The sequence below is a fragment of the Lissotriton helveticus genome, chromosome 5_1 (assembly GCF_964261635.1).
Source record: "Lissotriton helveticus chromosome 5_1, aLisHel1.1, whole genome shotgun sequence".
Classification (NCBI taxonomy): domain Eukaryota; kingdom Metazoa; phylum Chordata; class Amphibia; order Caudata; family Salamandridae; genus Lissotriton; species Lissotriton helveticus.
This window is the reverse complement of record NC_136065.1, coordinates 168,217,350-168,505,707: the sequence shown is the minus strand read 5'-3', so window position 1 is coordinate 168,505,707 and position 288,358 is coordinate 168,217,350. Positions and strand designations below refer to the sequence as shown.

Genomic DNA, 288,358 nt, shown 5'->3' with positions numbered 1-288,358 from the left:
TTACAGTTATGGTAGAAAAATTGTTAGTGTGCTCTTGGTACATAAGTACACGCTTTTTTATTTTGTTATTGTAGCCATGAGGCAGTCATTGGTTGATACACCTATATAACAAAACATGTGTTGGATACAGAACTGACCAGATTAATGGATGTACGAGAAGACGAAATAAAGAAAACTAAAAAGGACGTTCCTTGAATAATTTGAACTTGATATTTTTGCTACAGAGCTCAGAGGTATTCTTCATAAACAGCAAACTATTCTATGGGACTTAAAATGGGAAAGGCAATATTTTGGCAAAAAAAGCGGGGGGCAGGGATGTGGAATTTCTATAGGCCGACGCCCAGGACATATTGTTTGGGATCAAGGGCAACAAGTTTTCATGTGCATTTTGTCCTTGGGACAAGAAGGCCCAACGCCCTGCAGCACAAACCCTTTGGATGCCAGTTTGCAGTACCACAGTATGTATCAGAGAAGGGCAATGTCTGCAGTTAATGTAATATTTGTGCCCATATGTTAAGGCTGTTCAAACTCATATTCGTGGTTCATTAATTTAAAGCCTTTGTTATGAGCGTGAGCGCTCTAAGTAAATGTTGTAAGCTCTGACTGCACTGCTGGCAGAGGTTCCAGTATAAAAAAGTGTACACACATTTTCAAAGTTTAGCAATATGAGGCTATGTATAATGCTCCCAGAATGCACTCTGATTTGATGCAAATATATGCAGAAGCTTGAAAGCAAGTTTGCTTTGCTTTAAAAATAAAATGTTCATAACAAAATGAAAGCAGGAATAAAGAAAAAATAAAATCGCTAAACTACTTTAAAATTTCAGGTACCATTTCTTTGCAGCATCATTTCATTTCATCAACTTTTATTCGATTATAAAATTTGTATAATCATAAAAAGTACAATTTAAAAAACACAAGAATAATGCGAAATCAGAAAGAGATCAGTGACATTTGAACACATACACTATTAAAAGACGATTTTACGACGAGTTGATGTTACTATTTTTAAAAAGGTCGCTATCAATTTTGCTTCATGCGGGGATTTCGGCAATTGAAGGTAAGCAAGTGCTGGGTATGATTGTCTGAGTCCGCTTAAACGGAGGAGAGGCAAAATCCATTTTTTCCTTGCCAATCTGTAGTATTTACAAAACAGGATGACATGTATCGTTGATTGTTTGGAAACTCCGTCGCAGGGGCATCGCATCAGGTTTCGAGACCAGTTCTTCGTTTCAGGAAATGAGACTATGCGGAAGAAAAGATCAAACCGTAGTCTTGTCAATAGAAATTTTTCATAGTTCGAAAGGAAGTACGTCGGGTAGGGCTGTATGAGTTTCTCCGTTTGCAATGTGCACATTTTTTCATTATGTGGTTTAACAATCTCAACTTGGTTGCGGAGCTCTCTTAAATGGCCCATGCATAATTCCTTCAACTGTTTCTTTGAAATGTCTTCTATTGAAGGTGGTTCTAAAAAGTATTGCTCGCGGTCAAGATCTTGGAAAAATTTGTGGATGTAATTGAGCCACGGTATTTTCCTCCAGTACGCTAGGCCAAGACATTCGGTAATGAGGGAACGTGTTATATGGCTTTCGGGATTACACCATATACGGTGCCAGAGTATCAGAGGCTGGCATCGTATGGTATCGGTCACGTATTCCATACCCAGCTCCCGATGTGAGGCCAAGATCGGGGAGCTTTGAGGGAGGGCTAGGATGTATTTAATGAAAGCATTCTCCGTGATCTGGAGTTGGTCGATACATCCATAACCCCAGATACCTGCTCCATATGTAGCCACACTGTGGCATTTTGCATAATATATGGTTAGCAGTTCCGCTGGGGCCGGTTTACCTAGTTTCCTAGAGAAAGCACTTAGTGCTGAGACTGCTCGGCGAAAGTTGAGATTTCTGGCTTCGATTGCCTTGTGCCAGGTCATTTTGTCTTCCACTAATATGCCCAGGTATGGGTATACCGATGTTTTTTCCAGTCTGCTGTTACTAATGAATATGGGCTTTGAAACTCCACGTTTTGGTCCAATAGTCATTGTAAAGGTTTTTTTAATATTTACTTTTAGACCCAGGGAGTCCATAAATGACACGTATTTGTTCAACTGCCGCTGAAGTTGGTTAGGTGTCCGGGCCAGGATGACCGAGTCGTCGGCATACAGAAGGATGGGTATCGGACGGTGTGCTATCTGTGGGAGATCCTGGCTCCCTTCCAGCATTGCCTGTTCAAGGCCGTTGGTATATAGATTAAACAGGAAGGGAGCCAGTACACACCCTTGCCTTACTCCCCGTGATATTTTGAAGGGACATGATAGTTCACCGCCGATGCCGTAACGGACTCGGCCTTCCGCGTTGGTATATAGCTCCCTCAGGAAAGCTAATATGGGTGGATCCACTCCAAGGTTTGTCATGATCTGCCACAGCTTTGCATGCTGTACGCAGTCGAATGCCGCGCTCAGGTCTACGTAGACCAAATAGATGTTACCTCCTTTCGCGCATGTATACTTCCCAGCCAAGAGGGTCAGGTTTAGGGCCTGTTCCACCGTTCCAAGCCCCTTCTGGAAACCATATTGCAGGTCTGTGATGGTATTATTCTCTCGGGCCCAAGATTGTAGTCGGTCCAAGAGTAGTCGACCTGCAATCTTGCCCGTGGAGTCCAGAAGGGAGATCGGTCGGTAACACGCAGGGTCGTTGCGGTCCCCTTTCTTGAATATTGGCAATAGGGTAGATGTTGACCATGATGGGAGGAGTCCAGTTTCAGTGACTGCAGCCATTACCCGGGTAATTATTAGTGACCAATAATCAATGTTGTATAAGAACAGGTCCATAGGTACCCCATCTGGGCCGGGGGCCTTGCCAGTTTTTGAGGCATTGATAGCCTTTCTGACCTCATTAAGGGTGAAACGCAAATTAATGGGGTATATGTTATTCTTTGCTTGTTCCTGGTCTTTAGTTTGGGGAAGGTCCGTTGGTAAGCCAAAGATTTTTGTAAAGTGGTGGACCCAGTCATTCTCAGTTATTGCCACGTCTAGATGATATGGGTCAGCGGTGTTTTCCAGGAAGGGTGATCTTATTGTCTGCCAAAATCCAGTACTATCTTTCCTTAGTGCGCTGTCATGCAATTGATGCCATAGATCTTGCTTTATCTGCTGCTTGCGATTTTTCCGGGCGTTATTGTATGTTTTCCTCCTTTGTGAAATTATTTGGACGTCTCTTGGTTTCTGTCGAAGAGCTTCTTTGAGACTTGTAAGGGCCTTTCGACAGTCAGAGTCGAACCATCTCGTCATAGGGAGTCTAGGTTTATTTGCTGTGTTTTTAAATAGCTCTTCCCTTATTGCTCCTTGGATGTTATTAAAGGAGATAATGATTGATTCGGGGGATGCCTCTGCAGACAGACAGTCCGCTAGCCATGGGCTTGTTTTTTCAAATACTCTTTGTGTTGTCTCTTCAGGGTCGATTTTTGACCATTTAATCGCATAGCCATTTTTCTTCTTTATGGCCAGCGAGTGTTGATCGAGTGAGCTGGCTTTTATTGAAAATGGGCCTGTTTTATCCATGAGGAATTCCACGCTAAGGGGGTAATGATCACTAATTGGACTAGACCCTACTTTGTAGTTTTTTAATAGTCCTTTACAGGCGTTTGAGGCTAGGATGTAGTCGATGGTTGTCAGACAACCTCGCCCATGGAAGGTGGGTTGAAATTCCTGCGCAGGATTGACTAGTTCGTTAGCGAACTCGAGATCAAGGGTAAAGAGGATTTCGTTCAGCTTATTGCCACCCGGGGTATGTGCAAAGTGAGGGATGGGGTTTCCAAGTTCATTCTGTAGTCCACAGGTCCCATTTTTGTGATTTGGACAAAGTGTCTGATTGAAGTCGCCTCCCCAGATATAAGTAAGTGTTGCGTTTTGGGTTATTGTTTGTAGTGAAGATATATATGCTACCATTTCTTCTAAGTGTGAGCAGCGTCCAGGGTACCAGTGTTATTGTAATAGTTTATGAGTATGAGTAAATTTCTCTTTGTTGCCATCTCGTGCGAAACTTGAATAATTTGATAGGTGCACGTTTCCTTTAATAGTTTTACAGTAAGTGGAACGATGTTGGAGAAGTAGCTCATGAGTCCACCTTTTGGCCTTCCCATTGTACTAGGTGTTGCTTTGGTAAAGATTGTTTTGTAACCCACTAGATGAAGAGGGGTTGTACGCCAGGTCTCTTGCAGACACAAGATTTGTTTGCTCCTTGCTGTGTTCAGCCATAAGGGGCATGTTATTTTTGCGGTTAGGCCTGCTACGTTCCAATAGGCAATACCTATACCCATGGACTGTGTTTCTTTCACGTTGGCAGATGTTATCCAGTTGTTAATATTAACTGTATTGACCGCATCTTGCTGGATGCTTGGTCCCAAATTGATATCCGCTGCGGCTGGAGGAGTACTAGTCAGGAGATTATTTGGGTTTGTCGATGCTATCTCAGAGATGTAGGAAGACTCTGGGGATGCTGTGTACTGTTTATCGGATGCGGAGTGTTGTGTAATGTCAGATTTATACTCGCTAGATTTATCCAGGGATGGTCAGTCGACCATTTCGAGGCAATCAAAGCGATTTTGGGTTGGGAAGCCCTGCCAACCTTCGTATGCTTGATAGGATCTGTCCTGCCGGTAGGGCATTTGGCGTTCTAAGTACCCTTCTCTCGATCCGCCCCTGGCTATGTATTCGTGTGGGTATTCCATCTGATTCCATGGCACTTGGTACCATGGTTCCTGGTTACGCGAATCTTTGGGGTGATGGTGCCATGCCCAGGGTGGTGGGTTACGATATTGGTTCACTGGGGGGTAGAAGAAGGAGAGGTGTCGGGCGTCAATCCCCCCTTTTTTGTCGAGTTGAGGCCAAGCACAAATGTGATCTACGGTTGAGGGATCTCTACATGTTACGATGATACAATCACCGCGTATTGATTTTTTCGTTTTGCCTATCCAGGCTACCCTGCGGGCTGTAGTGATCCCACCCGAGAGATGGGATTCAAGGGGTCTATTGATGCTTAGCCACTGCATGGCTTTGTTTTTAATTGACCATGCAGTTTCTGATGTATCATCTGTTAGCTCGGGTACTCCTGTAAGGACTATTGTATAGGGAGTAGCTTCCGGGGGCAAATGGGCAGGACGTCTAACTGGAGGAGGTTTTTTTGGTGTATTTTTAGGTGTTTTTTGAGGAGGCAGAGGTTTCAATGAAAGAGATTCAGACTTATTTATTGGACAGATTCTGCTGGAGTCTATGTTTGTTACTGGACCTGGGGTATCTACCGTATCTTTATCTGTGGTTACAGTTTGCTGTACTGTTTTGGGAGATGGTTTCTCTTTCTGGGGATGAAGCGTGTTTGCTATGGATTTGGGTAGTGTAATATTTTGTTTAAAATTTTTCTGTACTGAAGATGTTGGGTTTGTATGATTTGCTGTTTTCTGTGTGTGTGCTTGATATTCTTTTTTGGATGGGTGAGAAGTGTTGCGCTGCCCCTTTATGTCTATACGAGTGTTTGAATCTAGGAGAGTGGCCGAAATTATAGTTAGTTGAGCTTCGAGATTTCTGATGCTTAACTGAATAGGCTTTAGATATTGGTATAATAAGTCTTTGGTTGTAGTAAGAACTTGCGAGGTGATTCTGCAAGTCTTGCATTGGTTAGTGATAGTATCATTGGGGATTGCCTTGTGTGGAAGGGTGGTTTCGGGGAACTGTAGTATACTGTTGGTCATTGAGGAGTTTGAATGAATTGTTGTATGTTCCTGGCACGATGGTCTAAGTATTTCTTCACTGTTTACAGGACGAGTTTTCGGAATTGCTCCTTCTCTCTCGCCTTGTTGGAACGCGATTTCAGAGGGTTGAGCGTCTCCCTGGGTTTGACAACCAGCTAGGTCGGGAGTTGCTTCCAAGTCATCAGATGTTATAGAAAGATCCAGTTCAGAGTGCGTGACTGACAGGTCTACTACCGACGGGACAGTATTTAAGTCTGGTACTGACAAAGTCACTGGAAGAGAGCTGTTTTGAGTATTAAGATTGATTGGAGAGGTGGCATTGGCTATAGCGCCTAGCGAAGAGCGCTTCGCGTTTGCACTCATGAGATCTAATGATACTCTCCTCTCCATCAAGGCTATGCTTTGGTTTATCGTCTCATGGACACGCGATATAAATAAGTCAATAGGGCCTGTTACCTGTGCTACCTCCTGCGCATGTTTGGATTTAGGTTTGGAGGTACTTCTTGTTTTGGGTGGCATATTTGTTTGTTGCTGGGTCGTTGTTGAACGAAGAGTGGCCCGGTCCGGGCTCTATCGGGCACTAACGGGCAACAACGGGCCCGGGCTTCGCCCCGGGCTGCGTCCCGCGCAGCGGATGCCGCGAGATGTTGTAGCGCTTCGCTGGGGGCGGGGCACTGGAAGGGGGCGCGGCTCTCACAGGAAGAGGACCAGCTGAAGGTGGTGAATGCTGGTCCTCGCAGTCCTGGGGCCAGCGCCTCGTCCTCCTCTGCGGCCTCGCGCTCACAGTCACTTCAGCGGCGCTCTTGGGGAAACAGCTATGCTACTCCTGTAGCAGGGATCAGCAGCAGGAAAGGAAGTCTAAGCGCTATCAGGCAGTAAGTCTTTCTCCACGAGTGGCACCCGCGCAGCGGGTGCCGCGAGATGTTGTAGCGCTTCGCTGGGGGCGGGGCACTGGAAGGGGGCGCGGCTCTCACAGGAAGAGGACCAGCTGAAGGTGGTGAATGCTGGTCCTCGCAGTCCTGGGGCCGGCGCCTCGTCCTCCTCTGCGGCCTCGCGCTCACAGTCACTTCAGCGGCGCTCTTGGGGAAACAGCTATGCTACTCCTGTAGCAGGGATCAGCAGCAGGAAAGGAAGTCTAAGCGCTATCAGGCAGTAAGTCTTTCTCCACGAGTGGCATCATTTAGTAACGTGTTGATGCATGCTAATATTTCCCAAAAATATTCATAATGGAAAATCAGCGTAACCAGTTTCAATAAAATTATGTGAAACAAAAAAATAAACACGCCTTGGCAAAGCCAGTGGGTCTGAAATTGTGGGCAGCTTTTTAGTTTGTCAGTGTGTGAATTGTTTTGCTATGGTTTTCGTATAACTTTATTGGTGTGGGAGCTGCCAGGCCCTCACCATTATAACAAACATTATAACACACATTATAACAAACATTGGCAGTAGTTACTGGCACTGAACAAAACAACTGTGTGCTGATATGCTCCTTGTGAAAGAGCATAATGCTGTTACTCACAGTGAAGCAGAGGGAGAGGGAGAGAGACAAGGAGGCAAGTTTAATAAACGCAAAACGTCATGGTCAACGCCGGACCAAATTAGGGGGCCAATTATTAAAGAAAGTCTCAAAAGTGCACCCATAGTATATGTCCTTGCATTAAGTGCAGCTATACGGCTTTCGTAAATTTCCAGAAGTAGGACAAGAAATAGTACTCCTAGAAAATATTTGTGAACTACATTTTAGCATTAGCAAATATGCGTGTGTAGATCTGAGTGTTCGCAAGTTCACTTTCCCTCCAACCACTTTTTTCTCAACTCTGGAAGAAGGTTTACATCTGCCATTGTCAGGACTACATTTCCAACATTTCTCAGTATGGGAAAAAATTAGAGAAGAGTTGTTGAACACTCTTAAAACATAGTTAATACCAAGTTAGTAGGTTTGCACAGACTCAAAAGGGCATTCTAACCCTGGAACTATTGCTTACCACTACCTTCAGTCTCAGCAACATAAGGGTTTTACAAGTATTCAAACACTTCTATGGTATGAGTCCTGGCAAAATCAGAGAGGCTATATCAAAACTCTTATATAATGAGATTGCGGACATAATTTGTCGCTGCACTACATGACACCAAACGGACAAGTGGATTTTGTTACAAGACAAGTAGACTTATAAAGCAAACTGCCCCATGGACAAGTAGATATTTTATTAAATTCCACACCCCTGGGGAGGGGGGTCCCAAAACCAAAAATCCCCATGCATTTTCCATAGACTTCTTTAGACAAGGTTACAGCCAAAACTGCTGACTGGAATCACATCGAATTTAGCAGGTAGTAAGATCATGACCCTCAGGTTGTGCATTTTGAAATTTGGTGTAAATCAGTTCAGTAGTTTGAGAATTTAAGGATAAAAAAAGGGGGGTTGGGGGCATAGCTGCGCAATGCTAGATCGAGCGGGCCGGGACCCCCGAGCAGCCGCTAGTGCACTGACAACGCGTATTGCTGATTAACCACAGGCTGTGGAGGCCCGTATTGGACACCCAAAGCAGGGGCACTACTTAGAATTGTGCCGCCGCAGGAGACATATCGGCGGGTCCACGCTGCAGGGAATGCGCAGTCCTGAGGCCTAGCGCGGCTCATATATGGACACCCCCCGCTGCGCTCACCACGAGTGACTAGGAATAAGACTGGCACCCCAGCGCCGGAAATAATAACAATACTAAGAGCGCATGAGATGCCATGACACCACCAGAGGATTACACAGGCACCGGCCCCGGGCGAACAGCGCTGTGCTGCCATCTGGCTAGGATCACACAAGTCACAGAGATAAGTGATGGGACATTAAATCAATCAGCCTGCAGCCAACCCCCCACTGTGCATGGTCATGGGCGGAAGTTGGGTGCATTTATGTAAGGTAATTAAGTATTACTTTACGTTTAAAAAACCTAGAAATTCACTGAAAAAAAACAGAGGTTAAAGCAACGTTATGACTACATGTGTGAGAAAAAGATGTTTCTTTTTCCTAATCTTAGAAATCCACTGAAAAAAGCAAAAGATTAATTTAACTTTATAGTTAAGTGAATGAGTGATAACAAATGTTTTAATCTTTGAAAAACACTATAACTGGTCACTTTCTGTTAGCAGCACTAACTACAACTTTCACCCTGCCATGCACTACTTGTGACATAACTGATGACATTTATGACATCACTAATGACATCATTTGATGGCATCATCCAAGCTTACTATGTACATATCGTTCTTTAAACAGTTATACCATTGGCGCTATGAAAGTAAGTGCAAAATAGCTCAGAATTAGGCCCCCTGATCGTCTTGAATCTTATCGCCCCATATCCCTCATTAACTTCGAGGCCAAGCTCCTGGCCAAGGCGCTGGCGAACCGCTTGCTTCCACGCATCTCAGCCCTTGTCCACCCAGATCAAGCAGGCTTTATGCCGCGCCGGGCAACGAGACACAATATACGGCGGGCGCAGGCCGCGATACAAGCGATTGAGTCTTCGGAGGATCCGGCGGCGCTACTGCTGGCTGATATCGATAGTGCCTTTGATTCGGTCAGCTGGACCTTTCTTTTTACCCTGTTGCCGCTGCTGAACCTCGGCCCGGTCTTCCTCTCCTATGTCAGGTTGCTTTACACCGAGATCACAGCCTCGGTGCGTATCTCAGGGGCGGCATCAGCTCGTTTCCCAGTGTCCAGGGGCACGCGTCAAGGTTGTCCGCTCTCCCCTTACCTCTTCGCGCTGGCCATGGAGCCGCTGGCCACCAGGGTGCGCCGCGATGAGCTCTACCGTGGCTTCGTCTGGGGTGCGGATCATTCGGACCGCATAGCTTTATATGCGGATGATGTGCTATTCTTCATGTCCGACCTGCAGCGTACGGGTCCTCGTGTCCTGGAACTGATGCAGGAGTTTGGTCAGGCATCGGGGCTCTTCCTTAACCCGCGCAAGTCGACCATATGGGTGCTGGGGAGTGACAGTGGCCTGCCCTTGGGCTGCATCCCTTCAGATGGCTGTGGAGGGTGTGAAGTACCTGGGTGTCTTCCTCTCTGCTTCGCCCGCAGTGGCGTGGGACCGGAACATCCAGCCAGTGTGGGATCGGGTCCAACTGGACGTCAAGACATGGACGCGCATGCCTCTTAATATCTACGGCCGATCGGCCATCTTTAAGATGGTGGCCTTGCCCCGTCTCCTTTACCAATTGCAGAATCATCCCTTCCAGGTTGACCCGCAGTGGTTCCGTACTGTTAACTCTGTGCTGGGCCGGTTTCTGTGGGCTGGAGGTGCCTCCAGAGTGGCGCTGCGCACATGCTTCCTCTCTACATACTGCGGCGGCTTGGCGACCGCAGATATTTTGTCTTACTATCAGGCCTCCCATCTCCTTGTGCTTAACGAGTGGTGGTATGGGGACCGTAGTGACCCGGCCTATGCACTGGAGCATTCTCTGATGGGTGGCGCCTCCCTTCACACCTTGTTGTATTCGGCCGGGCGGAGGCGACTACTTCCACAGGTCACCCAGGTGGTCTTCGCGGTCTGGCGGCGGGCCCTGCACCGTATGGGCTGGTGGGGTCGGCTGACGGCTGAAACCCCGTTGTGGCGTAATGGCCTATTACCGGCGTTGGCGTCCCTGTCCGGGTTTGACGGCGGGGATGCGATCAGGATCTCGTCCCTCGGCCATGTCCTCTCTGGTACTACCCTAAAATCCTTTCAGGACCTCAGTTCTGAATTTAGCATGCCCAGGACCCAGTTCTTCCGCTACCTTCAATTTCGCCACGCTCTTACTCCTAGCCTGGTGGGCTTGGAGCAGCTCCCTGACTTTAGTCCCATCGAGGCAAAACTTTTTATGGGAGACCTGGGTGACAAGAAGGTCTCTCAGATATACCGTTCTCTGGTCACTCACTGTTCCCCTTCGCTCTCGGCGCTGAAGGCCTCTTGGGAGGATGATGTTGGTCCCCTGGATGACGACGACTGGCGCGAGGCACTTGAATCTCCCCGTGGTGCTGCTATAGCTATCCGCCTCCGCTTCATCCAGTTCAAATACCTCCACCGGGCTTACTATACTAGACACCGTCTATGGCGGGCGGGCCTTGTCGCGACTCCGGAGTGCCTGAGGTGTGGTTCTGGAGAGGGCACCCTTTTTCATACTGTGTGGTCCTGTGAGAGACTGACTCGATTCTGGGCTGGGGTTTGGGACTGCCTGTCTGAGGTGTTGGGATGGGACCTGCCCCGTACCCCTAGGCTGGGCCTTCTTCATGTTCTGGAAAACGTGGGGGGCAATATTTACAAACGCCATTTGTTGTTGCTGGGGCTAGTGGTGGCGAAGAGAGATTTGGCGCAGGCCTGGAAGAGCGAGCGCGCCCCCCCACTCGGGGCCTGGAAGGCGGGCCTGGACTTCCTCATGGGTCTGGAGCAGCCTGTTTTCGAAGCCCGGGGATGTCCCCGCAAACATTACAAAATCTGGAAACGGTGGGCGGATTACAGGGGCCTGCTCCTTGACCCCCCCCCCGTGGATATTGATGATGCATTACCGCTGGATGTGGATCCCGCACTCTAGGCTGCTGGCCGGCTCCACCTTTGTGGGTCATCTCCTGTTGCTGAACTGTGATCACGTGCACTGGGTTAGGGTGGGATAAGGGGTGGGTCTGCGGGCGGGGTTGGTTGGCGTTTTGGGGTTGGGTGGGTGGGGTAGTTCGATATCTTTCAGTCTATAACGCTGAGTTCTATGCTGTACTAATGCTGTGTCTCTTTCTATTTGTCGTTGACAGTCTCCTCCTGACTGTGGAGGGCTGTCCTGAAATTTGCTTGAACTCATAATAAAATTGGTTTTGAAAAAAAAAAAAATAGCTCAGAATAATATGTAAGGTCTTTACTGCTATCATACATACAGTCCCCCATAGGAAAAGCAAGCTTGTTTTCTCTCCAACACTGACCCTATACCATACACTTCATGAGTAGCCAAGTTCATGTTGACTATGACCACCAAAGGAAATGGTTACCTATCCTGCGCACGTTGTTCAATCTAAGGGTTGTGGAACTCCTATAGCCTGACTCCCAGGACATATTGTTTGGAATCAAGGACAACAGGTTTTCATGTTTATTTTGTCCTTGGGACAAGTTGGTCCAACCCCTGCAGCATAAACCCTCTGGCTGACAGTTTACAGTATCACATTATGGATCTGAGAAGGGGATTGTCTGAATGTAATATTTAGGTGACCATATGTTAATGCTGATCGAAATTGTATTTATGGATCATTAATACAAAGCCTTTCTTATTAGGGCGAGCGCGCTATTGAAATGTAAGCTCAGACTGCACTATTCACAGTGGTGCCAGTGTAAACACGTTTGCAAAGGTTTTTTTTTTAAACTCTTTTTTTATTAAAACATTCACTGGACACATCAATACGATTAACAAAGATAGAGGTGAAAACAATCCATGGTATACATAGTTGGAAAATGAGGGGCTTTCCCCTGCAAGTCCTTAATTCTCCCATCATTACTTCCCAGCCCTGCAGTTCAGTTACATCAGAATGCCCACCCAGGCTGGTGTCTAGCCCTGCCTATACTTCCCTCAGTGGGCGCAGATCTTTTCCACGTTTTCAAAGTTTAACAATATGCAGCTACATACAGTGCTCCTAGAATGCTCTCTAATTAGATGCACATATCTACAGAAGCTTGAAAGCAAGATTGATGATCCTTTGCTTTCAAATATATATTTCTTTTTTAATGCAACTTGGGGGGAAAAAAAGGTTTGCGCAATTACTGTGATATTGTAGTTAAGATTTCTTTGAAATATTGTTTAGCAAAGAGTTGATGCATGCTGGTATTTCCCCCCAAAAAAATAATATATGGCAAATCAGTGCAACCAGTTTCAACAAGCTAATGAAAAACATGAAAATAAGCAAGCATTGGCAAAACCGATAGGTCTTATATTGGTGATCAGCCTTTTGGTTTTGCCAATGCTCGTCTTGTTTGATATGATTTTTGTAAAACATTGCGGGAGCTGCCAGTCCTTCACCATAACAAACATTGGCAAAAAAATAATAATATTGCTTTGTCTCAAAAAGCACAGTCCTCCCTGGCACTGAACAGAACTATTTTGTGTGCCTAGATAGACAGACAGATAACAAAAACAAAAGGTTTTTGTTAACTCCAGACCTAATTGGGGGAGGGCAATTCTTAAAGAAAGTCCACATAATTGCACCCATGGTATATGTCCGTGCAAAAGTACATATTTACAGCTTTCATGAATTCACGAGAATTTACAGAATTGGGCCAGGAAGTTGTACTTCAAGAAAATATTTGTGAACTGCCTTTTTAGCGTGAGCAAATATGCGGGTGTAAATTTCCTCATGTGAAAATCTATTGTGCGTTTACAAGTTCACTTTCCCTCAACCCCTTTTTCCTAACCCTGGAAGAAGTCTTACTTATGCCATTGTCAGGAGTACATTTCCAACTTTTCTCAGTACGGGAACAAAAATTGATAACAGCTGGTCAAACCACCTAAAATATGCAATTTAGTAGGTTTGCACAGACTTAATGGGGCATTCCAACCCCGGAACTACTGCTGAACGCAACCTCCAGCCCCAGTACGTAGATCTGTGGAAAGGTGGCAAGATTTTGAAATTGCTAGAATTTAAACCCTATTGTAGCATGAGCCCTGGCATAATCAGAAAGGCTAATATCAGAGTTTTATATACTGAAATTGCTGTCAATTTGTCACTGCAGTACATGACAAAGGGACAAGTGGACTTTTTTTTACAGGACAAGTGGAGTTATAAAGCAACCTGTCCCAAGGACAAATGGATAGTTTATTAAATTCCACACCACTGAAATATGTATACAACTGTTCAGGGAACACCAAGTTCCTCCAGATACTTGAACCCTGTTACAAAAGTAATGCCCTACTGCAGGCTGTCTTTACCGGTATCAAACTGCTTACAGTTACTGAACCTACATTGAGAAATTAATTGAATACGAGTAGAAAAGTGGGTACTATTAAGACTGTTTACTCTATGGGAGAGTTTACTCTGTACCACACTGTTTTCAGACAGTGAACCTCACATGAGAAATACACCACAGAATAGTAAAACGTATCTACTAAGCACAGAGTACACTCTATGCAAAATGTATCCAAACAGTGACTATTCAATTAAAATAACCACGGTTTGAAGGTGCTGAAGCTCATACTACCAGCACACTACTTACAGATAACCCATTTTCTGAAGCAAACCAAGGACATGTACATAAATTATTTCTGGGTGCACACAATCTTCTATGTTGAGTAGAAATGGTCATGCTGAGACCATTATGTCTAATAACTTAAGGCTGCTTACAATACCTAGCATGTAAAATCTTTGACCTGCTGTTAACATTTTCTGCAGTTCCAAAAAAGTGTGTGGAACATAATCAACACAAGTCAACGGTCACCGGCACATGGAGTTACCCTAATGGATTAAAAAATAAAATCTTTTTTGAGGTTCTAATAGCAAGGGAAACGTACAAGAAAGAATTAAGAACTGGACGGCACAAGTGGGAGCAAGCTAGCTAGGGCGACCAAGTTGTGGCTGCCAGGTCCGGGAACAACAGATCGTTTTGGGAAATAATTGCTCATAGGAGCAGGTGCTCTAATTTACAGATCGACTTATCTAAACCCAGGGGCCTGAGTAAACCACTTTACTAAACTTTATGAGCAAGACCTCAATGCACCCGCCTGCTACTTCCTAGACTATTTCCCCAGGCCTACACTTTACTCTTGAGGAAACTAGGGAAGCTATTGCTGCAATTAAATTGAAAAAGGCTCCAGTACCCAATAAAATTCCTGGAGAATTACTCTGCCATGATGTCAGTCTGGGTAACATATGTCAACTGTTTGAGCAATGCCAGAGCCTCAGGGTCTCCGATCCCAGATACGTGAAAAGGGGCAGAAATTATCCCCATTTATATAAGGGAGAATCTGAGAAGCCCTGGTAAATATAGGCCAATAAATCTCTTGGATGTCCTCCAAAAGGTCTACAGGAGACGGCTGCTAAGCAAATTGAACGATTAGATTCAGAGTGCAGAAATCTTGACCCATTATCAAGCAGGGTTCAGACCTAAAGTCAGTACAACAGCCCAAGACCTGAGGCTGCTACTTACAATCTGGAAGTACACAAGGCTCAAAGAAGGTCTTCTTTAAATAGCTTTTGTAGACCTCAAAGCAGCCTTTGAATTGGTCTCTAGTGGGTTATTGAGGGCGTCATTAAAGACCTTAGGGGTTCCCGAAACCCTCCAAGGACAGTGATGATCTCACTATATTCAGAACAGCACTGAAAGACTATCATAGGATGATCAAATACGAAAAGAAAATCTATTATACTAATCTTATTAATCAGGCATCATCTGATCAAAAAAAGATTTTTTAAACTGTCCAATCCTTCACCCATCCTAAGACTCTTAAACAGGAAATTCCCCCATCACAACAACTATGTGATCAGATAGCGGAATATTTTGATAACAAGATCAGTGACCTTAAAAAGGATTTCACAACAGATACTCCATTTACTGATGAATCTAATCATATTCTAGGAAACAGACCATTGCTGAATGATTTTAATGAGATCTCCCTTGAGCAGTCCAGACAGGCCATCTTAACATGTAAATCGGGCTCTCCAGGCGATTCCTGCCCCCCCAAGATTCTACATGCGCTGATCGATACTGTTAATCCCATGATTAATCAGATTATTAACTCCTCACTTAGACAGGCAGTAGTACCAGACAGCTGGAAGGTTGCTTCGGTTAAACCTCTACAAAAGAAACATCTTGCGGACCCTACCACTCTGACTAACCTTAGACCTATTTCTTTATTGCCTTGTTTAAGTAAGATAACGGAGAAACTTGTAAATAAGCACGTAAATGACTTTCTGTCACTAAACAATGTGCTTCACTCCAGACAATCTGGTTTTAGGGCTGGTTTTCAACAGTATCAGCAGTTACACACTGCGGAGACGCTAAGATTCGCCCTGGATCAGGGAAAGATGGCGGTGCTGGTTCTGTTGGACCTCTCAGCGTTCGATACGGTCTCCCACGCTGCCTTAGGTAAACAGCTGGGAAGAGTAGGGTTCTCACAGAAGGCACCGGCTTGGTTAACATCATTCTTGGATAACAGAAGACAATTCATTACACTCGGCAACTATACTTCAACAGTGAAGCAGCTGCACTCCGGTGTACCTCAGGGCTCTATTTTGAGCCCTACACTTTTTAACATTTATATGGGGCCCCTGATTGAATTAATATCATCTTTTGACATCGAGACTGTATCTTATGCTGACGATACACAGCTCATTCTTACTCTAGAAAAAGAATCCACAGTAGCAGAAGAAAATTTCCAACACTGTCTTTCAGCTATATTCGAATGGATGAAGACCAACCACCTAAAATGCAACAGCCAAAAAACTGAGATTCTGCTGTTCAGAAAATGTAACATATTTTCACCCAAAATGTGGTGGCCAACAGACACAGCCCCACCTCCAAACACGGTGGACACGGCAAAATATCTAGGAGTACGTTTTGATACTTCCCTTTCTTTTCACCAGCAGGCCCTGTCGGTTGCAGGAACGTGTTTTTATAGGATAAAAACGCTGAAAAGATTTCTTGATCTCCTGCCTGCCATTGCCCGCAAGTCTGTAGCAGTGGCTGTGATTCTATCGCGACTCGACTATTGCACTAGTCTTTATGCTGGCATAAATAAGTGTACTCTAAAAAAGCTGCAGACTGTTCAAAATGCAGCTGCCCGAATGGTATTGATGTTACCAAAGGGGTCCTCCCTGTGACCACCTTTAGAGCTGTAAAACAAAATGGCCCCAAGTACCTTAGGTCCAGATTTAAAGTCTATGTACCTGCTCGCCCCTTGAGATCTTCTAAGGAAAATCGGCTAGTAACAACCCCCCCCCCCCCCATTTCCGTCTCAAATCCAGAGGAGGTAAATCTATGGCTGTACTAGGGACAAAAGCCTGGAACTGTCTACCTACGAATTTGAGACTAATTCAGACTGAATCTATCTTTCAGAAAAAATTGAAAACCTGGATTTTCACAGTTCCAGACAGTCTTGCCCTATCTCTCATCTAATTTTCACAGCGATTCTGGAGATCACACTCCTCTGACATCCACCCTGAGCGCCAAGATGCTCCATTGGAGTGATAGCCAGTGCTTTATAAATGTTATCATCCATAAGACTTCACCAAGATAACTACACCGAAATGTGGTCTGGACCCCAGGCACAACTAACAGACAATCCCAATATGTAGAGGGGTGAGACAAGGGTGCGTGCTGTCCCCTACTTTCTTCTCCTTATTTGTTAATGATGTAATTGAAGCTCTTTCCTACGGAAAAACAGATGCTCCTTAATTAGGTGGGGCAAGTGTCCCTGCTCTCATATTTGCAGACGACACTGTCCTAATCTCCCAGACCTCTATGGGACTGCAGCAATTACTGGATAATTTCAATACTTTTTGTACAGCTAGAGGGCTGGAGAATAAGGTCTCAAAAACAAAAATCATGGTAGTTAGATCCGAAAAGTGTTAAGAAATTCCCTAGTCTTGAGCAATGAGAACGTGGAGGGAATTATTAGATTTGAAAGTTGGGTTTCAATCAATCAAAATATCTTTATTCGGTTTTGCATAAAAAACATAAAAGTACACATTAAAACATACAATTGTCTTGCATTAAAAATGTATAACATTTGGTACTTGAAAGACAAAATCATGCGTCTCCATGCCCTCCCCTGGTGGCTAGAGTTAGATTGACTATTCAAACACAGGTGGCATAGTTCCATTAATAGAAGCCTACTTTGTGGACCCCCCCTATCAAATTTGGGTATTATGCGGGGTTTTGTGATGCCAACACCCAGAAGATAAAGGTGGTGCTTCAGCACCAATCTTAAATTATTTACAAAAAATACCAGGGAACAATCAATAGAGCCCTACTTCCGTCACACAGCTATACAAATTAAAGGCTTAATCAGCTACTTTACATGGCACTGAAATTTGGGGCCATTTTAAGGCAGAGCCACTGACTTTAAGCGAAAACAAGTATATTTGTTCACTTATCCACCTTCCAAAGAGCGCTCCCTAAACCCCCATGTTTCTTGATGTGGCGCTGAAAAGGGTGGGAAAAATTGCCTGGCTAAGGTTACTTGTATATTGGGTGAGGAATTGGAATAGGGAGGAGCTTAAGCCATATCAGAACGCAGTAGAGGAACTGATGTCTCTAGATTAAGGCCTCACTTTCCCATGGTTTAGATACATCCATTCAGGGTTAGAAAAAGCAGGCCCTTAGATCCTTTTGGTGGTATCCAAGATTGTTGATTGTAGCCTCAAAGAACCAGTTAAAATATCGCTATTGGGAGCATACCCAAGCCAGTCTCCATCAAACGTCTACCCACTGGAGACTGACTAATCAATTCTTGCTCAAAGATAGTCCCTTATATGAAGCATTTGTAGCTTTCCCCCAACAGCAATTGACAAAAACGTTGTATTAGAAGTTCTGATATGACACACTGGAAACAGGATCCTTCTCATCTAGGCAGAACGATGGCAGGAGCCCTAAATCTATGGATGTCTGTACAAAGTGCTGCCAGTCAGCTAAAGAAAGCATAAGCCAGATCTTGTTTTTTGCCCCACATATAACAAACCCCGAAGCAAATGGATGCATCCAATGTGTAGCTGCTTAGGACTCAGGAGGCATATTGAGGCTTAAAAGGTGTTGAAGAGCGATAAATCTACTTAAAGTCTGCTTAATTTAAGTAAGTACCTTTTCTCAGTAGGGCTAAGGAAAAAAGGCAGGGTGCTGCTTGGTGATAAAATGCTACTAATTACTAATTTTCACATTGTTTTTTTCTTGTTCGGCTATAGGTTTTATCTAAAGTGATTGATTATATTGCAAAATTAGATGTTTTTATTGAGTATGTTTTATGGAATTAAATTTCCCCCAAGAAATTTACCACCACTCTTCAGAGATTTATAACGTGTTCAGTACCTCTACACACCTATGATGCATTATTACACATGCGTTTTGTAAACATTTACACCTATAAGACAGACACATGCTATACAAAATTAGGGAGAAAAGTAATATGGTATGCATGCGCCTCTATGAAAACTAAAAAACAAAAGCACTTGTTAGATTATGTCATTTGAGATGTCATCAATGATATCATTTGAGATGTCAGTGATGTCACAGAACATGTCATGAGTGATGTCATATGAGAGGTCATAAGCAGTGCATGGGGGTGCAAGTTATAGTTCATGGTGCTAACTACAACTTGTACATTTCTGTAAGCTTTTTTAGTACAAAATGTTATCACTGACATTCACCAAACTATAACGTCACTTTAACCTTTGTTTTTTTTTCCAGTGCATTTCGAGGATAGAGAGAGATCCATACATTAGATAAAATATTTTAACACTGGAAAGGAGTTTTGAAAATTGACCAGGGCAAAGAAATAGCAATAGTCACAAATGACATAAGATGTTGCAAATGTACTCGGGAGTTGAAAAGTTATTCACTGACCCGTAACATTAGGGTTAAATGGGACAAGTCTTCCAAACAAAGCACATGCGAGGCGTGTGTGTGTGTTTGGAAGAGAGGTGAGAACTGTGTGAGAATTTGAAATATATCAAAGTTGTGATAATACTTGAGATTTCTAGATAAATACGGAAGGATGTAAACAAAAGTGTGTGAATGGTACACAGGTTACAAAGAAGAATCGCAAACTGACGTTGCAAGAACTGTGAGAAAGATCAATGGGAAGGCCTGCTTTAAGAAGAGAAACCTGCTAGTGAGGAGAGGTGAAAGGTAATTGCGGGGTTAGGGCTGAGCTGAAAAGTAGAGGCAATCCCAGTCACAAATTAAGTACTATAAATAAGTTGCAAATGAATGCATTTCGCGCCTACAAAAATCAAGTCCCCTTCTGACACCTAACACATAACAAAGGACAACATGAGTTGTGGCTCCAGACATTCACCTCTCAAAGCAATCAGTCATCGCTTTCAAATTGCCCGAAATTAGGAAGTTTGTGAAGAGTAAGTTGAAAACAAAGCATGTTTTTTCACTGTGCAGACGGGTATACTGTTCTATTATAAAGTTTGTGCTGAGCGTCAGCTAAAAATGCGTCTAGGGAGTTTCTTCCATAACTGTCTACAGCGGATAGTGATTTCGGAACACAGATGCGCGGCATACAAATGCATTCACGTGCAATCCCAAATCAACCTACACTTTAAAGTAAATCCAGACTTCCTATCAAATCATTGCGATGTGTTTTCAAGCGACATCACCAAGCCATTCTCTGTTTTAAGCTGGAGTCGAATGAGGAAAGGTCCTTTATGCAGGGCGTCAATATCTATAACTTCGTCTCCTTGGAGAACAGTTCACTTCCTCAATGGACCATTTAATGAAACCGCTAAAGCGTGGTTGCTGAGAGGTTGACCGAAGGGCGCAGCATCAGCGCCTAGAGACTGGTTATGGTAAAAGCGTGCTTTACAAATACACTTTTCAATCACAGTCGCGCGCTGGGATGTATGCGAGCGCTGGTTGCTAGAGAGATGAGAGCACTTCGGTGGTGGGGGCGGTACCTGTGTGACTGGAGGTGAAGGGAGATAATTAAGACGGTCCTGGGAAGGAGAAAGATAGAATATAAGAACGATGAGCAGCAGCGGGAAAGGGGAGACAAACCTTGGGTGGGTGAGGTACTGGGTAAAGGTGAGACAAACCTAGGGTGGGTGATTGGTTGGGACTGCAAGGGGATAAGTCCACGTACTGAAAAAGCTCCAGTACCAACAAAAAACGCCAGAGTCCCAGGGGACACCATCTGGCAGCGGATGCAAAGGCGGAGTGCGCAAGCGTGCGAGCAGGAGGGGCGAGAGGAGAGAACACATCCCCTATTCATCCCCTGCCAGCAACCTGCCTCAGCACCCGGGGCCCAGACTCCTGGGAGACCGGTGCGGACGGGCATGACACCGGACCGAGACCCAGCACAACAAGCAAGCAGGGGTTGCCACACTGAGCGCTGCACTCGGGACACCGGAGGGCATGACAGCAACTTTCCTCGCAGGTCCAAGGGTGGAACTTTCCATACAGCACGGAGGTCGCCTCTGAAGTCAACTAAAGGGACGCTGGTCTCACCTGACAAATAAAAATGCCGCACTTTATTTCCGCATACGGGCGGTGATCCGGTCCTGTGTGCGCCTCTCAATTAGAAAATGGGATAAAACCATACTCCAAAGCATACTACGCGCATCCAGGTCTCGCTCAATCCAAACAAGGGCATACAATTGAAACAGAGGTGCAATGTTTATTCCAGTCAGGTGAGACCTGCGTCCATATCATCAACAGGCACAGGCTGCTGCATTCACCCCCAAGTGACACTGTCAGAGGAAGGGGACAGTGGTGTTTGCGACAGCGGAAGGGTGAGACGCCAGAGCCCGGGTCGCCACAGCCCTCTCCCCTCTCCAGAGACTGTCACGCTGAAATCCGCGTCCCCAGCGCTACCCCTGCCGGTTCGGTTTGGGCAACAGTCAGCGGCTCGCGCAGCCCCTTCGCCTGTTTCCCCCCACGCGCAGTCTCACGCAAGCGCGCCCCCGCAATGAAAGAGAGACGGCATAAAAAACAGCCGAAGCGAAGGTGGCGTCCTACCCTGTCGCAGCCGGTGCCGAGTCCCTCCACGGTCCCCCTTATCCTCTCAGTGCCTCTATCTGGTTCTCTCTCTCTTCCCCTCACAGAACTGGTGGGACCGGGGCAGTCACGTGTGCGGGCACCCGAGGCGCCGATAGGCCGATGGCAGCGAGCACGGAGTCCCTGGCGCTGCTGGGAGACGCTGCGCGAGCCCACCTCCCCTCCCGCGCTGCCTCCGCCCCTTTCCCACCGCCGCACCTGAGAGAGGAGGCAGAGCTGGTGCCGCTGCCGCCGCTCCGGGGAGGAGGGCGGAGCCTGGCGTGCCCGCGCGGCCCGTAGCTCCTCCCCCAGTGGTGGGCGCGTGCGTGCGAGGTGCGTAGAACAATCGCGGTGTCCTCGATGTGCGTTTTGTTGTTTGGCCGAGTCGGTTGGGTCGTTGGGTGCCCTTATGGCGGCTCGATGCGGGTTTGGGAGCTGCCCATGCTTTTTATTCTATGTATTTTGTGTCTCGGCACGTCCTAGGTGAGGCACTTGTTCCAGCGTGTTGCGTAGTCCGAAGACATCGCACGTGCGTCGGTCCGAGTCTCTCTTAGGCTGACTGAAGATGCGGCGTCTGGTTAGAGAGGCTCTGAGGGAGCGAGTTGCCGAAGAGTGGACGGTTGTCCTCAGAAGAAGTAACGTGAGGCGCTTTCAGCACCGCGAGACACCGAGCGGCGCTCCGCTGGCACTTCGCCGGTGGGAGCGAGAGCGAAGGACCGAGGCTGCGGATCAGTGTTTTCTGACAGAAACGAGGCGCCGCGCTCGCTGACGGAGCATGGGGTGGATGCCGTGGATTCGCGTTACCGAACGCCGAATGAGGACTCTCGAGTACTTAACGTTTTGGACTCAATTTATTCAGGTGGGATGCTCGTCTCCTGGCAGGGCTGACGCAGCCTTTCTTCTTTCCAGGATCAGACAGCGATCGCTATTGGGAGTGAAACTCGAGTATGTTTTATCAGACGCATGTGGACTAACTGAATGGAGTGCTTGTTACGGAATTGGTATTTCTGAGAGTCGCTCCTTTTGTTGAACGTAATGTGTATGCATTTCTGCGTGCTTTCAACTTGCTCCCTCTGTCGGATGACCCAACGACCATGAGCATGCGAACGGGCTTTACTATGCCAAAATTGTACAGTTTATAGGATGTCGGCGAGTAGAATTAGAAGCCCAGTCGGGTCCATAATAAGCCCTTCACCAACCATATCATTTCACACAGAGTGGCGCGAGTAAAGAAGCCGGGAGAGATATGGGTTATCTGACAGAAACACTGGATCACTAAAACAATGTTCGGGTTTTTATCTGAAGCGCGGGTCGCGGAGTTTGTTTTACGGCTCTGCTCTGGAAAATGTGCCATGGTAGAGATAGCCTGGTGGACTGTGCTTATCCCTGCGTTCGTCTTCCAACTACCAGTTCTCAGCCTAAATATCCATTTCGAGCACGCCTCTTGACGATTGCATCAATGTCGGTATAGTTGAAGTGATTCTGAGGAGCCAGAAAGTGCCTAGCACAGGATTCTTATTAGTTAGCGCTTGTATCTGTTCTTTGCATGCTTGATGCAGTTTCAAGGGAAGTCTTCCCCAAAGGCAATGTCTCACCTTCACTGCTTGTGTGGCTAGGGGAGGGCCATGTAGACCCCCCTTGGTCACTTTATTGCGACACTGTGGTTAATAGTGGATGCACAAGAGACTACACAATACCAATAATAGTTTATTACTAGGAATACGCAGTGTCACTGGTTATCTGCTTACTGCGCACAGCATAAGTACATCTTTGTACATGATGATCCTAATACTGTTGTGCCATCAGAATTGGTGATCAAGGAAACCTTAGCTCAATTTATTTGCAGAAGTACATGTTATGTGCAGTACAAAGTCTTAATTTCGTGGACTTATTTCTCGCTAGTCTCGTTTGTTACTTGCATATCTGGGAACTCCAGAGCATCTTCTGTTTGCTCAAAAAGCACGACTCTACTTTTCCGCCACATGTTTTTGGTAGGAGACCTTTTTTCTTCTGTAAAGGTCTGGTTTATAAACGCATGGTAGAAACTCGTAATCTCTAGAACTGTTAAATAGGCATGCTTACGTGCACTTTGCAAATAGGTGGCAGCTACAGGAAGGATCCTGCAGTTATAAATGTAAGATATTTATACTAACTCCATTCTTCTGCTTTTGATCGACCTCACATAATTGGGGCTGTCCTTTGCTAAAAGAAAAGAATGTCTAAGCCATACAAATTAAATAAATAAATAAATAAGTCCACCAGTTAAACTTTAAAACCTTTGCAGAAATGTAGATGTGCTGTTAAAAAAAAAAAAAAAAAACCCGCGAACAATCCAGCATCACTACACAGCTACCAGCAGCACTATTAATAAGCAAGAACAACCTTCTTTGGAAAAAAACGAACTAGTAATGGTACAGACATATCACGAATCACCGCATGAAACTGGCACGCTGTTCTGTTTTTATTAATGTGCTAACAAACCTGTAAACCTATTTTCCTTCTCAATACCATCATCACATAAAAAAACTGCGTACAGTAAGGACTGAAAGAATCAGTCAAGTGTTGCATGTTTTGTTTCCAACCGTTTCATGTACTGTAATTTAAATACAGCAACGATAACATTAATGCAAGTAGGCTTTCATATGGTCTTCGTTGGGAAACATTGCACTGGAAGAGTTCAGTTTCTTTACATCCTTTAGTTTTGACTGCATAAAGACTTAACTGATGTTATTCGTAAATGTTAAAGGTCATGACAGCCCCCACCTCATACAAACGTAATGTTGCTAGTGGTTGTACCTTCTGTTATAGAGACCATGCACTTTTGTATCCGCAGCAGGAGTCTGATAGCCTTTATTTAGCTCTGTATTTCAATAATGAGCTATAATGTGTTGTTTTTTTTTAAACTTATGCATCAGCTAACCACTTACTATAAAACGTTGTTCGGTCTAATTTTGCCTTTTGTTTGACATCAGTTTCTTTTCATTTGAAAAAAATCCTTTATTTTCATTTTTGGGATAAACATTTGAATCAATAGGCCATTGGTAAATGCTCTTAAGCAGTGCAGTATCCTGCTGATCTTAGCTGTCTAAAGGACTCAGACTCCACTTTAAGGCCATTTTACGGAGTTGTTTTTGCTCATTTTGCTCCTTGTGGTATGCATGTACTGATATTGTGAGTTTAGTTGCTTGTCGTCCTACGCGCTTAACACTTAGCTATCCATATGGACTGGCAGCAATCTGCTTTGTGATTGGGATCTCCAGGACATATTTCAGGATATTTCCATCATCGTATCCTTTTGGGTGACTGGCCGTAATCAAGGGCACTGATTTTAAAGTGGACTAAAATGTGGCATTGGATCTTCTGTACTTAAGACATTTTGAAGAGCTTGTAATAGTAGCTAAAACTGCTTCTGTTAATGACCTGTCCTGTTCCATGTTGACCCAGTTGACAATAGGATTAATTGTTCCCAATTTTCGAGGGGAACACATTTCATTATACTTCGTGTGAAATATATTCAAGAATACCTAAACCGTCAGCTCTTACCATTTCCTTTAATCACACCATCAGGTCATTGCTGGTTCCTTCTCTCTCAGACACACTGAAGCAACAGCTGTCTGTACCTCTTCTATGTAAATATATTTCTACACTTGCATATTCTACTTTTTGGGACACGTGTATATTGTCACTACTCTGGAAGAGATATACTTCCTTCAAATAGCACACTGCTAAAAGCATTTTGGGAGCAGATTCTACAACATATGCAAGTATTGTTTGACAATCATCCCATCTTGATCCAGGACCTCTTATTGAACTACAGACTTTGGCAAAGACTTTCTGGCTGCCGGTCAGAGTTTAACATTTGGACTAATTACCTTCCAAGACAACCTTTTCCTCGACAAAGGTCACTTTCTTGACTTTCTTCATTCCCCTAAGATAACCACCCATGAGGCCAACTCATCCTCTACAGATCTTAGCGCAAGGTTAGAGAAACATCTACCTCAAGTTTTCAAAATCGCTTTCTCCACAGTTTTCTCATCTTAAGTTTAGCTTCTTAATATTCACACCGTTTCCATTAACAGAGACTTAAGCACTACACTCGAGGATAGCAGTGCCAATATAAGCACAAGAAAAGTAAACTAAACCTCATCAAAAGACCATTGTCAATGCTCCGTCATAAAAATCCCTCGTAATGCACCCTAGCGGCAATGGAATTTTCACATCTTTTTCTTTGGGGCATTCACCACGGATTATGGTTTTAAATGCCATATGTGCAGGAGTTATTCCCCCCTTGGTCTTATTCCAGCTTGAGTCTCTTCCTGTTGTACTAATTAGCTCATCCCACACCTTTTGATTGTCCAATCGTATAGACTGCGGCTTAACACCGAATATGTCAAATATACATTGGTTACTTCTTGGGGGGGGGGCGCAAACTTGATGGGGCTAATTCTGCAGAATCCCACCCTATTTCAAACCTCTAAAAGTACAGTAATGTAACATTTACCCTACATGCACAGAACTGGAGTGAGAAATCCCAGCTTTTGAGTTTCTATCTACTAGTTTACTTTTAAAATGGGACACAGGATTACATTTACACTGCTTGACAACCATAAATGCTCAATTGAAGATCTTAATTAAAGCATATTAGTGATTGTCATAATAGCGGAATTATCAGCTGCTTCTGATATAGTTGAGACGCCACCTTCTCAATAGAATTCTGTTTTGCTCAGTTTGATCTGGTCCTGGCATGGCAAAATCTTTCCCACAAAAGGATGAGAATTGAAAATTGGCCCATGTTTTTTTGCATTGCCTGCCACGGAACTATGGTAGCCCTTGGGGCTTATCTTTTGCTTCTCTTTTCAACATGTACCTGGAACACCCAAATTCAATTGAAAACTTTCCACTGAACACTTGGCTGATGGCACTCTGATCGTAGTATGCACCAGTATGCTGGCACCTTGTGCACAATTGTCATCTTCTTTAATTTTATATCTCAAAGCATTCCAAGGTTGGAAAACAAAAAGTAGTTTACAAAAAATGGAAATCCAACACCTTAGCTAGCGTCAGCCCTCTGATGTTCCATTCCTTCGGCCTTCACCCTCCCACACACACACTCGGGTAAAGTGTGATATCTGGGATGTTCTGCACTGTAAATGTGTTCTTTTTGGGAAAGCCCCAGTCAGAATAAGGAATAATTGCAACACATTAATCAGAACCAGTGCTTCCATGGACCTTAGTAATAAGCCAAACGTTTACCTTTGACAGGAAATGGTGTTCAAAGGGTTTTACAGAAGGTTTGGTCTGGTCCTATTTCAATCTGTGTGACAATGGTAAGAAGATGCTCAAAAAAGTGGCTGGAGAGGTTGCAATGCTGAGCATCCCAAAATAGATGTCCCATGTATGGTGGGAAAATATGGCATACTGATGGGAACAATTTACCATAAACTTTGATAATTGAGTGCAATCCTATGTACTTATCCTTGACCAACACTTGGTGCCTTCAACAAAAGTGTTTTCATAGTGTGTCCACATTGCTTTTTAAAACCAACTTTTTTTCAGTTTGCTGTACTTTGGCCATTCGGGCCAACCAACTGGGCCCACTCAATGACTTTTCATGCCTTGAAGAGCACAACTTCCACATCTCTGGTAATATATTTGTATATTATTTTACCCAAGTTTCTTTATTTCCTTATTTCTAAATGTATGATGCGGTCTATGCAGTCCTAATAATGCACATGCTTGTGCACCCGAGGGAGAGAAGCATATGTTTGCTATGATCTGATGGTGCAGTGCATTCTGCCATTTAGCTGGAGAAAGGAGGCAGACACAAAGCTCATCTATGCCATTGTTAACATGTATTGGGCTGATAGAGCTAAGTCAGTCAGTCTGGACTTTACCCTGTCGGTCTTGGATCTCTTTTAAATAATCTCAATATACAAATCTCAGGGGTGCATAGGTTATTTGCTCCCAGTATAGTAGCTAATGCCACTGTCACCAACTCTAATATTGGGAAAACAGCAGGCATTCCAGGCACGTGAAAAGTCAGCATCTGATGTTGCATATCGAAGGCAGTGTGCAGGAACAATTCAGGAGGAGTTCCATTACCTGGCCAGTGTAAGGTATACTCTAGAGAATATAGAGCTATATTAATTGAAGACTGTAGTTGTGTGATATCCTGTGGAGCTACTCGACCACTTTGAAGTGGAATTTTAGAGGGGAAGGTGCATGGTGATTGCTGAAGGATACATTTTGATTGGTTCTACAGGATCTGATAATTAACCAAAGAAATAGGAGAGGAAGCAAGAGGATTCAGATCCCACTTTAAGCCCCAATAAAGCTAATTTGACTTGTCACATCAAATGGAGATTGGTTCTAGGAGCCCAGGCATCATCTACAGAGTCTGCAGCAACTGTCGAAAGACGTGGTCCTCAATGAGATCCCAAGAGATTAAACATCTGAGAAGACGGAAGTGACCCTGTAGCAGTAAGACAATGGAATGCCCTGTGGGATCCAGAAGTATAGCATCCAAAAAAAGGAAGAGGGTGAGGAAAATCCTTGGCGTGCTAGAAGTGGGAAAACTAAGCAGGGGAGGGTCAGTCGGGGGCTGCCAGCACAATTCTTGAGAGAGAACCTCTCATGAAGATGATCCTTGGAAGGAGAGCAAAAGTTGGAGTTGCATTTGGTGCAAAATTGAACCCATGCTTGGAGGAAAATAGCTACCTTCGACCTCTCCTCACCCCATATAGGCCTACTCTGAACCATAAGTCTGCAGGTAATGTTAAGTTGAAAGTTCGGAAAATTCAAAAGGCAGGCAGGTCTTTCAAGTTCTTAAGAGCTAACTGGCGGAACCAACTACCGCTTTCTTAGGATGCAGCCCTCAGAAGTGTTGTTTAGGGCATCCCACGTAGACTGGTACTAGAGAAATGTTCTTCGGATAAGGGTGCCACTACAGAAAGGAGAAATCCTAGTTTGAGGACACTCCAACTGGAGTAACCAGGCGCTTTATAAACTATTAATCTCAGGGCTCGAAAAATGGCACTAGTCCTGCATGTCTGGTACCTAGAAAAATCTCCTCGACCTAACTAACCTACTTGACCTCCGTCTCTGAAAGCAGAGCAAATGTGACAAGATTTAAAGGCCTCTATTGCTCATTTGCTATGTGAGCAATAAAAAAGCCTTTAAATCTTGTTATCTTGTCACAATTGCTCTGTTTTCAAAGAGGACGACAAAAGTTAGTATGTTTTCCTACTCCCCAGAAAGGGCGAGTAGGACCTAAAAATAGTTCCACCTCATAAAATTTACCTCGCAAATGCGAGCGGTCAAGTGGATTTGTCGAGCCCTGAATCTAATCTAAAGTACTGTAGGATACACTGACAGTGTTTCTATTTTTTTATTAAATGTGAGTATGGCTCCTCCCCTTCCGGCCCCAGGTTACTGTGTTCACGATCATCACATTATACATTGCCTTTTTTGTGGCTCATCCTGTGGTGGTGTCTTTGTAAGCTGAATATCTGATGGAGGACTCTATAAGATCATGGTCAGCTCTACTGATTGTTCTTCGCAACTAAGAAAAAAATGACGAATGAGGGTTTCTATCAAATAAGAAAGGATATTTTGTAAGAACAGCCATTCTTAAAAGGTTTCATTCAACAAATGTTTGTGCAACCTAGGTGTTAAATATAAACATATCCACATAAATACCATCCTAAAAGTGTAGTTTCCTGCAGCTCTTTTGGTGAATATTTGATTTTATTCCCCCTGTCCACAAACAAAATGTGCTCATTGAAAATCATTTTCCCACTTAGGGAGGGCCGTATATCAAGTGTAATGGAGCTTGGAGATGAACACTGACTCCTGGAGATACCATATGAAGGGCATCTAAATAAAATAAAATTACTTAATTTAAGACCAATCACAAACATGGTGATCTGCTGACCCCAGCAGACCACCATGCCTTAACTCTCTTTCTCAGCGGAAAACCAGGAACAAAGTTAGATGTATTTAAATCTAGAGAAGGAGTCCACAATCTTTGATCTCAAAACCTCCCAAGTTGTTCCTGCTCTCCTGATAGGAAGGGACAAACTATCCTGAAGACAAAATGGTATACCGGGAGAATCCCATATTGGGGCAAAGTCTGAATAGTATTTTATGCCCCAACTTCCCTTTACTCTACTCCAGAGTAATAAGGCAGATTTTAATACCTTAACCACTTGGATGCTAAGGCACTCTCATACTTCTCCTTTAATTTCCATTGAAATCAATGGAAACTCCATGACGAGTTACCCTTGTCATTAGCATCCGGCGCACCTTTTTGTAGAACCTTGGTGTGCCGAATTTATACAGAAACCCAGGCCTGCCCCCCTCTTGGTCCACCATCATATTCAGGATCTGCCCCCAATTGGAAACATCTGGGCTAGTAAGAAAGCTTCGAATATTTTTTAACTGGAAGGAAAAGGCATACCATAGGACATCAGGAAGCGCAAGCTCCCCCTTTAACAATCTTCTTTTCAATTTTTTTCCATGATATCCTAGCGTTCTTATTTGCCTAAATAAAACTACCTATCTTCCCCTGAATTTTTTCCAAGATTTTATTAGGAAAATTCAGGTGTATCGTATTAAACAAGTAGATCAACTTGGGCAAGATAACCATCTTGACCAAGTTTACACGGCCATATATTGTCAGCGGAAGATTTTGCCATCTCAAAAAAAGGTGATCGATATCCTTGGTCACGTTTTTTACATTGATCTTCACTATATTATTAAGATCAGATGTTATTAGTATACCTAAGTACTTAAACTGGCTGCTTTGGGCTCCCTCCCAGTGGTCGACTCCCCAGCACATTATTTCTGTTTTTGAGTTATTGATCAAGTAGCCAGAGTGCCGACCATACTCAGCCATTATCTCCTCCACCTCTACCGGATTGCTGGTATAGACCATCAAATTGTCCGCATACAGCGCCAGCTGGCAGCAATAGTCCTTTACTCTAAAGGGTGTTATTCGATCATCCATCCTCAGCGCCTGTGCCAAAGGCTCAATATAGAGATCGAACAGGAGGGGCGAGATGGGACACCCCTGCCTGGTTCCCCTCCCAATGTTGAAGCGTGGTGTCAAAAATCCGTTCAGTAAAATCGCAGCCGAGGCGCCCTCATAACATTTTCTCAATGCTTGAATAAAAGTTGCTCCAAACCCCATAGTGCTAAGCACATCCCACAGGAATCCCCAATTGACACGGTCGAAGGCTTTTGCGGCGTCATATTCTGCCACCGCTAGCGGCTCCAACCGTGCCTCCGCAAGATCGATACTGCCAATCAACTGTAAGGTTAACAAGTGGATATATCTACAAGGTATGAATCCTTTCTGATCAGGGTTGATAAGTGATGGAGCCAACTTGGCCAATCTCCCTGCCAAAACGCTGGTAAAGATCTTATAATCCGTGTTTAGCAGGGAGATAGGCCTATAGGAGTCCACCTTAAGGGGGCCTTTCCCTGGTTTTAAAATTAGCAAACTTGTGGACTCCTTCCAAGAAGGCGGGATCCTACCCTCAGGGCTGTAGATATAATTGAACAGTTCACATAGTCTCGGCACCAGTAGATCTTGAAGCACATTATATACTTCGCCAGGGAGAGCGTCAGGCCCCACTGCTTTATTATTTTTTATTTTTTTATGGAAAGTTTAATTTCTTCCTCTGTAAAGCAGCTATTAAGCATGCTTCGGCCATCCTCAGTCAAACCTGGGAGAGCTTTACTCTCCAACCACCGCAGAGTGTTAACAGAACTTGGCGACAACTCTTCCTTATATATTTCATAGAAGAGGGAAAATAAACATTTTTCCATATCTTCCTGATGACAGGATATACAGCCAGATTCATCAAGCTAAATTGCACTTGCAAAGGGCAAGATTCTCAGAATCTTTCCTTTTGCGAGTGCAATTTTTGCATTTGGGATTCATCATCCCAAATGCAAAATTCGCTATTAAAGAATTCGCACATTTGCGAAGAATTGCATTTAAGGAATCTCTATTTGAGATTCCTTAAATGCAATTCATGAATCATTTTAAAATTGCGAAATTGCAATTTTGGGCCGCTATTTACCGAGAGGTCAGACCTCGTGGTAAATAGCAAAAACTTAGAAAAATGCATTTAAATGCATTTTTCTAAGTTGCATGTTACACACACACATGTCCTTTGGACGTGTGTGCGCAACACCAATGTAGATTACATTTCAGGGGTGCTACAGGGTGTCCTTTGGACACCCCTGCACCCTTGAAATCGCATCCTTATTTGCGATTAGCTAATTGCTAATCGCAAATAAGGAAGAACTCCCCATTCATTCCTATGGGCCTGTAGGCCCATAGGAATGCATGGGGAGTTATTCCTTATTTGCGATTAGCATTGCTAATCGCAAATAAAGAACATGTAGGAATCGCAATATTTTTTTCAATTCCTACATGAATCCCGTTTTGCAAGTTCTTAATAGCGATTCCTTATGAATCGCTATTAAAGACTCGCAAAACGGGTCTTTGATGAATCTGGCAGATAGTTCCCTGCTCATCAATAATTAACCTATTAATATTATTTCTGACTGATCCGCTCTAATCTTACTGGCCAGTACCACCCCAGCTCTCTCACCATACTCATAGTTTTCCATAGAGTATACAGCCCACTGTGCCTTAACTTTCAAATCTAGCAGTCCTCGATATTCTAAACGGAGGCGCTCTAATTCCACTAAAACCTGTGGTAAATTATCCACTTGGGCACTTAATCTTAAGGCCTCTAAGGATGCAATTTTGTCTTCCAGTGTTTTAAATTTAATCGCCTCCTTCCTATTACTTGAGCTAGTCAAACTGAGAAACTGACCTCTGTTATGGGCCTTATAGGCGTCCCAACAAACTCAGGTGGAGCTGAGCCAATATTATCGGAAAAAAATTAGTGGTGGACGTACCCACCGCTATGACTATGTCCTGGTAGTTTAAGACTGCCCTCTTTAAAGTCCACCTGGGGGTTGTTGTGCCCCTCGCCCTACCTGTGATGAGTGAAAACAAGATGGGGGCATGGTCAGACAAAATGCTGGGTAAAATTTTTATGTCAACCAGGGCCTCTAGACATAACCTATCTACAAGGATGTAATCCAGTCTTGAGGCATGCCCATGTTTTTTACTAAAATACGTGAAGCCCTGGACCATACCACTTTTAACTTTCCAAGCATCAATTAGACCCAGCTCATGGATCATATTCACCATGGCATCAGAAAGGGCGAGTAGGACCTAAAAATAGCTCGACCTCATAAAATTTACCTCGCAAATGCGAGTGGTCAAGTGGATTTGTCGAGCCCTGAATCTAATCTAAAGTACTGTAGGATACACTATGACAGTGTTTCTATTTTTTTATTAAATGTGTATGGCTCCTCCCCTTCCGGCCCCAGGTTACTGTGTTCACGATCATCAAAAAATACATTGCCTTTTTTGTGGCTCATCCTGTGGTGGTGTTGTCTTTGTAAGCTGAATATCTGATGGAGGACTCTATAAGATCATGGTCAGCTCTACTGATTGTTCTTCGCAACTAAGAAAAAAATGACGAATGAGGGTTTCTATCAAATAAGAAAGGATATTTTGTAAGAACAGCCATTCTTAAAAGGTTTCATTCAACAAATGTTTGTGCAACCTAGGTGTTAAATATAAACATATCCACATAAATACCATCTTAAAATTGTAGTTTCCTGCAGCTCTTTTGGTGAATATATGATTTTATTCCCCTGTCCACAAACAAAATGTGCTCATTGAAAATCATTTTTCCACTTAGGGAGGGCCGTATATCAAGTGTAATGGAGCTTGGAGATGAACACTGACTCCTGGAGATACCATATGAAGGGCATCTAAATAAAATAAAATTACTTCATTTAAGACCAATCACAAACATGGTGGTCTGCTGACCCCAGCAGACCACCATGCCTTTAACTCTAGCCAAACTTTTAAGTCCACAATTTGCTCTCCCCTCAGTATTGACTGTCGTTACACCACACTCAGTGTTACACCAAACTTTGGTGTAACACTACCGTCAACACTGAGGGGAGTGCAAATTGTGCACTGCATGTACCATGATGCAAAGGAGCAAACTTTTCTGGGACGTGATGCAGTGTCTGGCCACACCCTTTTCCCTGCTCGAACTGATTTTCATGACCTCCTCTACCATTTAACTTACATTCCTAATGTTCCTTTTTGTAAAAATTACATTCTGACCCATTGATTACACTTCATCCGGCAAGAGCCGGAGATTCCTTCCAGTGCCGGAGTGTAGGACTTCAGCCGGAGATTCCGTCCCGACTGCAGACTTAAAGGTACGACTCGTATATGACTTCAGTGAAAACTAAAACTCGTAACGTTAGACTTTTGTCTCAGACAGCCTTTCTGAATCGGGCCAAGAATCTTTAAGATATGTATTAATGTTTTGCTACCAATTCCAAATTGGTGTTAAGTCATTCGCAAACGGGAAATGTTCTCCAGACGACCCCTTCCCCTTGAAGAATGTTGACAAAAAGTTTGTTAGGAGTTGACAGTGTTTCAATGGAACCACTGCCTCCTCCTAAAATGTTCCCGCTTAGGAAAACAGGATTGCATTAAAAAAAAAAAAAAATTAAATAACTTCATTTAAAAACAATCACAAACGTGGTCTGCTGACCCCAGCAGGCCACCATTCCTTTAACTCTAGCCAGGTGTAGTATGTCGTAATTGCAACCTGCCTCATGCATATTAATGAGGTAGGTCAAATTGCGACCCACGATGGTTCAGAATTTAGTGAACTGACTCATTAGTATAAAGTTTGGTTCGCAAAATTCAACCCATTTGCGAACACCTTTTGCAAATGGAAAATTTGTTAATCAGACCTGTGGAGCAGAAGCCACAATTTCATATGTCAACCGAATGCTATTTAGTGCATAATTATGAGTTTGGTGGTCCAAGGACTGCCAAACTCACTGTGGCTCATCCGTGGTGGGCCAGCCACTGCTGCACTAGCGGTCCGACCGCCAGATTACTACTTGGGTGGTTGGACTGCAATAGCACTGCTGAAGCAGTAATATGTTTGGTGGTGCCCTACGGCACCGCCAAGCATGTTACTATTTCCCTCTCCACCAGCGGTCTCATGGAGGTTCTTACTCCACAAAAATGCAGGCTGTGAGGAAAGAAAAGGAGTCCTACAGGGCCACCTGTGCACTGGAGTGCATGCAGAGGGGCACACGTTGTGCCCCTGTGTTTTCATACACACCATCCCTGCACTGGTGGTCCTGCGGCAATGTAGTGTAAGGCTGACGTGATCCTTTTAACTGGACCACGTGCCACCTGCCCACCATACCACAGTTTTACTCACAATCTGGCAGGTGGACGGCGGTGAGGTTTGACAGTGCAGGGTGGTGGTGTGCCGCCCACTCGCACACTGCCAAAACTCGTAATTATGCCCATAGTGGTTTGAAATCGGATAATCCCTCAGAAAATAGCAGATCTATTTAGGAAAGGGGCTTTGGAAAAGCTTATTATATAGCTACCTATTCTGCAGATCTGCACTTGACCTTTAAAGTAAGAAACTTCATCATAAAGACCCCTAACTTTACTGTGGGATCTTTTGCATTCATGACAGTGTCCCTCCCTCTAATGTGGTTTTATGCTATCACTATATATTTATGGTACAATGTAGGGGGCCTCTGCCTCATAGCTCTATTTTTATCTTTTATACTTTATTGTATTTTATTCATAAACAAAATTCGCTCAGTGACCCAGAAGTGCAGGTTGCAGGGTTACAATTGCATAATAACCCCCAACTCCCTCCTCAACCTGGACCCGAGCACCAGTTCAAGATAGGTGGAATAAGTGTCCCCATCTCTCATATGTCACTTCGGTATGGTGTCTTAGTTGGTTGCTGCGTTGATTCCGATGGGCGGAGGAGACCCAAGTATTTAGGGCACGTGAGATGGCTGAACTATGTTGTCAGGAGGCTTTGGAAGGGTTTCCAGAGCTTGAGGAATGCAGAGCTCCGATTCATTAGTGTGAAGGTGTTTTGCTCCATCCCCATTATATACCACAGTCTATGTAACCAAGCTTGGTGGGTAGGGATATATCCTGTACCTCAGTGTGCAAAGATGTTCTGAAGGGCAGCCAATAGTGCTAAAACAGTCTTTTTTTCACCCGTGGGATTTTAATGGGAAAGTATGTGTTAGGAAGACCTCTGAGGATGTACGCCGGGAATCTACATGTCTGTTTCTAGGTGTCTGTCCTTGATAACTTGCGCCCAATAATCCGCTAATTTAGGGCATTTCCAAAATATGTGCAGTAGCGTACCAGAGCATCTGCAGTGGCGCCAGCTTTCAGGTGATCTTGATGGTGTGATCCTGTGCAGTCTAGAGGGGGTGAGGTACCAGTACGTTATGATCTTGGTTGTTTAGATGCCTGGGATGTTACTGGCCTTGTGTCTGGCATGGTAGTAGATGGCATCCCATTCTTTCTGGGACAGTTTGCGGCCAATTTCGGATTCCCACCTCTACTGACCAGGGGATTTAGTGGATGCTCTGTCGGGGCTTAATCACTAGCATAAATTTGTGATGAGGCATGTATTTGCTGTAGAGGAAAGCAACCAAAGCTCATATGGGTAAGATGTTACTGTGCCCCGGGGTGAATTGAAGGTTGCAACACCCAGTGACGTATCTGTGTGTAATGCCCTATCTCAGTCTTGGGGAAAGTCCTTGTTCAGAGTGAAGAGCTTCAAACGGTATAGGGTCCTCTTTACCAAACATGTGTCCTTCTGATCTGCATCCTGTTTGGTTCAAGCAGTGAAAGGCTGGGTCAGAGAGGGCTGGTGTAAAGTTGGGATTTCCTACTATGGGAGTTATGGGGGAGGAAAAGGAGGTAAGGTTCCTTCTGGTTGCTACTTTGTCCCATATGGCTAGGAACGGCTTTGTAATGAAAGAGAGGTGTAAGTTGGGTGGCTGCACGGTTTTAGGGAGGAAGGGTATCCTCCACAGGGGTTGCCCAGCAAGAACCCGTTCCCTAAAGAGCCAATGCTTTTTCGACTGCCAGTGACCACACCATGAGAATTTGGAGTTGGGTCGCCTGAAAATATCGGGCCAGGTCTGGTACACCCAAGCCGCCCTCTGGGGTCCTGTATGCTATGTCTCTACGGAGTCTGGGATGCCTGTCTGCCCAAATATATCTGTTCAAGTTGTCTTGGAGTGCACTGAGTGAGCCAGGCGGTGGGTCAGTTGTGAGCACTTGGAATAAATATAAGATGCGGGGTAGTATTTTAATTTTCATCGCAGCTATTCTCCCAAGCCAAGAGAGGGAGTGTTTCTGCCAGCGACTGAGATCAGAGCATACCTGTCATCTCAGAGTGCAGTAATTACGACCCGTAGTCTCGGTAATCATGGAGGCGATCTGGAGACCCAGGTATGGAATATGTGACTTGGCCCATTGAAGAGGGAAAGTTTGTTGAAGGGTGGTTAGTGTTTGCTGCTGCAGGGTTAGATTGAGGGCTTGTGATTTGTGGATGTTCATTATGATCCCGGCCATCTTACAGAATGCTGCAAGCTCTTCTAGAAACGCCGGTAGGGAGGATGATGGGGTTTCGAAGGTTGCCAAAAGGTTGTGCACGTATAAGCTAATTGTGTGATGGTCGCCACCACATTTGATCCCCTTGATTGTGGGATGGGATCTGACTGCGCCATGGTTTTCATGTATAGGGTGAAAAGTAAGGGTGATAAGGGGCAACCCTGTCTGGTCAATGGATTGGAGGAGTAGCCATTAACCCGTATTGTTGCTGTGGGGCTGTCATAGGTGCTGGAGATCCACCTTCTGAATCTGTCACCTATACCAAAATGTTCCAGGTTGGCTTCAAGGTAGGGCCAGTGTACTCTGTCAAACACTTTCTCAGCGTCTACCGATAGAAGCATTCGTTCTTGGTCGTTTCACTGCATCTTATCTTTTAGATGGAGGACCCTGCGTGTGTTGTTGCAGCATTGGCGCTGTGGGATAAAACCCGCTTTGTCCAGTTCAAAAAGACCTGGCAACGGGGTTAAAGCGCACCGCCAGGATTCCTGTAAAGATTTTAAGTTCGACATTTAAAAGGGAGATAGGTGTGTAAGAAAAGCATTGGGTTTTGTCCTTTCCTGGTTTGGGAATCACTGCAGTGGAAGCCATCTTCATAGAAGGGGGATGGTCACCGAGTCCCCTAGGGCGTTCAAGAGTCGGGTAAGGAGAGGTGCTAAGGTTTTATAGAAAATGGCTGGGAAACTGTCTGGACCTGGTGATTTCGAGAGCTTTACGCGTGCAATGCAGGAGACGACCTGTTCCGTTCTAATGGGGCTGTCCAGACTGTCTCTGGTCTGAGTTTAGGGTTAAGGTGTGTGCTCATCGGAGGTAGGACAGTATATCACCGAAATAGAGATTCTGCGCCACGTACAGGTCTTGATAGTAGTTCCAAAATGTTTCTGCTATATGGGGGTCTTCAGTCATTACCTGGCCCTTGGGATCCAGAACCGCCTGGATCCAATGCTCTTGCCGTTGAAGCCTCAGCCAGTTGGCCAGGAGGCGCCTTGCTCGGTCTCCCACGATATAATAATGGTGTTTTAGATGAAGTGCAGTGTATTCTGCCCTTTCTCTTTCGAGTCCAGCGAATTGGGTTCTGGCGGCTTGTAACGGTCTCCAAACTTCTTGGGCTCCAGTATGTTTGTGAATTCGTTCGAGTCCTGCCTTTTGTCCCTACACTCTTTATTTTCGGCCAATGACAAAGCAATCAGTTCCCCTCTAACCACGGCCTTCAATGCGGGCTATGTTCTCCGGCCTGTGCAAGAGACTGTCTCGCAGACTCCATGTCCTGTGGCTAGGACTGTGCTTAGGGATGTTTAAAGTAGCGACTACTGCAGAGTGGTCTGATAGGGATAGAGGTTCAATAGTTACTTCTTGTAACAGTGAAGCCAGTTCATGTGAGGCCAAGAGGTAATCTAGTCTGGCGTAAATTATGTGAGGCCAAGAGGTAATCTAGTCTGGCGTAAATTATGTGTGCAAACAAGTAATGTGTGTAATCTCGGGAATGTGTATGGGTGGTCGTCCAAAGGTCAGCTTGGCCGATGTCTTTAAACCAGCCCAAACCCCCCTTAGCCTGGGCACCTGACTGGCCATGTCCCTGAGCCGACCTGTCTAGTTAATTGTCCTAGATAAGGTTTAGGCTTCCCCCCCAACTAGGAATTATCTATTTGGAGTTCCCATGATCTCCGTCACCGGCTGTCTAAGAAATGGTACTTGACCCTAGTTGGGTTAGTATATAGTAGCTATTGTGTGTGTTCTGGAGCTTATTTGTATTGAAAGCGCTAACATCCTCCCTTTTAACTCAGCCTCTTGGCTAAAACCCTGCCCCTGAGGTTTCGAGAGAGTAGAATAGCCACTTACGCTTTCTTATTCATGAGAGATGAGAAGTATTGGTGAGGGAAGAAATTGGAGCGAAGCCTGTGTTCATCACTTGGGAACAGGTGTGTCTCCTGCAATAGGCAAATATGCGCTCCGGAGTTTTCGAAGTATGATAACATAGCCTTTCTTTTCAAGAAGTGGTTGAGGCCTTTATCGTTTAATCTGAGGACTTTCAGTTTGTCCGCCATCAAGCGGGTTGATGAGGTTCTCTTTTGGGGCTGTGAGTATGACCAAAAGGCCAGATATGGAAGGTATGTAGTGCGTCATGCACTATAGAGTGGGAGTGTCACGGTGTTGTATTGGTGGTGTCTGGGCCGAACTAAGAAAAAACGCCTAAATAAATGGTGAAAAAACAACAACAAATCAAGACTAACAGGTATTTGTCAAAGTCTATCTCTGGTGAGTCAATTGAGTGTTCCAGAGTTGGGGAGCACGGCAGTGGCCCTCCTTCCTGCCCGGACCCATCACATCCAGAGATTAAGGCAATATGGTGAGACTAAAGGGGACGGAGCAGGGGAGCACAGCAAAGTGAGAGCCCAGAGGCGCCCCCCCCCCCCCGAGAACGCACCATGCAAGTCAAGGTGACGCTGGTCTTGAAGATGTTCCGGAGAGCGAATCGATGACTGCCTGCTTTTGCCTGGCTATTGTTGCCAGATCTGGGTTGTGTTCAGCCTTAGAAGCCCCTGGACTTTTCTGTCCCTTCTCTCCCTTCTTGTAGAGTTGGCTGGGTCGTCCTCCAGACCCAGTATGCAACATGCACCCTCCACTAATCGAATGTGATATACTTTCCCTTCATGACGGAAGGTTATGCGAAAGGGGTGGCTCCATGAGTATCGCACCCCGGCCGCATAGAGGTGCGTAATGATTGGGCAAAAGGCTTTACGCTTCTGGAATGTCATGGCTGCAAGGTCTTGATATAGGACCGGTTGAAAGCCTTTGTAGTGAATGGGGTGCTTGTCTCGCCCGCTGGAGGATGTGCTCTTTCAGAGGGAAGTCATGAACACACTTGAGGATGTGTCCGGCGGTAGGGCCCGAGAGAGCGCTTGGGACCCGCTCTGTGTGTTCTGTCTAATTCGATGTCCACCTCTGGGCTAGGCCCCTAGATGGATCTGAAGAGGTCCTTTGGGAATGAGGTGATGTTTGATCCCTTGGCCCCAGATGGAATCCCCATATGCGGATGTTTTTCCGGGGCAACCTGTTCTTCATGTCCTCTGTGTGGGCTTGAAGGTCTAGGTGCTGATCTTGGAGGTGAAGTATCTCCTGTTTTAGTTGTTCAATGTCCTCCTCTCTGCTTGTTTCATGCTCTTCCAGCATAGAGATCCTCTCACCCAGCTCATCCAGTTCACGTTGGGTTTCTTTCATTTCCTGGGTTAGCTCTTTCTTGAAGTACTGGAGGTTTTCACGTAGCGTGGCAAATAATGTACAGATATGGGCTAGTGATCGGCTCATCCTGGACCCCAGCTCCAGGAGGCTGCTGCCGAAGGTGTATCCTTCTGGATCCTCCAGGTACTTTAAGAAGCATGTTTTTACGGTCGAGATCCTTTTTCCCCCTCGCAGCCGGCGTTTGGGGGTTGGCTAAGTACCTATACTATCATGTAAGAGGTGTCAGGTTATGGAAGGATCCTGTGATCGATGCAACTGGTAGTCTGGGATGGCTGGGCTGTATACTTTCTTCGCATGTTCTGGGTTTCTGCAGCTTGCTCCCTCCTGATGTGGGACGTTCGTTATTCTACCCATTTCTTGCATCGAGGTCCGTGTGCTCCTGAGGTGGTAGGTTCATAAGTCACCCTGGTAGTCCCATCCAGGCCGATGTGACCTGAGGCACATTGCCACGCACCGCTCCAGCGGGCCAGGGAGGGAGGGCCCAGCACCAGGATGCACGACGGGACCGCTCCCAGGGGCCCTGTGTGCCACCCGCTGTTGCCGTGCAGCTGCTGCCGCGGGGTTCTAAAGTCTGGTTGGGAACCGGCTCCGTCAGACTCCCCAGAAGCTCAGAGTTGTGATGTACTGATTGATAGTCTGCCTTGCTCCATCGGCCAGACTTTGTAGCCTTTGGTTCAGGTTGGGTCTGCCAAGTGGCAGGTGGTGGGTGCATTCTGATTCTTAGGCCTTAATGGCCTCGGAATTCTTCTCTGAGGGAGGGGGGGGGAGAGAGAGAGGTCACGCCTTAACCCTTCAAGTGGCCTTTATCCCCTCGGTTACTTGGAACCTGCTGTGGTCAAAGTCCAGCCAGGATTGGTTATTAGGCTCCCTGAGGAGTCGGGACCAAGAGTCTTTGCCACTCGGTGGCTCACCTCCTGTGTCTTCTCCCGGGCCTCCCCGCTTTCGGCTGAGTCTAGTACTGCAGGGTTGGCTCTAGTTTGCTCCGGGTTTCTTTCCCGAGAGAGCCTATAATCAGTGTTTGTGGGCTGACCACCCGCTCCTATTCGCCCTGCTGCCCCTACGCGGTCTCCTGTTCTTGTCAGACCTGGGGTGCCCGCTACTGCCAACCGGGTCTGTTTACCGAGCCTCCAATGGAAGGAATCAGGCCTGGGATGCCTAGCCTTCGGGTCCCTCTTGCTATTTCCTCCAGCGTCTTTCCGTCCTGAGTAGGCCTCGTTTGGGAGTCCTGGTGCGATGCAACCAGGGGTTTTCTGGGCGATGGCGAGTCCGAACCTTTGTGTCGCTTGGATCTGCTGGTTCTCAGGCCACTGCAGCCGCCGTGTATGCAATCTGGCTGGTCGGTTCGGCTGTATGAGGTCTGCCGCATCCGCAGTAGGCCAGGCATGCCTGATGGCTCTGAGGGGGTAGGGGGGGAACGTGACGTGCCACGTGCCGGGACACCTCCATTTCTCTGGGCCCACCTGCGACTGCTCCCTACCGGTCCACACTCCCAGCGCACCATTTCTACCTCTGTGAGGCGTGGTGGGGACCTCAATGGGTGGTTCTCCAGGGTCAAGACCGCCCAGGCTTCTTTCTGGCCAATGCTGATCGCAGCTCCTCCTGTGCGCCTCGGCATTCTGGAACCTCACGTTGCTCCAGACTGCAATCCCGGCTCAACCGCTAAAATTCTCTCTCTGGGGCTGATGTGCACACTTCTTTTTAGCTCTGACCGCTCCTCGAGTGAGCGGGCGGTAACCCCAGGCACGAGAACTCTACACCAGTGGGGATGGCCTTGGGATTGACACACCCCCTGTCTGTGATTCATGGGCTGCATGTCATCCCGTCCGCTCGGGTTGCAATGCCTTATATCCGGTACCCCGTGCTGTTGTGGGGGCCCTGGGGTCTCCAGCAGGGCAGGAAGGGGCTCCAGCAGGGTCCGGTGCTGTTCTAGGTGGTTGGGCCCGGTGGCAGAGAGACTCAAAAACACGTCTTGGCGTCAGCCATCTTGGCCATGCCCCCATAGCTCAATTTTTAAGTCTGCTGTTCGCTAAGACATTTTGATTTTACTAAAATTTTATGTATGATATACTTAGTTAATGAGGCTGTCAGCCAGAATTCCTCACCCATTGGTTTGTTCTCATTCATTTTTTTTATTAATCCATTATGGAACAGCAGGGGGTCAGCCCACTTCAGCCATTAGCTAACTTTACCATCAGTATTCCTCCCTTTCACAAGAAGCACATCCACATACAAAATAATTCTCTTAAAAGCCAGGTGCTACTGTGTGCTTTTTGAAACCAAACATAATTTTGATTTTAGCCAATTATTAGTTTTTCCGATTGTGTGCATGGCAGATTCCATAATAATTGTTTCAGTTTTTTGAGAGAGACCCCTTCACAAACCAGGGGAATAGGGTACTTGAACAGTAGAGAGTTTTTCCCTTGGCGGACTGACTCCGGTTGCACAACCGATATGGTTGTCTAGGTCACCCAAACTTAACCACTAAATTCTTATGCACTGTAATACACCCATACGAAATTAGTATAGATCATTCTTTTTTATTAAAAAAGATTTTACTCATCAATTTTACACTTTGTTAAAAACAACACATTACGCTCCAGCATTAAAAACACATTACAATTTCATTGATACAATTTTAGTACACAATGATTAAAAACACAATAATTCACAGTCAATTTACGTCAACATACATTGGCTATAACAGAAAAATCACATGAGGGGAGAGACATACAAAGACATTCGTTATTTGTCATTGAATTTTAGCACATTTTCAGACCTAACATGTACAAAATCTAAACCTGGACTCGCTTAATTTTTTGTCTACAGGGTAGATTTGGTCTCTTGATAGTGCTGAAGTGGCGTAGACGAGTTTCGGTGGCTTTTATTGATACTCTACCATCTTTGTCAAGACTAAATCAGTCTCTCCTGTTTCTGGGCACTGGTTGGTTGCCACTGACACGATTGATCCTGCAGATAAACACATTTCTATAAGTATCTTACATAGATATCATCTTAATATTATATAAACATCCTACGTGTTATAACTACATTCATAAATGTACATTCTTTTTATACATGAGGGTAGATTGATTCCCATACTTGTTTCGAGACTATCCAGTCCTACCGAAGTCATATTTGTCATAATACGCTCAGTGGCCCTCGATTGAATTGCTTAATGGCATTGTTTGACTTATACACATCCTATGCCCAATTTCTGCACACACCCTGTTATCCTACCTCTATATCCTATCACCTCTAACTTTGGTGTTCAGCCATATAGTAAGTTATATCAAAACCTTCTTGCTGCAAACCACATTGTCTCTATCTAAGGATAGCTAAGGATAGTTGAGCTGGTTTCCCCTAGCTTATTATCTATTTCCCAACGTTTTGATAGTTACATATCCTATATCATTGTAGTAAAGGATGAGCTGTCTACACATTTTTTGAGTTGGTCTGAATACTAATATCATTTACCTGATCACATAGCAATTGATTCTACTTTCGCGGTTCTCCAATGTAAAATGTTCAGGCCTTCATAGTAATATGTTCATTCTGAAACATGGATACATATTTTTGTTATCTGCGATTATTGGTTGCCTTATTGTCTCTTAATATCGCCACTATCTTTAGCCTTTACTTTGTTTATGATATTATTTTTCATAGGGTCCGCCTCTTTCTACTCCCTTGAGTCACACCTTGTTAACTGTGGTAGAGAACGAATAAGCTCACCCTCCTTGTTCACTTATACATTCTATTTTATCACTTGTGTCATTATGTAGTATGATTAGCCATTACTTGCTATTTTTCTTTTTTATTATTATTGGACGCGGTCCCCTGATGATTCCTCTTTTTGTTTTTACAGGCGGGCTCTAGTTCGTTACTTCACCTGGTTACCCCTTATAAACAGCTATGCCCAGAACCTCATCTCTATGATAAAAAAAAAAAGAGTAGTGATCTATGTGTTAGTTTCCACTAAACGGTCCTTGGACTAACTATTTGCTAAAAAGCAGTCGAACACGTCTTACCGTGGTTCTGCTGCAAGCGCACTTATCGCGGAGTGGATCTTCGTTACCGCATTGGTCCCTGCCTGTGTTCAGAAATATACAAAGAATCGGGCCAATTAATCCTATATTCTGATGCATGGCTTTACTCTAAGCTTGCGCATCTCGTGGGGGGATTTCCTTACCTATTTACAGCCAAGCCCCCGATTTCCACTCTCAGCACCCTGACAGCAAGTCCTCCGTGGTGCAGTCACAATTCCAGCAAACGAAAAGTCTGTTTGTTACGCTTATGGCACTACTTAGGTCTCCTTCCTCGCTCTCTCATTGGCTCTTCATGATTATCATGTGGGCCCTATATCTATTACCGCGTTATCCGTCCTTTCTACGCTTACCTCAATACTGGGTTTCAAGCCTCGATTTGCACAATATCTGAAGCGATTTCCAAGCCTCGCTTCCGCCCGGGGCCATCTTGCCCTTCAAGCCTCGACTTGATACCGTGGGATACCGCGTTTCAAGCCTCGCTAGAATCCTTCCTATCTCCTCTGGTGTTTGCCCTGTTTCATACATTAAAGTTATGAAGTCACTCAATTTTGTCATTTTACTCGGAATTACCATAGACCCTAATTGTATTTTAACTTCTCGGTTTTTATATTGTTATTTTTATTATTTTCTTTTAGAGACTGGTCGCACTCATTCCCTTATTTCGGTTCCACCCCTCTCTCGCTCTCTTTTATATATATATATATATATATATATATATATATAATGTTTATACTTTGTGTCTTAATTTAGTTGACTATGAGTACCACTTTTGTGGGCATTACTTAGTGCATTCCTGTCGGAAACGTACTTTTTAGGAACTAATTTTCCGTGGATGTGTCGATCCTAGATTTTACTTATACCATGTTTATCATACCCATTTCCAATGTCAATCTAGGTTGGAGTACGCATGATTTAACCTCAAAAATATTTATGGGTATTTGCTTAATAAATCGCATATACATATACTGTATGATTTTATAATTTGTAATGTGATTATCCATTGTGGTCCTATCCTGCCTTTCTCCCCATTTCGCCTGTCACAGCTTCAACCAATGTGCTGATTACTGGCTTGCCACTATCTTCATCCAATCCTCCTAGGAATTGAGGCCTTTATTAATTGTGTCCAAATAGCATATATACCACTGTTCACGTGACTTTCTTGTTGCTTCTAGATTACCCCCCCCTCCTACTGATATTCACTTTCTCCAAAATGAACCATGGGAATTCATTACAACCATGGTTATTCATTTTGAAGTGATCCGTTAAAGGGGCATTTTCTTTCTGATTTTTAACAGCAGATCTATGCTCTAGTATTCTAATGCGGAGCTCCCTCCCCGTCTTGCCCACATAGCCTAGGCCACATGGGCAGATCAGTAGGTAAATTACGCTCTTGCTTCTACAGTTGTTTAAACTTTTAGAAATCAATGTTTTTCCATTAAATTTCAGTGTTTTGCTCTCTGTACAGTTTGGACAAATAGAGCATGACCCACATCTGTAATTGCCCACTGCTTTTCTATTTCCAGTTACAGTGGTTTGAGACATATTGGATGAGTTCTTATACGTGTGCACCAGCGTGTTTCTAATTGTCTTGTTTCTCCTGAAAGAGAACAGAGGTTTAGGGAGTGGTATTGTTAACTCACTGTTCAAAATTTTCCGGTTACGGTTTACAATATTTTTTATTTTGTTACTTGGGCCTGAGTACTGGCTAACAAACACAATTCTGTCATGTGTTTTATTTATTTTTTGTTTGTTCATATGTAAAAGGGCATCTCTATCATAAAATCTTGCCAGTTTCAGGGACTGTTTGACTAATTTTCTCGGGTACCCTAGCTCTCAATTTTTTTGTCCATGATCTCTGCATGGTAGTAGAAATCATCCAAATTCGTACAATTGCGCCTTAACCGCAAAAATTCCCCGAACGGAATATTATCCTTTTGTGATCGGGGATGATTGCTCTGGTATTATAACAAGGTGTTTTTGTCAGTTGGCTTTGTGAAAAGTTCTACCTCCAGTCTCCCTCTCGATTCCTTGATTTTGATGTCCCAAAAATCTACACTTCTAGTACTGTAGTGGGCAGTAAATCTTAAGTTTTTATCCCCCAGATTCAGCCACTCTAAAAAGGAGACTAGATCCTCACCGGCACCGTTCAAGACAAAAATGATATCGTCTATGAAACGGTGCCAGTGGGAGATTTTTTCAAAATATGGTGCCACCTCCTTGTAGATGGGTTTCTGTTCGAAGTTGGCAACATAGAGGCATGCCAGACTGGGGGCACAAGTGGCCCCCATACTGGTCCCCTTCACCTGTTTATAAAGCTCTTCTTTGAATTATAAGATGTTATTTTTCACAACTCGCTCTATACAACCAAGAATAAATTCCTTGTTTCCCCCATTTAGGTTAACATTCTCTAAAATAGAGGATATGACTGCAACTGTGTCGTCCTGGGGATATTTGTATAAAGAGCTTCGAGGTCCAAGGTGACCGAGAACTGGGTCACCTTGTCGAAGCTCAACCATGGAGATAGTATGGGCCATGTCCTTTAAATATGACCTCTGTACCTGAACTAGTGGGCGCAAGAAGGAATCGGCATATTTGCTGAGTGGTTCCAGCAATGACCCCAAGCTACTTACAATAGGCCGCATCGGCGGATTAACTGTACTCTCATGGATTTTTGGTAACCCGTAAATCGCTGGAATTATCGGGTTTCTATTGAACAGGAATCTATACTCATCCTCGCAAATGCAATTGTTATCCCGACCCATATTTAAAAAGGTTGAGATCTTTCTTAAGCCTGTCGATCATGTTAAAAGAGGTAGGCGTATAGTGGTCTGTAACATTCAATAGGGACCTCATCCTGTTTCGTAGTCCATATTGTTAAAGACTACCCCCCCGTCAGCAGGTTTGATTGTTATCTGCTCGCAATTTTGTAAGCTCTTAAGTGCTAATCTCTGACTAGGGGTTAAATTGTTGGTATGTCCCTGATAGGAGCCCAAGCTGTTCCTAACTTCAATTTCAACAATCCTACATTTCTTTCAACCTGTGGTACACAAGCACATTACGTTTAATAATAATAATCTTTATTTGGATATAAAAAAATATATATATATCCTTAAAAGCGCTTCACAGTAATTCCCACAATCAACTCGTTATTAAATGAAATAAGGAGCATGTTTTAACAACAATTGATCAATGAGAATCGTCCGGATTGTGTTGTTCAGTTTTCTGTTACCTATTAAAGGTTAAAACATTGTATGCCAAGCGACAAATACGCATCACATTAGGACAAAAGGGGTTTGATGTGCTGACAGTTAACGACATTCAACTTGTAAAAAACAGTCCATATTCAAGCAATTACTACTAGTTATGATAAAATGCAGTCGAATTAAAATAGAACACTAGTCTGTAACAACAATTATGATAAAATGCAACCGATTGTAAACAATTTTAAAACTTAAAAGTAAAATAAGTTTTAAATTAGACAGTTAGATAGGGGGGGGGGGGGGGATTTACTGGTCCTTCCGGCGTTAGCGTGAAGATACGGTATGCGTCCCGTATTTAGTTTGTAGGCTATGTTTAAAACTGTATTTTCTGGGCTCAAAGATGTAATAATTGCCTGTCTGCAAGTCCGAACACCCAGCCTATTCCACTCTACTTTAAGTTTGCGTCTGTGTTGGGACATGAGGGCGGGGCATAAGCAGACCACGTTCTCCACAAGCACATTATCAATTGCCCAAAAGTAGGATAGTTGTTGGTTCCCTTACTATGCCGATGTCTCAAATGCTGGTGGTGCCATTACATGAAAATGTTACAGTGGATGACATTTATGCACATGCACAGGAGAGAAAACATGTCCTAACACACAAGTGGAAGAAGAGCGTCCATCAACAATTTGCCCTGGACATGAAAGGTGTGCCAGAAGAGCTTTTTTGTTCTCTGAAAGTGAGGTTTGGTGTGTGAGTATGTCCCCCAGAGGACTGTGTCCAATGTTCCAAACAGTTGCCAATGCCAGATGGCTGCAACAGATGGTAAATGAACTAATGTTTTTGGTCAGTGGCACAACTGATGGTTTTTGTGCTATCAGAGAAGAATATAGGGCAATGAAAACAATGGTAATGCAGCACTGTGATGTACTGAATTTACTAATGGGCAAGGAAGGAGGAGTGTGTGCCCAGACTGGCTCCTCCTGCTGTACGTTCATTCCAGGAAATGATGAATACAACAATACCCTATTCAAAGCGATGCTAGCTATGCACACTCTGAAAGAAAACATGGCAACGGAACAAACTAAATTTACTGATTGGTTTTCAAGGTGGTTTTCATGGTTACCATCCTGGATGTCAGGGTTATTTAAAGCCCTCCTGCCCACCATAAAAGTACTATTGCTATGCTGGCGTTGCTTCCAGATAATACTACTGTTGTGTTTCTATCTAGGACCCTAATTCGATATTCCCGATTTATGCCCTTATATGGCTATAATAAATAATATCCTTATAAAGGCATAAGAATCATATCCATATTTAGTAATAGCCCATGCAGTCCAAATACAGCAAGGCTACTCCCCTAGACTCCTAGAAAGTACAACGCGTTCTTTAAACAAACAAAGCCTCCAGCAGCCCGGGAAATCCCCCTGCTCTTGTTTTGATTTGCACAAGAACTCCTAGAGTCAGAAAGAACTGTTAGTTCTTGGTGACGTCTTATGTCCAACCTTACGTCAAACCCGGCCCCTTTCAGGTATAAATATACCAACGTTGCCTTAAGCAAACACACGGTGGTTTGGAGCAGAGCGGCTATCTACTTGCCCGGAAGCCCAGCTGATGCGAGGAGCCGAAGGAAGCCGCCCCTCCCTTTTGACGGACTGAGAAAGACGCTGTCTTTTTCTCCAGCCGAGAAAATCCAGCTCTGGTGTTTCCAGCCGCCCTTGCAGGTTGCTGGGATATCGAGTCCTGAGAGAGAGATACAAGACCTCCTTCATTCTAAGAACCAAGGTACGGAGCTGACTAAACCCTTGAGAGAATTCTTGATTCAGATCCTTGGCAAAAAACAACTTAACTTAAACTGCTACTTACTCCTTCCCATGTATTAGGCTTAGGTCCGGTACACCGGGGTAGGCGTAGATTAGAAGCACCAGTTGAGTACGTTAGTCAATGTATTTATGTATGTATATATTTTATCCATTTTAAAGTATCATATGGCTAAGAAACCATATCAATGCTTTTACAGTATTATTTCATAATACTCCTTTTACTGTACGCACTTTACTTTATAAGTATTGCAATTGTGGCAATTCATTTCTCTTGCATGAGAAAGAAGACTGCTCAATAAATAACACCTTTTATTGAAAACGCCCGTCTCTCTATTTCTCTGCACTCTGGTGAAACTAAGTACGCACGATTGACTGAGTGAAATAATGGTCTATTGTTTTCACACGACTCTAGAGATACACTCTTTATTCTGAGGGAGCAAAGTCTTCATGTTTATGGTTGTCTGAAGCTAATCCCTTCTTGTCTATCCAGGGAAGTTAAACTCCTCCCGGTTTACTCGAGAAAGTTACTAGTGACCTGAGCTAGCTGGCAAAACTAATTAGGTCTAATATAGTCAGTAGAGACCTAGTCGATCTCAGTCCTACGTCTACACTGCTGTTTATATTATTCCAATGCGCAGAGCCTATTGGGAATATAGGAACTACACTACATGGCACCCAACGTTTGGTAAGGCGATAATCTAACGCAAGACATTAGAGTAACTCAGTTGTGCTTTTTCACACAGACCCTTTTTCCCGTAAATACTCCAAAAGACGTCTGGAGTGGGTAAAAGGTTAATATCCGCCGGAACTTAGTAGGATGAGAATTCTATGTATAGTTTTTGGTTTACTCAACGTTGAAGGATACAGTGTTCCAAAATATTGTGCACCTAATCTTTGTTTCCCTTGAAACTTGATCTGCAACAAAACTTTCAGTCAGCAAATGGCGGAAAGTGACGATGAAACGGAGAGAGCTAGATTAGCAGCTCAACTCCTAGCGGATGACACAAGTCTCCGAGATGAAGACCCGAATGCTATAATCATTCCTGTAAATGTAAGAACTATAACTAAAAAACGTATAGAAAATGGAGTATCATCATGAGGTGGTACAGTAATATTCGTGGTAGAGGCCCATGAATATCGGCAGACAGAGGTATTCTATTCATGGATAAATTTTCCAGCAGCACACGCTGTGACACACGAATTCCACTATTACAAAATAGGGGAACCTCCGGATGAATACGCTGCTTTCGAGGACGTTGAAATCCCACTAACTTACCAAGAGCACCTGCTCTGGTTTAATGGCGCCCTAAAACATCAAAATATACAATCAGCCACTAACAAAGTACCTACAAAACGGGAACAAATTCCATTCTGGTTAGCTCAGAAAATTACTCAAATAGAGGCAGTATTTCCTGATACTACGCCTACTGAGAAACACAGAATTCTGACTGTCTTCCAATGGGGATCGCACCACATGACACTTGGGGCACAGTCTTTGCTTCGATTTACACAAAAACACATGGTGTTCCGTCCATGGCGGTTATACCAGACGTACTAGGACAGATTCAAAATGAATACGGTCCAGAGCCTGCTTTAGCTCTGGGTATGAAATTACTGAAAGACTTCAAACAGGTCTCGGCTATATTATTAGCCAACATAAAAGGAGAAGCAGCATCTGTGGCGATCTGCCAGAGATTGAAAGAAACAGATATAGCAGACCAACCATTTGAACTTGCCAGAATCATAGAAAAATCCTATGAAGAACTAGGTAGAGATAGTTTGGGTGGGAAACAAGTAAAACCCCAACTTCTTAAATCCTGAAAAAACATGTATTAAAAATAATCTAAATACTCCAAAAAAGAGTTGGAATGGAAATAAACAATCCACTCCCAATGAAAAACGATTCCAGTTCAGTGGAAGGTCTCCTTGACGGAGAGATAGATCTCCAGAACAAGGACACAAGTCTCCCCAGAGGGAGCCCTCTGAGAAAAAATACAACCTTAGAGATAGGGATAAATTAAGAAAACCTGATAGATATCAAGATATTGATACACGTCCCTCTCGATCTTTTCAGACTTCCTCACAAAAATCGGAAAGAGGACGGTCAGAACACAAGGAAGAGCACGTCAAGTCCAAAGACAAGGAACCTGCTCATCAAAGTAAAAAATTACAATTTCCAAAGAAGAAGGTAGCTAGTATTAAAATAATAAAACATGCCAAGGATATTGAGGACACAACTGAAAAACGGAGAGTGGGCCCAGACAATGCTAGACAGCGCAGCAGAAGTGACCATAGCTCGCAAGATCTTGATGAATCTTCTGGAGACAGTGGACACGAATGAGTACATTCAAGTGGAAACTGCAGACACCAGAGTTAGCAAACCCCATAAAATATATGAAATAACATTGCGTATAGGGGGAGATAAGACTAGGAAAGTAAGGGGTCTCTTTTGGGATAACCTTTCAAAAGGCTATGACATCCTGTTAGCTGAGAAAGACTGGCCACCAGAGTTTGTCAGGGAGTGCCCTCATGGCGAAGAAATGATTATGCCTGCCTTCTCAAATCATATTTCAACTCATAAAAAATCCATATATGCAAGAAAATGGGCAGTGGCCCAAGCTCCTGCATTATATAAAAATCATGTAGGATGGGATGGGGATTCTCATCATAAAATCCAGTTAAAAAATCAACCCACTGCACAAAGGCAGTATCCAGTTAAGCAGGAAGCTAAAAAGCAAGTCAGGGAGATCTTAGATCAACTTGAATATCAGGGGGTGATTGAAACATGCACATCACAAATGAACAATCCTTTGTTTCCTGTCTCCAAGCCAGACGATTCATATCGTCTAGTTTTGGACTACAGACACCTTAACTCATGTTGCAAAACATTTGCAGTACAAAACTCACACAGTGCAGCAGTAATGAATAACATTGTGAGCAAAAAATATAAAACGACATTAGACATATCAAATGGCTTCTTTTGTCAAAACATTGCACCTGAAAGCAGGTATTTGACCGCTTTCTCTTTAATGGGGTCGCAAAACACTTCTGTCGACTCCCACAGGGATTCAAGAATAGCCCAGGATTATTCTCAGCAAGAGTAACAGAGTTACTACAAATATATGATGATGAGGCATTATCTTATGTCTATGACATCTATCTCACAGATGATGACCTGGAGACACACTTGAAAAGAGTGAACACCATAATACTTGGGTTCGCAGCTGAGGGTTACAAATTCAACCTTAAAAAGTCACAAATTGCCCATCTAACTGTCCTATTTTTAGGATATGAATTATCAAGTGAAGGTAAAAGCCTAGCAGACAACTTCTTAGAGAAGTGTGCTGTACTCCAAGCTCCAAAAACGCTGAAGAACTTACAATCAATACTAGATTTCCTGAATTTCGGAAGAACATACATTCTAAATTATGCAGAGAGAGTTAAACCTCTCTATGAATTAATAAAACCTGATTTCAAACCAATCAATTGGACTCAGAAACACACAGAAATTTTAAGATCATTGCAAACAGACATGTTAGCTAAAACAAAATTGCAAACTCGTGAAAACATACGCAACCTTGTAGTCCGAGTCATCCCAGGAAGATGCGGATTCACGTACCTGACCTCTAATGTACCAATAGCTTACAAATCACATTTGTACACACAAGCTGAAATGAAATTCAGTTCTACTGAAGAAATTCTAATAGCGGTTCAAACTGCTGTAGCAAAAGAAAGAGCCCAAGCCCAAGGCAGAAGAATAACTGTTTTAACAGCAGAATCAGCCTTTGAGGCATTAACAAGCCCACGCAATTTGAATGCTGTGGCATTAGATCCAAAGTGGATACAATGGGAAAATTCTCTTGCTGCAGAAGAAGTGAAATCCTATTTTGACCCGAAAATGAAAAAACTAGAAAATCTAGAATATGAAGAAGAATTTCCTCTGCCAATCAAAATTCTGCCTCTCGAACAGTACAAATGTGTAATCTACATGGAAGATTTGCACAACACTACGATGTAGAAGAAAAATCCTACAACGCAGCGTGCACGATTGTTAAAGGTCGCAGGCGCTTTGGTAAATTCAGACCAATAGTCACAAAGACTGAATCACTCAGAAACTGTTCAGCTCAGCGAGCTGAAATAAGATCTTTAAAGATGGCGCTTGAAAATACCGATCGCCAATTCCCCACACTAATAGTGTGCGCTTCGCATTACTGCGTCAAGTCTTACAATAATGACATACAGACCTGGATTAAAAACGGTTACAAAGATGACACAGGTGCCACACCAAAGCATAAAAAGCTTTGGGAACAGGTAGTTCTTTTGCAGAAAGAACTACAAAAGACTCACGTGATACATACACTGAGTCATCAACGTGATGGCGTTCACGTTGCAGGGAATTCATTGACTCACAGAGCCACAGCGTAAGCAGTTCAGCCGGCTTCCGTAGCCACAAAAAAGCGTTCTAAAAATTACATAGATGTAGAAACTATGCTAGCGGTAAAAGCGTCTTTAAAAGGTGACTATGCAGCATTACCTCTGAACTATCCACTCAGTAATACATACATAATTGATGCAAACTCCGTTCCTTTTGCTCAAATCCCTGGAGTGGGGGATAGAGTAATTCCAAACACCAACAGGAGAGTCTTTTTAATAGCAGATGCACATATAGGACTGGGTCTAAGGCACCAAGAGATAGTGAAATCTCTAAAAGAATTACAATCAGAATACTAGTGGCCGGGGATGAACTTGCAACATTACAAATTTGCAAAGGATTGTCCAAACTGCAACAGAGATCGCAGTCGTGAACCGACCGGAGTATTGCCAGGACCCCTTTATTAGAAACATCAGGCTATCTATACGCAGAAATCCAGCAGAAGAAATGCGTCCCCATAAATATTAAGACTAGATTCACTTAAAATGCAGACACCAGCGCTCGGCTGATGCCAGAACTGATATAAAAGATTTGCGAGTCTTTATCGGCATATACGCAATTGGCATGCTATATTCTGACCAGGGTCCTGCGATTAGCTTTAGGGCTTACAAGGAGGCCATGGCCAGCATGGGCATTGCATTGCGGTACTCTTCTCCCTTCCATCCCGAGGGAAATGCGATAGTGGAAAGAAAAAACCGTGACATAAAGCAATCTATAACGGCGAGGGTATTAGGTTCGGGTGATGGGTGGGTCAAACATTTAACAAGTGTCCAACGTAGTCTTAACAATCTACCAAGAAATTCTCTAAAAGGTTTCACTCCCTACGAACTATTGTTCGGTACTATAATGCATATCCAGGACTTAGATAGTCACACTTCAGTGGTAGAAGAAAAAGCCTTTGATATCAAAGACCGGTTGGCTGTTTTACAGGACTTAAATGAAACAAGAAGAAGTCTGAGTAATCTAAAACTAAAACCAATGACCACTGAAGAAAAACCACCTGTCCCAGCAAGACCTGTCTGGATTCCAAAGATTGGGGATCTAGTCAGAGACCATATGGGAATGGACGTGGAAGCTTATAGAGTAAAATTCCGAAAAGAAAGAGGCACCGCGGCAGACAATCCGAAAACGCTGTACTTTAAGTTAAAGGGTGCTGCTGATAAGTGGTTAAAACCTCAGCTACACTCCTAAGACGAAATCATGGCAATGATATATTTGGAACAGTTCCTAGAGGCACTCCCATATCCCATTCAAAGGTGGCTTAAACAACATCACCACCTCAGTTTGGAACAAGCTGTGGAAATGGCCACAACGTTCTACAGAGCCCAACCTAGAGCATTACCATGGGATGCTGACAAGACCTTAAAGCCCATGGGTGGTGTGGGTAAGCAGGAAAAGAAACCCATCAAACCTGCCATAGAAGGACTGAAACCTAAACCTTTCAAACTAGAACCTCCTCATCTTCGTAACCCACAATGTTTTGAGTGCGGCGAGTGGGGTCATATTGCTAGGAATTGTCCCAGGAAGAGACCCCAAGAAGAACCCATGGACATTGGCTGCATACCCCAGTCCATTCTATATTCTGCGGAAATGGGTCCTAGCTTCCACGTAAGTGTACAAGTAGAGGGGACAACAGTTAAGGCCTTGCTTGACTCCGGATGTAAGCAATCAGTGATTTTGTAGTCCTTGGTGTCTCCACCTAAAGGAATGGTCCTTTTTGTTTCTTCTGGAGGAAAAACTACAGAGGCGCCGGTTGTCCCCTTCACCCCGTTCTTCACTCCTTACTCAAGCCCCCTGGCTCATTGATACCGGGTTCAGGTATGCACAAAAAAATTAACCAACCCTTCGGCCAGCTTGGGAACAGGCAGAGCAAACCTCACAATCATCCTCAATTGCTTACCCCTCTTTTCAGATACAGAACAACCTATTGTATAGGGTGGGTAAACAGGGCAAGACCCCTCAGTTGTTAGTGCCTCAGGCGTTTAGAGAGCAGGTCCTTTTCTTTGCCCATTCACACCTCTTGGCTGGTCACAGAGGAGCACCAAAAACCATCCAGATGTTGCTACAACATTTTTACTTGCCTGGTATATTTTCCCATGTTACTAAATTCTGTCAGGAATGCGAAATCTGCCGGAGAAAGAATCCGTATAGACCCCCGGCAGTTCCTTTGCAACCCCTTCCGGCTGTAGGTAATCCGTTCGAAAGGGTCGGTATGGATCTTATTGGGCCTCTTCCACGCACAAAAAAAGGCCATGTGTATGCTTTGGTCGTTGTGGACTATGCCACGAGGTACCCAGAGGACTTCCCTTTACGAACTCCTACCACCCAAAATATCTCGAAAAAATTCATGGAACTGTTTTCCCGGGTTGGCTTCCCCAGGGAAATACTTACAGACTGGGGGACCCCTTTTGTTTCCAAGTTAATGGGCCAAATTTGTAAAACCCTTGACATCTCCCACATTAAGACATCAGTCTATCATCCCCAAACGGATGGTCTTTGTGAGCGCTATAACGCCACTCTTAAACTAACCCTAAAGAAACTTCTATCTGTGGAGGGGAAGGAGTGGGACATGTTGCTTCCATTGGCCTTATATGTGGTGAGGAGTCCGGTTCAGACTAGTTTAGGCTGTTCCCCGTTCCAACTGTTATATGGAAGAGAACCTAGGAGTCTCTTAGAGATTACCAAGGAAGTGTGGGAACAAGAGAAAGAGGAAGAAACGAAATCCTTCCTTGAGTACACCAAAGGTCTTCGCTCCAAACTACACAAACTAAGGGACTTTTCTGACTCAAACCTAGAGAAAGCCCAAACGAAACAACAGCTGTTGTACAACAAAGGGAAAAAGTGGCGACAGTTGTCCGTGGGAGACTGGGTTTTGGTTCTTCTACCTGCTGCCATAGGAAAATACAGGTCAGGCTGGCAAGGGCCCTATAAGGTGACAAAGAAAGTCGGGCTGACCTCCTACAAGATACAGGTCAATCCCAGAAAATGTCAGCTATACCATATAAACCTTCTGAAGAAGTAGTTGGGTCCCCCTCCCCAAGACGTCCAACACATCGAGGATGTCTTCCCCTCCCACCTCTACTGTGAGGCAATTGATCGTTAATCCGGAGTTGACCACGGAACAGGAGGGGGCCCTTAGACAAACACTAACTCCTTTTGAACGGGTCTCCTCTGACCTGCCAGGTAGGACCTCCCTAGCTGAACATACTATCACCACTCAGCCAGGGAAAATAGTGAAACAAAAGCCGTACAGAATACCGGCGGCAAGGAGACAGGCAATAGAAAAGGAAGTAGACAGTATGTTGGAACTAGGGGTTATCAAACCATCAAGCAGTGAGTAGTCTTCCCCTAACGTACTAGTCCCAAAACCGGACGGGTCAGTCCGCTTCTGCATTGACTTTCGCGCTGTGAACGCCATCTCTAAGTGTGACTCATACCCCATCCCCAGTGTGGATGAACTTATAGAGAAGTTGGGAGGGTCGCAGTATATCACTACCCTGGACCTTACCAAAGGTTATTGGCAGGTGCCCCTCAAAACGGAAGACCAAGAAAAGACCGCCTTCGCTACCCCCAGTGGCCTATTCAAATTCACGGTCTTACCCTTTGGGTTGCATGGGGCTCCGGCCACATTTCAACGACTAATGAACCAGGTACTGCATAACCACCAAGAATATTCCTCAGCGTACCTGGATGACATTGTTATATTCAACCCTGACTGGGACACCCATTTGAAGCATTGTACCCAAGTGTTTTCTGCCCTTCAAAAGGCCGGTTTGCATATTAATGCAAAGAAATCGAGAGTAGGTTTCAGAAAGGTAAAATACCTCGGTTATCTCTTGGGCAATGGAGTTATAGAACCACAGTCAGAGAAGGTGAAAGCAATAGTAGATGCCCCATTTCCATCCACAAAAAAAGAAGGCAGGGCCTTTCTGGGGCTCCTTGGTTATTACAGGCGCTTCATACCAGAGTATTCGAAAATGGCGACGCCTTTGACCAATTTACTCCAGAAGAACACCAAGAACAGGGACCTCCACCAACCTCCAGCTAGTGCTAGGAAGGCGTTTGAAGACCTAAAAATAGCCATAACGACTGCCCCTGTTCTCCGATCCCCCGACTTTTCAAAGCCCTTCTTACTCCACACGGATGCATCCGAACATGGCATGGGTGCCGTGTTGTCACAAGCTTCATCAGAAGGCATTGAACATCCTGTGCTTTTCATAAGTCGGAAACTGTTTCCTAGGGAGCAAAGATACCCTATAATCGAAAAGGAGTGTCTCGCCATTAAATGGGCAATTGAGAAACTCCGGTACTATTTAGAGGGTGCCCACTTCCAGCGCTTCACTGACCATGCTCCATTGCTATGGATGAGCCCCAACAAGGGGAACAATCCGCGCATTCTCCGATGGTGCCTTTCCCTTCAACCCTACTCATTTGAGGTCATACACCGGAAAGGTACGGAAAACGCAAATGCGGACTTTCTCTCGCGTTTTCCATTGTTCCCCGACTGTGAACAAACTGGGGTAGAGGTGTGTGAGGAAGTGCGTACCGGGACTCCAGAACTGGGACATTTTCCCCATCATCTTTCCCCGTCTCCTCTCCTGTATTCACAGAACTCACAAGAAGAGTGCTGGTTACCCGAGGAGTGCTGGTCCTTTAAGACAACAGGCTTCCCAGGTCACCTATCGGGGTCTCGTGCTGCTGAGGGCTTCAAAGTGGGAGCCGGGAGAGACAGTGGGCGTTCACTGGGACCAACGGACGGAGAACGCCAGGAGAGGACGCTTGCTCAGACATACTCCGTGTTTCCTTGGGACAAAGCAGGAAGGCTTTCGGAGGAGTGCGAAGATTTGCCAACCGAGGAAAAGAACCGGAGCAGAGCAGAACCTGACGACGGAACAGACGGGCAGCCAGACCCTACCTGGCAACGCGACAACTCGACCCACGGCCCTGGAGGGACGTGGCTCCACAAGTGTCAACGGCGACGACCCCCAACCCTAGCACACAGGACGCCGACATTCAAGAGAAGCGCTGAAGTCGTACTACAGCTACCAGACTCCCTTATACCGGAAGTGTACACAGTATTCTGCTTTCAGGACTTTTTGTTTAAAAGACTCTCTCACCGTAAAGACTTTATCTGTGTTAGCACCTTATTGGCAATAAACCACTTCAATAGATACTCGTGCATCCTGGTTTGCTTCTCCACCACTTCACACTTTGTGACACCAAGTACTTTCTCTGATGAATGGGACTTTGAAAATATTAATAATATGATGTCAGATTTAGTAATGTCAGCTAAATTCACAGAACATGATTATTTGCAGGGTTCATCAAATTATGAAGAGTTATATTGTTACAATCATTTTGGTCATCACTATTTGCATAAAACTGCTCAACCCAGAAATGTTTTTAATTATAACCAATGGGAACATTGTGCAACACTGCCTAAAGGCAGCTCGAAAACATTTTATGAGAAATTCCCATACTTCTAAGGTTTTAACACAAGTGATGCAGAAACGTTTTATTTTAAAATGTTAAATAAGACAGGAATGAAAACCATGTTGACAAATACTAAATTGATTTATTCTGACACATTTTATGAAAAAATGACTACATTTGGTATTGAATTTTGGAAAAACAACATTGAAACAAAAACCATCTGGGGTTCAAAAGACTGGCAGGTCCAAGGTTTAGAAGCATTATTTAGAGCCTGCATGATCCCAGAACAATTAATATTCCTGAATGACACCATTCAGCAAACAACCTGTCTTGGTTTAGCCAAGATAAAAGACTTAAGTAAACCGTCTATTCCGAAGCCCATGCCTGGTAGTAATAACATTACAGATGTAGAGATAGAAGTATCCCATATTTTACACCAAAACAGAACAAATCCTGATTGGAAAAAATGGTTGATCTGGCCCACAGACACAAATAAATGTCAAGATAGATTCCTGAACAAAATACAGGGGTTTAAACAGACCAGGTCAGACCCTAGATACTCCCAGAGACAACATCCAGGGATAGTTACAACATACAGTGTAGGGAAACTCTGCCTCGAATGGCTACAAAAATCCACACTGGCTGAAATTAAGCGACACGTGACTTTACTTAAAGACGGTGCTGACTTGCGGGATTTCATACTGGGACCACGCAAACAGCGTCAAAAACGTTTCATATACACCGGTATATACACTGCTTACAACGAAGCTTGGAAAGTAACACAAATTAAAACAGCTGAAAAAATACGAGAAATTGATCGTATTAATTTGGAGAAATCACTTTCTGTAGTGGACATTGGGTTAAGGACTCTGTCCTCCAGAATATATTCACTGGACAGCATTGTATCATCTGCTATTGATATAATAGAGCAGGACTTACTAATGTTACAACATGGTCAGTCCCAATTACGTTCTATTGTACAGCTTGGCTGGACATTGCAAAATCTGCGTTCAGGCTACGTGCCATGGCGTTTAATCAACGTAACGTCATTATTATCTATCTTTAACCTTACTGATAAACAAATCAGTTTGGCACAAAAAGGAGCAGACTATACGATTCTGAGCATTGAAAAACTTGAGAGATTACCATTGACAATGTCAGAGAGACCTGTCATTGAATGGATAATACATGGGACGATTACAATCCCAATAACAACTTTCCAGTTTAAGTATTGCCAAAAATATATACCAGCAGGCCTGTATGAAAGGTTGCGTAAAGGATACATCAAGTCAACATTGAACACAAATGTTATAGTGAAGGGAAAAAAGAGGTATTCCTTAGTGGTAACAATTATAAAAAAATCACTAAGTGGTACACTCCTGTGTCAAGGTATTAACTTGCATGGAGCCTGCGAAGGGTCTTCAAATAACCTTTCATGTCACCTGCACGGCACTCCTGCAGCACAGATAGAGCCATTTTTTAGACAGCTTTCCAACGGCAGCTACGTTCTAATAAGTGACCACAGCTGTTGTGGCATGGTGCCAGGAAAAGCCTATCTCGTGAGCGTTAGTTCCATGGTCACTTGCTGTATGCAAGTATTGTATCCAAACAGCAATCCAGACATGGAGGCGGCAATATGGCCTTGTTTGAATATCTCTTCTATTCGAATTAATACTTTAAGCAGAATGAAGTCTATTCTTTTACAGACAACTGTGCCTTTAACCTCGTCCAAAGAGACGTATGATCTGCAAGTTGCAAGGACAGCAGCAGAGATACATTCCCTATTATCAACAAACTGCGCCGTAGATTTCGTAGAAATGTTAAGCCAAATTTTAAACATGTCTGATACCAGTGGCATCGCACATGTATTTAAGACAATTTTTTCGGGACTGTTAACACCCTTTGAAACAGTTCTGGGCATCTTTCCGAATTTTGTCCATTCTGTCTTCGGCGGTCTGCCTCTACTTTTGGGACTCGTAGCAGGAATTTTATTTTTGATCCTTCTGCTCCGATATGGCAAGCCAAGCCACAGACAAGACTCCAGCAACGATGGGGACGTGGCCAACAGCATGGCCGGATAAGACGCACACCTTCGCAGCTCCGGAGAGCTGATCAAAATCCGACATTCAAAACTGCCCGAAAAGTCCCGTTTTCGCGAGCGAAGGGTCGCGGAAGGTCCAGACAGTATTAGGGGACCGAAACTGGAGCCCCCTGACATCGGAACTAAGAGTAAGGTCGCTCCGAACACAGCACCAGCACTGCCGACAGACCCAAGATGGAGGCGGAGCTCAACTTAACAGAGAGAGAGCCCGGGTCGAAATAAACAACCGAGCGGTGTGCAGCACGGGAGCCCAGTCGCAACACCCAGAAACGGCTTTGCGGCAGTGTCCCGAAGAGGGTAGGAAAGCCGAATAACCAAAACCTGGCGGCACGCACCGGGGGGGCCGCACGTCCGGAATCGCCCAGACTGCCCAGACCCTAGGGCCAGGCCCAGACCCAGACGCCCCGAAGCGGCGACATACGGAGGGAGGTGGGCGGCCCCAGCCCTGCACCGTCACTCGTGGACGCGACAGGAAGGGCTGCGAGGCGGCACTCAGGCAGAGAGGGAAAGGAGGAAAGCTGGAGCCCTGGCAAGACGCCCCGGGGGCACCACGCGGCCGGGAACAGACAGACCCCGAGGCCGGGCCCAGAGGCCCTGACACAGTGCACAGAGGGAGAGAAAGTGGACACTACCGGCCTTGGTCAGCATTCTGCGGGCACACCAGCCACGACTGAGGGCCCGTGACCCAGTGGGAACAGGAAGCCCGAGCATCAAACCCGGCAGCACCCCCCGGGGGCACCTAGTGTCCGAGAGCACCCGGACCCTGAGGCCGGGCCTGGAGGCCCTGAGACAGTCCAACAAGGAGGAGGCGGAGGCGTTCACTGCCTTGACCCACATCCTGCGGGCCCAACAGACCCGGCTGAGTGGAGGCGCCTCGACAAGAACAGGAAGGCGGGAGGCGAGGGCCCGGCGCACAGACTGGAGCACTCAGACCAGGAGGCCAGGACCGGAGGCCCTGTGACGGTGCAACAAGGAGGAGAAGGTGAGCATCCCTGGCCTTGACCCACACCCAGAGGGCGCATCGCAGAGAGGCCTGGCAGCGAGACCACGGAGGGCAGCGGTGTCACCCCTAGGGGAGGATACAGACAAGTGGCAAGCAGGGCAGCCGCCCAGAGACGGGGGACCCCCGGACGACACACGCGACACCTGCCCCAAGACGGCGAGAGGCAGGCGGGGGAGTTAGGAGCCTATCACCCTAGAGAGGGGCAGCAGCACGGCGATAGACGGCCTGCCAGAGAGGACTGCCCATTGATCTGAAGGGAGAAAACGGGGAGTCGCTGCAGGGGTCCCTCGATCCCCCCCACAACCCTCCCCTCCATAGAAACGAGGATAAGGCTCAGACCAGAGGAACAAAGCTAGAACCTGAGGCCACCGGAGGTGCGGGGAGAAATACACCCTTGGCCTGGTGGCGCCCACGGGGAGAGCGATCAACCGAGGACTGGCGAGCCGTATGGCCGCGCAGCCCACCTACACCCAAGGAATCACAGAAAGCTGGACGGAGCGTCCCCAGACACACAGATAAAGAGAGGGCACCTGTGGAAGCGGCGAGAAGCAACACATTTAAGAGCGCCGAAGCAAGGGCCAGGCTGATAGAGGCGCACAGAATGGGAAAAAAGGACACTGCCACCAGGGCGCCACGCCAAGAGACACTGGACCGCTATGCCGCCACCCACACCCCCGCGGGGACTGCCCCCCGGGCCCACGCTCGGACACAGAGCGCCTGATAGGGGCCATACAAGCCTCAAGAGATGACATACAGGCGTCCCGAGCGGCGCTGGAAATCAAAATCGGGGAAGTGGGCTCAGAAGTCACGCTGCTCAGACAAGACTTTCGCAACCTAACGGAGAGGGTGACCATAGCGGAGACAAGAGTGGGTGAGGCGGAGGACTCTATCTCTACTCTCAAGAAGGACATGGCGGAACTGCAAGCATCACACCGTCAACTACAATGGAAGGTGGATGATGCCGAAAATAGTGCCCGCTGCAACAACCTTCGCTTTGTGGGCTTTAGAGAGGGACTAACATGGCAGCGTTCCTACACTCTTGGATACAGAAAACTTTCCAGACGACGCAATTCTCTAATTGCTTTCTGATTGAACGTGCCCATCGCGCTCTGATGGCGAAGCCGCCGGTGGGAGAGAGGCCACGGCCGGTCATCGCAAGATTCCTGAACTTTGCTGACCGAGACCTGCTCCTGAGGGAAGCCACGAAATTAGGGGAAATCCGACTAGAAAATACCCAAATAATGATCTTCCCGGACTACAGCCAAAAAGTGCAAAAACAGAGGCGCTCGTTTGATCAGGTAAAGGCCAAGCTGAAAGACTTGAATATTCAATATATGCTGCTCTTCCCGGCGAAACTGAAAGTGATATACAAAGAGAGGACCCATTTCTTCACACACCCTGACGATGCATGGCAGTGGCTGGAGGAACGCCCCACACCCCAGAGAACGGAAAGAGAAAAGCGCATGGCGACAACTACGCCACCCATTGAAAGAGTACAGTGGGAACTGCTGAAGACCCAGAGACGGAGAGGGCTCAGAAACGGCAGACACCTGCAAACAACGCCATATCCTGTAGTGTAGTTCCTATCTTCCCAATAGGCTCGGCGCATTGGAATAATACCTACAGCAGTAAAGGCCTAGGCCAGACGTTAACTAGGTCTACTACTGTCGATACTAGACTTAAATTTTGGGTTTGCCAGCGTAGCTCAGAGTTCGCTAGAAACTTTCTCGAATGTTCAAGGAGGAATTAACTTCCCTGATTAGACAAGAAGGGATTTAGTTTCTGACAACCATAGAACATGACAACTTTGCTCTCCCCTAATCAAGAGTCAATCTCGAGAGTCGTGTGAACAAAAGGCAAATTATTTTACTCCGTCAGTACGTGCATTCTTAGTCTCATCAGAATGTAGAGAAAAGGAAGAGACGGGCGTGTTCAATAAAAGATGTTATTTATTGATCAGTCTCTTTTCTCATACAAGAGAAATGGATCGATATTATTGCGATACTTATAGTTAAGTAAAGTGCATACATTAAAAGCAATAGTATAAAGTAATACTGTAAAAACATTGATATGGTTTCTAAGCCATAAGATGTTTTAAAATGAATAAAATATATTTACATACACATATACATTTTACTAAACGTACTCAACTGGTGTTTCTAAATACGCCTACCCCGTGTACCTGACCTAAGCCTAATACGTGGGCGACAATAGAAAGTTACAGTTTAAGTTAAGTTTGTTTTTGCCAAGTGAATAACTAAAGAATTCTCTGTGAGGGGTTATTCAGTTCTGTACCTGGAATTTAGGATGAATGAGGAATGGTATCTCTCTCTCTGGTCTCGATATTCCAGGCTGCCTGCGAGGGCTACCCGGAAACGCCGGTGCTGGATTCTCGGCAGGAGAAAGCAGCGCGTCTCTCAGCGCGTCAGGAAGGCGGGGCTGCTGCCAGCGGGGTCTGCTCTGCTCTTCGCTTCGGCAAGTGTGGCTGCTCCGTCTCGTCACCATGCGTGTGTTTGCATATGGCAAGATCGGTAATATTTATACCTTTAAGGTGCCGAGATTGACGTAAGGATGGACATAGATACGTCAATAAAGATGTCATACGATTTGCTCGTTAGCACATTCTTTTACTAAAGTTCTCGGTGAAATCAAAACAATGGCCGCAGGGTTTTGCCCAGGTTGTCATAGGTTTGATTTGTTATGAGAACTCCGTATGCCTTATCAGGGGCTGGAGGAATATCGCTTGTCTAATTAGATCGCAAGCGTTATGACCTAATCAGATAACATGTTCCTGTGCCGTAGTGTGACTGCGTTGGTTTGTTTAACTAGAATAGGGTCAGGAATAGGGGGATCGATTCAGAACCGATAGGAATACATGACACCCACTCCACGCTAACTATGGACATATTTACTAATCTAGGCATAGTATAACATAGTACAACATACTATAGAGTAGTGTGTATACCTTACCACCCCAAAATACATAAATGCATTTTGAAATTTTCAAATATACCGAAAAAATTGCAGACATATATATTGTATGCACTCAAGCTGTAGAAAAATGCCAAAGTAACTGCATTTGTATACATTATTGCTTATTTGGTATATGAGAATTACACATGAAATGGTTTCTGACAGAAAAAAGTTTCGAGACCATTCCATCACATAATAAAATATCTTTATGAACATGCCAGCGGGCAGCTAATGTCTATAAGCTATCTAAAATTTAGAAACCTTAGTTCTCTAAGAATAGTTCTTACTTTAAGCAGAAGATAGTGTCCCGAAAAATATGCAAAAATATTTGGGGCTGCTGGAAAAACTGCTGTCCGTGAACTGGAGCGAAAAATGTTCATGTGACATTATTTTTAAAGTTGAAGGCCGAATTCAGGGAACGCCGTGTGCGAGCTTGCTCAAAAGTCTCTATTTCTGTTCGGGTGAGAACATCATATCATTTAGGCTTTCGAAAAAACTGTCAACAGCTTCCTGGGAAAGTTCCACTAACTCGGAAATAGGTGTGATCATGCATTCTTGCGCATGATTGTCTCCATTGACATTCTGATTTGCATTACTGACAGAAGGTCGTACCTGTTCGATGCTGCTTTCATCTTGAACTTCACTACCCATCAATCGTAGTGGTGAAGCTTCCACGAATGCCGTCATCAGGATTGGTAGCCTTTGAGGGCAGCACAAAGCATGAACCTTGATCGGGCTCAACAATGTTTCTGCATCCATCGGCGCATCCGATTGTAGCGTCAGACAGGTGTCTAACACGCATTCTTCTCCGCATAGCAGACACCTCAATACAGGTAAAACACATCTTTGCCACATTGGTCGAAATGATAGAAACCAAGTCATGTTCAGGTCTCTAAGCCGGGAGAGTCCCAGGATTTTTGATATCCGGTCCCGGTATCCAATGGCTAGGATTGTTTCTTCCCTTGTCGCAAGAGTTTTGTCTGTGACATGGGTTGCCATAACGAAAAATAAGGACTAAGAATAGGATTCCTGCAATTAGTCCCAGGATCAGGGGAAGTCCGCCAAAAATCGAATGGACGAAATCTGGAAAAATACCCAGTATGGCTTTGAATGGTGTTAATGCCATCGAAAATACTGTCTTAAATACCCCTGAGATCCCATTGGTATCAGAAATATTTAAGATTTCATTCAGGATTTCCGCGAAATGTACGGGGGAATTAGTTGATAATAATGTATGTATCTCTGCAGTCGTCCTTGCGACTTGTAGATCATACGTTTCTTTTGATGACGAGAGCCTGGTAGGCGTCTGAAGAAGGACTGTTTTCGTTCTGCTTAAAGTATCTATTCGAATAGAAGTAATTTTCAAATCGGGCCATGCCCTTGCCTCCCTGTCTGGGAAGGAGCTGGGGAACAATGAGCGTCCACAGCACTTGACCTTCGCAGTAGTAGTTACTAGATAAGGAGTCCCGGGCATAAGACTACAACATCTGCGGTCTACAATAAGAATGTAACTCCCATTATAGAGTCTTTGAAAGAATGGTTCTATTTCTGTTGCAGGTGCGCCTTGCTGGTGACATGAAAGGTTGTATGAATTCCCTTCACAGGCTCCATGCAAACTAATTCCGTTACACAGAAGTGTGCCACTTAGTGACATCGCACAATTGTTGCCACTAAGAAACACTTTCTGTCCTTTATTACTGACACATGCATGTGAATAGGGCAGGTTCCATGTTGTTTTAAGGTACCCCTTTCCTAATTTCTCGTACATGCCAGCCTGTATATATTTTTGGCAGTATTGAAACCTGAAGGTTGAGATTGGAATATTTATGATTCCGTGTATTATCCATTCACTGACAGGTCGTTCTGACATTGTCATTGGTAATCTTTCTAGTTTTTCAATGCTCAATATTGTATAATCAGCACCCTTTTGCGCCATACCGATTTGTCTATCAGTAAGGTTAAAGATTTGGAATAGTGACGTTGTGTTGATTAAACGCCAAGGCACATAGCCTGAACGCAGATTTTGTAACGTCCAGCCAAGCTGTACAATAGAACGCAATTGTGACTGACCGTGTTGTAATAGCAGTAAGTCTTGCGATAATATATCGATTGCTGACGACACAATGCTGTCCAAAGAAAAAATTCTGGAGGACCGAGTCATTAACCCATTGTCCACTACAGAAAGTGATTTTTCCAAATTAATACGGTCAATTTCCCGTATTCTCTCTGCTGTTTCAATTTGAGTAACCTTCCAGGCCTCATTGTATGCTGCATATACAGAGGCTGCTATGAAACGCTTTTGACGCTGTTTGCGTGGTCCCAAAGTGAAATCACGCAAGTCAGCACCATCAGTAAGTAAAGTTAGATGTTGCTTAATTTCAGGCAGTGTGGAAGTTTGTAGCCATTGAAGGCATAATTTGCCCACACTGTAGGTGGTAATTATCCCTGGGTGATGTCTTTGGGGATATCTAGGGTCTGGCCTGGTCATTTTGAATCCCTGTGTTTTGTTCAGGAATCTGTCTTGACAGTTATTAGTATCTGTGGGCCAGATCAACCACTGTTTCCAATCAGGATGTGTTCTGTTTTGGTTTAATATATGGTTTACGTCTATCTCTTCATCTGTATCAGAGTTATTGCTAAACATTATTGGCTTTGGAATAGACGGTTTATTTAAATCTTTGATTTTGGCTAAGCCAAGACAGGTGGTCTGTTGAACAGTGTCATTTAAAAATATCATTTGTTCTGGGATCATGCAGGCTCTAAACAAAGCTTCTATACCCTGTACTTGCCATTCTTTTGTACCCCAAACACTTTTCAATTCAACATTTTTGTCCCAATAATCAAATCCAAAAGTATTCATTTGTTCAAAAAATGAGTCTGAATATAACAATTTTGTGTTGGTTATCATGGTTTTGGTTCCTGTCTTGTTTGACAATTTAAAATAAAATGCTTCAGCATTACTTGTGTTAAAACCTGAAAAATATGAATATTTGTCGTAAACGGTTCTTGAGCTCCCTTTTGGAGGTGTTGCACAATGTTCCCATTGATTATAATTTAAAACATTTCTAGGTTGTGCAGATCTATGTAAAAAGTGGTTACCATAGTGGTTATAACAATACATACTGTCATAATTTGTAGAACCCTGCAAATAATCATGTTTGGTAAATTTAGCAGACATTACTAAGTCAGACATCATGTTGTTAATGCTTTCGAAGTCCCAATCATCAGCAAATGAGTTTGGTTTTGCAAAGTCACTTAATGAGATCTTAATTTGGTGTGGATATTTCAGGTCCTCGACCGGACCATAAATTTCATAGTCAGTGTTGTCCCAGGCTACCCCACCAGGTATCGGATTGGCTGTGAAGTTGGCTGAAGAAAGTTCTCTTTTCTCGACGTGTGAAGATGTGTGTGGTTTGAGGATCAAGTTGATTTTCTGACTTGCTGTGTCCATTTTAGCATATTTTCCCTCAATGAAGCGTCCCAAAGTAAGTACCATGATGAGCCAAAGTATGAGGATAAATGCACCAAAACCCACCCAAAATTCAATCCATGGAGAAATCAGATATGTTTCTTTCAGTTGTTTCAAAAGTTCTTTAGCTTTGTCTTTAAAAGTTTTTGATGATGGCTGTGTCTTTGATTCGCTGAAGCCCTCAGAGGAATCATCGAAGTTAATGAAGTAGCCGGATGCAGTTCTGTCAATTGTTCCAATTGGTTCAGGATTACTGTTTCTTGCATTTTCAGTTGGTACTTCATTATAGATTGGTGTGTCTCTGCTAAATGTTTTTATTTGGGTTTTCAGAGGTCTTAGTTCTATTGCATTGTTGCATAGTCCTTGTTGTTCTTCTGTAGGCGTTTCGAATGTGATGAGCCTCTTCGTTAGGACCTCTGTACTGGTAGCAAACCTTGGTGTTCTGCTACTTATTGGGAGTCCACTTGGCCTACTGTTTGTTATCGGCCACATGTTGTGGTTTTACCAGGTCGATTAATACAACTCGGTTCTCCTTTTTACCAGCAAGTGGCGGTAGTACAACTGATCTTGTCCCGTTGACAGACAAGACAGGAACTGCTTTTCTGTAAGAAGGCCCAAATTCCTTCTTTACCGCGATCTTTTCCCTGACTAGATCCCCGACTTTTGGAATCCAGACAGGTCTTGCTGGGACAGGTGGTGGTTCTTCAGTGGTTGTTGGCTGTTGTTTAAGTCCTGCAAAATAGCCAAACGGTCTTTGATATCAAAGCTTTTTTCTTTCACCACTGAAGTCTGACTATCAATGTCAGAGATCATCATCCTAGTTCCAAATAATAATTCGTACGCACTGAATCCCTTCAGAGAATTTCTTGGCAAGTTATTGAGACTACGTTGGACACTTATTAGATGTTTGACCCACCCAGCTCCCGAACCTAATATCCTTTCCGCTATAGATTGCTTTATGCCTTGGTTTTTTCTTTACACCATCCCGTACCCTCAGGAAGGAAGTGAGAAGATTCCCGCTGGGCTGTGCTCATTTGGCCATGTTTCCCCCCAGGCTGGTGGGCTTGAGTGAAAACAATGGTCGAACGTAGCATGCTCTTAGCGTATATGCCATTTAGACTCGCAAATCTTGTATAACAGTCCGGACGTCAGCCGAGTGCTGGTGATCTACATTATAAGTGGAAACTAGCCTGTATATGTTAATCGCAAGCCATTCTTTTTACTCCTGATTTCTCCTGGAGTAGAACGACGAGGTATTAAACTGTTTCTCTCCCCACTGCGATCTCTGTTGCAGTTTGGGCAGTTTTTTACAAACATGGTATGACGCAGGCTCATGCCTGGCCACCAGTACCGTGATTGTAATTCTTCCAGAGAATCTTTTATTTTAAGGTGTCTGAGACCCTCGCCCATGTGTGCGTCTGCGATTAACAAGTTTCTCCTGTCCATGTTTGGAATCACTCTATCCCCCACTCCAGGGATTCGAGCAAAAGGGACGGAGTTTGCATCGATTATGTATGTATAATTGAGTGGATAGTTGATCGGTAACGCTGAGCAGTTGCCTTTTGATGATGTTTTCACCGCCAGCACTGTTTCACCGTCAATGTATTTTAATGTACGCTTTTTTCGATCTACGGGAGCCGATTTAGTGGCTGCCGCTGTGGCTGTCTCAGCCAATGAATTCCCTACAACGTGAACGCCATCACGCTGATGACTCAGTGAGTGAGTCACGTGAGTCTTTGGTAGTTCTTTTTGTAAAAGAGCTATTTGTTCCCAGAGCAGTTTCTGCTTTATTGGTGCATCTGTGTCATCTTTGTAACCGTTTTGAATCCATGTCTGCAAATCACTGTTATATGATTTGACGCAGTAATATGAATCTGACACTATAAGTGTCGGGAATTCGCGATCCGCATTATCTAGCGCCATTTTCAATGCTATTATTTCAGTTTGTTGTTCTGAGTTAGTTTCTACTGAGTGTGTTTTTGTTAATAGAGGTTTTAGTTTACCTCCGCGCCACACTTCTTTTGTAATCTCACATGTGGGGTTGTATGCCTGTTCTCCCCAAACGGAGGGTTGAGCATGTCCGTCTGTATAGATTACACAGGCGTAATGTCGTAGAGGCAGAATGTCGATTGGCAGAGGGTATGTTTTTTCATATTCTAGATTTTTTAATTCTTCTAGTTCTGGATCAAAGTAGTAGTATACTTTGTCCGTTGTGATAGAATTCACCCATTGTATCCATTCCGGATTCAATGCTGTTGTTGGTAAATTCCACGGTGTTGTTAGTGCCTCAAAGGCTGATTTTGCTGTTCTGACTGTGATATGTCTACCGTCAGCTATGTCTTTTTCTCTAGCTATTGCGGTATGAACAGCATGAACCATTTTTTCTTTGTTGCTGAATTTCTGTTCAGCTTCTGTGTACAAGTGTGATTTGAATGCAATCGGTACCTTTTCTCCCTCATTAGAGGTCAGGTATGTGAATCCGCATCTCCCTGGGATGACTCGAATCACAAGATTGCGTGTGTTATCACGCGTTTCTAATTTTGTTTTAATTAGCATGTCTGTTTGTAAGGATCTCAAAATTTCTGTGTGTATTTGAGTCTAACTGGATCTTTTAAAATCTGGTTTAATTAGATCATAAAGGGGTTTTACCCTTTCTGCGTAATTTGCAATGTATGTTCTTCCGAAATTTAGGAAGCCTAGAATCGACTGTAGGTTTTTTAGTGTTCTAGGTGCTTGGAGTACGGCACATTTCTCTAGGAAATTGTCAGCCAGGCTTTTGCCTTCGCTTGATAATTCATATCCTAAGAACAGGACTGTCAGATGGGCAATTCTGGATTTTTTAAAGTTGAATTTGTAACCCTCTGCAGCGAACCCAAGTATTATGGTGTTCACTCTTTTCAAGTGAGTCTCCAAGTCATCATCTGTTAAGTAAATGTCATCGACATAAGATAATGCTTCATCATCATATTGTTGTAGTAATTCTGTTACTCTCGCTGAGAATACCCCCGGGCTGTTCTTGTACCCCTGGGCTAACCGACAGAATTGCTTTTGAGTGCCATTTACTGAGAATGCAGTTAAATATCTGCTCTCTGGTGCTATGTTTTGACAAAAGAATCCATTGGAGATGTCCAAGGTTGTTTTGTATTTTTTGCGCACTATGTTATTCATTAGTGCAGCACTGTGTGAGTTTTGCACTGCAAAAGTTTTGCAACATGTGTTAAGGTGTCGGTAATCCAAAACTAGACGATATGAATTGTCTGGTTTGGAGACCGGAAACAAAGGATTGTTCATTTGTGAGGTGCAAGTTTCAATCACCCCCTGGTATTCTAGCTGATCTAGTATTTCATTTACCTGTTTTTTAGCTTCTTGCTTAATTGGGTACTGCCTTTGTGCAGTAGGTTGTGATTTTAACTGGATTTTGTGAGGAGGAGAGTCCTCATCCCATCCTACGTGATTTTTATATAAAGCAGGTGCTAGAGCCACTGCCCACTTTCTAGCAAGTGTGTATTTTTTATGAATTGGTATTTGATTTGAGAAGGCAGGCATAATTACTTCTTCGCCATGAGGGCACTCCCTGACAAACTCTGGTGGCCAGTCTTTTTCAGCTAGAAGGATATCATAGCCCTTGGAGAGATTATCCCAAAATAGTCCCCTTATTTTCCTAGTCTTATCACCCTCTATACGCAATGTTATCTCGTATATCTTGTGGGGTTTGCTAACCCTGGTGTCTGCAGTTTCCACTTGAAGATATTCATTCGTGTCCACTGTCTCCAGATGATTCATAAGGACTTTGCGAGCTATGCTCACTTCTGCTGCGCTGTCTAGCATTGTCTGAGCCCACTCTCCGTTTTTCAGTTGTGTCCTCAGTATTCTCGGCATTGTTAACTACCTTGATACTGGCTACCTTCTTTTTTGGAAATTGTAATTTCTTTTTTAGTTGAGCAGGTTCCTTGTCTTTGGACTTGGTGTGCTCTTCTCTTTGTTCTGATCGTCCTCTTCTTTCCGATTTCTGCGAGGAATTCTGAAAAGATTGAGAGGGACGTGTATCAATGTCTTGATATCTATCAGGTTTTTTAATATTATCCCTATTTCTAAGGTTATATCTTTTCCCAGAGGGGTCACTCTGAGGTGACCTGTGTCTTTGGTTCGGAGATTTTTCTCTTCGCCTAGGAGACCTTCCTCGGGACTGGAATTTCTTTTCTTTAGGATTGGATTGTTTGTTTCCATCCCAGTTCTTTTTTGGTGAATTATTATTAAAAAATATTTTTTCTGGACTTTCAGTCAGTTGTGGTTTTACTGGTATTCCACCTAAACTGTCTCTACCTAGTTCCTCATAGGATTTTTCTATGATTCTGGCAATTTCAGCTGGTTGGTCTGCTATATCTGTCTCTTTTAACCTCTGGCGGATCGCCACGTTTGCTGCTTCACCTTTTATGTTGGCTAATAGTATAGCCGAGACCTGCTTGAAGTCTTTCAGTAATTTCATACCAAGAGTTAAAGCGGGTTCTGGACCGTATTCGTCTTGAATTTGTTTTAGCACATCTGGTATTACCGAAATGGATGGAACACCGTGCGTTTTTGTGTAGATGGAAGCAAAGACTGTACCCCAAGTGTCACAGTCCTCAATGTGTGGTGCGATTCCCATTGGAAGACAGATAGTCAGAATCCTGTGCTTTTCTAGCGGGGTGGTGTCAGGAAACACCGCCTCAATTTGGGTAATTTTCGGTGCCAACCAGAATGGTATTTGTTCCCGTTTAGCCGGTACTTTACCTAGGCAGGATTGGATGTTCTGTGGTGTAATTTTATTTGTGTTCCCCTGGTGAGGGGTCAGCTGTGGAAGTTTAATCACTGGCTGAATTGTTGAAGTCCGCATCACATACTGAACTAATTGTCTATGAATTTTTAGTAATTGTTTTAGCTGTATTAACAGCTCTCCTGTAGACATCCCTTCGATGTCTGGGTGTGGTGTGTATCCGGCTAAGACCGGCCACGTTGCTCCTGGTCTACCTAAAGGACCGAGCCTGGTGATATGATTATTATGTTTTAGGGCGCCATCAAATAAGAGCAAATGCTCTTGGAATTTGAGTGGTACTTCCACCTCCTCGAAAGGAGTGTAAATGTCAGGTGGTACCTCTATTTTGTAATAGTGGAAGTACTTTGTTACAGCATTTGCTGCTGGAAAATGTATCCATGTATAGTATACCTCTGTCTGCCGATATTCGTGTGCCTCAATTACGAATATGACTGTGCCACCTCTAGGTGTCAGTCCATTTTCTATAAGTTTTAAGGTTATAGATTTCATTTTGGTGACCGGGATTAGTATTATCTCCGGGTCTGCTGCTTGCATGGTAGCATCAGCATCTGCGAGTTCAGTTGCTAATCTAACTGCCTCTCTTTCATCATCACTCTCTGCCATTTTACCGACAGGAAGCTTATTTTGTTTGTTTGCAGATCAGGTTTCTTATGGAAACAAGGATTAGATGCACAATATTTTGGAACCGTTTATCCTTCAACGTTGACTTAAACCAAGAACCATACATAGGAGTTCCCTCCTGCGAGGTCTGGCGGATATAACCTTTCACCCACTCCAGACGTCTTTGGAGTATTTGGGAAAAGGGGTCTGAGTGAGAAAGCACGACTGAGTTACTCTAAATGTCTTACGTTAGTTTTATCGCCCTTTCCAAACGCGTTGGGGGCCATGTAGTGTAGTTCCTATCTTCCCAATAGGCTCTGCGCATTGGAATAATACCTACAGCAGTAAAGGCCTAGGCCAGACGTTAACTAGGTCTACTACTGTCGATACTAGACTTAAATTTTGGGTTTGCCAGCGTAGCTCAGAGTTCGCTAGAAACTTTCTCGAATGTTCAAGGAGGAATTAACTTCCCTGATTAGACAAGAAGGGATTTAGTTTCTGACAACCATAGAACATGACAACTTTGCTCTCCCCTAATCAAGAGTCAATCTCGAGAGTCGTGTGAACAAAAGGCAAATTATTTTACTCAGTTAGTACGTGCATTCTTAGTCTCATCAGAATGTAGAGAAAAGGAAGAGACGGGCGTGTTCAATAAAAGATGTTATTTATTGATCAGTCTCTTTTCTCATACAAGAGAAATGGATCGATATTATTGCGATACTTATAGTTAAGTAAAGTGCATACATTAAAAGCAATAGTATAAAGTAATACTGTAAAAACATTGATATGGTTTCTAAGCCATAAGATGTTTTAAAATGAATAAAATATATTTACATACACATATACATTTTACTAAACGTACTCAACTGGTGTTTCTAAATACGCCTACCCCGTGTACCTGACCTAAGCCTAATACGTGGGCGGGAATAGAAAGTTACAGTTTAAGTTAAGTTTGTTTTTGCCAAGTGAATAACTAAAGAATTCTCTGTGAGGGGTTATTCAGTTCTGTACCTGGAATTTAGGATGAATGAGGAATGGTATCTCTCTCTCTGGTCTCGATATTCCAGGCTGCCTGCGAGGGCTACCCGGAAACGCCGGCGCTGGATTCTCGGCAGGAGAAAGCAGCGCGTCTCTCAGCGCGTCAGGAAGGCGGGGCTGCTGCCAGCGGGGTCTGCTCTGCTCTTCGCTTCGGCAAGTGTGGCTGCTCCGTCTCGTCACCACGCGTGTGTTTGCATATGGCAAGATCGGTAATATTTATACCTTTAAGGTGCCGAGATTGACGTAAGGATGGACATAGATACGTCAATAAAGATGTCATACGATTTGCTCGTTAGCACATTCTTTTACTAAAGTTCTCGGTGAAATCAAAACAATGGCCGCAGGGTTTTGCCCAGGTTGTCATAGGTTTGATTTGTTATGAGAACTCCGTATGCCTTATCAGGGGCTGGAGGAATATCGCTTGTCTAATTAGATCGCAAGCGTTATGACCTAATCAGATAACACGTTCCTGTGCCGTAGTGTGACTGCGTCAGATAACGGTATCTGCATCATGGGGAATTTCTGCCTCATGGGCTGACTGCTAGTTAACTTGTTGGTTTGTTTAACTAGAATAGGGTCAGGAATAGGGGGATCGATTCAGAACCGATAGGAATACATGACAATCCCACACGGGATAAGACGGATAGACAGAGGCGGAACTCGGCATCACTAGGCTCAGGAAACACGGCGGGGTCCAGATTTCGCTGCTTGGAGAGGAAAGCACGCTCCGAAGGAGAGGAAGAAATAGAGGGTCACTCATCGGGTGATGAGGCAGCGGACGCTCCGTCTCTGCATCCTTTGGTAGTAGCAATTCACGAGATGGAGCAGGACAGGGCTAAGCAACTGGGGGGCACACAGAACGATACCCAGGACTCACATTCCTGATTTGGGACGGTATGGACAATGAAGATTCCAGCTCGCAACCGGACTACACGCAGGTTATATCTACCCCCTTTTAACTATTGTCAGCTACGTATTGTTCCTACGCACCTCTAAGAAGCTAGAGTGGGAATTTGGCTTATGTTTTCTACATAGACAGTTAACGTTGGTTTGAAGGGGGTTTCTCGGGGGAGGGCGACAGACCTTCTCCGCCAGACAGTCCTAGATTTTCTGTTTTTGTATAAGATGGGACTGCAGGGGGAGGGAGGTAGGGAGGGGGGAGAGACGGGAAGTGGTTTTTGTTTCAAGTTGGGGGGGAATGAAGGTGTTTTCATGCGACCACATGGATGTGGGATGGGGGGAAACTATGCAAGTTCTCGGGTGGGTGTAGTTGGGGACCGGTGGGGACAGGGAGAGGGCGAGGGGAGGGAGGGGGGGAGGATTGAGACATGTCGGAAAGGTCACATTTGCAGAACAACGGGACACCCCACTAGAGAGGGACAAAAACACCATCCACAGTGGGGCTTGGTGAGATGTCGGATAGACACACGGAACAGAGCCAGAGTACAGAGGGGCTCTCAATACTAACTTGGAACATGAATGGTCTAGGCAGCAAGATCAAACGGGGCCTAGTAAACGCTTACATCAAACGGGTAGGCCCAGACATCATACTGTTACAAGAAACGCATCTTATGGGTAGAAACTGCTCTTTTTTAGCGAGAGGGCACTACAAAGTCCTGGCACATGCGGGATTTACCAAAGGCTCACGAGGGGTGGCGATACTGATTAGGAAAAACCAGCCGTTCCGAGTGGCACAGACCTGGGTGGACACACAGGGCACGTATGTGGGAGTGAGGGGCACCTGGAGAAGGAAGGAATACATCATCATATCGACATACGCGCCTCCCAAATTGCAGGCAGCTACGCTGGCAGGAGTAACGGAGGTCCTTCTTAATTCATCCGACACTATACAGATACTGGGGGGAGATTTTAACGATGTGATGGCCCAGACACTAGATTGAACGGGAGATAGGATCAGAGACCAGACCCCTACAGCCCTCTCCAACATGATCAAGGCTATCGGACCAACAGATGTCTGGAGGTGGCTACACCCAGATGAAAGAGCCTATTCATTCTTCTCGAGTGCACACAAGGTCTACTCTAGACTAGACTAGACTATGTCTTCCTTGCCAGACACGCTATATCGAGAGATGACTCAGCCGAATAGTGAGCCAGGGGGATATCGGACCACTCCCCTCTCTTGGTCAGGGTGGGTCGACGGACCCAGAAGGGGGGAACCTTGAGACTCTCAGCCTGGGACTTACAAAACCCAAAAATACTGCAGGGTCTCAGAGCAGATGTCAAAGTATACATAGCAGAAAATGAGGGCTCAGTTACGTCCAAAGTGGTACTATGGGAGGCTTTTAAAGCGGTCCTGAGCAACAGGGCCCAATCTAGGCTGGCAGAGACGGCCCGGGAAGCCCAGAGAGAGCTTGAGACGCTGGAAGCTAAAATATTAGAACTAGAACGGGCATATCAGGATAATAAAGCTACAGAGACCCTGCGTCAATTGATGGATACTCAAAGTCAATACAGAGAGCTAGCGTACGGGTGAGGCCAAAACGCAGGCGTTGGCAACTCTGCTTCGCCTGTACGACGTAGGAGACAAATCGGGCAAACTGCTGGCTTGGTTAAGTAGGAGGGAGAGGGACGCCAGGTGGATAGAACAAGTGCGTGACACCCAAGGGAACCTGATAGGGTCAGACGTTCAGATCGCAGACACCTTTGCCAAGCACTACCAGTCATTTTATGAGGCAAGAGAGCTGGGCACACAGGAGGATGCCCTGAGATACATGGAGCATCTCGCACTCCAAACACTGACTGACACAGACCTCAAAGACCTGGAGGCGCCCATCACACTGGATGAAGTCAAGCAGGCCCTGACTAAATTGAGAGCTGGGAAGTCCCCGGGCCCGAATGGGTTCCCAGCAGAATTCTTTAAGAAAACAGCTGACCTTATAGCGCGACACCTGCTGGGGCTCTTCGAAGGGGCGCTAAAAGAAGGGGTTCTTCCTCCAGACCTGCGCATGGCCACGATCATCCCAGTATTCAAGGACGGTAAGCCGCCGGAGGAATGCTCGTCCTACCGTCCTATCTCTCTGCTCAATATTGAAGTGAAACTCTTGGCGACGGTACTGGCATTTAGATTACGGAGGGTGATCCCAGAATTGGTCCACTTGGATCAAACGGGGTTTCTACCGGGTAGGGCTACTAGGTTCAATCTCAGAAGGTCCCATAATTGGCTACAGGAGGTGAGCAGGAGACAGGACCCCCATTGGTTCCTGTCGCTGGATGCGGAGAAAGCGTTCGATGCAGTCCACTGGCCCTTCTTGGAGGGAGTGATGATGCGACTAGGCTTCGGCCCAACTTTCAGGAAATGGGTGCAACTGCTTTACACAGACCCGAGAGCTAGGGTCAAAGTGAACGGGATCTTGTCCTGGGATTTCCCAGTGAGGAGGGGAACTAGGCAGGGATGCCCACTGTCCCCCCTGCTCTTCACGCTGACGATTGAGGTGCTCGCGGCAGCTGTCAGACAACATCCAGACATTAGGGGTTTTCGGTTAGGGCCGCTAGACATCACGGAAGAAAAAATATCCCTCTACGCCGACGAAGTCCTCCTGTATATTGCACAACCTGCCACGACGATACCGGTACTCTTCTCTGAGTTAGAGCGCTACGGTGACATGCGGGCTATAGGATAAACTGGCACAAATCAGTCCTATATGACCCCAGAGGCAGAGAACAGTGGGTGAACCTCCCGGAGAGGTTGCAGACGACGACGGAAGGCTTCACCTACCTTGGAGTGTTCATGACGCTCGTAAGAGCACCTCGTATGCCAAAAATGTAGGACGAATTATACGGAACTTCGTGGAGGACGCAAATAGATGGCGGCTCTTACCTCTCACGCTTCTAGGCCGTGCGGCCATGTTCAAAATGATGACGCTGCCCAAGCTTCTCTATGCGCGTTTCAAAATGAATATTACCCTCTCCCTCGAAGGGTTTTTAAGGACATCAACTCAGAGGTCCGCACGTACCTTTGGCTTGGCAAACAACCTAGGGTAGCACTGGTGACTCTACAGCGGCACCAATATAGTGGGGGGATCTCACTCCCTAACACGGAGGCCGACTACTGGGCAGAGCACCTGGTGATCATCAATGATTGGCTTCATGCCCCGGCGACGCACCTCACGTATGCATTGGAGAGGCACGCCATGTGTATGCGCTCATATAATTATTATCTGTACGGAGGCAAAGGGAAGGGGAGGCTACAGCCGGCCACGAGGCTCACGGTGGTGCTTTGGAATAGAGCAAATAAGTCCATAGGTTGGGAAAAGAAACACACCAGACAAACACCCATATGGCACTGCGCGTGGCTGCGAGAGCTGAATAAATTGAAAGGGTTCAAGAGGTGGGACGACATCGGAATCTCGACCCTGGGAGATGTGATGGCAAGGGGGACACTGAAGTAATTTCCAGACTTGAGAGCGGAGTTTGGCCTCCTCCCCACGCAATACCTGAAATACGCCCAACTGAAACATGCATGGCAGGCAGAAGGAATCCCGGAAGACACGCTCCCTGAATATGCACCCCTAGAGGGTCGCCTATTACAGGAGCAAATACCGGAGAGAGCGGTGTCACTGACATACAGGACCCTTATGAATAACATGCCCGATGGCATGGGTACTATCCGTAGTAAATGGGAAAGTGAGGTGGGGGAAATGGACGAGGTAGACTGGGACACTGTCCTTATGCATCCAAGAGAGGTAGCAATTAAATCGCGGTTGAGGCTCATACAGTTTAATATCCTACACAGGACCTACTTCGATAGGGTACGCTTACACAGAATGGGGAAGATAGGTGACACAAATTGCCTGCAATCTGGCCGAGAAGGGGGGAGACTTCTATCATACACTCTGGTCATGTCCGATGATACAGGTTTACTGGGAGGAGATTCTGAAAGAATTAGGTGAAGTCCTGGAAACACCCTTGCCAACGGACCCAAAACAAGTCCTACTGGGTATGACCAATGACATATTGCTCTTCCTGGTGTTGGCCCAAGAGATGTGGCAAAGTACTGGGGAGCGGCAGAGATACCGCAGATAGAGGAATGGCGAAGAGGCATGGATCTGTATATGGCAGCAGAGAGGGTTACATACAAAGCTAGGGGATGTCCTAAAAAATTTGGCAGAGTTTGGAGTAAATGGAGGAAACATCGGGGACTTGAGGGGGGTCTGTAAGAAGAGAGGGGGAGAAAGAGACACCCAAAGGCAAGAGGGCACCGAGGGTATGCGGATGACAAAAGACAGATTGAATTAGAGATAAGGTTCAAGACTAGGTGTGGGAAGAAAAGAGAAATATTGTTTTTAAGGGTGTGGCCGGGGGGGTGGCGGGCTGGAGGTCGGGAAGTGTTGACCAATGATGACATGTCTGTTTTATTGCAATATGAAAAAATGCAAATAAAAATGTTTAAAAAAAAAAAAGACTCCAGCAACGATGGGAGAAACGATCCTAGCTATACGCTACCGGGACCGCATCACTAAAGTACTCGGATTAGCCCGGCTAAGAGATCTAAGTGCAACGTGGTTTCTTTCATTCAGACCTATCTGGCAAGATTGCATCTTACCTGTGCTTCGATGTCTGCTATGCGGAGAAGAATGCATGTTGGACGTCTGTCTTACACTACCATCAGCAGTACCAATGGATACAGATACCTTGCAAGGTCCGGTAACGACTCATGCATCGCGTTGTCCCCAGCGGTTACCTATTCTGATGACGGCATTCGTTGAGACTACACCACTACGAGTAGGTGGCGGTGAATTACGAGAGGAAAGCAGCACCAAACAGGTACAACCTTCTGTGAGCATTGCTGATCCTGACATCGATGATAGCAATCATTCTCACATATGCACAATTTCAGCATTTTTGAACTTGGTCGATCTTTCACCTGGTGTTGTAGACACATTTTTTGCAAGCCTGTCTGAAATGATGTTCTCCCTGGAACAAAAAGATTAACTTTTTAAAACAACAAGCACACAGCGTTTCCTGAACTCTGAATTCGGCCTTCAAGTTTTGATAAACACAGCTACTGAAAACATTTGGAACTATTTTTTTCCCTTGAGAGCGAAATTATTTTTTTTTCACTTCCAAAATATTTACCCTTTTTCTGGCACAAAGTACTCTGCTTAAAGTAGAACTATTATTAGAGAACAGAGCTTCTATTTTAGGAACTCTAGAGACAATATTTTACCTCAGCCTCTAGCACATGTACAGCATTTGTATAAATATGTGATGGAATGGTCTCGACCTTCTTTTCTGTATTCAGAGCCATTTCATCTGTAATTTTCGCAATTCATTTAGCTGATATATATATATATATATATATGCATTTAACTGAATGATAACACTGCTTGAAAAGCGTACAGTACCAATACTCATTTTCGTGTATTTACCATATACCATTTCAAATGCGAAATTTGTATTTTGGGGTGGGTTGGAAAACACACATGCATCGTTATGTTTAAATATTGCTTAGTTTTTAGTAATGATGGACATTAATTTGTGGAGTGGGTGTTGTGTTTCTATCTAGGACCCTAATTTGATATTCCCGATTTATGCCCTTATATGGCTATAATAAATAATATCCTTATAAAGGCATAAGAATCATATCCATATTTAGTAATAGCCCATGCAGTCCAAATACAGCAAGGCTACTCCCCTAGACTCCTAGAAAGTACAACGCGTTCTTTAAACAAACCAGGCCTCCAGCAGCCCAGGAAATCCCCCTGCTCTTGTTTTGATTTGCACAAGAACTCCTAGAGTCAGAAAGAACTGTTAGTTCTTGGTGACGTCTTATGTCCAACCTTACGTCAAACCCGGCACCTTTCAGGTATAAATATACCAACGTTGCCTTAAGCAAACACACAGTGGTTTGGAGCAGAGGGGCTATCTACTTGCCCGGAAGCCCAGCTGATGCGAGGAGCCGAAGGAAGCCGCCCCTCCCTTTTGACGCACTGAGAAAGACGCTGTCTTTTTCTCCGGCCGAGAAAATCCAGCTCCGGTGTTTCCAGCCGCCCTTGCGGGTTGCTGGGATATCGAGTCCTGAGAGAGAGATACAAGACCTTCTTCATTCTAAGAACCAAGGTACGGAGCTGACTAAACCCTTGAGAGAATTCTTGATTCAGATCCTTAGCAATAACCAACTTAACTTAAGCTGCTACTTACTCCTTCCCACGTATTAGGCTTAGGTCAGGTACACCGGGGTAGGCGTAGATTAGAAGCACCAGTTGAGTACGTTAGTCAATGTATTTATGTATGTATATATTTTATCCATTTTAAAGTATCATATGGCTAAGAAACCATATCAATGCTTTTACACTATTATTTTATAATACTCCTTTTACTGTACGCACTTTACTTTATGATAAGTATTGCAATTGTGGCAATTCATTTCTCTTGCATGAGAAAGAAGACTGCTCAATAAATAACACCTTTTATTGAAAACGCCCGTCTCTCTATTTCTCTGCACTCTGGTGAAACTAAGTACCCACGATTGACTGAGTGAAATAATTGTCTATTGTTTTCACACGACTCTAGAGATACACTCTTTATTCTGAGGGAGCAAAGTTGTCATGTTTATGGTGGTCAGGAGCTAATCCCTTCTTGTCTATCCAGGGAAGTTAAACTCCTCCCTGTTTACTCGAGAAAGTTTCTAGTGACCTCTGAGCTAGCTGGCAAAACTAATTAAGTCTAATATAGTCAGTAGAGACCTAGTCGACCTCAGTCCTACGTCTACACTGCTGTTTATATTATTCCAATGCACAGAGCCTATTGGGAATATAGGAACTACACTAAACTACAATGCTGCCAGGGAGGGATGGAAAACATGGGCAGAATGGGATTCGTTCAGGTAGACCAAAAATTATTTTAATGGACAATTGGGGTAAGGTATATGAAGTAGTGCCATGCGAGGAAGTGATTAATGTTTATAGTGGAGATGAGGCACAGCTACAAGATTACCTGCACCAAATAATTGTTGATCATTCAACAAGAGAGGGGAATGTGGAAATAGAAATAGTCACAGTGACTCCATCTTGTGAACAGACTCCCTTTTGCACAAAAGAGATACGTAAGACAGAAATAGACACACCAGTAACTTCTGTTCTGAAACCAGAGTTTCAATACAATACTGGTCACGGAGTTGGGGGTCTTGATCATTGGTATAAAGTACACACAGTTCCAAAAATAACCTACTGACCTTAGCACTCAGCTGAGCATATATGGCTTCGAACAGTTAGTGGTTAGCTCAGACATGAATAACAGGCACTCGCAGTACAAACAGGATGGTGTGACTTTTATGATCAGCAATGGAAGGTGGCCAGGAGGCAACCATTGTATCCAATGTTAGAGGAGATGTATATAAGCTATGGACAATCAGATATGCTTTGAGACTTGCTTTATGTATCTTTGCATGCGATACTTCAGTAGCTCTCCCGGCTGTAAATAAAGGGGATCATAAAAAACCAAGACCTCAGACTGGCATAGTTTTTGAAAGCAGAGGGAGTTAAGAGAACACGTTTGACAAGATATGTAATTTTGCACAAGTGGAGTAATTAAGTTGAATGGAAAAGAAAAGCGTATGTTTTAAACAAATATTCAATTCACCTGCTAAGGTTTATTCTTGATGTTTTAGTTGGTTTTAAACTTGTACTATTAACAAAAGCATGTTCCCTTAAGTCATGCTTTCACGCTCATAGCCAGCATGAAACCAGGAAGGGTAGACTACAGCTGAATTTCTACACAAATGTAGTCCTAGAAACAAGAAAATAAACATTGCCCTACAATTGTTACTTGATGCCCACTGGGATTTTATAATCCAATCCGACTTGCTTGCTGGTGATACCTTTCCCCTGTAGCAGCTCTTCAGCTTCCATGAAGAGTTCACACAAAATTTTGCACAGCGTGTCACGTAACCTCTGGTGCCAACAGATGTGCGTAGTAACTTTGCGAGAGTGTTAGGAGGCATTCATTCGCAGAAAAGACCGATTTTCTTTAAAGGATGTATATGCAAACGAGTGCATGCAACCAAGGACAATCGGGTGAGTAGAAAGGAACAGTTAACTTCTCCAGAGGTATTTTTTTGGTTCATCTATCGTTCCCTGGTGTTAGCATGTATACTATGGTGGGTTGATCCCAAAATGCAAAGAAATGTTGAAAAATAAAATGTTGATGATCGGAGGAGGATCCATTCAGAACCCAAAATAGTGATATGGGACAATGGTGACCCTAACAATATTCTTCCGGATGCTAGTGTGGTCTGGGCACTCCGTCCAGGGCATCTCTCCTGGGGCAGTATGCTGCAGTGGCCCAGGAACCAGCAGCCATTCAGTATTCAGAGTCATCCATCCTCCATTCAGAGGAAGAAGAAGCCACAGACAGCTTAACTTTACATAAATTAAATATAGCCATCCAAACATTGCAACACAGTTCTTAACATAACAAGCATTGGCAAAGCCCGTAGGTCTCGCTTTTAGGACCAATGGCGTTGCCAGTACCTTTTGGTGGTGCTGTACAGCATTGACAGAGAGCTTTTTTTGCTGATGTTGTTCACGATTACCAAAACAAAAAAGGTCCGATGATGCGACCACCAATGATCGCTCACATTTGTAGACACCTACATGCATACCGTACCTGCAAAATGATGCGTAAGCTCCCAAATTTTGGTAGAATTTCGCATAATTATGCTTCAGCAAAATATGCAACTTATGCTCACCCCTATTCTACTTCCTACCCCAAAGTTTACTTTTTATTTTTTAATTCTTTTTCTCTGGGATGAACAGATGCATATGCTAATGGGCTGCTACCATCCTCAAATCATCAGGTACAGGTTTCTAAACTCTGCTGATGGCTTCAGGTACTTGATGATGTCTGATCATGAGAAAATTACTAATCAAGTTTGATGATCATCCGATGACTCTGGGATGGCTTCTAAAGTAATCCTGTTTCACATTCCTCCTACTTTAGCATACGGAACCTCCAGTGACAGATACTAGATCAGAGTTATTGCTCAACTCGTAAATCCCCTGTTACTGACTCATTTAGAATTAAGAGGTGTTCAGCGTGGGGCAGTTAGTGCTTTAGTGAAAGACTCACAAATCCACAGACATAAGTGCCCCTTTCTCACACTACTCAACAATATAGTAACATATCACAACAATAAACAAAATCTAAAAACAAAATTCAAATTTGTAAACAGTTTTTCTTCCATTCTAAATGGAATGAAATGGAAGTATTCCTGATGGAACTACTCTGATACTTTGTAAGAAAGTATAGTTGCGCCTATACCGTGTCCCAAAGTGCAAATATGACACTGCGTTTAACAAAAGGCAATTATTATCACTTTCCAATAAGGGGTACAACACAAGAGCCCAAGTCATGAGTTGTACTGAGTAGCATTCCTGTACAGAATTCTGCTTCACACAATTATATGTAGGTTGATATTCACAACTGTGATTTTCGTGGTGCTGGAACACCAGGCCCAGTTTTATCATCCTGAAATCTGATCACTAATATCACTTTGAGAAAGGGTTGCCGTGTTGCTTGGCCCCATTTGTCAGTCCCCAGTGCCCAGCCCCTGCTTAACCCACACCCAAGTGCAAAAAGAACAATTGATGCACAGAATGCAGAACAATGTCATACATTCACCCCAGTACAGAGATCTGGGCCTAAATCCATATTTTTTCTGCTCACCTTGCCATTCCAGTTTAAACCCAGCCATATGCAAATCAGTCTTGACCCGGTGCCTTATGGGAACAGTCCAGCCCGAACTGCCAGGCCAGGTCCTCCCTGAACTGGAAACAAGCATCCTAGGACCGGTTTCGGGGTTTTACTCCTCATCAGCCAGGATAGCTTGACTCCAGTGACATGGAGAGCACAGGACCCACGTCTGGGCATACCCGGCCCACTCGGGGTGACAAATGCAAAAAGAGTAATTGATGGACAGAATGCAGAACAATGTCATACATTCATCCCAGTACAGAGATCTGGGCCTAAATCCATAGTTTTTTTGCTCACCATACCATTCCAGTTTGAACCCAGCCATATGCAAATCAGTCTTAAACCTGTGCCTCAGTCCAGCCCGTACTGCCAGGCCAGGTCCTCCCTGTTAACCCACCCTCAAGGCACAGGGAGAGCATCCTATGCTCACTTTTTCAGGCTGTATTCTTCCCCACCCTCTCTACTGCATTCTCCTTGCCCATTCAATCCCACCAGGGTTGGATTGGATAAGGCGGGCACTCAGGCAATGGGATGGTATCTGAGCTGTAGGTGTGGCTGCTTTTGTGCCCAGCGTGGTGGCTGATTTGGGCTGTGTCTGTGCTGTTCATATGCCACCAGCAGCCCAGTGGGGGCCTGAGCGACTTTCTGAAAGCAGATGGGTCTCTATAACCCCCTTTTACCCATGGGGTAAAGGTTTCATTACCAGCCTCTCACTGGGCCGGGCCATTAATGTATGCGGATTGGAAGTACTGTCATACGCTGACGACACCCAGATTATGGTCTCCCTCACTCAATCTGTGGAGACTGAGGCCTTAAATTTTAGGAACTGCATGGAAGCTGTAGCAGGTTGGATGACCAAAAACTTCCTCAAATTAAATGGGGAAAAGACAGAGGTCCTTGTCTTCGGAGGTAAACAGGAGGTCTGGTCGGTTGACTGGTGGCCATCTACTCTTGGAACATGTCCCACACCCACCGTTACAGCGCGCAATTTGGGTGTTATTCTTGATTCCTCACTTTCCTTCGACAAGCAAGTACACAGGACCGTTTCTACCTGTTGTGGGGTCCTAAGGATATTGAGAAAACTCTCAAATTACCTCTCCCTGGACTCTAGGAAACAACTTTCGGTTGCCCTTATTTCTTCACGCCTGGATTACTGTAATACCCTCTATCTAGGCATAAATAAGAGGCTGGTCCAACGTTTACAAGTCGTGCAGAATGCAGCAGCCAGGTTTGTTGTTAACGCCCCGAGACGATCGTCAGGCTCTTCCATTAGGAAAAACCTTCACTGGCTCCCTATGCAGGCTAGGATAAACTTTAAGGTTCTTTGTCTCACTCACTGTACCCTTCATGGATCCGGTGCAGAAGACATTAGGTCTCTTGTGTATTTCTATACTCCTGGCAGGGCATTGCGCTCTGCCAACAAGAACCTTCTGTCAGTTCCGCAGACTGTGAAGGCCAGATGGGGAGGGAAAGCCTTCTTTGCCCTTGCCCCGAAACTCTGGAACCTACTGCCAAACGAACTCAAGGGACTGGTGTCTCTCGCTCTCTTCCGTAAAGCCTTAAAGACCTAGCTCTACACAGAAGCCTACCTATAAGCTTCCCCCAGCCTTACCTTTCTATTCAGCTATTCCATCTGATGCGCCTTGATGCCCTTGGGCAAAGTTTGCGCAATACAAATTTACTTCATTCATTCATTGAGCAGGGGTCCTGAGCAGAACTGGCCTCACTTATATTCAAGTGGAGTTCACCATTGCAAACTAATCCGTGCACAAAGAGTTCTGGCCAAATGAGCATTTTTTTTTTTAGCTCAGGGAAGATAAGAAAACATGCCTCCTTTAGAGAACCCCCTCCTTCTTTTCATAATACTTCAAACACCAAAGCAGATTTCTGCGAAAAGGCAAAATACGCAAATGTTGGGCAATTTTGTTTGGGTTACCCGGGGCTATTTTTTAGCCCAATCCTACCCTGCATCCCACCCCTGCCCTCCTTAGTTTGCAGTGCACTGGAGACTTATAGAAATTTAACAAAGGCTCACAGGAAGTTGTAAATCTCTACATTAAAGCCCACAGAATTGTGAATAACATCCAGAATTCTTCTTGCTTAATCTGAGTCCATGCAGTTATTTCTCATTCTGTGGGTTTTAGCTTGTAGTAGGGGTCCTTACACACAGAGATTCCTGCTGATAGTGGAAATTCAGACCACCTGGAATGAATTTTCTCACTTAATTGCTCCTCACACATAATGAAGGCTAATATCAACATTGCAATCAATTGAACAAATACTGACAATGTTTGTTTAATGATCTCTCTCCAATGTGTCCACTACTCTTACGCTAGGACCACTTTCATATAACTTGGTCGCTAGGAACTTTCAAAGCTAACGTTTCTGAGGTAGATATCAATGAAAAATACTCTGTCATCATGCGTATACTTTAGCAAGTCTCCCTGAGAGCACAAAAACTAGCTACGGCTAAGAGAGCATTAATCTAACAATGAGTTGGGGGCGAAGTGCACTCACCCCTCTCAGTGGGGTTTCAGAACTGGCACAGCACCAAAACTGCCCTGCTAGGAGTCACTGAGCACCTAAGGCTAATGCTAGACTCGGGGTGGCACTGCCACTCTGATCCTTTTGGATCTTAGTGTGGCTTTCAGCACCATATCACACAAAATTCTCGAATGACAGATTGAACCAACTGGGCCTTCAAGGCACGGCACTGGCCTGGCTCTCTGTTTTCCTTACGGATTGTATAGTTCAGGTCTTCTCTTCAAATTCTGAATGCCTCCCACTTACTTAAGGAGTTCCGCACGGCTCCAACCTCATCCCTATGCTTTTCAACATATATCTATACTGTAGTGGATCTGGTGGAGGCTGCGGGGTAACTCTATATTCTTCCGCAGACAACACCCAGATCATTTTCTCGCTGTCATCTGGGAGGGTAGTCTGAAGACCTTAACTCCTGCCTCGGCCTGGTCTCCACTTGAATGAACACCAACTCCTTGAAATTGAATGGCAACAAGACGGAGGTGATGGTATCAGGAATTCACCCTCTGCTATGGGGCCCTCCGCACTGGCCTGCCATGCTGAGCATGACACCTAACCCCACTGATAAAGTTAAAAACCTTGGCTTCTGGCTCAAATCCACCTTGCCCATGAAGCCACTGGTGGCCAGAGTAGCCCCCACGTGCTTTTCCATTATGAAATGGCTGAAGAAGATTTTGTGGATACTTCCCTTTTCTGCCCAAAGAACAGTTATCCAGGCCATGATATTATCCAGACTTGATTATGGCAACATCTTGTATGTAGGGGCTGATAATGCATCATTAAGACGCCTACAGGTGTTTCAGAATTCTGCCGCAAGGCTCCTGTTTCGTCTCCCTAAACATTCCTCAGTATCTGAGCTCCTCCGTCAACTACACTGCTTCCAGTGGATAAGGGAATAAACTTCAAAGCTCTCTGCTATATGTACAAAATCCACACCTATTTAGGACCGCAATACTTGCAAAACCTAGGTGTGCAATACTTCTCCTTCCATGGTCCTAAACTATGGAACTCCCTTCCTGAATCCTTGAGATGCTGCACCTCCCTTTGTAGCTTTCACAAAGCATTAAAGACCCTGCTTTTCTAGCCCTCCGAATTACCTACCCACACCCAAAGCACTGAGAAACCCCCTTGAGTAGCCATGCGCTATACAAACACTCAATAATAGTAATAAAAAGTTACCCAATACGCGACCAATAAAGCATTAATCTAACAATAAGTTACCCAATAAGCGACCAACAGGGCATTAATCTAGCAATTAGCTACCCAATAAGCTCGCCAGGTGGTTTCTCTGTTTTGACAATTGAAGAGGGAGATGTTACATGTGCTGTTGCTACACCTGCTGAACATTTCAAACGCTGAGTGAAATGTTTGTTCATACTAGGCACCTGTTACATGATGTAATTTTAATTGTTACTTGTGTTCCAGAATTTCTTGTTCTGTCTAACAAGTGGCTGTTAACAAGCATAACCTGAATGGCAACTTGCTATTCAGTTCAACGCCGTTAAAGCGCAATTTTCTATGCATATGATGTTACATGAGTTTTTGCCAGAGGGATTATTTTGGGGCTGGAAGCTGTTAAAACATCACATTAACTTGTGCTGGAATGTTGTTGAATCCCGTAGCTCTGTATGTTGAGCTGACCTCTTATGCCTACAGCATGCCCAGTAACTATTGCCTGCAAAGCATACATATTGATGTTACTTGACTTTGGAGAGGGTGCACACAGTTCTTCAGGAAATGTATTATTTACCTTGTTACTTATCTATCTGTCTATCTGTCTGTCTGTCCATTAACCCATCCATCTAATCTATTTCACGTCAAAAAGTGCAAAAACAGAGCTATGGTTCTGGCTGAAATGTAACAAACCACTGATATCTACTAGCTATAGTTGATGGTGCAAACCATAACTTGCGCCACCCCTTTGCACTGCATAGTTAACGCATGACATCATTGATATCATAACAGATTATATCATAACAAAAATAGTGTATTTTTTTTTATAAATCTCTTAAGTGGAGCTTGTTTCTTTTGGTATTTTTTCATGTTAATTTTTTTTAACTTTTCATACTTTATAAAAAATAAACGTTTTAAAAATAATTTTCCTTTTTTTTGTACTGTCAAAATTTCAAAGAAGGGCCAATAGTACTTTTTTAAATTACACTTCAGTGCCCATGAGGTGATATTTGTGTTTTTTTCTCCTCAAGCAAAATATCTTTTTAGGTTTCGCCTGCACAGTGATTGTGCTGTGCCTGAGAAATCTATTGTTTATAATACAAATGTAAATCCTCTCTTTCCCAGCTTGTCATTGATTTCTGTGCGTGCAACTTACTTTTCCTTCATTTTCATTGGCTGTAGCATATTTTCCTACATTTACCAATGCTTGCTCCTGGTCTGCTTCTCTTATCAGTTTCCCATCTCAGAAATACTGTTAACATCCACTTTGGTGGAACTATTTTGTGATAAAGCTTTGCCTCTTTTTGCTTTTTACATAACTTTATTACCGAGGAGATTAAGTGATTTGCATAGAGTCACAGGATGTTGCTGCCCCCAGACTCGAACTGGGATCCCCAGCTCCCGAGTCAGCAGCATTGGCCACTGCGCTAAATCCTCTCCATGCCCGTGTTATTTGTCAGGGAGCTCTTTCCTTCTTCCAGATGATGACTGATAAAAACAGTAATTAATTCATCACATAGGCTAAACCAAAGCTTTACCAATTGTTGTTTCACAGATTGTAGTAGGTAGAGAACAGCTGCAATATGCGGGTTCTTGTGCTGCTTGGAGGAGTTCTGCTGCAAAGGTTTCCACCTTCCCTCCCTCAGATCGTTGCCTTTGCATCTCCACTAGGGAAATGGAATCAAGGATTTTTACTATCCCTGCAGGTAAAAATAAAAATTCACCTTAATGTATGTGACATGCACATTGTGGCAAAAAGAAGCCTTCAGGTGCTGGTTGTGGGGGCAAAGCAAGTACAGCATTGGCGTATCTTCGATGCACAATCATCTTAAAGCTCGGTATGAGTGTCAGTTCAGCACGAGGAACAGGGAGAGGGATACCAAAGAGGCGTCTACATTTGCCTCAGCATTCTGGCACACCATCCATCCTGGGTGGGAGATTGCCCCGAGATGTCCTACAGTACAAGCAACACAAGTTCGATCCATGCTTTGTCAATGTTGGTTTGCACTGTTTCGTGTGAGTGGCAATTATCTCTACCAGAAGACCTGCAGGAAAAAATGTTTTTCACCCAGTTCTAATATCACTTTTGTTTTGTTTATCCCCGAATAAAAAAAAAGCATAAAAACTAAAAAAAAATTCATAAAAACAAAAAATGGTTCTATTAAAATCCAACTTAATGGGTAAGAAATATAAAAATATATTTTGTTTTGTTTGTGAGTGAGTCTAAATGAGAGTCAGTGCAAGTGATACACAAGGGGAGATGGTTGAATGAAAGTGCATGACGGAGTCAGTAACCCAATGTGTGAAAGTAAGAAATTGAGTAGAGGGGATAGTACTGTGGGGTTGCCACGGACAGTACTTCTCCGCTACACATGGCCTTTGACTGTGCACAGCATGGGTTGTCCGCAGGGACTGGCCTCCAACCAGACCCTGCGGCCAACCCTCAGTGAGCAGGCAACCCCTTGTATGCAAGGCCTACAGCCGTGCACAGCAGAGTTTGCCTACAAGGCCTAGCCCCCTGCTAGGCCCTGCAGCCAGCCCACCACATGCACACAGCCTCTGCAGCCGTGTGCAGCGGGAGTTGCCTGCGGGGCCTCCTAGCCAGCTCTGGCAGACAACCCATTTGCAAACAGTCTTTGACCATGTTCACCAGGGTCGCTTGCAGAGTTTGCTTGCAAGATTAGAACTCTGGCCAGGACCGACATTCATCCTGCTGTGGGCAGATAACCCATGCAGTGTGTTGCCTTCAAGCATGCACATGGCAGGTTGTCTTGTGCGCCAGGGCTCTGGCCCAGCTCTATGCCCAACCGCCCACTGGAGGACACCATGCACTTTAGCTGGCCCCTAAGCAGGTCCGACAATCAATTCACTGTAGGTGAACAACCCAACTGACTTCAGGACAGATCTCTGGCCAGGCCCTGCATCCAACCTGCCATAAGTAGATACATTGTGCTACATACTGCCTTCAGGCATTCACAGCGTGGGTTGAGCACTGGACCTGGCCTCTGCCCAGGCCCTGTGCCCAACCCACCACAGGCAAGCAATTCTGAGATGAACAAGGTCAATAGTTGCACACACTGGGCATTCCCAAGACCAGGCCCTGCAGCCAACCAAGCCTAGGAAGAACTGCCCGCCACAAGTGGAGAACCCCCAGTATATATTGGCTTTTCTCTGCACTTGGCCTTTGGTTGTTGCCTGTATTTGTTTTTAAATACATGTTGGGATTCGTTTCCTGCAACTCTTGACTTTTTATTCATAAAAAACGTAGGAGGGGCATAGTACAAAGTCCCATGCCCCTTGGCATGGGGCTTGGTGTACTCACACTGCCTGCTAAGATGGATTTTCTGCTTTTTCTCCCTGAAGCAGAATTGAAGTATTAAAGGTCCTTCAGCAAACTGTTTAGTGAGATGCTGGCTAATGCCTTGTTTCTTTTTAATAATATTGTATATACTCCATCATTTTAGTTTCATCACTTGTGCATAACTGGCGATTATGAGTTGTCTCAAATTTGTAATGACGATGCTTGTTTATTTATATAATACATTTTAATATTAGACAAATGTCCTGCTAAGTTCAAGTAAGGTCTTTAAATTGGTTGACTGACAGGTTTTGCCCCTTCTGCTTAGTGGCTTTTTGAGTTCACAGGTCTCTGTAGGCTTATTGGCCTTTAAGATGAAGATCAAGTCTCTCCTATTGACCCAAAGAGAACATCAGGACAGGGTTTTGTGAGTACTAAACCCCCAATAAATAAAAAATTATATATATATATATATATATATATATATATATATATATATATCCAAAACTCCAGCACTTCCCAATAGCGAACTGAAGAAAAACGGACCGCCGGGACCTTTGATTGGCAGATTTTGTATTTATTTATTTCTTTTACCTCATTCCATGAAGCGTTTCAGGCATCGGGTGCCCTTGATCACATATATATAGATATATATCGCTGCTGGGGGCGCGATTGGGTATTTCAGAAGCTGTCAGCACCGGACTGTGCGTCATTTCCCTTTTCACCACCAGCCTCTGATGAAGAAATTCGAAACGCGTCAGGCAGGGGTGCAACGACTGCGAAAGGAATCGGCAAGCCAGCGTTTCCACCTTTGAGCAGGGCTGCAGCTTGAGGCCCGTGGACGTGCTCGAGAGCATCTCGCAAGTTTGGGACAAGCAAGAGCGATATATATATATATATATATATATATATATATATATATATATTTTCAGGATATCCACACCAAGGTCCTAGACTCCAAGGACGGTATGAATTACGGACACAATCGGCGTTTTAATCAAAATTCATTTATTCAGCGTTTCTCGGCAGTAGAAACATAAGTCACTCGACGCGTTTCGGGGCTCCTCCCCTTAGTCACGAGTCAGTGAATACTGATTGGTGTGCTTGAATTATAATCGTAGTCATGACAATATGTGTAAACATAAAGAAAATACTTCTCGCCCTTTGAGCACGAACAAAATTCATGTTAAACTGGACGGTGCAAATTGCAGTGTTCAGACATAAATTAATAATAAATCCTTTTTCCAAACATTTTAGCATGTCTCAAACATTGTATGCATTTTAGGTGATTGAACTCGAGAATTGCCTCGTTTCCTTCATGGTTGGCCACAGAAATAGAAAATGGACTCTACGTCATTATGATAACAATCACCCTGGATTGTGAACGTGAAATCATTACTTTTTCATTCTGCCCAAGTGGATAATTGTAGAATAAACTGTTTCAATGCATATAAGACATGAATTTATCAATCATTCCCATGTGGGAAATTATACTGTAACCCAAAATCAATTATATTGCATTTCATAGGTCATTCTCATATTAAATCAGGAAGTAACCTTCACATCTATCAATTTCATATTATATACTTTGTAGCCATAGTGGCATTATAGTCTTTAAATAGTCCATTGTCAGTCCCATTATCAAGCCAACCTTGTTTCATTCACCAATCTTGGAATTTAGTTTACGTCGAATTAGATTCAAGTCTTGAAAAACACCGTACCTGTAAACAATGAAAATGTACAACCTGTTACTATCGATAGAAAACTTATTATGTATATTTTCATTTTTCCATGAAAACCATTCACATCTCAACAATTAAGACATGAGAAGTTAAAAACAATGAAGGCAAAAAACTCTATATCACATCACAAAGTCGATCCTTACTGGACTATAAACTGCGGAAGGCTCATCTATAACTGGAATTTCATCATAATCATTTCATTAACCCAAGTGTACTTTTTTTTTTTTTTTTTAACCGTGATCAAGCAGCGGATGCTGTGAAACGCGTTGGTAATGCTGTTGCTGTAAAGGCAATAAAAAGAAACCTGCATAATTAATATTCCTGGTGGAGTGCGAGTATATTCTTGGTGAGGAATTGAAATTGCAGGGAAAGCCCGTCCCTGGAACTTGCACCGGCTGTTGAAATGTGTGCCCTTGGTAACGGAGCAACTTGCTGACTAAAAAAAATAAAATATATATGTCCCGGTCGCAACAAGAACTGCCCATCGCTTCAACGCGGATCCTGACTGGCTCCACACGGCGCCATATTTCAGGGCGGAAGATGAGGCTGCGCTAGTGCAGAATGGCGCTCACCTTGCTCACGATGACAGCCACAAAGCAGGGCAGCGGACTGAAGCTTGGGTGAACCTGCCCACTTGGGAAAAACACTATTTGGTTTATTTGCTGCATATGAAGCACACCCACTGGGACTCCATTATCCAGAAGGCCGTGCTGTTGGCCACGCCCCACAGGCAGGTGATGTTCATTTAAGGTGCTTCACTGCAGTTTTTACCAGCCACTGAGGAAGAGAGCACGTTGCTCTCGAAACGCATTTGGCACAATACTTTGGAAACATTCAGGCTTCAGAATACTGCCAGCAGGCTGCCACACAACAGCGTGATTTATTTGCTTCCAGCGGCAGTTCTTACAATGGGTGTCTGCTAGGGCTGGATATATAGCGGCTGTCCCGGTCGCAACAAGAACTGCCCATCGCTTCAACGCGGATCCTGACTGGCTCCACACGGCGCCATATTTCAGGGCGGAAGATGAGGCTGCGCTAGTGCAGAATGGCGCTCACCTTGCTCACGATGACAGCCACAAAGCAGGGCAGCGGACTGAAGCTTGGGTGAACCTGCCCACTTGGGAAAAACACTATTTGGTTTATTTGCTGCATATGAAGCACACCCACTGGGACTCCATTATCCAGAAGGCCGTGCTGTTGGCCACGCCCCACAGGCAGGTGATGTTCATTTAAGGTGCTTCACTGCAGTTTTTACCAGCCACTGAGGAAGAGAGCACGTTGCTCTCGAAACGCGTTTGGCACAATACTTTGGAAACATTCAGGCTTCAGAATACTGCCAGCAGGCTGCCACACAACAGCGTGATTTATTTGCTTCCAGCGGCAGTTCTTACAATGGGTGTCTGCTAGGGCTGGATATATAGCGGCTGTCCCGGTCGCAACAAGAACTGCCCATCGCTTCAACGCGGATCCTGACTGGCTCCACACGGCGCCATATTTCAGGGTGGAAGATGAGGCTGCGCTAGTGCAGAATGGCGCTCACCTTGCTCACGATGACAGCCACAAAGCAGGGCAGCGGACTGAAGCTTGGGTGAACCTGCCCACTTGGGAAAAACACTATTTGGTTTATTTGCTGCATATGAAGCACACCCACTGGGACTCCATTATCCAGAAGGCCGTGCTGTTGGCCACGCCCCACAGGCAGGTGATGTTCATTTAAGGTGCTTCACTGCAGTTTTTACCAGCCACTGAGGAAGAGAGCACGTTGCTCTCGAAACGCGTTTGGCACAATACTTTGGAAACATTCAGGCTTCAGAATACTGCCAGCAGGCTGCCACACAACAGCGTGATTTATTTGCTTCCAGCGGCAGTTCTTACAATGGGTGTCTGCTAGGGCTGGATATATAGCGGCTGTCCCGGTCGCAACAAGAACTGCCCATCGCTTCAACGCGGATCCTGACTGGCTCCACACGGCGCCATATTTCAGGGCGGAAGATGAGGCTGCGCTAGTGCAGAATGGCGCTCACCTTGCTCACGATGACAGCCACAAAGCAGGGCAGCGGACTGAAGCTTGGGTGAACCTGCCCACTTGGGAAAAACACTATTTGGTTTATTTGCTGCATATGAAGCACACCCACTGGGACTCCATTATCCAGAAGGCCGTGCTGTTGGCCACGCCCCACAGGCAGGTGATGTTCATTTAAGGTGCTTCACTGCAGTTTTTACCAGCCACTGAGGAAGAGAGCACGTTGCTCTCGAAACGCGTTTGGCACAATACTTTGGAAACATTCAGGCTTCAGAATACTGCCAGCAGGCTGCCACACAACAGCGTGATTTATTTGCTTCCAGCGGCAGTTCTTACAATGGGTGTCTGCTAGGGCTGGATATATAGCGGCTGTCCCGGTCGCAACAAGAACTGCCCATCGCTTCAACGCGGATCCTGACTGGCTCCACACGGCGCCATATTTCAGGGCGGAAGATGAGGCTGCGCTAGTGCAGAATGGCGCTCACCTTGCTCACGATGACAGCCACAAAGCAGGGCAGCGGACTGAAGCTTGTGTGAACCTGCCCACTTGGGAAAAACACTATTTGGTTTATTTGCTGCATATGAAGCACACCCACTGGGACTCCATTATCCAGAAGGCCGTGCTGTTGGCCACGCCCCACAGGCAGGTGATGTTCATTTAAGGTGCTTCACTGCAGTTTTTACCAGCCACTGAGGAAGAGAGCACGTTGCTCTCGAAACGCGTTTGGCACAATACTTTGGAAACATTCAGGCTTCAGAATACTGCCAGCAGGCTGCCACACAACAGCGTGATTTATTTGCTTCCAGCGGCAGTTCTTACAATGGGTGTCTGCTAGGGCTGGATATATAGCGGCTGTCCCGGTCGCAACAAGAACTGCCCATCGCTTCAACGCGGATCCTGACTGGCTCCACACGGCGCCATATTTCAGGGCGGAAGATGAGGCTGCGCTAGTGCAGAATGGCGCTCACCTTGCTCACGATGACAGCCACAAAGCAGGGCAGCGGACTGAAGCTTGGGTGAACCTGCCCACTTGGGAAAAACACTATTTGGTTTATTTGCTGCATATGAAGCACACCCACTGGGACTCCATTATCCAGAAGGCCGTGCTGTTGGCCACGCCCCACAGGCAGGTGATGTTCATTTAAGGTGCTTCACTGCAGTTTTTACCAGCCACTGAGGAAGAGAGCACGTTGCTCTCGAAACGCGTTTGGCACAATACTTTGGAAACATTCAGGCTTCAGAATACTGCCAGCAGGCTGCCACACAACAGCGTGATTTATTTGCTTCCAGCGGCAGTTCTTACAATGGGTGTCTGCTAGGGCCGGATATATAGCGGCTGTCCCGGTCGCAACAAGAACTGCCCATCGCTTCAACGCGGATCCTGACTGGCTCCACACGGCGCCATATTTCAGGGCGGAAGATGAGGCTGCGCTAGTGCAGAATGGCGCTCACCTTGCTCACGATGACAGCCACAAAGCAGGGCAGCGGACTGAAGCTTGGGTGAACCTGCCCACTTGGGAAAAACACTATTTGGTTTATTTGCTGCATATGAAGCACACCCACTGGGACTCCATTATCCAGAAGGCCGTGCTGTTGGCCACGCCCCACAGGCAGGTGATGTTCATTTAAGGTGCTTCACTGCAGTTTTTACCAGCCACTGAGGAAGAGAGCACGTTGCTCTCGAAACGCGTTTGGCACAATACTTTGGAAACATTCAGGCTTCAGAATACTGCCAGCAGGCTGCCACACAACAGCGTGATTTATTTGCTTCCAGCGGCAGTTCTTACAATGGGTGTCTGCTAGGGCTGGATATATAGCGGCTGTCCCGGTCGCAACAAGAACTGCCCATCGCTTCAACGCGGATCCTGACTGGCTCCACACGGCGCCATATTTCAGGGCGGAAGATGAGGCTGCGCTAGTGCAGAATGGCGCTCACCTTGCTCACGATGACAGCCACAAAGCAGGGCAGCGGACTGAAGCTTGGGTGAACCTGCCCACTTGGGAAAAACACTATTTGGTTTATTTGCTGCATATGAAGCACACCCACTGGGACTCCATTATCCAGAAGGCCGTGCTGTTGGCCACGCCCCACAGGCAGGTGATGTTCATTTAAGGTGCTTCACTGCAGTTTTTACCAGCCACTGAGGAAGAGAGCACGTTGCTCTCGAAACGCGTTTGGCACAATACTTTGGAAACATTCAGGCTTCAGAATACTGCCAGCAGGCTGCCACACAACAGCGTGATTTATTTGCTTCCAGCGGCAGTTCTTACAATGGGTGTCTGCTAGGGCTGGATATATAGCGGCTGTCCCGGTCGCAACAAGAACTGCCCATCGCTTCAACGCGGATCCTGACTGGCTCCACACGGCGCCATATTTCAGGGCGGAAGATGAGGCTGCGCTAGTGCAGAATGGCGCTCACCTTGCTCACGATGACAGCCACAAAGCAGGGCAGCGGACTGAAGCTTGGGTGAACCTGCCCACTTGGGAAAAACACTATTTGGTTTATTTGCTGCATATGAAGCACACCCACTGGGACTCCATTATCCAGAAGGCCGTGCTGTTGGCCACGCCCCACAGGCAGGTGATGTTCATTTAAGGTGCTTCACTGCAGTTTTTACCAGCCACTGAGGAAGAGAGCACGTTGCTCTCGAAACGCGTTTGGCACAATACTTTGGAAACATTCAGGCTTCAGAATACTGCCAGCAGGCTGCCACACAACAGCGTGATTTATTTGCTTCCAGCGGCAGTTCTTACAATGGGTGTCTGCTAGGGCTGGATATATAGCGGCTGTCCCGGTCGCAACAAGAACTGCCCATCGCTTCAACGCGGATCCTGACTGGCTCCACACGGCGCCATATTTCAGGGCGGAAGATGAGGCTGCGCTAGTGCAGAATGGCGCTCACCTTGCTCACGATGACAGCCACAAAGCAGGGCAGCGAACTGAAGCTTGGGTGAACCTGCCCACTTGGGAAAAACACTATTTGGTTTATTTGCTGCATATGAAGCACACCCACTGGGACTCCATTATCCAGAAGGCCGTGCTGTTGGCCACGCCCCACAGGCAGGTGATGTTCATTTAAGGTGCTTCACTGCAGTTTTTACCAGCCACTGAGGAAGAGAGCACGTTGCTCTCGAAACGCGTTTGGCACAATACTTTGGAAACATTCAGGCTTCAGAATACTGCCAGAAGGCTGCCACACAACAGCGTGATTTATTTGCTTCCAGCGGCAGTTCTTACAATGGGTGTCTGCTAGGGCTGGATATATATATATAAATATATATATTCATTCCATAAGTCCCTGTGTTAACAGGAAGCACTCGGACGCCCAGGTTTTGCGAAGTAAATTTAATCGGCAAATGCATAAACGACGTGTTCGCCATTACGGCTTGGTCACGCTCATCACGAGCGTGATCAAGCCGTAATGGCGAAACGCGTTGTTTATGCATTTGCAGATTAAATTTACTGCACAAAACCTGGGTGTCCGAGTGCTTCCTGTTAACACAGGGACTTATGGAATGAATGAATAGGAGTGCCGGTATCCTTACTTGGACCGCCTGTGACAGCCCCATATATATATATATTCACTGAAAAAAGCATAGGTTTCAGCCACGTTATAGTTAGGAATAAGCATTTAAAAAACCTTAGAAATTCACTGAAAAAACCATAGGTTTCACCCATGTTATAGTTAGCTGGACATTTCTCTCATACAAAACCATTGAAATTGCCTCTATAACTCGCGCGCCCGCAATGCACTGCTGATGACGATACATATTACATCACTCATGACATGGTCAGTGACATCACTCATGACATCACTGATGACATCTCAAATGACATCACTAACTATAACATGGGTGAAACCTATGGTTTTTTCTGTGAATTTCTAAGGTTTTTTAAATGCTTATTCCTAACTATAAAGTGGCTGAAACCTATGTTTTTTTCCAGTGAATTTCTAAGGTTTTTTAAATGCTAATTCCTAACTATAACGTGCCAGAAACCTATGTTTTTTTCAGTGAATATATATATATGTACTGGAAAACTAAACACCCACTTCCTTTACAAAAAAATGGAAAGTTTGCATCTCTACAACCTCTCTAATTTTTCACCTTAGTCATCTTCCACACAATCAACACAACAACCACAAATACACACACCTACTTGCTACCATTCTTGCCTGAGCTTATCAATTATTCTTCTTTAATTCAAATTCAAAGTGAAGGCCCTTTATTCAGCCTTCTTGGTAACTACTACCTGTGAATAGCAGTGGGTAATTTGCACACTTCCGTCCTTTCTTGCGTCTTTTCTACCACACACTGCAGCAGGTTTACAAACCCCTTGCGCCCCTTTTGCATCATTTTTCCCACGACCTTGTAAATCTGCCCAACTGTGTGTACTTTATGCACTAGCTTTCTTCCTTAGATATGGTACTAGTTTCTCTTGCTCCCACTGCGGAATCCAACGGTATATGGTCAAAACATCGAGTCCAAAATATCGAGTAACACAAATATCGATTTCAAAATATAGAATGGACAAAATATCGAATGGACAGAATATAGACATCAAAAATATCGTTTTTAAGGTAAGTAATGTAATATCGATTTTAAAAATATAGGAAGTCAAAATATCGAAGTAAATAATATAGGTTATTAAAAATAGCGAATTTTTAATAATATCAAATTTTTTAAAGTGTTTTGTATGTTAGTATATGTGTGAAAAGTGTATATTTTTTTGTAATTTATTTTAAGTAATTCATTTTATGTTATTACATTTTTGTTTAATTTAATTCTGTAGCGGGTTGTGGGTTTATAGGGGAATAGGGTGGGAAGTAATTTAATTATAATTAATTAAATATGTACATTTATTTATTGGTATTTATTTTGAATACATTGTTAATTAATTTTTAATTGGTAATTAATTAATTCTTAATTGATAATTAATTTTTATTAATTGATTAATTGATAATTATGTGAATAATATTAATTTATTTTCTGTAGTGGGTTGTGGGTTTATAGGAGAATAGGGTGGGAAGTAATTTAATTATAATTAATAAATATGTTAATTTATTTATTGGTATTTATTTTGAATAAATTCGTAATTAATTTTTAATTGGTAATGAATTCTTAATTGTTAATTAATTTTTATTAATTGATTAATTGATAATTATGTGAATTATATTAATTTATTTTCACTAGAGTGGGAATAGTAAAATTTACCCCTATGCTATCCAACACTTTCCCTACTGTTGCACTCACTGGAGTGGGAATAGTAATTTTTACCCCTACGCTATCCAACGCTTTCCCTACTGTTGCACTCTCTGGAGTGGGAATAGTAATTTGTACCCCTACGCTATCCAACGCTTTACATACTGTTGCACTCTCTGGAGTGGGAATAGTAACTTTTACCCCTACGCTATCCAATGCTTTCCCTACTGTTGCACTCTCTGGAGTGGGAATAGTAATTGTTACCCCTACGCTATCCAACGGTTTCCCTACTGTTGCACTCCCTGGAGTGGGAATAGTAATTTTTACCCCTACGCCATCCAACGCTTTCCCTACTGTTGCACTCACTGGATTTGGAATAGTAATTTTTACCCCTACGCTATCCAACACTTTCTCTGCTGTTGCACTCTCTGGAGTGGGAATAGTAATTTTTACCCCTACGCTATCCAACGCTTTCCCTACTGTTGCACTCTCATGGAGTGGGAATAGTAATTTTTACCCCTACGCTATCCAACGCTTTCCCTACAGTTGCACTCTCTGGAGTGGGAATAGTAATTTTTACCCCTACGCTCTCCAATGCTTTCCCTACTGTTGCACTCTTTGGAGTGGGAATAGTAATTTTTACCCCTACGCTATCCAACGCTTTCCTTACTGTTGCACTTCCAGGAGTGGGAATAGTAATTTTTACACCCCCCGCTATCCTACGGTAATAATATTGTGTATTTTTTTATTAATATTATGTTAATATAGATATATGTTTTAACATATATGATTGTATGTTTTTTTATGTTAAATTAATTATTTAATAATTTTAAGGTAATTTAAGTATTTTTAAGTATATTTTAGCTATTTATTTTTAATATTTGTTTAATTTTACATTATTTTTAAGAAATTTGATATTTTTACAAAGTATATATATTTTTAAACGATATTTTGGATTCAATATTTTGTTACTTACCTGTTTGTAGATAGGAATTAGATATTTTGTCTGTCGATATTTTGGCATCGATATTTTGGGTAGTCTATATTTTGTCCCTTGATATTTAGTAAGTGATCCGAATCCAACACCCTGTGTAGTGACCTGGAAATCAAAAGATCCACTTCGCTGGCAATGCAGTGGGTAGTTTGCGTCTCTCCAGCCTTTCTTATTTTTCATGATTTTCATCTTCCACTCAATCTACACATCATCTACACATACACACATCTAATTGCTGCATTCCTTAGCTGTGATTATGTACTATTCTTCTATTTTATATTCATATTCAAAGTGCAAGCCCTTTATCGAGCCTTTTTGTTGTAACTACTGTTCCAGGAATTCTGCTCATACACAGAACTGTGCATAAAGACTTAGAACCTCAGTGAATTACGGTGTACCAAAACCCACCTTACTACGCAAACCCCTACCAGACTAGCAATCAGTTGCTCATTGGTTCTTCGCCCTAGAGCTGTGTATCCCAAACTGTGGTCCGCAGACCCCCAGGGGTCCTTGACACATTCCCAGGGGGTCCGCAGGCAGCAGTTTTAAAAGCACTGCAAAGTATCGTGTTTAATTAGCAGTTTTCAAAGAACAATAAAAGTGTCAAGATAACAACAGTGATTAATTTCCCTGATGGAGAGACATGAGAGTTTTGTCCAGTGGCAGCTGTGACTAAATTAATGTAACACAGAGGGTTAATATGCCTACTGCAAAGAAGTGTACCATGCATTTTAAAAAACAGTATTTGATATGCATCGGTCAGTGGGTTACTGCTTTTGTCAGAGAGATTCTTTTGTTACAGTGCAGTTCATAAGTGACAATCGTAATCTAGCACAGTGACCAAAAAACTGTCATCAAACAGCTGCTTGCAAACTGCAAGGTACAAGTTAGTGACATTTTTTTTCAGTCTTTCAGTATCCTGATGCTTCTAAAAAGGTTTCTTTGGGTGGAAATACATTTTTATTGTTAAAGTCAATACTAACCACTGTGTTATGTTCTGAATCCTGAGTTTGTGCTTCTCCAAACCAGCACTCCTTGAGTTTGTGCTTCTCCAGACCAGCCTCCTTGGCTTAATAACACACTCTACTACTTCAGAAACGCAAGGCTGCACCATATTTACAAGAATATGGTGCAGCCCTGCGTTTCCCCTGCGCTGGCGCTACATTTAACAGGGGAAGATTGTTTATGTGCAGGAAGGTCCCCCTTCCTGCACATAAACAATCTTGAAATGTCATTTTGTCACTTCTATGTGTACTGCTTAATGCATCACACATGGAAGTTACAAAATGTCTTTTTTCTTTTTTTTTTTTAAATTGTTTATGTGCAGGAAGGGTCGCCTTCCTGAACATAAACAATCCAAGGCGTTTTACAAAAACGAGGAGAAATTAAGCATTTCTCATTGTTTTGCCAAGTTAAGACCAGGTTTTCCCTGGCCTTAATTTTGGCGCTGCTTCCCATTTACGCTGCTCTTGTAAATAGGGGGCAGCGTCAAAATCAATGGGTGTCGCAGGGGAAACGCCCACCACAACACGCACTGCCCACCCCTTTCACGCTAAGCATTGTGTCAAAGGGGGTCTTATTTACAAGGGAGCGTTAAGCCACGTTAAGTGGCTTAACGTTGCCTTGTAAATAAGGCAAAGCCCCTATCGCCACGGGAACGTCTCAGAAAGTGATGTTCCCATGGTGATAGGGGCTTGTAAATATGCCACTAAAATCATTAGTAATTTGAGTATTTGTTTGTGTGCACATGTGTGTTAATTTTTTCTGAATTACTGTTTTAATGTTTCAAATTTAAATCCTACAAATTACTTGGGGATCCCCGGCTTCCAGTGGTGAGTCTATGGGGGTCCTCAGAAGTCAAAAGTTTGGGAACCACTGCCCTAGAGCAAAAACACCAATGACTAGTCAACCCAGAACATGCGACTTAGATTACATGAAGTAACGTGGATAACAACAGCACTCTTTCATTATAGTCTTACACCAGTCCAATACAAGGAGTAAATAAAGACACGTGCAAGTTTGAAATGTTTATTTCTAACTCCAAAATCTCATGCACAGTACCTTAGATAATACAACCAAACATATTACCAGAAATAAGGTTGTCAGCATTGTTACTATTCTATAAGATACAAACGGAAAAAGCATCCTTTAATGCTAAAGGTAAACAAATGTAAAATATACCTACATTTCACCCTCCCTACCTAGCATATTAGTTTATAACTACAGAAAGTCTCATAGGATTACATGGTCAGACCCCTACCTCTGGTACTCAGCAGTAATAGATCACATTCAGTGCTCCACAAATTGTCAAGATAGGAATGTTCTCCAACTGTGTGTAACTTTGCCTCCACAATGCATTATGAAACGCGCAAGTATCAGAGGTGGACACAGCTGCATATGTATTATGGTTCGAACTTCCGAGGATCATTCTGAATAACAGACACACTATTCAAGATAACTTTGATGTTACATGCTCTCACTATACACACAAAACGAGCGAGGCAGTTTACAAATCTAGCATACCAAATTATTCACATATAAAACAAAATGCTCAGCCTTCTCTAAACAATATCACAAGAATGTGTCACGTGCAAAGCAGAGCAGGAAAGCAAAAATAGCGTGTAAGCTTCTAATAAACCCATGCTAACTTAACAGGGTGTGAGTGCAAGCCTCAGCCCCACGGCACCCTTTCTTGATCAAAGCATGTGATATAAACGTGGGCGAATTAGGAACGCACACTCCAAGCATAAAAAGCAGAGTCAAGTTCACATTTCCCAAAAAAAGTTATTCGCTCTTTGATAGAAAGCAGTAGCTAAATAATAAAGAATACGCAGAAAAATCAAAGAGTCTTAATCCAACAGCGTGTAAGCACAGTATGCAGCAACAGCCTCCAAAAGGAAGTCATTGTTCTCATCTGAAAACATTTCAGCCATCCGATTCAATAGTGGGAATGAACATGTTCCTCAACGACCGGAGACTCTATCACCATCGGAGGAAAACTCCCGTCATCTTCAATGCAACTGCGTGCCAAGAACTCAAGCGCCGCTGCAAAAACATTCCAACGTCCCATTATTCCATGTGTCGCTGCTAAAGCCATAATCCCGCCGCCAGAACAGAGCACGTCATGAACCACTAAAGGACTGGTCATAATCCGCGTTGGGAGACACCGTACTGCAGAGACACAAATCCAGGGCCCAGTCGAAATCACAGCTCAGGCATTGGAAGACAGGCTGAACGCATGTGAAAAAGGAGAATCAAAACGATAATCCATAAACTGCACTCAACGTTGCAAGAGGCAGCGCTCCATAGTAACTAAGCATTCGGTTGCGGACCAGCAACAACCGAAAAATATTGTCGTCTGCTGCAAGATGTGCATCCATTTTTATGTAAACAAATTAATACAAGCACACCGGCAACTAATGTGACCATTAAGCACAATTCACCAAAGATGCTGGAAAAAAATCGAATGAAAAAACACCGACAAGACACCAAATATAGAACCCCAGGAAAAACTGGTGTACATCACACGTCATTCCAACATGAATCATAAAATTCGACAGGTCATAAACTCTAGTTGGCATCTTCTTAACTTGGAGAAGGAAAAAAAAACCCTTGGCCGACCCATCTTTGCATTTAAAAGAAACAGAAACTTAAAAAATCACCTTGTGAGGGGAAAAATGCCGGAGGTTCCTACCAGCACCCAGAAGGCCATCACCAACGCTGAACCTATTTTTGGCAACCATCGGTGTGGCACTTGCCATGCCTGCCCCCACGCCATCATAGGTGATTCTGTGAGCACTACTGAACGTACGATATCGGTGGCCCGAAACAAGAAAATTACCAATTGTCGAACTGCCAACATCATCTACATCATCCTTTGTCCATGCGATCGTCCCTATATTGGAGAAACCGGACGCGAATGCCGCCTAAGGATTTGGGAACACAAATCCAACATTAGAAACAGAAAAATCTCTGCCCCATTAGTCTCCCGTTGGCTGGGCATGAACCATAATGAAAAGGACCTTCGATGGTTCATTCTGGAGAAAATAATGGCCCAGCCTGGAATTGACTCCACCAACCTCCGTAAGAGAAGAGAGGTTTTCTGGATCTTTATGTTCAACTCTGTCAGTAAAGGACACAACGAGGAATGCCCTTGGTCTAATGCTCTGCTGTGAACCTGATTCTTTCCTGATCCATGTCTCTGTGATAATAACTATTAGTGAACTTGATTCTTTCTTGATTCTGGTCTCTGTGATAATAACTATTATGGAAGCTTGACCCCCCTCTGCCTACCTTTTTTTTAATTATTTTGTTATCTCTGCCCCTCCTTATTTGTTCTAGATAAATGTATGCACTTATGAGGCACCGTTCCAAGATGGCCACCTCATTTACATCTACCTCTTGGATGTACTCCGAGCAACCATTAAGGAGCCTCTATTTTGATTTATCCCGGCATCTTTAACTCGATTATTGAGTAGTTTTTTGATATAAATAAGGGAATTCTCCATCTTGACGTCGTCACCCTTGGAAGGACCCACTTTCTATCCTCATTCATGATTTTGTATCCCTTCCAAGATGGCCGCCGCTTATACATCGCGCCACCCTTTGGACCCGTCTTCACTAGCACCCATTCTTTCGTGACGTCGCTTCCTGACCGTGTCTATGCGCGCCTTATCTCAGCTGTTCCCAATCCATAAACAGACCTTAAAAAGAAGGGCTCCTCTGCAGCGACCTGCCTTTGCCCCTAGCCCGCTGCGAGGAAGGACGTCAACACTACGGCTCGCTCTGGCCCCTTTATCCAGGTAAGGATCCCGCCGCGCTCGTTATAGCAGCTCCCTAGACCGCTGTAACTTTTGGCCTCTATATATAGTTTAACATCCTTCCCCTCTTTGTTATTAGATCCGTGTGTCCGGCACTTCGAGACACCCCTGTGGATACTAAAGAGCCCTGTTACCTCACCCGGTAGAGATGCGCGGCGCTGATTGAGCTGACTGCAGGGTAAGATCGTCCCCTCATGTGAATATCCCCTTGTATTACTTGTGCCTCTGGGAGTTTGCCCCCCCTTTTAGAAAATCACACATATTTGCTTCCCTGATAGGAGCCCCCGGTCTGCCCCAGACCTATCAACTTGCTCAACTTGGATGGGGAATCTGACCGCCAAATATCGCCACTTGAATGCGGGATCCTGCCCTGACGGGAATCTTCGATCGGCTACCTTTAAACCCGCGACCAATGTTCCTCCACCGCTCAGGTAGCGTGTTCGGCCCTAGATCCCGCATTGGTCATTTAACCTGCAGTCTCTAATGGGAACAAAACACCGTCTTCATGCTGAACTTTACCCAAACTTAAATTCTTGCCTTCTCCCCTGCAGAGCCCTTCGCACTGGGACACGCTGCGGCCTAAAGAAATAAGAAAGAGACGCCTTGGCCGCTCAGCGCAATATAAGGTAAACTTCCTTATTAGCACACCAGACGATCAGGTCTGGCCGCCGGTCTCTTTAATCTTAGAGATTCACCAGCACCATTTGGAACTCAGACACGTGACGCGGAAAGTGCTTAGATCTAAAACAGCTTGTACTGAACCTCTAGTCAGAACCCTTTTAACCTCTATATTTCAATATAAAAAACATTTTTCTTAAACTTTCTTCACCCATAGGACCCTCTTAAATCTGAAGTGACACCAGCTCATACCTATCTAGGTCTTTGAGAATTACCTATCTGCAGGAAGCCCTCCTGAATCAAATGAAGTGTATAAGAAGCTAAGACTCCGCAGTGAGAAAAGTGGTAAGATTATCCTTTTCTTGTTTCTCCACATTGACAGGTCCCTATCTGGGCCGTATTGTTTATTATGAGTACCACGAGGCCCCCCATTGGCATCCAGATCCCGTCCATAGATTCTCAGACCCATTCGCGAAATCATCCTGCAAAACATTGCCCCTACCCCCTAACAGTTGAAACCCCAAAGTTCGAGTAAATGTTTGTTCTGGTTCCCCCTTGAATGCCTGTCTGGTTTCTTACTGCCTCCCCTGGGCCTATCTCTAGTTGCCCTGAATGTTCCTCCCATTGAGGAGAAACAGCAAGAATTTTTACGCTGTGAGGGACTACGATTTCAGAGCCATGAGACACACCTCAAACTACCTTATTGTATTATCTTTTTTGTAATATACATATGCACTATGATATTACATTCTGCTTGTTAAAATGTGCCCTATTCAATGTTTATCGTATGTATTGAAATGTATTCAGCCATGTGACTTGCGCATAACAGACACTCTTTTTATCCACAGTGTGTATGCCCCCCTCCCTGGTCGTCCCTGCCCTGATGAAGATGCAGCCCAAACTGGCATTGCATTGAAACGCGCGTAATCCGCATGGATGGTCTTGAGTGCAGATTACAACAATTTACTGCACCCCAACTCTGTCTGCCTCCATGTTGTTGTTTTCTCTAGTCCTAGCAACTATGGATATGATTTTGCAGGCCCCCTGGTTCCCCTATGATTGTGTGTGTATGACTGTATTATCCCTATATAGTGTGTGAGACTGAGAAGTGTATGTATGTTTAGCGAATGACTGTGGGAGTGTGTGGGACGTGAATAAACACTTTTTCCCTGTATGAATCTTTAATTATGACACATATCAAGCCTTATATTTGCTCTGTGTTTGTACATTTGCTCTGAAGTGTTTTATGGATCATATTTAATCAATACATTTTTCTATTTTCACAATAAGATGGTCTGAACTCACATGATGTGTCGTTGGCTCTGAAGCTTTAAATTGTGTCTCCCCCCCCCCCCCTTACCCCGTGGATCCCATTGAATTAACCCTGGCAGGGTGTTGCTTGTTTTCTATTTTACCAAATATAGTTTCTACAGAAGTCACAAGGCCAATTCTTATAACTTTAAAAAAGTAAGCTAACTCCCTACTCGAGGACGCATTAAAGATAGTCTAAATTAACTCCCTAAAATTCCACGGCACGTCTGTATTTAACAAAGCAAACACTTCTGTGTGGGTGTTTGCTACATGAAGGACAAATGTTTCTCTAGCAGATGTAAGAGCGACCTCTTTTTGAGACAATAGCGCTCTTATACGGCTCATATGGTTGACTCTTCTTTCAAGGTCGGAATCGACAGCCAGATGGAAACATCCAGCTTCCCATGCAGAGTAGTAAACACAACTTTTTTATAGCAAACCACACGCTCAGTTACCGTAATCATGTAAGCGATGCCTGCTAACATCGCGCAATAAGCCACACAGCTGAATGGGATCTCCAATAAGTGACCACTTCTAACTATTCTCATAGCTCGCCCTGTGCTCTCATTTGACAGTGAGAGAGTGATCGCACCATAGTTTCTACTGCTAATCATTCTCAGCATACGCTACGAATACGATAAAACGACGATAATTTTAACACCGGTCCTTGATAATATGCCCTGAATTTCGTAGCGTGCCTTGCATCGCAAAATGCGATGCAGGGCATGGAACGAAGCGGCATATTATCAACAACATAAGGCAATACATTATCGCCGATAAAGTGGTGATAATGGGCTTGATAATAGGCCCTTATAAATTCCCATAGCAGCCCAGGTTCTGGTGTTAACCTGGGCTGCTATGGGAATTTACAAGGATATATTATCAAGCCCATTATCGCAGCTTTATCCGCAGTTTCCTGTCGATAAAAATGGCGATAATGTATCGCCTTTTGTTGAAAATATGGCCCATTGCTCTTTTTTTAACCAGTAAACTTAGGTGCATATTATCAAGGACCGATGTTAAAATTATCGCCGTTTTATGGGCAGGAAACTGACGATAATACGGCGATAATGAGCTTGATAATACGGCTTTGTTATTTCCCATAGAAGCCCATGTTAACACCAGAACATAGGCTTCTATGGGAATTTACAAGGACGTATTATCAAGCCCACTCTCCCAACATTAATAAAAAACTCCAGACAATGTATGTACCCAGAGCTGGAAGGTCATTTTACATATCACTGACCCAGAAAGGTGGCGTTCCCCGCGACGTGTACGGGGAGAGAGAGAGAGAGAGAGAGAGAGAGAGAGAGAGAGAGAGAGAGAGCACGAAACATACTTTTTTTAATAAAAGACCAGAGGGGTGCCGCTCACCGAGACTGCGGGGAGTACCGTAACCCCCCCGCATACTTCAAAATAAAACCAGACCAGTGCCGTTCCCCAGTGCTCGGGGCACCTTAAAAGCCCCCATTATGCAAAAAAATTGCCCCCATACTTTGCCCCCGGGACCTAATGAATAGAACGGACTTCTAGTTTTTTTCACCTTCTCCACCGCGTACAAGTACTGCACGAGTACCCCGCCATTTTTCATTAAAAAAAGAAAAATTGAGCCTAAAGATCCATGTACCACCTCCTGACCAAGACTATAGGGTCAGAATGTTTCTACCCTGCCCCCTTTTCTTATTTCTCAACTTTGCTTTACTGTTTTCTTGTGACTCTGCTCTCCCGACAAACAACATGGCTGCCAACACTTCCTGGTTTGGAGTATTGACAGTCAATCAGCATGCAGCTCCTGCTCGTAATTGTACGTATTTCCATACGCGTATGCCGCGATTTTGCTTTAAAAAAACAAACCAATAGAGCCTAAATATCCATGTATGACCCCTGAGCATGCCTAGAGGGTCAGAATGTTTCTAGCCTACCCCCTTCCCTTATTTCTCAACTTTGTTTTACTCTTTTCTTGTGACTCGGTTCTAGCGAGGCACAAGATGGCCACCAACACTTCCTGGTTTCGAGTGTTGACAGACAGTTTACAGCGAATCAACATGCAGCTCACGCTCGTAATTGAACAAATTTTAGTAGGCGTGCTGAACTCCGTCTCTAGATATCGCTATGATTTTACTTGCAATTTTCTCAGAAACTACTTAACGGATTTACACCATTTAACAAAAAGCACAATCTGCGAACAGAAATCTACCTCTCTGCCACATTTCGTGTAATTCCGTTCAGCGTTCGGGCTGTAGCCCAGGCTAAAGGTCCCTATGGAAAATTGCATGGAGAAAACACATTTTGGGACCCCCTTTTTTCTCGGCCCCCACTCGACGAATCACCCCCAAACTTTCAGCGAAGGAGCGGAACCGTGCAGGTGATTTTCTTGGAGAAATTCACGAAGATTCGTCCACCAGCGCCAAAGTTATTCCCAATAGAATATTGAGGATTTCCTATGGAAACTAGGTCCTAACTAAAACTACCTACCGGTGACCGCCAGTAGGATAAATATATATATATATGTTTATATATATATATATATATATATATATATATATATATTACCTACTGAATTATTAACTGAAAAAAACAGGTTTCGGGGGTGATGTCATTTGAGATGTCATCAGTGATGTCATCAGTGATGTCACTGACTATGTCATGAATGATGTAATATGTGACATCATCAGCAGTGCATTGCGGGCGCACGAGTTATAGTTTGCAGAACTAACTATAACGGAGGAATTTCAATTGTTTTTTATGAGTGAAATGTCCAGCTAACTATAACACCCCTGAAACCTATGTTTTTTTCAGTGAATTTCTAAGGTTTTTTCAATGATAATTCTTAACTATAACATATCTGAAACCAATGGTTTTTTCAGTGAATTTCAAAGGTTTTTTAAATGACAATTTGTAAATATATTAATTGTTATATTTATTTTTTATGCTTATTTATTTTTAGATATTTTAGTTTTAGAAATTACATTATAATTACATTATACATTACATTACAAAATATACTTTCTCAGAATGAATTACTTTAGTTTAAATACTTTGCAAATAAGCAATAGACTTTTAAGTACAGTAGTTACAGTTGTTGCAATGGGCAACACAATTTCAAACACAATGCAACATTGAGCTCAAAGGGTATTTCTAGTTAAATGCAATTAGTTACTTTATAGATTACTTTTCTAACCACAGGACTGCATCCTAGATTCAGTCCTGGGACATCTCCTGTAAACAGTTGAGTAAAATCGTTTTGGTTGCAGTAGTGATTTTTAACGAATAATATTGTATTTTAAAAGGTAACACTTAGAAACTTTTTCACACAGAATCACAATATGGAAGTAAATTCACTTAGCAAGTAAGTAGTGTTATCATTACTTTTTCTTAGTGGTGAATCCTGAATTTTGCACTGGTGCATCTCCCGTAAACAGTTAAAGAATACGTTTAAGTTATACAGGCGATTTTTAAGGAATATTTGTAGTTAGAGAAAATCTACACTTAGAAACTATTCTTGTGAAAACCATACAATGGATTCCTATGGAAAGAAATACAAGTTACTGGTAAGTACGCTTATAATTACTTTTCAGGGTCAGTGCTGGGCTAAAAGATGCAGCACTGGGTTCTCTCCTAATAACAGGTGAGTAAATCGAATTCGTTGTTCGAATGATTTTAGGTGAATATTTTAAAGTTCGAAAACTCGACACTTACAAAACTTTCCAAGTAAAACCAGTCAATGTTAGCCTATGTAAGGAAATTCAAGTTACTAGTAAGTACGGTTAGAATTACTTTTCAAGATCAGTACTGGGCTCAAAGATGCAGCACTGAAGTCTCTCCTGATAACAGGTGAGTAAACCGGAATTCGTAGTTTGGGTGATTTTAGAGGAATATCACTTCAGTGATGATCGTATTGAATTCTTTATTGATTGATCCAAACAGTAAAATCCAACTATACACGTAATTCCTTTTAGCCAACGTCCGCTAAAGTGCTGTCGAACTACGGACGCTGTTTCTTGTTTCTGGCTACCATGCCCTATAACGTACACACAAGATTTAGTCTGAATATGACAGAACACAAAGACTTGTAATCTTAAGTTACTGATATACTAGTAACCGTTTCGAATTTGAACCAGTACAGACAGCCTACTGAGCCCTGAAGAAGTCTCATTTATGAGACGAAACTCGTTGGCTAAAAGAAATTACGTGTATATTTGGATTTTACTGTTTGGATCGATCAATAAAGAATTCAATACGATCATCACTGAAGTCCGGACCTGTTCATTACAAAATTTGCTTTGGATTTACTCAATAACGAAAAGACTTATCATGATATTTTTTTGATGGGTGCTGATTCCAAATTTAGTCTGTTTGTAATTTGGGTGTATGCCTAATAGGGAATAAATAGGGTTGTATTCCCTGGTTTTACTAGCACCATCACAAGACCAGCCAGCCACTTGCGTTAACAGGTGCAGATTTTTCTTGCCTCTACCCTCTTGTGTTGTTCTAACCTAAAACTGTTTAACAAGTTTCACTTTTACAAAAACACGTGCGCAAGTTAAACCGAGGAGATGTGAGCACGTATCAACTGAAAAAGTGACAAAAAAATGGGAGGAGCACTAAATTGCTTCCATAGTGATTTCAATAACCAAAACGTATAAAAACCACACCCGTAGGATGATTACTTTTGTTTTTGTGATTTCATTACGGATGACCAAACTACGAGCAAGATAAAGTTTACGATCATCTGATTTATCTTCAGTTTATCATCCATTTCCTCAGCGGGAACATACAGTTAATGTATATATTGTAATATATAAAACATTATGTCCCCTCCAGAGGAGTTGGATGTATGTCGACGGAAGGAGGAAAGAATTTTAAAGAGAGGTAAATTAATAGTATAAGTTTATGCTTTATATATTTTTCTAATGCAAGTGTATTATTATGATTTCTAAATGTAGTGTCTAAAAGTATAATTGTACTTTAGAAACAAAATGACGTAACAACAGTTCATGTATTATCGTCGCGAATTGAAAATACTACCAAGATGCAGAAAAAAAAGGTTTGAAAAATGTACAATTAAAAAAAATTATCAAGTAATTCTCTTTTTCTTCTACAGTGAAAATGGGTCTATCAGTATGTATATTGTGTAGTACTGTAACGTATTTTCACTCATGAAGAACTGGAGGTTTATCGTTGCAAGCAGTAAACATGAAAAAAATATTAATGTCAAAAGGAATGTACAAAAAATAAAGATGAAATAGCGAGGGAGTATTTGTAGTAGCACTTCTATTCTACTTTATCTGAAAGTAAATCATGCCCTCTTATATTAATAAGAATTTGGGAAACAGTTTAAAAAAGATTTGAATGGAAAATAGAGTTTGCAGAGAAAAAAGGAAGTGTGTGCATATTTATATAGCTCGTAGTCGACCCAAAACTATATCAGCAATTTACATGAGCACCGTATTTATAGTATTTTTTCAGGCCCGTGTATATTACATAATTTCTCTTCAATAACAGGATGTGGACGTGACTCAGAGGCTCGAACACTGATTTCCAGCACGAAGTTCGACAGTTTACCTGAATGACCACATACGTATATATATTAGCTACCCTTGATGTGCCAAAAAACTGCATCCTAAAGCTTTCATAGCCCTGTATTACTACAGCTACAACACTCCACTGAATATACAACAAGCATTCATATTTGCAGATATACGTCATGTCCACCATCTTTTATGTGTGCAACTATAGAAGAATATAGGGTCAGTGATACCCCGTACCTTCAATGTTGACCATGCTGTGGTACTTTACAGATATAATGACACATTTGCATTGTATTCACTAAGATACACTTAATCAGTCAGTTATACAATCAATTTTACAAAAAATTATCCATTTAGACACTTATATACCCATTTATTCTTCCATCGACCTTCAGATATACATATATAAAACATATTTAATTTTCAGAAAAACACACATTCAATGGATGATGTCATCACTGATGTCATTTGAGATGTCATCAGTGATGTCATGAGTGATGTATTATGTGACGTCATCAGCAGTGCATTGCGGGCGCGCGAGTTATAGTTAGCTGAACTAACTATAACGGGGGAATTTCTATGGTTTTGTACGAGTGAAATGTCCAGCTTACTATAATGCTCCTGAAAGCTATGTTTTTTTCAGTGAATATATATATATATATATATATATATATATATATATATATATATATATATTCGGATTACTGCTCGAACGCCGCCTCCAGGAAATGCTTCGCAGCAAGCAGACACAGACCCAGGTTTAGTGCAAAAGAATGCTTCCGCGTTTAATCAGCCATATATATATATATATATATATATATATATATATATATATATATATGAAAAGAACTCCTCCAAGCAATGAAGAAGAGAGGCCACAGCAGGGGAAACAGTGGAGGCACCTTTATTTAGCAGCAACACACCCGGTATGGCGAATGCATTTCGGCGTCTGTATCGCCTTCATCAGCGCCGGGGGTAAGAATCAGGATGTCAATCTGGGGATAAATGCCCTGCCCCATCCAGTTAAGTAATTCACAAGTCCACCCCCAAGGTAAGTAGTCCTTGCATGCACTTCCTGTTAGTAACCTGTTGTCTGGTTACTACAAGTCCCAGAATGCCTTTGTTTGATGTGGGCCAGTGTTGCGGGGGGTGGATGTTATGCCTGATGACTTTGGCCCCCAAATCGAGTGTATTCACCAAACATCGCCGCCTCCTCAGCTCCCCAACCGCAGCAACACCCTTGCCACGGGTCAAATTGCAGCGGGCAGGGTCGGAAGTCCAACTAGCCCAGCGGGCCTTCAATGAAAACAACACCGCCTCTTCTCTTCCCAGACACGGAGGTGGGCTTCAGTCATTCTGTTACCACGGATTTGAACAAAATTTCACCAAAACAGAGACCAGTTGTTACTGAAGCCAACTTGAAACTGCGGGGGCCTCCCAACGCGCGACTCTGGTACTTGCGCTGTGTATATGAAAAGAACTCCTCCAAGCAATGAAGAAGAGAGGCCACAGCAGGGGAAACAGTGGTGGCACCTTTATTTAGCAGCAACACACCCGGTATGGCGAATGCATTTCGGCGTCTGTATCGCCTTCATCAGCGCCGGGGGTAAGAACCAGGATGTCAATCTGGGGATAAGTGCCCTTCCCCATCCTGTTAAGTAATGCACAAGTCCGCCCCCAAGGTAAGTAGTCCTTGAATGCACTTCCTGTTAGTAACCTGCTATCTGGTTACTACAAGTCGCAGAATGACTTTGTTTGATGTGGGCCAGTGTTGCGGGGGGTGGATGTTATGCCTGATGACTTTGGCCCCCAAATCGAGTGTATTCACCAAACATCGCCGCCTCCTCACTGCCCAACCGCAGCAACCCCCTTGCCACGGGTCAAATTGCAGTGGGGCAGGGTCGGAAGTCCAACTAGCCCAGCGTGCCTTCAATGAAAACAACACAGTCTCTTCTCTTCCCAGGCACGGAGGTGGGCTTCAGTCATTCCGTTACCACGGATTTGAACAAAATTCCACCAAAGCAGAGACCAGTTGTTACTGAAGCCGACTTGAAACTGCGGGGGGCCTCCCAATGCGCGACTCTGGTACTCGCGCTGTGTATATGAAAATTCATTCAAAGGGTCTATTAGCATTGGAATTTTATCTGAAAAGTAGGCACTGAAATAACAGAAACTGACAACAAAATACTATTACAGATTGCTTCTTTTTGACTCAATAACAACATCTTTCTGTTCTCTGGCCAGTTCTCTTTACAGACACAGGGGACTGCCATGGGCACGTGCTATACCCCCAGTTACGTGAATCTTTTCGTGGCTGGTGGGAAAAACACGTGGCCTGGGCAGAAAGTAATGAACAGAGGGTTGAAAATGCGGCCCTTTGGGCCAGATATAGTGGCAATCTCTTTATAGTTTGGCGTGACACTCAGTCACAAGCAGAAGATTACATTACGACCCTCAATGAGAACGACCTAAAATTAAGGTCTGCCAGTAACATTAGCAAAACAGAGGTGCAGTTCCTAAATCTGTTGGTGTTTGTTGCTGATAAGGGACACTCTATTGCTCCTGAGGCGAAAAGCCGGGAGCTAGCTTTGTGTGGTTATATTTTTTAAAATCATTTTGTTTTCGTATTGTTTTTAATAACATTCGTACTGCTTTTAATAAAATTTAATCTGTCCATCTCACTCTCTTGCTAATTTCCCCACGTATGAGCGAGTAGGCTCACCATCTCAGCGCCGCACCAGGGACTTATCTTGCTGTCCCCACAGCCGATTAAGGCTATCTGTTCCTGTGGCTTGAGGGGCCGATCAGTCATAGCGGCCATATTGGGGGAGGTATAGGTTGCCGCGCTAGTTGTTTAAGGAAGTGCTCGGCCCACCGCGCTATTGCGCATAAATTAAGACGGCTTTTCTACGCGCGTGCGGCCGCGCCCTAACGCGCCGAAGGAGCGCCCAAGGAAAGCCCAAGGAAAGCCCGTCTGTGCCCGTCCGTGCCAGGCTGGGCTCTGGGACAGGGGATATGGGAGCCTCTGTACAGGAGAAGGTCTGTTATAGTGGCGATCAGCTGCGGGCCCTAAGAGATAGATCTACCGTTTGCTGCCCCAGCTGTACACCGCTTGAGGAGGTGAGGGTCTTGTGTCCATTATGTAGTCTAAGTGCCCCACGGAATGGTAAAACCAAATCATATTCTTTGGCTTTGATAAATTGTCGCTCCCTTCCAAAGCATGCGGTGGAAATCCGTATGCTTTTGGAGGAGCGAGACCCTGATGTTCTCTTTTTGACTGAGACGTGGTTAACGGAAACGTCTGACCCGGATATAGTCCGTGCACTCCCCCACAGCTTCCTAATTAGTAGATGTGACCGTCAAAAGGGTCGAGGGGGAGGGTTGGCGATTATTTATAAGAACACATTCCAGTGCAGAGTTTCAGATAACCCCCTATCGGAATGTGAGAGCTTTTTCCCCTACCTGTACTTTTTCAGGCATCCTGGTTTATAGACCACCGGGAGCCCATAATAGTTTTTGTACCAACCTCCTGGACAAGATCAGCCTTTCGACTCGTAGCAAATCTAATTTCACCATTTTAGGTGATTTTAATATTCACCTTGACAACCCCGAGGCCCACTCAGCGCAAGCTCTATTGGACACACTTGGAGTAGTCCAACTGAAACAAATTGTTGCTGGCTCCACGCATCTTGCAGGGCATCTAATTGACCATTTTTTTACCAATTTAGAAAATATTAAAGGTGATCAGCCCTTATTTGTTCCATGGTCTGACCATGCTCTGCTCTCTTTTGTCTGGACCCCATATGACCAAATTCACATAGTGAATCTTTCCAGTAAACTGAATCGGACTTGGTCTAAGCTTTCCCCGGAGGCATGGCATATGCATTGAAGATGTCCCCTCCAGCTTATCATGATAACCCTGTAATAGCCAACGCAATCTTCAATAAGTGGTTAGATACCACTCTAGATTCCATTCTGCCCAAGAAAGCAATGTGCAATCGAACGGGCCCGAATAAGAAGCCCTGGTATTCCGGGGAACTAAAAGGTCTGAAACAACATTGCAAACGGGCAGAAAGGAACTGGAGGAAAGATTACTCAGCTACTAGTAAAAATGAATACAGATTAGCGCTTAGAACCTATAAAAATGAGCTAAAAATTGCGCAATCTGGTTATTTAGAGGAGAAAATTCTGGATGCCGCCAACAAGCCTAGAGAAATTTTTAAAAATGTTCAAGCCTTGGTCACCCCCCCCTGTCCTAGCAGTGCAGCTCCTGATCCCCAGAAACGCTGCAACGACCTTGCCTCATTCTTTGCAGCCAAGGTTACGAACATATATTCTGCTTTTTTGCCAGGGGTCCATGTCCCTTGTGCAACTAATCTTGAGGACATGATGCCCTCTAACGTTGCCACCGACCCCTTGGGAACCCTCGACGCTTTTCCGTTGCTTGACCTGGCCTCTGTTGAGAGACTTGTTGACAACCTTAAGTCGGGCTCCCCGTTAGACGTAGCCCCACCTTCGGCCCTCAGACAGATCTCCGGGACAGTCTGTCCTGTTATATTGCAGGTTGTAAACTCTTCCCTGGCTGCAGGCGTTGTGCCTCCGGCCTGGAAGCTGGCCAGAGTCAAGGCGCTTTTAAAAAAACCTAACCTTGACCCTGAGGATCTATCTAACTATAGGCCCATTTCGCTGTTGCCAGGGATAAGTAAAATAGCTGAAAAACACGTAAATCAGGTCATATCCTCCTTTGTAGAGTCTAAGGGAGTCCTTCATCCCACTCAGATGGGTTTTAGAGCCAAACAAGGGGCGGAGACTGCCCTTGTGTCAGTGGTGGAGGCGACCAGAAGGATTGTAGATGCCGGAGGCTGCGCTGCTGTGGTCCTACTTGACCTCAGCGCGGCCTTCGACGCGGTAAACCATCCCCTCCTGATCCAGCGGCTGAGCCAGGCAGGAGTAGCCGGAACGGCCCTGAAGTGGCTCCGGTCCTTTCTGTCTGGGAGATCTTTTTCCGTTTTTGAGGATGAGGTGTCATCCGAACAACTCCCACTGCGTCACGGCGTTCCCCAGGGATCTTCTCTCAGTCCAACCTTGTTTAATATCTATATGAGACCATTGGCTGAGGTGGTTCTTCCCTGGGGAATTCATCTGGTTACCTACGCCGATGATACGCAGTTGGTTGTCTCCCTGTCAAGGGAGAATAAAACAGACTTGGAGATGAATAATCTGACACCCTGCCTCTCCAAGGTGTTAGAGTGGATGACTGCCTCTTTCCTCAAGCTAAATGGGTCCAAAACTGACATCATGCTCTTGGGATATAAAACCCCCATTAATCTTGACCCTTGGTGGCCAACCAGTCTGGGCCCTCCTCCAGTCCCTAAGAATCAGATTAAGAGCCTCGGGGTCTGGCTCGACTCCACTTTGAGTTTCCAAGTTCAGGCCAAAAAGGTTGCGGCGACTTGCTATGGTCTGCTTCGGATCCTTAGGAAGGTTTTGACTCTGCTGCCTTTCGAGGCCAGACGCCTGCTGGTCCAGTCGCTGATTTTATCACGGTTGGATTATGCGAATGCTGTCTATCTGAGGGCCCCCACAGCCACCATCCAAATACTGCAAGTAGTACAGAATTGTGCTGCCCGGCTAATCATGAACGTTCCCAGACGCAGCTCGGCGAAAGCATCTCTTCGGTCCCTTCACTGGCTGCCCATCCAGGAAAGGATCTTTTTTAAAACCATGGTTATGGCGCATAAATCTATCTCTAACACCGGCCCCACTATTCTGGCCCCCCTATTCCAGCGACATCAATCTCTTAGACCTTTGAGATCTAATCAGCGTAATCTCCTAGTAGTTCCTAGGGTGAAGCGGGCGCGCATGGGGGGACGCCAGCTCTCCTTTAAAGCGGCCAAATTTTGGAACCTACTCCCGGATAACATCAGGCTTGAGACCAACCATCTGGCCTTTAGGAAGCGATTGAAGACATTCTTGTTCCATTGAGATTCCACCAGCTCTCAGGTCACACAGCGCTGGGATGCCTTAGGGTAGCCATGCGCTATAGAAGAATGTATTCATTCATTCATAATAAATTATGCACTACATTGTACAGAAAACCTACAGCTGGAAACACAGTACTGTATGCACAGAGCCAATACCCACATACTCTCATTAACAGTATCCCTTATGGTGAAGTTTTGAGAATTAAACTCAACTGCTCCCGAACTGATGACTATTCAAAGGCAGAAAAAGAGGAACTGGGTAGGTTCAGAAAAAGGCGATATACTAGGAAACGTTGAGGGAGGCAACTGAGAAAGTACATAGGAGAGAGAGGCAGGATCTCCTAATTCTAAAACAGAAGAACTTAGGAGAGGATAAGGCAGAAGCCAAAGTAAGGTTGATACTCAGTTTCTCCACTGAGTTGAAACAGATTCAGGGAATAATCCAGAAGAATTGGAGCAATCTCCAAACAGATGTTGTGTTGGGGAAAACTCTGTCATGTAGACAACATATAGATGAACTGCATTTTTTAAAAGATGTCTTGGTCCATAGTCATTTTATAGAAAAAACCTGTGAGGAAAAACGAAATCACTGGATTTTACCCCTGCACTAAGTGTAAAGCCTGTAAAAACAGCACAAAAGTTAATCAGATCCCAGGCAAAAAGGTAAGAAGAAATATAAACAAATTACTCAATTGCAATTCTAATTTTGCGTTTTACTGCCTGGTATGCCCTTGTGGCATGCAATATATAGGCAGCACAGTACACCAAGCCAAAAAATGGGTCCTCAAGCATGCCTGAGCAATCACCAATTAAGTCAGTGCGTATCCAGTAGCAAAACATTTCGCCAATGCACACCAAAGCAGAAGCGACAAGTTACATTTCTTCTGCATTGATCAGATGACACCTAAGGAAAGAGGTGGGGACAGAGTTAGACTGCTGAGGCAAGTAGAATCGAGTAACATTGTGTAGCTAAGAAAAAACATGCCATGGGGTCTAAACAGTGAGGAAGAACTGTGGATGTATATAGGATAGTGGTGGGTCCATTTAGGTACATGTCCAATTGAGAGTTTTAGAGAATCCTTAATTTGCATTTACAAGGTAGAGCCAAGGTGATTGTAAGATCCATGCAATAATCAGGATGGTTTATGGAACTTTGTTTGTACATAAATTCGACAATTGTAAGCCCATACAGGGCATGATTGATGAGTTTAGTATGGGCCATTTAATCAATTAACATGCACAGAGTGAGACGTAATGTCCATTCCAGATATTAATTGTTAAAACCTTATTTTTCATCACGAAATTTAGGAACTAGAAGCCTATTCAGGGTACAGTTGACAACAATAGTATGGTCTGTATAATGTATTAACTTTGGCAGGCAAAACGACGTTATCCAGTCCCTGTATTGATTGCGGATTTTTATACAATCATGTTTTTGAATTTTTGAAAAAGGATTTTTCTATAACCTTATTTAAATACAAATTATTGTGATTATTATTACAGTTTTGTGGACCTAGTAGATTTATATATTTGGTTAACAGACCATGCATAGCAACCAGGAGCAACGTGAATTGTATGATTTGCACATACTAGCCGCTCATTGATGTATACATTGAGCTGCCCACTGAAATGTTTAGTTCTTAAAAGGTGATGTTTTACATGAGGTAAACTGACATTGACAAATGAGGAGGTCGAAACACCTTAATTTTTTTTCTGAAGGTTCCACGCTAATAAAATAATTACTGGATTGAATAGCCCATGAGTGCGCAGCATCGTCTTTTGACAAAGTTATATATATATATATATATATATATATATATATATATATATATATATATATATACATATATATATACATATATATATATATATATATATATATAAAGTGACGTTATAATTAGGTGAAAATGTAAGTTAAAATGTTGCATTATAAACTGAAATTGGAAAAAAATGAAATTCACCAGTTGGAGTAAACTGAAATAAATATAACTTGCACCCACACCATGCACAGTGTTGTCATCAATGATAATGTCCATAGTGATGTAATATGGGAGGTAATAATCAGTGCATGGTGTTGTGCGACTTATAGTTACTTGAGTTGACTATAACTGGCGAATTTCAGTGTTTTTTTTAGTTTAAAAGGTAATGTTTTAACTGACATTTTCACCTAACTATAACATCACTATAACCATAGTTTTTTTTTGTATAATCAAATCTTATTGGTTTTAAGTTGACAGTTACACAAACTAACCACACCCCACCTGAATTCCCCTTACAATACCCCCACAAAAGGGAACAATTACAAAAGCTGTTCCATCAACCACAGTGAAGGTCATACAAGGCCCGGAATAGGACCACCATCATCCGCATAACTTGTTGTGCTTGTGACGGCAGCCCCTGGCCAAATAAATGGGCTTTCCCAACTTGGAACACCATTCCATTGCTGACTTCCATTCAAAGATCCTGGGAGAGTGCATGGTATTCCAATATCGTGCAAAGTCCCATGTTCACTAATATGCAGCCACACTGGGACCCCGCCCCCCCCAAACTGCGTGTTGGAGATGAAAACTGGGCTTGCAATTCTTAGAAAGATTTTATAGATTATCGCTGCCCTATGTCCCTCAGGTAGGTAACCTTGTCCTGTCCCATCTTTGGAATCGGTCTAGGTGTGATACTTGGTCAGGCCGTCACCTTTACCACAATGGGGTCTGTCGAGTGATCAATTGCTCACTGCCAAGTCGTGTTAACGCCATGCTCCACACGAGGATCACCACCCTAGTGGGCTTGTGATGTAACGCAGGAGGTTGACTCCATGTAGCACATAAACGATATTATCAAGGCCCAGGAGCGTGATCTCCCTCCTACAGGCCGGGTCTCACCATCCTCCATTTAGCCAATCGTTGATGACTAGTAATTGAGAGGTCTTGTAGCAGAGACGAATATCCACCATGCCCATTTTGTACGTTCATTGGCAGCAATTGTCCCAGGAAATTCGGGGAGGCCGACCAGCCCAGAAGAAGGCTTAGATGGAGGATGTAAAGTCTCAGAACCAGGAAGCGGGTATGTGCAGTGGAATGTTTTGAAGGACATGTAGAAGCCTCGGTATAGTTATCATTTTGAATGGGGCCACTCTGCTGAGGATCAAGAGTGGCAAATTTGCCCAGAAATTGAAGTCACATTTAATTTTGGACAGGAGTGGGGGAAGACTGAGAGTATGGTCAAAGTAGGTTGCACTGAGGCATGCACACCCAGGTAGAGGAAGCGGAAGCGTTTGATTGGGATTTGCGTTTGCCAGTTCGTGGCTTCTGCCACTCTCATAAGGGGGATCAGGAGAGACTTTGCCCAAACAGTGTGGAGTCCTGAGCCTTCTCTGTATAAAGACAGGATCCGCATCACGTGGGACCCTGACTCATGTAGGTTTCTTAAGTATAGGAGAACATCATTGGTGTATAAGTAAAAGTGAGCATGAATACAGGGGCAGCTCGAAACATCAGCATGTACTGAACATTCATGGTTCTCAGTTTTCTGTTGCTGCTCTGCCAGTCTGGATTAGTCCAGAAAAATCATGATCCTTTTACATTGGTAGCTGAGGTCTGTGACCTTCTGTGCTTCACAGAGTATTAAGTCCCAGTAGTTCTGGATGCGTGCTATCATTGGCCATGGGGTGGCCCCAAGCGGCGGTCTCGGCCCCAAGGATATGTGAGTGTGCTCCAGAACAAACCATGGAGAATGGAAAAAAAGTTGGGATCCAAAATTTCAGCCAGGTCTCCAGGAATTTCCCAAGGTCCGCGCCTTCCTAGAACCCCAGGAAACGGAGATTATTCTGGCATGATGTATTTTCTTCGACTTCCGATCTTTCCTCCAATTGTGAAGTAATTTGGAGACTGTGTACTTGAGAGTAATTACTTCGTCCTCCCAAGTGGAGACCCAACATTCAGCCTCCGCAACACGGTTCTCCACATTTCGGAGGTCTTGTCTAAAAGAAAAGTCACATCCATTGCTTGCCACCTCTCCGATTCTCACTTTCAACGCCTCTTTTGAGGCCTGAATTGCCTGTAGAATGACCCCTGTTTCCCACCCGACTTCAGTGGTCAACCTCCCAGCGCATGGCCTTCACCTGCAGCCAGGAACTGCGTCCAACTCCCCCCGGGCAGCTGACCTCCCGCTGTGTAGGGCCTTCCACCATTCATAGAGTTGAGGTGGCCACAAAGCCTGGCCTGCCCCAAAAGAGGCCCACCCCACAAATTAATTTTTTCTGTTTAAATTGTTTTTAGATTCCTTGGGACACTTTTTTTATTTGGCCACGGTGTGTCCCTGTAGGATCCCCTCCACCGTCCACAAGCGGCAGAGGGGTCAGGGTACCCCTCCCACCTCCCCACTATATATTTATTTTCTTAGGACACGGGGAGCGAAGGATTTCTCTTCATATTGCTGCTAGTCAATAAGAGTGTGAGCTTCCGCAATACTCAATGGAGCTTCCTGATCTCACGGAAGTGAGGCAGCTATTGGGGAAAAACCTTCCTCAGCCAATCAGATTGCTCTATGATTTAAGGTTGTGCTATCTATCTATCCATCCATCCATCCATCCATCCATCCATCCATCCATCCATCCATCCATCCATCCATCCATCCATCCATCTATCTATCTATCTATCTATCTATCTATCTATCTATCTATCTATCTATCTATCTATCTATCTATCTATCTATCTATCTATCTATCTATCTATCTATCTATCTATCTATCTATCTATCTATCTATCTATCCTTAGACTTTTGTCACCTTCATTACATTATCTCTGCTATTTTTCAGTATCCTGAACCTATTCAGCAATGAAGCAAGCAATGTTCAAATGAGATTTACTGCATGTGCTACAAGCAACTGGTAAACCCTGTTTTCTGTAGCAAAAGAATGAAACCTATATATACCTTCATGATTTGGTTAAACAAAAACATGAAGCAATTCTCTTGGTAAAATTGCATTTTGTATTCACTTTGATTGCTGTGGTGCTTTTACATCCATGTGAGGTTCAGCATCAAACACCGGTTTTAGTCTGTCCTAAAGACAGGTGTAACTGTCTATGACAAAACTATACATAGTGGAGTTGTGTGGCGGTACCCATCAACCATTGTTTCTAGAATTGTCATTGACATTGTAGATCAGCCCACATGACAGCATACAAAAAGTAGGGTTGTGGGTCAGATCCCTCCACCCATGCTTTGCTGGATGTGGCATTACATTTTGAGTTCTCCCACAGAACGGACATCATGACTGACTACAATTAGCTTCTTTCCAAGTCTCAGTCTGATGGGAAGTGATGAGCATTCAGAAGCCAAAAAGGCCATCTTGAGGCATAGCCTCAGCGCACTGGTGCACCTCAACCCACCAAGAGGTGCAAGCGTGAGCCTGGAGAAAGAAATCCAGCTCCCCCACCGTCTTCAGCATCATTTATGACTCTTGGTGCTGGAGCAGGATGAAGGCTGGCTCCTGTAAGAGCCAGTGCCATGTCCAGACTGTGCAGGCCACGCACGCAGCTGAGTGCAGCTGACTCAGATGGAACCGATACTGTTAGGATAACCTGTTTGTTCTAACATTGGGGAGAGGAGTTGGCCTAACGGCTAGGGCGCTCGACCTGGGATCTGAGTTCGAGTCTCGTTAACGACGCCAAAAACCTCCTGTGATTCTGGGCAAATTACTTAATCTCCCCGTGCCTAAAATGAATGTGTGTCTGTCCTCATGTAACGTAACTGGTGCTATGTAAAGCGCTCTGATACCTGATTCGGTTCGGGTCTAGTTCGCGCTATATAAAACTCTGCAAAAAAACCAAACATTAACCCCCTTTTCCGCATCCCTCAGCATTCAGTGGTCCATCCTCCACTGCGGCCTTGAATGGATACTTCATCCAGGCGTAACAGGCAGACTGCTGCAATGATGAAGCCGAGCACCCCTCCTTCTCAGGTGGAATGAAGTTACCTCTGGGCAGTCGCTGGCCCTTATGGTGCACTGCATAAAGAGGATGCGACAGTTGTTTGCCAAAGGCCAGTTTCTTGCACTGGTACAGGTGCGAGATATGTGTGACATGACTCCTGTGGATATATTCACCTACTACAGGCTTGGGCACACATGCTGTGATACAACTCTATGGTTCCAGGCTGTGCCACAGGAATTCATACCCCTGACAAAGTTCATTCGATCCCTTGACAAAAGGACATGGGTCTCAAGGCTTTACGGTTTGGAGACTGACGGGGAGCAAAGACATAAACATGCCTGGGAGTCTGATGTGGGGATTGGAGTCACAGACACGCTCTAGAGATATTGGTGACTTCAGACGAAGTCTCTGTCCATAAATCATAGGCACACATTGGAGCACTATACATTTCTATGTCATGCATACTACGGAAAACCAGCACAGAATTTACCCAAGGGGATCCCACCGCTGCCAGGTCGAAAACGCCGAAATTGCACTTATGTGTGGGCCTGCACACTCATACTCAGGTACAGGGAACAGGTACTTGGTAGTGTGAATAGTGAAGTATACTATGCAAAGAATACCATGTAGATTTATGGCAGAGGATGAATCAGCGTGGACAAAGGCAGGCTCATTGGTACAGGTGACTGACTTTATCCTGTATACAGGTAACACACGTGAGTACATGTTCCTTCACACCACATTGTATAAAAGCCAACCAGAAACATTGAGAAACTAAATCCAAGGTATGTTTATATGCTTAATGCCGACCTGTGCTACAGGGACATCGTGGCACCATGTCAATATTTATTTCTATTTTTTAGATGAATATTCTTTCCTGTTTAAAAGTTCTTCCTTCTTTTGTTGATGTTTTGACTCCATGTGTAACTATTCTTGTGTGTCTTCTCCCTGTTGGGAGACTTGAACTTCATCATGAAAAGGCACATGTTCTTTCTGAATAGCCAGGATGTAAGAGCCAGATTTGTCAGATGTTGGTGGTTCTTGAAGTCAAGATAAGGCTTCCGCGTTCCCGTGCCTACTGTCAGGCCTGTAAGTTACATCAAAGTTAAAACAAGAAAAAGCACAATGCATCCAGGTCACGTCTTTCTTATCCAATTGACCTTACAGTGATAAGTGTCAGCGGATACCCTCCCCACACTTGCAGTAAATTGTCTCTCTAGCGTACGCCGGTACAAAAGGGGGTGGTGATGGATGGAGCATCCAAACCAATCAAACACTCACACCCAGTCAACAGATCTGGGTTTAATCCATCACCGTTCTTTAGGCCACTCTGTTGGCAGTGTATGCTCAGACGTGAGTCCCTTGCTCACTTTGCCACTGGATTCAAGCAAGCCTGGCTGAAGACGGCTGTAATGCCAGAAACCGGTCCTCGGAAGCTTGTTTCCGGTCCAGGGAAGACATGGCTTGGCAGTTCGGTCTGGACTGTTCCCATGAGGCACAGGGTCAGACTGATTTGCATATGGTCATGTCTGAACTGGGGTGGCAGAGTGGGCTTAAGAACGGTGATGGATTAAACCCAGATCTGTTGACTGGGTGTGAGTGTTTGATTGGTTCAGATGCTCCGTCCATCACCACCCCCTTTTCTAGCGTACGCCAGCACTGATTTAAAACTCAACTATTGCAAATGGGAAATTATTGGGATTTATCATTGATGGCAGTCATTCATTCTGCTCAGTATTACTAACAAAGCCCAGTAGCTTTGTATTTCCTCTGCAAAATGAACTTCCTGCTCGAAGCAAACTTCAGAACCACTGTTCAAATCTTGATTCTTTCCTACCTTGACAGTGCCAAATCCCACCTCACTCTTGTCCCAGTGCACACATGCCTCTGAAGAACGCGCTGGCCACTGCTACCTGACTTATCAAAGGTCTAAAGAAGTCCAACCATATCATTAGCACACAGAAAGAAATGTATTTGCTCTCTTTACAGGCAACATACCTCCTTACCTGACCAAACAAATCCCCATCTCAGGAGGCCAAATCACCACACAGTGTTGTGGGAGAACCATTTTAAGAATCATGTGGTGCAAACAACAAACAACCAGAAAACAAACCTTCATCAGTGATTCATGCAGGGTCCGAATGAAATTCTGAAACGGATCAGACTAATCCAATCAATCAATATAATCTTTATTCGGCAAAAAAGCCATAAAATCAAGCACATAAATATGCGCTACATGGAAAGAGACATAAGATATAAAAATCATCGGAGTACGAGCCAGGGACATGAAATAGAGTCTTCAAAATAAGTGCAGAGAAATATATCGACATCTCAGAACATAAAAGCTAATACCGTTTCCTGATGATAAAAGCCACACTTACAAACATTTTAATTGCATAGCAAATCTCTATTGAGCCAAGACGCTGCAAGAACACGAGCCCCTCCTTATGCTTTCTCAAGCTTGTATTTCGCAAAATAGGGACCAAAAAGGAAGACCGAGGGGCTAAATATAAAGTGCAAAACAGGACAAAGGGCTTACAGCCTGATTCATGTACATGCCGTTTTGCGTGGCCCTAATAGCGAATCATAGCGACTCGCTATTGAGGACACGCAAAACGGCATTCATGTAGGAATTGGTAATGAAATAGCGATTCCTACATGTTCTTTATTTGCGAGTAGCAAATTGCTACTCGCAAAAACTCCCCATTCATTCCTATGGGCCAAGGAATGAATGGGGAGTATCCCTTATTTGCGAGTAGCAATTTGCTACTCGCAAATGAGATAGCGATTTTAAGGGTGCCAGGGGTGTCCAAAGGACGCCCTGTAGCACCCCTAAAATGCACATTTGAACAGGTGTTGCGCACACACATGTCCAAAGGACATGTGTGTGTGCAACATGCAACTTAGAAAAATGCTTTTAAAAGCATTTTTCTGAGTTTTTGCTATTTACCGACAGGTCTGACCTCTCGGTAAATAGCGGCCCCAAAAGTGCAAAATCGCTATTTCTTGATGTGTCATGAATAGCATTTGAGGAATCTCTATTAGAGATTCCTTAAATGCCATTCCTCGCAAATATGTGAATTCTTAAATAGCGATTTTTGCATTTGGGATTGTGAATACCAAATGCAAAAATCGCACTCGCAAAGGGCCAGATTCTCAGAATCTGGCCCTTTTGCGAGCGCTATTGCCTACATGAATCAGGCTGCATATGTACTAACATTAGGAATACCGATTTTCCAATTTCGAATCTCTCCAATTTGCAATCAGGAAATCGGTATTCCTAATGTATGAAACTCTTCTGAGTTTCATTAGCGATTCCTAGTGGGTTTCAAATCGACCTACCTCATGCATATTAAGGTAGGTCGCAATTTGTGGCCAATTAGGAAACGCAACCATCACAGGTATTGTGATCTGCTGTGATTGCTTTTTGATATAGCAATCATTTAAAAAAAAAATTTTTTTTAAATGTATGCATTTAAAAAGAAAAAATGAAACTTTGAAATTTCATTTTTTAAGAGTAGGCAGTGATCTGGCTAAAAAATGTTTTTAATTACATTCTCAACGGGGAATGGGCCCCCAGTGGACCCCTTAGCCTTTGCGAATCGGTTACCACTAGTTTTAAACTGGTGGTAAAGTATTACTGTTGTGCAACAGGAATTTGGTCGCAAAACAGCATTACATACCAAACTGATTCGGTGTTTGGAATGGACGCCCTAAACACGCCCCTTCCAAATACTGAGACGCAAATGCAAAATGCAATTCGGTAAAAAGTTACTGAATCACATTGTGGATTTTGTACATTTAAAAAAGCATGTTTCCGTTCACAAATGGCCCGATTTTAAGAATTAGGCCATTTGCGACCCGACAAATACTTTTCACATCTAGCCTCAAGTGACTTATGCTTTGTTTTGAGACATTACCACAACTACAGAGAGGTAAGGCCCCAGAAAGTGTACCTGAGCAGCAGGCGGACCAAGCCCGCACATCAGTCCTGGAAGAGGAAATCGTTCAAAACATGGATGGTCAGGTGAGAGGCTCTTCTTATGTGATCTGAAGCTCAGAGTGTGCCAGCTTCCACGCCAAACTATCCAAGGTGAAATTGAACAGGCCCCAGTCTTACTAAGTCACAGAGGCACTAGTGAGGAGTGCTGGCCCTGGATTGGATGTTGGGAGTGCACTAGAAAGTGGACATGGGAGTCTTTGTGGAGGCACACTGTGACCATCATCAAATGGTGAGCCAATTCGGAGTTTTAGGGACACAAACCCAACAGAGAGGCTTCTACTCAAACTAGATCCAAAGTGGGAGTGACTAGCAAAGGCAAGGAGAGGCCATGAGTGAAGTTTCATGGGAAACGAAGAGGCACCCATGGAGCAATGCCCCTGACAGTTTGTACCATACGACAAGTGCCACTACACCTTGAACAATAGATTGGCTCTACCACAGTCGACTCAAGAGGCCTACAAGAAGAATAGCAAGGATCACATGACAGCTCATGAATACAGTTAAATAAACACTGGAACTAACTTGATAAACAGTGCCAGTGGGGTGTTTACTCATCACAAACACTCAGCGTTCCAAAGTGTGGCAGCTTAGAGCACTTTGTCATTAGATTTCGGAAAAATGTGCCCTTGTCATTTGAGGAGGTGACATTCCCCATGCTAATTGTTATTTTACTTTACATAAGGAAATACATAAAAGAAGGAAACCAAGTGCCCAGAGGGCGCTCTGGAACAGGAGGGTATACAAGTCAATTAGTGTACATAGTGCTGAACAAACAGCAGAATACTAGGCAAAGGAGCAGACTCTACAACACTAAGAAAAGTAGACCTTAATCAGTACCTCAAAGAATTCTAGGACACCTGAACTTGAATTTTAAATACTCAATTCCAAAACATGAAGGTAGAAATGACAAATCAATTTAATTTTAAGACAGGTATACCACAGATTGGACAAAGTAAAACTTAACTGGAGCAGCAGGAGTGGTCTGATGCATTAAATGATTCTACAGAAAAGATAAAGGGACTGACTTCGACTTTGGCGACGAGGGCACTCTATCACATAAGCGACAGAGTACCCTCTCTTGCAAACTCTCGATCCCCCACCTGATTTAGGGCTGAGTGGACCAACAGGAAGTCAATGATGGAACCTGCTCTGGCTCCGTCGCTAATAAACTCCTTCGATGACCCAACAACACAGTACGGGCCAGCGGAGTTAAGCCATCCGACCGTCCACCCAATATTGAGCGTGCCGTCAGATGGCTTTTTTTGCTGTACGTCGTCACTGCTAGGTAAAACCTTGGGGAAGGGGCAGTAAAAATACAAAACATGACCTCCACACCATTGGGGAAACTTTCCCTATGGTGTGGGGGCTTAGTTTTAAATTCTTCAAAAACAAACTCCAGTTTTGGGAATTTGTTTTTGAAACATGGAAAACCTTGGAAAAGTTTGATGGCTGGCTGTCATGTTTGACAGAGCCCTCCGACAAACTTTTCCAACATTAGCAGGAACTGCTCTCACAGCGTATCCTGACAATTTATGCAGATGTGCGTGGGGCCAATGGACATCTCTAAATTTAGTGGATGGGATGCCCTTTAAACTACTCTGTCGCCCTGACGGACATTAAATCATCTGCCTATCTCTAGATCTGGCCCAAAGTCTATAGAAGAATAGGCAAGATCACTCCAGGGTAAGTGTGATGATGTTGAAGACCAGTCCTGAAGAGACATTTGCTTGTATAAAGTTAAGGGAGGCTCTGGAAAAGAACACCTAAAGTGTATGTGATGGATCTTTTCAGCGACATTATGCTGGAATGCACCAACTTTGAAGATGGAATAGAAAGACCACACCAATTGGTCAAGCTGAGAAAAACCATTAGGAAAACACATTCTGGTGAAAATGTCAGCTTAAAGATCGGATAATTAAGGAAGCCAGGGACCGATCACCACTCTGCTACATCTAAAAAAAAAAATCTAAATATACCACAGCTCGTCCACAACAGCTTGCAATACCGAAGAGAAATGCAGGAAGTGACAATGGAACTCTACACTAAGCACATAAAAAACAGATGGCTTTTTCCATTCACTCCTTTTTTCACAACACTGACCAGTATGTTATGATAAGAAACCCCACAGGAAGGCAAGGAAGAGGCACACATAGAAGCACGCCTTGCACACGACCCAGGAACAACTACCATATAACAAATAAAATGACCAATGAATATCCCAGGTTCATGCAAATATAGTGTTTATGTCCCTAAATACCCTACTTTTAGGGTCTACTTATATCCTACACCTTAATGTATGCAACTGATGAATTCCACCCTTCCCCTTGTTTTTATGACTTAATATTGCACTTCATTTAGTGGCCTTTCTTTCTGCTCTTCCTTACTGTGAATTAGCACAGGCTGCCTTGAAGGCAGTAAACACAGTCATCCTCTTGTGCTCATTGTCTTCCTGTCCTGTCATTTCAACACTAACCTATTGCTCAAATACCTTTGCTGTTTGCCGTGGGATGCCTCAAGGTCCTTGCACCTCCATACTATTTTTTTAAAGATTTTTTTATTGAAACCATGCTCATCATACAATGCTTACAATCAAGAAATAACATATATCATGGTGCATACATGTCAGTTTAAGAAGCGGCAACATTCAAAAGCATGACTCTGGTCGCAATCCATAAAGGCGCTTTTACGGCACAGCGCATATGGCAATTGTTAATCTCCCTTCAAGCATAAGTAACCATCAAACCCTTAAAGCATGTTTCCCACCCATCAGTACCCCTATATGCCCTCCAGGCTCCCCACACCGTTTCCCACTTCTTGTGCCACCCCCCTACTCTGATAGACCACATTTTCCGCTCTCTGGCACCAATCGAGGTCAGACTTCCATTTCTTCAGCCCTGGTGGAGCAGCGCGTTTCCCCTCCCTCGCAATATTTCGCTCAGCCACCCCTGCCGCCAAGACCACCCACTGCACCTCAATGCTAATGTTTATGGTGTATGTGTGGGCACATGCTCATTTAATCTGATTCTTTGAGTTCTGCGCATCATCATATGCTGATGACACTGTAGCTGATTGTTCACTTAGACTAATGTGCTCCAGATAATATTTCCTGCCCAAATTAATGACTGGCTTCTATTCAGCAATGGATATGCCCAGCTTTTTATAAATTATAGCCAAACTGAGCATCTGGTGATACACAAACATACACAACAATGGAATACATACTGGGTTCCATTGCAGGGAGCTCCCCTGCCAGCCCATGAGATCACGTTCCTGGGTATTATTTTAAATGCGAGATTCTCCTTCAGTGCACACATTGATGTGTTCTAGACATGTTGCTTTTCGCTTCTAATATGTGGGAAGATTCTGCCATTTCTTCCTCCGGAAGATGATGCGAAACTGGTTGGTTCCCCTGATTATTGTAACATCCTCTACCTGGCCCTTGTATAAGTGCTACAGAGAGTTTAAAATGTCACTGTCCAGTGGGGTTGGTCGAGGAAAGTCGATCATATTACAGGTCTCAAAGGCCCTCTACAGGCTCCCAGTACGTCAGCTGATTCTCTTTACATGCATGATTTACAAGGTTAGTGGTGGTCCCTAGACTGGGAGAGTTTTTAGTCTATTTTAAAAGTTGTGGAGCCCTATCCCTCCTACACACGTCGGGAACCAAGCAGTCTTAGTATGGTGACGTGTAATCTAGTTTATAATGGCCTCACATAAAGCACAGAGTATAGAGTACCTTCTGGCTTGCAGAAAGGCACTCCCTTTTCTTGTTTTGTTGAATTCCCTCTCTTGAGTGTCTGGAAATGTCTTTTTCTCTATGTTACTCAGCGCTGTTTCGTTTTTTGTGAAGTATGTATTTTTTAGCACCAAGAAGAGTTCTGGCTGTTCACATAGCTTTGAAATTCATAATCAAATCAAATCTACACGGCTCTCCTTATATCTAATTAAAAACAAACAAATACATACAAATGGAGGCAACTAGAGGCAAACTGGTACTCAACGCCACCTCACCAATCTCAGACTGGTGCATTAAAGCTACTGTAAAGCTATCCTCAACCCAAAAAGGCCAACAGACCCTGGAACTCTTCCAACTCTTGAGCTCTTGCAACCCATGCAGATCTTACTTAATCACCCTGCACAGAATCACCAATAGATTTCTCACAGTACTTCTGCTACAAACTCAATCTTCTCTGTTCAGAAAAATGCTGACATTGTCCAGCCTGTGAGGGCATGGCCATTAATTGAGCCTGAACGGTTGCAGGTTCCATTGGCTTCACTGAGGCAGTGAAAACTACAGGGCTTAATACTTGGCCCCAACATTTAACATTCACAAGGCGGAGCAGCTTGTTACATAGTTGGTGGTTTCTGGGATTTGGTGACCCAGTGAGACAGTCATTTGAAGCAGTGATTTAGTAGGAGTGGGAGAGCAAGTCGTTCACCGCGATCGGGGAAGCAAGGAAAACCACTGATTGACTCACTCTGCTGGCTTCTGGAACCTGCTCTGACTCCCACTGATGGGGAGAAAGAAGACCTCTCTATAACGCAAGTGGCTGATTGGACAGAAAAGGGAACACCGGTTTAAGCAATAGTAGAGGCGGTTAGTAAGGCCAGCAGAGAGCACCATATCTAAGTGACCCTCATTGTCTCTTCCTACTGGTCTGTGTAGTTGAGTGAGCAAGATGAGTAGAGACCAAAGCCTACAGCAAGTTTTAACAATCTTTCTTTAACTTTCTACCTTCTCACCCCCTTTGACATTTTCCACTATCCTTGTTAATTTCGTGCAACTCTGTCTCTGAATTACTGTACCTTGATCGTATGTTTTTTGCTAAGTTTTCTTTTTGCTTGAGTTGTACGTCTTTGTCTTTTCGCCCGCTCTGCCTTTACCCCCTCTCCCCTCAGGTTCACTCCCCCCACTCCACCTATCCTTCTAGTCTTATTCTTAACCCTCCTTCTCCCTCTCTGCCGCCTATGATTTGGCATTCACTTTGAAACTTTAGTGTAAAATGTCTAAATGATTATTGTTGTAACTTGCTGTTATTCCTGATGTAAAGCGCTCTGAAACCTCCGGGTCCAGCCAGCGCTATATAAAACTCAATAAATAAAATAAAATAAATAAAATAAAACTATGTAGTGAGTCTCCACTGGGCTACTCGTTCTGTGATGGCCAAACAAGAACATACTAGATTTAGTGAGGATCACAGGAGGATCCCGCTTGTGAACATGTGGAAGTTGCTCCGAAAGGGTGAAAATGAGTGTTAGTATTCACCAATAACATCAAAGAACGAACAGGGAGAGCAACGGTGACAACAAGAGTTCCTGTAGGTGTGTGTCACGGAAAAAGAAGGCCCCGCTAAATCTGACATGGAGGGTGCCATGGGATCATCAAGCAAGTAAACCAAAGAGCCAGTGCTAACTTGAGAAGGTGCCCTGTACAATCCGGAGCAAAATGGAGGAAAACTCTTAAAGTGAACTTGACGGCAAGGAAAAAATGCAGTTTGAGCAATTCTATATATTACCAAAGGAAAAGACCTGTCAGTAGACGCCACTTTGGAGAATTCTGTTTTAGATTTTGGGAATTGAAAACTAATGGCAAATATCTGGAGAGGAAAGCCAGAGGGACAATGTTTGGGTTCCCAGTGTGGAAAAAGGAACCTACGAGTGATGTAGTCCTTCTTCAAGTGACAAACTAAGGCAGGTAAATACTTGACTGCTGCACGTAAAATGCTGTCTCTCAGTGTATCTTATGTTGCTGCCCAGAAGGGAAGCAGCACAACAGTCAGTCTTATCCATGAGAACATTAACTTAATCGGGAAGCACCAGAGAGCTACACATGAACGCCACCTGAGCGACAAGCTCTGCCAGCCCAGACCAGCATGCGTCCAAATCCTGCTGATGTCCTATCCATCCACAGTGATGTTCTTGGCCCTGCTGCGGAGACGACATGAGGCAGCAAATTTTGTTGTTGACAGCTCCTGGGTCCCGCTGGGGAACTTACAGTGCGCATGCTTGAGATAGTTGCCAACTATCCCAAGCATGCACAGCGCACAGTGCACTGTAAGTTCCCCAGCGGGACCCAGGGGTACTGCGCACTACGGTGAGTGTCACTCAAGCTGCAGGCCACCCCCCCTGCACAATTCCCGGCGGTGGGCTGAGGCTGATTGTTGCATCATGCATGATGAATTTATTTAGGATTGCGGCCGCGATGCGGGTCCATTGTGGCTGGTGGGGCTACGCCCCTACGCCCCAATGGACGCACCGCTGCTGCCGCCTGATGCAGCTGCTCTGAAAAGGTGAACCCCAGCAGGAGAGCGTGCACCAGGCCTATAACTGGGCTTGTATCTAGCAAACCAGTTGCAGAGCTCTGAGTAGGCCCTCACCGAGCAGTGAGAGAACTGCCCTTCACCTCTGAGTGGTGAGCGTATACTATGGGGTTGTGTAGATGAGGCGATTGTGCTGCTTGAGATTGTGAATAGAGGCAGAGAGGATGGAGTCTTGGCCCACCGGGTCAAGAGCTGCTGTCTGGAGGACAATTGAGACACAAGGGTCAGCTGTGCAGTCCCTTAGCTCTCCATGGACCCATCTGCCATGCTTTTGAGATGGGTAGTGCATGCGACAGAGCTCAGATGATTGCTGATCTGGGTCTCATGAGAGAGAGAGGATGCTTCAATGTGGGGTGTGATCTTCATTAATGGTGATTGGAGCTCCATACTCAGTGCAACACATCTGAGAGCTGTTACTTTCACCCTATACTTTATCTGAGTCTGCTCTCCTGATGGCAAACTGTTGTTCAGAGGTGTGATTGTGCTAGGAAGGTGTGCTTATCAGTGGAAAATATCAAGCTGCGACCCTGGAAATTGCTCACTAAACTGAGGCAATGTGGGTATGCCCCTGATGATAATCTGAAACCTGCCTCCCTAGAAACTGACCTGCTTGCATACACTACAGTCCGCAAAGATTCCCCCTACCAAACCGGCCCACCACCCATGCAGGGAAAGGAAGCTGCACCACACAACCCAGTACTTCTATTCAATTGTAAAGTCAAAATCAATGTTGGTCACAGGCTCAGACTTTGAAATGCTCTGAGTCTGATAGGGGCCCTGAAATGCTAACGTTAAATTGGTGATATGTACAAGGAAAACTTCCGTGCGGTGCTTCACAAATTGTGGACCGATTGCAGAAGAGTGGAAGCCCTGTTGACAACAAGGTGACAGCCTTGCTAAAGGACATGAAAAGCAGCCTAACAGCAGATGATGATAAAATTGCTAGTCTGACCTTTAGACTGGACCAACCGAAAGACTGCATTGACAAACACCCAATTCCGCTAATTTCAGTGGAAACTAGGATCCCAGATATTGAAGATTCAGGGAAAGCAGAACCAGATAAACTAATTGACATGAAAGAACTTCAGGCAGTCAAGGCAAAATATGATGATTTTGAAGGACTGGTGCAATAAACAACCTAAGCAGGAGAATTTGTGGAGACCTTATTGGTGCAACTTTTGGCTAAGATGCTTTTTCACCAGTCTTCACTCTTGAACAAGCTCCCAGGGCATTAGGACTAATGCCTCGACCAAGGTAATCCCAAGACTGGGGCGTGGCTTAGCGCCCCGCGTGGACGGCAGCTCTGATGTGAGCGCTCCGTGCCGACCGGAGGCTTTACCCTCTTTCACCTGTTGCTGACTTCTTCTGGGAGAAGAACATCCGACCGGAATATGAGGGGAGTGCAGTGGCACTAATTCGAGGCATCTTTTCATCACTCTCATCGTTTTTCCGACGACGCGTCAAACAGCCGCGGCTCCCTGACGGCCGCGGCCGCCATCTTGTCTATGTTTCGCGCGTCTAACGCGCTACCTGTTCCTCATCATGCTGGCCTCCTGTGATGCCCCGGAACTCCGACGTTGCTCTTGTTGAGCTAATTTCCATATATCTTCATTGCTGCTGCCCTTAGCCTATCTGCTTCAGCTTTTGCGAGTTTTACTCGCGAACATCGCGATTTTGGCGGCCATTTTAATCTTATTGAGCATTCCCCTCACATGGATCACCTGCGGACATAATTGGCATCTGCTCTCTGCCAAAGCCATTTTCCCTCTTTTGCATTCTCTCATTTTTGGATTTTCTCCGTGTCTACAGCCCTTCAGGTTACCTGCACATTTTCTTCACTGCGCATTCACCTCAAGCTACCCCTAATTGCCACGATGTTGTGACTTTCCTATTGGATACTTCCTTCTCCACAAATGCCAAATTGTTGCTTTTCATCTCAATGGGCACTCTGCGCTTCGCTTTCATGCAAGAGGGCTTCCTGACTTAAGTGTTTGGACACTGCTTTACAACCCTCTGTGAATTTCTGGCGCTCCTAGGTGACTATGAGAAGGCTTTCTTTGGACTTGTTTGCTCCTGCGTGCTTTTGTTGACTGTGTCACTCTTCTGCCCATGTATTGACCTTCGCAGGCGTGGAGTACTCCAGGTGCTAGTTCTTCTTTTGTTTTCTCTCTGGAGGCAGCTTTCATCATATGGAGAAAGGTGCAACTGGTCGCTCTTCTAAATCTCCACAACATATCTTTATCAAAAATTCAAAAGTCTTTTCTGCATTGGCACATCTGGAAGCCTCTCAGGCACTTGCTGTTCAAATGTCGCAGTCCAACGCGGAACGTCCTGTTCAACCCTCAGGGAAGGCCACAATGAAACGCCTTAAAAAGGATCCTCAATCACCGACGGGCTCTGTTTCTATGGAGCTGATGCTGGAGGATATACGTGCTCTTCGGCCTTTCATGGAGGAAACTAACTCCAAGTTGCAGGTCTTAATTGATAATTCGTCACAGTTGGATGTGAGGGTAACGACGGTTGAACGCACCATACCTTCTCTCCAGGAGTCATCCTCCAAGGTGACGCACATGCAATCGCAGATTTCTTCTCTCCAGAAGCAGGTTGAAGAGCTTGAGAATCGTAATCGACGCAACAACCTTCGAATTTACGGCCTGGCAGAGAATTGTGAGGGGAACGACCCCATTGCTTTCTTCAAATCCTTCCTACCTAAGCTCCTACATTTACCCGAAGGTACCGTGCTCAACATCCAGCGAGCACATAGGCTTGGTCGCAGTTCTTCACCTTCTTCTGCCTCTTCAAGACCAAGGGGTGTCATCATGTATTTCCTGGAATATACAGATCTTCTTAAAGTTCTCTCAGCAGCCCGTGCTTCTCCTCGCCTCACGTGGTCAGGATCTACCCTCTTCTTTGCGCAAGATTACGCCAGAGCTACAGCCAGCCATCGTAAAGCTTTCTTGGATATGCGACCAGAGCTTCGTTCCATTGGCGCCAGATACGGCCTTTTTCATCCTTGTCTCTTCAGAGTTACTCATAACAACAAAATGACGACCTATGAAGATCCTGTTTGCCTTCGGAGCTTCCTCAATTCCTGTCAAACACCCGATATGGACCTCTCCGGCTCCTCATCAGCTTTCCCTCCATGACTTTCATGAGTTGTTGTTGTCACTAATTTGTCTGCATAGTTGGTGCTGACTTTATCTTTGTTCGTACTTGTTATGCTGATTTCCTCATTCCTATATGATTCTCCTTGTATTTTTATTTGTTCCCTTATGGTCCTATAACTTATTTATTCGCTTCCCATTTTTGTTTGATACCACGTTCTCATTGTCTTAGTTTCTCGATTGTTCTTCTCCTCTTGTCTTTTTTTTTTTTCTCTTTTCTCCCACAGGATCCACAGTCTATTGTATGTTTACTCCCCGGTCTGGTGGTTCGTTTACATCGGTTGTTTTGCCTCCTCCAGTTGGCGCTCCCCCCCTCAGTTTCTTCTCCTCGTCTCTTTTCCCTCTTGATCGTCCTTCCCCAGCTCCATCCTTCGTAAGTATGTTTTCCTTCCTTCCCTTGTTGTTCGCTATTTCCTTTTTATCCTTACTCCTGTTTTTTTTCCTAGTTCTCCCTTGTTCTAAGGTGTCTCCTTTTCCTTGTTCTCATCAACTCCTTTGTCTCTACTTTTTTCATATCTTTTTCTTTCTCACTTGCATTTATCTCCTAGGTTTCCTCTCTCAACTGGTTTTCATTATCACTTCTTCATTCCGCATTTTTCTTCTCTTTTCACACTCCTTCCTTTTTTTTCTCTCTCCTTTTTTCTTCTGATTGTTTGCTTATTGCTTTTCATTCATTCTGGACCTTGCTCTTTTTTCTCCTGAATCTTTTCTCTTTATCTTTTCTCACACTCTCATTGCTTGTTTTGCTAACTCATCTGCATTTTCTCCTTACTAGCTCTAGTTCTCATGTCACATTCATCCTTCTTGCCTTTCTAGCATATTCTTTTCTCTTTTGCTTATTTTTTCCTCTGGACTCTTATTTTGCTTCTTTTTTTATTGATATTTTCTCTTCATCTTTTATATTATGTCGTTAAAAATAGTTACATGGAATGTTAAGGGCATTAATTCTCCAATCAAACGACAGAGAATTCTATCGTACCTTGCTTGTTTAAATGTTGATGTTGCTTTCCTGCAAGAAACTCATTTATTTGCTGATGAATCTGTTAAATTGAAAAGAGGTTGGGTGGGTGATGTTTATTACTCTCAGGGGGATGGTAAACGTAATGGAGTAGCTATTTTATGTCACAAAAATTTGTCTCATTCGTTGCTTGTTCAGGAATCAGACGATGGCGGTCGCTGGGCATATGTTAAACTGTCTATTAAGAATATTCCAATTTCCTTTCTTAATGTTTATGCCCCCACTGCTGGTGATCCTACTTTTTGGCATACATTTTCCCATCATATCACCAGAAATATTGATGACAATTTTATCCTTGCGGGAGATTGCAATCAGCCCCTTGACCCCTTCCTGGATAGACATTCTAAGGCCCATTTTGTTCCGACTAAGTCTCATAAACTCTTTTCCCAAGCTATCTCCCAACATAAACTCACTGATGCCTGGCGCCTGTGTAATCCAGAGGCGCAGGAATTCACTTTTTATTCTCCTTGTCACCACTCCCAATCCCGGATTGACTACATTTTTGTCAAGCATAACATTGCTCAAACCCTTACCCATGCCGAGATTGGTCCGATTTTACTCTCGGATCATGCCCTCACTTCAGTTCAGCTTGACATTCTTCCTAAATCAGCTGGACCCAAACGATGACGCTTTAATAATGCCCTTCTCTTGGACCCCAAGTTCACTGCTTCTTTCACTGAATTTTTTTTGCTTAATGATACCCCCTCCATACCCAAGCATACCATTTGGGATGCTTTTAAGGCTGCGGCAAGAGATTTTATAATTGGCTTTGTGGCGAAGAAACGGAGAACTGCTCGTAACTTCACAGCTGCTCTCCTCGATATTAAGAAATTGGAGCACTCTTATTTTACTTACCATTCACAAGACAGTTTAACAGCCCTGATTAATGCTAAAATGAAATTTAACAAGAAGTCTACGGACGATGCGTCTCTATATTTACTGAAATCGACTGCAAAGTTTTATGGGGGCAAAAATAAGGCTGGGAAGATTTTAGCTAACTATCTGAAAGTAAAGCATAACAAATTAAATATTGCATCAATCTATGATACACACTCTGTCCTCAAACATAAGGATGCGGACATTCTTGCTGAATTTTCTTCTTTTTACAAAACCTTATACTCTTCCGAAACCCAACCCTCTTCTCAGTCCTTAGACCGCTTTTTCTCTAACATACAGAAACCAGCCCACTTTCCTCTTGATCTTTCTCACTTAGAGCTTAATATCTCTCAACAAGAGTTACTCACAGCACTCCAGAATCTCAAAAAAGATAAGGCCCCCGGGCCGGATGGCTTTACTGTTGAATTTTTCCTACACTTTTCGAAACTTCTTATCCCAAAATTACATTCCCTCATTGACACTTTCCTCACTTCAGGTGCCTCCTCAGGTTCTTTTTCTGACGCACACATCTGTCTGATACCCAAGGAAGGAAAGGACGCTCAATATTGTAAAAATTATAGGCCAATTTCTTTGGTTAATATTGATTATAAAATATTTGCAAAGTCTCTAGCAGCACGTCTTGACCTTCTTCTTCCAGACCTTCTGGGTGAGGAAGAGTCAGGCTTCGTCAAGGGTCGTTTCATCACTGATAACACTAGACTTTTATTTAATGTTTTATCTAAGTCTCGTCATCTACCCCATTCTCTTGCGGCCATTGCCCTGGATGCTGAGAAAGCATTCGATAGGGTTGAATGGACCTATCTTTTTCGCACCCTCCAATGGTTTGGCTTCGGCTCTAAATTTATTTCTCTGATTTCCTTACTTTACTCTAATCCGCGTGCAGCAGTTTGTGCTAATGGCCAAGTTTCTTCCTTTTTTGATTTGGAAAGAGGTGTCCGTCAAGGCTGCCCCTTATCTCCTTTTCTTTTTAATTTAGCCTTGGAACCCTTTTTATCTAAACTCCGTCAGAACCCTAATATTCAGGGCTTTCAAACATCAGATTCCCAAGTTAAACTGGCCGCTTACGCTGACGACATCCTCCTTTTTATTTCTAATCCCACTGATTCAGTTCCTGCCTTTCTTGCTGAAGTGAATGATTATTCCCAAATATCTGGTTATAAACTTAACAATGATAAGTGTGAGATCCTACCCTTGACGAAATTCACGTTTAAACCTGACTTCGCTGCCTCTAACTTTACATGGAATTCATCCCATATTAAATACCTTGGTTTGCATGTTACTCCCTCTATCCCAGATACTGTTTCCCTTTGTTTGTCCAAATGTACTCAAAAATTGGTGGATTTGACGTCCAGATGGCATCCTCTTTACTTATCCTGGTGGGGCCGTCTTGACACTATTAAAATTATGTTGTCTTCCATAGTCCTCTATACTATTTCTAATATTCCGGTATCCATTCCTTCTAAATTTTTTAAAAAGATTAACTCCATTCTGATGTCCTTTCTTTGGAATAAGAAAAGGCCTAGAATGTCCCTTGCCCGGTTGATCCGACCTAAGGCGGAGGGTGAAGTCAATTTTCCAGATTTCCCTGCTTACCATAAGGCTTTTTTATTACGACAAGCTTCCTTCTGGTTGCAAGACCCTAGTACTCCTTGTCCTTTATGGGCTAAATTTGAGCGCCTTCTTCTTTCCCCTTTTTCTTTCGCTGAGTATCTCTCTTTTTCCCGTAAACCCTCTTCCATCTCTACTCTCATTCACAAATTCACTACTAAACTGCTCTTAGCTTCTTCTCACTCCCCCCCTATGACTATTGCTGATTTTCTTTCCTCTACCATTTGACATAATACCACCCTACTTATCCGTAACAAACCCTTCTTTTGGAAAGCATGGTGTCTCAAGGGGCTGATGTGGATTTCTCAACTCTTTTCTCAATCTTCTTTCTTACCTTTTACCACTCTTCGTTCCCTTTATGGCTTACCTGCTTTCTTTGCCCGTAACTACCATTTACTTAAATAGGCTGTATTGACAACTTACACTCGGCTCTCTCAGCTACATCCCTCTCCTATTTCTCCCACCCCCATCTCCTCGCTCCACTCTTTTTTGCGCAATACCCCTAAGGCTTCTTCCATTTACAAATACCTTCATACTACTGACTCTGTTAGGCCTAAATCTAAAGTAGAGGAATGCTGGGAACATGATCTCTCCACGTCCTGGCCAATTTCGCTATGGGACAAGATATGGAATAAGATCGCAAATCCTCGAGAGCAGCAACTTTAACACAGTCCCTGTTCTTTATTTATAATAGACTTCTTTATACACCCTTTGACCTCCATAAGCGCTTTCCAAACACTTCTCACACATGCTGGTCTTGCTCAACCCCACAAGCAACTTTGTTTCACATGTTATTCTTATGTACATCTGTTCATGACTTTTGGTTACAGGTCTGGGCTCAAATCAATGTGATTTTTCATACATGTATTCCTTTTTCTCTTACTAACATTTTTTTGGGCAGCCTTTCCCCTTGTTGGGACAATGTTGAACTTAAACCTCAGATTATTGATTTATTGTTGGCTGCTGCATTCCAGCAGATAACGGTGAATTGGAAAGATTCCTCCAATATTTCCTTTAAGGCGTGGTGGTTTAACGTTTGCCATAACCACAGACTTGATACTGCTTTTGTTTTTCCGGCTCATATGGCTGCAAAACGTATGGACATATGGCTCCCTATCACGCTTTACTTGGACACCTGTGCTAATCGTTTGTTTCATCCACCGCCTTTGCAACAAGAAGTCCCTAAACCTCCTTAAATGCTCATTACATTTCATTTTTTCTTCATTATATTATTTTTGTACTCCTTCCAGGTATTTCCATGCCTTTTTGATTACTATTTCTCATTCCTTTTATTTTTTTTATTTTTTATTCCACTGTCCAGATTTTCCTTTTGTTACTATTTATAACTTTTATGCTTGTTCTAGCTACCACAGCTTTCAATATTTTATGCTTTTACTGTATTTTGCATTGACACCTTGTTTTTCCTCTGTAATATCAAATAAAATTTTCTTGAACTGAAAAAGGTAATCCCAAGACTGATTATTGCAAAATTACTCAATTATAAAGATAGAGACACAATACTTTGACTCAGCAGGTCAAGCCCACCATGCAATATGAAGAGTATCCTGCTTCCTTCTTTCTGCACTTAATGGCTGCCAAGCAGGACTTCAGGAGATCCTTTCTGGAGGTTAAAAATATTTTTCGAAAGAAGACTGCCAAATCTGCAGTGCTGTTTCCAGCTAAATTGAGGGCTAACTGTGATGGAAAAGCCCTCTTCTTTTTGCGGCTGAACACAACTTTAGACTTTATTGGAATGCCCATCAAGATCTGCTTGGAATGAGCTCTTCCAGATCCAGATTGCAACCTTTGTTATGTTACGTTATGTTACTGAGATTTATACAGCGCACAAATACCAAACGGTGTATTGGCATTAACTGTACGGAAGCAGGCAGGTGCACTATTCTTTACAAAAGGGTGTTAGCGATGGAAGATTTCTGATGGAAAAGGGGAGGGTGTTCCAGAATTTGACATCTCCAGAGCAGACACGTACTCTTTATGACTGACTACACTATGCAGAAAGGATATGATCCACTTTGTACATAGTATCTAGACATAATAAAAATTATAGTTGAGAAGAAACAATAAGAATATACTTATATATGACCTGGGCAGTATAATGGCTGTTTAAATTGATATCACAGAAATATTGCCACAGATAGAAAACGTCGGTGTTCCCTCTGTTGATGTGAAATTTGAGAATATAAATGGTAGATCTATACCAGATGTGCGGATTAGGGTAGTTGCTGGTGGGGGAGGAGGGGCTGGGTGTTTTTTATGGTTCTACATAGGTTCAATTTTGCTAGCATCAGTGCCTCAGCCAGTGAGTCTTCAAAACTGCCTAAAGCTATACAGCTGCTTATTTGTATCCACAGTGTCATGTTTCTAACACAGCACCATGTCACCTAATGCACAGTCCATAAAAACGCTTACATTGAATATAAGGAGTCTAAATACCCACTGAAAAGCACACCGGGTGATGGCCTATTTGTATTACCATGGTATAAATGTAGCTTTATTCATTCATTCATTATATCTTTATTTCGGCTACCAAAGCCATAAAAGATTTACAAGTTAAAACATACAATAATAAAAGAAACATATCAAAGCATGATTACAATCAATAAATGTTAAAATGATTTTGCGCCATTGCTTATTATCAAACAATTGTCTCTTACAAAATATCAAATATCAAGTAAGGTTTGAGTCCTTGGTACACAGTTTACGCTCCCTTCCTTATTACAGCTTTAATCCTTTCTTCCTTCGAGTGAAATAAATGGAATGTAAGAATCTACTAACACTAAATACTATTGTTTGCGTTGTATCTGTTTTAATTATTCTAAGTGCATTAGTACAGGACCTTATTCCTAAAAAATTACACAGTGGTTTGATCCACCTCATTCTCGCCAGCCTATAGGCAGGACCAAAGAAGAGGATGTGCATATCATCTTCCTTTAGGTTTCCATCACACATACTACAAATATCATTGACAATAAAGTTATCACTATTGTTTTTCCTGGTCCAACATGCCACAGTTGAGCTGGTCATAAGATTGCCGTATCTTAACTTCATAAATAAAGTTTTGGCAAGTGGTGGCTCTATCTCGTCAAGAAAAACCTCGAATGAGGGCATGTCCTTGAAGCTTAGAAAATTACAAACTAAGGACCCACCACTCTTTCCGCTAGTCAATGAATCCCATATGAAGCCCCAAAATGCCTTTTTTACCAGGATTTTTGAGTTTGGAGGCAACCTTTCTGGGTTCTCCCATAAATGGACTAAACCTATGTTAGTGAGCCACACTTTGATGTGTCTAAGCCATAAATTGGATTTCGACACATCCAAGCACTGAATTTCTTTCAGTCCATCCCTGTAGTCGCACAGTTCTGGTGTCTGCCATAGTCTTACCCAGAACATTAAAGGCCGGACAATAGCATAATGATCTGTCCTTTTAAAGTTCATGTCCAACTGAAGGGGCACCAAAGGGGTGCCTTTCGGGACCCTTACCAAACTACGCATAAAACTATTATCCAGAGTTGAAAAAACATCTTTTGACATGGGACCCCAGATCTCAGTGCCGTAAAGAGCTGCTGGTTGGACTTTGAATTTAAATAGTTCGACTGCGGGTGTCACTGCTTTACTTGTACTTAGGCTTTGTTTATTAAGAATTGGCTTGGAATTCTGTGCAAATATTATCTTACTTTTCTCAATTTGAGGCCTCCAAGTGAAATTAGAGTCCAATGAGACCCCCAAGTAAGAAAAGTGATCAACGAATTCCAATTTTTGGCCATGTAGTGTAAGAGTTCCTTTATCAGGTTTGGTTGGATTTAGGGCCATGCACTTTGTTTTTATAGCGTTAATTTCCAATCCTTTATTGGTACAATACTCACTGAAAGAGCATAAAAGTGCCTGTAAACCTTTTTTAGTCTGTGAAATCAGAATAGTATCATCCGCAAAAAGTAATGCGGGAACCCTTTTACCGTTTAATTTAGGTGAATCATTCTGGCATCTCTCTAGGTGCGTGGGAATATCATTTACAAAGAGGGAAAACAAAGTAGGTGCCAGAACACAACCTTGGCGAACGCCACGCTCAATAGGTATATTTCCTGTTAGTTCGCCATTTGGGCCCCACCTCACTTTAGCATAGTTCCCAGCATGAAGCTCAATTATTTGAACCAACAAACAGCTAGGTAACCCTAACTGATAAAGGGATCTCCAAAGCAGCTCACGTGGCACTAAATCGAACGCCGCCCTTAGATCTACAAAGGCGACGTATAAGTGGCCCTTTTTGATACGGACATATTTCCAATATAAGCAGCAGAATCTGAATACTTGGTCGATAGTGCTCACCTTACTTCTGAACCCCGCTTGAAGGTTCTTGAGGACCATCTTCTCTTCTGGCCACTCATTTACTCGAGATAAAATATGTCTTGAGTACATTTTTTGGAGAATGTCCATCAGGCTAATGGGCCGGTAATTGGATGGCACCGACCGATCGCCCTTTTTAAAGATTAAAACTATTTCAGCTCCTCGCCAACTATCAGGGAAGTCTAAGCTGCAGGAGAGCAAATTGCATAAATAGTTTATGTATGGGACCCATACCAAAAGGTCATGCTTATACAGGTCCCCCGGTATCTTGTCTAAGCCTGGCGCTTTCCCCCGTTTCACAGCATTAATTGCCACCTCTGTTTCCTTAATTGAGAACTCTAGCTTGGTCCTAGGATGCCTTTGCCATGGTACTTCATCAGTTATATTAATAGCATTCCCTTCATACTTTTTGTATAGGGTCGTGAAGTGGTTCACCCAAGTGAGTTCATCCAGATATACATCCTTAACGACCCTCCCTGCACGAGTTCTGTTGGCAACCAAACTCCAAAATCCTACGGTGTCCCTAGTTTTTGCGGCTGCCAACATATCTGCCCAACTAATCTCTTCCCACTCCTTCTTTGCGCTTGACTGAGCCTGCTTGTAAGCTACTCTTGCTGCTTTTACTTCAAATGGGTCTTTATTATTTTTTATTGCCAGCAAGAGATTCAATTTTGATTCCCTGCATGACTTCCCATACCAAGGTTTGCTATGGGACTGGTTAAATGGATTTTGCGTCTTTTTTTTGGCATTTTAGTCACTAAGGTTTTTATTTTTTGAAAAAGCTCATTATGGAGAGCCAAGAAATCTGAGCAGTTATTAGACTCTATAAAAGCTCCAATGGAACTCCCAAATTGGGAATAGATTTCTGTAAGAGTTTCCTCATGCTCCAGGATACGGGGCCACTTGAGTGCTCGTCTATTGTTGCTTACCAGCAGATCATCACCTGGGGACACCCCTAAATTATATGTAGTTTTGTTCACTTGTCCGACAAACAAGTGCTCTTCTATTGTGAGGTTCAGCGGATAGTGATCACTCTCAGTCCTATTTCCCACATCCAAATCAACCATATACTGCCAAAGGGAGATTGAAACAATTACAAAATCTAGGTTGCTTTTACTATTATGTCTAAAAAAGGTAAAATTTTTCTTAATTTCCGAAGGGAGGCGCCCATTGCAGGCCCTGAGACCATGCTCAGCTGTTAGCCTTAAAAATTGGACTGCCAATACTGAACACTTGGCAGGTTTCACAGCGTCTAACAAGGGTATATTATTAGCTATGTCTTCTTCCTCAAATACCTCACTCAGTCCTATAACAGGTTCGTAATTGCAATTTAGGTCACCTGCTAATATGACCGCATCTTTGTCATTTATCTTATTTAGAAGGGAATCTAATTTAACCATAGTAGGTGATTCCTTAGTTGAAGGTCCTGGTCTATTATATATATTAATAAGATATACCAACTTCTCATTGCTAGTTGTAATTTTCAGAGCTAGAATGTCTGGTGTACCAGTATTTATTGTGTCAACCCGGATCCTTAAGGTTACCTTGACCCAAGTGATTAATCCACCTGACGGTCTCCCCCGTGAGGAAGCGACAGCTCCAATACCAAATGACTTATACCCTACCCTATGTGGGGTATCAACTAGCCCACGTTTCTTGAAGGAGACAAAAGTCGTTGGAATCTATATATTTTGCCCATTCTGTATCCCTCAGGTTCTTGGCCACACCAGCTATGTTCCATGAGACTAGGTTCAGAGTTTTGCCATTGCTACCATTTGCTGGTGATGACTCAGGGCATGGAGACCTCACCTTTAAAGCTACTAACCCTGTAAGTTGTTCGTCCGGAGAGATCACATTAACATTGATGTTGTTAATATAAGTATTAATATAGGCAGTCCCCCCATCTATGGGAGCATTGCCTAGGATCTGTGACCTAATTGCCAATGGACCGTACTCCTTTACCAGTTCTACTTGGTCAGCTACTGGTAGTAATACTTCTCCATTATTCTCCACACTTGATTCCCTTGTGTTGGTGCTACCCGTATTGGTCAATAGTCAGTCTACTGACTCTAAGCAACTAAATCTATTATATGTCGGTGCCCCCATCCATTGTCTTGGGGTAACTGGCCTTGAGTTGACCGACCTTGAATTAACTGGCCCCCAGCCACTGAACTCACGCTGTGACATTTGGCCAAACATTGACCAATCTCCCCCCCCTCCGGTCGAATTCTGGGTGGGTAAAAAAAAGAAAGAGGTCTTGTTTCAATGGAAGATTTCCCCCCGTATGAATTCCATGAGCAGGTGTGGTGAACAGTACGTGGGTCCTCAAACGTGACAACCACGCAGTCACCAATTATAGATTTCATTGTCGGACCTATCCATGGTACTCTGCGGACCAATAAAATAGGACTCTTTATCCAATTTGGTAGTGGCCTTTTTTTCGTTTAACCATTGGGAAACCTTGTTTTTAAGTGAAAAAAAGGTTTCCTCGTGGGAGTTACTTAGCTCGGGGACCCCAGTCATTACTACTACATAAGGGCTGGCGTCTGGTGGAAGGTTGATATAGCCTCCTATGGGTTTCCTCTCTAATTGAAATCCAGCACGTTGTTGGTTTGTCTTAGTGCCATTACTAACATGGTTGGTGTTTCTTTTAACTGATTGAACAGTGTTCTGAACTGGAGTTTCTTTTACCGCGGCATTAGCAACTACTGGAATTGGCTTTTTTGCTTTAGCGTTGGTGCTAGTGACATTTGTATTACTACTAGTGTTATTTTTCTGTGATAGAGGAGCCAGGGGTTGGTTACTACTAGATACTGTGATTGGCATTGTTACTTGGGGGCTGCTGCAGTGTGATTACACAAGGAGCCCACTACGCCAAGACTTGTCATTGTTAGGAGGCTTTTCTCAACTTCGATTAATTGATTTTCCATGGACATTATCCTAATTTCAAGGGGATGTAAAAGTTTTTTTTATGATTCCCCCAATATTTTTTAACAAGATCTCGCTTCCTTCCAGCACAAATTCTACCCCCAATTCACCCAAATTACAAGTGTCAGATGTGCGAGAGGCAGATATGTCTCGCTCGTTCTCTTGTGCCTCTACATCAGCATTGCTTGTAGTCTCTCCTTGTACACTCTGCGATTCTTGTAGGGCCACCTCGTTCCCGTTACATACTAGGTTAGTGTTATCACTTTCTCTCTCATTTCTTGCTAAATTAATATTTCCCCTACTACCCTTTGCTTTGCTAGCTATAAACTTTTTCCTTGCTTATACAGTGGTATTGGGACGTTTCCTTTTTGAGACTGCCTCGAAGTTGTCTTTGGGTGGTCTCATCCCCATTATCCTCCTGGTCGACAGTTACAGCAGTGCTTAACCCAGCTTCAACTAGCATACTATTATTTGTGATGTCAATAACATGTTCAGGTGGCACTGGGTACTAGACATTGCATGTGTGTCTCCGTCCATAGCCTCATGAACATCAACCTGTACTATAATTGGAGTAGGACCATTTGTTCGTTCTGGAGTTTTGGCTGGTGCAATATTACCCAGGGAAGATTTTTTACTCATTGCAGGGTCTTGGGACATTCTCCTTGCAGCTGCTAAGTCCAGAGATACTCTCTGTTGCATTAAACTTATTCCCATATCTATTACGGAATTGAACCTAATAATAAAATCGTCCAGAGTACCTGTTAGCTGCTTGGCCCCTTTCGCAGTTTTGCTTCTACTCTCCCTTTCAGCCATCTTCGCGGATACTCACACTTTGTGCCCCACAACTCTAAAACACAATATATTTATATAAGTTAACTGAAGCTAATATAAACTAACTAACTTGAAAGAGAGTGGGCCCAGCCCAGCCTAGATCAGCCTTGGACGGCCGTAGACGGCCCACCCTTTGCCCGGGCTTCGACCCGGACTCCGACCCGCGCGCATCCCGCGTGCGCGTACTAGGAAATGTTTAAATATTAATTTGTCCAGGTGAGGGCCGGCGTCGGGAAGAGGACCAGCTGCGGCTTGTCAGCGCCGCTGTGGGTGCTGGTCCTCGCAGTCCCGAGTTGGCTCAGGGGCTCTGTGACCAGCAAGTGATGAGTCCTCCCTGATTGACCTCAAGGCGAATGGCTCCCGCGCAGCGGGGGCCATGAGAGGTCGTGGTTAATTACAGCAGGGCGGTGTTTTCCTCCGCAAGGTCCGTGACGGGCAGCAACACCAGGGAAAAACGACAGCAGGAACCCTAGCTTTATTACAGGAGACACATTTGCTGCCACATGACACTTGCAGCCCGATTCATCAAGCCAAAATCGGCTCGCCAAGGGCCAGATTCTGAGAATCTGGCCCTTTGCGAGCGCTATTTTTGCATTTGGGATTCATCATCCCAAATGCAAAAATCGCAATTTTAGAAATCGCTAAATTGTGAATAATTGCATTTAAGGAATCTCAATTTGATATTCCTTAAATGCAATTCATGAACCATTTTAAAATTGCGAATTCGCAATCTGGGGCCGCTATTTACCGCGAAGTCTAACTACGTGGTAAATAGCGAAACCTTAGAAAAATGCACTTTAGTGCATTTTTCTAAGTTGTATGTTACACACACACATGTCCTTTGGACATGTATGTGCGCGACACCAGTGTACATTACCATTTCAGGGGTGCTACAGGGTGTCCTTTGAACACCCTGGCACCCTTGAAATCGCTACCTTATTTGCGATTCGCTAATTGCGAATCGCAAATAAGGAATGACTCCCCATTCATTCCTATGGGCCTTAGGAATGAATGGGAAAGCCATTCCTTATTTGCGATTAGCAATTACCGAATCGCAAATAAGGAAGCAGTAGAAATCGCAAAAAATATTGCGATTTCAACATGCATCCCGTTTTGTGAGTCTTTAATAGCGATTCCTTAAAAATCGCTATTAAGGACTCGCAAAACAGGACTTTGATGAATCTGGGGGTTATACCTTTGCTGCTTCCTGCGGCCAACATGGATACTTTTTGTCTTACTCATCATTTGCTAGAGGCATAGTTACACTGATTTGTAAGACCCTCAACTTTAGGGAATACTCTTGTTCCTGTGATGCTCAGGGCGGAAATGTAATGATAACAGGGTTATTTTATGTGGCACCAATTACCTTTGTTAATATCTACTGGCTTAACATAGACTCACTGGAATATGTTGACATGATTATGAATAAATGTTGGCCCCTTGTGGACACAGCTATAGTGTGATGAGGGCATTTTAACATTACCTTAGATCTATAGCCGGATGAATCTGTGTGCTTTGTCACACCACTTCCGAGAGCAGTTCCAGCAGTAAAAAAGATAATGCAGTTTGGTGACCTTTCTGATGCCTGGAGGGTTTTTCACCGCTCAGAGACTCAGTATATCTGCTACTCTTCAGTGCAGGACATTAGCTCTCAAATAGATCTGTGACTGATTTCGCTAGCTACGATGTGCAAAGTTTAAAATGTTAGGATATTGGCTAGAAAACGTTCTTACCACTCCCATATGACACTGACTCGGAATGTTTGCCCTCTGCTTCCATTATCCAGGAGGTGGACCGAATTACTGGACCTGGTATTGAAATCTAAAATTAGAGCCTCTCTAGTTGAATATTTCAAAATAAATATGGGTTTGGTCACAGAGACTGATGTTTTATGGGAGGTCTTTAAGGCCTATATTTGTGGGGTGTGTATAGAGATGGTAGCGGGACTGTTGAAGGCTTTTCACATATGCTTAAATAATCTAGAAAAAGCCCTAACACAACTAGAGACTTAATATGATTGTAAGTTGGGTCAGATATTATTCTTCAAAATTCATGACACATTCAGAGCATTTAGGGACATCGCAGTTCAGGAAACCCTATATTTAGAGAAGTATGGTCACTCAAGAAGATTTGGTGAAGTTGATAGTGCAGACAAAGAACATGCATGCTCCCTTTTAGGCCACGCAGGAGACCAGAAGGTTGTAAGCATCGCTGACAGCAAGGAGAGGAGAATATTACATCACATCCATTAGAGATATCAGATACCTTCTCCCATCACTATATACAGCTATATGAAGCTCACTCTGCCTACCTCCGCATCAATTTACAAAATTCGTCAATGATGTGAAGTTCTCTTTAGCTGAGGGAGAAATCTGTGACCTGCTAAAGATTCCTTTTTCGACAGAAGAAATATTTGACCCTACATACGGAGCAGTAAATCCCTAACCACGCTTGAAGCAGTGATCATGGTACTCCATATCCCTGGAAGGGATCCACAAAATGTTTCTTCATTTTGACCATTGTCCGTATTTAATGTGGATAATAAAAGTTTAGCCAAAGTTATCACCAATTGATTATTACCATTATTGTCACACTTAGTTTACTAGACCAATCTGGATTTTATCACCAAAGATCGACAACACAAAATTTGTTTAATATGAAGTTCAATGCATTACCCCTTTCTCTCCGAACACAGCCATTGGAGAATACTTTACGTAAAATATTGAAGACTTGGCTAGTCCAGCTCTGAGGTTCTATGTTCGTATTGCTCCTGTTTACCGCTTCTGTCATTTTCATCCATTTTTACATAGTGGTTCCCAGCACGGGGATACACCAGCTGGTGTAATCAGGCACTTTATAAATGATTTTTTATTATTATTATTCTAGGTCACATATTCCCTGACCTGCCTGTGGTTGCCATATGGCCAAAAGGCATTTCATTTCTTTAAATGGGCTTTTTTGCTTGCCGCGCACTGATGTATCAGCATGGTCAAGTACTTCATCACTATGATTAGCCTCCTGTACAAACGACCCGTGGAACAGACTATGATGAACAATTCGTGATCTGCCCCTTTTAACATTACACCGAGAAAATTTCAAGGATGCCATTTATCGCCAACATTTTTTAATATTGCTATCAGAACTCTTGCCTGCTTGCTAAGAGAGTGTCACTGTGAATGAGGCTTATTTATAAGATGTAAAGAAATACATGGGGAACATCTGCTTCATTTACAGCCAGAGAGTGTGAAATATCTAGGAATTCAGAGCTCTAAAAAGGTACTAGTGACGATCCAGCAGAATTATGGCATTCCACAAGAGATGAGAGCAAAGTTAGACAGGTAGATCTCTTTAACAATATTGCAGATGGGCTGAGTCTAGATTATTAAAATGATCATATTTCCTAAATTCCTTTACTTGTTTAATAATTTACCAGTTAGCCCACTGATGGAATTTTTCCATCGCTTAGACAACAAGTGATAAGATTGAACTTGAAAGGTGAACAACCACAAATTAAATGGAAGGTACTTGTAACCCACCCACATAGAAGATGGAAGACTCACAGAAAGTTCCTGATTTGTACCGGTACTATATAACTTCACAGGAACTATTTGTTCATTTTTGGCAGCTCCCACTCACTCCATGCTAACATGTTGTGATGGAACATATATTGGCCAAACAACTTTCGCTGGCTATGATTTTGACTAGAAAGCCCATAACTATTTGGGGCACATAGATACACCTCCAGCCATCCATCTGTACTGCGTGGCATAGAAAGCGGGATGGGATACCCTATTCCCCTCTAATGTCCCTCCAAAATCATCCTTGTCTTCAAATTTATTGGAAAATGGGAATGCTGATATATTATGCTCTCTAAACATTACTGTTATAGGAGACGTTGTCCCAGAGAAATCCTTTATAGACTTGGCTGAATACGAATTTGTGGTAGAGACAACCCACTGGCTATTCTGATATACTACTGTCTGCGGTTCGCTGTCAAAAGTTTGTAGTCAACGTTTCCGAACCCACTGGAAGAACTACTTATGCTTATGTGGTGAGATGGGGAAAACTGTCCCCTTCCTGTGGCTAAAACTATTAAAGTTGAGACAAGAGTAGTGTTAGTGGCTAAAGGTAAGTGGGAATCAGAGCTTGGACATCCAATTTTGGATACATGTTGGAAATATTGATGTGTTCAAGTTTGAGGTGTCCTGTTTAATTACAAACACAAACTCATACATTTTAAATTCCTACATAGACTATATATCACAACACAATGTATGCCTGAATTTACCACTGATGGGCAAATTAGATGTCAGAAGTGTATAGAAGAAAATGTGGGGTTTCTACATTTAGCTTAGCTCTGTCCTCCTGTGTGAAGGTATTGGTGTAAAGTACTCTTCTTTATAGAATGGATGACTAATACATGTATTGTGACCTTGCCCTTAGTAGCCTTGTTAGGGTAAACAGAGGGATTCTCCAATGCACACAAAAAATGTCACAGCAATATCATAGAAATATCTCACCTTGCTGCTAGCCCCCAAGATTGTTGGAATCCCTTACGCATCTACTTGTTGACCGAGTGGACAGATTTTTGGCTGCTGAGATATGACAAGTAAACTCCACTGTTACACTGTACTGTATATATTAATCTCTTCCATTCAATGGCGTTTTGAATTGAATGTCTCTGCGAAGCCACTATTGAGATGGATTAAGAACCTGTCTGTGATAAATGCCAATATAAGATCGATTGTTGATACCTACAAAATGTGATCACTTATGAATGCAGATGCTACGCTCACATATTTGCTATAAAATTTAAATAGCGTTGTCAAACAAAACGTCGAAAGTAGAGCACATGGATGAGGGCAAACAATGTGAATCTATCTTACTGAGGGGACTGCTGTGAATTCAAGAATTTAAACTGTGTTCAGGTAATACCCCGAATGAGGTTCAGGAGGTATTTTTACTGAGCATGCTCAGGACATTTGGTTGTTTGATTTACTTGTAAGGATAATAGGAAGATACTTGAACCTAGTTATGAATCTGAAGTTGGTGAGATCAAGTAGAGCTATATCAAGATCATCAAGGGCTTCCGAGGAATTGGGAATTGGGAACCAACAGGCATCCTAGGGAGGGTAAAATACTTTCCTATAAATGCACAAGACAAAATGTAGGATAGACAACTTATTTTCTTTCACATAGCCTTGTAAACTGTGTCTTCCAGGAAGTGCAATCGAAGTATCTGATCATGCTCTGGTGTGTGATGTCGCTGTTCATGGCAGTGGACCATCGATCGGAAGCATGGAGAATAGGAGATCATATTTTTAAAGATGCGCACATTAGGAGGTAAATACAGGAATACTTTTTGGGCTACATGAAACATTACAGATGTGGAGCCAATCCCATTGATACCCTGAGATGCCATGAAGGTGATGGCTAGAAAGATTCTTTCCAACTCTCCCTGTCTGGTACATAAAGTAATTAAAGTGATGTATTATCCTTGGTAAGCACTAATCCAGCATCGCATCACTTTAAATGGTGTCGTCCTGCGCATGCATTTAGATCTGCTAACCTTTATCTTCTTACACTTCCAAATTTTCACGTAAAATCAATGGACAGTAGAGCTTTTATTTTTATTGCAGCTGCCCTTAAATGGAACTTGCCCTCTTTGCATCTACGTTGTCAATCAGACCTCTTGATATTTATGAAAGACTCTTGGCTGTTCCTTCGCACATAGTGGCTTGAGGTAGTGGTGTATTTGTGTGTTTACTGGAAATCTCTAACACCGTGGCATGATACCTTATTAGGGATGAAAGCGTGCTTTATAGGTAATCAAACAGAAGTACAAATACAAAATAGTGGTTGGTTAAATAGAGTCCACTGCCACCTTTAATAAAAAATCGAAACTGAGCTCAGACAGCTAGAGGGGCAGTTTAGATTGACAGGTTTCCGACAGGTGTACAACACAGTATGACCATAAAAGTGCGGTTGAATGTTCTGCTTATAAGTGAGACTGAAACCAGATTAGAAGTATTGTTGCTGCTCTTGAATTTGCTTAATAGCTCTGCTGAACACAGAGGCAAAGATTTACATGAAGGTTCTAGGATACTGTCTGCAGAAGTTTCTTCTAGGACTTATAGAGGCTGATAAGGAAGATTTTGTTTGCCTGCTTGAGTGAAAGTAGGATAAGAATAAAATTAAGATAGCCATTGTTTTGCGAAAGAACCCTTTGCTACAAGAATAGAATCGGGCTCATGAGCAGAAAGGGAGCGAAGCTTTAACAATAATGAGTTGAAGATAATGGTGGCAGTTCAAGATGTGCAATTGGAGGAAGAAGCACTTGTGTCCTTTAAGTAGTGAAACTTGTAAATGATTAAGGTCCCACTTTCACATATGAACATCACGTGACCCTTTCTCCCCAGCTGCTACAACTTTATAGTGGTCAGCGCGGGAGTTGTGGCATATATATACGGGCTCTGCTTGTTGACTAATATGTGCAGCTCAGCCCCACCTGTTTTGCTGCATGCCCTCTCTCTCTCTCTTAGGTTTTTATTCATCTAAGAGTGAATCCACCTATATTTCTTTTCTCTTGTTTAATTTTTCAGAGAGGCACGGCTATTTCTCGGTGCTCCCGGGACAAACCAATACATTTCTCCAGCATAACGAGATAAGTCCAAATGGTAGTTGCGTTGTGCTTGACTTAGAAGGTATGTGGCAACTCGATTGTGCTCTAGTCTAGTTTGACAGAGAATAGGCAGTCACTTGTTTCCAGGCTTCTGGCTTACTATTTGTATTTATTCCCTCTAGATTGTCCTGTACTTCTCTAATTATTTGAACCACTGAGAAGTCGAAGAAGTAGATATACCGTTAGCCTGTATCTACCCTGTAGGTATTTTGTGAGGGTTACAGTATATTTCCCATTTCTAATTGTATTGATCTGTGGGTATTTGACCTTTGCCCTTGTTTTATTCCCTGTTTAGTTTTAACTGCGATTGACGGCTCGTTACCACATATTCTGGAACTTGCTTTCTCTAGATATGCACTTGTAAGAGAACACTCCCGAAGGCATAAGGTACTATCAGAACCCCCATCTTTGGTGTTTTACATAGACCCCGGTACTATTTAATAGACCGATCCCTTGATCAGAGTTTTTCGGTCGTTCAGCGTTTGAATAATATAAGAATAATTTTATAAGAATGATGCATGATGGTTCAGCCAATAGGGCAGTATGTATGGTCGGTTTATTCTGTGAGCCAGCAAATCAAATCTTAATAGTTTGTATTCTAACATGTATGTTGTTTTATATGTTTTTTTAATAGATGTTATAATGCAATGTGGGAAGATTAAATTGTTATCCCGAAGAAGGCGGGTAGTTATCTATTTTGGACCCGCCGAAACGCGTTGATGCTTTTTATCTGGGAATACTCCACGGATACGTGACGGATGCATTCTATATGCTCTTGAGTATCTAGTTTAAAATGTTTTCTACCTAAAGCTTTTCTGCATCAAAAATTATTTATCTATAGGTCTCAGTACCGTGTTGTTTCCCTGATCTGATATACATTGTGTCTTGCTGTATTTCTGTCCCACTGTTATGATTATTGTGTTTCTATGAAATGTTTTAACCTGTTATTCATATTGTACTATGAATTTTTAACTATATAGTTGCTGTTGGCACATTTTTAATAAACTGTCTGTTTATGCTTTTTTTATATCGTTGTTCACTTTTGATTTGCTTTTCTGGCTCACTATGAGGATAGAATAAACCTGAGAGTGTGCTACAGATATTCTGTTGTATGCTGAGTGTGACTGTAAGAGTGGTGTATTATATTGGTGTGATATACTGGTTTCCCAGGGGAATCTTTTTTAGACACCCGTCCACCAGCGAACAGGAGTGATCCGGAAGAAAGTGGAAGACTCCGTGTAATTGGGACATTTTAAGAATGAGTCTTTGGCCACTTCGTTGAAGGGAAGGCCTAAGGTTATTGTGCAATCCCACAGGATCACCAAGTTCTCGACGGTGTCTGAATATTTTGTTGAGACTCATAGTGGTGTTGGTGGGTGGCGACAGTGAGTGGACGACAATCTCCACTCCGGAAGTCAATGCAATAGTCTTAATACAAACTAGCCACTGGCAATAATACAACTGGTCCAAGACCAAGTCAAAGGCAGCCCAATAATATGTGATAGTGAAGGATTGCAGGTTTAGTTAAAAGAAGGAACCATTTACACTACAATCCACAGTCTAACCAACTTGAGGAGGCTAGGTAGCAAGTTTAAAGTAATTCATATTTTTCAATTTATCCATATTTTGAAACATTCCATCTGTGTTAAGTGGTTCGTTTTTTTGCAGCAGCTGTTATTTTGGGAACACACATCTACTAATAATTATTTATTCTTGCAATTAGCATAAATTACTTTGCATTTATTTGCATAGGTCAAAGAGAACAAAACTTAATTCGTACTTAAAATAACCATGCATTTTGTAAAATGTTTCTCTTGTTTGCATTTGACAGAATGTTGCTAGAAAGATCCTAAGCATTGTGGCAATGTTGTTGCAAGCCACAACAAAGCGTCTTTGGCAAGGCACCAGGTTTAAGGAATTTCATGTGTATTTTCTATTTTTATCTGTATCCTGAAAGTAAACATTTAATCCCAGTTGACATGATATTTTTTTATAGTAGCTGGTATTTTGAGAATAACAACATTAAACATGTACTACTTGAGCTCGTCATTAGCACCTGACGCTTTACAATTATTTAGATAAGTGGCCAACACTCTTTCTTAAAATGTCCCAATTATTTAGATAAGGCAATGAAACCAAAACAGATTTTTGACATCAAATAAAATAGTCCTCTTGGTTGAATTTCCTTAGTTTTACTGAAAGATTCAATACTTTGCGGTAATGCATAGTAGTGCTGCAATGATTTCTCCTTTTTTGGCAAATGCTGTCTGGCGGTATTAAACCCTATTCTGTTTAGTACACTTATTGTTCAATATTTTGTTCACTCAGATACAACTTTAATGCTAAGACGATCGTTTGGAAGTATGAACAATATGACAAAAATACACTTATTAATTATGAAAAGGACTAGAGCATGCCTTTTAGGCTATGGCTGTGGTCACATTGCATAGTGTACTTCTCCTTTCTCTGATGCTAAACAGATATACAACATTATTGAGCAGGACAGTGCATCAGTGTAATTTTTAATCTCCAAAACAAAAACAGAAGAAGGACTGACGGACAGGGGACGCTCAGTCCTTGACCTAAAGAGGGTAGAGTGCAGACGTCCAGGGCGAGTGTAAAAACAGCATTGGCATCAGGTGCACAGGAGCATCTGAGTACCGCGAGAGTAGGTGCAGCCAGGTCGGATGCATGTAATGAAACAATATCACATATTGTGGACAACTGTTGTCCATTCTTTGATGTATGGGTAGATAGATCTACCCTAAAGGCAAACACAACATGATTTGTGATGTTACGTGGGGTTCATTTGATCAAGCATTATTATTGGCTAGCACATCTGTTTATAACTGAATTGGCTGCATTAAACTATAAAATAAAGATCTCAGAATGAACAATCCACTGTGGTACCCAGGTTAGTGCATTATGATCATAAGAAATAGTTTTTCAGAGCTACCAGCTTACTAAAAACCATCCGCTGTGCATTTCGTCATCCATTACACTGATAGGTGATGCATTCCAACACATGACCAGCACACCTCTCTGGTCATCACCCACGAAACACTCACTACATAGGATGAAAACAAAAACAACACAAGGTACACGGTGTAGCATGCTAGCCAGGTAGTCAAGCTTGAACCCACATAGGGATAGTAAGTGCGAAATACAGTCTGCTCACTGCTCTATTGTTTCACTGGTTCAGTAGAGTCCATAATTGTGACTGATTACATAACCATGTGTAATTCATTTGGCTTTCTCTTTTCTATGTTAAAAAACCAAAGTAGGAAAAACATATTTTTGATGTAAGTTTCAAGAGTGGATTTTCAAGTGGCCAAACATTCCTTAACGTGTATTACAAGTAGGCGCATCACCATGACACAGCACAGCTAATTTGCATTTGAATTGTGTCATATAATAATTCTTGAAATACTTAAAACGCAAATAGGTTACTATTATGCCATTAATATGCGTTACAAAATGTGGTTGATAATGATATATCTTTGAGTATTATACGTTGGGACGGATGTATGACATTACAACGCATGCTTTTACCACACATGCCTTTACAACGCGGTTTCTACAACACAAACCTTTACAACGCACAGCGCTTTGGGGTGCTGGATAGTGAATAGTTTAATTTACTATTCTAACTCCAGTCCCCATGGACACTAGGGAAGGTGTTGGATAGTAAATTAAACTTATTCCCTATCCTAGAGCGCCCCCCAGCGCAATGGGTTGTAATGGTTTGCATTGTAAAAGTTGCGTCGTAAAGGCACTGCGTGGTAAAAGTTGCGTTGTAAAGGATGTTTCCCGTTGGGACAGCAATCTCTTCCAACAACTGATTTATGAAATGAGATGTTTATATATAGTGCAGTGCATGCATAATAGTCAGAAGCCTTCCTGGTAGAACTAAAAACACCTTTGTTGATTTATGCCCTCTTGTCTTAAACAAAAGCCTGCAGAGGATTAAGACTTGCTGGTCGCTTTGATTAATCACAGTTTGTGTGGGAAATAGACACATTACACTCTTAACTTTTATTTTGTATTTTTGTGGCTCATATGGTCTCCTGTGTTGACTCACCAGACTATATATTTTTGCAATCTTCATATCCTCGGTGTTTACTACATTTGCCCTCGTGGTGAATATTAACATAGTTCACATGCACACTCTGCACAGTGTATCATGTATGGTATTAGAATAAACTTTTATGAACTGTTATTTAATTGTGGTCATATCAGCGAGGTTTATGTACCTGCATGATTTGCAACAGTAAAATATGTATCTAATCATACCCTGAAGATATGAATCAACATAGTCATATTAACATTGTATTGTGGACTTCTGAATTCAAATATAACACTGTACTCTGATAGATAGTATATCAATATGATAAGCACTACACTGAACCATGCCTCCAGAAATTCAGCATAAAAATGCACAAAGGTAGAACCAAGGCAGAAAAGGCTAGAGCTAAGAGCCATTGGCGTCTATAAATGTGAATTTTTATGGGGAGACACGCATTGGGCCACAGATAACAATGGGGTGGGGGGGACCAACAAAGGTTTTACTGTTTCAAATGTATCAGTGATGATACCAGTGATTTTATAGAACATGTCATGACTGATGTAATATGTGGAGTCATTAGCAGTGCATGGCGAGGGTGCCAATTCTAGTTACTTTCGGGCACAATTATAGTATCTTGAAATGACAAAAAAGGGTGAATTTTAGTGTTTTTTTAGTTTACAATGTGACATGGTCACTGAAATTTTCAACTAACGCTACTTTACTTTTACCAGTGAATGTGTATATATACAGACCCCCCAGGATATTGCGGCATGGAATAGGAAATTTAGCGGCACAAATATGAAAATTTTGCGGCACAAATATGGAAATTTAGCTGCATTTTTGCGGCACTTTATTTTACTTATAATCATTCATTTTCAGCCTGAAATCAATTGGGACTGTTTTAGCAGAGTATTCCACTTTGAAATAGGCATGTTTAAAGTGTCTGCAGCTCTACGGAAGCACAGCTCCAATCCTAACCTCCTAGGAGGGAGCTGTATTTCTAAATGTAATTTTTTAAGGAAACCTCTCTGAGTGAGGTCTAGTTTCCATGAGTTCATCCAAAGCAATTTAGGACCCTCACCTAGCCTCAGAGGATTCTCCAAACCCAAACAGGAATCTTCTGATCCATGGCTCACATTCCTTCCTGTGACTCCGTCCCAGTGTTCATCTGATTGTATTTCTTGCTTCTGTGTAAAGCGCCCTAAAGCTTCATAGTTAACAATCCCTATATAGAAAACTAAACAATAAACAGAAGAAACATTCCCATGGGTAAATACAAGCATGAACCACAATGCAGTATGGTTTTATGTTGGTGTGCATGTTTAGAGTTACGCAGTATTGTCATATGATGGTGTGAATGGTTGAGCTAATCAATATTGTTATATGATGGAGTGCGAGTTTGAGTTGCGCAGTATTGACATATGACGGTGTGCGTGTTTGTGCAAAACCTCAAATCTGAGCATGTATGGCACTGTTTTGAACCTGAGCTGCAGTTTCTTTAATGTGGGCAGTCAATTTTTACCAGTGAGGATCATTTGGGTACTAATTGAGTGCAAAACTGCAAATCCATATGTGATAGTGTTTTGAACTAAAGCAACTTAAAATTACATTTTCAGGTTGAATTTTTACTCCGAACGTTTGGGTAATTTTTTGAGTGTGTGATGCAGTTACACAATTTCGACCGTTTTACAAGATTAATACGCGGGTTACACCCACCCCTAAGGTGCCTGCACATAGTACATGAAACAGAAGCGCTATCTTTACTTCATTATTTTATATGTCCCAGAGCCCTCCCACTCCCTCACACTGTTGATAGGCACAGTCAGGGTGTCCTACTGGGAGCTCAGAAGGGTTCATCTCGGCCTGACAGCTACACCAGGTAGTTTCATGTGAACCCATACATTGAATAGACTGACCTGCAAAACAGAGCCTTAAAACATCTCCTGCTAAAATATCAATAACTCATGAACCTGCTTGCAAAAATGTCAATCTACTTCCATAGTTCTGAATCCAGCCAAACTCACATCCTATCTATTTTAGAACTTTTCAAACGACGGGCCCAGCTGTTGCTTGATAGTGGGTTTAGCTGCTTAATGGACACTTTGCATGCAGACATTAATTTATGGAAGATACTTTCAACAGTGATGTTTTAAGTATATGTCTAACAGTCTACAATATACAGTTTCCACATGTCAAAGAAATTAGCATTCTGAAGATCGTACGGGTGTAAATTTACTCATCTCCGGAATTCACAAAAAAAACTCTAATTTCGACCTACAGTGGGACACCAGACTTAGCTTTGCAAGCATTCACCGGAAAATATTTGTCCATTCCATTTTCTCGTGCAAAAATGTAAATACGTTTCTCATGAGAGAACCTGCAGAAGCAGTAAAAATGCACTTGCTAACTTCATTTTTTCACATGGAAAATATTATTTTGTCATGGAAATCTGCTCTCCCTCCAATGCACCCAAATAATTCTCTTCCCTATTCCATTTTTTTTACACTTTTATATAGGGTGAGCGCTACCTGAAGGCTTTTGAGTGCTCTACATGTGCATCAGTTACATTACATACGGTGATTATATAAATAATTTGCCCAGAATCACATGACGTTGTGCCGGCGCCAAGACTTGAACTTCTTTCCCATTTCCAAAATCGGCAGCTTTCTCCCTAATGCCACGTCCTCTCCCCCACTATGAAAAGGGAACACACGAAAGCAAATCACCGGCAAGTAGTGGGTTTACCAAAATGGAAATTTCAGGGAGAGTATATACATTTATGAGAGGAAAACCCGTATTCTTTCAAAATACATATGAGCATTTGCATATGTAAGTCTGTCCTACATGCACATGTGGTGCTAAGATAAATGACCTATGTACTTTAGGCTGCCCACAACAACTTCTAGGAGTAAGTAAAATGTATTCTACTAGGTAATCACCAATTACAGCCCAAGTGGAACAATTCTCTCTTCAAGGCGCTAGAATTGTTGGATTTCTAGTAAGCATGCCACTGCGCCACTAGTCTGTTCACTGACTTTGCCTTGTCAGGATGTTTATTCTGGTCGGATGCAGGTGCAATGATTCACTGAAGCTGTTCTTTATCATCCTTGTGTATTGCTGCCATGTAAATGTGTTCTGACGCTGCGTCCAGACTGAGGTCACCCGGAAGAGTTGCTCTCCGTTTACATCAGCTCACAGGCAGTTTGTGACCCGCACAACTCAGATTAGGAGCTTTCATTAGAGAGCTGAAAGCAAGAGAACGCACACTCTGCGCGCCCTCCTCCTCTAGGTACTTGTCTTTCATTAACGTAGTTATCTACTGTTGGAAACGTACTGAAAATGAAACAAACCGGTCGTGCCTCTTATATTATAAAACGACATTTTAGAAAGTTGCGTACTGAGCCAAAGTGCGCTGAGCACCCACCGGGCAGGAAGTTCAATTAACTTATTCAACGTTTTAGGCTCAACAGAATCAAAATAATGGGCACGTGCACACATTCATTACCGGCACAGTACTAAGCTCACCTCCCAGGATCACATTTTCGAAATTTTGCGGGCAGTTTTGTAAAAACCGCGGCATTTTTACAAAACTGCCGTTTTCGCGATTTTTTGGCAAATCGCGAAATCGCGAAATCCTGGAGGGTCTGATATATATATATATATATATATATATATATATATATATGTATATATATTACCTACTGGCGGTCGCCAGTAGGTATATATAGTTAGGATTTTTTCTCTATGGGATTTTTGAAAATTCTATGTCTAATAACTTTGGCGTTTGTGGACGGAATTGGCTGAAATGTTCAGGAAAATGGCACATTTTGTTTCTGAGCAGCCCCTGAAAATTGGGGGGGGTTCGTCCAGGGGGGGTCGAGAAAAAAGGGGGGTCCCAAAACGTGTTTTTAACATTGAGTTTTCCATAGGGCGGTTGGCCTCACTTTTAGCCCGAACGGCTGAATGGATTTGCACGAAACTTGGCAAAATTGTAGGGACTGGTAGCCCGATGTGCCTTTTGTAGGTCTCAATATATGTGCTCCAGTGGATTTTGAGAAATTAACGTTTAAAAAAAGATATATATCTGTAACAGCGGACCGGGCAGCGCTCCAGTTCGCGTACTTTTCGCGCAACGGAGCTTTGTGAAGCGAAGCTGATTGGTTCTCTGGCGTCTGTCAACATTCCAAACAGTCCGTAGCGGCCGCCATCTTGTCTCTCGGTAGGATCGAGAGACAAGAGGAGGCGAAAGCGAAGGGGCAAATGACCATAAGGGGGCATAGTAGATCCTCCCTGACCTCTTAGGTTTGATGTACCATTTTGCCAAGTTTGGTGTAATTCCGTTCAGCCATTCAGGCTGTAGACGTATCTAAATGTCAATAATCGAACGGCTGAATGGATTTGCACGAAACTTGGCAAAATATTAGGGACTGGTAGCCCGATGTGCCTTTGCTAGGTCTCAATATATGTGCTCCAGTGGATTTTGAGAAATTAACGTTCAAAAAAAGATATATATCTGTAACAGCGCTCCGCTTCGCGTACTTTTCGCCTTACGGAGCTTTGCGAAGCTGATTGGTTCTCCGGCGTCTGTCAACATTCCAAACAGTCCGTGTCGGCCGCCATCTTGTCTCTCGGTAGGATCGAGAGACAAGAGGAGGCCAAAGCGAAGGGGCAAATGACCATAAGGGGGCATAGTAGATCCTTCCTGACCTCTTAGGTTTGATGTACCATTTTGCCAAGTTTGGTGTAATTCCGTTCAGCCATTCAGGCTGTAGACGTATGTAAATGTCCTATGGAAAATTGCATGGGGAAAACACATTTGAAAGTGTTGAAATTTAGAACCAATTAAAATGTTACTTTGGTTTTGTATTTGTGTGTGATGAAAGTTAATTGGTTATGTATATATGTCAAATGAGAGGAAACCACAGCCATTTTGTGATACTACTGTCTGAGGTACATTTGTGAGGAATTTTTGGTGGTGGATTTCTGGTGTTTGATTTACACAGTACTAACACTTCTCCTTCTTTTAAAAAGGTGAGTTGTTAATTTGTAAGGGGAACTATGTTGTACACTTGAAGATAATTTGAAAAATGTTTTCTGTTATTTATTTGCAGTCCTTCTGTTATACTAAATACTTGATAAAGTTAGTTTTATATTATGTATTACTAAAAACGATAAATGAAAGTGATTATTTTTTTCTGCAATTTACAGCAAGCAATTTCAAAATAAAATGGCTCACAATGAAGAGACCGTGGCAATTTCTTTTGAATTGTCCACTACATTGATTGAAATTGAGAGCACCAATAATGAAATATTGTCACAAGGAGGAGATGACGTGTATGATTTCATTAGATTGATTGAAATTGACAGCACTAATAATGAAATATTGTCACAAGGAGGAGATGACTTGAATGATTCCACTACATTGATTGAAATTGAGAGCACCAATAATGAAATATTGTCACGAGGAGATGACTTGAATGATTCCACTACATTGATTGAAATTGACAGCACCAATAATGAAATATTGTCACAAGGAGGAGATGACTTGAATGATTTTTTTGATCAATCTGTTGATGGCGAATTTATCGAATGTTTGGAGACCATAGAGTTACAAGAATCATCATTGCAGACTTTTCATGAGGAAATTGCTGATGAGGACATGTTACTAGTTCTTTCAAATTTAGAAAATTCTGAAGAATAAATTTATATTTAGGAATCAAAAATTGTTTGAGACATTATTCATTTTTATTTTTAATTTATGAGGTTGTAGCGAAGTGATTGTAGTATAAAATGAGACTTATAGTATAGAGTGCAACATTTTTATGTTACATGGTAAGTTTACTCATATTTACTTCCCTTCTGCCACTATATTATCTCCAATGTGTATTTGACATCTCTTCTTCATCTCCGGCCTCCTTTCTCTCACTGTGTGTCTCCGATGCATCTTATCGCTGCTATTTTGTGTAATTACAGAAGAGAGTAAAATAAAATAGTTCGGAACGTGAAAAGGGGGCAAAGTAGAGTACCCCTTACCCCCTAGGCCTTTTCAGGCGGTCCCAAAAGGATCAGTTTCTGCTTTCCTGAGAGATTATGGTATGAGTTCCATATACCACAATAATTTGCATTACAACATGCAAGATATCTATCTCCTATTACCAACTTTTGGAGATATTCGCGCTAAGCGCGAATATCTCCAAAAAGTAACACCTGCCCTGAGCAGTTCTTAGCCATGTTATCCAATGGGAGGTGGATAACATGGCTAAGAGCATTAGCTCGGTAATGCATGAATATCGCTGACTTTTTAGCGATATTCATGCATTGCGGCCGTTTTTTATCGCATTTGCGATAAACCTTGATAATAGCAAGGTTTATCTTCGATAATTTCTGACGATGCTTAGCGGTAAAAAATTCGTTGGTAAGCATCGTTAGCGATAAATATCGCTTAACTTTGGTAATATGCACCAACGTCTGTTAACGTTCGATTCGAAGGAAATGAGGAAGTGTTGAAAAACATTGTTTGCGCCATCTTGCCTTTTTTGAAATGCCACACTTTTGTCGTGCACGGCAGCCATTTTAGATGCCTTGACCAGACCCACTCTCTGCACGCTGTCGATTCGTAGCATGGCTCCCCACCCTCGCAAGCATCTTCCCCAGGCACTGGTCACCCCCGCTCTCTGTCTTATGCATGGGCAATAAACCTCCCCCCATCTGCGCTGCTCTTCCCTGAGAATCACACTCTGTGCCCGCCCGACACCTCCCTTTCACCCTATTCACTACCGCACCCTCTGACACTCCTCTTCCTCTGTGTCCGATTGTCCAGGCTATCAGCTAGCCCTGCAGATGTAGTTTATGGCTCCAGCTGTAAAGAATCACCCCTCTTCAAAGGAGTTATAGTAGATCAAGGCCCACACCCGATGAGATCCGTCACACCACACGTGTTCCTACTATCTGAAAACCATCCTGTATTGTGATTGGGGAGGGGACCGAGCCTGAAGTGGAAGATTCCAGGAATGACTCTTTGTACATCAAAGTTTTTACAATTATGTGTCACATTAAAAATATATAGCACTCCAACAAAGTAGTAGGAATATAAAACTTTAATAACATATAAATATATACAACAAAACAAAAACAGTAAAAACATTTAAACAACGAAGAGACCGTGGCAATTTCTTTTGAATTCCTGATGAGGACATGTTACTAGTTCTTTCAAATTATGAAAATTCAGAAGATTTTGCCTGGGGGTGGGTCGTCAGTAGCAGTCTGTTGTGCGAATAGTTCCAAGGCAGCAGAACGCGCTGAAATCTAGATGGCACGAAAGTGATGTCTAGTAAGTTGCCGCCCAGCAAATAACGGCGTGGGGCGCCGCGGGGGTGAGTGAGTCCAGTAGGCACCACAGCTATTCTTACCGGCATTGCAGAATTACTGCTGGGGACAATGCCTGTGCTGTAGCAGGGTCACAGCAGAAACAAAAAGGATTCTGTTGAAGATGTTGTTGGTTTTCAATTTGAAAACAGTTCTGGTGTCAACTGCTATGCTAATGTAGTGGTTAATGTTTTGTTTTCTCTAGAAAATGTAAAAGAGGGGGAGGCAGTCCAAAGTTCCGTTAAAAGGGCAAAGGAAAGGATCGGTGGTTTGAACTATCAGTCAAAAAGGGGAGGGGGTGCAACAATTTTTCCTACCGGGTCACACTGTGCTTTCACCGGAACTGAGGTCTGCAGGATTCTAGTAATTCAAAGTGAGGCTGGCGCCAGCATGGGAGCGCCGACGTCCCGCGGATACAGTTTCGTCACTCCACGGGCGATCATGGCAGTCATTCCCCATCGGGGGTCGGAGACTCCCGCGGCTCCTGTAGAATCTTCAAGGTCGTGGAGGACTACGGTGGTGGAGTCAACCAGTGACCGGGCCATTTCTTCATGCTGGGCCCGCTCTTGCCAGGTCGACCGCCATTTTGAGAGTTCGGTAGCTACTGGCGATCGCGGGGTCAAATGAGCGGACGGGCTCCACCCTGCCGGGCGAGACGTTGCAGCATCGCCACAGTGGAAGAACCCTTTTCCGGGCGCTTGGAGCGCTGAGGGTGCAGGTGGGAAGCCTCCACTGGGGAGGCGGGAGAGGCCTGTTCGCATCGTCTCTCCCTCCCAGTGCACCCCACGGCGTCTCGCTTGAGATTTGTTATGGCCGGACCAGGCGATGAGGATGAGGGGGGGGGGGTCGGAGGCATGTGCAAGACATCCCCCCCCAGTGTTGTCGCAGCCATTATTCAAGAAAGAAGAAGTGTCCCGTCCGTCTTCGGGCCGGGCTTCCGGTGGATGTCGGCCGGACGCCCCTGGCTCTGGCCCCATGAACGGGTTCCTTGGTTTATCGGCTGCAGCCGGATCCCGTCGGCCTCGGCCCCCCGACCGTTGGTGGCCGGACCGGAAGAGCATGTGGCGGGACTACCTGAAACTCTCAAGGGCCACCGCGGCCGGACTGGGAGAGAGAGGGGAGGGTCGAGGAGACATTCCCCCCCCCTGCAACTCTTCAGCGTTGTAAAGGCAATCCCCTGGCCGGGTCCCGCTGGCCTCGGCCTCTCCTCCGGCTACACCCTACGTTAGGATCTCCTGGCCGAGGCGTGGCAGCAGGACCCGCCTTATATGGGCTGCTCCCGGCTGGGCGTAGCCGCAACCCTGCCCCACCTTGGAAGTTTCGAGAGTGGGGGCGGATGTTCTACTGACTTGCATTTTCCCTAGTCTATCGATTTTTTTGGCGTGGCAGGCGGTGGGACAGCGAGGGGTGATTTGGTTTCTCTTACTGTTTTTCTGGTCTCTCACCACTGGCATATTTCTAACGTTTTCTTGTTTCTAGGACGTTAATAGGTTTTATCATTACGTTATGTTATCGTTTCTTTGTTCGTTGTTTAATAAAAGTTCATGTTCATCAGTGGCCTACTGATTTTCGTTTTCCTATTCTTTTCTTTCCAGGTTGTTTCATGCTAAAGTTTCTGTTAACAGGATACAGTGATCACTTCGTTATTATTGCATATGTCCTTTTCACTAGGGGTGCTCTCTGGTCGGGCCAGATGACGTATCTCTAGTAAATGGTCCGGGTGAAACAGGTGCATCAATCAGTGGGGAGTAGATAGGCATGACAGATTACAACGGGGGAGAAAGGTCCGCATTACGTACCCTTTCACTATTTGCAAAGATTTTCCTACGTATATTTGCAAACAGGGAATACCTACAAAAAGAACCAATTCCCAAACAGTCAATGTTTGGGGAAACAATCAATCAATGAGGAACGAAATAGGCACGACGTGTTAAAGGTTTGCGTTACCTACCCTTCACTATCTGCAAAGGGAGAGAGAATATTCCTATTCTTCCTCGTTTGCAGGCAGAGAAGATTCTTAAGAGAACCAACTTCGAACAATTCAATGCTCGATTCAAACAATCAAGAAGGGGTACTGTGAACACAAATGAACGCCGCTTATGTACATACACATTGGTATTATCAACAGGTTGTTCCTAATGTTTCTATTTTAGGGAGGTCAAAAAGAGATCCCATTAGTGGCCTACTGATTTTGCTCGATTCCTTTTGTTTTTTTACACGATTTTTCGCTATCTGCAAAGACTAAACAGAGTATTGCGACTCTGTGCTTGTTTGTAAATAGAGAATGAACCAAAGAGAACAATCAATCAAATGGAGAGAGAAGCAGGCACGACGGATTACAACGGGGGCAAAGGCCTGCGTTAACTACCCTTCACTATCTGCAAAGAGAGAGTACTCCTAATAGAAATGAGGGGGGGGCAGCATTCAAAGCAGATCAGTGTGCATAAACACGAAAATGTTTTTACTTACCACGTACTTGACATTCGACAGCTTATGATATTTGCTATTAAAAAACCATTGAAATTCACTGAAAAAACCATAGGTTATAGACCATATATAGTTAGGAATTAGCATTTAAAAAACCTTATTTTACTCACACAAAACCATTGAAATTCCATATATAGTTAGTTGCACTAACTATATATCGCGCACCCGCAATCCACTGCTGATCATGTCACATATTACATCATTCATGACATGGTCAGTGACATCACTGATGACATCACTGATGACATCTCAAATGACATCACTGATGACATCTCATTTGACATCATTCTTGTGCTAATACGATAAACCTCTTCAGACTCTAATATAACCTTAGATACACTCAGTGTATACAGACACTCACACACTGCCACTCATCCATGGAGTTACTCACACACCCAGTCAGTCATGCAAAGAAACAATCTCACCTCCATTTCTTCAACTATACAGTTAAACACACCTTACTTATTGAAACATATACTAACACATATTTACTCTCTTATACAATCCCTGATACAAGTTCACAATGATCGATACAACCACTCACTCATTCAGTGGCTCTCATGCACAGTTATTTATATATGCCAACTCTCACATGTACTGTGTTTTACATATGTACTTACTATGACATGTAGCATTGAGATATCCATTCACTCATCAATACACTCATGCACACAGTCAACTGCCCATGTAGCTGTTTCCACATGCACTCTTGAACTTATACACCTAGTGAATAAACTGCTCACACATCTATGCACAGAGTCACACACCTTCCAGCCACCCCCACACAAACTCAATCTCCCATAGAAATACTTGGGCAACCAATTAATAACACATATAGCCTCTCGTATAGCTAATGATCAACACATGCAGCAGTTTACATCACAACAGACATAATGATGCACAAATTAAGACAGTTTAGTCACTAACCCATGCATTCAGTGAGACACATTTAATCACTCACTCATACAGTCAGTCACGCACCTACTAAATCCTTCATCCAGACACTTATACATCCACTCATTCTTGAATATGTAAGACATATTTTAACTTTACAGAAACATACAGTCACTGGATGTTATCATCAGTGATGTCATCAGTGATGTCATCAGTGATGTCATTTGAGATGTCATCAGTGATGTCATCAGTGATGTCACTGACCATGTCATGAATGATGTAATATGTGACATGATCAGCAGTGGATTGCGGGTGCGCGATATATAGTTAGTGCAACTAACTATATATGGAATTTCAATGGTTTTGTGTGAGTAAAATGAGGTTTTTTAAATGCTAATTCCTAACTATATATGGTCTATAACCTATGTTTTTTTCAGTGAATATATATATATATATTTATTTTTTTCCAATCAGTCCTGACCAAAAACCAAAATTAAGGGAAGGTATCAGTTTTGTGTAGAAATAATTCACAAGCTAGAACCATTTAATGCCGGAATAATGGTGATATAAAATATAATGAACAAATTAAGTTTTGTCGAGAAGGTACAACTTTCCAAGAACAAATGTGAAAACTTTACCAAGTTTGAAATGTTTAGAAATAGGACCTAAAAGTGATTGTCTTATGGTAATACACCAAAAAGTAACATCTGCCGCTGAAAATATTGGGAAAAGGGTAAGAAATGCACCAAAAATTGTTTATATGTAAATAGAATGTCTGCATTGTGGTTTAATTGTGTAAATATTGAAACTACATGTCCCAGAATTCATGGGCATGACAAACAGGAAGTTGTATAAAAACAGTTGCTGAAGGTATTACCACTTACCGTGACCAAGGCCGCAAGGCTGAAACGCATCGGTGTGCAGACTGGGCTCTGTTGAATAAATTGTAAAAAGAAAATCAAGTTCCTGAGTGCGGCGCCTTCTTGTTGCAAAATTGATTTCTATCTCTACTGAGCTGTACGCCCGCACCCGCTGCTGTGTTGCTCTGGATTACAGCCACATTGTTCTAAATTCGATTCCAAAAACAGAGGCACCAGAGGAGGAAAAACGCTGCTAAGAAACGGACACTGTGGCCGAGCAAGTGTGCACAAGTAATCCTGCAGGGTCGAGCGCTGGAGGCCGGTGTAGAGAAAGCCGCCAGAACAGGAGTCTCCCCGCAGGTTAGTGCTAAATCTTGTGATTAACTGGTATTACAACATCTCTCCTCGAAGCGACTTGTGGAAGGGACCGCTTAAACAGATATTGTTAAAAAACTGCTTCATGCGATTCTGTTTTTCATGATAGTGTTTTCCTGAAAGTAGGAACTTGTGTGCATTACATTGAAAATTGCCCCCTTGTTCTCAAACGGTGCAAACAGGTTGAAAACAGAACACGGCACCCTTGCAATATTTACCGAAGCAGTTTTGGGACAAAATACACTGCTACTGCTATCTCATTCAAACGTTTGAAAGTGTCCGGTATTCAACACAGGAACGCACACAATTAACATCTTAAGCTGCCCCTTTGTTCTCAACGGTGCTAATATTTGTAAAAGGAACCCGGCACCTTTGCTATAATTACCGAAGGATTTCTGGGACAAAGACACACTGCCACTGCTTTTTCACCTAATGACTGAAAGTGTCTGGCAAACAATTAAGGAACGCGTCCGATCTACATCGAAAAAAACTTCCTCTCTGTTTTCAACAGCGCGAACAGTTTACAAAAATAACTCGGCATCTTTGAAAAACACTTGTTGAAGTAATTTTGATAAAAGAAACATCCCGCAACCTGCATCTCTTCTAACATTTGACAGTGTCTGGCATTCAATACAGGGACAGACACGTTTAATAATGGAAGCAAGGAAAAAGAAACGTGCAGACAAAATAGCTGCTATGTTAACCACAAAAGGCGGGGGAGAACCTTCAATTAACTTGGAATCGGTACAACAATCAAATACCGATCCAACCGTGAAGCAGCTCTTTACTGCCATTGAGAAGGAATATAAAAAAGAAATAAGCAAGAGCTGGGAAGCCTTAACCCTTCAAAAATATCTGGAGGTAGAAAGGATACCTCGGGGTTTAAGGATCTTTACCATGCCTACACATCCAGACACCAGAATCGATATGCTAAAAGACTGGAGACAAAATAACACCATGTGCAGTCAAAACATGATGCGCATATTAATTAAATATGCTGAGATGGATTTGGAAGAAATATATCCCTCAATTAAAGACCTGGAAGAGAAAATATCCATGAAAGACAAAACTGAATCTGAGAAATTACGTAAAGAAATGGATGACCGACTAGAGAAATATGAAGATGACATTAAGCAACGCAAACATCGTAAATTTGCCCGCGATGAGGCTGATTACAAAAATGGCCAAATTCTTACATTTGCGAAAAGATTCCAAATACTAAAGACAAACTACGCTAAAAAAATGCCCAAACCAACGGGTGAACCTGGGAGTGAATCAGATATAAGTGGCAGTGAAAATGAAAATGAATCCACAACTGGCAAGAGTACACCGACCACCTCTCTTCCTCACCTGTCTTTTTTAGAGGAAATGCGTCTAGTGAATCTAGACCAGAGCATGTCATACAACCAAGGCGAATACAAGAGCAGGGGCAGGGGCAGAGACAAAGGATTTGGCAGAAGCAATACAAAGTCTTCAGAAGCAAAAGAAAAACCAGAAGATCAAGAACCAAAAAGATTCTACCCATTGAGGAATCGAACCAAGAAGACCTAGAAACAGAAAACCTAATCCTCAACCTATCCGAACATTGCCTCACAGAACTTGAGAAGAAAGCGCTAAACAAAGGACTCTCCTTCTGCCCTGAACAACATTTTAATTATACTGACACTAAAATTGACTTATACAAATATGTGAGGAAATTGAAACTTGCCAAAATTCGAATCAACAAACGGATTCCTAATAACAATCTTCCAGGAAAAAGTAAATCGGATGTCTTGCAAAATTCAGACTCAATGACAATTGAGGAAATCCCACTCCTTAAAGATCTATATGAACTAGAGCAGAACACTGAAGTGATGAGAACTCAGAAATAACAATATTAGAGTCAATGGACATTACAACAACATCACATGAAACTAGTGCTTTAAAAAATAAATAAAAATTTTGTCCTCAACTATCACCAGGAAATAAAATAGATGCATTTTCCGAAGCACTAATGTGTGACTTGGAAAAAATTTAAAAACTGAGAAACCAAGGTAAAAGAGAAAATATGTCCAACAATGAACGTCTAGCATTACAAACATTGGCTAAAAATGACAAAATCATAATAAAGCCAGCCGATAAATGCGTGAATATTGTCATCCAAAACACAACAGATTACATTGTTGAAGCATATCACCAACTATGAGATGAGACAAAATACAAACCACTCAAAACAAATCCAATACAGAAAATGATTGAGGATACGAGACAGCACTTAGACGAATGGCGGGAAAAAGGATTAATAAATAAAGATGAATATACATTTCTACTCAAGGAGAAACCAACTATCCCTACAATCTATTTCCTGCCTAAGGTTCACAAAACCCTAATAAATCCTCCGAGGAGACCTATTGTTTCGTCATGTGACTCTATCTATGAAAACATCTCCTCATACATTGACCAATATTTAGCACCAATGGTTAAAAACTTACCATCATACATACAAGATACTTCTGATTTCCTGAGAGTTCTTTCAAACATAACTTGGAATTCCACATACCAACTGGTCACCATTGACGTAGTCTCTCTATACACGTCTATTGAACATCCAATAAGGTTAGATGCATGTGCCTACTTCCTAAAACAAAAAAAATTGGAGAACTAGAACATTCTGCCATGCTTCTAACCATTATCAAAACATGTCTGGAAAATAACATCTTTCTATTTAACCACAAGCTATTTCACCAACTTTGCGGATGTGCCATGGGAATGTTTTCTCCCCCAACTATACGAATTTAACTGTGGGTTGGTGGTAGAAGGAAGTCGCATGGGCCCCAAGATACAATGATGTTATGGACAAAATTGTTCTTTGGATCAGATACATCGACGATCTGTTTTTAATATGGGATGGAAGTAAATCAGAGTTCAAGGAATATTTTAACTCCCTCAATCAAAACAACATTGGCCTCTCATTTACTTACAACATAAATTGTAATCACATAGATTTTTGTGATATTAAATTCTATATCCAAGACAATCAGCTGCAAACAACACTATCGGAAAAAAACTGCTACCAATAGCATTCTACATGCTGCAAGCTTTCATCCAAAACCACTGATTCGCAGTATTCCTTACAGAGAATTTTTAAGAATGAAAAGAAACTGCTCCCAAGGAAAAAATGCAGAACTTGAAATCAAAAATAGTGCCAATCGTTTGCGTAAAAGAGGGAACCCTGAGAAAGAGCTCAATAAAAGTAAGAAAAAATTTGACAAACTGACTAGAACCGAGCTGCTGATCAAAAAAACGAAAACATCTAATACAGAAGAAAAAGAACAACAACCACCAAGACTCATACTAACTTACAGCAAGGATCCCCCAAAAATTCGCCAAACTGTGCAGAGATACTGGCCGTTATTAAAACAAGATCATGATCTAAAGAACATCATAGGCCCAGGACCACAAATTACTTTCCGCAAAGCACCATCCATAAAAGACATTCTGATCAAAAGCCATTTCAATCCACAAAGTACAAAGACTAATTGGCTAACTAAACAACAACTGGGCTTCCGAAAATGCAATTCATGCAAAGCATGCAACATAGGGATCAGTAAACAGAACATCAGAGACCCGGAAGGAAGATTGATCACGATAGACAAAAAAATCACATGCACGACAAAACATGTAGTCTACGCGATTCAATGTGATTGTACCATGCTATACATTGGAAGTACGGTTTGCATGCTTAAAAAGAGAATCCTTGAGCACATCCGTGCTGTCAAGAATCGGGATCTCACATATGCCACTGTGAAACACCTTTTGGATTGTCAAAGTGGGAATTGGCTACATATGAGTTTTTTTGCAATAGATGCAATTGAAATACATGAGAGACAAAAAGAAGAAATTACGACAACTGGAGTCGAAATATATCATTCGGATGAAGACAAAACAGCCAAGAGGCATGAATTTCGATGAGGAAATGTATGTCCATTTGGAATGAATTAAATCCGAAGACATTTTGAACTGATATGAACCTGTGTTAATACAGTCCTATAGATATCCTGTGACACTGCAATTTAATTGCTATTGGATGTGTTTTTGATAATTACCAAAATCTATACAATCTCTGACATCTTTGTTGGTCCCTTTAGAATATGTTCTAAATACACTTGGTATTTGATCTTATAACACTAGGGCACTATACCCTCAATCAGTCCTGACCAAAAACCAAAATTAAAGGAAGGTATCAGTTTTGTGTAGAAATAATTCACAAGCTAGAACCATTTAATGCCGGAATAATGGTGATATAAAATATAATGAACAAATTAAGTTTAGTCTGGAAGGTACAACTTTCCAAGAACAAATGTGAAAACTTTACCAAGTTTGAAATGTTTAGAAATAGGACCTAAAAGTGATTGTCTTATGGTAATACACCAAAAAGTAACATCTGCCGCTGTAAATATTGGGAAAAGGGTAAGAAATGCACCAAAAATTGTTTATATGTAAATAGAATGTCTGCATTGTGGTTTAATTGTGTAAATATTGAAACTACATGTCCCAGAATTCATGGGCATGACAAACAAGAAGTTGTATAAAAACAGTTGCTGAAGGTATTACCACGTACCGTGACCAAGGCCGCAAGGCTGAAACGCGTCGGTGTGCAGACTGGGCTCTGTTGAATAAATTGTAAAAAGAAAATCAAGTTCCTGAGTGCGGTGCCTTCTTGTTGCAAAAAAATAAATAAAATAAAATAAAAAAAAAAAATATATATATATATATATATATATATATATATATGCAACACCGCTCCAAAGAGTGCCAAAAACCGCAGCACCCTCCTAGAGAATAATGGACACGAAATCAGGTAGCCTGTGCAGCAGTGTCTTTTTTTATTTCATATTTTCGTGTGCAGCAGGAGTGCCGCGAACCGGACGCGTTTCGGCGACCCTGTCGCCTTGTTCACCGGAATACAAAGTGTTTGCCATTACACACCAAACTGTTTTAAAAAACGGCAAACCACCAATCAAAACACTACATCCTGTACCATGTGACCATTTTTTTGAGTGTTTCATAGAAATAGCTGACAGACTTCTTTTGGATTTCATTGTCTGCCACAGTTGACGATTTTTACAATACTACATTTTATCTGTACAATATATATATATACACATTTTTCAGTGAATGTGTGTATATATATATATATATATATATATAGTTTCTATAGTATATAGTGTAGTATAGTTTTTTTTTAATGTAATGTAATAATTAACTAATGTACATCCAGTCCCCCTCCGCGCATGGCGGGTGGCCTTGTGCGGCAGGGTTTGGCTGCAGGGCCTGTACGTCCGTGGGAAGGCCCTGCAGTCAACCAAGATGAAGTCAACTCCATGCTGCGCACCACTGCTCTGTGGCCAACCCCTCAAAAGGCAGCCAACCCCACACTGCGCAGAACCTTTGATCATGCACGGCGGGGGGTTGACCTCCTCCCCCAGGGTCTTTTTTTTTTTTAATGGGAGTGTGGCCACATGCCTTCCTCCTTGAGCCTGTTATAACCCTGTGGATACATCCCCTGGGGCCATATTTATTTTAAAGGGTAAGGGGACTGAGTAGCCCCACTCCCTGAGCCTTAATAGATTCTGGAGACACCATTCCCAGGGCCTTTTTTTATTTTCATTAAAAGAGAGGGGGGCGCATGGCCCCCCTCCCTGAGCTTTATTAGGCCCAAGGCAACCATCCCCCAGGGCTATTTTTTCAAATTTAAGGGGAGGGGGCCACATGCCCCCTCCCTGAATCTTATTAGGTCCTGGGGACACCATCCCCCAGGGCCACATCTTAAAACAATTGGGCAAGGGGCTGATGGCCCACCTCCCTGATCCGTTTTCAGCCCTGGGGGCCCATCCCCCAGGGCCCACATTACTTAAAGGTGGGTGCCCAAGTCCCCACCCAGGGCTGTCACCATACACCCCATCTGGGATGGGGTCCCGGGCAGAATTTGGCCTAGAAAGGGGGATGCCCTCCTCCTCCCATAAAAATGATTTCAGGCCCTGGGTTGGGGTCCCTGGGCGGAAAGTGGCTTGGGGAGGGGGCCCCAATTTCCCTCCCCTCAAAACATAATTCGGGCCCTAGGGGATGGGATCCCCGTGGCCAAAGATGGCATGGGGAGGGGTTGATTATGCAACCTCCCTCTAAAATATGCATCAAGCCCCAGGAGATGGGGTCCCCGGAGGTCGAAATGGCCTGGGGTGGGGGCTACGCATGCCCAGTCCCCCCCCCAAAAAATAGCATTGTACCCTAGGCCCTACCCCACCCCGGGCGGTTTAAAAAAGAAGTGTGAAAGACCGAGCTTCCTTTTTTAAAAAATGGTGCCACGCATCTGCTGCAAATTCATGTCAAAATAAAAAAAAAATGTTTTATCACCTGGTATTATCTGTACCCTGCCCCCTTATGTCTTTTTTTCTGAGAAATCTGGGCCAAATTCTTAATCCTAAAATGCCTACACTAATTCCTGGTTGAGGTGATGGCACCCAATCAGTTCTCACTGTGAGATCTGCCGGCTCTGCGGACTCACCAAAGAGTGAAATATACAATATTTTTTAACATTAGTTTCTCAAAAACTACTGAACAGACTTACAGCAAAACATAAAAATCCTTCATTCTGGGCCAAGATCTAGCTAGCTTTCTGTCAAATTTGGTGTAAATCCTTTCAGCGGTTTGAGCTGTAGTGGTTTTGTAAAGTTCCCATAGACAAATGTATGGAAAAAGGGGGCGCTAGGTGGGGCTAAACCAAGATGGCCGCACTGCCGTGAGGCTCTCGCCCGATTGAGCACCCTCACTATCCAACAGACCATCCTGACCTGCATGTACCTTCGGAAAGGCACACCATAACATCCGCGACATTCCCCCGCACACAGCGGTGCCGGGAGCGGCGCGATAGCTCTACCAACGGCCGAGTTATCTGCTGGAGCCCGGGGGCGGACTGCCGGGCTGCTCCGCGCTCGCTGCCCAGCCGGGTCATACCGCCAAGAAAGACCGCGGCTCTGAGGCCTAGGCGGGGCCGCACCCCCCCCCCCGCCACTGGTGCGAAGGGCTGGTGATCCGTGAGTGTGGGAGTCCCCGCTGCAATTGAAGATACCCCCGGCTGCCCAGTGAGGCGAGAACCTGCAGGCTCCGAAAACACCACTGGCCGGTTGACCGAGCAGGCCGGCAGTCCTCACCGGGCTGCCGCAACCTCCCACGCTGCCTGACTGGGACCATAGCCGCTGCCCTTGCCGCCCGCTCCAGGACACGATTAGGCGGGACGTTGGACCCGGCGGTGGTGCGGTGAAGACCCGGCCCCCTCCCCCCTCCTGGTCCGGGACTGGGGTTCCCGCTGCCTGCCGCGTTCCATCGGCCTGTGCCTGCATTGCTCCGGCGGCGCCCCGGAGGTGAGTGAGACCCCTCCCCCCCCCCCCGGCTACTGGACTGACTCTTAGCTTGAATACCTGCCTGGATTGCACATCTCAGCGTCCTGGGCCTGGGGGACGGAGCGGGGCTGCTCTTCCAGCCGGGGACTGTCGAGCCCGGATAAACTTTGTCCCCTCTCTGCTCCTTGGTGCCGTGTGCCTGTCCAGCCTCACCCGTCCCTCGCTACGACTCCACTGATTAAGGGGCCCGAGGAGCGGCCTTCATTCATCGCTGTGAGAAGACCCACTGCTTGCTGGTGCGACCGCCTCCTCTGGGACGCCGGGCCCCACCAGGCCTCGGCTCTGCTTGGCGCCAAACCGCCATCTTGCCTGCTGCGACCTGCCCCATCGACTCCCAACCAGCGGCCTACAGCCTAGTGCACCGATTCTGTTCGACTTTACTGTGGGAGCTAATATCTACGCGCCAGACTGATCTCTGCCTCCCCCCCCTGGCCCAGGGGACCGCATAAACATATCTGAACCGCGGTGGCGGTGCCTGAACCTGCCAGTGCCGGCGCCGGAGGTGGTCGGACGCTGACGCTACAGTGGGTGGGCACCACTGACGCTGCTGTGCTCTGTGATTCTCTGAACCTGATGACCCCCCAGGACTCTCCACACTGGTCCACGCTGCCTCCCCTACAGCGCTGCCGCCACCAAAGGTCACTATGGGCCGTACCGACACCAGGCAGTCGAAGATCCCCTTCGAGGCCAAGAAAACGCCCACGCCCAACTCAGCTGCTATTGCGGAGAAGAGTCCCCCGCCGCCGGAGCCACGGGACGAAGACTGGAAAACCATCCTCTTAGGCATGAAGCAGAGCCTTACATCCATCGACTCTAAAATGGACGCTATTAACTCCCGCATTGATAGCGTAGTCTCTAAACTAGAGCGACACGACACGCGTATCCAGGAGGCAGAGGAAAGAATATCTTCATTGGAGGACGGCGCTGCTGCTGGTTCCAAACAGGCTACCCAAATGGACAGACTCCTCAAAATAATCGCAGACAAAAACGAGGATTTGGAAGCAAGGTCCCGACGCAACAACGTCCGCGTCGTGGGCCTTGCGGAATCCACGAACGTGGGGAAGATGGAGGTCTTTATGGAAAATCTGGTGGTCGAACTGTTCGGTAGGGAAGCCTTCTCCCCGCACTTAATTGTTGAACGCGCGCACAGGTCACTCGCCGCGCGACCTCCCCCTGGTGCCCAACCGAGACCGGTTATAGCAAGATTCCTAAATTATAGAGACCGGGATGCCGTGCTACGATGTGCCAGAGAGCAGGGCCCAGTAAAATACGGCAACACTACCCTGTCCTTCTTCCCCGACTTTACCCCGTCGGTCCAAGAAGCCAGGTGCAAATTTGCAGGAGTCAAGAAGAAGCTTCAAACTATGGAACTCCCCTACGCCATGCTGTATCCTGCCAAACTAAAAGTGTCCCTACATGGAAAACAGCATTTTTTCCAAAACCCGCAGCAAGTGGAGGATTTTTTGAAGCAACTGCGGAAAGGACGACCCCGCGCGGATGAGGAACGACAGCGCTCCAGATCGCAATCCCCACTGTCACAACAAGACTGACTCTCCTCATGGATACTTCACCTACAACTCCTACCACCGCTGACTCCTTAACTCTTTATGGCTGTAGGTCACATGAGATGGTCGGAGGCCTCCGCACTTTTTGAACTACTCCCTCCACTGCATCTTGGACTGCCAACCCCTTGATAGGCTGGAGATGGGTCAGTGGCGACGCGCCTGTTACTTGTACCGGTGAGATGCTCGTTATGATGCTTATGTGTTTTGGTCAAATGTTAACCTATGTGCTCGATCACCCACCTCCGTCCCGCTCCTCTGGGCGGGTGAAAGTAGGGAGGTGGGAGGCTGGTCTGGTGCCCCTAGTTCGAAACCCCCAATGGGTGTTCCCCTGCAAACCTCTACCCTTCTAAGGTTGGGAGGTGGGTTGTTGATGCTTATTTTTTTTTATTTCTGGGGATGTTGTGGGAGGGGGTGGGATTCTTCTTCTCGGCAGGTTTGGGATGCCGTAGTGGGTGGGGGTGGGTGGGAATGTCACGCCAATGTGTCTGCTGACCCGACCACCTGCATGTTATCTGGACTAATGTACAGGACAAATTACACTGGGTCTCGGCGTGAAAAAGGGTTGTATTGTTTGGGATTGGTTATGTCTTACCTAGGCTCTAATGCTACAGATATTGCATTGTCCCGAGGACGGGGAAGGGTAGATGGGACGAATTTACGAATTGCTATGGTTGATGATCTTCATTCTAAGTGTCTGATCGCGCTTGTCGCAAATGCTTGCTATGATTGGTTATCATGGGTTAGATGGAAGACATGACTGCTAGACCCCCCGCACTTGACTTTCATCTGGTGTCGTGGAATGTTAGGGGGCTGAATGACCCTAGAAAGAAAAGGCAGATATTGGGCTATCTAGACAGACACGGAATCTCCATCGCCTTGCTGCAGGAAACGCACCTCCCCCCCACTGGGCTTCCCCTCTTTGCCTCGAGATGGGCTACTCACAGGGTCTTTGCATCCTACTCTACCTACTCCAGAGGCGTGGCTATACTGGTGAAGAAAGGATTGGGCTTCACTCCTGAGGGGACGGAGGTTGATTCGGGAGGGAGGTACTGTATGGTCTGGGGCACATTTCATACTCATCGGATCCTCTTTGCCTGTTACTATGGCCCCAATATTGATGACCCAGAGTCGCTTCTTAATATGTGGGGTAAGATCCAACCACTAGACATTGCTCGCGTAGTGTTGGGAGGGGATTTTAACACCGCTCTGCTGCCAAGGCTAGATGGGTCTCATCCTCAACCAACGCACTACACCCACACTCAGCGCACCCTACAGGGCATAGTAGACGACCATCACTTAATAGACTCTTGGCGGCACCTAAATCCCTCCCTGAAACAGGGCACACACTTCTCAGCAGTGCACTCCACATGGGCCAGGTTGGACTACATTTTCCTAACTCCTGGCATGGCTCCTTGGATTGTGAAATCCCTGCACCTTGCACGCACTCTATCGGATCATTCTCCGGTCCTCCTTTCCCTGCGCATCCCCCTTTCAATCTCCCCATACCTATCCTGGCGGTTGAACCCCGCACACCTCACTGACAGCGCTTTTAAAGCGGAATTAGAACAGGACATCACTGACTTTTTGGACCGCAATATCAACTCTGTCGCTAGCATTGCCACAGTCTGGGAAGCATTTAAAGTCACTGTCCAGGGGTGGTGCCTATCAAAGGGTGGAGGGGTCCTTAAAGCACTTAGAAGCTCATTGCGATGCCTTGAACTTGAGATCAAGGCACTGGAACGTGAGGTGGTCCACAACGTACAAGATAACGCGGCTAGGGCGCGACTTCGACGCAAGATTGACGAATACGCCATTGAAGCTGAGAAAGAATGCAACTTTCTAGGGAAACCATACATAGCGCGAGTGTACGGAGAGGGCGACAGGCCAGGCAGGGCGCTCGCCTCGACCGTTCGACCACTGAGACATCACAATTATATCACTACCCTGATGGACGAGGAGGACACCCCACATAGGGACCTCCCCAGCCAACTCGGTGTCCTGACCAACCACTACAAGACGCTCTACTCCTCACATCGGCGAGAGGAACTTGATCTAGGCTCCTATCTCGCAGACACGGCTATAGCCTGGCTAGGCCCGACCCAACAACAATTCCTCCACCATCCGTTAGAACTCGACGAAATCAAAGACGCTATAATGAGTATAAAATCCGGCAAGGCCCCCGGCTCGGACGGCTTACCTATAGATTTTTACAAAGCCTACACCCACGTTTTAGCTCCTATTCTGCTACAAGTATACTACACCGCCTTCGAGGAGGGTACGTTGCCATTCAGCATGAGAGAAGCCCTTATCACCTCCCTATTGAAACCAGGCAAACCCCCCGAGCGCTGCGATTCGTATAGACCCCTCTCCCTACTAAACACAGACGTTAAGATATTGGCTAAAGTATTGGCTACCCGCCTCAACCTCCTTATGGAGCGTTTGGTCCTCCCGGAGCAGGCGGGCTTTGTCCCGAATCGTGCCACATCTCATAATTTACGCACGCTGCAGACAATCTTACAAGACATCACTCCCAGATGTGAAGCCGCGGCAGTTTTCCTAGATGCTACCAAAGCTTTTGACTCCCTGGAATGGGATTACTTGTTTGCATTACTGGAACGCATGGGTACTCCCTACAGTTTTATAGCCTGGATTAAGCTTCTCTATAATAAACCTCACACGGCGGTCCTGCTGAATGGTTCTAGATCCGACATCTTCGAAATACAAAGAGGCACCCGGCAAGGATGCCCATTATCCCCGGTCCTCTTTGCGATTGCTATCGAACCCCTAGCCGCCAAACTCCGACAACACCACAACCAGCGGTCTTTGAACTACCCTGAAAGGCAGATACTCGTCTCGCTCTATGCTGACGACATGACCCTATATGTCCATAAGCCGAAAGACAATCTGAACCCTCTCCTACGGGAGATCACTAAATACGGAGCTATCGCCGGGGTCCAAATCAACTGGTCAAAATCGGCCTTATTCCCCCTTACAGATAGAACCACGCAGTTCGCTCTCGATTACCCCCTGGTGTGGGAAGGAGACGAGATAAAGTACCTGGGCATAACTATCACCAGAAGCCGCGAAACCCTCATTAGGGCGAATTATGGCACCGTCCTGGACAAATTAACGGACACTATCACTAAGTGGATTCATCTCCCACTCTCCATGGCGGGGCGTATCTCCCTGATCAAAATGATCATACTCCCCAAACTATTGTACCTATTCACGAACATCCCTTACAGCCCTGGGTCACATTTTTTCCGCTCATTAGATTCTCAACTGTCCAGATTGATCTGGGGCGGTAAACAGGCCAGGTTGGCGCTTTCGACGCTGAAACTGCCCTACCATCAAGGCGGGTTCGAGGTCCCTAACTTCAGCCTCTACTTTGATTGTGCACAGGCTCACTTCGCGGCCTACTGGCTCCGACCTCCGCCCTTCATGGCACATCTAGCCGTGGAGGATGGGTATATGAGGCCTGCTATGCCATCAGGATATCTCTACACGGAACCCCGTGTGACCGAGCGTGACCCCACCACCGTGGATTGTACTGTTTTGGCCTGGCATAGGATTTCGACCCGGGCGAACATTTCCTTCCTTTACTCCCCGCTTATGCCTATCGCCCACGACCCCAGACTGAGTATCGCCTGCGAGGAACTAGGTCGCAAAATGCTTACCAGACTGGCACTTCATAAATGGGGGGATCTGTATGTGGAAGGGAAATTCCGGTCCACTGCCCATCTATTCGGAGATCAGGCCCCCACGACCATGGACACTTTCCTTTACGCACGACTGCGGCACGGCGTTAAGGCAGTCACTCCCGACTTCCCGAACGAGCCCGACATTATAGCACCGTTACATGCCCTACTCCAGACTACAGCCCCGAAACATGTCGTCTCTATGTTATACAAGTATGCGTACTCGGCCGCAACGCCCCCTACCCTTCGAGCGCGCGCAGAATGGGATGGTGACCTGGACGTCCCACTCACGGATGACCAGTGGGAATTGAGCTGCTCCCATACCAACTCAGTGACAGGCAATGCCCGCCTCAGAATACTGCATTTTAAATTCCTTCACCGCCTCTAAACACTCCTGCTAAACTACACCGATTTGGCTTACGCGAGGATGACAGATGCCTTCGCTGCAACCACTCGGGTGCCCACTTCATGCACCTGGCGTGGACCTGCTCCCCAGTCGCTTCCTACTGGATGGAGGTGTTTGAAGCCATGTCGGACATTGTGGATACTACAATACCACCATGTCCGAGAATCGCCTTGCTGGGACTCACTCCCCCCGAGCTGAAGAACAATCGAAAATTGTTTGCTCTGGGGCTTCTCTTGGCGAAACGACAACTTGCCTGCAGATGGGGCCGCGGCCGCGCCCCCAAGTTTAAAATCTGGCTAACCTCTATGTCCACCTGACAGGATCAATTACATAATTATGCAGAACTGTTACCACACACATCACGTCCTAAGGACCTCTGGGGCCCGTTCACAGCGTACCTACTCAAACACCAGACCGAGGCTGACCCAGAATCAGACACACGCGTAATGCCTGAACATACGACAAACAATGCAACACAACAAGAACAGCCTTATACGGGTTCGAATACGAGGTGCGCCTCTATCTGTAACCCAACACTCTAGACGCGCCCTCATACCGTTGCTTTGCCCTTACAAGACTACCGTCCACAATGTAGGATAGCCGCACGCTACTAACCAACAAGGACCCTAGCCGACATGTTCCTTTGCTTTTCGTCTATCACCCCCCACTCATTAACCACTTCCCAGTAGCCATCTAACTGATATATGACACTACATATTGGATGTTTTCATAAACCATAACGCAATCCACGTTAGGGCCTCCCTCCCCCATTACTCTCAATTCCTCGCCCGACACCAGCAGGCTCTCACCCACGTTGGCTTGAACACCTACAAGCTTTACATCGCAGGGACACTACGTGCTGATTGATACTCTTCACCTAATACTGCGTGTGGTGGGACTGTTGATGAGTGGGAAGGCTACACTGATCCCCGAGTTGTTGTTCAGTTTTATGAGTTATTGTAAAATGAGACCTCATAGGTTACCTGTTCATTCTCTCTACACTATTGAAATAGCAGTGACCGATAGTCCTAACTGCTTGTGATACGTTTCCACGCGGCCGGCCCTGTTGGGTTGTAGGCGACATGCTGTGTTCCCTAAGTTCTCCTCTGATAGAATTGTATTGCTTGACTTGACACTCTTTGAAAGCGCTGCCGGCCTGTATACTACAGGTTGTAGGCACACAAGCTGTGTACCACTCCTATTGACACAATAAAGGCCATGATATCTTGGTCGACCGTGTCAGAGAGGCTGGCATCCAGGGTACTGCCCTGGATTGGGTGCGCTCTTTCCTGACCCACCGTCATCAAGCTGTCAGGCTGTCTCAGTTCTCTGCCTCTCAAGTCGAGCTGACCTGCGGTGTCCCACAGGGCTCCTCCTTATCCCCCCTTCTCTTTAATTTATACTTGGCCCCCTTAATCCGTTCCCTCCGCCGTTTTAATGTCTCCGCGTTTAATTACACGGACGACATTCAATTGGTTTTCACCATTGACTCCGGGGCTGAATCCATCTCCACCTTCCAAAACACCCTCTGCTTCATCAGCGATTGGATGGGCACAAACCATCTGAAACTTAACCCCGACAAGACCGAGTTGTTGCTTGTCGGGGGACCCTCCAATCCCTGGCATACCTCCTTTTGGCCTGCTAGCCTGGGCATCCCCCCTTGTCCTGTCAACTTAGTAAAAAGTCTGGGAGTTGTCATCAGCAACGATCTATCTATGACACCCCAGATCAGCGCTGTAGTTTCCTCCAGTCACTTCCAGCTCAGGAAAATACATAAGATCTCTCGCCTACTTACCACCGATGCCCTTACTCTGGCCTTGCTTGCGCTAGTTATGTCTAGGCTTGACTACGCAAACGCATTATACGTAGGCATTCCTGTATACCAACTCAGGAGACTGCAGTTGATCCAAAATCAGGCCGCCCGCCTGATATATCATCAGCCCAGAGATCAACATGTTCAACCTCTCTTAAAAAGTCTCCACTGGCTTCCGGTTTCTGCTCGCTGTAAATTCAAGCTCGGCTGCATCATCTCCAAATCCCTCTCTGGTCATGGCCCTTCCTTCATTTCTTCTCTGCTTCATCAGTATGTCCCCTCCCGTACCCTCCGGTCTTCCCATATGGCTCTTTTATCTGTCCCCAGATTCAAGCGGAAGAAACACGGTGGCCTCAGGTTTTCCTTTTTAGCCCCGTCTTTTTGGAATTCCCTACCTCTCCCTCTTAGGTTATCCTCCCCTTATTCCAGATTCAGATCCTCCCTTAAAACGCACCTCTTCACTGAAGCGTATAATTAGCTGTTATCCACTGTTATGTTAGTTCTGTCTCTCCTCTTTGCTCTCTCTGTACAGCGCCAAGGAACCTAATGGTGTTAGCGCGCTCAATAAATTAATTTAACATAACATATCATAACAAAGGTCTTTAAAAAAAAAACAAAAAACAAATGTATGGAAAAAATGTGTTTTTGGACCCCACTTTTTATCGGCCCTCGCTTGACAATTCAACCTGAAACTTTCCATGTGCAAACTAGTCAAAAAGTAGAACTTTTTGGAAGGTGTAGTGGAGATTTATTACACGTGGCCAAAGTTATTAAGAAAACAAGAAATGCATTTCCTATGCAAACACAATCCTAACTATAACTACCCGTTGGTGACCGCCAATGGCTAACATATATAAATACACCAGGGGCGGCTCCTCCTCAGGAACGGAGGAGCGCCGCTCCGTCTGCTGCGAGCACAGCAGGCCAGTTTACTTATTTGCCAATGCACCATCTTGCGCTGTGTACAGTGCAAGTGTAGGGGTGGGGCTGGATTCTGCAAATGCAGGATGACAGCACTGGTCTAGAGTGCACCTGTTGGATTGGCCGGCTGTCTTGCAGCGGCCAGCCTGACATGCGCACTGTAGACCCAGCATTCCAAAGGCTGTAAAACAGTACCCCAGCCTCAAAATTAGCACTGGGTGAGCCTGCCCCCACCAATCCTTGAACAGCTTTCACAGCATGAGAGCAGCTCTAGTATCATTGGTGTTACGTTCCACAAGCAGGAAGGAAGGCCTATCTTTTTCTGCACGTGGAAACCTAAGAGAAGTGCCAACCCAGCAGTGCTCCTGAAATTATGGTGAGTTCAGCACCTTCGGGCTCCACCATATTTTATTTGCAGGAGCTGCAACTGAAATACACACATATACGTTTTCCACCAGATATTCTTACAAAGGAAAGCCACAGTTGAGGAGTTGGTTTTCCAATTTTTTTTTGCATTAGTGGTACCAGTTGAATAACATTAAAACGCATGCATTTACAATGCATGCCTTTACCATGCATTGTTCACTACGCAATAGCTTTAAAACACAAAGCCTTTACCACCCATGCCTTTACCAGGAATATGCTTTTATCCTGCATGTCTTTGCAACAAAAGGTAAGTATACTTAGGATAAGGTAAACCCAAACTCTTACACCTTTAAAAAAAAAAGTATAACTTTACCTTTTTCTTAATTGGAGGGAAAACTCACAACTCCCCTTTTGTAATACTCTTACCACCCCATGACCCTACCCACCCCTAAACCCTAAAAACGCCCTTCCCACCCTACGACCCTACCAACCCCTAACCCCTAACAATAACCTTATCACCCTATGCCCCTAACCACCCCTAATATATATCTATACAAATGTGAGTGTGTGTATATATATGTATTCACTGAAAAAACCATAGGTTATAGACCATATATAGTTAGGAATTAGCATTTAAAAAACCTTATTTTACTCACACAAAACCATTGAAATTCCATATATAGTTAGTTGCACTAACTATATATCGCGCACCCGCAATCCACTGCTGATGATGTCACATATTACATCATTCATGACATGGTCAGTGACATCACTGATGACATCACTGATGACATCTCAAATGACATCACTGATGACATCACTGATAACAAAATCCAGTGATTTTATGTTTCTGTAAAGTTTAAATATGTCTTACATATTGAAGAATGAGTGGATGTATAAGTGTCTGGACGAAGGATTTAGTAGGTGCATGACTGACTGTATGAGTGAGTGATTAAATGTGTCTCACTGAGTGCATGGGTTAGTGACTAAACTGTCTTAATTTGTGCATCATTATGTCTGTTGTTCTGTAAACTACTGCATGTGTTGATCAGTAGCTATATGAGTAACTATATGGGTTATTGATTGATTGTCCAAGTATTTGTATGGGAGACTGAGTGTGTGTGTGGCTGGCTGGGAGGTGTGTGACTCTGTGCAGATCAATGTGTACTTATATCAATGATTGTATAACAAGGTAAGTATGTGTTAGTATATGTTTGAAAATATAAGGTGCTCTATGTTTAACTGTATAGACAAGAAAATGGAAGTGTGATTGATTCTTTACAGGACTGACTAGGTGTGTGAGTAACTCCATGGATGAGTGGCAGAGTGTGAGTGTCTGTATAGGTGTATGAGTGCATATGATAGTGTTGTAAAGATGAGTGATTGTATGTATGAATGATTGTATGGGTGAATGAGTGAATGTGTGTGTAGACGTAGGAATCAGTGAGTACATATGTAGTAACTAGTATTGGTGTGTCAATGGTTTAAAAAATTATACTCTGTATTTAACACTGGGTGAAACAGAGGTTATATTAAAATATGAGGAGATGCATTGTATTGTCACATGAATGATATCATCAGTGATGTGGTCATTGATGTCAAATGAGATGTCATCAGTGATGTCATCAGTGATGTCATTTGAGATGTCATCAGTGATGTCATCAGTGATGTCACTGACCATGTCATGAATGATGTAATATGTGACATCATCAGCAGTGGATTGCGGGTGCGCGATATATAGTTAGTGCAACTAACTATATATGGAATTTCAATGGTTTTGTGTGAGTAAAATAAGGTTTTTTAAATGCTAATTCCTAACTATATATGGTCTATAACCTATGGTTTTTTCAGTAAATTTTCAAGGTTTTGTAAATGCTAATTCCTAACTATATATGATCTATAACCTATGGTTTTTTCAGTGAATTTCAATGGTTTTTTAATAGCAAATATCATAAGCTGTCGAATGTCAAGTACGTGGTAAGTGAAAACATTTTCGTGTTTATGCACACTGATCTGCTTTGAATGGTGCCCCCCCCCCTCATTTCTATTAGGAGTACTCTCTCTTTGCACATAGTGAAGGGTAGTTAACGCAGGCCTTTGCCCCCGTTGTAATACGTCGTGCCTGCTTCTCTCTCCATTTGATTGATTGTTATCCAAGTATTTACTGTTTTAGAATTGGTTCTCTTTGGTTCATTCTCTATTTACAAACAAACACAGAGTCGCAATACTCTGTTTAGTCTTTGCAGATAACGAAAAATCGTGTAAAAAAAAAAGAAAAGGAATCGAGCAAAATCAGTAGGCCACTAACGGGATCTCTTTTTGACCTCGCTAAAATAGAAACATTAGGAACAACCCCTCATGACAAATACAAAACTAGTGAAATGAACTGAACTCCACACAATGATGGCTGCAAAACAGCTTGGCTCCGCCACCCACCCCGCCCAAAATAACGATAAAGAGCGGCTGCCATGATTGGTTGCGGAATGGCCACGACGGAGCTACGAAATGGTACTGCTCTCATGCTAACCCCAGCTTCAGTCTGAAACATCCAGAAACACTGTAGACTACCAATTCGATCAGTTCCGGTAGCGCCCCAATGTAACCCGGTAGAGAAGAACTAGCCCTCCCCTCTTTGACTGATGGTTCTTGTTGCCTGTCCCTTCTGTTGTCATTTAACAGAACTATTTAGCCTGCTGAAAGGGGTTGTGTTCCGACCGCTGGTTGGTGGAGACATTTTGACTATATTCTGGACCTGCGTTGTCGCGTAATGCGTCATATGACGCGCCGCGTTAGCGCATCCGGAAGTCATCCGGGGCGCGCAGCGCGTAACGTAAGCATAACAAGTCATGTGACTTGTTAATAAAACTTTTCATTGGTTCATTTTACTTTTCTTATTCTAATGATGAAAGGCTTGGTCATATGACCTAAAAATTACGCTTTTTATTACTTCCGAACATTATTTTTTCTTAAATATATGTTATAATGTTCCAGGCTAATGTACTTTCCCGGAAAATTTACAACTGTCCTGCAAGTAAAATATATTCTTTTTTCGAGAAAAAGAGCGTTTCTTCGTCCCATGACGGAGCCGTTGAGCAAAAGAGGGTCGACCTGCTGTCTTAGTCGCCGATACGCCTGAATATGAGATTCTTATCGATCACTTTATGTTGCAGGAATAGAAAACACAACAGCCCTTGACCATTTATCTTTACTGCGTTCCTTCGTATTATACCTTTTACCCTTCATGTAATTGGTCTGCTTTATTTCACTTGCCTTTTAATGATTCTAAAACAGTGACTATTATTAAAAACTTTACCAATGTATATACTACTACCATGTTTTCTTTTAAAAACCTTTATTGTGAAAATTTCATTATACAAATACGAGCCTATAACCACGTGGGCCGGCCACGGAGCAAACTGTAATCGTATATGATGAGTAGACATTTACCGTGTAGAGGAAGGTAACGGGCTGGCCATTAGGTTGCAAGAACTAAGGTGTCTAACAGTTACGGAATCGGTGGACGTACATTTTATTATTAAAATACGACAGGGCCAGTTACAATAAAATTATCTAGATATACATTTGCGGGCAAGTACCATGGGTGACGTTAATTCGAACTTTCAATAGTACAGTAATCAATAACACATCAGAACTTAATATCAATAGGGATGTCGAAATATTCAATCAATTCTCGTCCCCGCCCGCCATGTGCTTCAAAACTGCATACGTATCTCGTGATTTCAAGGTTCTGCAACCAGTACACAACAAGGAGTTACGAGTCCCATTTATTCCGGCGCCATTTTGGGCGAGGACGGGCAGGTCCAGGATATAGTCAAAATGTCTCTACCAACCATCGACTATGATGATGTTCATATGCTGTATTTATTAGAGTAACACTCATCTGTCCACATGAAATTAATTTGCCACAATCTAAACATGTCATTTTAATCTTTCCAAAGTTCTTCTAAATATTTGGGACCGTTTCCCTTGCCTCTGATGCTGTCAGTGCCACTTCTTTGATGAATGTACTAGCAGGTCAGGGGTTCTCCTCCAAATCTCTCTTTTATGCAGCACTATAATTAATTGGTGCCACCTCTCCATATGACGATGCATGGTATAGTTACCATAACTATATTTTTTTTCGGTTCCTCTGGAGAGTTCATCGTGGCAGATGAAGCGTGTAACGTACCGGGCATTTACCTTTTTTTGCATGTACAGGAAAGGAAAAAAAAATCGAGCGTCCGAGTTCTAAGGTGTCCCAGGGCCATTTTAGTGGACCAGGCCCAAATCCAAAGAACAGGCCGCCATTTTGAGAGTCCTGTTGCAGCCTGCATCCGCCTGTCGCTGTAGCATCAAGAGCAGCCGAAACTCAGCTGAATGGCAACTGAAACGGTAAAGGGGCGCCCCACTACAGCAGACGAGCCTCCACCTAGGAAGGCCCGTTCACGCCGCCTCCCCCCCCCCCCCCCTTCGGGCACCCCACGCCGTTATTCGGAGCAGTATTGTAGGATGGCCACACCAGTGCGGCAACTTGCTAGACATCACCTCGGTGGTAACCGAATCTCAACGCCTTGTGGTGTCTTCTATTCAGAAAACATTGTTATGCTGCCTTCGACCTATTCGCCGCAAGTGCGCACACAACTCAACTGCATAGCTTGCTAGACACCACCTCGGTGCCATCCGGATCTTGGAATCTCAGCGCCTTTTGGTGTCTTCTCTTCAGAAAATATTGTTGCGCTGCCTTTGGCCCCATTCGCACATCGGTCCGCTACTGACGCCATCTCACAGGCTAATGGGGCGCCCCACGCCGAGTTTCAGCATTGTAGGATGACCACACCAGTACAGCAACTTGCTAGACATCACCTCGGTGCCATCCGGATCTCGGCGCCCCACTGCAGATGAAGTGCCTCTCAACTATGAAACCACCACGGTGACATCCGGATCTTGGCGCGTTGTGCTGCCTTCCGCCTATTCGCACATCGGTCCGCTACTGACGCCATCTCACAGGCTAATGGGGCGCCCCACGCCGAGTTTCAGCATTGTAGGATGACCACACCAGTACAGCAACTTGCTAGACATCACCTCGGTGCCATCCGGATCTCGGCGCCCCACTGCAGATGAAGTGCCTCTCAACTATGAAACCACCACGGTGACATCCGGATCTTGGCGCGTTGTGCTGCCTTCGGCCTATTCGCACATCGGTCCGCTACTGACGCCATCTCACAGGCTAATGGGGCGCCCCACGCCGAGTTTCAGCATTGTAGGATGACCACACCAGTACAGCAACTTGCTAGACATCACCTCGGTGCCATCCGGATCTCGGCGCCCCACTGCAGATGAAGTGCCTCTCAACTATGAAACCACCACGGTGACATCCGGATCTTGGCGCGTTGTGCTGCCTTCGGCCTATTCGCACATCGGTCCGCTACTGACGCCATCTCACAGACTAATGGGGCGCCCCACGCCGAGTTTCAGCATTGTAGGATGACCACACCAGTGCACCTTACTAGACACCACCTCGGTGCCATCCGGATCTTGGCATCTCAGCGCCTTGTGGTGTCTTCTATTCAGAAAATATTCTTGCGCTACCTTTGCCCCATTCACACATCGGTCCGCTACTGACGCCATCTCACAGGCTAATAGGGCGCCCCACGCCGAGTTTCAGCATTGTAGGATGACCACACCAGTACAGCAACTTGCTAGACATCACCTCGGTGCCATCCGGATCTTGGCATCTCAACGCCTAGTGGTATCTTCCATACAGAAAATATTGTTGCGCTGCCTTTGGCCCCATTCGCACATCGGTCCGCAACTGACACCATCTCACAGGCCAACAGGGCGCCCCACGCCGACTTTTACCATTGTAGGATGGCCACACCAGTAGAGCAACTTGCTAGACATCACCTCGGTGCCATCCGGATCTTGGCATCTCAGCGCCTTGTGGTGTCAGTCAGAAAATATTGTTGCGCTGCCTTTGGCCCCATTCGCACATCAGTCCGCTACTGACACCATCTCACAGGCCAACAGGGCGCCCCACGCCGACTTTTACCATTGTAGGATGGCCACACCAGTGCCACAACTTGCTAGACACCACCTCGGTGCCATCCGGATCTTGGCATCTCAGCGCCTTGTGGTGTCTTCTATTCCGAAAATATTGTTGCGCTGCCTTTGGCCCCATTCGCACATCGGTCCGCTACTGCCGCCATCTCACAGGCCAACGGGGCGCCCCACGCCGACTTTCAACATTGTAGGATGGCCACACCAGTGCGGCAACTTACTAGACACCACCTCGGTGCCATCCGGATCTTGGCGCGTTGTGCTGCCTTCGGCCTATTCGCACATCGGTCCGCTACTGACGCAAACTCACAGGCCAACGGGGCGCCCCACGCCGACTTTCAGCATTGTAGGATGGCCACACCAGTGCTGCAACTTGCTGGACACCACCTCGGTGCCATCCGGATCTTGGCGCGTTGTATTGCCTTCGGCCTATTCGCACATCGGTCCGCTACTGACGCCGCCTCACGTGCCAACGTATTTTCTCCGCATTTTATACCCTATGCCGCATAACAGGTCATGTGACTTGTTTATAAAACTTTTCATTGGTTCATTTTACTTTTGGTTTCCTAATGATGGAAGGCTTGATCATATGACCTAAAAACAACACTTTTCATTGGATGAAAACTTTTTTTTTTTCCCAAACGATGAAAGCCCCACCTTGTTTCTGGATGTTTCAGACTGAAGCTGGCGTCAGCATGAGAGCACCACCATGTCGTAGCTCCGTCGTGGTCATTCCGCGAGCAATCATGGCAGCCGCTCCCCACCAGAAGCCTACAGGAGTCGGGGTCCCCCAAAACTTTTGATGAATCCTCAAGGCGGAGGGGACGCTTTCGAGAATGGGGTCCAAGACCTAGCAGACAAGCGTCCGATTTCCAAGGTGTCCCAGGGCCATTTCAGTGGACCAGGCCCAAAAAGGAAACAGCCTGCCGCCATTTTGAGAGTCCTGTGACAGCCGCCTATCGCTGCACCGCAAGAGTGGGCGCAACTCAGCTGAATTGCGGCTTTTGACACAGTGGACCAAAAACGGACGGAATGGCAACTGAAACGGTAAAGGGGCGCCCCACTACAACAGATGACACTCCACCTGGAGAGGCCCGTTCACGCCGCCTCTCCCGGGGCGCCCCACGCCGTTATTCGGAGCAGCATTGTAGGATACCAAAACCAGTGCGGCAACTTACTGGACATCACCTTGGTGCCATCGTTCTGCTGCCTTGGAACTATTCGCACAACAGTTTGCTACTGATGACCCACCCCCCGCGACGCCCCACGCCGGAAATCTGGACGTTGTGCTGCGTTGGGACTATTCGCACAGCCGACCGCTACTTCGTTGTTTTTCCCTAAAAATGTTTATATGTTATTACTATTTTTGTTTTCTTGTATATATTTATAAGTTATTAAAGTTTTATAATCTTACTACTTTGTCGGAGTGCTATATATTTTTAATGTGACACATAATTGTAAAAACTTTGATGTACAAAGAGTCATCCCTGGAATCTTCCGCTTCAGGCTCGGTCCCCTCCCCAATCACAATACAGGATGGTTTTCAGATAATAGGAACGCGTCTGCTGTGACGGATCTCATCGAGTGTGGGCCTTGATCTACTATAACTCCTTTGAAGAGGGGTGATTCTTTACAGCTGGGGCCATAAACTACATCTGCAGGGCTAGCTGATACCCTAGGACCGGCCTGGACAATCGGACACAGAGGAAAAGGAGTGTCAGAGGGTGCGGTAGTGAATAGGGCGAAAGGGAGGTGTCGGGCGGGCACAGGGTGTGATTCTCAGGGAAGAGCAGCGCAGATGGGGGGAGGTTTATTACCCATGCATAAGACAGAGAGCGGGGGTGACCACTGCCTGGGGGAGATGCTTGCGAGGGTGGGGAGCCATGCTAAGGATCTACAGCGTGCACAGAGTGGGTCTGGTCAAGGCATCTAAAATGGCTGCCGTGCACGACAAAAGTGTGGCATTTGAAAAAAGACAAGATGGCGCAGACAATGTTTTTCAACACTTCCTGATTTCCTTCGAATCGAACGTTAACAGACGTTGGGGCATATTACCAAAGTTAAGCGATATTTATCCCTAACGATGCTTAGCAACGATTTTTTTACCGCTAAGCATCGTCAGAAATTATCGCAGATAAACCTTGCTATTATCAAGGTTTATCGCAAATACGATAAAAAACGACCGCAATGCATTAATATCGCTGAAAACTCAGCGATATTCATGCATTACCGAGCTAATGCTCTTAGCCATGTTATCCACCTCCCATTGGATAACATGGCTAAGAACTGCTCAGGGCAGGTGCTAGCTTTTGGAGATATTCGCGCTTATCTCGAATATTTCCAAAAGTTGATAATAGGAGATAGCGATGTTAGCGACTGTTTCCAGTCGCTAACATCTTGGCATGCCCACTTTGCACGTCATTAGTGATAAATATCACTCACATGCAAAGTGGGGCCCAAGATGGTCGCTATCTCCTACTAGCCGTCGCTAACTGGTGTTAGCAGCAGCTAGGTAATACAGATATAATTTTATCTCCGCGAAGCGGAGCGCTGTTACAGATATATATCTTTTTTTGAACGTTAATTTCTCAAAATCCACTGAAGCACATATATTGAGACCTAGCAAAGGCACATCGAGCTACCAGTCCCTACAATTTTGCCAAGTTTCGTGCAAATCCATTCAGCCGTTCGATTATTATTATTATTTTTTCTTTGCCCCGCGGGGCCCTTTTAAAACCTCCACATCAAACCTAAGAGGTCAAGGAGGATCTACTATGCCCCCTTATGGTCATTTGCCCCTTCGCTTTGGCCTCCTCTTGTCTCTCGATCCTACCGAGAGACAAGATGGCGGCCGCTACGGACTGTTTGCAATGTTTACAGACGCCGGAGAACCAATTAGCTTCGCAAACCTCCGTTACGCGAAGCGGAGCACTGTTACAGATATATATCTTTTTTTGAACGTTAATTTCTCAAAATCCACTGGAGCACATATATTGAGACCTGGCAAAGGCACATCGGGCTACCAGTCCCTAATATTTTACCAAGTTTCGTGCAAATCCATTCAGCCGTTCGATTATTATTATTATTATTATTTTTTGCCCCGCGGGACCCTTTTAAAACCTCCACATCAAACCTAGGGGGTCAGCGAGGATCTACTATGCCCCCTTATGGTCATTTGCCCCTTCGCTTTGGCCTCCTCTTGTCTCTCGATCCTACCGAGAGACAAGATGGCGGCCGCTACGGACTGTTTGGAATGTTCACAGACGCCGGAGAACCAATCAGCTTCGCTTCACAAAGCTCCGTAACGCGTAAAGTCCGCGAACCGGAGCGCTGCCCGGTCCGCTGTTACAGATATATATCTTTTTTTGAACGTTAATTTCTCAAAATCCACTGAAGCACATATATTGAGACCTAGCAAAGGCACATCGGGCTACCAGTCCCTACAATTTTGCCAAGTTTCGTGCAAATCCATTCAGCCGTTCGGGCTAAAAGTGAGGACAACCGCCCTATGGAGAACTCAATGTTAAAAACACGTTTTGGGACCCCCCTTTTTTCTCGGCCCCCCCTTGACGAACCCCCCCAAATTTTCAAGGGCTGCTCAGAAACAAAATGTGCCATTTTCCTGAAAATTTCAGCCAATTCCGTCCACAAACGCCAAAGTTATTAGACATAGAGTTTTCAAAAATCCCATAGAGAAAAAATCCTAACTATATATACCTACTGGCGACCGCCAGTAGGTAATATATATTTATATATCTCTATACACACACATATATATATACACACACACACACATATTTCATATAAATATACACACACACACAGACACACACATATAGATATATTTATATATAAATTTACACACACACATATATATGTATATTACCCAGTGGCAGTTATAACTGCATAGTTATAGTTAGGTTAGCGTTTCCATAGGAATTGCTTTTATTGGGTTGCTAATAACTTTGGCACCGTTTGATGAATCTACACAAAATTTTCCAAACAAGTGCTTTGTATTGCCTAGTTTTTGCATGGGTGATCTGCCATGTGGGGGCTGAGAAAAAAGGGGTTCCCAAAATGCAAAATGTCCATGCATTTTCCATAGACTTTTTTAGACAGAGCTACAACAAAAACTGCGGAACAAAATTACACCAAATGTTGCATGAAGTTAGATCTTGGTCCAGAAAGCGTGCTTTGTATGATTTGGTGTAAATACATTCTGTCGTTTTTGAGAAATTAAGGTACAAATATAATTGCATATCTGGATGGCTGGGTCATCGAGAGACACCCGAGATTCTTGCAGGAGTGTCAGTTTAAAAATAGAGCATTCCGATTGGCCCAGGGTGCTTTTTTTCCCTTGTGCCATCTCACTCTCGCGGGAGTCAGACTACTGCGGGAGCGAGCGCTCAATTTGGCTTCCAACAACATAAGAAAAAAAAATCTAGTAGCCCTTTCAGGACTCTTAGACTTAGTACCCTGTCCTGAAGTTTAGAAATAAAATGATATAAATGGGCAGGATAGGGATACAATGCTCCGCAACCCCCCTTAAGGCCCAAATAAAAAACAAATCTGCATAATTTGCCACAATCCCGCGTGACTCCCATGGGATTGCGGCAAAAAAAAACCCAAAATAAATGGCCAACCACTATTTCAATATATTTAAATGGGGTAGGAGGGTTTCAGTAGGACACCCCTTCCGGGCCGTTTTTGCCCCTATGGGACTTCATCCCCGGGCCCAATCTCTTTACAAATGGGAGGGGGCATGCGGCCCCCTCCCAAGCTGTTTTCAGCCCGAGGGCCTCATGATGTGGGTCCCCATCCTGTGGGGATGCCTTTTTTTAGAAGATGGGGTGCATAGCCCCACTCCCGTGTCGTATTTGGGAACAAGGACATTTTTCCCAGGGCCCAAAGTGTTTATTAAGGAGACGAGGCCGCAGGCCAGGCCCTTTTGTAAACCCACTACTGCAAATGGCTGAAGGTCATGCACAGAATGGGGTAGGGCTGCTTTGGGAGATATGCTGCTGGACCTGGCGGCATGGAGTTGGCGTTACATATGGTAATAAAATATTATATTCCTAATAAAAAAAACTAGAAATTTACTGAAAAAGCAAACATTAATTTATTGTTATAGTTAGGTGTGATAAAAAGGTCTGTTCTGTTTAATAAAAACTTTAGCAAGTCACTGAAAAAAACAAAGAATAAAGTAACATTATAGTTAGGTGAATATGTCAGTGACAACATTAATGTTTTGAACTCAAAAACAACTCAAATTCACCAGTTATATGTAACAGACCGCTCCCTTTATGACCTTCATGTTTAAGGCTCACTTACTTATCTTTGAGGCTTTGCAGAAGAGCCACTTGTCAACTTCTTTGACAAGCAAAGGGCCTTATTGGAATGGCTTACTAACAATACTGAATCTGTCACCATGATAACATGAAATCGCAATGGAAACTTGATTCTGGGATCGCATCTTGCTCCTACAAGATAGCCCATATATATATTGTCCCTAGTAGATGTAGTCAATCTAGTAGTAGCCCTACAAAATGAGATTAAGAATTTATGCCAAACAGTACAACAGTATCAGGAAGCAATACAACAGCTAAGAGAGAGGTACGATAAATTACAGAAGAATCCTGGTGCTAGTCATGGGGAAAAACAAACGATAGTAGGAGGTGCAGGACCTCAATTTAAATCAGTCCATCTCCCTTTATTTACACTGACTCTCCATCTACACTAGTCTTTAGAGTAGAGGGTGCGAACGGGTGAGTAGATACAATTTCAGTAATTTGGGTAATTACTCAACACACTGCACCTTTAGCACCTCCATGTTTATATGGCGAGTCAGCTAAGAGTCTGATTTTCTTTTGGGGTGGACTGCCCTCTTCTCTGTCAGAGAGATGGAGTAAATTACCCCATCTCTCTGATGGAGGTGCCGCCTGCCAAATTTAGACATGTCCCCCAAACCAGTTCTCTGCTATTGTCCCTTCCATTAGTTGTTTGTTGAAAAAAGGGGTAAAGTTTCTATGGGATTCTAAATCTGCGAAAGCTTTTCAGGTCTTAAAAGAAAGATTTGTGATGGTACCAATAGTTAGCTGGCCAGATTTAACCCTTTCTTTCATTGTGGGAGCTAATGCTTCACAAAGTGCTATCGGGGGAATATTATCACCACATGATCCATATACCTGACAGTTACACCCAGTCGCATATTTTTAGCACATTCATAACCCTGCAGAGACCAATTATGCAGGGAATTATTGGCCATAAAAGTGGTGTTTGAGGAAGGGTGTCATTACCTTCTGTGCGCTCATCATACAATTACTATTTTGACAGACAGTCACAATTTACAGTTTCTGAAATCAGCCTATGCCTTTCTGGCAGACATTTTCATTGGGTACAATTATTTAGTGATTATGGTTTCATTATTACTTTTCAACCTGAAAAGAGAAATGGAAAAGATTATGTTTTGTCCTGCTATGGGCTGATTGATCTTCTGCTCATTATACACATTGATAAATTGGTGGAGGTATGTCAGACACTGAATTTATGTTCAGAAAGAACAAAACTCTGAAGAGATCAAAATGGTATAAGCACTTGAAAGAATAACTTACACTATGTGAGAGAGGCACTATACTTACCGACCAGTCACTTGCAACGACAGACCCCACACTGGACTTTTTTAGACAGAGCTACAACAAAAACTGCTGAACAAAATTACACCAAATGTTGCATGAAGTTAGATCTTGGTCCAGAAAGCGTGCTTTGTATGATTTGGTGTAAATACATTCTGTCGTTTTTGAGAAATTAAGGTACAAATATAATTGCATATCTGGATGGCTGAGTCATCGAGAGACACCCGAGATTCTTGCAGGAGTGTCAGTTTAAAAATAGAGCATTCCGATTGGCCCAGGGTGCTTTTTTTCCCTTGTGCCATCTCACTCTCGCGGGAGTCAGACTACTGCGGGAGCGAGCGCTCAATTTGGCTTCCAACAACATGAGAAAAAAAAATCTAGTAGCCCTTTCAGGACTCTTAGACTTAGTACCCTGTCCTGAAGTTTAGAAATAAAATGATATAAATGGGCAGGATAGGGATACAATGCTCCGCAACCCCCCTTAAGGCCCAAATAAAAAACAAATCTGCATAATTTGCCACAATCCCGCGTGACTCCCATGGGATTGCGCCAAAAAAAACAACAAAATAAATGGCCAACCACTATTTCAATATATTTAAATGGGGTAGGAGGGTTTCAGTAGGACACCCCTTCCGGGCCGTTTTTGCCCCTATGGGACTTCATCCCCGGGCCCAATCTCTTTACAAACGGGAGGGGGCATGCGGCCCCCTCCCAAGCTGTTTTCAGCCCCGAGGGCCTCATGATGTGGGTCCCCATCCTGTGGGGATGCCTTTTTTTAGAAGATGGGGTGCATAGCCCCACTCCCGTGTCGTATTTGGGAACAAGGACATTTTTCCCAGGGCCCAAAGTGTTTATTAAGGAGACGAGGCCGCAGGCCAGGCCCTTTTGTAAACCCACTACTGCAAATGGCTGAAGGTCATGCACAGAATGGGGTAGGGCTGCTTTGGGAGATATGCTGCTGGACCTGGCGGCATGGAGTTGGCGTTACATATGGTAATAAAATATTATATTCCTAATAAAAAAAACTAGAAATTTACTGAAAAAGCAAACATTAATTTATTGTTATAGTTAGGTGTGATAAAAAGGTCTGTTCTGTTTAATAAAAACTTTAGCAAGTCACTGAAAAAAACAAAGAATAAAGTAACATTATAGTTAGGTGAATATGTCAGTGACAACATTAATGTTTTGAACTCAAAAACCACTCAAATTCACCAGTTATATGTAACAGACCGCTCCCTTTATGACCTTCATGTTTAAGGCTCACTTACTTATCTTTGAGGCTTTGCAGAAGAGCCACTTGTCAACTTCTTTGACAAGCAAAGGGCCTTATTGGAATGGCTTACTAACAATACTGAATCTGTCACCATGATAACATGAAATCGCAATGGAAACTTGATTCTGGGATCGCATCTTGCTCCTACAAGATAGCCCATATATATATTGTCCCTAGTAGATGTAGTCAATCTAGTAGTAGCCCTACAAAATGAGATTAAGAATTTATGCCAAACAGTACAACAGTATCAGGAAGCAATACAACAGCTAAGAGAGAGGTACGATAAATTACAGAAGAATCCTGGTGCTAGTCATGGGGAAAAACAAATGATAGTAGGAGGTGCAGGACCTCAATTTAAATCAGTCCATCTCCCTTTATTTACACTGACTCTCCATCTACACTAGTCTTTAGAGTAGAGGGTGCGAACGGGTGAGAAGATACAATTTCAGTAATTTGGGTAATTACTCAACACACTGCACCTTTAGCACCTCCATGTTTATATGGCGAGTCAGCTAAGAGTCTGATTTTCTTTTGGGGTGGACTGCCCTCTTCTCTGTCAGAGAGATGGAGTAAATTACCCCATCTCTCTGATGGAGGTGCCGCCTGCCAAATTTATTTACAACAAGGGGTGGTGATGGACAGAGTCTCTGAATTAAGCAGAGTACTCTCACCCAGTCAAGAGATCAGGGCTAGATCCAACACCGTTTTTTAGCTCATTGCACCATCCCAGTTTCAGAACCTGGCTGTATGCAAATTAGTCTGTCCCTGGCCCAGTGCATCATGGGAACAGGGCAGACCAGACTACAAAAGCCAATTCTTACACTGGGAAGGAAACAAGCTTCCGGGGACCGGTTTCTGCCATTTCAGGCGTCTTCGGCCCGGCTTGCTTGAATCCTGATGGTGCAATGAGCAAGGGACTCACATCTGAGTATACCCTTCCACGCTTAGGGTGGACAAAATTATTTACAACAAGGGGTGGTGATGGACAGAGTCTCTGAATTAAGCAGAGTACTCTCACCCAGTCAAGAGATCAGAGCTAGATCCAACACCGTTTTTTAGCTCATTGCACCATCCCAGTTTCAGAACCTGGCTGTATGCAAATTAGTCTGTCCCTGGCCCAGTGCATCATGGGAACAGGGCAGACCAGACTACAAAAGCCAATTCTTACACTGGGAAGGAAACAAGCTTCCGGGGACCGGTTTCTGCCATTTCAGGCGTCTTCGGCCCGGCTTGCTTGAATCCTGATGGTGCAATGAGCAAGGGACTCACATCTGAGTATACCCTTCCACGCTTAGGGTGGACAAAATTATTTACAACAAGGGGTGGTGATGGACAGAGTCTCTGAATTAAGCAGAGTACTCTCACCCAGTCAAGAGATCAGGGCTAGATCCAACACCGTTTTTTAGCTTATTGCACCATCCCAGTTTCAGAACCTGGCTGTATGCAAATTAGTCTGTCCCTGGCCCAGTGCATCATGGGAACAGGGCAGACCAGACTACAAAAGCCAATTCTTACACTGGGAAGGAAACAAGCTTCCGGGGACCGGTTTCTGCCATTTCAGGCGTCTTCGGCCCGGCTTGCTTGAATCCTGATGGTGCAATGAGCAAGGGACTCACATCTGAGTATACCCTTCCACGCTTAGGGTGGACAAAATTATTTACAACAAGGGGTGGTGATGGACAGAGTCTCTGAATTAAGCAGAGTACTCTCACCCAGTCAAGAGATCAGGGCTAGATCCAACACCGTTTTTTAGCTCATTGCACCATCCCAGTTTCAGAACCTGGCTGTATGCAAATTAGTCTGTCCCTGGCCCAGTGCATCATGGGAACAGGGCAGACCAGACTACAAAAGCCAATTCTTACACTGGGAAGGAAACAAGCTTCCGGGGACCGGTTTCTGCCATTTCAGGCGTCTTCGGCCCGGCTTGCTTGAATCCTGATGGTGCAATGAGCAAGGGACTCACATCTGAGTATACCCTTCCACGCTTAGGGTGGACAAAATTATTTACAACAAGGGGTGGTGATGGACAGAGTCTCTGAATTAAGCAGAGTACTCTCACCCAGTCAAGAGATCAGGGCTAGATCCAACACCGTTTTTTAGCTCATTGCACCATCCCAGTTTCAGAACCTGGCTGTATGCAAATTAGTCTGTCCCTGGCCCAGTGCATCATGGGAACAGGGCAGACCAGACTACAAAAGCCAATTCTTACACTGGGAAGGAAACAAGCTTCCGGGGACCGGTTTCTGCCATTTCAGGCGTCTTCGGCCCGGCTTGCTTGAATCCTGATGGTGCAATGAGCAAGGGACTCACATCTGAGTATACCCTTCCACGCTTAGGGTGGACAAAATTATTTACAACAAGGGGTGGTGATGGACAGAGTCTCTGAATTAAGCAGAGTACTCTCACCCAGTCAAGAGATCAGGGCTAGATCCAACACCGTTTTTTAGCTCATTGCACCATCCCAGTTTCAGAACCTGGCTGTATGCAAATTAGTCTGTCCCTGGCCCAGTGCATCATGGGAACAGGGCAGACCAGACTACAAAAGCCAATTCTTACACTGGGAAGGAAACAAGCTTCCGGGGACCGGTTTCTGCCATTTCAGGCGTCTTCGGCCCGGCTTGCTTGAATCCTGATGGTGCAATGAGCAAGGGACTCACATCTGAGTATACCCTTCCACGCTTAGGGTGGACAAAATTATTTACAACAAGGGGTGGTGATGGACAGAGTCTCTGAATTAAGCAGAGTACTCTCACCCAGTCAAGAGATCAGGGCTAGATCCAACACCGTTTTTTAGCTCATTGCACCATCCCAGTTTCAGAACCTGGCTGTATGCAAATTAGTCTGTCCCTGGCCCAGTGCATCATGGGAACAGGGCAGACCAGACTACAAAAGCCAATTCTTACACTGGGAAGGAAACAAGCTTCCGGGGACCGGTTTCTGCCATTTCAGGCGTCTTCGGCCCGGCTTGCTTGAATCCTGATGGTGCAATGAGCAAGGGACTCACATCTGAGTATACCCTTCCACGCTTAGGGTGGACAAAATTATTTACAACAAGGGGTGGTGATGGACAGAGTCTCTGAATTAAGCAGAGTACTCTCACCCAGTCAAGAGATCAGGGCTAGATCCAACACCGTTTTTTAGCTCATTGCACCATCCCAGTTTCAGAACCTGGCTGTATGCAAATTAGTCTGTCCCTGGCCCAGTGCATCATGGGAACAGGGCAGACCAGACTACAAAAGCCAATTCTTACACTGGAAAGGAAACAAGCTTCCGGGGACCGGTTTCTGCCATTTCAGGCGTCTTCGGCCCGGCTTGCTTGAATCCTGATGGTGCAATGAGCAAGGGACTCACATCTGAGTATACCCTTCCACGCTTAGGGTGGACAAAATTATTTACAACAAGGGGTGGTGATGGACAGAGTCTCTGAATTAAGCAGAGTACTCTCACCCAGTCAAGAGATCAGGGCTAGATCCAACACCGTTTTTTAGCTCATTGCACCATCCCAGTTTCAGAACCTGGCTGTATGCAAATTAGTCTGTCCCTGGCCCAGTGCATCATGGGAACAGGGCAGACCAGACTACAAAAGCCAATTCTTACACTGGGAAGGAAACAAGCTTCCGGGGACCGGTTTCTGCCATTTCAGGCGTCTTCGGCCCGGCTTGCTTGAATCCTGATGGTGCAATGAGCAAGGGACTCACATCTGAGTATACCCTTCCACGCTTAGGGTGGACAAAATTATTTACAACAAGGGGTGGTGATGGACAGAGTCTCTGAATTAAGCAGAGTACTCTCACCCAGTCAAGAGATCAGGGCTAGATCCAACACCGTTTTTTAGCTCATTGCACCATCCCAGTTTCAGAACCTGGCTGTATGCAAATTAGTCTGTCCCTGGCCCAGTGCATCATGGGAACAGGGCAGACCAGACTACAAAAGCCAATTCTTACACTGGGAAGGAAACAAGCTTCCGGGGACCGGTTTCTGCCATTTCAGGCGTCTTCGGCCCGGCTTGCTTCAATCCTGATGGTGCAATGAGCAAGGGACTCACATCTGAGTATACCCTTCCACGCTTAGGGTGGACAAAATTATTTACAACAAGGGGTGGACTGCCCTCTTCTCTGTCAGAGAGATGGAGTAAATTACCCCATCTCTCTGATGGAGGTGCCGCCTGCCAAATTTAGACATGTCCCCCAAACCAGTTCTCTGCTATTGTCCCTTCCATTAGTTGTTTGTTAAAAAAAGGGGTAAAGTTTCTATGGGATTCTAAATCTGCGAAAGCTTTTCAGGTCTTAAAAGAAAGATTTGTGATGGTACCAATAGTTAGCTGATTTTGGAAAAGGGGGGTGGGGATGGGCAGAGTTTCTGAATGATGCAGAATACTCTTACCAAGTCAATAGATCATGGTTTTAATCCATCACCGTTTTTTAGCTCACTGCACCATCCCAGCTCAGAACCTGGCTATATGCAAATTAGTCTGTTCCTGTCCCAGTGCATGATGGGAACAGGGCAAACCAAACTACCAAGCCAATTCTTATACTGGGAAGGAAACAAGCTTCCGGGGACCGGTTTCTGGCATCACAGCCTTCTTCGGCCCGGCTTGCTTGAATCCTGATGGTGCAATGAGCAAGGGACTCACGTCTGAGTATACCCTCCCACACATAGTGTGGATAAAACCGATTTTGGAAAAGGGGGGTGGGGATGGGCAGAGTTTCTGAATGATGCAGAATACTCTTACCAAGTCAATAGATCATGGTTTTAATCCATCACCGTTTTTTAGCTCACTGCACCATCCCAGCTCAGAACCTGGCTATATGCAAATTAGTCTGTTCCTGTCCCAGTGCATGATGGGAACAGGGCAAACCAAACTACCAAGCCAATTCTTATACTGGGAAGGAAACAAGCTTCCGGGGACCGGTTTCTGGCATCACAGCCTTCTTCGGCCCGGCTTGCTTGAATCCTGATGGTGCAATGAGCAAGGGACTCACGTCTGAGTATACCCTCCCACACATAGTGTGGATAAAACCGATTTTGGAAAAGGGGGGTGGGGATGGGAAGAGTATTCTGCATCATTCAGAAACTCTGTCCATCACCACCCCCCTTTTCCAAAACCAATAGTTAGCTGGCCAGATTTAACCCTTTCTTTCATTGTGGGAGCTAATGCTTCACAAAGTGCTATCGGGGGAATATTATCACCACATGATCCATATACTTGACAGTTACACCCAGTCGCATATTTTTAGCACATTCATAACCCTGCAGAGACCAATTATGCAGGGAATTATTGGCCATAAAAGTGGTGTTTGAGGAAGGGTGTCATTACCTTTTGTGCGCTCATCATACAATTACTATTTTGACAGACAGTCACAATTTACAGTTTCTGAAATCAGCCTATGCCTTTCTGGCAGACATTTTCTTTGGGTACAATTATTTAGTGATTATGGTTTCATTATTACTTTTCAACCTGAAAAGAGAAATGGAAAAGATTATGTTTTGTCCTGCTATGGGCTGATTGATCTGCTCATTATACACATTGATAAATTGGTGGAGGTATGTCAGACACTGAATTTATGTTCAGAAAGAACAAAACTCTGAAGAGATCAAAATGGTATAAGCACTTGAAAGAATAACTTACACTATGTGAGAGAGGCACTATACTTACCGACCAGTCATTTGCAACGACAGACCCCACACTGGAGTCAATTCAGGTGATTGGCAGGACATCCTCAGGAGAAAGCAAAACTTTGAATTTGATGAAGTAGTACTTTTGATGACCTACTATAGTCAAGGATTCTAAAAGGTTTGTCGAAACATGGGTTGTATGTGCTCAAAGTCAGGCCTTTCATGCAGCCCCTACTGGTCTGCTCCAACCGATTCCAGTTCCACCACACCCCTGGCACATGGATTCTCTTGAGTTTCATTGTATAGATACAACACACTCATGAAAGGCTCAACACAATTTTGTTAATCATCTGAAAAAAATGGCACATTTCACTTCCCTTGAGGGGAGTGCCATCTGCCTAAAAGATTAGCAGAAATCTTTACTCAATCGGTAGTTTGGGTAAATTTAATCCATTCAGTGCTTATTTCAGGCAGGGGTTCAGAGTTCATTTTACATTTTTGGTGATCACTCTATGATCCCATTGGTATCAAATGTAGGCTATCTTCCAGTCACCACCCCAGTATCAAACTGAAACAGGATTCACTATCTCTTTGTCCCCTGAGTGAATGTGAGAAGAGTAGAGGCGGCAAAGATTCTTCCAAGGGGTCTATCGGACCATTCCCCAGTGGCCCTCACCATACAGATCGGACGGAAAAGACAACCGTTTTGGTGGCGCCTGTTGGTGTGGCACTTGCAAAACTATGACTATAGAGAACACATGTGTAACGCCATAGATGAGTATCTGAGAGTAAATGTGGGGTCTGTCTCCAGGGCCGATTCAGTGTGGGAGGCAATGAAGCCTACCCTGAAGGGGACGGACATATCCTGGTGCGCGGCGGCTCACAGAACATGCGGGGGAGCATTACTACAGGCGGAGATGGACATTGAAGATCTTACGCGTCGGGGTCGAGAAGCTGGTGGTGGTCAGGCCAGGTGACAATTGATTTTTGCCCAACAAAATTAAATTACGCCGCGCTACTGCTGAACGAGCCTGGCAAGCCTAGCTGGCGGTGCGCAGCAGAGTATACCAGTGGGGGGGCAAATCTAGCAAGATGCTCCACCGACTCTGTCAGGGGATGTATCATTCCCAGACTCTTCCAGACATATTGGGCCCGGCCGGTGAGCCACTTACGGATCCACGGGTCCTGGCAGAGAGTTTCGCTACCTATTATGCAGACTTATGTGCCCCCAAAGAATGCTTGTCGGCAGTTTCGATCCATCAGTTTTTGGCCGACCTCCCGCCGAGGGCTCTATCGGATGCAGTGAGGGAGAAGCTGGAGCTCCCGCTGATGGATGAGGAGGTGGGAGCCTCACTAGGGGAACTTTATCCCGGGAAGGCCCCGGGGCCCAATGGGATTCCTAGCGAATTTTTCAGGCTTTTTTTTTGCAGCTGAGACCTCAGTATCGAGTGGTGGTGGAGGAGGCGCAAGACCGTGGTTCTCTCCCCCCGACTGGAGGCATGCGGAGGTGGTTGTATTTCACAAACTGGGTTGGCCACCAGATCAACACGCATCATAAAGACCCATTTCCCTTTTAAATGTGGAGGCCAAAATCTTGGCCAAGGCCCTGGCGAATCGCCTACTGCCCCATATTGCCGCTCTGGTCCACCCCGACCAGGCTGGCTTTATGCTTAAAAGGGCGACTAGGCACAACATTCGGCGGGCGCATATACCTGTGGCGGCTATTCAGCAACTGGTTGCACCGGCGGCTCTGTTGTTAGCAGACATGAATAGGGCGTTTGACTCTCTTAGTTGGGTGTATCTCTTTGCCTTACTACATAGGCTGAATTTCGGACCGCGATTTATATCCTATTTGACTCTTCTATATACGGACCTCACCGCGTCGGTGCGGGTAGCTGGCGCAGCCTCATCCATGTTCTCTATTGGTCGGGGAATGAAGCAGGGCTGCCCCCTGTTCCCTTATTTATTTGCCCTTGCAATAGAACCGCTGGCTGCGTGGGTGCGAATGGATGCGCAGGTACAGGGATTCGAATGGGCTCAGGGATTTTCAAGTAGGGTCGCATTATATGTGGATGACGTCCTATTCTTCCTCCCGAATGTGGATTGAATGGGGACTCGGCTCCTGCGTATTATGCAAATATTTGGGGAGACCTCTGGTCTGAATATGAACCCCAGTAAATCAAAGTTGTGGATGCTCGGAGGGCGAAAGGAATTAGGTGCCGGGGCATCGTCGCTTCAGTGGGCAGTAGGAGGATTGAAATATTTAGGTGTCTTCATAACGGACGTGCCCGTGGTTTCCTGGGAGCACAATCTGGTACCAGTGTGGGAGCGAGTACATGAAGATAGTAAGATCTGGTCCTGTACGCCCCAGACCATTTATGGCAGATTGGCTATATTTAAGTTGGTGGCGCTTCCCCGGCATCTCTACCAGATGCAGAACCACCCATATCCGATCCCCCCTGATGGTTCCGGCAAGTAAACAAGGTTCTTGGGCAGTTCTGGTGGGAAGGGGCAAGGTGCATGTGGCCCTGCATACATGCTTCTTATCTACCTATTGTGGGGGCTAGCATCGTCTGACATTTTGTCTTACTATCAAGCATCCTATCTGCTTGTATTGAATGAATGGTGGTATGGCAATATAGAGGATCCGGCTTATGCAGTGGAGCAGCGGCTCATTGGAGATCACTCGCTACACAGGGTATTATATACGGCACCGTTGCGGGGATTGTTGCCTTCGGCTATATAGGTCATATTCCAGGTATGGAGACAGGCATTGCGTTGGATGGGGTGGTGGAACACGATGACGCGGGAGACTCCCATCTGGGATAACGGGTGGTTACCGCAACTAGCTGCCTTGCAGAGATTCCAGGGCAGGGATCGTATAGGGATATCGGTCTTGGGGTACGTTATGCGTTATGAGTGGTCCAGTCTTGAAATACTTCCAGGACCTTCAGATGGAATTCCGTATGCCAAATTCCCAGTTCTTCAAGTACCTTCAATTCCGGCACACCCTGTCCCCCAGTCTGGAAGGTTTGGAGTCTGTGGCTGAGTTCAGCCCCCTGGAAGCCAAAGTTTTTATGGGAGAGCTTCAGGATCGTAGCATTTCCAGAATATACCAATCCCTAGTTATTCATTGCTCCTCCACACTGCAGAAACTCCTGGGGGATTGGAAGGGGGATATAGATCCCTTGGAGGTAGAGGACTGGGCGGAGGCCCTGGCTGCTCCGCACGGGACGGCCATAGCGTTGCGTCTGATCCAGTTTAAATAGTTCCATGGGGCCTCCTACACACAGAAGCGTTTGTGGAAGGCAGGGTTGATTGTCTCTCTGGTGTGCCTTAGATGTAACCGGGAGGAAGGTACTCTGGTACATACGGTTTGGCAGTGTCCCTCCCTGGATCGTTTTTGGAGGGGGGTTCACACTTGTTTATCGGAGGTCCTCGGGTGGGACCTCCCCCGTTTGCCGAAACTTACCTTATTACACGTCATGGAGGGGATAGGTGGCAATGTTTACAAACGCCATTTATTAAAGTTGGGTCTTACATTAGCAAAAAGGGACAGAGCGAGGGCGTGGAAAGCACAGAGGCCCGCTGCAGTAGCCACATGGAAGAATGGTCTGGACTTTTACATGAGCCTAGAAAAACCCATTTTCATTGTCAGGGGGTGCCCCCAAAAAACATTTTAAAATATGGAAAGGGTGGGCAGACTATCGGGGACTGCTCCTAGAGCCAGTTCCAGTGGCGCAGGACCCGCACTTATAGAGATCTGCGTTTCTCGGGGAGGATCCAGGGAGCAGGGTGGGACATTGAATCCCAGTGGTTAGCATTACTGCAATATTCAAATGGGTTTGTCTTAGAGTTAGTGTATAGTGCGATTAGGGGGAAGAGTTGGGAGAGGGGGGAGCTAGATTTATATTGTATTACCAATTTTCTTTTTCCTTGGGTATCATTATGAAAAATGTCAAGGTCAGCATTACATGCTCTGATTATGCAGACACCTCTGGATTACAGGGCCCTGCTGTTTATGTGCGATTTGGCAAATAAAATGTGTTACCTGCAGCTTATGAGTTTCATGAACGCCTTGGAGACATACAGAATACTGGTCAGTATAATCTAGAACAAATAGAAGAAAAGGTATAAGGAATTTGGAGTCAAAGACAAATACCAAGAAAATGTGATGTCAGGGAACTGGTATGGTTCTTTACAAAATATGTATGCCTTGGGGGTCGCAACAAATTTCAACCCAAGTTTTAAGATTATCGAAGTGATTAACCTTGCAGTTGTCGAGCTAGATAACCCCACCTCTCTACCAGTACACCCAGTTTCCTTGATCAAACCAGAATCTGATGAAACTCATTTATCAGCAGTACCACCTGTGGAGATTTGTTTAAGAGTTTTATATGGTACAAGCAAGACCCGAGGGTATCAGTGCGCATTACAGCTCACACACTCCATTTACACAAAATACAAGTTAAATCAGTGCAGATGATTTGAGTTCAATGGAGTCATCGGTTGAGCACAGAGGGAGAGAAGTAGCTTGGGTGGAGTATAAAGAGAGCATGAGATGAAGAGCCTGTCCACGATGGGAAAGTGATGATTCCCCTAGTTGAGGTGCCTCTTGAAGAGGAAATGCTTTAGCTGAAGAAGGGGTTTGTCCTGGTGTCGGTTGGTATGGAGTTCCAGATTTTAAGGGCATTGCTCGAGAAAGAGCGTTCCAGAGTTTTTTGTTTATGAGTTTTGGGTGGAATGAGGAGTAGTGTGTTTGAGCTTCTTAGGTTTCTCGTCTCACCTGCTTTTTGAGTTTTGAGGCAAGGTAGGCAAGTTTTCTAGTGTGGAGGGCTTTGTGATTGAGACAAGAAGTTCTGAAGCTGCATCAGGCTTCCATCAGGAGCCATTTCAATTCTTTCAGGGCGGGGGAGATGTGGTCATATTTTTTTAATCCTCTGACCATTCTGGCTGGTGCACTGAGAGTGCTTCTGAGGGGAGCAAGGTGAGAGTCACTTCGTTCCCATAGTTTAATCTAAACAGCACTAGAGCTTGTGTGGTGGACTTGAGATCATTGAGTGGTAGGTAGGGTTCGATTTTGTTTAGTAGTTTCAGGTTGTAAAAGGCACTCCTCACATTGTTCTTTATGTGGTTTTTCATGGTCAGTTTTGGGTCCAGTGTGATTCCTAGAGATTTGATGGAGCTATGTAGGGTTAAATTGCAGTTAAGAGCATCTATGGAGTTTGTCCAATCTTGCATCTGGGGTGACACTTCTGATTTTGATATGAAGCGAATTTTGGTAATTGTCTTGGTTAAGTTTTAAGCGGTTACGACATAGCCAGTGTTGGACTTCTTTGAGGGTAGAGTTTAGCCGGTGTATGTTTTCTGGTGAGGAGTTTTCCATTTATAACTAGGTGTCATCTGTGTATGGATGGAAGGAGATATTTGCGTCATTAAGCATGATGGTGAGGGGTTCCATGTAGATGTTAAACAGAGTGAGCGCAGTCTTGCGGGACACCCCAGGTTATTGCCATTGTATCAGAGGCCTAGTTGCTTATTTTTATTAGTTGAGAGCAGTTTTATAGGAAGGATATGAATCAGATAAGGGGTCATGCTGAGTATGAGACTAAGGCCACACTAGATTCTAAGAGGATTAGAGGATGCCTGTTCTACCTCATTGATTGGAAAGGAAATGGTCATGAGAGTAAGTCCTGGAAACGTCTGGGTCTTGTACCTGCTCTGGCGTTATTATTAAAGTTTAATTTGAAGAATCCAACCAAGCTCAAACCTATGTATAGGACCAATACCTTTGTAGGGTTGTACTGTCATGGCTGCTGTGGCGCATTATACATGTGGCAGGAGGACAATGTGATCCAGAGGGAGCCCTAACAAGCTTTTTTAAAGGAATCACATTGGGCTCCAGAATTCACTTCTAAACAAATAAAAATCACAGAGACTCGCAGAACAACACGAGCAATCCAGAAAAACCTGTCCTGCTCCTTTGATTTGGTGCATGAGTAAAGATCCCTAATAACCTTGACAACTGATTAGTCGGAATCAAAACCTTTTGTCATGCCCCCTAAGAATTCACCAAACTTTTGTCCTGAAGAGAACGCCCAAAGAAACTGTGGGTTCAAAACGCATAGACCGGGATCAATAAGGGATCCTAGTTCAACTAGTATCAATATAGACTTATAAATTAATTTGTCTCTAAGAAAATATTGGAAGCCCATATTAGATACCTCTGGACCCTTTATACATTCCAGTACTAAGAGCACTTAATGTGAATGGGTGCACAGACATAATATCGACTACAGAATATCGAATGGAGAAAATATCGAGGAAAAAATATCGACAATATAAAAATATTGACAAAAAAAATATCGTCATTAAAAATATCGTCAAAAATAATGATAAAAAATATCGAGTACAAAAATATCGACTCAAATAAATCGACTTGACAAAATATCGATATATAGTGGAAGTTAAAAATATCGAAAATATGTAGAAAAAAAGTTTAAATAACTAATTTTAATTAATAGTAATATAAATTGTAGTTTATGTTTAGGAGCGGGATGTTGGGTTAATAGGGGATAAGGGTGGGGAGTAATTTAAAATAATTAATAAATTAATATATGTGTGTAAATTATTTATATAATTAATTAATTGCTAATTAGTTATCAATTATTATTTGAATAATGTTTAATAAAAAAATTAATAGGAAATAATTAGTAATTAATTAATATTAATTAGTTAATTAATTAAGTAATTAGTTATTATTAATTAATAAATGCAATTGTAGTTTATGTTTAGGAGCGGGAAGTTGGGTTAATAGGGGATAAGGGTGGGGAGTAATTGAAAATAATTAATTAATTCATATATGTTTGTACATTTATTATATTATTAATTAATTGGTGAACAATTAACATTAATTATTTAATTAATTAACTTATTAATTAGTTAATAAATTATTACAATGTGTAATATTTTTTAATTAGTAATTAATTGTTAATTTATTAATGTCTATTAGTTAATTAATTAAGTAAATAGTTATTATTAGTTTGTTAATTAAATTGTAATTTATGTTTAGGAGCGGGATGTTGGTTTAATAGGGGATAAGTGTGGTGAGTAATTACAAATAATTATGTAATTAATATATGTTTGTCATTTTTGATTTACATAAATTAGTAAATAATAATATACATTATTTAATTTATTAATAATAATTAATTTAATTATTAATTAGTAATTAATACGTAATTAATTATTATAAAATTTGTAAATATATTAATGAGATTTTTTTGGCCTATTATTTCGAAGTTATTGTTAATTAATTATTTAGGGAATATAATTATTAATCATAAAAAAAAAATTATTACAGCTAATTTTATTTAATATTATAATTTTTTTTATTATTAAATAATTAGTTATACAATATTAATACTTTTATTTTTGGTAAAGGAGTATTTGTAGGGTTCAGGGTCAGTTTAGGCTTTGTGGGTAAAGGAGTTATTATTTTTTGAGGGTAATTGATCAGTTCTGGGGTAATTGTTTTTTTTTATTGTGGGACAGTTTTCATGTGTTGGATAAAGGGATATGATTTGGCTTTAGTGTCAGTTGTGGTTTATTGGGGGAAGGATTATTTTCAGTGTTGTGGGTTAGTTTTTAGTCTTTAGATACAGGTTTTTGTAAAGGCTTCAGGGTTAGTTTTCTGTTCTTGGGTAAAGGGGTATTTTTAGGGTTCAGGGTCAGTTTTCTGTTCTTGCGTAAAGGGATATGTTTAGGCTTCTGGGTCAGTTTTCAGTTCTTGGGTTAAGGGTATTTTTTGGGTTCAGGGTCAGTTTTCAGTTTTTGGGTGAAGGGGTTTTTTTTGTGTTCAGGGTCAGTTTTGAGTTCTTTGGTAAAGGGATATTTTTGGGGTTCAGGGTTAGTTTTCAGTTTTTGGATAAAGGGGTTTGTTTAGGGTTCAGGGTCAGTTTTCAGTTCTAGGGTAAAGGAATATTTTTGGGGTTCAGGGTCAGTTTTCAGTTTTTGGGTGAAGGAGTTTTTTTTGTGTTCAGGGTCAGTTTTGAGTTCTTCGGTAAAGGGATATTTTTGGTGTTCAGGGTCAGTTTTCAGTTTTTGGATAAAGGGTATTATTTTGAGTTCAGGGTCAGTTTTCAGTTTTTGGATAAAGGGCTTTTTTTAGGGTTCAGGGTCAGTTTTCAGTTTTTCCGTAAAGGTTTTTTTTTTAGGGTTCAGGGTCAGTTTTCAGTTCTTCGGTAAAGGGATTTTTTTTGGGTTCAGGGTCAGTTTTCCGTTTTTGGAAAAAGGGTTTTTTTAAGGGTTCTGGGTCAGTTTTCAGTTTTTGGATAAAGGGGTTTGTTTAGGGTTCAGGGTCAGTTTTCAGTTCTAGGGTAAAGGAATATTTTAGGGGTTCAGGGTCAGTTTTCAGTTTTTGGAGAAAGGGTATTTTTTTGAGTTCAGGGTCAGTTTTCAGTTTTTGGATAAAGGGCTTTTTTTTGGGTTCAGGGTCAGTTTTCAGTTTTTGTGTAAAGGGTTTTTTTTAGGGTTCAGGGTCAGTTTTTCAGTTCTTCGGTAAAGGGATATTTTTTCGGTTCAGGGTCAGTTTTCAGTTTTTGGAAATTGGGTTTTTTAAAGGGTTCTGGGTCAGTTTTCAGTTTTTGGATAAAGGTTTTTTTTTAGGGTTCTGGGTCAGTTTTCAGTTCTAGGGTAAAGGAATATATATTTGGGTTCAGGGTCAGTTTTCACTATTTGAGTAAAGGGGTATTTTTAGGGTTCTGGGTCAGTTTTGGGTTTTTGGCTAAAGGGGTCTTTTTAAAGGGTTCAGGGACAGTTTTCAGTTCTTGGGTTAAGGATTTTTTTTTGGGTTCAGGGTCAGTTTTCAGTTTTTGAGTAAAGGGGTATTTTTTGGGTTAAGGGTTCCTTTGGTGTATATAAAGTGTGCTACAAAAATATTATACTAATAATTAGTAGGAAAAAGTTACACATTTTTGTTCTATTTATATATTTTTGGACTACTCAGCTACAAATATTATACAAATATATGTAAATAACATTATTTAACTATTGTACCTTTTTAATAAATTTACAATTAACTGTAACATTATACTAAAGTAGCAATTCACATTTATACATGGTCAGTGTCCAGCAGATTACCTGATATTAGCTACACTGGAGTTGAATTGAAAGTAATCATTGGTCACTATCCAGCACCTTCCCTGATATTAGCTTGACTGGAGTAGGATTTGTAATTCATTATTGGTTAATGTCTAACACTATACATTATATTAGCTTGACTACAGTATCAATAGTAAATATTAATTGATCAGTGTACAGCACATTTCCATATAATTGTAAATTATCATGTTATTATATTACAAAAAAATGCACAATGGGTGTTTTCACAAAACTTTATTACCATTTTAATATTTTTTTATGTGAACTATAATACAATCACAATCAAAAAGAAAATAACTGTTTTTGGAAATGTAGTATTTGCAGATTAACACATTAATATTTATGTACATGTTCTAATTTTTCACATACATTTCTTTAACAACATTTTTTATGAACATAAATATATTTATCAACATTAACATTGAGTAACAAGTTTTTATATAAAAATAAATAAAGAATTAGTGTTTATTCTGCTTATTCATGTTATATTTAATAATGTTAATATTATATATTAATATTATTAAATATTTTTTTTTTACACTTATATTTTTATAAAGTAACATGACAATTATTATATTTGCTGAAGATATGGAAAAACAATTTATGACATTTTTGCCTACATATTTCAGACAATGTTTGTATATCACAAATAAAAATATATAATGTTGTTCAGTTTGTCACTGTAAAGGGGAATACTATGTTTATTAATAATTTCTGGTATTGGAAAAATATTAATTATGCAAGTATATACTTTTATAATACTTAGAAATTATTATTAACATTTTTAAATAATTAATAAAAAAAAGTATATTATTATTATTATTTATTAATAAACTTAAACATTTATTTTTTCTTTTCAGAAATATATATATTCAGAGAAATAAATATACATTATTTCAGGGTATTATTTTTATTATAAATGGTTACAAATGTTTTATTAATAACAATAAATAAGTTATATTATTTATTATTATTAATTATTCACATTAACAATTATAATGTTTAGTTATAAACAAACACAACATTATTCCTATAAATTTACACAATTACAAATTAGTTAGATATATCATTTCAAGTGTTACATTATTTTTTAATATTATTAATATATAATAATTATTATATATTATTTAATATTAAAAATAATTTCTATTTTTTTACTGTTTAATTTTTAATGAGTCTAGTTTATTAATTTGTTAAAATAACAATGTTTATGTATTACTTTTTTATACTATAACATTGTATTTTCTATAATACCTTTTCCAAAATGGTTTAAGGGGACTACTTTTTTACCGCGTAACGTTATTGTGCTTCATTCCGGACTGGAGAAGCTCGCGGTTGGGAGTTGCTTCGTGTGGAGGGAGGTAAGGTTGATTTTACATACAATTTATAACAGAGTGGTAATGTTTGATGGTATATTCTAACTGTGGAGGGTTTGTGTGTGTATGTATGAATTGTTTAGGTAGCGTTTAGGTTAAATGTCGTAGTTAGACATGCGTCGTGTATGTTTTAGTTCTAATGTTATTTTAAGTGTTAGGAAAGGTCTTCTTACATGGTTAATGTTAATTGTGAATGTATTTACTAATGTTATGGGCTATTTGTGGGTGGGTTTCGTTATGTATGTTTTTTGTAGAGGTTCCGGTTCCTCGCATGAAAACTACATGGAAGGAAGCGTGTTTTTTTGATGAGATACTAATGTATGACTTTTCTAGTTATATTTTGACGTGTATCTCCTATATTTCGTGTTTGCCAGGAGCGGTTTTTTATATTTTATAACTGTTTTTCGTGTTTTTGGAGGGTTTCGTATTGAATTGATACATTGATATGTGTGACCGTTTTTTTTAGAAGTTGTGTGTATATCACTTTAAATGCTAAAGTGTCCACACTACTGTTTTCGGAATTTCATGGAGCGTTTATTTCATTTTAACATTATTTTCGGGTTTTTGATGGTTTCTTATACTGGAATTATTATACATTGCAATGGACTGTATTTTGCTTCATTACGTTTTTTTCATCAACAGAAATTGTAAGTATTTTAAGTAATTTTTTTGTTGGGTGGGAAATGTTGAACTTAATGTAATGTGTATGTGTGATGTAATTATAAATATTGCATATTTGTTCACAAATATGGTCCAAACTTTTGATCCGTTTCTTAAACAAATATGTATTATTTATAATTTTAACAGACATTTTTCTATTGTTATATGTATAATTATTGTAATAAGAGATTAGTATCTATTGTAGACATTTTTATAGTAGGCTTTTTGCAATTATTGACAGGTATTCTAATCCTCTAGTTGTCGGATATAGTGTGACTTGATTTTGCAGTAGTCGGAACATTTGTTTAGTTTGTTTCGTTAGTTTTGGACCAATTTGGGTCACAGATTGTTCCATTCTTAGCTCTTGATAGCTTTGTTCTTTTTTCAAAGCTTCTACTAGGTTATGGAATGTGGGTCTGGCTCTGCTTGTGGTAGCTTGGAAAGCATTATGCCACCCTTCTACACTGTTGTTTGTTTTAGCCTCTTGGTTTAAAGTGCTAAGATAGACATTCCACCAAGGGATATGGAATTTGGGTTGGCGTCGATGTCCAGATCTGTGCAACCTTCCCACCCAAGTATCTTCGAAATAGTCCAGTAATGGGGTTAGTTTATCTTCATTCCTCTTGTAATATGTGCTGTCAATTAATAAATTGTAGTGTTCTGCTACATCGGTAACAGGAACGTAGGCCAGTGCAATCAATTTTTTATTTGATAGGCAAATGTGCTATCTGTTGAGTATAGAATACTTAAAGTGGATTTCTGGAGATGTCTCCATATGCTCTGGTTGAAATGATAGTAGCAACCCTGGATTGCTGTGTGGGGAAATGTTCTCAAAATGCTATTAATCATAGCTAATTCGAAATCAATAATTATTTTTTCTGGAAAATAATTATTGATTTCATTTTTGAGAACATTTAATATTTCTGCATAAGTGTTTTGCTGTTTGTTTGGTAGCAAACAGTAAATGAAAGGGATGTTATAGTTATGGTATAAACCGTGGATGGAATATAGTTGATAAAAAGGTTTTGGGCATGGTTTAAATGTTCCATCCATCATCCATTGGGGACACTGTTGGATTTTTCGTAAATTACTTGCAGTTGCAAACATTATGATTCTGTTTGTACTGCTTTCATTGTCAAAAAGGATAAATTTGTCTTTATTGTGTGTGATGGACATTTCTGGTGAAATAATAATTTCCTCAAAAGTAGTAGGGTTGGGTGGGGTTGTGCAAGTGCGTCTTTTAGTGTATGCAATTGTGCGTTTTAGGGATTCAATAGAGGGTAGTTGACCGGAAGCATGGGCTGGGACTTTTAACAGTTCTTCCTTAAGGATTTGTGTTGTTGGTTTATCACTTTGTGTGCTAGCAGTTTTTATACTTTCTAAAGCATCTCTTATTTCAATTTCTGTGACATTGGGGGGATGATTGTGTTCCCTGGTAAATAACACACTAGTTTCCTCAGTTGTAGCCCTTCCATAACATTTGTTAGAGTAATATTTTGTACATTTCCAGAAAACTTTTCTACCACTTTGTCTTTCCTGATTATAAACATAACCCATATAACATAACAGTAATTTATTTTTCTGTGACATCACAAATTCTGCACCTTCTGTCATTTAGCTTAACTTGTTCTAGGAAAGAGTAGAAAGAAACAAAATTATAAAAAATATCTTTCACTTTGTGGTGCTAACATAATTAATTATGTATTTATACTTACAGTTACTAACAGTAGTAATCAGAAATCCAGAACTGTATTTTGAAGGGTTTTCTTGTATGTATTTCTTGATTTACTGTTGGTATGAGAATATAGAAATGCTAAGTTAATGTTTACACATAACAAACGATTTTTCTAGGAAAAAGCAGTTTTTATTTTAGTTTACTACTACATTTGATGTGAACGTTACATATACTTACTTGATAAAATAGTTGAATTGTAGAATTGGGTGCAGTAGATCAAGGTTATAAAGTTCTGATCTGTAGAGAAGATAGAATAAATAATTGTACAATATTATTAACAATTTTTGGAACTGTTGGTAAATGGCAAATATTTAAAAGTATACTCACTTGAAAAAAAGTAGTTTTGTTTGCTGTAGGTAGAATAGATGTATGATGTATTCAGAATATCTATTGAGAAAATATAAAAAACATAACATGGTGTTAAGAACATATATTTTGTTTGATTTCTGAGGTTTTAGGCCAATTACAATTATACTTACATTTTTTACAAGGGTCGTTTTGTCTTTTGGTATAGTTGATGTTGGATGTTATAATTGGATCTGTAGGGAAGATGTAATATGCAAGATATGTTGTTTAGAAAATATGATTTATTATATTGGGGGTTTACTAACAAAAACATATATACTTACATGTTTAATGAGTCTACTTTTATATATTTGTAGTATAGAGATAGGAAATTCTCTGATTATCTGTGAATAAAATGTTTAAAATAGAGAATGAATCTGGTGAAATAGTGTTTAAAAAAAGCAGTTGGTGTATAACACAACATTAATGTATACTTACTATCTGATTTTCCAGGTGAAGAAATAGGAACATGTATTATGTATTTATTTGTAGTACTTTCTATCAGAAATGTAGAAGGAGATAAAAAGTAAATAAGTGCAAGAGTTAGGAGATATAAGTACTTTATCACACTACTAATTAAGATTTCTACATAATGCACTGTTACTTACTTGAATAATTAGCTAGTGAGCTGGATCTTTAAAGATGTTTGGTCAGGAAGAAATCTTCAGAGTTTTGGCATCTTCTTTCTAAGAGTTAGCAGCACCAAATGGTAGAATGTATGTATCCATTTTATAGTATGTGTATTTTGTGTGCTTTCATTTAATTGGTTGCAGGGTGAAAGGAAGGATTGTATAGGCTAGTTTGAATTTTTTTGGGTTAATTGGTATGTTTGTCGATGTGAGAATGGTGGTATGTGGTGATTTCTGCATTAAAGCCAGTTAGTTGTTAAATAAAATAGATATGTAAGTGGTTAAAAATAATGAAAATGTTAGTTAAATGTGCAGAATATTTTCCAAAAGATAGAACGCATTTTATAGAATGTATAGGAAATGTAGTTAAATAGGAAGGTGATAAAAGTAACAGGTATTATATGTAAAATGTTTTTTCTATAGAGCAATGACTTTTATAGACGATTAATATGGTATTTTAGACATGAAATGTAGAGAAAGCAACTCGATAATTTTTTTTTTACGATATTTTTGTAGTCTATATTTTAGTAGTCGATATTTTTGTAGTGTTTGTGGTAATTTCATGAACAACGATATATTTGTAGTCGATATTTACTAAGGCGATATTTATGTATTCGAGATTGTTAATACTCGATATTTTGTAGTCAATATTTTAGTAGTTTGTGTAATAAGTATAGAAAGTCGATATTTTAGTAGTCGATAAATTTGCTACGATATTTTAGTAAGTCGATAATGTGACCGTCGATAATATTTCAGTGATCCATGTGAATGCAATACTCTTGTCTTGTAAAATCTTGGATTGGTGAAGATGCAGTTTTAGCCTAGTTCATGTATAAATTTTGCGCTATCTCAATGTATTTTGATTTATCTTTTCATATTTCACATGTTTTTCAAATATTTTTCACTGCATATCCATCAAGTTGAATGTGGATTGTCCTTTCTTTTATCGCACCAAATGGGAAAGTTTAAAAAAAGTTTGTGTTCAATCATTACTAAAACAAATTTGAGGTCATGATTATTAAGTAAAATGTACCTCATACATAAGTAAAGATGTGTTTTGTGTATACAATTATCTAAGGCCCAGGGTGGTTGTAGGTAAGGGCCAAACCCCCCAATTCACACAGTGGCTCCTTAGAGAGCACACCTGCACAGCCGTGAACTGAGAAGGTGGAGTTCAGGTGCATAGGATGCAGTCTATTTGTTTCACCCATTGCATTGTGGCCCGTAAATCTGCGCACCTAACATGCAGCAGATTACAAAAGCCACCTCTGCGAGCACCACGATGCCTGCTATTGTTTTTTCAGACCCAATCTGACTTACCTGATTTCCATTGTTTCAGGTTTTGTTTCTGGCATGCCCTTAGCTGCTGCTCTCTCCTGCACTTTTTGTGGTCAGGATGACCCCTAACGGTCATAGTGCTCACATGCAGCAGATTACAAAAGCCACATCTGCGAGCACAACGTGCCTGCTATTATTTTTTCAGACCTGATCTGACTTACCTGATTTCCATTGTTTCAGTTTGTTTTTTCTGGCATGCCCTGAGTCATGATGCTTGCAATTTTCATCCTGTGGCTGCTGCTCTCTCCTGCACTTCTGGTGTTCAGGATGACACCGGGCAACCTGCAAGACAAAAGATTAGAGAACCCTTACAAGAGGAATGCTCATAAAAAGATTGTAAGGAGTAAAATATAAATGTTGCTTGGAGTTCCATTTACTGTACTGGATGATCTCTGTTCATCTCTAATCCAGATTTGGAAGTTCCTGAAAAATAAGGACAATGTATAAATTGATAGAGGAAAAAAGTGCATTTTCCAACCACTAAGAGACTGTTGATGGTACTTCATTCTTGGATTTTTTGAGACTTCAATTTGAGGTTCCTCTGACACAGTATGCTTCTATTGTTCCCTAAAAAGCTGCTTGTGTCTTTGGGAATGATATTATAATTTCCAACTTTGATTATTGTGAATGACTTCCATGAGTGATATATCAGGTAGTCAAGGCGGTACCTAAATACAAACCACACAATGACATTCCATGTTACCTGACGCTTCCAAGTCCCTGGCCATCATGGTCTAAGCTCTGATTGGCAACAATGATGGTATTCTTGCTCTGTTATGAATCATATAGAAAGTAATTCTTTAACTTCTAAAATGAGCTGTCATTGCTCATGAAGTGCTTGTAGCGTCTTCCCCAGCCCTAGAGCACACAGATAGATAACTACAGCTGTAGTTGAATGCTTCTTTATTCCTCAGCATACCCTCACATTCTACACATTAACTCATACTTACCACCTCCACGCATATGATGCAGTTCCTGTGCAGAGTCCGCCACAGAACCACGAGAGTCCCAGGGCACACAACATCTATATGTTACGTCTCCATCTTTGTTAAATAAAAAGTAGTGAACATCACGAAAATTATATCTCTTCAAATGGCGAGGTTAATGCACTTGTCGTACAGAGCTGATGCTGCAAGATGAATATGGTCCACTCTGATTGGACACCAGTGGCATAAGCTCAGGTGGTGAAGTCGGACTTGCTGGCAGGATGGCCTCATGCATGGTTTCAGGACTTGACAAGTGTCATGGCAAATGTTTGATTTGTGAAGTGCCCCAAGTGATGGATTGTCTTGGATGATGTGCTGTTATCATATGTCCCTTGCATGCCACAACCTGTAGAGGCTCAGCGGCAAAAGGAGTGTTCATTTCTCATCTTTGTTTCTGCTTAACCAATACCCGGTCTCCTTTGTCAAAGGCTGTCTCCTAGGTATGGCAACACCGATCAGCATATGTTTTCATTTCCTTTTCTGAGTCGTGTTGATGTCTCGAATGTGATCAGTATTCACTGGTCGATCCGTGGTCCATTGAGGTAGTTTTCTTCTGCTGTCTCTCCCAAATAGTGAGGTGGTGGGACTCTCACCAGTTATGAAGTGGGGAGTCGATCAAAAGGCCCAGAGGGCCTGGCACATGGCTTGGTTAAGATCAATTCCTGCCATGGACGTTCGCTGGATGATTCTTTTGAGGGTGTGCATGAATTGTTTAACTACATGGTAAACAACCTTACAACGAAACTTTTACAACGCACTACCATTACAACGTGGTCATTACAACGCAAACCATTACAACGCTCTAGGATAGGGAATACGTTTAATTTACTATCCAACACCTTCCCTAGTGTCCACGGGGACTGGAGTTGTAATAGTAAATTAAACTATTCACTTTCCAACACCCAAAAGCACTATGTGTTGTAATGGATTGCGATGTAAAAACAGCGTTGTAAAGGCAGGCGTTGTAATAGCCTGCTTTGTAACGTCATACATTCAACTACATCATTGGCTTGATGCCAGAGAGGTGTACTCGTTTGGTGTTTGACATTGAGTCAAACAAGAAACTCTCTGAGCTCTTTGCTGTTGAAAGGTGAGCCATTGTTAGATTTGAGGATTTTAGGAATGCCTCACGTTGCAAATATGACCCACTGTCTTAAGCTTTCAGGCATCACAATTCCTGAACCTCTCAGTATTACTCATTCTTGGGTAATGGCTAAGTCATCCTGCACATTTTGTAACTTTTGGAATTCAACATTATCAGCAAGAGGCCGGGTACTTCTCCTCCATGACTGCGTAACAAGATGTTCTCTGATTATCATGTCTTTTCAGCAATAGTGGCAGCAAGATTTGTTCCACTGATAGAGCCATTGGTGTGCTGGAACACACAATGAAGTTGAGAAATGCTTCCGCTGTCTTGTATGCTGAACTGTGATGATGTAGCTGCACTCGCTAAAAGTAATCTGCTGGGTTTTGATCCTTCTCCCGGTTTGTGCACAATCACATAGTTAAATGTGGGATACTTGTAAAGCGTACTGTTACTCTACCCGAGTGTCCTGGCGCTGTAGACCGCTGGGGAACCCGTCCTGGTTTTCCCTGTGAGATGGTCCCTTTCTGGTATCTGCAGGGTAAAACCAGGCATCCCCGGCGTCTGTGGGGGGCCGTTGTAGAGATGAGGCAAGCTTAATGCCCAGAGTTACCGAGTGTGTTCCCTGGTTAGAGTAGGCACTGAGGCGAGAATTATCGAGTCCGTTGACCCTGGTCCAAGACCCTGCCGCGTCGGGAATTGAACCCTGGTCCCAGGCCGTTCTCTGCTTACAGGTCTGCTGCCTCAAACCACTAGAGTTGTACTCTTGTAGTATTAACCCCCACCTCTTGATGGAAGGGGGCATCTTAGCCTTCGAGCTTCGAGCTTCCGAAAATTGTATGTAACACCTGGTGATCTGTGATGACAGTGAATCATTTTCCGTAGAGGAATACATGAAAATGTTTGCAGCCCCACATGAGCAAGGATTGTCCCTAGCCCTAACAGGCTTGCATCAACTATTATTTGAGTATATAGTCTGGGGTCGAAGTAGGCTATTTCAGTTGCATTTTTAATTTCATGATTAATGTCTTTGAAACTCCTGTCGCATTCTAAAGACCATTGAAATGGTACATTTCGCTTTGTCAAGTCTTGTAATGGGGCGTTCATCGTAGCAAAGTTGTGAATATATCTTGAGCAATAATTAGCCATACCTAGAAAGGACCGTAGCATGGTAAAAACTTGGCGGGGGCAAATGGATGATAGTGCTTGCCCCTTGTCTAGGTCTGGAGTCATTCCCCCGTCAGAGATTATATGTTCCTAAAAAATGTGAGTTTCGTTTTGTGAAATACACATTTTGCAGCATTCAGAATGAGACCGGCATCAACAAATTACTGGCATACTTGGTTAATGGCTTTTTCGTGTTCTTCTTGTGTTCTGCCAAAAAACAGTATGTCATCGCTGAAGTTGAAAGCATGTGTAACTGGCTGATTATTCGGCGAATGACATCCTGAAATATTTCTGCAGCGAAGATACTCCAAAACTCAGTCTCTTATATCGGAACAAACCAACATGAGTTGAAACGGTAGTAATGTACCTGCAGTCCTCTTCCACTTCAAGTCGGTGGTATCCTTTATTCAGGTCGAGCCAGGAAATCCATTTGACACCATTTAATTACATGATCATGTCCGCTATGTGTAGATCTGGGTGTCTTTCTCTCTTAGTGGCTTTGTTTGCCTGGCACGTATCAACGTAGATGCACACTGCTCCGTTATTGTCCTTTTGGGTACTACTACAACGATGGGCAAAACCCAAGGCATAGGGTCTGTGGAACGTTTGATGATATCATGTTTTAAAAGGGCTTCCAACTCTTTCTCAACAGCATTTTTTAGATGAAAAGCAACTTGATGTCGCTGAGCAACAGGGCAAATGTCTTCATTGATATGAAGCTGTACTTTTATTTAGTTGGTAGTTGAAGGATATCAACCCCATGTCAGCTGCGGCGGCAAAGTTGAGCAAATAGGCCGTCGATGAAGTTCCTTGTAGAACATGAATGGTGGCTCACACCAATGTCTTTTTGTGTCGCATCGTCACTGTGAACGACCCTTGACTCTACAGTGGCTCAGAAGCAGCCCCGGTATACACATGTGTGCCTGACAGAGTGAGGCGAGGCACAGGGTATATACAGGCTGGTAAAGTTTCCCACTAGCATGATGTTAATCGCCGCACCACTGTCTATGATGAAAATTATGAGGTGATCATTCATTTTCAATGTGATCGTGGACAGTGTCCAAATGAATTTTGTTGCTTTATTTGGTGAGCTGTCCTTGACTTGTGACTTTCCGTACAAGTGGCTAACCCCACAGGTGCATGCTGTCCTTTGGCAAACATCATCAGCATGCAACATCTTCTACACAGGCACTCGATAATGACGTTGAGGAGTCTTTGTTTAATGAGCTTGATGATGATTGAATTTTCCTGGTCGCTATCTGTTTTAGCTGATGTTGCTTTTTGGCCTTGTGTGGCAGGGCAAGAATGCTTCTGGAATGTTCTCACGTCCATCTTTTCTTTACTCTGTGATGCACTTGATTTTTCTTTAGCTCGGTACACAGTTATATGAAAGGATTCTTTTTCTTTCAACCTTTGCAGACTTGTCCACATTCTCTTTCATGGGGAAACGAAAATCCACATCGGAAGCATAATTTTGTTTTCTTTGAAGATTTCGACTTACATGTATCTTGCTTATGCTTGTTCTTGCTTTTCACAAACAGCGCTGATTCAATGCGTGCTGTTCCCGCTTCCATGTCAGCAGCTTGTCGGTCTGCTCATTCTTCTGCTCTGGCAGCCATCAGCATTTTCTCCAAGCTGTGTGTTTCTCTCAACATGCGCCTTCTAAACAAATCTGAAAGGCAGCCATCAATGGATCAGAAGCGCTTGGCTTCTTTGTTGTTGAAATCACAGAATTTGCAATGGTTAATGAGTGTATCAAGTCTTTCAACAAATGTGTCCATTGTTTCACCAACCTGTCGTCGTGCTTTGTTAAAGATATACTCTCATAGTCAACATTCAGCATTGGGTTGAACTTGGCCTCCAACGTTTCTTTTACCTTTTGAAATGATTGCGCATTAGTCTGTTAAATTTCCTTTAGCACTTCCTTCACTCAATCGCCTGCCAGGTTTTTTAAGTATTTGATTATCTTCTTCTTCTAGTGCATCTATGAAGTCATCAAATGTTTTGATACACGCAGCCCACCTTGGACGAATGTTCTGCTTCTAGAAGTGTCAAATGGCAGTGGTGGAAAAAGAATGAAGGCCCCAGTGCGCACAAGATCATTATGCTACATTGCTTATCTCTAACAATTTTAAATGTAACATATGGAGAATGGTTGTTAGAATGTAAAATCCAACAGGTTTCTGTTGTATTTGGCTCGAAGATGAGCTGTTTATGGAAAGAGCCACAGTGTCAAAGAACACAAGACGACTTCTAAGAAAAAACACAGCACCTCCTCAGGTGCAGAGTGTTACAAACGTTTGTTGATAACAAAGTAGTAACAAATATTAACATTTCTTCTTTACTGAGCTGACTTCCTTCCTGTCCTCCTGAGTATTATGTAATCTAGCAAAGGTGGGGCTGTTAGTGAATGAAAACATTTATGTAGCTCAGATTGAGTGGTTCATCTGTCTGTCTGCTAAAATACATATTCATAAAATTGGAGTGAGGCTGTCATTGTTTTGGTGAACAGTTTTTGGCTCTATCTGATCCGCCTTTCATTCTGCCTTGTCTTAGCCTGCAGTTTCAACAGACTGGTTAACATGCATCCTGTTGCTTCTAGCAATTTAAACTTTAATAGCGCTTTATATTCCTCATAACGAAGTGAGGCGCTTTATTATATGTGTAGCACGTTGCATCCTAGAAAGTGTTTGACTGGAAGAATTTTGAGCTGTAGTTCAACCCGTCTGAGAAGTGTTTTGGCGTTGTACCTTGTGACCAGAGCAGTGCTCTGGCATAGGTTGCTGACATAAAGCCATTATGGGGATGATGACGAATGATTTGTTGTTGTGAATAATGTGAAGTGGAATGCGCTTCTTCTGATGGTCTAATTGAGTATCTGCACTCATGCTTGGTATGGAATGAAGTAGAGTGAGATTGAAATGAGCATGTGCACTTACAATCCTTCATCAAGGGAAATGCTCTGGTTCTTCAGTGGTGGTTCAGTGGACTAATAAACCTACTCCTGGATCTGCATTAGACGTCATAGTGACCGTTTTGAATCTCAGTAAGGTCACTTAGTGTTTCATCCTTCCAAGGTGACAAAAATGAGTGCATTCCTACAATGAAACGCCCCCTCCCGTCACTTGTTGATTTACTTACTTGAAAATCTTTTTTGTACAAATCCATTTATGAGTTCAAACCAACCTTCTGAGTTTAAAAAAAAATGGAAAGCAACTCATGAATCAGGTGTCCGGCACCTGTAAGTTGGAATTACCTGAACAAATACCTTTAAAACCTAGGCACATTATGTCTAACGCTCTATAACTTTGCTGAAGGTATCTAGTCATGTTCAAAATATGTCCACGGTGGCCAGCCTACTGGGAATCATTCCTGATTAGGGCATAGAAGATGACAAACTAAACATGAAACCACAGCAAAACGGTGATTCTGGTGATAAGGGCTCCAGCTGACCCTTGGAAATGTGTCTAGAAGTTCTTGGGGCACTCTTGTCCCCAAACCCTACATTTCATCTTGCAGGTCAGTGCTTTTACCAAAACAGGATAATTTATCTGAAAACTCACTAAGGGTCTGATGGTATTTAAATTAGAGTTGAACAGACAGGACAAACTCGCTAAGGGCCTGATTTAGTGCTTAAATTAGAGTTTAAGAGACTGGGTACTCTGTTGGAAATGTGATGGAGTACCCTGTCCACCAAACTCCTGGCCTATGAGCCTCATTTAGAGCTAGGAAGACCATGAGATTTCCCTTGACTTAGCCAATGTAGTCTCTGTTCACTCGGTGAATGGAAACCCTCATCCAATGGCTTTACTAGGAAGAGCATTATACCACCCTCCCTGTTTTGGATAGATAATGTTTCAGCATGTCACCACCAGAAAAAAACGTCTTGTTCTTCATCTACACTGACAACACGCAGAATGTGTTGAGCACCCCTGAATGGGTCCCTAGGGTACTGGACCGTGTGTTGATGTATTAACCTAAACGTTAAACAGGCAAAGGCAAAGCCAATAGGTCTGGCTTTGCCCGTCAGCCTTTTGGCAATCCTGGTTTTGTTTTGTCATGGTTTTTGCAAAGCGTTATTGTTCCGGAAGCTGATGGGCCTTCATCAATCTAAAACAGAACATTGGCTACACACAAAAATATTTTATGGTCTTGAAAAAGCACACATTACCATAGTACTCACTGGCACTGAACGGAACTACTTTGTGGGCGATGTGCCCCCTTAAAGTAAGTATATTATCCTTTTGTACAATCAAAAGGTCTAAGACTACCAACAGACTTAAAAATGTATTCCTGCTAACTCAAATATCCTGCTTGCCGAAATGTCTTCCGACTACTTGGGTATTACCCTTTGTCCAATTGAATTTGTATCTGTGCTGCTCTACTAAATGTATTGAGAAACTGGGGAGCCTTGATTGACTAACTTTCCGCCGTTAGCAAAATCTATCACGTTTCTAGAACCTCCTTCTAAATGAGACCCTAATAAGATTTCTTCCTTTTCTGTGATTTACCATGGTGTTGAATGTTTTTATCCGTTCTCTCCTAGAATTTTTCAAATTCATTTATCTGTGGTTGCTAAGTAAGTCTTTGCACAGGTTACAACCTATTAATACAAACCTATTAGAGTTCTTTTTGGTCAAGTAAATTTACCTTAATTTCCAGTTACACTAGAAAGAGCCACTGGCTTGCTGTAAAGAAACAAGAAAATAACGGGGTGGACAGCAAGGATCCAAGATGCCAAGAAGGAGTGCTTCCATCAATGAAAGACAGTAAGGCCACCGACCGTCACTGCAATCCTGTAGTGGTGCTACAGGATTCAGACAGTGATGACCACCGCTACAGGATTCAGACAGTGATGGCCACCGCTACAGGATTCAGTCAGTGATGGTCGGTCGCTGTACTGATTTTTCACTGAGGGAAGCAATCTGCCTTGATGTCTTGGACCCCTGAGGTTATTTCCTTGTACTCATGGTATCCTTCCCCCCCTTTGAGTATCCCCCCCCCGAGTAAGTGGATTGTATTTGCTCCCAAGGGTGCGTTATATTTGCCGTTATCTTACATTATATCTGGATGAAGATGATCCCCTTCCCAATTTAGGTCCTTCGGGTTGAAACTTCGTTGACAAAGTGCAACAAAGAAACACACAATTTGATGCATCATTGAGGACGATGGACTAATTACGTTAATTTTGTGTTTTTTGTTACTTTTAACACAAATTTTATCTCGTATTATAGGCTATCTATGGTCTTTGTGGTTCTGTTGTGCTGGGGGTAATAAGCATTTATGTATTATTTTTTTAAGAGTTGTCGCCTGCAATTTTGTAAAAACTTGTACATTGGTGTACATTATAAATGCATATTTTCTTCAAGTGCCTTGATGGTTCTGAGCGTGAATTTGTCATTCTACATTGAATGCGAGCGACTATTTAGCTTTTTCAATTTTTTATCTCACCAAATGATACCTATGGGTGCAGTTGTCTTTCTATAATTAACAAAAGCCCAGACATTAAACCCACCTTTAAGTCACCACAGTGGATTAAAACATTTTCTTTTTAAACTTCAGAATCCTGAGTATCAAAATCATAATAATTAAAAGACTACTCATAGAGCTAACAGACTAAAGGCTGAAACCACCCGAGATTCCGAATTTCCCAAGCGTACCAGCATTCATTTTCATAAGCAGTAAATTCCATTCTATTCATACCTTCACATTTGTTGTGCAGGCAACATCTAAAAGCCCACTTTTATTTGACTCAGCCTGTTATAGTCTATGCCCATCAGGGCTGAGGCTATCAATGGTGCTGAAGGTGCAGTGGCACCGTGGCCGAGCAGTCTGAGTTGCCCCACTGCATCCCAAATATAGCTGTCTTTTACTATTCAATCAGAGGCCGGCCAGATGTGGGGAATTGTACTTGCTTGCACTGGTGCCTATTTAAATCTTGCTAGGCTTATGGCATCCATGCATACTGTTCCCAATACCCTCCAACCTCACATTTACTACTACGATTAAACTTAATTTTTTCTGTTGTTGAGATGTAGAGCGCCAATATACTTTCAATAGTGCCCGAGCATTATAAAACATTGTTACATAAAATAAAAACATAACAGTTTAAAAGTTGCTCAAATAGCAGGTGCTATTAATTGCATCTTGTTTATTGACCTCGGAGAATAAAAAGCGGAGTCAGTCCTGCTGGAATTGACATCTAAACCTTTCAAATCTCCGACCCACCTCCTAGTGACCGCCGTACTCTGCCCTGCAGCCACTGACTGCAAACCGCGCCCCAAGTGAGGTCTTAGGACTGGCAAAGCTATGATTTTCTGCCAAGCGAGGCTGACAATTTCTAACACAGAATTAAAAACACCAGACTCATGAAAAGCCAAATTGTCACCGCTTTTTCAGAAAAGTCCTGAAAATCCCACTCTTTAAACTGACATCCAACCCTTAACGCTACTAAAACTCTTTTCTCTAGTAACTATCTCCTCGTTTGCCGGGTCTGTCCTCGTATCTTTTAGGTAATGTGATTTCAGCGTGTCACTGTCTGTGGAACTTAATGTCTGTACAGTTTAATGTCTGTAAAGCAGCAACACCGTCTCCTGGTGAAGTAATGGAGCACGTGGTATACCAGCCCATAAATAAAGAAAAGGGTTCTGCAAATTTGCTTGAAAACGGAACGTGTGAAGAGGAAAGTAGGTCATGAACACAGCAGCAGCAGCTGAAGACAAGTGATGGCCCAGTACATTACTCGTGATTCTGAGTGCCTTCGCCTTCAAATCATCCCTTGATTCCTGGATGAGAGCTCCTGATTAAGGGCCACTCATAGAGATTGCTGAAACGTTTTGCGCCAAGGCACAATGTGCGGTCGTCGCGTGGACAGGAGTGGGTCTTTTAGGCCCATCTCATGCCAACAGCATTGTGAGATGCAGTAACAAATTAACAGATGGGCAAAAGGTATTTGCCACATCGCCGCACTCAGTAGGTGGCTTCAAGCCAAATGAATTGTGGTATTTTCCTGGCTTCCTTTATTTGTCCAGGATTAGTGTTATGAATATTATGTCTTGTTTATTCTTCGTATTCCCCTACTTGAGTTGCATGTGCCAGACAATCAATCAAAAGTGGATACCTGTGATTAATATGATGTATGTATAGTTTGTGTTATTATGCTTTGCAGGGATAAGTAAGCTTACATGAAGATATCGCAGGAGTTAATCTAAATGCTGATGCCTAATTTTGCAGTATTTTGTTATTAATTTCGAAGAGTTTCCAGAAGTTTGCCAATTACATGCCTTGTTTATTGTTATTATTCAAAAGAACATAGGGTCCCATTACGATGTCTCTGCCATCCTGTCGGGAACGGGACTGGCCGACAGGGAGTCAGTCGGTGGTCCTGCCAGGGGAATTAGCGGTCGGAAACATGCTTCTTAGCATTGAGGCTTGTGCTGCGGCCTGAAAAAGGGCTGCAGCACAAGCCTTACTGCTAAGAAGCATGCTTGTGAACATCCCTGCACCGTGTTGAAGGCACCATGCGGTACCTGCCACACGGTGCAGGGATGTTTAGGGGGGCCCACCTTCCCCCAAGGCCCCATACCAGAGGTCCAGGGGGCCCTCAATGGGCCCCCAAAGTCCCTTTCCACCTGTCTTTTTATGGCGGGTTAACTGCTATGAAACTGCTGGCGGAAAGGGACATTGTAATGCCTACGGTGGTGCCTGAGCAGGCACCGCCACTGTTGTAGGGGTTGCAGTCATGGAGCCCGTCGAATGCGTGGTGGTCGGTCTCTCTGCCATCCCTACATCCGCAGCCATCGTAATGCAGCAGGTGGTCCTGCAGGGTCCGATGGTGGTGAGACCCCCACTGACGGTGGCGGTCCCACTGCCATCGTAATGGGGCCCTTAGTCTGCCAGAATGAAAATCAGTGGAAGGGCATTAGGCCACTTTCTATTCATTGTTTATGTCAAAGAATTTTTAACAACAATGAAATAATGTTTTAAAAACCAAGCTCAGAGTGCGAAGGGCAGAGAGGAATTTCTAACTGGTGACACTGGGCTAGGCCATACAGAATCATCACATCTCTGGTCCTAAGTGAAGGCGACCTGGACAGGATGCTTTTAGCAATGCAGCTGACCTCATGACATAAGAATAGCAGTAATAATACAGAGTTTAGAGGTGTACCACATCAATAACCCAAAGAGATAAGGGGAGAAAGCACCCCAATCAAACAAATAAACTTCATGTAGTTCGTGTCTTTCTTTCCTTTTCTTGAAAAGCATCACACACATATGCAGCAGTCTTCACGGCATATATGTCATGCTTTTCAATAAAATAAAATAAAGACAAGAACCACATAAAGTGGTTTATTTGTTTGATTGGGGTGTTGTCCCCCCTTATCCTCTTTGGGTTATTGATGTGGTGCAACTCCAAGTGAACCACATCAATAACCCAAACCTTGAAACCTGTTTGGTACATGCACCTTGGCAGCATGTGCTTGTAGCATGTGCACACACTTCTAAGTACTCATGTAAATTGTATTTTCGGAACACAGGTTAGGTGCGGTCTTCATGGGCTGCTGTCTTTGTCTTATGGTTACCACTTGAGAATGGCAGTACTTGCTATTTCATTGAACATAAAACTCTATTGTTCAAACAGGTATGAAGGTGCATGCCATCTCTGAAACTCAAAATAGTTTTTTTCCTGTGCTAAAATGAGATCAGCGCTTAGAAGTAACAGAATGAGGGTAGGATTGGTAAAGATTTATAACATCAATCATGTTTGAGTATGTTCCTATGATTTAAGCTTTTGGGGAATGCTGCTACTGCCATTTTACTTGTCTTTATTGTGATTGCAGTTCACACACCGTGCACTGGATTTTGATTTAAAATAAATCTTTAAAATGTATCCTTCATGTTCTGATATGATATGATATTTTATTTGTAGAGCGCAACTAATGCCCGGAGCCGTCTTGGCGTTGCCCACTCTGAGAAAGTAACAAAACCTTGCAATGGAGAACAAAATAACCACAAAAAGACATCGGGATCGGAACAAACCTATGTTACTGAATAAAGAAGCATATTTTGTGTGGTTTCCTTAAAGCTAGCAGATCAGAAGCCCACTTTAAGTGAGGCAGCAGGGAGTTCCATAATTTGGACGTGGCGGAGACTAAGCTCATTCCACCCCAACTCTTGAGGCGGTACTTTGGGTCTTCAATTGGTTTGGCAGAAGAGGATTTCTAGTGTTCTTGAGTGTGTTATTCCTTAATGAAAGAAGGTTTTGGGGTTCCACTAATTAGTCCTGTAGCATATTATAGGATTGATAATTATCTGAAAGATATCTCACTCAAATAGGGCTCAGTGGGTTGTTGAATGGTTGCAGTATAGCTTATTTTCAGATTCCGATTGGCACATTGACTGAGTTTCTTTTGCAAGAGGATCTTGAAAACCGACCTCTATATCCCTAGAAAACTTTGAGAACATATCACTGATTCCTATGTAGATGGTGTCAATGAAGATTGTTTTTTTAATTTTGTGTAGTGTGCTACTGATGCAATACTCCTGTTCTAATGGAAATGGTGAGCATGAGCAGCAAATTGCATGGTGCTATGCTCACAGACATAGTCTGCTTGATGGTGTGCATCGGGCTTGCAACATGGCAAATGATGACTGGCTAATGTAGGAGGTGCAGCACAGTCAATCACACTGTGTGCAATGGTGTAGGGCCTACAAGGTGGGACACAGAACATGGAGTGAATGATTGTGATGTGGGCCTTCTGCAGGACTGAGCCAGAGTAGAAGGCAAGGTGACTGGCAGATAAAACACATTGATTGCTATCATGGTGGCTGGGGCATGTGTTTGGGCATACATATGTGTGCATGCATCAGCATGTTAATACATGCACATCAGTTCAGGGTTTTTTGTGGGCAAGCCTGTGTGTGTGTGTGTATGTGTGTCTACTTGCTTTTGTTTGACCCTTGACCTATCGACATCCCATTCTAGACACTCTAACTCTGTTGTGTTTGGTGATTCCTCAAAAATGTCTGGGCCCAGCCATGGCATAATGGCATCGATTTCTGGCATATTATGTGCATCAAGTTCATCTATTGAGGTGTGGCAACTTTTAGTATTTCCACCCTGCATCTTCCAAGTAGACATTTAGTCATAAAAGATTGAAAACATTTTCTGAGGGAAAGACCCACATGAACACTTCAGGAGAAAGTTGGTCTTTCCTGCTCCACTCACTCTCTCTGTAATACAAGGACGGTGCTTGGGCCTCCATCACTATCAAAGTTCTTTTGTCACCACTGTTAATGCCAGCTCTTTCTCGTTAATGCCAAACTGCATAGGAAAGAAATGCCAACTTTTATGATCTTCACAAAAATATACCTCTTACCATGATTAATTATTATGGGTAAGTCACACTTTCATTCCTAATCACTTTTTATTTAAGTGTATCACTAGCCATCATTTTTAAATATTTTTGAAGGGGCCTCTTGTAAATATTTTGTACTAGAATCCCATCTGTTTTGGATCTGTCCCTAGTGGGTTGTACCAGCCTGTGGCTCCTAATGGCCAAGTATTGGTGAGGCTAGGGTGGTCCGAGTAGGGCAAGGTACTTTGCAGTGACTGGCCACGTGGTTCCATCCCTAGGTGGATCCCTTATATCGGAACATTCCTCTTAATTTGCAACTCTGCGAGACACAGCTGAATCAGGCTACTTTGTCTAGCTCTAAGAGTCTGCACTTCTTCTCCTGCTTATTATTGTGAGTTTTTTATTTTTTTATTTCTTTCACTCATTTCACTCAACATAACACTGCTATTACTTGGTGTCAACCAGTTCTTTATTTAAAAAAATTGATGCTTAAAACAGAGATCCTCAATAAATATACTTCAGAGCACACATGTTGACTGAGATCTTTTTTTTTTTTAAGTACTCGCTTAATGGAGTCACTATTATCACCTCTCTCCATCAGGTCAATTAGATTCACCTCATGTCCTCAAACAATCTGGCAGAAAACCCAGTGCCTCATTGGGGGGCTTATTCTGATGTTGGTGGGCCCGCCCCCGACAGGCAGTCAGTGGTGTGCCCACCGACATCTGCAAAAGCGGTCCAACTGCCGGATTCTGATCTGGCGGTCGGAGGCACTGGACAGGGAGCCCGACTGCTGCTTTTCCAACAGGCTCAAGGGGCCCGTCAGTGCAGCGGATGAACAATCATCCCTACAATAGGGGCGGTGCCTGCTCAGGCAACGCCATAGGGATTACAATGCCTGTTCCCTCTGTCTTTTCATGGCGGCCCAACTGCCATGCAATTGCAGACAGAAAGGGACTTTGGGGGCCCCTAGCACGGCTCCTGTCCCCCCTAGGCCTCCTCTATGGGATATGTGGGGCAATTGTGGTGCCTCCCTACACATCCATTCACAGTGTGTCAGGCATCAAGTGGTGCCTGGCATCAGGGGCATGGATGTGTAAAATATGCCTTTTCCAATTGCAGCTTGTGCAGTGTCCCTTTTCAGGCCGTGGCGCACGCTGCAATTGGAAAAGGCATATTTCCAACCGCTGTGCTGGCGGTCGCATCGGTATACTGGGAGTGGAACCGCTGTCTACTAGTCGGACACTTTCACTTTCACTGCAATGACTGACATTGGAATGAGCCCCTTAGAGCTTGGCAGACAGTGTTATTATGGACTACCTGTATGCCATCTCTTGCTCTGCTGTCGGAGGTAAGCCATCCAATCATATGCCCTATTTAGTGTAGGCAGTCAGGTGACTTTTTTTTACTGTCCATCATCAAAGATGGGTGCACACCAAACTTGTAAATGGCTTAGTGTGAACTGTCTCAAACAAATCCATAACAGCCTTGCTTTTAAGCTGTGTTTACGCTTTGTCAGAGCCACCACCCTTACTTTTTTCTGTCATTTTTAATTGTTTTGTCTGAGTTGTGTTATTTCTGCAGTAGCACCAAGAAGCTACAGGGTATGTTGGCTTTAGAACAATAAATAACGTCACATGTACAGGCCTATGTTTGTTGATAGACTCTGACACCATGGTCCTCATAGGATGCTCAGGGCTAAATTAAAATCACTATGCGATTGGAATTATGAGTTTTGTGATCATTATCATACCCTTGCAGTAGTCCCCTGACAGATTCTGGGAGAGCAATCCTATTGAAACTTATCGACGACGTAAAGGGTGCAGACAAAAAACTAAAACATGAGGACTTTGGAAACATGAGGAATTTGGTATGTTACAAAGCGAGTTTGTAATGTATGCCTCATTTTCAAGTGGAAAACTCGGAATAGGAGGAATTTACCACACCTTGGCCAGTGCTTAATTTGAGCCGGTGGTTTCTGGTGCTTGGCACTGGCACTTAATGCACTTGTGGTTCTGCCGCAAGGTGGTGCTGTCTGAGATGACCACAACAACAGTCAATTATTAATTCACTATACATTAAAATGACTATTACCTGCCGCCAAGTCATTCTTATAGCTTCGGGGGCCTGGAATAGTCAGAATTGTCACACTTGTAGGACTGTGGTGGTTAGTAGTTGTGTTGCTACTACCATTGGCAGCATGGCAGGGGCAATGTGTGGTGCGTGCTGCAGTGGCCACTCGACCAGCGCCCTGGCACTTGTTTTATTTGACAAATCAAGTACCGAGTCCTGAGCAATACTTCAACTTGGGGTAATGGTAGTTTCCAGGTGTGGTCAACACCCCATCCTAACCAACTTGTAATGAGGGTCCCTGCGTTTGTTGGCTTTGCTTATGATTGGACTTTCCATACAAATTCATGGTACTCCAGAGTGAGTGCCATGTGTTCAGGTGGATGCAAACAGATTCCCACGGTGTTTGAAATCTTTCCAGATCAGGCTCTAAGTGGCTGAGTTCCAGAGACTGATTCACTGAGACAGAACAACCATCTCTTCTTGAAAGTGCGCTCTCCTGAACAAGGAAGGACTGGGGGGGATTGAGCGTTAGAGCGCAGGCCTTTTTACCTGCCTGCAGGGGGGGTTTGAATCTCCAAAACTGTCTATCTGACGATTTTAACAAGCACAAAACACATGGGAAAAACAGATGTTGCAGATCTTTTTATAAAGTCTCGCGAAGGAAGGTGTTGTGTCAGCATATTAGCGCTGGGTCTGAATTCAAGGCTTGCAGCGCTAGCATGAATAATGCAACGATAGGAAAAGTGCATGGAACCTGCTGTGCGGAGCTGACATCTGTAACCACTCACACCGCGGTGCAGCGGGCGATCAAACATCTAGCTGGTGGGCCAGTGACATGTTTCTGCTATCATGTAACAATTTATTCAATAAGAGCCGAAATCCAAAATGTTTCTGTTGTTATTAATGAACAGAGAGGGCTGAGGTGAGCAAACCACTGTAGCACATCTGGATCAAAATTCAGTCACCGGGTTGAAGAAATTAAGGAGTAAAGCTTGTTGACATATCTAAATCACTACAATTAACGTTGTATATACGTACTCTACATTTAATGCGTCGCATGAACATGTCAAATAGCAGCATCTTTTGGCCACGTGACGTCACCCCCTTTCTGTGTCAGTGGAAAACGACATTTTGTTACCAGTGCATCTTGTTTCTTTTTTCCTGTGGCAGACGCCAACATAGCATTTCTCTGGCTGTTCAAGTTTTTTATTTTAATGAGAGAAAAAGGCACACTATGTGATACGGAATTTGAGAGAGACCTAGAGCTGTTTTCATAAAAGGTAAGTGAAAAATGGTGAAAATGTGCTACTGTGGGATTTCTATGTTTTTAGCAAATTTCCCACTTTTATGGATTTTTTAAAAAGAATTACAGGAATACTCCTGGAAACTCTGGTCTTCGTAGCTTACCAGTAATAGTCACATGTGTCAAATTCGACCTTGTGGAATTTCCTCTAGATGGAAAACTTTGTAGGGCTTATTTACAAGGAATTGGCGTAGGGCAGGATATGGTGCATTCCTGTCCTTTCAGCCAGCGCTGGCGCACAATTAGCAACCATGCGCCAATACAGGCCCCTGTTGCTAGCATGAATGGGACACCTTCCTGCACAAAAACAATAATTAGAGGCACTTTCCTCTTTCTATGTGTGCTGCAGAATGGATAGTCCAGGCGGAGAATTCCGCACATGAAAATATATTTTTATCTTATCTTTTTTATGAGTTAAGTTCTCCGCCCGACTAGTGAATCTTTGCATTCGTAAAGTTATTATTAACCAGGGCTGGAATGGCGGTAGCAGGCATCTGGCGTTTCCCCGGGAGGCTGGAAAGGGTGGGGGCCGGTATTACAGTAATTGGGGCAGGTTTTGTTACTGGGGTCCGGTTTTGCAGTGGTGCTACAATATCAGCCCCCTGTGACAAAAGCAGCAGTGCTTACACCCCCCATGCTTCCCCAGGGGCTTGTCTGACAAAACCCAGGGCTGCTTTGAGTTCCCAGCCCAGTCTTGTTATTAACTCATAGTTTTTCAACACCAAAAACAATACTAAACTTATACAAAAGTGTAAGTTTACTTTGTGAATCTGGCCCAAAGTTTGCATATGTTTGACTAATTGAAAATTGCTTGCAAATCAGTAGTGGCTCGTGGACTTTGCGGAATTTGGGTAATTTCGCGTTCTTCGCTGAATTTTTTGCTAGTTCGCACTTGAAAACAGCGTGTTCGTGAGATATTTACCCCCGAGCACGCAAACAGCGTTTGCGAACAGGATAAAAGCATTGCGAACGGGCGGAACAAGCAATTCCGCGTGTTCACTGTCATTTTTTACCATTTTGCTTAGCTTTGCGTAGCGCGACTATGCAAATTCCACCCACTCCTAATTATAATGATGAAATACCAGAAAAATACTTAAAAAAATGCAAAGAATGTAAAATTCTTTAGTATATGTTATAAACACTAATGTAGGACCAGATCTGCTAACAAGTACCAGCCATACAAGGGCTGCGCAAATAAATGCACTTGTAAGTGTCAAGGAGCTATGGGATCACCACTAAGGCATGCAACATGCGTGTAACCAGGTATTTCCAATGAAAAATCCATAGGCAGTGCTTAATTTGAGCCGGTGGTTTCCGGTACTCGTCACCGGCACTTAATTGTCAACACCACACTTATGACAGTCTGCCACATGGTGGCGCTGCTTGACTAAATTAGAGAGGAGCAGAACAACGGTTGTTTATGAATTCATGATACATAAAAAAATACTAATACCTGCCTCTCCAGCCATTCCTTAAGCTTTGGGGACCTGAAATAATCTGAACTAGTGCTCCCGCAGGTGAGAGAAATGGTTAGCAGTTGTTTTGGTACCGCCCTTGGCAGCGATGGCAGGGGCAATGGGTAATGCAAGCTGCAGTGGCCTCCTCGCCAGGACCCTGGCACTTATTATTTTACAAACCAAGCACAGGCAACACTACAAAATGGAATTGACCAACCTCACACAACATAATGGAACTTAACACATGGGAGTAAGCATAAAAGACATGCATAAAATGAGAACAGGTGCAACTAGTGGGTAGTAAAAAGTACTGAGAATCTCCCTTTCCACAAGCGAATCAGAATGGAGGAATTGATACGCTCACAAAGACCAAGGCTGGTGTCATCATTTCCAAGAAATGAACCGCATAGAATGATAGGTAGGAAACCTATATTCAGAGTGAGGCTGGGCCTGTTTGGTTCACCAGACTAGAAGACTACAGCAAACAAATGTATAGACTGAGCAGTTTAATAATATGAAGGCGTACTCTCGCCGCACCGTAAGGAAACAATAGGCAGGTCCAATGCAATCTCAGCACTTTTTAAATTACTTTCTCACTGCAGCTGCTGGCATCAGGCACCCTCGAGATCACATGTTCAGAAGGAGCCGCTGTCTCACTAACTGCATTATCTCTAGCTCTGCCACCGGTTCCGGAGGCACTTTTGACCATAACACACCGCACCTCAAGTCCCCAAACCAGGCTTCAATATACAACAAGTGAAGGTTAGTGACTTTGCCATAGACAACTTACCGCTTCATAGGTGTCTACATAAAGAGCAGCAGAAAAAAGCATACAATACTGCATAGGAAGACACACAGAAGGGTTGAGAGAAGTTTGGGCATTCTCAAATCAGGTGTCAGATCCCTGTTATCACAGATTATCACAACTCTGACAGAGCAACACGGGATAGAAGAATGCGGAGACACGCTCAAACAGGAATTCTTTACCTGTGAGTCTGTGCAAAAGCTGTAAACATCGTGCACATGAGAGTGAGGAAAACATGCTAGCAAAGATGGAAATGTTAATTAGAAAACCTTATATATTTGTAAACAATGACAAACTTAAGGTGAATCCCAGATGTTTGTAGACACATTTCTCTCTAAAACTGCATGTGCCTACCGAAACACACATCAGACGCGTGAATGCAACCACATTCACCATGAACCAACTTGTTATTTATCAAACTTTACTTGGTGACATTGTATTGAAAGCAACTTCGTCCATTTTACTAGGATTCGCTTTCATACAGTGTGAAATTATGCATTTCCTTTGTACACTATGCCATGGAGCTGGTTTCCTGTCTTCATTGGCTTGGTCCCCCATGGTTCATAATCATGATGTGATTCTTACCCTGAGACCTAGCAGGGGACTGAGTGTGCACAAGAGTACCAACCTTACAAATGCATTGCAAAGCCCTGGCGGCCCTCTTTGTAATCGCGGTATCTGTGAAATTGATGCTCAGTTGACACCTGTTCAATTCATGTATGCTACTCATCAGACTGATGATCTTCACACTCAATGTCCAAAGTGATTCCTTGATGTCAGCCCACAAGTTTGCTACTGCTGTATTCATTTTCTCTGTTGCACTACATCATTTGCTAGCTCAGCAGACATATCCTGTTAGACCTGTTAGCCTTAGGGCGGACTTTCCCCAAACTTGTTGCCTTCCTCCTCTTATTTTTGATAATCTCTTTTTTGCTAGCCTTAGGACTCTGCACGTTTTACCACTGCAAACCAGTGTTAAAATGCACATGCTCAGTCCTTAAAACATGATAGCATTGGTGTATTCCCAACTGGAATATTTAATTTACTTGTACGTCCCTAGTAAAGTTGTAGTACACATACCCAGGGCCTGTACATTAAATGTTACTAGTGGGCCTCCAGCACTGATTGTGCCGCCCACTTAAGTAGCCCTTTAAACATGTCTCATGCCTGCTATTGCCTGCCACTGCAGCATGTGTGTGTGCAGTTTTAACCTGCAATTTCAATCTGTCAAAATAAACCTTTTGCCAGGCTCAAAGCTTCCTTTGTAATGAATATGTCACCCCGAGAGTAGGCCCTGGACAGCCCAGAGGGCGGGATGCAGGGAATTTTAATAGTTGGACATGTACCTATAATCTTTAAATATCCTGGCAGTGAACAACTGTAATGCCTACCTCTCCTGTAGGTTAACACTGGAGTTACCTTGTTATATTTAATAAGTGATCATTTCCAGATGGGAGCAGGTAAACAGTCCATGTTTGGTGTCTTTGGAACTGTAATGAAAAATCATCTCTCACGGTGAAACCGGATTTTGCATTATAATTCTGAAAATGCCACTTTTAGAAAGTTTGCATTTTTCTTACTTAGCCATGTAGTGCCAGTAGCCTAACTCTGGGTCACATGACTGGGTGTGCCTGCCAAGCTTTGTGCATTCTTCCTAGAGCGTAGTTGTGCCTGGATGGGCCATCACTGGCAGGATAAGAGGGCGGAGCTGGGCTCAGCCGTATTTTCACTTGAATAGGCTGTGTCCTGCTGCCACACAAAGGGATGCATACCCTCTGTAGTCAGGCTGGAGCCAGTGCAGGGGAGGTAGGAAGCCTCTGCACATCAAAGAGATGAGATCAGGGTTCGAAGCGCCAGGATGCCCTTGGTGGTGACAGGCCGCGCTCTATAAGTATACCACAATACAAAGAGAAGATTTAGAAGCTTCTCCCACCATCAAAGGACTGCCACTCTGCTGGACTGCTGTTCTGAAGGACTGCTGCCCTGCTCTGCTGATCTGCTACCATCTTGCCTGGGTGAGAAGACTGGACCTGCATCTGTTGAACCCAGGACCCCAGAGTCACTCCAAGGGCTAGTTGGCTGGGCTCCTGACTAGAGACTCAGGGACAGAAGGCTCCAACAACCTTGAATCCAGCAGGAAGTCTATATTTACTTTACTCCTGCCATTGTTAACATAACATCTTTAATTACTTACTGTTAGAAAGTGGGTGTCTAGTTGGCAGAGGTATGCACCCTGTCCAAGTAGGGACCACAATCCTAGTCAGGGTAAGCTAGACAAACACTAAAATATAACCTGTGCTCACCCTCTTGTAGCTTCACACAGAGCAGTAAGGCATATCTAAAGAGGCAATGTGCAAAGTATTTGTGCAACACACATGCACACACAGTAACACAATGAAAACACCACATAAATACTCCACACAGGTTTAGAAAAGTGGGCCCTCTAGTAGCCTTAAGATTACAGGCCCTGGGTATATGGCATACCACTTTACAAGGGACTTATACATAAACTAAATATGCTAATCATGTTTACACCAATGTTACCCTATTTAGGGGAGAAGCACATGCACTTTAGCACTAGCTAGCAGTGGTAAAGTGCTGAGAGTCATAAGGTCAGCAAAAAGATACAGCAAAAATTGGAGGTAAGCAGGCAAAAAGTTGAGGGAAGACCACCCTAAGGATGAGAGATCTAATACTTACATGAGGATCACTCTGGCCCATAAAAGTTCCTACTCCTTAGAATGATAGGCCTTTTGCACACATTAGAGTTTTTGGTAATGGGTTGGGGTGCCACTTTTCATATTTATAGGTCCTTTTGCAGAGGCACTGAAAATAAAGCACGCTCCAAAGTATCAATATGTCTAGAATGGGAAACAACCTTTACAATGCAGTCATTACATCGCACTACACTTACAACGCAGTCATTACATCGCAACATCCTTTACAACGCATGTCACGACAAAGCAGGCATTACAACGCATACCATTACAAAGCATGACACTACATCGCATGTCACTACACCGCAGGCATTACAACGCATACCATTACAACGCAGACCATTACAACGCATAGTACCCCTACACTATCCAACACTTACCCTACTGTTGCACCCCCTGGAGTTAGAATAGTAAATTTAACTCCTACACTATCCAACACTTACCCTACTGTTGCACCCGCTAGAGTTAGAATAGTAATTTTCACCCCTACACTATCCAACACTTACCCTACTGTTGCACCCCCTGGAGTTAGAATAGTAATTTTAACCCCTACACTATCCAACACTTACCCTACTGTTGCACCCCCCTGGAGTTAGAATAGTAATTTATTTTTGTTTAATAAAGTTTTATTGAAGATTTTTGCAAATAAAACAGAGTACATGCCATGAAATGAAAACATTATAAACATGAATAGGGAAATACATTCAGGCATAGTAGCATACGATTAAATATATCAAAAAGGATAAGCAGGGGATGGGGCAGGAGAAAAGAGAGGGAGAGAAAGGAAGAAAGAAAGGAAAGAAAGAAGAAGGAGAAAAAAGGAAGAGAAGAGAAGAGAAAAAAAAGCAGATAAGACTCAGGTAACTAGAGTAGTAGAGGAAAGATAGGAAGTAAAGGGGAGCCATAAAAGATCGGATTTTATTTTTTGAGGAATGGAGGAAGAGGAGACAGTAGCAATCCTATGTTCATCACAAATAAAGTTCCACCACATGGATAATGATAATTTAGAATTATCTTTCCATGACGATAGAATGACCTTAAAAGCTAGAGCGATAAAAAGGTCGAACAGTCTAGATTCAGATTAGGCTATATCAATATCAGGCAAATAGGATCCTAGAAAAACATGTATAAATGATATAGCAGTATTAAACTTAAAAATTGACATGCAAACCTTCCAAACTGAATTCCAAAAGGAAGAAACAGCAGCACATTCATATAATAAATGAATTAATGTTCCTGTAGCATTAGAACAAGACCAACATAGGGGAGAGGAATTAGGAGAAATTTTGCAAATGCTAACAGGAGTAATAATCGCTCTATGATAGACAAAATATAAAGATTGAGTTATACGTGCAGCTGCAGAAACTTTAAATAACTTAGACCAAAGTTTTTCCCACATAGTAATAGAAAAAGAAACAGATAAATCATTTTCCCAAGTAACTTCAATATTAGATTTGGAACTAATTTGAGCATATATATAACAATATGGTATAAACAAGAGCAGCCATAGGTCTGTGGGTAGAGAATAAAGGATATAAAGGGGTCAAAGGAGTTATGGAGGGAAAGTCAGTTGGAAGTGTAAAAGTAGCTAAGTAGGATTGGATAGCTGTAGCAATAATAGTGTATTCACCAAAAAAGAGCGTCAGGTATGTGGTAACGGAGTTGCAAATCTTGGAAAGGAATAATAGTGAAGTTATGGAGGAATTGGTAAACAAAAGATACATCCTTCTCCTTGCAATATTTGTAGTAAAAAGATTTACCCTTATATTTGAGAAATTTATTATACCAAATAATGGAAGATAAAAAACAATGCAAGGGGTTTACATCTTTAGAGAAGGTATTTGAGATGAGAGTTTGTGAATATTTCAAAATGGGGTAGTGGGATTAAAAGGAACAGTTGGACATAAAAGCAACATGTTTGAAAGGGAAATCCTTCAAAAGTGAACGTTCAAAAAGAACCCATTTGGGGACCGGTATGTTTAGAAAGTTATAAGCTAACGAAAATGATTGTTTAAGCAGAAAAGCTGAATGGTAAGCTTTAAAATGAGGGAATCGTACACCACCTTCATTTTTAGGATGAGTAAGTTTAAGCAAAGCAATGCGGGGGTGTTTATTATTCCAAAGGAATTTTGTACATATAGAGTTTATTCGGGAAAAATACACATTGGGAATTTTGAAGGGAAGCATAGAAACTGTATATAACACATGGGGAGTAATCATCATTTTAATAGTGTCCAGCCTACCCCACCAGGAAAGAAAAAGTGGGGACCACAGGAGGAGAAGGGCTTGTAGTTTCTGAATCAGATTATTAAAAGTAAATTTAAGAGTGTCGGGTAGGGTTGAAGAAAACCAAATGCCCAAATATTTAATTTTGGAGGGGCACCAGGTAAATTCTTTATCACTGAACATAAATTGGGAGCAAATAGAGTTTAAGGGCAGAACTTCAGTTTTAGATAAATTGAGTTTATAGCCAGAGATAGAGGAGTAGAGTTGGACTTCATTCATAAAATATGCCAACGAATCAACAGGATTGGACATGTAAACTAAGATATCATCCGCATATGCAGAAATTTTTATTTCAACAGAGGCAGATTTAAAGCCAGTAATCAGGTGATTATTGCGGATGCGTTCTAGGAAAGGTTCAAGGCATAGGATAAATAATAAGGGAGAGAGGGGGCAACCTTGCCTTGTACCACGGGATAAAGAAAAGTATTTGGAAAACTGATTATTGACAAAAATACTAGCACGGAGGCAGGAATATAATAATTTAACATAGGGAATAAAAGAGGGTCCAAAACCAAACCATTGGAGGGTCTGAAACATAAATTGACAATTAATTCGATCAAATGCTTTTTCTGCATCCAGAGAAAGAGCAGCAAGGGGGTCCTTAAATTTCTTATTAAGGGAAATAATGTTAGCAAACATATGTGCCTTGTCTGATGCTAGCCGACCCTTCACAAAGCCAACCTGATCCGTTTTAATCAAAAGGGGAATAATGTGGTCAAGGCGGGAAGCAAGGATCTTAGCAAAAATTTTGTAATCATAGTTGATTAGGGAAATAGGACGGAAATTTTTACAATGAGAGTGGTCGTTATCAGGTTTGGGGATAATAATGATTAACGCGTCCATGAAGGACCCTGAAGCTTTGGCCTCAGCAATAAAAGAATTGAAGAGTTGCAAAAGTTTAGGGGCAAAAATCGAGGAGAAAGTAGAATAAAATTCGACAGGAAGGCCATCAGAACCAGGAGCTTTAGATCTTTTCAAAGCATGGATGGCAGTGATGACTTCTTGAAGGGTAATGTCTTTCTCTAACGTAGCAAATTCATCAGGGAGGGTTGGAGGGGAAGGAAGACCTGAAAAAAAGGAATCAAGGTTCTGGGTAGAGGGGAAAGTGTCATCTGTATAAAGGGACCGATAATAGTCATGGAAGACATCCGCAATATCCTCATCAGATGACACTAATTTGTTGGTGGATTCATTAAGAATGGGCCCAATGGTCTTGCGTTCAGATTTGATTTTCAAATAATTAGCCAACATCTTGCCAGCCTTGTTTTGCCCCCCGTGGTATTTAGATTTGATTTTAAGCAAGATGTTACAAGCTTCAATAGTCGCCAATTTATTAAGTTCCGTTTTTGCAGCAATTAGGGCATGAAGGGCAGTAGGAGCTTTAGAAGTAAAATAAGTGTGTTCTAGTTATTTGATAGTTTGCAATTGAACCTCATATTTAGCTTTAGCAACCTTTTTCTTCTTTGAGACAAAAGATATGACAAAGGCACGCAAAGCAGCCTTAAAAGCATCCCATGTGTTAAGAATAGATGTATCCGAGGGATCATTAAAAGCAAAGAATTCAGTAATGAAGGTGGTGAAATTTTTAATAAAAAGGGGGTCAGATAAAAGGAAGGTATTAAATTTCCAACGGCTAAATTTGGAGGTGGTAAGCGTAAAATCAAGGGTAGCATAAACAGGTGCGTGATCTGATATAAAAATGGAACCAATTTCCGATTTCTGAATAGAGGGAAGCAAGGATTTACTAACTAAAATGTAGTCAATTCTAGACCTGGTATGATGCATGTTAAAAAAAAAGTATATTCAAAAGAATCAGGGTTACACGTTTTCCATACATCATAAAATGGACGAGAGGCAATGGCTGATTGAAAGGATTTGTGAGTTTTGTCAGGTTGGAATTTACATTTGGATAGTCTATCGGAGAAAGGATCCAACCATTGGTTAAAGTCCCCGGCCACAACAATATTAGGGCAATCGATAGAAGATAGGAGAATTTTAATATCCGACCAAAATTTGGGATCTGGGCGAACAGGGCCATAAATATTTAATAGAACTAACGTCTTGTTCTGGACCACAATCTTAGCCATCACCCATCGTCCATCATCATCATGTGCAGTAGAAATAATTTGAACAGACAAAGCTTTGTGGAACAATATAGCGACACCACCTTTCTTATTAGAAGCAGGGGAAAGGAGGGCGAAAGACCTAAGAGCTCTGGCAGAAATTTTTGTAGAAACACAACCATATTAGGCCCCTCAACATTTTCCGGCAGGCCATAAAGGCGTAGGTTATTTCTACGATTTCTATTTTCAAGGTCCTCCATGTGCAGTTTCAGCCTGTCAATTTCCTGCTCAAGCAGCGGTATTTTAGTGGAGACATCTTGAATATTACTGACATGCTGTTCGAGTTCCAGCACCTTGCCTTCCATAGTTATCCATCTCTCCTCCATTTGCTTCAATTTCTCGTTGGTTGAAGACATAAAAGGTTGAAGACCATGGACTTCATCCAGGATTGAGTCCAAGACTGGGTTAGGAGAAGCGTGGATAGGGGAAGGAGGATCATTTTTCTGTCTCTTTGGCTTGGTACCGGTGACAGAGGAGCGACTGAGTGAGAATCATTAGCCATTGTAAATGGTGGGGAAAATACACCAAAAGTAGAGAAAAAGGTATAGCAACACAGAAGAACCCAACGTGGAGCAATACTCAATAGGGTTACACTGCGCAAAAGAAGGAAACATGTGCTCAGCGGCTTAAAAGAAAAGCGGCCGCACACATTTCCAATCGAAGAGGAGTTGGCATCAAAAGATAAGGTGACGAATATTATCCAGCATAATCCAGCAGATGAGAGGGAAATCCTTCAATTCAAGAGGCATAGCAGAAGGAAGTTGCAATGAGCATGGTCAGCGGTAGGCAATGCAGAAGGAAGCAGGAAGCATCAAAATAGAGAAAAAAGAGCCTGGAAAGACTGCAGGTACAAACAGGAGGCGTTGAGAGAAAAGGGCGTGAGAATCAAGGAAACTCCAGAGGAGTAGCGGTAAAATGCACTGTTCAGGAAAGCAAGGGCAAAAAAAAGAATAGTGAACGTTAAGAAAATAACGTTGCTAAAAGGACATATGAAGCCATGTGGAGTACAGCATTATTATTTCCATCGAAGATGTGCAGGCGGTAAAAGGTTTACCACAGGACGAGCCAGCCTAAAATGGCGGCCGCCCGCACCCGTTCTGAGGAGAGCGCCTCAAAGACGGGAACTATTGCTCCAGCGATGTACAGTAGATGGAAATGCTGCCTATCTGCTCACCGTATGTTCCGGTTGCGGTATCCGTCCTTTATAGTGCAAAACGCGGTGCAGAAACGGCAGGAATCTAAAGGAGAGCCCCGCCGACTTGCGGAGCTCACTCCGGGTCCGCCATCTTGCCGTGGCGTCCAAGCCACGCCCCCTAGAATAGTAATTTTTACCCCTATACTATCCAATACTTACCTTAAATGCAATGTAATGGCATGCATCGTAATGGTATGCGTTGTAAAGGTAGTATGCGATGTAATGGAATGCGTTGTAAAGGTAGTTTTTTAATATGCGATGTAGTTCCATGCGATGTAATGGAATGCGTTGTAGTGGATGTTGCGGCGTAAAAACTGCATTGTAAGTGCCTGCGATGTAAATGTATGCGTTGTAACGTCATACATTCGTCTAGAACACGGGCACTCATAATACGGCCCGCGGGCCAACTGCGGCCCAGCAAGCCTTCCCTGGCGGCCCGCGGACCGTGCAGACATGGTACCCGTCTTTAATTTTTTTATTTTTTGTAAGTGTGTCAACAATCACCCCTGTGGCAGCGCGAGCCGGGCGATTCCAAGCATAGTCAGAGTGGGGCTGCAGGGGCCTAAGAGGTGAACAAAGTCTCATTAACATGCGAATGGTCTTTTAAAGACCTGTTAAGTGCTCGGGTGCGGCTGTGTGTGTGTGTGCCCGGAAGCTGTCTCAGCCCGGGCACACACAGGCAGGTATTTTGTATTTTGTATTTCTACGTCATTAAAAAAATCCTTCAGTCCCTCTGCGGGTGCTGTCCTTGTCACACATTCTGGAACCCCCTAATGAGATACTGCCGATCACAGACAAGAGCTGTAGATATAAGAGATCCCAAACTGCAACATACCATTTTTTATTGTAAAAAAAAACCACACACACTTGATAGGGGAGAGGTTGTGGCCTAACAGCCAGAGCTGTTGACTTTGGAGCTGGGGAATCAGGCTCGAGTCTCGGCTTAACATCCTGAGATTCAGGGCAAATCTTGTAATCTCCACGTGCCTACCAAAAATGAATGTGCACTTGTGTAAGGTAACTGTTGCTCGTGTAAAGTGCTCCAATTAGGGTCGAGTTCGCGCTATATAAAAAGCTCAAAAATGGCTTGGAAAATGTGGTAGAACAAGCAGTGCTGTGGCTGCAACGGCTGGTACATTCCACGGTGCCCGTGAAACAATGGGCACAGGCTGCTCCCAGCTCTGTTGACATTGACTTGGCAGCGGGGCAGGGATCTTTCCGCATAGTTTGCAATAGACACACTGGTCATCCCACACAACTTACTTTTGTTCCCTTGTGCTGTTTATGGTAGATATGCTCAGCTCATAAGGGCCGCCTCTCTCCGGTTTTTGATTGGACCATTAATCACAGTCATGGTTGTCATGCCAAGAAAAAGGAGACATTTATGCTACTTGGAAGCCCTGCATCCATCCTGGCGACTTCCGCTTTAACTAAGTCCGCAATTCAAACGTGAAAGTTAAGTAAATCTAATCTGTAGCACTGACCCAAACTGGTCTATTTCTTCAAATGTTGCCAAAAATGTGAGGAAAACACAAAATCCATGAAAATGTATAGCTGTCACTTTCAGATGCTCACCCACTTCAACTCCGTGAATGATGGCATCTTTTTTTACTTTAAAAGTTCATTTAAATGGGAAGATCATGAACTGCAGGATAATAAGTAAACCCATATATTAGTAATAGAATGGTAAGATTATAAATTATAGGGCAATGAATAAACAAATATATTAATAGTATTTAGTAAAATTAGTATGTATAATGCAGTTAATAATATATGTAATCTGTTAATGAATATCAGATATGCACATTCAAAATGACATCCTAAAACATAACTACTTTACTTGAGAGTGAAAATTCGAAACTATATCTTGTTAACTAAAGAAATATATAAGCAAATATTGTCAGGAATAAAATTAGGTCCATAATATTTATCAACTAACAAATGAATGCTTCACATCTGAGAATAATCTTTTTGCAGTTTCAGGTTTTCATCGTTCCTGCAGTGCAATAAAACCAGTAAATATTTGAAGTGACCCATTATAAATGCGGCACACACTGTTTCGACATTGGACTATGCATGGCCATCAGAAAATCAAGAGTTCAACAGGTAGAATGGAACTGATAAAAATCATGTAACACCAATAGCTGAACAGAGATGTAGGTTTTTGGTTTGGACGCCCTCAACATGGAAGGTTTCTTGCCAGGGCAGGCGGGCTTCCAGTAAAGTGTCCTATCAGGGTTGTCACAATCCTTTCAGAGGGCAACGGGGCAAGCAGGGGTTACTGGGCCAAACCATGGTGTTTGAGACATTTTACTCCTGATGTCCCAGGGCGCCCATCCTAAAATGGATTCTGAGCAACTGGGCAAAAAATCCCTTCAGCACTTGGCTCTCAGCAATAGCGTGGTCCGAGCAACTCAAAGGTCCTTCCAGGGCTCGAGTCGGGGTACCACGCGGTTGGACGGCATCCCCCCACTTATTTTACTGGGAGCTCGAGAACTTGAGCAAATGGAGCCACACATTCACTCTTTGGCCTCTCTGGGGCGAGATCGGAGCACATTCAGAATGCTGCTCACCCGCTGGCTTCTCTGATGCAATCACATCTAAGGGGTGAGCGAGGGGAGGCAATGAGTCTGATAGTTCAATCCACCTTTCGTGACGTCACTTCCTGTCGTGACGTCAGCGTTCCCCCACTTCTATTTTTCGGACTTGTACCCTGGGTCCTCCCGAGGGGCATGTGAATAAGGGGAGTGAACACAGACTCACAACTCAAAATAGGTGCAGCAGCAACAATATATTATTGTCTAGTCAAATTAAAGGCTATTCCGAATTAATCTCACATGAGCAGAAATATGTAAAATCATGCACATCTGTAGCCAATATCAAACTGCCAGTATTAAAGTTTGATTAAAACTTTGCTTTACAAATTACCTATTTGTTTTTAGAATTGCCAAAACGAGATCTTCAAGTGAAAAAGAGGATCGTTTGAACATTTAACAAGAGCTATTTCTATACTGGAACTACACTGTCTAGGGCTCTTAAGTGTTTAAAAACAAACAATAAAATGCAGAGGGTGACAGAGGGAGAGGGAGGGTGGTAGAGGGAGGGAAAGGGGGGGAGACAGAGGCAGACAGAGGGAGCGAGAGCGAGGGAGGGAGACAGGCAGGCAGAGGGAGAGCGAGGGAGGGAGACAGAGGGAGAGCAATGGAGAGCGAGGGAGGGAGACAGAGGCAGACAGAGGGAGAGTGAGGGAGAGCGAGGGAGGGAGACAGAGGGAGAGCAAGGGAGAGCGAGGGAGGGAGACAGAGGCAGACAGAGGGAGAGTGAGGGGGGAGAGAGAGGCAGACAGAAGGAGAGCGAGGAGAGAGAGGCCGAGGGAGGGAGGGAGACAGAGGCAGACAGAGGGAGAGCGAGGGAGAGCGGAAGGGAGACAGAGGCAGACAGAGGGAGAGCGAGGGAGGGAGACTGGCAGACAGAGGGAGAGCGAGGGAGACAGAGGGAGAGCGATGGAAAGCGAGGGAGAGAGATGGAGGCAGACAGAGGAAGAGCGAGGGAGGGAGGGAGACAGAGGCAGAGCGAGGGAGAGCGAGGGAGAGCGACAGGCAGACAGAGGGAGAGCGAGGGAGAGCAAGGGAGACAGAGGGAGAGTGAGGGAGAGTGAGGGAGAGCGAGGGAGAGGGAGGGAGACAGCACGAGGGAGGGAGACAGAGCGAGGTAGGGACACCTCAGAGTGAGGGAGAGACGGAGAGAGAGGGAGACAGAGAGAGAGGGAGACGGAGAGAAAGGGAGACAGAGAGAAAAGGAGACTGAGAGAAAGGGAGACTGAGGGAATGAGGGAGAGGGAAGGAGAGAGAGGGAGACAGAGGGAAGGAAGGAGAGGGAAACAGAGAGAGGGAGAGGGAAACTGAGAGAGGGAGACAGTCAGAGTGAGTGAGATAGTCAGAGTGAGTGAGACAGTCAGTGAGTGAGACAGAGGGAGAGGGAGTGAGACAGTCAGAGTGAGTGAGACAGAGGGAGTGAGAGTGAGTGAGACAGTCAGAGTGAGTGAGACAGAGGGAGAGAGAGAGACAGAGGGAGAGAGAGGTAGAGAGAGGGAGGGAGACAGAGAGAGAGCGAGACAGAGAAAGAACGAGAGAGATGTGTGTATGCCAGGTCTGGTGGCTCAGTGGACGAAGGCGTCCGCTGCAGGGGCATGTGTTCAACCTCATAGTCACAGTTTTTTTGTTGCTCTAGCCCCGCCCCCTCCCCCAGTGACCCCGCCCTAACTGGTGCGGCCCACGGACACAAACCACACTGTAAATTTATGTTATGTTATGTTATGTTATGTTACGTAGTTTTTATATAGCGTACGGCTACTCGAAAGGAGTGTCCCGACGCTTTTCCACCAGCGGCTCATAAGAAAGTAACACAACACAGCTAAAAACAGAAAACATAAAGGAAAAGTAAAAAGAAACAGTGGGCAAAAGAACAGACTAAGAATTAAAAAGCCAAGTCTTCAGGCCCCTCCTAAACTGGAGCAGATTGGCAGTACTGCGCAGTGGAAGTGGAAGCAAATTCCACAGCTGGGGAGCTCTGCAGCTGAAAGATCGCCCTCCGGCGCGGGCCTTCCTCACCCGTGGGACCACAGCTTTAAAAAGGGATTCCGAACGGAGGGAACGGACTGGACGATAGAAATTCAGTCTCCGCTGCAGATATCCCGCCCCTGATCCATGCAAAGCTTTATGCATCAGGGTCAGGGATTTAAACAGGATCCGCTTCCTAATGGGGAGCCAATGAAGCGTCTGAAGCAACCCCGAAGCACGGGCTCGTCTACCTAAACCGAAAATTGCCCGGGCAGCAGAGTTCTGCACCACCTGAAGGCGCTGAACCAAGTAATCGGGGAGGCCAAGAAAGAGGGCGTTTGCATAATCCAGCCTCGAGCCGACAAGAGCCTGAACAGTAATCCTCCTGTGCTCCTCCGACAACAGAGGCAAAAATTTGCGGAGCATCTTCAGGATTCCGTAGCAGGTGCCGGCCAGGCCAAGGATATGAGTTCGCAACGACAGCTGGTTGTCTAGCTTGACGCCCACATTTTTGGCAACCAGGGAGGCCTGAGCAGGAGGATTCATGTCGGACGGCCACCAGTGCTGCCATTCCGGATCGGCAACGCAACCAAAAAATAAAATCTCAGACTTGCCCGAGTTGGCCCTCAGACTGTTCCGTTGGAACCAGTCGAAGACCAGCGCAAGGCAGTCCCGGATTCTCTCTCCATCAAACTCTTGGTCTTTCCCGCATGTGAAGAGGAGTTGCGTGTCGTCGGCATAGGAGACGATCTGGGCCCCATAAGCCTCCACCAAGGCCGCCAAAGGGGACATAAAGATGTTAAATAACGTGGGGCTCAACACAGAACCCTGTGGAACCCCAACTCCCAATGCCGGCATCTCGGCGGCGCTCTGGGAAACCCAGACCGTCTGGCGGCGGTCTTCAAGGAAAGAAGTAAACCACCTGAACACCGTCCCCCTGAGGCCGATGTCATGAAGCCTCGCTAAGAGCGCCTTGTGGGGGACGGTGTCGAAGGCCGCCGACAGATCTAACATGACCAGCATGGCCCTACCGCCGACATCCAGGGTCTCCCTAATAATCTTAGTAACCTCCAGCAGAGCTGTTTCCGTACTAAAATTAGGACGGAAACCCGATTGAGATGAATGGAGCAGATTATTAGCTTCCAGAAAGCTCGACAGGACACCGTGGGCGTATTTTTCGGTTATCTTCGCCAGTGCTGGTAAAAGCGAGATTGGCCTGTAGTTCGCCAGAGCCTCGGTGTCAAGACCCGGTTTTTTTAGGAGGGGGATCACCATCGCTCTTTTCCAAGAGCTGGGAACCCTTCCCTCCCTCAAGGAGGTATTGAGGATAGAATTGACCAGAGGATTCACCACTGCCGCCATCCCGGCCAAGAATTTGGCAGGGCAGGGGTCAAGTGGCGAGCCAGATTTAAGATTGGCCAATAACGTCTGGGAGACATCACAGGAAACAGTAGGGAAATCGGACAGCACCGCCGCAGATAACTGCGGAAGACTACAGTCCGCCCAAACACCACTGCCTCCATCCGGTCCCTCCACAAAGGTGGCCTGAATAGCCTTGATCTTATTTGTGAAGAAACCAGCAAGATCACATGCCCAGGCATCCGCCGAAGCTGGTGGGGGCGGATGGGAGCTGGGGGTTGTAAACTCCTTCACAATGTTAAAGATCTCCTTACAGGAGTTCGCCGATGCCTCTATCCTCCTGGCCAAATAGTCCCTCTTGGCACCAAGGATGTCCCGATGGTAGGCCTTGACCGCCGCCTTATAGGCAAGTTTGGCCTCCCCATCGTACATAAGGCGCCAGGCCCTCTCGGCCACCTTGCACTGACTGCGAGCCACACGGAGCGCCTCCGTAAACCACGGGGCAGATTGCCGAGCCACCGTGGACCGGGAGGCAGCCTTAGGGGCTAGATCGTCAAGCCTATCGGTAAGCCATCGCTGCAGAGTCTCCAAGTCGCTGTCCAAATCACCCGAAAGGTGACAAGGGTGATCCAGCAGCGCCTGCTCAAGCATGTCAGGTGTCACTCTATGCAGCGCTCGCGAGGCCGGTCTAAGCAAAGTAGGCACTCTGTAATCCGGGCGCGCACATTCCATCACCGAAAAGCTGATCAACCGGTGGTCAGTCCAGAGCATCTGCCGGGTAGCAACCTCCGTAGGTGGAACAGATGAAAACACCTGATCCAGGGTATGCCCCTTCTCAATTTAGCCCCCGAGAGAAAGTTTGTGAGTACCCATGGTCTAGAACATTAGCTCATGGTAATGTCTTTACCTAGTAAACCAAACTGTCACTACTGAGACCGTATCTATCTGTGCGATAGGTTTGGCCCTACGTCCCCAGTCGTACTCTTAGATCATTTTCCATGACTCTTGACCATTCACTCATCTAGTTGTTCGTGCTTAGGTGAAGCTCTCACCTTATGGAATCTCTGCCTCTTACTCTGCGGTTCCTTACAAAATGTTCTCGCGTTCCGAAAAATATTAAAAATGCATTTGTTGAACTCTGAGGACTACCTGTTATAGAGTTGTATCTAGCACCAAGACAACGCAGTGTAACAGTGATGTAACTTTAAATATTTCATGCATCAGGGAAGCTAGAATATTATTTCTACGAGATTTTAATGCACGAGTTTCATCTTTGTATAATAAAGATACTGTTTCATGGCATGAACATGAAGTTATGGGGATTCCCGAGATGGTATTTCCGGAAGTAAAGACTCCTAAGGTTGGAAAAGTGAGTGACATTTTAGGATTCACTGCTATGAAATTTGTGAATGGCAAATAAAAATATTTCACTGAATTGCACTTTTCACCTCAGCCCTAGAAAATCTCCGATATATTATGCTATTGTCTCTCTTATTAACTTGCATTATTTGTAGGGCTTATGGTAATAATATAGCAAATACAAAGATAACCCTCTGTAACCGTGGTAAGTTAATTTGTGATCTCTGAAGTAGCTTTATTTATTTTAACTGGTTAACTATGGGTATCCAGCAATATAGAAGTCCTGAAAAAAATCCCGAAATCGGGACTAACCGTGACTCACTTAGAGTGTTTCTTGCATTGCAATGGCTTTGTAACGCGTGGCATGCATGTAACTCTCTGCTAATCTGGAAACATGACTCAGTGATATGCTTTATTATAATTCAATGGATAATGACTTTTGTGAAACATTTTAGAAACAGCAGATAACTGAGTACGTCTGGCAGGATTTCAGTTTTTATGTTTCAAACATGTGCAATTACAATTAGCCTTTTGATATTGCTGAGTCACCTGTACACCGTGATTGGCAGGCGTCAGTGAACACTTTGTTCTAGATAACTTTGAGTGTTCGATAATTAACTCCACGAATAATGGACCAAGACATACCAGTTCCAGCAAATATCTTCTGCCAGGCACTCCTCTCAGTGGCAAGTTAATGAGGAGGGGGGTTTTCGCAACATAATTTGTGTAATTAGGACACAAAGAGATCTTGTCTTAAGGACCAGTCAAGGCGGTGACAGACCAAGGAAGGATTTCAGCTGAAAGTTAAATGCTCGACATAGCAGCCTGTAAATTAGAGTACGGTTCTCAGATGAAACCCTATTCAGCCTGCTGTGGTATCCTTGGATTATTGGATTGTAGATGAACTGGTCAAATAGAGGTTTTACTGATATTCTACTGCGAAGGGATACTATTGGTTTACTGTAAAAGGAGACAGGTTTCCAGGATGACCTAGTGCAAGAAGATTTCATTACTTGTTAGTAGTGGCTGATCCAGTCAGCGGTAAAGTCATGATAGCAACAACCTAAGCTAGTAATTACTGGAGAAGTTGAAAAAAAAACTTTTTTTAATTCAATCTTGTGATCCAGCATTTTAAAATGAATTGCACTAAACAAAGTTGAAAACACTTTATGGAGTCTGGTAGGATGCTCTAAGTAAGGTTCCTAAAAGGAGGGAAGTTGGGCTTTCATTTATTTTTCTGAGTGTCGCGAACACGAATCCTCGCGCCCCAGGTAAGGGATACTGGCGCTTCCTAGAATCGCCGTTCTCTGGCTTGTGACATGTGATACCTTGAACTCGGAAATGACTTTTACTAGAGCACAGATAGCTCATGGCTTCTCATTTACATGTTACCTGATGCAGATAGCTTTCATGCATATGTCTGCCATGCAAATAGGTTAGAAACGTGGTTACATCAGCACGACCCTGGGACTTGTGGGTAGCCACTCGGTGATATAAGCGTAACCTGATTAGTGAGTGGAGCGACTCATCCCTGATGCCTTCTTATGTGATAGTTTAGGCACCTACTTAAATATTGTTTTGCCTGTCTACACCAGTCACCACACTTCTGTGTTACACAGTAATTGTTATTGATCTCTGATGAGTGAGTATCAGTGTTATTTCCCTCAGTATAGGGTGTTAACAGTTGTTAATAGCCTGCCGAACTATTATGGGCCTGAACGGATGGCGAGTGCTTAAAATGATGTGACGCGAGGTGGAAAATAGATGCTGCCCAATTAACCATTCCAAATTCTAAGTTTACCCTTGGCCAGCAGACAAACAAGACAACTGTCCATGGCTCCTCCGTGTCCTATACTTTAACCCTAACTGTAGTGCAGGCACATAGCAGAAGTTAATGATCGTTGGCTGTACCAATAGCATCATTCCGTAGAAAGACCTATTAGACTTACCAGCCATACTAATAATTTTGGTGATTACTTTTAAATCCCTCATTGGTGTCAGTCACACTTCTAAAAAAAGTAGCATAACAGAAATTTGTACTGTCCTCAATGTCCTGTCTACTGTGAAGTTCTCCTTTGGGCTGGACATCTGAAAGTGTGCACTCAAGATTAGCAAATTTGTAGAAGTTACTTGCACTAAAGAAGGAGTCACATTCCACTGATACATCTGAGATAAGCATAGAGCATGGCTCTCTGAATAGGCTGACTGCGACATACCAAACCCTGGTGTAGAGGGTTAGGAGGGTAGTGTGGCATGAGTAATTATTCCAGTTTGTATCATTCATGCATACTTAGAATACTGGAAATGCAAGACCAGCCCAAGTATTCTACCACTTACCCAAAGCTCCCCAAAAAATCGAAAACGTTTAAGACCCATTTAGAAAACCAGCTTTTTCCAGAGGCAAATAAATGAAATTAAGGAGCACACCCTGCACGGGTCTTATGTCCATTAACATATGAAGAAGGACAAACAGCTTGAAATCACTGGACTTTCCAGGCATACTGTCTCCAATCACTTCACAGGTCAGACCTGCAGGCATTGTCTGTAGTGCCACCAAAACATTGCGCTATGAACACCTTTGATTAAATCTTTTGCAAGCCAATGCAAAACGTATAAGGTTCACGCCAATCTTGTCAATCAATCAATCAATCATGAAATTTGTAGAGCCCACTACTCACCCGTGAGGGTCTCAAGGCACTAGGGGGGGTGCTGCTACTGCTCGAAAAGCCAGGTCTTGAGAAGCCTCCTGAAGGTTAGTAGGTATTGGGTCTGCCGTAGGAGGATGGGGAGGGTGTTCCAGATCAATCAAAAGCGCAAGTCAACAGCGTAGTATGTTTCTTACCAGTTCTCTAGTTGCTCTCACATGAAAGGTCTTCCAATCAAACAATAATCCCAAGAATACCCAGCCCCTTACTTCTCTGATCCATTTTAGAGTATCCTATTTTAAAACTCCTGTGATCTGCTTCTACCTAGCATTTTGCACCATGTGGGTTGAATTCCATTCTGCACACAACATATTCACTCACTGCCCAGACTGTACCATAGAATGCCACAACGAGGGGCACCTCTGAAGTGGCGTTGCTTAATTAGTCAACAAAAGCTATTGTTTCTGTCTCCTTTGACATTGGAGATCATTATTTTTGTTGAGCTTAGCATACAGGACAAAGACCCTTGTCACTTCGACAGACACAGTGTGAGTGACTGACATAGTAATGGCTATGCTGCGCCTTGAAGTCATCGCTGACATTTGTGACCTTTCTAACCTTTAGATCTTGCTGAAGCTGCCAGATGCTCACCTACCCCTGGCACCAGTCTGCTGAACGACTTCCACTGAAAATTAAAATAATCCTCAGCAATGTTATTTTTGCACCTCATGCAAACCTAACAGACAATCAGATGTTACAGTGCAGTCAATGGAGGCTAACCCTTGTAGCCTCCTGATGTGGGGCATATGGCTGAATGATGAATGAAGTTTGTTCCCCCTGGCCCAATGTCCGACCAGTGTTCAAGGCATCTGTTGAGCACACTTGGACACTAGCGTCGCACACTCTTCTAGGAAGCTGATGCTTTTCCTGAGATAACTTTCAATCCCTTCTTATGCCATATAATGATGCTTCACCATATGCCAAAGATGGAATCAAACCCTACTCTTGCAGCTGACCAGTGAACATCTATATGGCCTCACTGTTGATGTGTACCCCATATTGTACGGCTGCCCCTCACAATCCTGTGGACTCCTTTGGCCAGCCTTGTGAAATGGCGCCTTGTTTCAGATAAATGGTCCTCTGATTAAGCAGGGGCAGAAAGATACCTTGAGCTGTCCAAGGAATTATTCTGGCTATGCTAGGAAATCATTCAGCTCAAAGCAGGGGCGTAGCTAGAGCTTGTGGCGCCCGGGGCTATCCCTCAGAGTGCCGCCCCTTGGGGGCGGGGGCGGGGGTGCTGGGGAAAGAGGAAGGTGAGCACTTGAAAGATCTCCGAGAGACACGTAGTATTGCTGCTAATTGCTACCTCGGTCATGATGCAAGTTACATGCACATACATCATGTACCGGCCCGGGCCACCTCTTACTAACTCTTAGGACAGGCTGATGGCTACTGGCATGCGTGCCACAGGCAAAACATGTGCGCCGAGGCAAAGCAAGCAAGAAAATCCTCCATCACAGGCCTTACCTCCTGTCACCTAACAGCAGAACTGCCCGTTCTTACCACCTTCCAAGGATACATGGCATTACCCACTCCTCCTGCTGCCCAGGCAGCGCACGTCGTAGCCCACAGACCAAGGGCATTGGCACTGGGGAGGAGAGAGCTATATTTTTTTAAATATGTCGCTCTCCTGTTCTCTTCTTCTTTTGCTTTCTTGCCTGCTGTGCTGTGTTGCGCGAGATTTTAGTAAAACTGCCCCACAGTTTACCTACACGGCATCGCCGTAACATTACACTTATCTGTAGCATCATGAGTGCACAATATATCAGTCACAGCATCAGAACAGCATCAGAACAGCACAGAATATCAGTGCACCCTCTTTGCCTAACAATAGCATAATATATCCGCATCCTCTCATGGTATCATAATGGCACATTGCTCAGCGTACCCTGGTTGCCTAATATTAGCACAAAACCTCAATGCACATCATAGCCGAATCATGATTCTAATTTATGTCAAATTGTCAGTACCCTTTTCTATCATGATAATTGAACAATGCATCGGAGTAACCTTGAGGCACACTTTTTCGGTGTAACCACATAATATCTTGATAGCTTCTAAGTGCATCCTTACACAATAAAAACACCACACTATCTCATTCTGCTCTCACGGCTGCATCAAAGTACAGTACCTGGATGTCTGCTCGTGGGATTTTGCTTCTTTCCAGGTGTCCAGGTCCAACTATCTGCGCAAGGCCTGGTCAGTTTCCAGGTCTCTCTGTCACACCTCCCAGGTGCAGAGGGTCACATAACTCAAAAGGAGGCAGGCCATTGGGCCTCTGAAAACGTGTGATAATTAGCCAGAAACCGAGAAGGATGGTTTCACTGTGCCCTTGCTGCTCCGTAACTTAGCCTCAAACCTACCTCAAGGAAGCGGCGAAGGCGGCCGTGACTCCGTTATTTGGGCCGCGCAGCCTCGCACTTCCCCCATGCAGTAGGTGCTGGGACACCCGGCCTGAGGCGACCACTGCACACACACTGAGGAGGATGTCGTGCTTGGCAGGTAACCCGAGTGCAGGCAAGAGAAGCTGTGGCCCCAGCCAGAGACTCTCTCATCCCCATTGAATGTTGATTTTTAACCACTTCCAGCCCACGCCTTGAAGCACTCCCGCTTTTTGCCGCGCAAGGGAGACATAGCTGCCAAGGTTTGAGATTGCCAAGTGTGACATTTTTATAATTTCTGTGTAATTATGAGTGACATTCCAACAACTATGAGTGACACTTTTTCACAAGCAAAATCAAGCAATGAAGACTTGGAAAACATATAAATATCAGAAATTACACCCATTTGAGCAACAAGACACTCTAAAATGATGTTAAAACTTCTGGAAAGCACCAGAAACTGAAGCATCTAGTGCCCTTCTAAGCTGATCGAACTATTAACCAAAACGAGGAATCAAATCTGCACCACTCTCATTGACAGTGCGCACCATGCCACTACAAACAAAAGGACGTTTCTGTAAATTTCAGCTAATCAAGTTTTCAAGATTGGGTGTCCTCACTTCAAAGCGCACATCATTGTTTGTTGGGGTACTGAATGTATCCGAGGTGCAGACTCTCCACCACCAACATTTTTAGCAGGTGTTCTGATTTAATTTCTTCTGCAGCCTCTGACAAACCGAAAATAACAAGCTTTACTAATCTCTTTCCTGACTGCTCGACCGCTATAAATCTGGACAAACAAAAAATCACAGGGACATCAATAGTATTATGAGCACCAATAGTTTTCCGAGTTCAGAGGTTAAGTGATGTGTATCTTGCACTTACTTTGATTGCAGGCAGGCGACCATCGGGGACGCACCGGGCTCCCATAACTTAACACGCTCACCCATTCTGGCCTTGAGGTTTCAGCCCTCTATAATTGAAGGCATCGACTCTGGTCCGCAGAGGTGCAAGGCTGGCTGCAAGCAGACTCAGGCCGTCACAGCGGGCCGCGGTAATTCGAGTTTGCCGCCTGGGGGGGTCTGGCCCGCCTTCCGTGATAGTTGTATTGCCCACTCAGCTTTCCTGATTTCCATTTCAATTTCCTGACGGCCGCTGCAACCGGAGAGCTCCTACAAACTCCAGGTGCCACTTCACACATACATTAACTGCGCAGCCGTCAATGGACCAGCGAAAGTTAGGGCCTTACTCGTTATTGGCAAGGGTGCGACATATGCTCAAACACTCTTGGGGGCAGGACAGCACCATTCCCAGGGCCGTCATTGGTAGCGCTTTCGCGCGCTACAAGATTGACGGCCCTGGGACAGGACCCACGAACGCACTACGTCGTGCGCTGCAGGGAGCTAAGCTTACAAGAAGCAGGTGTGGTTGCATTTTATACGGCGGCCACGCGGCACTGGCGGCGGACTTTATAATTTATTTGGGTACACCCGCGTAGCTAGGGGGGTGCGGGGGGGCGGTCCGCCCCAGGCGGCACAGTAATGGGGGCGTCGGCTGCGCAGCACTGGCGGCCCGTTGCGGGCCTTTATAATTTATTTGGGGACACTTAGTGACACTACAGTGTACCCAAATAAATTATAAAGTCCGCCGCCAGTGCCGCGTGGCCGCCGTATAAAATGCAACCACACCTGCTTCTTGTAAGCTTAGCTCCCTGCAGCGCACGACATAGTGCGTTCGTGGGTCCTGTCCCAGGGCCGTCAATCTTGTAGCGCGCGAAAGCGCTAGCAATGACGGCCCTGGGAATGGTGCTGTCCTGCCCCCAAGAGTGTTTGAGCATATGTCGCACCCTTGCCAATAACGAGTAAGGCCCTAACTTTCGCTGGTCCATTGACGGCTGCGCAGTTAATGTATGTGTGAAGTGGCACCTGGAGTTTGTAGGAGCTCTCCGGTTGCAGCGGCCATCAGGAAATTGAAATGGAAATCAGGAAAGCTGAGCGGGCAATACAACTATCACGGAAGGCGGGCCAGACCCCCCCAGGCGGCAAACTCGAATTACCGCGGCCCGCTGTGACGGCCTGAGTCTGCTTGCAGCCAGCCTTGCACCTCTGCGGACCAGAGTTGATGCCTTCAATTATAGAGGGCTGAAACCTCAAGGCCAGAATGGGTGAGCGTGTTAAGTTATGGGAGCCCGGTGCGTCCCCGATGGTCGCCTGCCTGCAATCAAAGTAAGTGCAAGATACACATCACTTAACCTCTGAACTCGGAAAACTATTGGTGCTCATAATACTATTGATGTCCCTGTGATTATTTGTTTGTCCAGATTTATAGCGGTCGAGCAGTCAGGAAAGAGATTAGTAAAGCTTGTTATTTTCGGTTTGTCAGAGGCTGCAGAAGAAATTAAATCAGAACACCTGCTAAAAATGTTGGTGGTGGAGAGTCTGCACCTCGGATACATTCAGTACCCCAACAAACAATGATGTGCGCTTTGAAGTGAGGACACCCAATCTTGAAAACTTGATTAGCTGAAATTTACAGAAACGTCCTTTTGTTTGTAGTGGCATGGTGCACACTGTCAATGAGAGTGGTGCAGATTTGAGTCCTCGTTTTGGTTAATAGTTCGATCAGCTTAGAAGGGCACTAGATGCTTCAGTTTCTGGTGCTTTCCAGAAGTTTTAACATCATTTTAGAGTGTCTTGTTGCTCAAATGGGTGTAATTTCTGATATTTATATGTTTTCCAAGTCTTCATTGCTTGATTTTGCTTGCGAAAAAGTGTCACTCATAGTTGTTGGAATGTCACTCATAATTACACAGAAATTATAAAAATGTCACACTTGGCAATCTCAAACCTTGGCAGCTATGTCTCCCTTGCGCGGCAAAAAGCGGGAGTGCTTCAAGGCGTGGGCTGGAAGTGGTTAAAAATCAACATTCAATGGGGATGAGAGAGTCTCTGGCTGGGGCCACAGCTTCTCTTGCCTGCACTCTGGTTACCTGCCAAGCACGACATCCTCCTCAGTGTGTGTGCAGTGGTCGCCTCAGGCCGGGTGTCCCAGCACCTACTGCGTGGGGGAAGTGCGAGGCTGCGCGGCCCAAATAACGGAGTCACGGACGCCTTCGCCGCTTCCTTGAGGTAGGTTTGAGGCTAAGTTACGGAGCAGCAAGGGCACAGTGAAACCATCCTTCTCGGTTTCTGGCTAATTATCACACGTCTTCAGAGGCACAATGGCCTGCCTCCTTTTGAGTTATGTGACCCTCTGCACCTGGGAGGTGTGACAGAGAGACCTGGAAACTGACCAGGCCTTGCGCAGATAGTTGGACCTGGACACCTGGAAAGAAGCAAAATCCCACGAGCAGACATCCAGGTACTGTACTTTGATGCAGCCGTGAGAGCAGAATGAGATAGTGTGGTGTTTTTATTGTGTAAGGATGCACTTAGAAGCTATCAAGATATTATGTGGTTACACCGAAAAAGTGTGCCTCAAGGTTACTCCGATGCATTGTTCAATTATCATGATAGAAAAGGGTACTGACAATTTGACATAAATTAGAATCATGATTCGGCTATGATGTGCATTGAGGTTTTGTGCTAATATTAGGCAACCAGGGTACGCTGAGCAATGTGCCATTATGATACCATGAGAGGATGCGGATATATTATGCTATTGTTAGGCAAAGAGGGTGCACTGATATTCTGTGCTGTTCTGATGCTGTTCTGATGCTGTGACTGATATATTGTGCACTCATGATGCTACAGATAAGTGTAATGTTCGGCGATGCCGTGTAGGTAAACTGTGGGGCAGTTTTACCAAAATCTCGCGCAACACAGCACAGCAGGCAAGAAAGCAAAAGAAGAAGAGAACAGGAGAGCGACATATTTAAAAAAATATAGCTCTCTCCTCCCCAGTGCCAATGCCCTTGGTCTGTGGGCTACGACGTGCGCTGCCTGGGCAGCAGGAGGAGTGGGTAATGCCATGTATCCTTGGAAGGTGGTAAGAACGGGCAGTTCTGCTGTTAGGTGACAGGAGGTAAGGCCTGTGATGGAGGATTTTCTTGCTTGCTTTGCCTCGGCGCACATGTTTTGCCTGTGGCACGCATGCCAGTAGCCATCAGCCTGTCCTAAGAGTTAGTAAGAGGTGGCCCGGGCCGGTACATGATGTATGTGCATGTAACTTGCATCTTGACCGAGGTAGCAATTAGCAGCAATACTACGTGTCTCTCGGAGATCTTTCAAGTGCTCACCTTCCTCTTTCCCCAGCACCCCCGCCCCCGCCCCCAAGGGGCGGCAATCTGAGGGATAGCCCCGGGCGCCACAAGCTCTAGCTACGCCCCTGTTTGGGTACACTGTAGTGTCACTAAGTGTCCCCAAATAAATTATAAAGGCCCGCAACGGGCCACCAGTGCTGCGCAGCCGACGCCCCCATTATTGTGCCGCCTGGGGCGGACCGCCCCCCCCGCACCCCCCTAGCTACGCGGGTGGCTCAAAGGCAGTATTTCACTTGCACCTAGAATTGTCAGGCATATACATTCTGCATACTACTTCCCAGGTCGTTGCAGAGGAAATACAGGCAAGTGGCTTGGCTCTCACATTGTCAGATAACAAGGATGCACTGAAAATGTTCTATTATTTTTTCCTTAAAAAAAAAAAAGCTAAACTGGAACCGTGTTTGGATCTCATTTACCCTGTGAAAAAAGTCACAAAAGTAGTGAATGATTGAGGCAGAGCGCTGAAACTCTTTACACTTAATTCGATTCCATTCAGTTAATTTCGATGTATTCACTATCTAATGAAAAAAACATAAAATCACAACAAAATCACAATAAATACTATATATAAAACAATTCTATTGAATAATACACCGAAATCCGTTACACAAATTGTAGATTTTCTCGTTACTGAAAGTAGAGTTTAGAAAATAGCGTGTTACTGTAAACATAATAAAATCAGAACTCATTAGTTATCATAAAATGTAGAAATAACTTCCACCCATCCCACATAATTGCAGTGCAGAATTGACAGTATGGGCTCAGTTCACAACATAGCGTTTTGTAATTATACCCTTTTCTAACTGTGACAGTTGCTGAAATGAATTTGCCAATGGCCAAACATTCCATTGAAGATTTCTTTAATAACAGTGCAAGGAGGGCCGACCGAGGCTATTAAATGCCACTACGTTTGTTTTTAACTAGAAGGAAAAGCCTTCTTATTGCGCCATAACATGTACATATAAAACAAAAAATGCATAATTGTCTCTATAGGTGTGTTGTTGCTAGGGTTGCATGTAGTAATGTCAGAAACGGCCACAGCCGGGTGAAAGAGTGAAGAGATATCAAATAAATTCAATAATTCCCCAATTTAAATATATTTCCAAGCCTGTCCATCTTTTCAGAAAAATGGAAAATCAAACAGAAGATTTCTATCCATTCCCTGCTTCGTCTTCGGCGCTCCAGAAATGTAAAATCGATTTAACACCCCAAGTTTTCTTTATAATGTGAGAATTGGGGTCGGTGAAACAATTCAGGTACACATAGGTATAGATACAAATGTTTTGTGTATTTGAGCCCTGTTATTTTAATTATGTCATATTTCTTCAGCCTGTTCCTTGTCTGAAAAGCCCTAGCAAAACCCGTCTTCTGTGGGGCTAATTTGACGCAAGACTAAAATAATTTGATCTTCCGTGTTAGGTAATTATATTGACAGTGTGGAAAAAGTGGACCCATATTTTGGTTTTCCTACTAACCCTCTAAAAGTGATTTATTTGTCTATACTCCAATGCCTGCTCACAGAGAGGCTGGGATCAGTGTTTAATTTGAGCCAGTGGTTACATGTGGGACCACCCAGCACCCATTTTTGGGGGCCAGTAGTTTATTTTTCATCATTAGTTTTTGACCTAAAACAAGAGAAAGAAAGGAAGGAGGGAGATAAAGATGGAGTAACAATGTAAAGGGAACGCAATGATTTCAAAGAATCTGCAAAAGATATATACATGGGCAAGGAGTGTATGGAAGTGCATGAAATAGGCATAAGATGGGATCAAGACTAGTTAATGTAGGTATTTACCAATCGTGACATTCCGGAGCACTGGCAACGGGCTCCAGAGAAAAACTGTGCCCGGCACTTATTCTTTTACAAGTTAAGCTCTGGTTGCGATACTCTTACCCTTGCTATACAGGCAACGCATTCGAAGGACAGAACAAGGGAACCCTACTCACTAAGGAACCAGGGTGAATGATTATAGTGGAAAAAACAACGGTTCCTGTGGAATAATACAATCGCAATAAAGAGGGTTTGGCTAATGTAAGAAGGAGAAGAGACCACATAGACCAATGATTAAGTATAACACAGTTTATACGTTTTAAAAAAAATTGAGAAAAGGGATATGTACAATGTTACAGATTCATTGAAAAACATTAATTGAAAAACATTTGTTTTGCATAGTGTCCCAAGTGAACCTAAAACAAAGGTACCTCCAATAGCAAACATCCTTCTCTTATTTTTTCGCATTTGTACCGGTACCTGGGCCTTATGCTTTTCTTATTCCTTGCTTCCTAGATGTCCTAGCATCAGTCAGTCCTGAAGAGACCTTACACTGATTAGAGGGTCGAAACGTCGTTGGCACACAATAGAAGTTAACCATTACCCAGCGCATATCATTGTATGTAGCTGCTGTTCACACTGAATATCATTTATAATGGTCGACTTGTATGGAATTGTGGAAACCTTGTATATAATTATTACACTCTCACTTATGTTTTAGGTTCCTTTGTTTACTTGGGACACTATGCACAACAAATGTTTTTCAATGAATCTGTAACATTGTACATATCCCTTTCCTCAAAATATTTTTTGAAACTTATAAACTGTGTTATACTGAATCATTGGTCTATGTGGTCTCTTCTCCCTCTGACATTAGCCAAGCCTTCTTTATTGCAATTGTGCCTATTATTACAAATACAGATTGTATTATTCCACAGATACAGGCAACGCAGGGCACACATTTTTTCCATGCGATGGGCAGTACAACTAAATACTGCTCCATTAGGTTGACTGAGTGCCAGCAACAGTTTCCATTTAAAATGACAATCATATCTCTCTGTCAAATAGGTGAAAAACCTCTCAATACCTAGTCCTCTATGACCAGCATAGGATGGCTTAATGTTAAGGACCGATTGATTTTCTCCACAATTTCTTCAAATCTGTGGTTAGACAAGAGATCCTGTAGAAAGGACATCCAGGTTATCTAATGACTAGAGACCATTAGCTCTCCTAGCAATGAATATGGTATAATCTGTATATAAAAGCATGGGTGCCAATCTGTCTTCCTTTATTGGAGCTGCATATGTCAAAAAATAAGAATACCAGGACAAAACATGTCCCTGTGCTTTGAGTGGTCGAATATTTTGGTGCACTATCCTTGGACCCACACCAGGCTGGTACTTGGGAATGTGAATGAATTTTATATAGAAAGCATATCAGTGAGGCTCTGTACCTATCTCTTTTAGGATATTTCTATTTATTTATATGTTTATATATTTATTTAATGTTTTTATACACCATAGTGCATTACCATGCTAATGCTGGGTCTGGTGGCTCAATGTGCTAATGAATCCACTACTCGGATCTGCGTTTGGCCTTTTGGTCACATTCCAGCAGGTCCATTCTGCATTTCATCCTTCTGAGATTGAAAAAATGAGTCCCATTGAGTTGAGTAGCAATAAACACCTGTCATTTAGCATCTAGATAACCTTCTGGCTAAATGTGCAATTTACAAATATGCATATTATCAAGGATTACTTACATATGATCTGGAGTGGATCACATATTAGAGCACTAACAGGAAATGTGTCCTATTAATATCATCTAAAGCAGATGCCAGGTCTCTAACCCTCAGAAGGACTAATCTATATCTTTAAACCACATACATATTTTTTTTACAATAATATGCAGTTTTAGCCATTGTTACCACCTATTTAAGCCCTTACTATATCCATTCAGCACCTCTCTGAGTAGGACATTTGCATCACTCCAGGTCTGAATTCCAACCTGAATTCCATTTATAACAATGTAACTGTAGAGTTAATGAGAGAAGTGGGTCTATAACAGTCTGAATCACGTGTCACCTTTCTTAAAAATTGGGACTATGATAGAGCCATTTTGTTTCCTTTTCTCTGAGGAGGGTATGCTATGTATTATTTTTCTCAGGTTTAGGAGATTGCCCTGAGATTGACCCTTGCCCAGAGTAGTGGGGTTCACAATAGCTTTAAGTTTCTAATGTGTTGACTGATACTGGTATGAGATGACGGATATATTCACACGTTTTCTGATAATATTGTTAAATTCTCAATAAGATTTTTCATGTAGAAGTTAAAAGCTGGAACTAAAGTTCCCAGATCACTTGAGATCACCTGAACGAGTTGAATGAACTGAAAACGAATCGGTGCTGTCACAGCTGTAAATTGACTCTAATTTTGAAAGCTCAGAGGCTTATGCAGAAATGATAGTAGGAAAATTTACTGAGCTAATTCTGGTGGTTCCATTTAAAGTACTACATTACTTTACAGATTTGTAGGAAATTGGGTTACTTATTGAGGGGGTGAAACTCTACTCAAGCAGCAACCACAATCTCTATCAGTGGAAACATAAGCAAACTCCAAATTAACCTGTGCTGAACACTCTGGAATCTTGGCGCAGAGCAGTCAGGCTTAGCTTAGAGTTAATGTGTAAAGTACTTATGCAGCACTTCAAACAATAATAAAGTGAAAGCACAAAACAAGAAGACTCCCACACAACTTAGAAATATAGATTTAAGTGTTATAAATTATTTGAGACCAAAACAACTAAAATCCAACCTTTAGAACTGGATATATGCAATTTCAAAGTTTTAAGTAAAAATAGTGTCTAGAAGTACAAAGCACCAACTGTGGTTACCTGGTCACACTTGACCAGGACAAAGTCACAAGTTCAGGTCAACCGCGATGGAGCACGGGTCACATACAGGGAACCAATTAGGCATGTGGTAGAAAGTACCTTACTTCCTGGTTGTGGAGCATTGTGTGATCCCCGGTTGTGGATGCGTTGTGCACCAGTGGTTCCGTAGTAGCGGTAGGGCTGCGATGTCCTGCATCGTCATTAAGGATGCCATAGACGAGAGGCTTGTGATGTGGAGGCCTGTGTCGAGGTTGGGCCATGCAGCAGTGGTTCTGAGGAGATTGAGGGCTGCAATGTGAGGTCCGGCATTGGGAATGCATCGTGCTGCTGGGGTTCCAATGCGGGGCTGATAGGCGATGCGTCACCTGCACCAATTATGACTATAGGAGCACAGCTGGGCTGGAAGAGCAACTTCAGGCCCACTTACAAGGCTCCAGGACAGGGGTGGCACCACTTTGGGGGCAAGATTCACAGCAGCTGAGTTTAGGTGCTGAGTTGAGGTTGTTGGCGCCTTTTCTGTCCCTAAAGCTCTGTTGAGGAGGCTAGCCAGGAATCACCCTGGTGGTCCTAGAATCAAGATGCAGATCCAGTTCTTTCAGTCAGGCAGCAAAGCAACAGAGTGGCAGCCCTTCTTGCAGAGCAGTACAGCAGTCATTCTGTGTCTTCCGCAGGTTCAGAAGTTGGATCTGGGTGTCCATTATTTATACATGGTACCCACTTTGAAGTAGGAGAAGTTTCTAGAGGCCTCCACCCGAGAGGTGCTTGGAATTTCTTGCCTCCCTGCCCAGCTTGTCTGGGGACACAAAATACTAGTGATAAACCCTTTGTGAGTGTGCTCAGTCAGATCCTTTTTGATGTGCAAGTGTGGTAGGCGACAGCTCCACCCCCCTATCAAGTCAGAGATGGCCTATCCTGCAAACCCCTATTCTCTTTTGTTTCATTGTCTGGAACCAATTCACAAACGAACGGCCAGCTACACCTCATCATATGACCCAGGATACAGGCGCCTGGCACCAAATGGTTGGGCAAAGAAATTACGAATGTTCTAAAAGTAACAGTTTACGAATTGTGACTTAAAATCCAACTTTACCATTAAAAAAGGTTTTGAACTAGAATTCTTTAGACATTAAACTCACCATTACTTCATGATCCCAATTAAAAGTTAGCACTTATTCAGTGTAATAAGGCAACCCAATAATATCCCATGGGAGAAGTAGGCCTTGCAGTTAGGGGAAACAAATGTAAACGTTTTTCACTACCAGGACATATAACACTTAATAGTACATGTTCAACGTTTTATATACATTGCACCCTTCCTTCTTGGCTATTAAGTGCCTACCCTAGGGCTGACTTACATGTATTACAAAGGAAGATTTAGGTCTGGATAAAGATGTTTTCGCTATGCGAAATGGCAGTTTAAACTGCACACACAGGCTGCAAGGGCAGGCCTGAGGCATGTTTAAAAGGGCTACTTAAGTCGGTGGCAAATTGCGATTCCTTAAATGCAATATAGGAAGCACTGAAATTGTGCGATTTTGGCTTAAGAAATTGCAAATTACCACCAACTTCAGGTTGGTGGTGATTAGCGATTTCTTTGAAAAATGCACTTTTTTGCACATGGGCACACATACATATTTTAGGAGTGCTACTGGGAGTTCTTTTGACACCCTTGCACCCTTGAAATTGCATGCAAATGTCTTCCCAGTAATTCCTATGGGCCTCTAGGCCCGTAGGAATGAATGGGAAGGTATTCCTTAATTACAAATTGCAATTTGCGAATCGCAATTAAGGAATATGTAGGAATCACAATAATTATTGTGATTCCTACATACATAGTATTTTGCGAGTCCATAATAGCGATTCGCAAATAATCGCTATTGAGGACTCGCAAAACGGCAATTTCGTACATATGCCCCTTGATCGGCTAGTATTAAAAAAAAGAGTTCTTATTTTGGACCAAAATTCAATCTCCAGATAACCTTGTAACTCAAGGGCTGTATGGTTCATTCCATCATTTGATATGTCACGGCTGTATAATCCAATCTCCAGACAACCTTGTAACTCAAGGGCTGTATAGTACATTCCTTCATTTTATCTATCATGGCTGTATAATCCAATCTCCTGCACGTGTTTCGGCAGAAAGCCATTGTCAGGAAACCATGTATTTGTCAAACAGATCCTGTCACTGATCTGTAAATACATTCAATACAAGGAATTTCCTTTGAATGTATCTATTTCCAATTTTCCTTTTTGTGGATCCCAGATCTTGTATGTCCTAAGGTTTCTTCCGAGGGATAATAATGTCAAAAGGTATATGTAGAGAGCAGCTCAGTCTTGTGTACTGGAAAGCGGCTCAATGATGCGGTCAGATCCTTGTTGAGACGCGGAACTTGGGTCAACTGTTTGGTGGTAAGAAATACGTTACCCAATTATGTATAAGGAGTAGAAGTAGTCGGAAAATATCGGCAATCATTTCATCGCCCGTTGGGCTTAGAGCCGCTTTCCAACAACGAGACTGAGCTGCCATCAAGATGTACCTTTTGAGCTGCAATAGAAAAAGGGTGTAGGTACATAGATATATAGAGACATGTAAAAGGGAATAGCCGTAAATAGAGAGGTGTGAGATAGAAGAACTGATGTGAAGTAAGAAGTGATTCAGAAAAGGGGGTGGTGATGAACAGAGTGCCTGAATTAAGCAGACCACTCTTACCCAGTCCAAAGATCAGGGCTTGATCCATCACCGTTTTTTAGCTCACTGCACCATCCCAGCTCAGAACTTGGCTATATGCAAATTAGTCTGTTCCTGTCCCAGTGCATGATGGGAACAGGGCAAACCAAACTACCAAGCCAATTCTTGTACTGGGAAGGAAACAAGCTTCCGGGGACCGGTTTCTGCCATTTCAGGCGTCGTCGGCCCGGCTTGCTTGAATCCTGATGGTGCAATGAGCAAGGGACTCACATCTGAGTATACCCTTCCACGCTTATGGTGAACAAAATGATTCAGAAAAGGGGGTGGTGATGAACAGAGTGCCTGAATTAAGCAGACCACTCTTACCCAGTCCAAAGATCAGGGCTTGATCCATCACCGTTTTTTAGATCACTGCACCATCCCAGCTCAGAACTTGGCTATATGCAAATTAGTCTGTTCCTGTCCCAGTGCATGATGGGAACAGGGCAAACCAAACTACCAAGCCAATTCTTGTACTGGGAAGGAAACAAGCTTCCGGGGACCGGTTTCTGCCATTTCAGGCGTCGTCGGCCCGGCTTGCTTGAATCCTGATGGTGCAATGAGCAAGGGACTCACATCTGAGTATACCCTTCCACGCTTATGGTGGACAAAATGATTCAGAAAAGGGGGTGGTGATGAACAGAGTGCCTGAATTAAGCAGACCACTCTTACCCAGTCCAAAGATCAGGGCTTGACCAATCACCGTTTTTTAGCTCACTGCACCATCCCAGCTCAGAACTTGGCTATATGCAAATTAGTCTGTTCCTGTCCCAGTGCATGATGGGAACAGGTCTGCTTAATTCAGACACTCTGTTCATCACCACCCCCTTTTCTGAATCGTGAAGTAAGAAGTGACATGACAGACGTCCCAAAGACCCATTTGGACACCTGAAGAAGGGCTACCTTTTCATGTACAATCTGGTCCAGTTCCTAGGCTTTTCTTGGGTCTTTGTGAACATGACCGTCAAACTTTTCATTCTGGGGAAGGGCAAGTAATGGCAAAATTGTTTTGTCTTTTCCTTGTTCACATGTGGTGTAATTTGCAGCATGTGGTTATGTTTCGAATTTCACTATATTAACTCACCACTAATCCTTTATGGGTTCCAGAGTAGCGTGCTACTTGCCAAAAAAACGATTCAAAACCCCATCAGGGATACCGAGCAGTATATAAATGCAAACTTTTTTCCCCCTCTTTTATCCCTCAGCTATCCTTCTCCATCCAAATAATTGACTAATATCTACCATTCAAATTACTTGCTACTCGCCGAACAAGCGCTTTGACGCCTCGTCAGGGGTAGAAAGTGCTATATAAATGCAATTACAATACAATACAATGAGACAGAAACATTATGTTTATTTTAATTACCACCAAGTGCATGAAAGCCAGATTCGTAAGATTGAAAAGCATGCAGGGGCACACTAAGCTTCTATTAGGCACACTAGAATGCACACTGAAACTTCTGACTGTCCCAATCACTCTACCTAAGATAAGAAGTAGTTGGCTGCATGCTCGTTCTCCATGTTGTCCATCTCCAATCTGAAAATGAAGTGCAATATGAGCCAAGTAAGCCCCTCAGTGGGACTTGTTCAGACATGTCTCATTTATTTCCCATGCACAGTTTGAATCATGCTGCTATCTAATCAGCGCAGCAAAACATTTCTAACTGCATTTATAATTGCATAATGATGATATTTACATATTTGCATTGGCATAAACAAATGAAGGTAAATTATCAGGGGCGCTGCAAATGTTGATGCGGATATTTATCACACTTTATTATAACACTTGTTTTATTCACTTGATTTATGAGTGTGGCTCACGCTTCACTGACTTTGGTACGTCCAGGCTCCATCTCTCCAGGGCCTTGCCACAACGTCTGGCCACCAGTGTGTCCTGTGGGGTTTCAAACACCGCGGTACTCGCTTTGAGATCTGCAGGCACAACCTCCTTAGAGAAAATTAGGTTTGCAGCTTATGCTTGCAATGTCATATTTACTGATCAGTTAAAAAAAGTCACACACACACTCTTTGTGTCCATTTGAAGTGCATTAATTACTGCTCATTGTCTGTAGGTCTGTCGCTGGGTCACTCTTATCACATGTTTGAAAAGTGCGATAATTCAGAGTTTTATGAGACTATTCCAGGCACTGCGCATGCGTAGTCAACTCGTTTTCTCCTCTAATCACACTGCCCGGCACACGCTTTATGTATACTATAAGGTTTTTTTATATACAATGTTAAGTCAAGTCCCTATATTATGGCATATTGGCCCAGAAACACCCCACTCACAGCACCGAAAAACTTATGAAATACAACCACAGCTCTCTGGAAATCTGAAAATGTACACTCACACATGGTAAATCAATGAGGGCCCGATTCACAGAACTAACTTAAGACAAAATCCTAAACTTATTACCATTTTGGTATTCACAGAAGGAACTTACTCATTTTGGTATTCACAGGAGGCACTCACTCATTTCGGTATTCACAGAAGTTAGGAGTCTTAGCAGGTTGTTCCTAAGAGTTCTAACACATTAGCAGGAGTAGCGAGCAGTGTTAAAAAGGTGGCACATGCTCTGTAAGAAAATACTCACAAAATTGTGACATGCTTCATCATTGGGCTTGCTTACACTACACCCTTGCACAGACCAATGCCTGGGGTGGAGCAAAAGGGAAGGGAAGACAATACACACATGAAAAACAAATTATATCTCAGTATGTTTTGGGATCACTGAAAGAAAAGTGCAGTAAAGGTATAAAACTAGCTCGGTGGTGTCTCTGTGTAACAATTTATTCCTAGACCCACCGTCTAGGTCTAAAAACGTGAAGGATGGTGGTGATAGGAGAAATTTTAAGAGTCCCTTCACCCCTTCTTACTGCCAAAGTGTCGACATGTTTCAGCCGTGTTTAAAAGTGCCCACAGTGCGCCACCGGAGCTGCTGCAATTACCTCCCCCCCGAGTGGAGGGGGAGAGAGATTGCCTGTGCAGGGCTCTCCAATTATAAGACCTCCACTGCCTCCCCCTTGCGACCCACAGAGCTACCAGATGCCTGATTACAGACCCGAGGACCCAGGGGCGGGGGAGTGACCCGCACCACGGCGTTAACCACCGCTGCCCTCCACAGTAGAACCCAAATGTGAGAGACTCCGCTGCAGCGACGGAGGCCCGAGACACGGGGGTAAGAACTGCAACTCACGAGGGGCACGCAGAGACTGCTGAGCAACCGACTAATATGGACTGAGATTGGCGACCCAAGGGGAAGCGCCCTAGTTTTACTTTAAGAGACTAAAAAGGCCCAAGGGTGGCGACAGACATCAATACCCTGCCAGAGTTCTATTAGGCCGGTTCTGCCATTGCCCCCAACATTGGTAGAGAGCGACCTCCCTAGGACTATGGAGCCAGGTTTACTTACACCTGTCTTACTGCTCCATCCGTACCCCAAACGAGCTGCTGTGGGGCCCCACTGTGCTTCCTGACCACAAGCCGTGCACATTGTTAGCCCGTGGAGGAGGCTGGGCCTTTGGCGCTGAATGATCTGACACGGCGATGCAAGATCAGAGCCCCTTGAACGCTACTACAGGAGTGGCCTGGTGGCAGCCTTTCCGAAGACAAAGACATTGTTGTATACAGGATTGTGATTCCTGCCGCCACAGATAAATGTTGTGTACTAGTAGGAAGTCCCTCTGAACCTTCATTCACCCACTGGGGAGGCCCTTCGATAATGTGTTACGGGGAGAGGTCGTCGGCCGGTGGGCTCTTCGTGTGTTTCCTACACCAGGGTGACGCGCCATGCTTACCTCCCAAGCGTCACTTTCTGTGATAATTGCTAGGGTAAAAGCTTGTGATTTCTGCCATTGGCGCCTTCGCCCCTTGACAATATAGACAGCAGAAACACTACCTCCCAGATTAGACGATGGCTAGAGACAAAGAACCCAAGACGCACCGCCAGGGGAAAATGGACAAGTATCGTAAGGTGCTCCCTGCACACACAGAATCAGAGAGGGACACCGCGAGTGCGCCGGATAACACAGGCATCCTTCAGGCGATCCATACCTCGAGAGAAGCCATTGAAGGCAAAGTAACGGAGATAAGAACCGAGGTGACCCTTTCACCGACTGGATATATGCAACATCACAGATCACGTCACTCAAACGGAGGCCCGCATATCTGAGTTGGAAGACGTGACGCGTACCTCCAGGGGCTACATCAAGGAACTACAGTCTACCGTACGGGAGCTCATATGGAAGGTCGATGACGCAGAGAACAGGGCGCGGAGAAACAACCTCCTCTTTATCGGGATACCTGAAGGGCAGGAGAACACTGATCCCATCACCTTGACGATGTGGTTGCGAGATGTCCTCCCAGGAGCTAAGTTCTCCACTTGCTTTCTCATTGAATGGGCGCATAGGATGTCGGCTGCGAGACCCCCACCGAGAGCCCCACCATGTCCTTTAATTGCCCGATTCCTAAATTATCAAGATCGAGATGCAATTCTGCGGGAAGCGAGGAAAATGGGAGAACTTAAACTGGCCAACGCTAAATTCATGATCTTCCCTGACTGTTCTAGGGAGGTACAGAAGATGCGGATATCCTTCAACTCCGTGAAAGTCGAACTCCGGGCCCTAAGCATCCAATATATGCTTCTCTTCCCAGCCAAGCTGAAGGTGATCTTTCAAGAATCGACTCAATTCTTTCAAACACCTGAAAATGCCTGTGCATGGATTGAGGAACGTCCGAGATTTGGAAAGGAGGCTAGTGGTACCGCACCGCGCCCGGGAACCATACAACCAAGATGGGAGCCTAGACCACAGATGGCAAAACCGAGATGACGTCTAGAGGCCATCTCCTGTATGACCCAAGTGAGCCACAAATGTCATGCATGACCCGCCATATACTGTGTTGATGTGGAACGTTAACGGATTGGGTAGTAAGATTAAGAGGGGCCTGGTGAATAGATATATCAAGTGGATTAAGCCAGAAATAGTTCTTTTACAAGAAACCCATCTCCGAGGGACCTGATGCGCATTTATTGGGAGAGGGGCGTACACCACATTGGTGCATGCTGGATTTTCCCTGGGAGCACAGGGGTGGCTGTTCTTATCAGGAAAACCCTACCCTTCCGAGAAGCCAAGACCTGGGTGGACCCTGGGGGTACATATGCAGTAGTTAGAGGGATGTGGGGCAGGAGAGAGTTTACCCTGGCTAGCGTGTATGCCCCACCGCGACTACAACCCCAGACGTTGCAGGCAGTGGCTAAGATACTACTAGATTCAAACTCATCGATACACATAATAGGGGGCGACTTCAATGATGTGACGGCGGGGGAGATTCCAGTCATTGATGATACAGATTATCTAGCAAGAGGTATCTCCAATCACTCACCACTACAGTTGAAGGTAGGGGGTGGGGAACATAAGCCCACATTAGATTGGAGACTGAACGTGACAAGAGAGTAGTGGGTACCGCCGACATTGAGACTAAATTATTTTTCCATGAGAGCAAAGGCTCAGTTTCCTCTGAAGCCACCCTTTGGGAGGCATACAAAACAGTCCTTAGGGGGAGGCTACAAGACTTAATTGTCCGAAAACATAGGGCCAGATTCACAGAATGGTATTTTCAGAAGTTAGGATTGTGTCTTAAGTCTGTCTTAAGTCTATCTTAAGACAAACTTAAGACAAAATCCTAACTTCTGTGAATACTAAAAGTAGTAAGTGCATTCTGTGAATACCAAAATAGTAGTAAGTTTAGGCTTGAGTCTTAAGTTCATTCTGTGAATCGGGCCCATAGAGAGGAGACTTTGCAAATAAGAGATCTCAAAGTAAATTGTTAGAACTGCAACAAAATATATCCCCAGACAACGAGGCTACGATGCTTAGGCAGTTGGAGATTATGTGGAGAGAACTCATTGCTCTGGTAGAGGGGGAGGCCCATACCCAAATTCTGACCACTCACCACAGACTATACGAACCGGGTGATAGGGCGGGGAAGCTACTCGCTTGGTTGAGCTGGAAGGAAAAGGAAGCAAATTGAGTATATCAAATAGAAGAGGAGGGGACGTGGCAGAGGACGGCACCCACAATCATGACAGCATTCGCAAGTTATTACACTACCTTATACGCGGCCCGTCCGACGGTACCGGACGGGCCGTATAGATATAGATATGCCCACCATGCAAGCAGAAGACATGGCGGCCTTAGATGAGATGATTACTCTACAAGAAGTGTAGGCTGCTATTGCCAAACAGAGGTCAGGGAAAACTCCGGGCCGAACAGACTCCCGGGGTGTTAGAACTGGGGGTCTCTAGTTAGCAGGGGTAGGTACCACTGTCCAAATAGGGACCCTTGCTTCTATTCAGGGCAAGGAGATAACCCTCTGAGATAACCCCTGCTCACCCTCTAGGTAGCTTGGCACGAGCAGTCTAGGCTAACCAGAGGCAATGCGTAAAGTATTTGTACCAACACTCACAGTAACACAGTGAAAACACCACAAACTGACTCCAAAACAGTTTAGAAAAATAAAGGTATTTAATCTAAACTACACAAGACCAAAACGACAAAAATCCAACATACACAGTTCAAGAATATGGTTTCAAAGAGTTCTTAAGGTAGCGTTAAAATTCTTTAGGTTGCGATAGAATTCTCTACGTTGCGATAGAATTCTCTACAGATGTGTGAAAAGGTCACAGTTGCGTCACGTTTACTCACAGTACCTTTTAGTTCAATCAATCAATCAATCAATCAATCAGGTCATTTGTAGAGCGCACTACTCACCCGTAGGGTCTCAAGGCGCTGGGAGGGGGGGGGTGCCGCTACTGCTCGAACAGCCAGGTCTTGAGCTTCTTCCTGAAGGAGAGGTGGTCTTGGGTCAGGCGCAGATTGGTCGGAAGTGAGTTCCAGGTCTTGGCGGCCAGGTAGGAGAAGGATCTTCCTCCTGTTGTCGCTCTTCGGATGCGGGGGACGGCGGCGAGGGCGTGGTTGGTTGATCTGAGGAGGCGCTTGGGAGTGTAGAAGTTGATCCGGTTGTTGAGGTAGCTCGGGCCTTGGTCGTGTAGGGCTTTGTGCGCGTGGGTGAGGAGCCGGAAGGTGATTCTCTTGTTGACCGGGAGCCAGTGCAGATCTCTCAGGTGTCCGGAGATGTGGCTGCGTCGGGGGATGTCGAGGATGAGTCTCGCCGAGGCGTTCTGGATCCGCTGGAGTCTCTTCTGGAGTTTGGCAGTGGTTCCGGCGTAGAGGGCGTTGCCGTAGTCCAGTCGGCTGGTGACGAGGGCTTGGGTGACCGTCTTCCTCGTCTCGGTGGGGATCCACCGGAAGATCTTACGTAGCATGCGCAGGATGTTGAAGCATGACGAGGAGACGGCGTTGACTTGTCTGGTCATGGAGAGGGAGGAGTCCAGGATGAAGCCCAGGTTGCGTGCGTGGTCCGTCGGTTTGGGTGCGGTGCCCAGGGCGGGGGGCCACCAGGAGTCGTCCCAGGCGGAGGGCGTGGAGCCCAGGATGAGGACCTCCGTCTTGTCTGAGTTCAGTTTCAGGCGGCTGGTCGTCATCCATTCGGCTACGTCTCTCATCCCTTCGTGCAGGTTGGCTCTGGCGGTGGCGGGGTCGTTGGTCAGGGAGAGGATCAGCTGGGTGTCGTCGGCGTAGGAGATGATGTTCAGGTTGTGTTGGCGTGCGATGGCCGCGAGGGGGCTCATGTAGACGTTGAAGAGGGTTGGGCTCAGCGAGGATCCTTGGGGTACGCCGCAGATGACTTTGGTGGCCTCTGACTTGTACGGTGGTAGGCGGACTCTTTGTGTTCTTCCGTCGAGGAAGGAGGTGATCCAGTCCAGTGCCTTCTCCTGGATTCCGATGTTGCTGAGGCGCTGTACTAGGGTGCGGTGGCAGACAGTGTCGAAAGCCGCGGAGAGGTCCAGGAGGATGAGGGCCGCTGTTTCTCCGTTGTCCATCAGAGTTCGAAGGTCGTCGGTGGCGGCGATGAGGGCGGTCTCGGTGCTGTGGTTCGCTCGGAAGCCGGACTGTGATGGGTCGAGGGATCCATTCGTCTCGAGGAAGGCGGCCAGCTGTTTGTTGACGGTCTTCTCGATGACTTTGGCCGGGAACGGGAGGAGCGAGATGGGACGGTAGTTCTTGAGGTCGGTGGGGTCTGCTGTGGGTTTCTTGAGGAGAGCGCTGAGTTCGGCGTGCTTCCAGCTCTCAGGGAAGGTGGCGGAGTCGAAGGAGGTGTTGATGATGTCCCGCAGGTGGGGTGCGAGGACAGCGTCGGCTTTGTTGAAGACGTGGTGAGGGCAGGGGTCAGTCGGAGATCCGGAATGGATGGAGTTCATGGTGCGGATGGTGTCTTCGGTGCTGATCGGGGTCCAGGTGCGGAGGGTGGAGGTGGGTGGCGTCGTTGCGGTTGTGGCTTGCGTTGGTTGGTTGTTGAAGCTGTTGTGTATGTCCGTGATCTTGTTGTGGAAGTAGGACGCGAGGGAGTTGCAGAGGTCTTGCGACGGGGTGATGTCGTTGTTTCCGGCGTTGGGGTTGGAGAGCTCTTTCACGATGTTGAAGAGTTCCTTGCAGTTGTGTGCGTTGTTGTCCAGCCGGTCCTTGTATGCATTTTTCTTGGTGGCGCGGATCAGTTGGTGGTGTTTCCGGGTGGCGAGCTTGAGGGTGGTCATGTTGTCCGTCGTTGGTTCCCTTCTCCAGGCTTTCTCGAGGGCTCGACAGTTCTTCTTGGAGCACTTGAGTTCGTCGGTGAACCATGGTGTTTTTCTGCTGCAGGATCTGCTGGGCGGGGTCCTCAGGGGGGCGAGTTCGTCCGCGCAGTTGCTGATCCACTTCGTGAGGTTGTCGGCGGCCTGGCTGGGGTTCGCTGAGTTGGCGGGAGGGTGCTGGCTCAGGGAGGCGGTGAGCTGGTCGGCTGTGATCTTGTTCCAGCTTCTTCGAGCAACCTGTTGCTGGAGGTGGTGGATCGTCGTTCTTCTGAAGGTGAAGTGGACGCAGCTGTGGTCCGTCCAGTGGAGTCCTGTTGCGTGGCTGAAGGTGACGTCTTTGCTGGATGAGAAGACGGCGTCGAGTGTGTGTCCGGCGAGGTGGGTGGGGGTGGTCACCAGTTGCTTGAGTCCGAGGTTGTCGAGGTTGTCGAGCAGGGTGATGGTGTTGCGGTCGTTGTTGTTCTCCAGGTGGAAGTTGAGGTCCCCCAGGAGGATGTAGTCGGCGGAGGGGAGAGCGTGCGGGCTGACGAAGTCGGCGATGTCCTCGCTGAATCGTGTGCGTGGTCCCGGGGGTCGGTAGATCAGGGTGCCTCTGAGGGTTCCAAAAGTTCCAAAAGCAGAAGCTGGTGAGGTGGAAAACAAGCGATGCGTTGCTCCTGAGTCCCTGGGGAGGCGATGCGACAACCCCGCTGCAGCAGCGGGCGTGTTAGGACGAATCCGGTCTGTATGGGGAGGAAGGCCACTTGTATGGATTCCGGTGCGTAGGTTCCGTAGGAAGTCTGTTCTCGCAAAGGCACGATGCGACGATCTCGTAGGGGCTGCGACGATCTCCGGGGCGACGATACGCGGTCCAGCGGTGATCCTCTCTCTCGCAGCTCCTCGATGTGATGGTTCTGCGACGATGCTCGCAGCGACGTGATGCGGTCCGCAAGCAAGCGGTGCGGCGATCTCACCCAGCGACGACAGGCTCTGCGACGACACTCGCAGCGATGTTCGATTTTCCCGCACCGGTCTGGTGCGTCCCGCAAACGAATGATGCGACGGCTCTGGCAGCGGCGTCAGGCGCTGCGACGATCTCGGCCTTCGTAGCGGCGGGAAACTTCTCGCACTGTCGGGGATGCGCTCCGCAAGCGAGCGATGCAACACTTTTCAATTTCAAAAGTATCTCAAGCTTAGTTTCAAGCTTCCCAGCACAGGTACAACTTCCAGAGGCCCCACAACTGGATCAAGCACTCTAGGAAGGACAGAACTCTCTCAGCAGAGTTCAGGGAAGCTGGGGGTGAAGTCCTTTTGTTCCTGGGACTCCAGAACAGGGAGCCAGCTCTACTCAGGCCTTTGGAGATTCCTTCAAGACAGGGGACACAGCTCAGCAGCAAAGTCCTTCCCCTTTCCTTGGCAGCAAAGCAACAGGTCAGTCCAGCAGAGCAACAGCAGGACAGTCTTCCTTCTTCAGTTTCAGCTTTCTCCTTGGCAGAGGTTCCTTCTTGATTCCAGGATGATCTAATTTTCTGTTGTCAGGGGTCCTGTACTTATACCCCTAAAGTCTTTGTTCTCTCTGTGCATGTGGGCCCTGAGCCCGGTCTGAACCAGTTCTGGGTGTTTCCTGAGTACTTTGTTTTGCTGGCTTCTTCTTTCCTTTCAGAGTGAGGGGCAGGGTTGTCAGCCGCCCAGCAGGAGGTGGAGCCAGCATTGTGGAAGGCAGGCACAGCCCTATTCAGGCCCAGGTGCTAACTCCTCCCACCACTCCAGTTGCAAATGCAGTCATTCGGCCTAGGGCTGACTCAGCCAGCCTCCTGGGGCATCCCCAGCCCCTGTCACTCTCAAACCAGACAGTCAATACACAAACAGGCCCAGGCACACTGAAGGGTCAGACAAGAGAACAGCAACTTTCTAAAAGTGCTGTTCCCAAACACAGGATTTAAAAACAACCTTTCCTAAAAGATGTGTTATTAAATTCTGAGTTCAGGGATACTAGATACTTATGTCCTATCTTGTTCCTATGGGAAGAAATGCTCTTAACCACTGTAGCCAGCATCCCCCATGTTAATCTATGGAGCAAGATAGCCTTACAATAGTGAAAAACGAAAATGGCTGCCATTTACTATCAGAGCATGTTACCTGCACTAGTACATGC

The 288,358-nt window shown here is 43.8% G+C and overlaps 1 protein-coding gene across 5 annotated transcripts in view; it reads right to left on the bottom strand.

Moving 5' to 3' along the window:
• STRBP (spermatid perinuclear RNA binding protein) overlaps window positions 1–21,603 on the bottom strand; it is a 617,908-nt gene extending 596,305 nt beyond the window's left edge. For 4 of the 5 annotated variants that reach the window (XM_078641961.1, XM_078641960.1, XM_078641965.1 and 1 more), the window contains exon 1: window positions 21,424–21,560. The gene's annotated coding sequence lies outside the window, so the exon portion shown is untranslated. Of the gene's footprint in view, window positions 1–21,423 lie in introns of all 5 variants that reach the window. The other variant, XM_078641959.1, reaches the window with a different exon arrangement.
• Window positions 21,604–288,358: the final 266,755 nt, after the last annotated feature.